Source organism: Miniopterus natalensis, chromosome 15 (assembly GCF_054644295.1).
Source record: "Miniopterus natalensis isolate mMinNat1 chromosome 15, mMinNat1.hap1, whole genome shotgun sequence".
Taxonomy (NCBI): Eukaryota; Metazoa; Chordata; class Mammalia; order Chiroptera; family Miniopteridae; genus Miniopterus; species Miniopterus natalensis.
This window is the reverse complement of record NC_142095.1, coordinates 20,050,075-20,338,432: the sequence shown is the minus strand read 5'-3', so window position 1 is coordinate 20,338,432 and position 288,358 is coordinate 20,050,075. Positions and strand designations below refer to the sequence as shown.

At 40.9% G+C, this 288,358-nt stretch overlaps 2 protein-coding genes across 2 annotated transcripts; one reads left to right on the top strand and one right to left on the bottom strand.

Moving 5' to 3' along the window:
• Positions 1-10,292: 10,292 nt before the first annotated feature.
• Positions 10,293-30,484, bottom strand: DAZL (deleted in azoospermia like). Its single transcript, XM_087825110.1, has 11 exons — positions 30,428-30,484; positions 18,817-18,963; positions 18,453-18,544; positions 17,870-17,921; positions 17,392-17,455; positions 17,159-17,298; positions 15,708-15,779; positions 15,021-15,071; positions 14,214-14,327; positions 13,046-13,144; positions 10,293-10,346 (listed from the first exon to the last, which is right to left on the bottom strand). Exons 1-11 carry the CDS (start codon positions 30,482-30,484, stop codon positions 10,293-10,295), a joined length of 942 nt encoding a protein of 313 aa, XP_087681236.1.
• Positions 30,485-145,709: 115,225 nt separating this feature from the next.
• On the top strand, positions 145,710-287,576 carry PLCL2 (phospholipase C like 2). The gene is made up of 6 exons (XM_016209275.2): positions 145,710-146,045; positions 230,211-232,697; positions 235,342-235,545; positions 261,618-261,693; positions 276,774-276,883; positions 286,722-287,576. Exons 1-6 carry the CDS (start codon positions 145,710-145,712, stop codon positions 286,899-286,901), a joined length of 3,393 nt encoding a protein of 1,130 aa, XP_016064761.2. The 3' UTR covers positions 286,902-287,576.
• The last annotated feature ends 782 nt before the right edge of the window (positions 287,577-288,358 follow it).

Below are 288,358 nucleotides of genomic sequence, written 5' to 3'. Positions count from 1 at the left end.
ATATTCAATGAAAAAAACCCTGGTTTTAAAATGATGTGCATAATGATGCCATTTTGTAAAAATCGTACTATCTTGCCCTGGCTGGGTTGCTCAGTTGGTTAGCATCGTCCTGATATGCCGAGGTTGTAGATTCCATCCCTGGTCAGGACACATACAAGTGTCAACCAATGAATGCATAAATAAGCAGAACAACAAATCGACGTTTCTCTCTCTCTCTCTCTCTCTCTCTCTCTCCTTCTTCCTCTTTAAAATTAATAAATTTTAAAAATCATACTATCTTTACAGCCACACAATAAAATATGAACCATGATTTTCTCTGGGCACTGGAGATCATGGGTATTTTCCCCTTTTTTTGGCCCATATGTATTTTCTAATTTTTCTTTAATAAATTCATCATGCTTTTAAAATAAGAAAGTAATTATTAAATTTAAAAACATTTTACTGAAAAGAAACAAAAAATACTTTTATGAACCTCATTTGAACATTTTCGCCGAGTATGTCATAACACAAAAGAAGAGGAATAATCTATCAGGAAAACAGAACAAAACCAAAACAAAAGATGACTCCAGAACAGGAGAGAGTCAGAGAGAGAGAATGTTAACATTTCTTGGCTGCCTTATGTTACACAGATGTCTTAGTTGAAAATGGCAAGCCCTAACTCAAACTAGCTGACCAGAGTTTATTCAAAGATACTGAAATATTTCAAATAATCAAAGGAAAATGGTCAAAACAAGTCATGTGTTCAACAAACATGTGTGTCCTTACCATGGGCCAGGCGCAGTATATGCGCAATGCTCGGGCTCCAATGACATATGCACAATCCGGCCTTCTTGGATAGGATAGGCTCTGCTGCTACAACACGTTAAGCCCAGATCTCAGTGACTTAACAAAAGAGTGTTTCTCTTGTTACGTGTCCAATGCAGGTCGGTAAAGAGACCTTTGCTTCCCAACGCCTCCATGCCATCTTTAAGGGACACCATTTAGGGCATGTAGCCTCCAGGATTTCAAGGTAGAAAAGAGAAAATGGAGGATACATGCTGGTCCTAAAGTGCCTCAGACTGTGGCCCATCAACTCCACTCACATTCCCATTTGCCAGAACTCATCCACACAGCTCATTTGGGGGGTGGGGAGTGTGTGTGTGGCCGTTTGGAAACCACTACTTGTTATAGGGATGAGGGAAAGAATGAATAAAGGGTTGAAACTAAAGGACTTTTTGCTTATCCCAATGTTTATTAAAAAATTCCAGTATCCCAAATATCCCATTCCACAATTATAATATTTGATTTTTATAGGCCAGGCTTAGCTTTCTCACTTGATGATAGCATATCTTTAAGGGGAGCAATTGTTAACTGACATTTAAGCTGCATATAGGAATTACATCTACTCCCATTATTTTTTTTTAATAATAAAGTTTAAATAATAGACAGCAAGGGCTAAGTTTGGAGGGGTTGTTTCCAAATTCCTTTTTGTGTGAAATACAAAAGAACAAATATATTTTGATTTGAGAACAGATACACCATAATTATATGTTGATGGAAAAAAATGATCTTCCCCTCTGGATGAAGCTCCTCACACTTTCTTACATTTTGCAAAAACAGTAGCAGGTAAGGGGTGGGTAGGGGGGAGGTGTGGGCTCCCTTTCAGCCTTCTGGGCAGAAGCAGGTACAATGGAGCTGTCAGCACAGCCATCCCTGCTGTGCCCAGCCAATTTGCCTGAACTTGAAACAGAAGTGTTAACCTCATGGAGCGCAAGTCCATCCATCCTCTGCCTTTTTCCTCACTGGGGCTTTCAGCAGCGCTTGTTGGGAAAGAAAAGGTGCTTGTTTTATTCCTAATTGTACAGAGCAGCTGATCAGTGTCTGCATGACTTCTTGAACAAAGAATATATTTCAGACCTTCTTATTGCTTGCTTACTTCATTTAAAATTTAACAGATGTCAATTGTGACACATAAACACTTTCTCCCTAGGTGATGGATTAAGGCAACTTTCATTTTATCCCTGGCACGGAAGCCACGCTAAATTGTGTGTTGAAAGACCGTTTTTAAAAAAGAGAGAAAAAGAGAAAATGCCATTCTGACTTAAAATCCTGTAATAATAGAAGAAACCAATTTCCACCAAGGCATTGTCCAGGAAGGCTTTGTTGGGTTACGGTGCCACCTAATGGGCATGTGGCAGATTACACAACGGCTGTTTCCTCAAGTCCCACAGTCATAGGGGTGCACACAAAGGCAGTGTGTGGCAGCAAATGCAATTTCTGCAGATTTCTGTGCTGGGTGAGATATTGTCAAGTTTTATGTCTGCTTCCAATTAGTTATGAAACCTTGGGCAAGCCTCTCAACCTCTGTGAACTCCAGGATCCTCACATAAATGGAAGTTCTCAAAGCTGCCTTTGTGGAATTGCTGGGAGGACTAGGGGAGGGTATATCTGATGTTAACCAAGGCTCTCGGACTCAGGTGACTACCAGCTGGCCCTACATATTTTGCTTTCGTGGGTTCAGAGGTATATCTCTCAACAATAAAAACAGCAGGAGCATGAAAACTGATTCAGAGTGTGGTCACCATCAGTCCAGCTTATAACAGCTAATTTCCTGTTTCCCCTTTGGGATCTCCTGCTTTGTAAATTGGCCCAATTTTTTAAGCACTATAAATAAGTCGTACGGGGACTGGATTCAGCTTATAGGTCTGTAGCTTGTCATCTCTGCTGTACATTTCTATAGAAGTTTAAGAAGACGGGATGATAGGGGTCAGCCTGCTCTTTGTGGGGTGCTAGGTCTGGGGGAGAGGCAGTGTGAGTCCAGCGACAGGAATGGGTCTGAAATCACCATTGTACTTGCCCTGAGGAGAGAGGCACAGCCTGCCTGGTAGAGGCCTCCCTCAGTGAGCCTCTACCCTTCTCCATTCTCCCTCCCTTTTTCCTGTTCCTTGCGGCAACTATCCCTAAAGCCACCAGGCTTCCCTGCTGAGATCCTCAAGAGTCACTGATGACCATGGGGGAAAATGCCAGACTGGGAGTCAGGGCCCACAGACGCTGCAGTATTGTGACCTGGCACTTCCACCCGCTCAGTCTTTGGCCATTTGTAAAGTGGGGAGACAACCCCCTTCCCAGCTTCTTCTCAGGGTGGTGCCTGGGTCATATGAGATGATGTGTGAGGCAGTGATTTGTGAACTAGAAAGGGCTGGACATTGCTTGGTTATTTTACTAAAACTATGCTGTCTGCTCTGGACAACTCTTAAGTGCTGGAAGGACAGCATTAAGAATGGATCATCCATTCAATTAATCAGTAATTCATTCAATAAGTATTTATTATCTATTATGTGCCTGACACTTGTAAGCAATGACCAAGACAAACATGGATTTTTCCTGTCATGGAATGTAAATTCTAGAGGAGGCAGGGACTAAGAAAAGAGAGGAAGCAAAGAATGAAGGAAGGAGGGGAGCGGATAAAAGGGGATGAGGGAGGGAGAGTGGGTGAGAAAGGGAGGCAGGGGAAGAAAGAGGGGAAGAGGAAAGAAGCTTGAAATTGGCAGTGATGAGCGCGTTTATACCACTACAAATCAAGGCCCTTCTGATGGGCTGATTGTTAAACATTTACCAATAACCACTGGAATCACAGGTTAGATCCCAAGAACAAGGACCTGCTGATGGATTCTGAGCATAGTAGAAACACAGTTTATTATTTTATCTATTTTTGAAAAGTCACTCTTCTACCATGTGGAGATTAGACTATAACTGGGCACTATGGCAGCAGGAACAGCCTAGGCCATGGCAGTCCTCCAGGCTTGAGACGGAAGCGCCCCAGATCAGGCTAGTTTCAGTGGCAAAATGTGGATGGGCTGGGCTGGGCATTGGAGCAGGGCTGACGGCGTTTGTCAATGCACTGGCTGGGGGGAAGGATGAAGACAGATCCCACCCATGAGCAGCTCACAGTCTAGTGGGAGAAACAAAACTGGCACCAACCTAAGAATCACACAAGTAAGTATTTCGTTACACTGGCTATTTATGACAGACTACAAAAGCCTTCGGGGGACCTAACCTAGTCTGGAAGTGGCATTTAAGCTCTATCAAGGTAAAATATGGTACAATCACAAAGCCATGGAAACATGTACAGTATTTCTTCCACAACTCTGATATGGATAGGCGAATGCCTGAATCTCCAAACATGTTAGTAGCTAATAATGGACTGTGGCAGGGAGAAATCAGCAATGTGTGAGCACTCACCAGCTGCCTCCCTACCCTCCTTGTGTTTTGCCTGTTCAGTCTGGGTCCTTTGGGAACTGCTGGAATAATGGGGAAGGAGCAGAGATGTAAATAAAAGTGGAAAATCTGAGAGAACAAGTCAGGACAGTGGCAAGAGGGTGCCAAAGGAAACAACATAGCTAGTGTGAATGAACTATGTGATAGAAAAGTAAGGAAAGAGAAAAGATTGGGAGGACAGCGGGTGACCTAATGAGGGGAGCCTTGAAGACAATGATGGGTGATGAGTTTCTTTAGGGCTGATATCGTTTCTTTCAACCCTTCCTGTATTGACTATCTTTGCCAAATGACTTTTTAGACACTCCTAATAAAAGGGCAGGCTACATTTCAACACGCCTGAATTTGGGAATTGGCAATCTGACTTGCTTTGGCCAAAAGACTGAAATGAAAGAAATGAGCCAGTTCTGAGACTTAGGCTTTAAAGGCTTTCCATCTTTGCCACTGTCTAGCCCACAGGTTCCAGAAGGAGATGAGTGACACATGAGGCAGAGCCCATTCAACCAAGTCTTTCCTAAGTCAGCCAAAAAGCAGATGACCCTCAGGTATGTGAGCAATAAATTGTTTTACCCCACTGCATTTTGGGGAGGATTGTTACACAGCAATAGCTGACTGACAGGAGGATTTTACTTCGTGTCATGCAATGTTATTCCTCCAATAGCCCTTCTTCATAAGACTTAAGTAGAGACTAGAACTACTTCTCAATGTTTTCCAGATGGCGAATACTTTTTCTTTTGAAGGTATCACCACAGAGAGGCTGGGCAGGAGGTGGGCCATGTACAATCTAATTCAGAAATGTCTTATGAGAACAGACACCTAAAGTCACTCCCTGTTATCTATCTAAAGCTTATCTATGGAGTTTTCAGGAAAATTGACAGTAACTGCAGCTCTTTTATGCAATCTTTTGCTTTACTGCCATCTAGGACATTCTATTTAATCTCATATAACCTAGATTTCTTACTCTGGTAAAAATTTTAAAGGAAATAATGAGCTATTTTTCACTTACGTGTCAATGCACATTCTAAATTACATTCTCAAATTACAGTATTTTCAACATCAAAGGATTTGGGTTCCACTGCTCTCATTTGGTGTTTTTCAAAGCAAGGTTTATGATCAACTGTAACAAAATCTTAAGTCATCTGGGGAACTTGCTAAAAATACAAATGTTGTCTCCTCTTCCCCTCCCCTCCCCTCAACAAACAATTCTGCTAAAACAATGAACTGGAACAGAGCAAGGCAGACATCTGCATCAGCAGCTGAGAATGAAAGAAGGGAGAGTCAAGGTGGCATAGTGACCCAGAGCAGGTACCAGGGCCCAAGCAAAACAAGGGGAGTGTCCACACAGGAGTGCTGCCTGGCATGGTATCAGCACCTGAGCAAGGTGAGCAGGATGTCCATGCATGGGGGGTGGCCTGCAACAAGGTGACAGGCCCTGAGCCAGATGATGGTTCTAGTGTTCTCTGACTTCCCTTTGAGACTGGTGTAACTGAGGAAACTTGCCCCCAAAAGAATCAGGGCTGACCTGATCACGGATATAACCCTGGGTGGTGAGTGCGATTTTATTTTGTCAAAGACAGGCACACAACCAACAAGAATGATGTTCAGAAAAAAAGTGCAGAATTAAATGTTTCTCATTTAGCAGGTATACTATTTAAATACTGTTCAGATTTAACTCAGTGAAGCAGTTGAAACACTAGGTAGGGGATCAGCTTAAGTTAAAACAGAGAAAATGCTCTATATTTTTCATTATCCCTCTCTGTTCTCACTAGTCCAGCCAGATTTATTCTGGGGATTGGGGGTGGGTTGAAAATATTAAAAATTTTATCAAGTATCCAAGGGCACAGGACCACCTCACTGGAAATAGCTGATTTATCTGTAAGGATCAGGAGTGTCAACCCTGTCTTTCTTCTATAGTAAATAGTTTCACCCAAGATTGAGTCAGTATAGTGTCTCTATCCATTTTATTTTGGGGAAAGACAATAGATGTGATTATAGCCTTAATGTACTTTTGCTAGATTTGTTTTCTGTAAAAAAGAACTGATTAAGGATTATAAAATCTCCAACTTTCTGAACTGCCTGAAATGGTATCTTTGCTGCAAATTTATAAAGTGCTTTCATAACCACAATATCCCAGGCATGCAAGCATTTGTTCTGTTGTTAAAGACCTAGTGAAACTGGTATCTGGGAATGATAAGCGGGAAAAAGCATATTCCTGGCTCACAGTCTTAATGGAGGTGCACGTAAGATAGAAAGCCTCAATGTGCCTTGGGAAAATGAACCACACTCAAGTGGAAAACTTTGTTTCAGACCAGTTAAAACCATAAAATATAGCTAACATAGAGCTTAACTGTACAGTGGTATTTTCAACTTCTGTATCAAGAGATAATTTTTTGCACTTGCTTGGGGTTGGCCCACAGCTTCAGCCATGTTAGACAGATGTTTTTACTCTAAATGCAATGCAGAATTACCTATCATTTCTTTGCTATGCAGATTGAATATTTTGCATGAGCATTCAAAAACGCATGTTTATAGTTTGAACTTCTTATGTTCATTGTTTTCTAGTACCAAACGTATGTCTACAGATGGAAAACTCAGTCTTTGAAGATGGGTGGTTAGGAATTACTCAAAAAGATTCAGTTACACACAAACATATTATACATAATGTTGAAAGGGCTAGATTACACAGTTATCAAAACATATACGGGAGCAATCCTCATCTAGAAGACATGTTTTAGGAATTCCAAATGATCATACTCGACAGCTGGGCCTATTTGCAAGACTTGGTCAATGGAAAACACTATCGATTTTCTCCCCCTTATGGTTTCCCACCCTCTCTATTGCCATTATTTGCAAAAACCGAGTAGCACGCTGTCTTATCGCTACTGCTCATTACCCTCAAATGACGGCAATGAAAGCTGGCAAAACAATTAAGCAACATAGCAGACCGTTTTTATGAGTTTACCTTTAAAGATAACCAAGAGAATTTTAGAGAAGTGGGTAGAGGGCTTTACAATGTTATGGAGTATTTATTTTTGAAAGTCAGTGAGTTCCTTGCAGTTTAAGGGAGCTAATCAATATTGAATTATTTCAAACAATTACAAAGGTAACATTCTTAGGCAAAGAAAAAAGTATGCAGAATACTCCTACAAGGGCGACCAACCTTTTTGGAGTCACTTGATTTTGCCATAACTGACAACTTAAAAAAAAAGTTATGAAAAATCTTTTTTCAATCCCAAAGACTTGGTTTTTTGTTGAGAATTTTGTGATAAACCTTAACCGCAAATATGCTTAAAATATCAAGAAGATTTAAAGAAACTGTTTTAAGATATATGTAGCTTTAGGGCCTCGAAATGTTTTTATAAACTGTTTAGCTAGGTCAGGGCTAATCAAATGTTCTCGATAATGGTTAGTATGTATGCATATCTGTATATATGCACATGCACATTTAAGGATTAAAACTCTGCAAACTATTATACTTTAAACATCAAAATTTTATCTTTGGTGATTTGGAAGTCACTCTTTTTTATCTTGTAGAATCTTATCAAAATCAATTTTCTGGTAATAAGTCAGTTATAAAACATAGCATAGGGGTATTCAATGGGGAAAATTTCCTCTTCTATGGCTTCAGCTTATAGAACTGGGAGTATTAAGTTAGAACTACTAGAGATCTATTGGATGCATCCTCATATGAAGTAAATGCAATATGAAAAATCTAAGCTCTATTATTGACAACTACAATATGCCCAAATTAAAGGGTCAGAGAGATTAGGCCCAAAGTGTGTAGTAGACAGAATGAATGCTCATGGTTCAAAATGAGGGACCCTGGCCATGAGACTGCAGAGTCATAATTGACGCTTCAGCATTCCTACTAGAAACTGCACTCCCGCTGCACTACAATGAAATTCACTGTTAACCATTTCAACTCAAATTAGGAGGGATCATTTTCCTATGAATAATCCCTACTTCTTAAATTCATAATAAAAACACAATATAGCAACATTTGCTTTTATAAACTAATTCTGCCAGATTAACAAATGGAACAATATATAGTTTTGAATTTCAAGGATCTAAGCCTTGTCATATACTACCTACTCCCCACCATTTCTTTAGATAATATGACATGAATAAGTAGGTCAAAATGCTTCTTGGAAAAGTTTCTTTATTTCTATTTATTCACTTATGCAAAAACAATATCAAGCGATATGTAATAGGAACATACTTTTAAGTTTAAAATTAATTTTCCATTTTGAAAGGTTCAGGACTTTGTCTTTTTCTACCTTACCATTTTTAAAATACTTCAGTCCAAAAAAAAACAGCACACAAAAGAAAAGTTTATTCCCTTACTTAGTCATTCATGTTAAGTGGCTCTTTAGAATTTAGGTATCATTTACAGTAACCTGGAGATTTAATCACAGAATGATACATGTAAGAATGTCATAGCATACACAAAAAACAGTACAGAGAATTTTTAAAAAGACAAATTTCAGGGTACTTTCAAATTATGAGGCATAGTAAAGCCCTTTTTGGGATCCTTAAGTTAAAAGACTCTTCCCTTCAGATTCAAAATAAAAGTTATGAGGAATTATAAGACAACAATGGGCACTGATGATATGGCCCATCGTAGCTGTACTAGGTAAGGGATAGAAGGAGTCTTCATATGTTTTAGTGAGGGGGACAATGAAAGAAAGGCCAGGAAGCCATTTTAAACTCATGTTCATGGCAGGTCAAATGATGCTGAGACAAGAGTGTCCCTTAGAAAGGTATTATCCCTTGCTATATTTCCAAGGCTTAGCCTTCAAACTGCTCATACTGCTACTTCTCATCTTTACATCACCTATTCTAGGAGCAAACCTCCTGGAAAAATGGTGTTACAAACTGGAAAAGCAAGACTGTGGGTACAGCAAAAGGGCTTTGGTGCTCTAACTGTCACGATATACAATGTCTAATGAGGAGACTAGTTAATCTAGAAATGGATTGTTAACTGACTCTAGTGTATTCTTGGGATATGCTTACTAAACGACTTTTGTGATTCAGAAACGCCAAAACTACTTTGACTCTCTTGGACATGTTTTACTTTAAAAAAGGAAATAGGCTAACAAAAATAAAAATCGATTTGCTTTTTAACAAATAACTAATCTCTTAAATGTTTTTATAAAAACAATTCCTTTCAGATACTCTGATTAACCTTTAAGTGACATAAAAAAGCTTCAGCATTCTTTATTACCAATATTTTGCACAATTTAAAATACGTTTAGCATTTCGAGGGAAAAAAATTTAAAGAAAAAAAGGAGAATGGTAACTCACCAAGAAGCTTATGTACCTAGTAAAGTTTAGTTTGTCTTGGATTCCTTAAAAAAGTTAGGTCCAGAATTTTAGTTATCTAATTACCATCCCAATCAAATAAGTTATCTATGTGTGGATTCTACATAAAAGATAAAATATTTCCAACTAATAAGACCCACTGATTGGACTGTTTAGAATTGGTTTTACTGGGTTTAGATAAGGAAGACTTCAATAAAGCTAACTACATATTGAGTTCCACTGATTAAAAATGCAGTTTTAAAAACTATGCTTTTGCGGTTAATTTCTAGACAAATCATAAATGTAAAGCACAAAACTGTAAATATTGTACTATTCACAGGTACTTGCTGGAGAAGTGAAACGCTTGTATTCAAACTATCAAAATTCTGACCTTTCAAAATAGGTTTTCTAGAACAATTTTTTGAAAATCAGCATTTACTTTTAAACTGTCAATTTCAATTTTTAAAAAATCCTTACTGATAAATCTTAAAGCTGTTCCTTTCAGTCTCAATTATTTTTTACTTTCAACTACATATTTAACACAGAACTGGTTTCTAAATAAACATCTAATGAAAAACAGTTTCAATGTAAAATAAAACTAGGAAATCTAATACAGCTTGTATAGTCTTAATGTGATCAATACTCAGAATTAAATTTCTATAATGAAAAACTTTCAGTCTCTTCTTAATATTCAAAACCAGCAACTTCCCATGAGACTAGAAAGTTAGAAGAGAGGATCAAACAGATTTTAGCACTGCTCGACTTCTTCTAAAATGATGTACTCTTTTATCCTAGAAAAAGACAGAAACAGTCCTTTTTACTTCATTGAAAATGTCCTATTATCGCTATGACCTAAGAGAGTTGCGAAATACTTAAGGTACTTACTTTGGGTTTAAAAACTATAAATGAGAGAAAAGTGATCCTTTTTGGAAAGTATTCCTGAATTTTGATAACAAATGTACCAATGACTAGTTTTATTCAACAATTAAAAAAGAAATCTTGGTAAACTCAGAAGCAGAGGACTTAGAATCAGTTCCCTTTTATGCAGATTCTTAATTAATGATTTGGCAATGCTGACCCAAAGATACTTGGTGAAAAATGTATGTAATTTTAAAAAGCACTGTTTTTACTAACAAAAATACATTTGATAGAAAACATAGCTTGAGAACAGCACTGCACTTCAATCTAAAACCCTATGCTTTTAGATTAAAAATAAAAGTTTTGACAAAAAAATAAACAAAAGTTCCGTCATATTTAAAGGCCTATCTTTAACCTGTATTGAAGATACATCATTCTTTGGGAAATGAAGTAAAAAATAAAAAATATATGCAAAATTTTCCTTTCATTTTATGTTGTGCAGAGAAGAGGAAGTGAAGCTTTGCAAAGAGGAATGAAGGTGAGTAAACCAGTAATGACATAATAGTATTTTCTTTTCTACATATTTAGCTTAACCCTGCCCTCTTCTTAGGAATTAAATTCAGTTGTCATATAAAGAAGGGTAACTACTGGAAATTACCTCAGCTGTCAACAGGGTAAAATCTTACTTAGGTTAAAGCCCAGAAAAGTGGTTACAAACTCAAATATCTTCAAAGGTCAGGTAGGATGAGAAAAATTACGAAGGAACTGAAATTTAGAAAATAGAATGGAATTTACCATGAAGTAGTATATAACCTGCCTCAGTGCATTTAAGTTCAATTAAAACAACAACATTTAGCCAATCAAAATAGGCCTAAAGGCCAGACAGCTGTAGGCTACCAATTTCTGATTTCTAGCCCAGAGGAGCATGTACCTCCAGAAGGTTCAAAAGGAAGATTTTGTCTAATACCAAGTGAAAGCTCAAGTTTAAAGACCATTTTCTGTTTTGCAAACAAATCGTTTAAGTACTACCTATTTAACCTTCAGAACTTTGGGAAAGGAAAGCTGTGATACAACACCAGTTCTTTCCTTTAAAGTGTACTATGTAGAATGAAACAACAAAAGAACAAATGTCAACTTTAAATGAATATTTACTCCCTGTTGAGAAGATGGTAAGAAGTTAATCCTGCTATGACTCTACTCTTTTGCATTATAGGAAGTCCTCAGTATATCCTTCAAAAAAGGCTTTGTCCATTCATAGATGGGAAAAAAACTATTCTCTTTCCCCCATTTTAGAACACAAAGCAATGATTAAAAACTTCCCTTTGAATGTAAAATGATGCAGTCATTTTGGGAAAATTCTGGAAGTTCCTTGAAAGGTTAAACATATTACCATTTGACTCAGCAATTCCAATCCTAGGTATATACCCAAGAGAAATAAAAACATATGTCTACAAAATAACTTGTACATGAATGCTCCGAGCATTACAGAGCATTACTTATTAGAGCCAAAAAGTGGAAACGATGCAAAAGCCTATCATGTGATGGATAAAATGGTATATCCATAAATAAAAAGAAATAAAGTACTGATCCATGCTGTAACACTGATGAACCTTGAAAACATTATACTAAGTGAAAGAAGCCAGCAGCAAAAAGCCAAATGTTGTATTATTCTATATACATACAAGAAATGTCTAGAATACGCAAATCCTTAATACAAGTAGGTTAGTGGTTGTCTAGGGCTAGAAGAGCTGGGGGGAAATAAAGTGACTGCTAATAGGTAGGGGGTTTATTTTTGGTGTGACTAAAATATTCTAAAATTGACTGTGGTCATGGTCTGCAAATATACTAAAGAACTGTCACTTTAAAGTAGTGAACTGTATTATGTTCAAACTGTATCTCAATAAACATGTTATAAAAAAACAACAAAAACATCCCTTTACGAAGCACCCACAATATTCCTCCCTCATTGGAGTGACCAGTTAGTTCCTTTCCACATTCACAGGCTCAGAACTAAAGAGATCTTAGAGACTTTTAGTCTTGTGTCTCCTCATTTTAGACTTGTAAAAACTGGATGGAGCCTTAACAAAATTTACATGACTTGTCCAAGGTGATAGAACCAGAATCAGAAACCAGACTTTCTTAAATTCAAATACCCACATTTCTCTTCTACTCTACCAACTCGGAATCAACTTCCATTTCTTTCTACTCTGCTCTTTTCATTGCTTCACTTTACCTCTTCTCTGCCTACATTATTCAAGTATGTCATCTGAGTGATCAATTAACTTCCTCTTCAGTCCAATACCCATGTACTCTTAAGTTTTGCTTTCTGTATTTAAACTTTTCTATTTCATCAGGCTAATACTCTCTTTCAACTATCTTTTTTCGTGAACTCTTTCAGCTATAAGCTTCTGCTAAAGGTTTGTTCCCTAAGAACAAACTACACTATATCAAGGTTTGAGCAGCATAAAATACATTGCCACGTAAAACTCACAGTGGTTTACTGATTTACAGTCAAATGCCAAGAGTTCAATTAAATGTTCTATGTAATCTCAAAATGTATATACCACAGGAAAAAAAGATGCTTTGTGGCTGACAAATGTGCTTTTTATCCTGTGTACTATTCCTTTCATACCTTGAAGTAGTCATCTTGAGTAACAACAGAGTTTCTCAGTCTGTTCTCTGGATTAAACAGACAAGATACCACCGTCTGTATGCTTCGATCCACAGATTTCTGAAACACAGACGTTTTCTGTAATCTAAAGACTATTCTTTTTATTGCTAACAAGTTTTTTTATATAAAGTTCAATGAATACACACACTTATTTCTAAAGAATTCTTACGGAATTCATAATTCTTACCACATGTCACTTAGAATGTAACTTTTCTACTGAATTCAAGACATATTTTAGAACCTTAATGATAGAGTGCTGGTTTAAAAAGCTCAATTTAGTAAAACCCTAAGATACTTGCTTAAGGCTCTTTAATTTTTCCTGTTAGGTAGGAAACAGTGAACTTCAACATTTCAAGAAAAAATATCCAGGATAAAAACCTGGCATTATACTTTGAGCTATTTTAATACTGTTTCCAAATTTCAAATCATGTATCAAATCAGGGAATTTTTTCACCCTATAGTTCAGTAGCTCTCGACCTTTTTTCCCCACTGAAAAACACTTGGACAAAGTTCACATACTACAATGAAAATTCTCACTGTTACCCATATTCTCACCCATTCAATTAAACATAAGGTAATTAAAAAGTGAGAACACCGTTATTATAGGAATCTGCTGATAAAAAATGAAACAACACTGTCTACTTCAATATTTCAATTATTACTACCATATATAATGTTATAGAAAGAATACCATAAATAATTGTATGTTGCTATTTAGCTAAATACATTTTTAAATTGGGAAAAACAAAACCAGGTAAGTATAATTCGTACTAATCTATCTTTTGCAGAATAGGAGGCTTGAGGTAACTTGCCATTTGCATTCTGCTAAATCATGTTAATACAATATTTATTGAAGTATGGTTTTTAAAAAAAGAATAAAAACAATGAAAATGGAACAGAGAAAAGAACTACTGAATCAGGAATTATATGTATACACTAAAAGTTTGGAGGTGCTGGAAATTTCATCAACTTTAACATAAACTGATAAATTATCAATTAATTACTCAAGCTCTTTCATTTATGGCTTCCATATTTAAATTTGGGTGAAGATGCTTACTTCTCAAAGGGCCATTATTAAAACTTGAAAAAATAAATATGAAAATACTAATAAACAAAATTATATGTTTGCCTTTTGTGGGCCATTTCCAGAGGATGGAGTAGCTTCATGAACCGAGCATTCACTTGTCAAAACTTCAGCTCCTGAATCAACTTCATTACAGTGGTAGTTAACAGCTGTATAAACCTACATTTAAAATGATAAAAGTGTAATTAAAGAGATGTATATTAGACACATTTCTAAACAATCTATTCTTCAAAATGGAGAGATGATATTGAAAGGTTAAATGTGGGTCGTGCTGAAGTTCAATTATATTACCCACAAACTTTATTTTAAACTGAACAGGTGAAATGCAATAAGGCAGTCTTTGTTTTGAAATGTCTTTTAAGACTCAACAAATCAGAATTAGAAGGGCTCTAAAAAAAAAGAAACTTCAAAATATAGTTAGGGGATAGGAATTTCCCAGTGCCTGAGAGTTTTAACTCATATTATATCCCTCAAATATCCAGTCCTGATGAAAGATGGAAGTCAATGAAGACTCAAGTATTTTAGAAGTAGCACTCTTTTGTTTTATTCCTTTTCTTACATAACAAGTAACAGAAAAATATTACTTTGCTTCTCTTCAACAAATGTATGCAGAGCAGCCATTGCTTAAGCACACAAAAACAAGCTGAGAAACAAAAAGCAGTTTCTCCCATGGGAGTATACATTTGAGTTGACAAGAAATTAATAAACTATAACACATAATGTAAAAGGGCAATTAAAAATGTTTCTAGGCATACATGATACGGCAAAAGGTCAAGAAATATATTAATAGTTAAGCACAAAAATACTTTAAAATAAAAAACAGGAAGCGTATTTTTGGATAATTCACCTTACCGGAGGTATAACGTAACTCCTTTGTTCCCCACTAGGCCACTGTGGTGGAATCTTAAAAAAAAAAAGAGGAAATAATTATTTAAATATTCCTACACTTTTCACAAAGCTATGAGATAGACAATGTTAAGGTATTTGTCATGCTGGCTCCTTGAACTTGTTATAATAAACTGAAATAAAGTAGTACTTTATGTTTCTAATATCTGAGTATTTTATTACTACTTTCATATATAAACCCCACCTTTTCCTCAAATTTCTGAAGTTGGCATTCAGGAAAACTCAAAGACAGTAGAGTTATTTGAATTTATTACTATAGGTATGGTAATAAATGATCATATGTATATGATCATGGATCAAAGATATAGTCATATCATATCATTTTATTTAAATCTATTCCTCTAGTACAATTTATAGAAGTCAGCCTGGGTGTTTCAGCTACTTGACAGCAAAGATGAGGAATACATGAAGGGACACCAAATCTTGTAAGACAGTACAAGAGAAAAATTCTTGCTAAGTACATTCCTATCAAAATATCATTCCCTATTTCTAATACAGAAGGTTTAATTCAAAGTGTTTTCTTAAATTTTAGGCATACTCAACTAGTTTAAATGCTAAACTATTGGGGAAATTTATATAAATAAAGGTCTCAATAACATTCCAAAGTAAATAATTTGTTCCCTCTTAAATTACCTGATAATTATACACCGGCAGCTGATATCCGGTGATGACCTGAACTGGTGAACTTGGATAAGGAGGATATGCCTAAAAATGGAGTTTCAGGAAGAATGTATTAAGGTAAATTTTTAAAAATTAGGAGGAATATTTTTCCCCAAAGAACAAAAATATGACAATGAAGAAATGTTAATTATTTTTCTATATACAATGCAGGATCCTATTTGAGGACTGGCTTCATGAAGAAAAAAAGTATTCTCTAGGAGAAAGGAATAAATAAGGGAAGTTCTGCCAGCTTATTTTATATTATTTGTATATTTATTCCCACCCAGAAAGTTCTTTCTTACACTGGTAACAAGGCTCTATTAGGATAGATTTCCATGTCAAAGTTGTATTAATACATCTATTTCTTTGTAAAAATGCTTTTAAGCAGTTTTGTAGTTCTCTGACAATCTCACAGGGTAATGTGTAGTCAATGTATAGTCTTCCTACAGACTTACAGCTCTTTTTGAATTTTACTTCCGAACTTAAGGGCAATATATAACCCAAAATTGGAAAAGAAGCAGTAAAATATACTACATCTTTCAATAAGTATTAGTGGTTAAAAACTTATAGATAGTAGCATACATGAATACACCCAGGATAGGTAATAACTCACAATAAATATAAACAAGTGGGTTTTTTCTTCTAGCCATGTTTAAAACAAGAAAAATAAGAAAAAATATACCCTACACTTCGGGTAGATGGAAAATGTAAACAAAGGAGAGATGCTGTGGCACTATTTCATTATTATTTTGGGATTTTTTCTTGCAAATAAAATGTCTTTTAAACTGAAGAAAATAAAATGAAGAAAATAAACACTATTTATGATCAATAGGAGAGAGTAAATATTACACATACCACTTCAAATATTGAAGTAACCAGGACCAAATTGTATGCCAGGACCAAAGTGTACTTGTAGTTTACAAGTACAGTTAAGTCATGAGAAACCTATCCATTCTAGAACCAGAATACATCCAGAAATCAGCAATCTGCATGGGGAGGCATCTGAAAATTATTGCAAATAAAGAATAACTAGGCAAATGGCTAACCTTAGAGAGGAATAAAATAAGCAGACACATGAGAAAAGCTGCCTTCATGTATTTTATGAGTTTTTATGTAAGGGAAAAGATATGTTCCAAGTGGCTACAGAGATCAGTTTTAAGATAAACTGATCTCTTACAAACTATATAGAAGCAGATTTCAGCTTAGAATAAGGAACACTAAAAATGACATATTTTTTAATAAAAAAAGATTTCCCATCACAGAAAGTATTCAAACAGAAACAATAATATCACTTATTATGGAAATTGTGGATATAATTCCACACAGGGTAAGAAGTGACAGTGGTTTACTTTTAAGGTACCCCATCTATAAGATCTCCAATATTAATAAATGGAAAAAAAACGAGGAATGTAGGTAATTCTTACCTGAACATATTGAGTTATAGGATTCATCATGGTTGGAGGCTGCACGTAAGCTTCAGCATTTGGATTGCTCCAGACACTCTGAAACTGCGGTGGAGGAGGAGGATTAAAAACCAAAGGACGTGGCTGCACATGATAAGCACCTTTGTAAAGAATAAAAAGAAAACAAAGCCTATTTTTAGTTCTCTGAAAAGGTACACATGTGTCAACAAGAAAAATTCCTTTCTTTTACTCACATAAATTTTGCTTCCTGATTGCAGGGCCCAGTTTCAGCTTTTTACCATGGAAATTTATCTGTGACTGAAAATAAAATAGTAACAAAAGTAGAATGAATTTCAAAGTCTTTACTTCTAAGACTTTGATAAACACCCAAACCTTCTAAAATTTCTACTATCAGAGATCAGTAATAAGAACATAATAAATCAAAATTTATCAGCACCTTACTTACCATCACTACTCTAGTCAAGTGTTGAGAGGTGTTGTGGAATCTGATCAAAACCTTTACACTGTCTCTAGTTCATGAAGCTAGATCCCCAATCAAAAATAAATAGGTTCTCACAAGTTATGTAAGATTACTCAAGTTTGAATTTCAAAAAGGAAACATATCTATCTCTATATTTTATACAAGACTGAATATATATTCAGGACTCAGACAATATTAAACATTGCATCCATTATCTAATTAAGAGATTTTTCCATAAGAAGACTACTTACTTCTACTATCTTCTGCACATCCACGTCATTATAAAATGAAACAAATCCATAGCTAGAAAGGCAGATAAAGTATAAAATCATCATAACTGTATATGTTTAAACACTTCTAGCATTCTATGAATTAACAAAAGTAATAATGATAAAGGATGAAGAATATGCTGAGATAAATATTTTTAAGATGTACATGATAGATATTCTATAAGTATTACTGCTTTTTTCCCTTACACTTAAACTAGTGTGGGAACCTTATTCAAAATTCCCACCTAAGAAACTCAATTTAATTTATTATCATCTATGGCAGGATGGTTAAAATTTAAGATACTCTGAAATATGCAAAGAAAACAATTCTTTGATAAAATTGATTAATCCATGAAGATGGGAAATATTTAAATACAAATACTAGGAAAATTATTAAATGAAAGAGCTGACAGCAAACTTTTATCCTCTATATGAAAGAAATTAACAAAGCAACAAATTTCATTTATACAAGTATAAGAACACCAGTTTTGAATTCTGCCTCTCTGATACTCTACAGACTAGTTCATATGTATTTTGTAATTCATACTCAACATGTTTTACTTACCCTTTGGACACACCAGTTCGATCCGTGATTATCTTCACTTCTTTTACTGAACCATATCTAGCAAAGAAACTTCTAATTTCGGTTTCATCCATCTATGGAGAAAATTTGACATTAAGAAAAAATATTCAGCTTCAAAAATTTCAATTATGCTATAAAAGAAGATTTGGTAATGTAGAACTATTTCCCCCAAGTATCCCCAAACTACCTATAGCTTTGTCAAAGAAACTTTTAGTCCCTCACAGGGTAAATACAAAACTAATTCCAAATCTGCATGAAGTACAAATAGCCTTATACTTGCAACAAGCACCAAAATCCCATTATTCACACAATATATTTTTAAATAAATGAAATATTAATACAATACCCTAACATCAATTCCACCAACAAAAACGGTGTTTGGCATGATTTTGCCTTCAGGTAAAACATAGCCTTGGCTGGTCGTAGATGATGAGGACTGGGTGCTCGCCTCTCTGGAGATGGTTGGCTTTGGAGTCTCAGGATTTGCAGCAGACTGTAATGTGGTTAACAGACAGACAGAAATCGTCAGTAGATATACAGGCAAAACCCATACATGATGTTTGCTCTTAATTTTTGCTTTTAAAATATAAAACATTTTCATATAAATTATTTTCATTGTAAATGAATCATCAATACAGCTTATTTCAGGCTTAGATGTAAAGTAATCAGAGCAGATCACCATGACATTTTAACAAAAGGGTATAGTACTTTATTAAACCCGGTGTTGCTCATTGCCAGCTCTTATGGCAGAATACTGATTTTATATTGAGTTTGTGAACATACTATATGAACTGGTAAAAAATAATTAGCAAATTCAGGTTTGTAAAAGATAAAAAGTTATTAAAGTCATCCTATTCTACGCCAATAAGCAAATTTTCATAATACAACTTATTAAAAAGCATGGTAAATTTTTTAAAAGGATAAAATTTAAAAAGCTGCATCAAAGAAAAAAGCATCTAAGTTTTAAACCATTTTTTGGTCTCATTTTTCTATTCACCAAAATTAACATTGTTTTTATGATGAGAATACTCATGTTAGTATGCCTACTTTACTTTGGAAACGGATCACGAAAACATTACTTGCTCACATGTAGTTCCTAATAAAAAAGGGCTTTACCACCCCTTATCCCTAATGCTAGGGTGTTCAAAACATCTTTTGAAAGAACATTTTCTTCTTGAATTATACCAAATCAGCCTTACTGATAATTCTAATTTTCACAGTGGGCTGAGAGATAAATGCCATCTTTATTTTCAGAAAAAGAGACCCACACATGAAACACACTATTTTTCTGGATTCTGGTCAGAACTCTGTCTTTAGTCTTTCCACACTAAGGTTAATGTAAATTTCTCTGAACCAGAATTTACTGGTAATGTATGCTGGAAAGGCAGTATAGCATAATGAAACAAAAACTGATTTAGTTAGGAGATGTAGGTTCATGTCCCTTACTAGGTTATAAGCCACTTATTTTGCAGCAGTTTATTTCTGGGAAAATTGCTTTGAGAATGAGGTGAGAGACCATCTGTGAATTTATTTTTAAAAGAGTATGCCAATGTTAAGTTAGTCCTGTTATCTGAATTTTCAATAGTTAAAGAAGTTTCTTTCCAGGTTTTGCTATTGATTTACTTATTTTGTAGATGTTTTATTAACTAATTTGAGATGGAACTTCAAGAAATTATTTTATGGCACATCAGCAGCAAAAGAGATAAAGCTATTACACCTGTTTATGGAGTAAAACAAGGACAAAAAACCCCACTGGTACATATTTTTACAAAGGTAAGCACAGTAATTTTTACAGAAATTAGTAGCAATGGGAAAGTAGGTAGAGTTCCTATTTTGTTGGATGCTAGAAGTTACTGATAAATTTAAGATTTTACAAAGTGTATACTAATTAGAGATGAAATAAAAATTGTCAAATCATACAATTTGAGCATTTTGGCTTTTCTGTATTCACTTGTGCTTACAATTGTTATTTTGTGTTTCTATTTGAATACTTCCTAATTCATTAACAGTGGTACAGTGACATTTCATGACAATTAGATGGGAGAGAGTAATCTATTTCTAAACTTTTTCCATTATAAAACATAAACATTGTTAATTTTTAATAGTTTTAGTTTTTTTCTAAATGGGACAATATTACACAAGCCATGTATCTTGAACTATGAAGAACTTGATTAGACTTCCCTTGCTATAGACAATTTATGAATCCCTTTCAATTAGCTCATTCAAAATTTAAAACACAAGTAATACAGTGGTTCTGAAATTCCTGTAAACTTTCTTTTCTCCTCAATTTCCCCTTCATTTGTGGATGAACTTTGGATACCTTTTAATTTAATAACTATTTACAGTATTATCTGTCTGTGAATCCTACAAGATGTTTTTTAAATTTACAGGTGTAACATCAGGCCACAAAACTGTGCCAGATTATAAGGGGTTATATTAATATACTAATTCTCAGCCAGGGGAGATTTTGCAGACCAGGGTCATTTTTGGTTGTCACAACTGAGGAGTGCTCCTGGATAGAGGCCAGGGACACAATAAACATCTATAATGCAAAGGACAGCCCACCACAACAAAGAATTATCTGGCCCAAAATTTTAATAAGGTCATGGTTGAGAAACACCACCGTTAGTGTCACCAGAATTGAAGAAAAAAGTTCTAATTCTCATATTCTATTTACAAAAGTAAAATAGATACTTGAGACAACAGTGATTTTGGAAAAAGAGGAAAAAAGCCATTAGATATCACAGGAAGTTTGGCTTGGAGTTGGGTTGTACAGACTGGCTGCCTGCTTAATCAAATTATTTTACCAGGGTCATAATGCCTAAAATTAAGGCACCATCCTGTCCTAGTTCTTAGCCAGCTGGTGGCGCTCAAAGCTAACAAAGTAAGCAAAGTACTCCATTTTAACAAGACCGAACAGCAAGGATTTTAAAACTCCTACAGTGTGTATTTATAATATATAATTATAATTTATATATAGAACATCCATAACCAATAATAGAAAACCTTTAGTTACTTTTAAACTATTGCCAAAAATGCTACACAATAAAGCAAAAAGATTGGTGTTAAAGTATTAATCCTAACCATTAATAGCATACAGAAAATAAATTACATGTGAATTAAATGTAAGAATTATTATTATTATTTTAATCCTCACCCAGGATGTTTTTTCCATTGCTTTTCACAGAGAGTGGAAAAGAGGGGGAGAGACAGGCAGGCAGACAATGACGTGACACATCCATTGGCTGCCTCCCACAGAAGACCTGACTGCATGGCACAGGCACGTACGTGTTCTTGGCCAGAATCAAACCTGGGACTCTTCAGTCCAAGGGCCAATGCTCTAACCACTGAGCAAAATCGGCTAGGGTATAATTATACTTTCAAGTAGTTGGTGGGTTTTAAAATGAGTAATGCTGAGATATTAAATGGGGGTGAACTTGGAGGCTATCATATATACACAATTCTCATCATTGCTATTTACAGTATTACATTTCCCGTTATAACTGGATAACCAAATGACTATGATAACTAAAAGCTGAAAAAAACATTGCTACTAAAGCTCTTGGGATGGCAGGTCTTTGACAATATTATTTCATTCAACATGCAAGCAAACTGAGCTCTGTGTACATTGACCTCAAAGTAGTCTACAATTTGTATTCATCAGTTATATCCATATAAGCAGCTTAAAAAGAGAAAAGCAAAAACTAAGGAAATAGTAAAGGAAAATCAAAATAAAACCTTTTAAGTAAATCCAAGCCTAAACCCTTGGGGGGCGGGAATCCAAATAAACAATAAACAATCCTGGTAAAACTAAGCAAGAAAAAGGGCAAGAAAGCAAAAAGACACAATAGTTGGAAAAAGGAGCATATGACCATAGTTTATAAGAGAATGCTATTTATATCCTCTATGGGAGTAAATTTGGAAATCTTGATGAAATCTCTTTAGAGAAGTGTAAAATTTTAAAAACAATCTTAAGAAAGAACACTTGATTCCTAGGTCAATTTCACTGAGAGTTTGTTTTTTTCAAACTGTAGAGATAATTTGTGTGTGTAGGTGGGGAAAGGGAAGGCACCAAGACAGAAACAGTGGTAAGTAGAAGTGGAAAAGAAAATTCAAACTGTTTTCTTAAGAAAATTTTTCAAAGAAAAAAAAAAAAGTTTTTCTCAATTCATTTTACAAAACTAACACTATCTGAATAGCAAAACCTGATTAAGATGGTCCACTCCTGTCTCCAACAAAAATGCAAAATTCCAACTGTATAAAAAAATATACAATTAAGTACAGTTTATATTGGAAATACAAGGATGGTTCATTCTTAGGAAAGCTATTATTGTAATTCACCACTAAAAAAACATTTGGTAAAATACAGCATTCAAATTTTTTTTTTTTTAATCCTCACCCGGGGGTATTTTCTCATTGCTTTTCACAGAGAGTGGAGAAGGGGAGGGATGCATCAATCGGTTACCTCCCACACGAGCCCTGACTGGCACGGGGGATAGAGCCTGCAACCCAGGTATGTGCCCTTGGCCAGAATCGAGCCCCGGACCATTCAGTCTGAGGGCCGACGCTCTAACCACTGGCCAAACTGACTAGGGCTACAGCATTTATTTTTAAATTTAAAAGAAAAACCGCCCAGCTACATGTGGCTCGGCTGTTGAGCATAGACCTAGGATCCAGGAGATCGCAGGTAGATTCCCCGTCAGGGCACATGCGGCCTCGATCCCTAGTTCGGGGCGTGCAGGAGGCAGCCGATCAAAGACAACTCTCTCATCATTGATGTTTCAACTCTCTCTCTCCCTTCCTCTCTTTCAAATCAATAAAGATATATTAAAAAACAAAAACCCAAGTACAATAGAAATAGAAACATCTTATTTGCTATGAATCTAACTGAATTCTAAGTCATCATCAGATTTAAAGTGAAACATTAATAGTCATTTCCATTTAAATTAGGAATAAGGGCACTTCTTTATGGCCACTAAATTTTTTTCTACTATATATGACAAAGGGTTAATATTAATAAAGAGTTCTTACAAATCATTAAGAAAAAAGATAAATATGCAAGTAGAAAGGTAGCTTAAGAATTTACATTTTAAAAGCTAATAATAAATTTCAACTTAACTAATAATAAAAGAGCACATCAATATGGTGAAATATTTTCCATCTACTAGATTGGCAGCTTAAATGGAGACTAGATCTCTCTACACACCATCAGTAGGGATATATCCTGGCACATGCTTTATTAAGAGTAACTTGGATTGATGTAGAACTTAAAATTGTTATAAAATTGGCATAACACACCCTGTGATTCCACTTCTGGCAACTTATTTCAACAAATTAATAGAATAAGCATGTCAAAACATTTGCACAATACTCATTATAGTATTGCTTTAATATAGAAAAATTATTTATTACAAGGGAATTTGCTAAACCAAGTAATGGTACAATCTTATACTCTAACATATATTCAAAATTATTTTAAACTTACCTTTGGATAATGTCCACTATATTAAGTGAAAGATGGAAGTTGTAAAATAGGATTACATAGCATGGTACAAATTTTGTGAAATAAAATTTACCTATTTATATTCAATACATGCACAAAACAGTCTGGGAGGGCATACACGTCAAAATTTTAACTGGTTTTGGGATTAAGATAGAACTCTATTTTCTTATATTGATTACTTTTAACTAGTGAGTTAATGTTACATTTATAATAAGAAAAAAATCAATAAGCTATTAGCATTGTCCCCCTTTTCCTCTAAAAATGGAGCAAAGGTGACTGTAAATAATTACTTATAACAACTTAGTGATTATTAAATAATTAACATGAACTACGTGACAATTATTACAAATTGCTTATATATAATTATACATTTTTACTTCAATATTTGTACTAATAAAAATTGTATATAAATTTTCTCCCTTTACCTCTAAAAGTAGAAATAATTATTATACTACCATTAATACACATGATATATAATGCATCTGTGGTTTAATGGTTGGTCAAAAAGTGTTCACAGAGTTGTATCTTGCGGTGGTGGGGAACCAACTCCATCCACTTACTAAGTCTCACATACATGTACACCCCCAAAACACTACTGTACATACACTTGGTTTAAAGCTCCTAGTTTATCTAGAGTCGAAAACTGTTCCCCCAAGTAAAAATTTTTCAACTTCCCAAATCTGCGCTCCCTCAGAAGCAAAGACAACTCACTCCACCCTCACAAGGAAATCCTGTCGAGTTTTGTGCCTGAAACTGCTCGTGGAGGGCGCCACCCCCCCATCCCCACCCGGGAGCCCAGGGCGTGCAGGAGGAGCCACCACAAAAGCACTTCAGGCGCAGCCCCTCGCCCCGCTCACAGGCCACGCCTTCCAGGCGACTAGACGCCCGTTTGCAGCCATTCCCGCCCCCCACCGCCTCAACCCTCCCAAAGGCCAGGAAGGAGCCACTTTCTGAGCAAACTCCGGCTCTCAAAGTCAATGAGCGGCCCCTCAGAAAGCCGGCGCTAAGGAGCGTTCGGTGGCGGCCCGACGCCATCTCGCAGAGGCCCGAGGCCTCCTCTCCACAAGGTAAGCGCGGGAAGGGGGGCTGGTGGGGGAGGGGCGGAGCAGGGCGCCGGGCACCTCCTGTCCTGCGGGGCTGAGAACCCGGCCGGTTCTCCACAGCCTAGTTCGCGCCGTGGCGGGCGGTGGTGACAGCGTGAAGGCCCAAGGGCCTTGCACGCGGTCAGCCTGCGGCCACCCCCTCCCACCACACCTCGGCAGCGCGCGCTCCTCCTCGCCTGCCCGCGCCTTGTAGGCCTCGCCTGGCCTCCGAACGGCTGCCTCTCCCCCTACTCTTACGCCGCGGCCTGAGGTGCACCCCGCAGGCGCCTCAGACAAGAAGTGTGGGTGACCCCACTTCTAGTCCCCCTCGGGGCCTCACCTTCCCCCCCGCAAACTGAGTTCCTGCCACCCTGTTTTGCTTCTCAGGCCTTCTCCTCAACTCACCATGATGGCGGCAGCTAGCAGTTCCTGCTGTTCCGGCACCACTCGTGGGTGGCTCTGCTGTTAGGCCTGCTCGTGCCCACTGCCCGGCCTCGACTGGACAATGGAGAAGAGTCAGAGAAAAAAGAAAAGACAAAGGTGGCAGCGGGGCTCAGGAGGCCTGAGAGCCGCCGCGCGGGGCTGAGGGGCGCAGGCGGACTGAGGAGCGGCCAGGGGGCTCTGGGAAGCGCTCCTGTGCCTGCTGGGTACTGGGGCTCGTCAGAGCCGCCTCAGCCAATGGGTGACAGCTCCCTGCCCCCTGGGGGGGACGCTTGGGGGGATGTCGACGCCCCTGCGTGGGGGGGTGTCCAGGGGGTTCGCGGGGGGTGTGCGCGGGCCGACAATGGGCAGGCGGGGAGGCGCCGCCCTGAAACAGACGGACAGACCCACAGACATACACGTCACCCCGAAAGTGCCTTCGGAACACACTCGAATTTAGTGTGCATACTTAAATATCTGCTAAAATTAAAAAAATGTTTAATGTGTCTAGGCTCTAGTTTCAAAATGGCGTCCCGAATGCAGAGGATTTGTCCGATCACGATGATCCCTGTCGCCTTTCTGTGGGCACGTCAATCGATGATCCAAATCGATTGAAATGCCCACAGAAATAGAAAATACAAACAAACCTAAACAGAATACAGAACAAAACATCAAAAGAAAAGAAACACGGATGCCTTTCTGTTAAATCGGAGGTAGATGAGGTTGGATTGGAAGAAATGCCCCGCTAGATCAGGCCAGCTGGCCGGCCGGGACGTTCCTTCTCTAAAGAGGCATTAGGGCCGTGCCTGTGACGATCAGGAACGGCAGATGCAGGAGCGAGCAGAACAGGCAATTATCTCCCCCCCGCCCCTTGGGAAGTTTAAATTGTGAGGGAGGGTGTCTCCCCGGGCTCACAGGAGGCCGCCAGGCCCGCCCAGAGAGTTCTAGAACCTTCTCGAGGTCGGAGAAGCTGGGCTGGAGCCAGGCGAGCTGGGGGCAGTTGGTGCAACAGATCGCAACTTTGGGAACCACCCCCGATACCCTGTCCCCATAGGGGGTAACTTACTGCGACTATTACCCTCAAGCTTCACTCTTGTACAAACGAAAAGCATGAAAAAGCTCCTGCGAGATGGCCAAATGGTGGACTTCTGTAGCCTGAAAACCTGGGTGGCCACCAACACCTAGCATTCCTGGATAAAGTAACCACTGACCTTAGTTTTCCTGTGCACCTAACCCTGTAAAAAATGAAGGGAAGCCCTAAGGTGCAAGAAGTTACAATGAGAAGCGGAGCGGCGGCTGTGTGAGCCGCGCTGCCCTGTGCCCGCGCGGGGGCTGCGGGCGGGTGCCCCGCGGCGCGCCCGGACTGCGCGCCCGCAGCGCGGAACCGCGCACAGCCCGGAAAGCGGTCCCGGCAAACCAGGGCGGTCGGTCGCTGTAGCTGCGGCCGGCTGTCCTCAGTCTCTAACCAGGGGCAGGTGGGAGGGTCTGGAGTGGCCCAGGGTGGGGGCTGGCTCTGCCTGTGCTACAGAAAGCCGTGGTCCCCGAAAGGCACCGTCGTCTTTTCCGGAAGGTGGGCAGGAAAAATAATACAGCTCACCCAGTGGACCAGGAGATGAGGAAGCTTGTCCCGTTTCCGCGTGGAAAGAGTTACTCTGATGAAAGTTTGAAACCCCAGACCTGCATTTCTTAGAGCACTTACGTTTTGTTGGAATCTCAAAACCTGGAAATGGATTCCCCAACCCCCATTTCCTCCCCCAAAGGATCCCAGACAAGGTGTACCTGGCATCGCCGGCAGAAACAAACATACAACCAGCCTGGAGAGACTTTTCCGTAAGAGGCTGAAAGGGATTCTCATAAGAAAATGACCCTTTAAAGATAAGCTCACAATGAAAATTACAAAACAGTATTTACCATAAGTGAGAATGGCAGACAACAAAAAAGATTAAAATGTCAAAAGCTTAGAGAAGAAGCTTCTTTGGGGGGATGTGTGTGTGTGTGTGTGTGGTATATGTTTTTTCTCAACTTATTTGGAGTAATAACACTTTATATTTTAAGGTAGTAATTCTATTTAAAAGGACAGCCCTGGCTGGTTTGGTTCAGTGGGTAGAGCGTCAGCCTGTGGACCGAAGGGTCCCGGGTTCGATTCCCAGTCAAGGGCACTCACCTCGGTTGCAAGTTCCATCCTGGCCCCAGTGGGGGCACATGAGGGAGGCAACCAGATGTGTCTCTCTCATGCCGATGTTTCTCTCACCCCCTCCTCTCTCCCTTCCACTCTCTCTCTAAAAATACATGGAAAAAAAATACTCCCTGGGGGGACGAAAAATAAAGTCTAAAATAAGAAATATCTTTACTCTCCTCTTGGATAATTCAAAGGCCTTAGAATGTACACCCTCCCTCCCAATTTCTAAGCTATTATTATTATTCACTACTTTAGTTCTATCCTGTTTTCCTCCAATAAATTAGACATCATGGTTTTTTGTGTGTGTTTTTTTAAATTGATTTCAGAGAGGAAAGGAAATGGAGAGAGAGAGACAGAAACATCAGTGATGAGAGACAGTTATTGATTGGCTGCCTCCTGCACACCCCCGATAGGGATGGAGCCCACAGCCCGGCAGGTGCCCTGACTGGTTAATCAAACTTGGATCTCCTGGATCATGGGTCGATGCTCAACCACTGAGCAATGCCAGCTGGGCTAGACATCATGTTCTTTTAGACTCACCCACATGTATAAAAATATTTTGCTTACCATTTTTTTGCATATCTCAGATCTTCCTTCTGGATTATTTCTTTGTTCCTGAAGTAAATTCTATGGAATTTCCTTTAATGAGAGGGGTAAACTGTCAGATTTTTTTTTCACCTGAAATTCTTTTATTTTGCCCTTGTTTGTTGAAGATGATTATACTGGATATGGTATAATTCTAGATTCACAATTGTCTTTTTTTTCTCAGGATATTGAACATATTCTATTCTCTTCTGGTTTCTGTTGATACTAGAAAATCTGTCAGTCTAATTGCTGGTTATAATCTGTTTTTCTTTGGTGTTTTGAAATGTCACAGTAATATGAATGGGTGTGGAGTTTTGAAATTTTCTCCGGCTTAGGAGTTTGGGGGCTCTCGATTCGTGGATTAGCTTTCAACAATTTAAAATATTTCACCCCCTTTTTTTGGTCAAAGAGTAATTTGGTAAGGAATTTAACCTAGTTTTTCTATTTCATATTCCATAAGCAATTCTTATAATCATTTTTGTTTAAATCATGACTTTTTCAAAGGTCGGTGGTATTTTCTTTAAACTTGAGAAATCTTCACTTAATACAGAAAAAAAGAATTCTTATTTAAGATCACAATTGACTGTAACAATGTTAATGTGTTAAGATTGGTAGCATAATGTGTTAAGATTGGTAGTATAATTTATATAAATTCAAAAATATATCTCTACATTGCTTCCTTATCCATTAGAGCAGCGATTTTCTTCTTTTTTTTTTTTAAATATATCTTTATTGATTTCAGAGAGAGGAAAGGAGAGGGAGAGAGAGAGAGAGAAACATCAATGATGAGAGAGTCATTGATCAAGCCCGCAACCCGGGCATGTGCCCTGACCGGGAATCGAACCCCGATCACCTGGATCCTAGGTCAACGCTCAACCACTGGGCCACGCCCAGCCGGGCAGCAGCGATTTTCAAGATTTTCAGCCAGTGTGCTGCAAGAATTTTTAAAACATGTCAGGGACACTGACCTCTTTCCCTTAGATTGTCAAATTTAAAAAATCACAACAGCCAATACAACAATAGCTGTCTGGTGTGAATGAGTCAAAATTTACTTTGTCAGATCGACAAAAAATACATTTTTTGGCGTGCTGCAACATTTTAGTAATTAGTTCATGTGTGCCATGATAGGAAAAAAGGTTGAAAATCACTGCTTTAGAGACTGATAGGACAGGGAGAAGAAAAATGGCTATTTTTTTTTTTTTTTAATCTTTTCTGCTAGTTCTATTGTGCTCCTAAAACCTGGGACTTTGGATAAAAGGCTTACAATCAGTATAAACACTCTCAAACTTCATTTATTTTCATGATATTTGTTGTATCTGCTCTGAAATCTCTACATTACTATTTACCTAATTTTTTAAAAACTGCCTCAATATTTTCATGCTCATTAATATGAAATCACATTTATTGTGTTTGTTACATTTTTTAGCAATGCACCTTAAAATAAGTATGTAACTTAAAATTTAAAATAATATTTTGTCAGTGGATCTCTCCAGATCATATTCTCGGGGCAACAGATAGCATGCTTTTGGAGAATACTGGATTGGGAGAACTCTATCTGGTCTTTGGAAATGCAAAGTTAGGTCCAAGGCTCAAGGCGGGTGGAGTGTCAGGTTTTCTGCATAATAAACAAGAGTAATTGAAATTGAATTTGAAGGGAGGAAACCAAGCAAGGCTCAAAAAATGGAAATCTGGAAATCTGGAGAAAGAATTTTGCAAAGTAACAAGAAGTTGCAGCCTGCTTTGAAAGATGCTATGTGATTACACTGGAATCATCTGGAGGCTTTTGAAAGTTTGTATTCCCAGACAAATTAAATCAGCCGAAACCCAGATATTGGTGTGTTTTTTAAAATGTTTCTCAAGTGACTCCAATATACACCTAAACTTGAAACTCTTTACTATAGAACTTTGCTACCCTGTGTGGTCCAGAGCAGCAGTTTTGCATCACCTGGGTACTGTGGAATCTCAGGCTTAATGAATCAGACTTAATGAATCAGAATCTACATTAGACCTCCAGAAGGTTTACAAGCACATTAAAGTTCAGGAAGCACTGACATAAACAACTTGCCATAAACAACTTGAATCTTTGGATTTGAGAATGCGTGCCTTACAGAGAGAACCTGCTTTTCCAGCCTCTCTTGCAGCTAGAGCTGGGCCTATGACCTACACAACACCATTGAGATATACTTACCCATATGACTGCAGAGAATACATTCTGGAGAAGGATGGCAATAGCAGCCGCCACCATGGCATCAATTATAGTAGCCACATCTGCTGTCGGTGGTGCAAGCTGTGATGCAATTCAGTGCACAGTGGTAGCAGCTGAAGTTTCTTCACTGGACCGTATCTGCAGCATGATTCCATGTGTCATTCCTGGAAAAACAGACTCCCAGCCTGATTATTAAGTTCGTTCTGAAATTCCTTTCCTGCTTAAGTCAGCTAAAACTTAGGTGCCTGTTGCTTGCAACAAAGAATCTTGACTGAAATAGGTGATGAGTGAGGTCAACCAAAACACTTTTAAGATGAGGGTTAACAGCTAAAAGATTTATGCCACAACATCATGCCCCCTGTATTGCACAAAAGCTTTGTGGCAGTGGTGTTTTCTGAGGGATGTCAAGGAAAAGGTCTTTTCCCCTCCTCTGTAGCAACATGTTATAGACAGGACTGCATTCAGGGCAGTAAGATGATTCACAGATGAAATAATCCAGCAGGAACAGAAACTCAGAGAATGAAGTGAACTGGAAAAGCATAAATCATACTCTCAAAATTCCCAGAGAGATAGGAAGAGGCCTATGCTATTCCTACTATATGTGGGCTAGAGTTTGAGCCAATTCCGCTTAAATCTCAAGGTATGGTGCCTCAGCTTCTACTGGGCCTGTATTCACGTGGCCCAACATAGCAACACGCATCTTAATGGCACTTGTGCATACTTGCAGATTTGTCCACTGAGCAATGTTGCTTAAGCCTCCTTGTGCACCTTTAACCCTAGGACCTGCATAGTAGTTTATTCAGTCAACACTTGATCTCCTGAGCAAGTTTCCTGAATTTTGGGGTTGGTCTGAACCAAGTTCACCTAATCTTCACAATGGCTTCATAAAGCCTGCCTAAATAGATTACTGAAAAGTGATTGACTTCTTAAAAGTAGCAATAATGACAATAAGCACTGATACTGATAATGGCATTTACTATGTACCAGGTGTTAGATGGGCCAGGTACAGAAACCCAGGTATAGAAACCCAGGTAAGGAGACTCACCAGGGCAGAAAGCCCCAGATGCCTAGCAAGGGGCAAAACTGGGAAAACAAGAACCTTGTCCCCAGGATGATCTCTCCTCCCCCAGCATATCGCTGCTCATGTGATTTAGACCCCTTGAGCGTTGCTCCCTAAAGATAACATCTAGGCCTCAGTTTTATTTCATCATCATAACCTAAAAGTTTCAAGTTTTCTACATAGGACATGAATTACTTTCAGAATCTGAAAAGAAAAAGCTAACTTGAAAAGAGGTAATCAGGAAAAAATATATATTTGGCCATTTAGTACATGTTTCTTAATTTCCTCCTTTTGTCTAAGAATATGCTTACAAGTCAACTTTAACATTAGAGACATCAACTTTGGCTTTAATTGTATAGTATAAAATTTGGATTTTGACTCCCTTTTAACATAGAATAATATTAATCTCATAAGAAAGTTAAACACAATTTTAAATATACATGATATCAAATTATAAGTTTTCCCTTAAAGAACTTTAAAATATTTGCGTTTGATTTAAAAATCAATAAAAGACTGCTTAGCTATGTTTTAAAATCATTTGGGTTTTCTTCGACATCTCTGCTCATTGTTTAAAAGAAATGCTATTTTGTTAACAAATCATTCAGATGTTTATTGGGTGTTTGTGCAAAGCCTGACAAGTAAAAACAAAATTCCTCCAGAACCCAGTATCACAAAAGCTTTTGTTTCAAGCCACAAATTAGACAAATCTGTTTTTTCCCTAACACTCTGAACATTTTACATCAAACAGCCCCAGTTTAAGTAAATATCCATCCCTCTAAAAAACAAAATTAATATTAAAATTCTTTTTGTTTGTAGAAAGAGCTAGATTCAACAGGTTCCAGATGTTGCAACTGGACCACAGATGTATCCAAAATAACAATAAGAGGAGTGCATTTTTTGTTTTGATTCCAAGCAGAAACAATTGCCACTTAAGAATTCACATTAGGGCAACAAAAAATTGTGCTCTTGTACCAAGTAAATAAACACTATTGTTTTAGCAAAGTGCTTCAAGACATAGTGTTATATAAGTACCACTCCTTCCTATCATAGGGTCGGCAGAAGATACAGATTTCTCATCTTTATAAATCCATCGCTGTTGATATTATAAGGCTACCAGGCTCCAATATTCATCCATGCTACATTCAGATGTGCAAAGAAAAGGTAGTTTCTTTAAATTTAACTTTTCAACAGACTCCCATGAGGTGACAAACTGTGAGAAATAGAGTAGGGTGTGAATGAGAGGGAGGCAAGCTTCAGCCTGTCCTGTTGATAATATTTCAGTCTCTTCTGATGTCAGTAGTCGCCTTTGGGGTGAACTCATACAATTTGTGTCCCAGGATCAAAGTTTTCCTCCCATTTTCTCTCAAAAATAGCGAGCAGTAGATGGAGATTTTATAAGACCTTGTGTTGGAGGGAGAAGAAGGGCCTCTGATCCATGCTAGGCCCTCACTGGTTATAGCTGGCCAGGCTGGCTCTTCCACACAAAGGAGGGATCCTGAAAGATGCTGTAGGCTGGCTGACCTACACTCAGCCTCAAACCCCCTTCTTTGTTAACTGTCTCACATAAGCTGTTACTGCTAGGGGACCAAATGACACACTTCAGGTCAATAGATACACGCAGAAGCCCTTTTAGGGGGGAGCCCCTAGTGTGTCACTTCCTGAATGAAAAGGCAAAGCCTCCTGAAGAGAAAGCCCATTGTTTATTGCTCTTTTCTTTCTTGGACATGGTTGTGAGGCTTGGAAGGGCAGCAACCATTGGTGGACCATGAGTTGACAAACACAAACACGAAAATCATTACATTAAAGATGGAGGAGTAGAAAAAGAGAAGGGGTAAAAAAAAAAAAGCCTGATAGTATCACTGAGCTTCAGTATGAGCTCTACTTAACTTGGAACATCATGTTACATAAAAAACACACATATGCCCTTACAGACCTAGTTACTTAAGTCACCATTTTGGGAGGGTTTCTGCTCTTGCAGATGAATGCAGTCTTAATGTATACAGTGATCAAAGAAAGGAAGGGCCTTAGGTTTAGAATAAATACATAAGCACAAGCATGTATGTTTGAGAGAACTTTTTGAGTTCTGTCAACTTATTACTTCTGCTAAGACTAGTTAATTTATCATACCCAAGATGTGCACATGTTCTATAATTAGTCAACATCACTGCATGGAGGAAATCATGAACAGGAAAAAAGTGGTGGCTCAAACTTCTTGAGCCCTCCGTGACTTGGCTTGGGATTGGAGCTAACCACGTAGCCCATTGCTGGGAGAGCTCTCCTGCCCTTGACATTGCTCCTGAATGGGGAATAGACTGAATGCTGTACCCATTACAGAGGAGGAACGAAGCCAGTTTGCTTAAGGAGCCAAGGATCTTTCCAGAAGAAACAGTCTGAGACCCCAATCCCTACTTTCTAAGATTCAAAGTTAAGAGAAAGATGGTGGGGTATAATGAAATAGCTTTGACCAGGAGATGTGGTCCCAGTAAGAATGGAACCAAATGATCTCAAAGAACTCATTAAGGGGAAAGAGAAAGTATGGTTTGGTGACTTAGGTCGCTCACCAGGGTCAACAGATATGTAAGGCTTGCCGGTACTGGTCCTATAGTTGACTGACTTATTCACCCAAATTCAGGGTCCCTCTCTGTAATGCCCCTCCCTGTGAGAGGATTAGACATCGACACCCTATGAACTTGGGCATGGCCATGTGATTTGCTTTGGCCAATGAAATGGAGGAGGCAGTAATGTGTGTCACTTCTGGGCAAGGTAGAGAGCCAGTGTGTGGTTCACCAGTGTGTGCTTTCTCTTTCCTCTAGCTTGCGATGTTCTAGCTAGTGGTTGCTCTTCATTGGGGATCCTGGAGTGAAGATGACACAGAACAGCCATGGCAGGCACACATGGGCATACAGCTGTGTAAGAAATAATACTTTGTTATTAGAAGCTAATTCAAGCTTGGGGTCATTTGTTTATGCAATGTAGCCTAGCTGTCCTAACTCCTCAATTGAGACTAACTGAGGGCATTTAATGATACTAAGCTCAAAACAGATACTTTGTGACAGTATGCTCTGGGGTGCCTCGTTTCCAAAACTGGGTCCCACAGAAGGCTAAGGTTGTGCCAGGCATCAATAGAATTCAGTGGGAGAAATAGTGATACTGGTGAATTTCTTATAAAATATCTAAAACATATCAAACCTATAGTTATTCTTAGTTTCATGGAATAATTTATCATTTAGAAATAAATAGTATGGCATTACTGAGAACACTGCCATTGTAGGATAATATTGAGAATGATCAATTGGTGCTCTTCTTCCCTCCTTCCTTCCACTCCAAAGTGGTGTATTAAAATCAAATTCTTTTTCTTGGGCCTTTCACCTCTTCCTTTCCCCCAACCCAGGGAGCCAGACATGAGTCACTTTCTTCTCTGGGTGGACAGAGGCACCAAAGACAAGAAAAGAAAGGTGGTATATTTGAGTCTTGAATTCCAACTACATTGGTGAAAGGTTGACAATTGCAGGGGTAGTTAAAGGCAGAATAGATAAAAAAAAAACATGGGATCGGGAGAAACTTATTGGGAAGGATTGGGAGGAAACATTTGAAAGGGGTACAGCATACAAGTTAGAGACCATAACCTCCCATCAGAATCAGCACAGTGTGTTTCCAGCCCAAGGAGGCCCTCTAAAAGTCAATTAAAGGCCCTTCTGTGCCTCCTGTTGTGGTCCAGAGAGAACCGCTCATAGATAGTTGCCATTGCAATGCTCATCAGTCATCCAGCATGAATGATGGCCATCTGTGCTCTGAGATTTTGTTCAGGCCCCTCCTCTGACAAGTGGAGAACATCCAGGATGCTCAGGAGTCCCCTGGAATACAGAGTAGGGGTGGACACCTTATAGAGGGTGGTGGTGGTGATGGGGGCTTGAGGAAAAAGCTCCTGCCTGAACCAAACTGGGACCAAAAAAGGCCAGCTGAAACTCCCGGCATGCCACTGTTCCTCAGAAAGTCACCTCATGCCTGATGTACAGATTTAGGATATTTAATATACACTTCGCTGCAAGGGCAGAATTTACCCAAGTCTGTGTTATGTCTTAAAAGTTAGTTTTTGTCTTAAAATTTTAATTTGACCCAAGAGAACTGAAGACATATTTTCACATAAAAGCCTGTGCATGTATGCTTATAACACTATTATTCATAATATCTCAAAGTGGAAACAACCCAAAAGCCCATCAATTAATGAATGGATAAACAAAAGGTGTTATATCCTTCATACAGTGGAATATTATTCAGCCATGAAAAGTAATGAAATATTAATTCATGCTACAGCATGGATGAACCTTGAAAACATCATGCTAAGTAAGGACTCAGACACAAAATACCACATATTGTATAAATTCCATTTATAAGAAATGTCCAGAAAAAGTAAACCCATAGACACAGAAAGTAGATTAGTGGGTGCCAGGAACTGGGGAAGAGGAAAGTGGGGTGTGACTGCAAATGGGAATGAAGTTTTTGGGGGTGATGCAAATATTCTGAAATTAGTAGTGATAATTGCTTGGCTTGTGAGTAGACTAAAAACTGCTTTAAAAGGTAGTGATATATCTCAATCAAATTAATTCATAAATAATATTTAGTTTTGATTGCATGTAAAAATACTTATTCTACATACACTTGTTTTCTGTGGATCTGAGATTGAAAGGTGAAAGTTTTAAATAAAAAGAAGAGTCTTGATAGTTCACAAACTGTGTCACTCTAAGACAAGCAAAAAGTGAATGCTTCAAAGTAAAAATGAAAAATCAGACTTTCTTTTCTTTTTTTAAGATTTTTTATTGATTTTTAGAGAGAGAGGAAGGGAGAGGGAGAGAGAGAGGAGCATCGATGTGAGAGCAAAACCACTGATCAGCTGCCTCCTGCATGCCCCCTGGCCCAGGATCAAGCCCGCAACCTTTCAGTGCACAGGACAACACCCAACCAATTGAGCCAGACCAGCCAGGGCACAGACTTTCTTTTCTTAAAAAAAGAAGGAAGTGAGCTATTCAGCATGAAACAATTGAATTTTGGAGAAGCCTCCTTCAGTAGCCCCCAAATATAGCAAAGCACAGTGATCATATTGTTCTTCCTTCTCTGGAAAATGTGATTTTTAAAAGATTATAAAGCAGTTAAGACAAATTTAGAAATAGACTATATGCTGTCCTTGATCAGCAACCTTGATTCTGATATAAAGCAGGCTCATGATTTTTAAAAAGTCACAAAAATATAATTCTCAAAGAAATATTTTTGTGAAACATAGTTTATTTTTAAAAGTAAAATAAATGAACTTGATTTGTTCATTCTTAACATAAACTGATTTATTTTTGGCTTTATTCTAAGAATAATAAGACATGCAAATCAAATTTTGATTGTTGGCTCAACTGACCCGTGATCTATTTTTGCTGTCGCCACTAATATAATCTGGGTATGCATTATATCTTATGAGCTCTAATTAATATCCTGTCAAAACATTACACTTGCAAAAGTGCTCTGCGGTTAAGCAAGTTTGGGAAATGCTGTCTTGGCATAGTTCTCTGCACACCTTTTACACCAGAAAGCTATACTTAAGAGTATGTTTGGTTATGCTATAGGAATGAACAATCCCAAAATTTCAATTGCTTATTTTAAAAAGTTAATCATGAGCTCACATTTCATATCTGAGGGGAAGCGGCAGGAGCCTCAGCTCAGTCAGCATGACAGTGGTGGAATTTCCATATTCGCTTCCAGTTTCCTTGGAGGGCATTGCAGTGTCTTGTATGGGCAATTAAATGTACTTGCCCAGAAGCAAGCATGTCTCTTCCACTCACATTTCTTTGGCCAAAGCAAACAATATGACAACACGTCATTTCAAAGGGGACAGGAACCTGCAGTCCTACCTTGTGCCTGGAATGGAGAGAGCCTGACTGTTGAACAGCCCTAATATCTACCCACTAGTCCAGCCACTGTTTAAAACAAGCCCCAAATATAATTTCTGATATACTAGTAGCAACATTAAAAAAAGTAAAAAAGAAGCAGATGAAATTAATTTTAATAATGTATTTTATTTAAACAAATTTATCTAAAATGTTACTTCAATATATAACTATGAGAAATGATTGAAGACTTTTATTGTGTGTTTTTTTAACTGAATCTTTGAAATCAGGTGCGTATTTTATACTTATATAGAACATCTCAATTTGTACTAGCAGTATTTCAAGTGCTCAATAGCCACGTGTGGCTAGTGGCTACCATATTGAGAGCACAGCTCTAGTGTTTATGGCTTGGGAACATCGCCCTATACACTACCACCAAAATGAAATTTGCTTGAACAGTCTTGTTTTCCTTTTTAAAAAATTAAAGTATATTTTAGTATAAAAATATTTAATAGTTTATTTTTGCATGAAAATTGCCCTGGGGAAATGGGCTAACCCTATAGCTATGCTTCTCGCCTGTATATTAACTAGAACCCCAGAAGGACTGGACCAGGACGTGGAGATTCCTGTTCCAGTTCCTGGGAATATGAGTTAGTTGGAGGGCCTTAAGTAAATCATATGGCCTTGCTGAGCCTGTTTCCTCACCTGTAAGATGGCAGGCTTAGATGGGATAATATTGAAAGTGCCTTTTTAAATCTCAGATTCTAAGATTCTAGTTAGGATGACATGGGCTATTGTGACAAGGAGCTGGATGTTTTGTTTTGTATTGTTTTGTTTTTAACAAAAAAATTGGCCTTTAGTACAGTAGCCTGTAGAGTAACCTGTCTGGGGTCACTTTTTCCAAGGAGGAGAATGGCTATGCCCTGCCTCCAATGGCCATGTAAACTCCACTGACCAGCCATTGGCAAAAGGAATCTCCCAGACCCCCAGCTTGAGTCGCACTGGCAGCTTCTGAGAACTTGGAAAAAATTGCCTTAGGTTTAGGGACTTGGGATCCAGACCCTGTTGACATTCGTGCTCGTAAAGGGGAGTCGGATGCATTCCCACTGGATTCCCACTGGGCATTTCACCTCAAGGAAGAGAAAAAGTCCCTAACTGATTAATCATCCACAGGGTGTTTCAGAGGCCAGAGTAATTATTTGAACAGTAATTGGGGAGGAGCATGAAAACTTCCTGCTTTCCTTCCATGGGCAGTGAACTAGTCTGGCTGAGGGTGACTGCTAACCCATGAGAGTGGGACCTCACCCCGCACCTCCAGGGGCAGTGACTGTGGTGGCCTTGGTTACACTTTGGGTGGATTGCAGCGCAGAGAACGGCTGGAAAGGGCCTTGGGCGCAGGCTCTGCACATTCCCGAGTTGCCACCTGGTGTGTTTCTTAGATAAGGGGACTTTCTCCTTCAGAGTTCTAGAGCAGCAAGTCATGGAAACGCAAGTGTCCTCTTGTGGTCTGCTCTGAATTCACTCACAAGGCAAATTTTACTTCCTCTAATTATTCTCAACCTCTTCCAGACAAGACGGCACTATTAATTAGCAGGGTTTATTTACTGCTGCACATGCACTTGGGGATAAAGGATTTAGAGCCAGGCCACTAGGTGAGTGCAATTCGTTACTAGTATGCAGTGCAAAATGGTTTATTTAGAAATATTAACAATAGTTCTTTATCATAGATAAATGGAATATATACGGTATTTTCTAGTCTCTCCAAATCCAGATAAAAACACACACTGGGCGTTTTTATGAGAATCTCTGATGTAAACTGTTGGGCCCCCTTTAGCACAAGGAGGTGGGAAATTAGGAACTAAAAACTTCCTGCTTAAATAAAAATATTTAGACGCCAATCTCTGGGTTAGGATATTGATTTCTGAAGCTTTATGCAGGAAACCTAACCCTCAACATTGTTCTTACCTCTTGGGGCACAAATTCATACCCGGTTTGTTTCCCCTTGAGAAATGGCCTTCACGTTAAAAAAAACACAACACCATGATAAAGGACAGAAGAGTGTACAGTTCTGCTTTCCTTCCAACAGAGACATCTTATCAGTACATTCTTACATTCCTGGATCAATTTCTGGCAAGCAGGACACAATGAAATATGTAATATGAGTTCAGGTGAGGTGAAGTGAGGCAGTTCGCTTGTTGGGTTACAGCTGGGTGTTTATTTCTGGCTCTGTGGGCCAGACAGTCCTATTGAGTGGGCCAGCGCTGGGTTGAGCATGTGGAGCAGTTCTCATTCCTGCTCCATTGTTCTTGAACACCCTTATATGGGGGATGTGTCAGGACCTCCTGAAAAAGGAAGACAGGCTGAAATCATTGAGGGTTATTTAGGATCTTTATCTACAGGCCTCAGGCCTGGACCCACAGGCCTGACCCTTCTTGGTTAGAGTGCCTGTTCAGCCATTGTGGGCTCCTGCCTCCCACCTGCCTTTCCTGTCTGTCCCATCCCTGGTTGCAGCTGCTCCCCACTTCTCACACCTGTGGCTGCCCCAAACGTGCTGTGCACTTTCTCACTCCCACACTGGCACCCTTGATGTTCTCTCTGACTGGAATGTATTTCACTCCCTCTTTACTTGCTTGTTACCTGAGCCTGTACTCATTTCCTCAAGACCCAACCTGAATTTCTCTCCCTTTGTGAAGTCCTTCTAAAGTCCCTTGCTCCCACACTTAACACCCCTGTCAGAAATAACTGCCACCTCCCCGGTGCTTTCGAAGCGCTCCGATTATATTTCTCTCTTTAGTATAGCACTTACCACATGGTTTTGATGGCATTCAGGACACACTACCCCCAAATTTAGCACCTCGGTACATGGAATATTTGACACGGAAGGAATTGAGAAACCATGAGTATAAGAACTCTTTGACCTTTACTTGAAGAAGGTCATAAGCCCCTTACAGGGGAGGCACCCTTCCTATACCTGGAAGACTGGAGCATCGTTATCTCTGGGACAGAGGGACTCAGGAATCTGAATGAACAGGTCTTATTTGCTCCAGTTGACTACACTTTGTCCTATCACGTTCTCCGGGACTTTCTACTCTTCACCAAACCTAGCATAAAACACTCAGATTTAACCACTTCTTCTGGTCTTCATTTCCCTACGAAGTTTCCTGTGTCATGTAAAACTTATATTAATAAATCTGCATGCTTTTCTCCTATTAATCTGTCTTTTGTTACAGGGACCCAGTAGAGAACTTAGAAGGGTAGAAGGAAAAAGATATTTTTCTTCCCTTACAGTTTCATAATTATTTGACCTTAAGTAAATTTCTTATGTTTTCTGGACCTCAGCTTCATCATCTGTAAAATGTGAGTAAAAATAATACCTACCTCATAGGTCTCTTGTAAAGATATGACACTTGCAAAATCTTTACCATAGTGCCTGGCACACAGTAAGAACTCAATCAATGGCAGCTACTATTATTATTGTAATTATCAATATAATTATTTGTTATATGGAACAGTGTGGAAGAGTGGAATAAGACCATGTATCGCATTGTTCTTTGCAGTTCACTGAAAGCTCTCATAATATATTATTTTATTGAATCTTTCAATAATCCTATAGCTTATTTTACAAATGAGAAACTGAAGCTCAGAGAAGTTAATGCCTCTCTGTATTAGTTGGCTCAGGCTGTCATAACAAAATACCATAGACTGAGTGGTTTAGACAACAGAAATTAATTTTCTCATGGTTCTGGAGGCTGTATGTCCAAGATCAGGGTGCCAGCACGGCTGGGTTCTGGTGAGGACTCTCTTCCTGGCTTGCAGCAGCTGCCTTCCTGCTGAGTCCTCACGTGGCAGAGAGAGAGAGAGAGGGAGAGGGGAAGAAGGAAAGATGAAGGGGGAAGGGAGGGAAGTAGGAAGGGGTAGGGAGTGAGCCCAAGCAAGCTCTCTGGTGTCTCTTCCTATAAGGGCACTAATCCCATCATGAGGGCCCCAACTTCGTGACATCATCTAACTCTAATTATCCCCAAAAGACCTGATCTCCAAATATTATCACACTGGGGGTTAGGGTTTCAACATGTGGATGTGGGGGGGTGCCATTTAATCCACAGCACTCTTCCTTCCCCCTTTCAAGGTTATGTGGCTTATAAGTGGCAAAGCCAGAAATTCAATTCGAATTTAGAATTTCTCAACCCTAAATCTTGAACTCTTGTCATAAAAGTTTGTTTCACATTATTTTGAAACTAATTCAGTCAGGGCTTTCACCTGTTATATTGGGTACTTGTTGTGAAAGACACCTTTTAAATGGATATCATAGTGTTGTCCAGCCCACTTACGTGGCTCTTGCAGAAATTGAATTTGAGAGTATTTCTTTCCTGTTAGTATAGTAATTTCTTCATTAAAAAGTACTAGTTAACAGATCCTGGGCTGAGTTCAATTGGAAACACAGGAGTTGCCAAAAGACTGTCAGGTTTTAAGATAAACAATAACTTCAGAAATTATTACTATCATGGAAAAGTAAAATTATATAAATTGAGGTTTTGGTTTTTTATTTAGCCTATTTAATATGATATTATATTTTAAAACTTCTTAGATATAATGTAGTTTCTCTTGGTGACCACTGAAGTTCAGAAGAATTTCATTTTTTCTCCTTCATGAAAAGCAGGGAAGCAATGATTCTGTTTTCCTGGGGACTTTGAGCTCCTAATGCTTTTTACCTCCAGTTAAATATAGTCATATCAATTGTGATTAGAGTAAGAACAGAGGCTGTCCCTTGCTCTTCCTCCTACAGATTCTTGCTGTTTCAGATTTTAGGGTTTATTATTTTGTGCTCAGTTGTTATGCTTTGAAGGTAAAAATGACCTTGAAGAGTTGATTACATTTAAAGTACTGGTTTTTGAAATTTTTATTTCTATCTTAATTCCTAAAGAGAAAAAAGACCAATTTGTTCTTCACTGGAACACAGCATCATAGTAGGTCATTTCTGGAATATCCCAGGGCAGGTTTAAGAAGATGTTGATATAGGAGAGCTCGTATTTTTAGAAGTCTGGCGAGCAACTCAACTTGTAATAAAAGAGCAAACTCCAGGTCTACAGAAAGTGTGACAAGAGGGACCCTTACTCCAGCTCCCTGTGTTTACTGACATACTATCTAGGGAATGCTTTAAGCAATTTAAGATGGTTAATATATGTGGGGGTACAGAATGAGTTCCCCCAAGGTATGCCTCTGTGATGTGCAGCTTGTTTTGAGCTAAAGGCAACTTTAGCTGCAGGCTCAAAAGAAACTTCTCCCACTTAACTACCTACAAAAATTTGAATTACAGGCCTTGCCCATAAGAGATTATTAGAGATAACTTCCTTAGACTTATCTGTAGGACAGAGCAAACTTCTATTTACTAAAGTTCTGCTCTTCTTCTCACCCTGCAGTGACCTTTTGTAGCCCCTGGCTCAGGGTGTCTTACATACCCACCTTCACTTTCTATCTCTGAACCTCTTGTGCATGTGGGGTCTCTGACTCTCTCAGGCATGTAGAGTTCCCATACATATGTATGTATTAAATTTGGTTATTTCCCCTTGTTAATCTGTCATAGGTCTATTTGATAATTATACCAGCCAGAAAAACTTTGAGGGTAGAGGAGAGTTTGTTCCTCCCCAACAATATCAATTGGACCCGGCTATGGGGTATCCAGATATTTGGTCAAACATTATTCTGGGTGTGTCTGTGAGGGTGTTTCTGCATGAAAGTAACATTTGAATCAGTAGACTGAGTATAACAGACTGCCCTCCCTAATGTGGGTGAGCCTCATCCAATCAGATGAACAACTAAATAAAATAAATAAAATAAAAAGGCTGAGTAAGAGAGAATTTCTTCTGTCTGGCTGCTTTTGAGCTGGGACATTGATCTATTTCTGTTTTCAGACTGGAGCTGAAACATGAGCTCTTCTTAGGTCTTGAGTCTGCCAGCTTTCAGACTAGAACTTATACCTTTAGCTCTCCTAGGTCTCCAGCTTACTGACTGTAGATCTTGGGACTTGTCAGCTTTCATAACTACATGAGCCAATTCCTTGTAATAAATTATCAATCAATCTATCCATCCACACATCTTACTGCTTCTGCTTCTCTAGAGAACCCTCTAGTTGTGTGATTAATACACAACTCTTCTATGTATATCCTGTTCTGGCTTTATAAAATGTCAACTTGACAATGCTGAACTACATTTTCCAAAATTTTCTTCCCTTTATCTTTAAGGTGGGCCACAAGATACATTTTGCTTAAGATTTGGAAGCAGTGGCCATATTGCTTTTACGTGCAGGGGACAGAGTTGGGGGATTGCAGGAGCCATAGGTACAGAGGCACCAGGTGCTCATACAGGTGCTCATACACTTTGTAGCTATCTGTTGGCCCACCTCATTGGTGTGGAGCAGCAACTGAACCTCTGGATCCTTCTGTGGCTTCCCTGACATATGAGCCAAGTGCGTGACTAGGCTGTGATAAAAGGCAACGGCAGGACACCTGAATGACTGAAGTTGGAAGCAGTAAGAGACATTGATTCTAGTCCATTTTCTTGGGTTCCAGATTATACTCGTGGGTTCCCGTTTGTTCCTCACTTTAAATCAGTGTCTAAACCTTAGGACTATAACCATTTGGGTCAGATAATTCTTTATTGTGGGGAATAGTTTTGTGCATTATAGGATATTTAGCAGCATCCCTGGCCTCTAGCCCCTGGATACTAGTACCTCATCTTCCAGTTATGACAACCCAAAATATCTTCAGACATTGCCAGATGACCTTGGGGTGTCACAGGGCTGGTGGAGGCAAAATCAGCCCTGATTGAGAACTGCTGCTTTATATCCATCTTCTCTTCCTGACTACTGGCTCTAACACCAGACACAGAGCCTTACAGAGATGGAATAACCAAATCTCATAATTATGAAAGGTCAAATCCTAAAAGAAACCCCTTCATATATCTCTGTCCTAGTGGTCTTTCTTCTCTGACCAAATCCTGACTGACACCCCCTTAGAATTTATTGAATCTTCCTGAGTCTCTCGGACCACCTTACTCCTTTTCTTCACCCCTTTACAACTCCCATGCCAGCCCCACCCCCCTACTCCCGACCTCACCACCCTAGTGAGATAACACTGCCTTGGAAGACGCAGGCTGGGACATGGAGGCAGAGTCTGATAGACATCATCTCTCTTCATCCTTGGAGTTGGGGTAAGCAACAGAGGGCCCAAATTCTACACTAGTGTTTCCCAAAGTTTAACCACAGATCACCTGCATCAGACTCATCCCTAGGTGTGTGTTTTTTTTAATGTCATTGTGCTGATTGGGTCCTCTGGGAAGCAGAGCCTAAGGTGGGATTAGGAGTGCAAGAGGTTTATTGGGTAGCAACACTTACGAAAGATAGAAAGGGGAGGAAGCAGTATTGGGCACAGAAAGGCTTTACACCACAACACTCACCTGACACCTGGGAAAGAAAGGAAAGAGGAAGGAACCAAGATCAGGCAGGGAGTGCTCAGAGCATGAGGCAGATCTGATAAAGTCTCAGCTAACCCAGTGGGGAGTTTCAGAGCAAAGATTGCCCATTAGAGCCCCACATTGGGCACAAATGACCATGCCCTAATAATCCTGCCATACTTTATCACTAGTTGTGAGAGGAGCATGGCTCTGGCTCAGAAACTAAGGTGGATCTTGCAGGTGTTAACAACTGGAAGATGTCAGCCGACTGTGCTCCTCACAGCTGAGAAGCAAGTTCTTTCTTGGAGGGAGACTGAGCTCCTCTCCTCTATGGCTGCCATAGCCAGTTTCCTCCACCCATCCTCGACCTCCTGCATCAGACACTCTGGTGGTGGAGCCCTAGAACCTGCACTTGGACAAGCTTGCCAGGTGATTCTGATGCACCCTGAGATTGAGAACCTCTGTGAATCTGCATACATTCCAGTGTCCCTTGATGTCACAGTTCACCCGTAGATTCACCTAGGCCTATATTCATTAGGAATGCTTTTGGCTAAAAAGAACAAAGCACCTGATAAGCAAAGGCTCAAGCAAAAAAGATATTTAAATATTTCACAAAACAGGAAGTCTGAAATAGGCCATCCCAGGATTTGGTCCAAAAGGTCAATAGTATCATCAGAGACTCAGGCTCTTTGTGTCTTTCTGCTCTGCCTTCCTCAAGGTGAAAACTTGCTTTCTTAAGTTTATCAACTCATCACAAATCGCTGCCACAGTTCCAAACATTATATCTTCAAACATTTGGAGATTCAAAGCAGGATAGAAAAAGTTGACAGGGGCTCTCATTTTATCAGGGAGGAGAATCTTTCCCAGATGTGCCCCAACTGACTTCCTCCTATTTAGTAGGAGAACATGGCCACCTGTAGGTACAAAGCGGCTGAAACATGAGTTTCTAGAAATACCAAAAGTGGCTTAGACCCACTGTAATTCAACTCCTAGAGCTAGGGACACTGTCATCACAACCAAAACCAGAGTTATATTAGCAAGAAATGGATCCTACCCAGAGCCCACAAAAAGGAACACAGCCCTGCCAATATCTTCATTTTAACCTTGTTAGATTCAAGTCAGATTTCTAATACAAAAAACTGTATGATAATAAATGTGTGTTGTTTAAGCCACTAAGTTTGTGGTAATTTGCTACAGCAGCAGTACAGTTATACAGGATACTAGAGGAAAGGACCTAGAAATTTAGATAGTGAACTTGAGTTTAGGTCAGGGATATGGCCATTGGAGGTGAGACAGTCAACCAGATTATTGAAAGAACATACCTCATAGAACTAGACAATTTAAAACCACAATTTTGTCATGGTTTCTATATGTAGGTCAAAATTATATGGCAAATTGTGAATGTGTTAGAGTCCTTTTGTTTGTTTGTTTTCATTAGCAGGCGTACCGAGCAGAAATGTCCCTCCTCTTCCTGCAGTGGATCTTTATTAGTGTTTACTGCTCAGTGGTATAAACTGTGCTACTCAGAATTGGATTAGGGGGAGATCTGGTCTAAATTAAAGTGTAATAAATGCACACTGCTTACATTTCCTCACACCCTCCCTTCTCCACACACACATCAAATTACTCTGGAAATGAAATGCAAAATAAAACGAGGAAGGATTCTGTTCTTCATTAATGTGTAATTATAAAACACTGGGGTGGAGAAGTAAAGCCCATAGCAGGGATGGGAATGCTTGAGGGTGGGACATCCTTTGTTGATGTTAACTATGGATGAATTATTACTTTCACATCTTTACAAAGAGATGAATAAAAATGAAGACTTAATAAGATCTGTATTCTCTTATAGAACCATAATGATTCGAGGAAAGCAAGTGGGCGGGACTGTTCATATTGCAAGACTAGAACCTAATAGTCTCACTTGATTCACCTGCCCTCAATGTTTTTTGTGTTTTTTTGTTTTTTTAAATGAGCTAAGGGAATTTAATAAGTAACTTCTAACTTAGCTTTATTCCTAATCTTAAACCACTTAGACTTTTGTATAAAGTAGCTAAGATGACAGATATGATCTTGATTTACTTCAATTTATTTTATTTTATTTTATTTTATTTTATTTTTTTTTAATATCTTTATTGATTTCAGAGAGAGGAAGAGAGAGAGACAGGAACATCAATGATGAGAGAGTCATTGATCGAGCCCACAACCCAGGCATGTGCCCTGACCGGGAATCTAACCCTGATAGCCTGGATCCTAGGTCTATGCTCAACCTCTGAGCCACCCCCGGCCGGGCACTTCAATTTATTTTAAAGATATTTGAAGTCTCAGCACTGGAAGAAGAGAGAGTCTGCACAGGGTACTGCTTGGGTTCCAGGATCAGAAAGACTTAGCAAACCAGGCCAGCTGTGAGGGAAAGTCATACTCTCTGAGGTTCTGTTTCTCTGTCTATGTGATGGGTATGGTATTAGTTCAACCAGCCTCACAGAGTTATTGTGAAAACTTGATGAAGTTATTGATTTTTTTTAAAAAGCTAGTGCTTGCACAGAACCTGGTACATTGCTTAAGGAAGGGAGGTCATTGTCCTCATCATCTCTGTTCTTGGAAGTGAAATATGGAAAAGAGACAGGACCTGTGTCCCTCATTCCATATCCTTTCCTCCCAACCCTGGACTTCTTGGATTTAATTTAAAACTTTGCATTTGATCTAAAATTTGACCACCAAGAAGTCACTTCTTTCTACAATACTTTCACAAATTCTAAATAAGAAGGAAGTACTAACCGATTTTCTTATTAATTCATATCATGATGAATGAGACGTTTGTAAAGATACTTTGGTAAGAAGGTATATACTTTTCTTCAATGAGCTTATAAATATTTTTTAAGGATGGCACTGCAGTGTGTGGTTATTTCAATTTAAATAAATTAAAATTAAATAAAATTAAAAATTCAGTTTCTTAATTATTCTAGCCACATCCCAAGTGCTCAATAACCACATGTAGCTACTGACTATCACTCCGGACAGTGAACATACAGAACATTTTCATCACTGTTCCATTGTATTCTTGCTAACTGGCCTAAATTGGTATTCAAAACACACAGGGTAGAAAGTAAAAGGGGTGGGAATGCAGTGTGGAAAGACAAGGTGGGAAGGGAAGGAAGATAAATGTTATCAATTTCATAAATTTGTGAAGACTGGTCTGGCAATGTGCTATAATAAGAACACTAAACACTGAACAATATTGCCCATAAATTGTCTGTGAAGGTGTGAGAAAAATAAGTATTCTTAAACTACTGAAAATTTTAATGATGTACCTCATTTTGCATAACAGAAATTTACTCAATCATCGAATATGTACTGAGTGCCCCCATGCGCCATGTGCCAGGTGAGGGAGCCGTGTTTATATCTGGAAGAGTGTTCCAGGGGGGAAAAAAGTAGGTCAAGATAAGAAGGATCAGGAATGTGGAGGTGGCTTACAGGCTGGAGGGAGAGGGTAGGATTAAATAAATTGATCAGAGAAGGCACCCCTTAGAAGGGGAGATTTGAGCAAGACTTAAAGAAAGTGAAGGAGTGAGCCATGGGGCTACCCCGAGGAAGAGTGCCTGCAGGGACACAGGTTCTTAGGCAAGGGCATGCCTGACACATTCAAGGAACAGCCAGGAGGCCAACGCTGCTGGAGCAGATAGAGCAAAGGGAAGAGGGAGAGGATGTTACTGGACTGAAGGGGTCTGTTTGCCTGCGTGCATCAAAGCCCAATAAGGCACGAACAGAAGTTCTGAGCCAAGAAAGTAAGGATTTATTACAGAGATGCCACCCTGTCTAGAGTCACAGGTAGCTCATGCTCAAAGACCTGGCTCCCCAGTGGCTTCTAGGGGATGGGTTATATAGGGGAAACAATCATTAATCATGGTGACTAAGGGAGCTAGGGTCAGGGTTGTGGTCTCTACTGATTAGTCAGCACTAGGGGATAGTTCATCATTGCATATGCTCCTGGTGTCAGCCATGGTGTTGCTTCATCTGGTTTCGAAAGGATGAAGTTGGTGGGATTGTTCTGGAGGTGAAACACAACTGAGGCCTAGATGTCATCTCTAGTTTCACTGAAACTTTGTCTCTGAGGTCAAAAGACCTGAGGCTTTGTTTCTAAGACTACTGGAGCTGACCAGAACCTCATTGTCCGGAGAATTTAATGACTAAGCAAGGGAGAAGGAGGGAGGTGAGTCAGCACACTAGGTGAAGACAGTTTGAGTCAAAGAAAAAAAATCAAAATAAAAGGACAGATTAAAGAAAATAAGGTTCCTGTGCGGTTATGGGGATGAGGTCTGAGAGGTAATGGGGAAGGGTGAACAGATAAAATTTAGTTTTATGGGGCATTGCTATTACTTTGGTTTTTACTTGGTCATCAGATAGTTTTTTAAGCAAAGCAGACTGATCTGGCTTAGGTTTTAAAAAGAGTCTTCTGGATTCTTAGTTGAGAGGGTGGTAGCTATAAGACTAGGTGACTAGGTGGTAATAAGAAAGTTGGTGAGAAGTGATGGATTCTGGATAAATTTTGGAAGAGCCAATATGATGTGTTCACAGATTGGATGTATAGTGTGATAGAAATTTGGAAATTAAGATGACTCGGAAATTTTTGGTCTGAGTAACTTCAAAGATGAAGTTACCACTAACTGAGTTTTTCTTTTTTTGGTGGAGAAGGGGAGGGTAGATAAAAAATTTAGCATTGGACATTTTGAGTGTGAGATGTCTTTAAGTGGAGAAGTTGTGTTGCTGGTAGAAATTGTGGTCTTTCATAGGATCCTGAGGAAAGCATTCCATGACCCACGTACGGGAGATTATGGTGTGGCGATTTATTCAGGTGGAAATTGAAGGCTGCCCCTCCTGGTTTCCCAGTGTTCCATCTTTGTCCATCTCACCATGGAAAATCCAACCTTGTCTTCATCAAGGCCAAAACAAAGTCCAGTGTCCAGAGTTTCTGTTTCATCTTAAAGCTTAGACCAGCATTGCTGCGTGTGTTCCTAGGTGCGAGAGAGCTCTTCTTCCTACCCCTGGGGTTATATTATCTCGGGCTTAGGAAGGACTGCCAGTTTTTCAAAATAACCAATCAACTACCCAAGCCTTCGAGGGCTGCTGATCTAGCCAATTGATTCCTTTCCCAGGTTAGACCGACAGGCCTCTATGGTCAGGAACCTCTCGCTGTGCCATTTTGACTTCTTTTGCACATGTGCTTACCTCCCCCTGCTCCCCCGGACAATCTGGTACCTGAGTGGGGCAGGGAGGGGTATTAATCCTTGGCAGGGCAATGCTGTGATCCCCTGGAGTATGTGAAGCTGTAGCTTCCTGGTGAAGTAAACAGGCTCATGCTCCCCAGTTGATTATGCTTCATAATGTCTGATTCCCTTTGTTCCCTTTATTAATATCTAGCTAACTACCTGCACTAACAGTTGGGTAGGTGATTGGATATAGGAGTGTGGAGATCTCTCAAAAAATCAAATATTTGGAAATAGAATAATATAAAATTAGACAGACAGATTAGTAATTGGTATTTAAAGAAACCATACATATAATCAATCACAAAATTATCAACATCATTCATAAACATGTCTGGTTATGTATGAGTTGTCCATTTCCCCAAGGCGTTTGCAATTTGCTTGATGGAGTGGAAATAATAATAAAGACGAGGTGCCCTGATTTTATGTGAATCCTGAATTTAACTGTTAAGACCTGCTTAAAGCGACATATACATGTGCTGACATTAAGCAACTGCTATACCTGCCCTGTTCCGTACAATAGCCATGAGCCACATGTTCCTCAATAGAGCACTTGAAATGTGACTAGTCCAAATTGAGATGTGCTATACTTGAAAAAACACATCTGATTTCAAAGATTTAGTATGAAAAAATAACTCATTAGTAAATTTAAAAATACTGATTACATGTTGGATGATGTTTTGGCTCTATTCTGTTAAATCAAGTGCTGTGAATGAAAAGGGTCCACATACTAAATCTGACAAGCTCAGGGGAGGCTTACGTGGCACCCTTACAAACTAGAGACTGGAATTAACCACATAGGACGGTCTGAAATTAAAACTTTCTAACTGAAAACAGTTCATGGCGGGTAGTCATGTCCTAAGCTGGTATTTTTCCCTAACAAAGTTCAGTCTTCACCTTCACTGAGCCTGTCTGTTGTCTTTTTTGCATCTACAATAACATACCTGGTAATAGTAACTTTGTAATACCAAAGTAATTTTCTTTTTTCCTGACACCTCAAAGCACAACCACCAGCACCAGACCAGAGACCACAAATCCCCTCATTATTATTATTATTATTATTAATTATTATTATTATTTTAATTGTTAACTGCTAACTACCCTAAACCCATCTATGTAAAGACAGTATGTGTCTATTTCTTTTACATTTTATCCAATCCCAAAGCTTTCCCTGCTTTGCTTTCTCCCGCCTCCCTAATCTATCACCAGTGAATTTCATGTAACCCCCTTACTTCTGCTCCTTTGATTGTATTGTATAAAATATGGTGCAAAATTGCTATTCTCTGGAGCATTTTCTCAATCTGTTGAGGTTTTGTTCCTGGCAATTGTCGTCAGTTTGGCTCAAATAAACTCACAAAAATTCTTACAGGTTTGGACATTTCTTACGTTGACAATGCGTTATTAAAATTATGCAAGTATTATTCACCAATTTACTTTTATGTTTTTTCATACTACTAGAAAGTTTAAAATTACGAATGTGACCCGCCTTATATTTCTATTGGATTATGCTGGTGTAAAGTGCATCTCTTAGGCTTAAAGTTTTATAAACAAATAGCTTTTCTTAGGAAGAAAGTAGATGGTAACATTTCTTCCCATTGATTTTCCATTGTGCAAAGGGGGATCCAGAAATCATTAGTGACACAGGCTGTGTCCTCAGGAGGCGTTCCCACTGCAGCAGGAGGCTCTGAAACCTGTCCTAAACCAGAAGCCACATTACATGTCCTTGGATTGGTAGTCACCCCCTCCCCACTACCAGATTGAAAGTGGTAATTATGTCCACATTGTCTGACTAAATGCTGCTGGTGTGTGACATAAAAGCTGGTTTCAGTCAACTCTCCTCCTTGAATAGATAATGAAGGTTGGGACTGAGCCCCACAGCTCTCCTGTGTGGCTTGACACCTCGGTGGCAGCCACCACTTGCAAAATGAGAGGGAAGGATGATTCTGAGAACCCCTGGGAAGTGTGGGGCGGATCCCTGCTGCTCTCAAAGGCGTTCTAAAGAAAGACTTGCAGAAAATCAATTGCTCCCACTTAAGACCTTTCCTTTAACTCACTATGTTCCATTGTAGGCTTATTTTTTTCCTTAGGATGGGGCAAAGCAACGAGTGAAAAATTGTATACTGTCCCTGTGGTGTCTTTGAAAGCAAGTTTATAAATTCCTAATATGTATTCCTATTAGTCAGGAGTCTCAAACAGAAGAGGGAGTCAGTAAAAATCATGCACTGAGACAGACTGGGTTTTGAAGCAGGGAGAGAGACGTTGTTGCAACAGGACAGGAATCTGGAGAAAGGCAATGCGTGGAGGCACAGAGCTCCGCACCCCCACCCGGACGCTGGGGAATCAGGCTGCCTGGCCCTTCCACACTTTCGCTGCCCTGTGGCTTGAGCCTCTTGTTCCCCCGGCAATTGCGGAGAGATTTCTGCTGGCAAGACCAGGTCCTGTTAGTTTATGGATTTACCTTGTTGCTCTCTTCGTGCCCCTAATATTCTTTATTTCTAAATCATACTTTTAAAGTACATCAGCTACTTTTACCCCAGTGTGCTGTGTGGTTAGGAGCCTGAATTCTAGAGGCAGACAAAGCCTGCGTCCAACCCAGGCCTGCTACTTCCCAGCTGTGTGGCCTCTGGGAGCCGCCTGGTCTCTGAGCCTCCCTCCCTCCCTCCTTAGGACTGAGCACTGGTAGTCTCCGCCCTGCGGGTGGCCCTGGTAGGGGATGAGGGGGCATGTAAGTGTTGGGCTGAGGGTCTGGCACACTGGAAGTGCTCAGTAATGTTGGCTATTATTATAATTATTATAATAAAAAGGATTTACAATTTTAGGGGACAAACTGTAAAATAAGCATGTCTGTAGTTCAGAGCTAATTAGAATTTTACTGTACTCAATGTGTCTTACTTTGGCATAAGGCATTAAGCAGTCTATACCAGGTGCTTGGCTGACAGGCATGGGGACCAACCAATTTGTCATTTCTTAGGTGTGAATAACTAAGAACAGGGATAGTATGCTGCCTTTTTTCTTTTTTAAATATATCTTTATTGATTTCAGAGAGAGGAAGGGAGAGGGAGAAGGAAAGGGAGAAGGAGAGAGAAAGGGGGGGGGAGACATCAATGATGAGAGAGTCGTCATTGATCGGCTGCTTCCTGCACGTCCCTGACTGGGGATCAAGCCCACAAACTGGGCATGTGCCCTGACTGAGGGTCGAACCGCGATCTCCTGCTCAACCGCTGAGCCACACCTGGCTGGGCGACAGTATGCTTCTTAATACACACACACACACACACACACAAACATACAGTCAATCTCATTCTCTATTAAAATAACCGAGGGTTAATATAATGAATCAGTAATTCCCAGCATTTGTATATACTATAAAATGTAGCTGGGTGCCTCCTGCCTTTGTGCTGGGGGAACCCAAGGCCTCAGAGGTAAAGCTGGCTGACGTTTCACAGCCTGTGTCCACCAAACTCAGGTCTACGACACAGTGGAGTCGGTGACAATCTGCCCATTAAAATGTTTGCTCTGATTTTCCAGGGATCTTCCTGTTGCTATACAATATTTTAGCAGAAATACGGTGCTTTGGAATGAAGCCAAGCCCAAATCTTCAGGTTTGGCTGAGCCTCCATGACCACGGGGAGAGGAACTTTTCATTTCTGTCTGCTCCTGTGGGAAGAGAGCAGGCTGAAAATATGAGTAAACTGAGGGGCTGAGAGAACCGTGGGCTGCTCAGTGGCAGCTGGCATCAGGACAAGTGTGACGATTGGATCCCAGGAGAGCTGAAGAGCATGCTTGCTGGGATCTGAAGTGAAAGCCTTCGGCTCTCCAGATGAGAGGAGCTGCGAATTGAAATGGTTGAGTTTGAGATGAGGCTGCCCCTGGGGCTTGTCCGTTTCACTCTAGATCTAGAGGCTGCTCCCACCCTTCCTCAGGGGGGCACTATGGGTGTGTAGAGGAGAAGGGGGTGCTGTGGGCAGGAGAGGAGGAGGTGGAGGTGTGGCAGTAATGGGCACTGGCTGGCAGTTCCATGTTATTTTGTTCCAATAAGGGGAAGCAAAATAGATTGGATTAACAACAATTTATTGAGGTATTTGTTGGAGGAAACAATAAACAAAGCACTTCCTATGCGTTTTCTAACTGTGTCTGGGGGCAGGTGCACAATCATCCCCATCATGCGGATGACAGGGAAGAGATCCAGCAAGCTTAAGGCACTTGTCCAGAATCATGGGTTCACTAGGTTGGAGAGCTGGGATTCAAAGCAAGCCACGTAGTCTCCAAAACCGCAGTGGGCTCCCACCCACCGGCTCCTAGGCTCCAACCCCAGTAGAGAATTGAAAATATTTCCTTACAAAGCCAGCAGACTATGGGTGGACTAGGCTAGGGAGAGAGGAGCATGCATCTTGTTTGACAGGGAAACTTGACTGAGAGGCTGAAGGAAGTTCCAAAGAGTAGATGCAGTAGAGTGTAGCTTAGATCTCCCTCTAAGAAATGAAGGGATCCCTCAAGCCATCCCGAGGGGCAACTGCTATGAGAAGAGGAAAAATGAGGGCAGAGGGTAGCAAGTTCCCTAGATCACTGGGTCCAGACACTGGGGTAAGTGATGGACCCTATGGTCACACAGTTGCAGCTTACTCAGTGCAAAACCCTGTGATGAGTCCTGTGAGAAATGGAAGCCCACCACAGCCAGATCTCCTTTTTAAGGAAATTACACTCTCCTGAAGGCATAAGGTCCACACACAAACACCTTGGGAAAAGTTAGATCAAGCATCATTGGCGTTAAGCGGAGAAAAAAGTTACTTATGATGGGTTTACAAGGGGAAACTTCATGGATGAGGTGGTACCTGAAGAATGGGTGGGATCTTGAGCCAAGGAATTGGCAGGCATTCAAGGCAGATAAGGGGCTAGAAGTTGCAGATTATGGAGTGTGTGTAAAGAGAACTGTGAGCAGTTTGGTTTGGTTTGACCATCACATCAATGAGGGGGAGGAGTGGGAGACAATGGCATAGATTAGGATAAACCTGGAGGACCTTGAAAGTCACTTTATTTTGGGACAGTAGAGACTCATTAAAAATGTTTGAGCAAGGAGGCGCTATGGTAAGTCTTTTGCTTAGGAAGATTATTCCTACTCTCCCTCATCTTTTGCAGCACTGGACAGGTAGTGGGTGAAGGCAGGGAGGCCACTTTTCTTCTCTCAGACGTGACCTGGGCTTGAAGGGGAATGCAAGAAGGGAAAGGATGGGGTACCTATTCATGCCAGGCACTGTGCTAGAAGCCTCACCTACGTTATCTTCCTCAATCCTAACGACAAAGCAGAAGGCCAGTATTTTAAATTGCACTTCATAATGAGAAAACTGAGGTGCAGGGAGGTTAAGTGTGCAGTGAAAAATCCTATCCAACCAGAGGTCTGGCCTTTGCCTCAGCTCCTGGCAAGATGCCACGTGATGGTGTTCACTAGATGCCCTGGTGCTTCAGAGTTTTCTTTTTGATGCTCCAACCAAGATTTTATAACTCATTGTAAATTAAAATTCATGGGTTTTTGTCTTGTTTTGCTTTTGTCATGAACTTCAAAGGCCTGGTTAGAAACTCGAAAAGCTCAGAATCCAACTCTAAACTCAGACTGAAACCCCGCAGGCCTCAGCCTGCCCTCACCATCCAGGGATGACGGGGAAAGGTGTAGAGTAAGAAAAAAAGTCATTACTGGGTATGAAAAACAGCAACTAATATATTAAAATAATACCCCCATCTGTATCAGAAAACATTCCCAAGAAGCCAGTTGTCCCCACATCTTCCCGCTATTGCATCTGTATTGATTGAAATAAATAAAATGGCAAACTTCCAACCCAAGAAGTCACATCCACAGATTTTTCTCTTGATTTTACTCCCTAGTGGACAGAAAGGCCTATGGGCACTGCCTGTTTTCTTAACTGTCCAATAGTTTTCCCTCTGAAAATAAGGACTTTTTTATAAAGGTGGGAGTAGGATACAGTTCTTGAAAGTATCACCATTTTTTCTCCTGGCTTTTTTCCCATCAAAGTAAGGATAGTTATAATTTTCAGAATACATCTTGTGGTACATGTTTGAGGATTTACAAGCTGATTCATTTGCAAACCACATACTAGCATTCCATGGCGTTACACACTTTTTCCAACTCAGGCTCATTAACCTAGTTGATTACTGCTTGTTGCTGTTGATGTCAAGGTTAAGTCTTCTGTCTCCACAGGGCCTAATTACCTTTGCTGTGTTCAAGCCCTTTCTAAAATATGTGCACTTAGTCACCTGGGGACCAGGAAGTGTCAACAGGTAGAAACATACAATTTCCAGAGAAATTCAAAGACTTTGTGAGGGAAGAGGCAAGAAGACACATGTGTTTTCTTTCTAGAAGCCAGAAAAATTGGAAAAATTATATTTACCTAAGTTTTTGCTTTCTCCCAGCATTTTATTCTTTTGAATTTTTAGCATACAAAAGGATAGAAAGAATTAAGTTAGCACCCATGTGTGCACCGCCTAGATTCTACTATCGCTAACATTTTGCTGTCTGTGCTTCATTACATGCCTAAGTGTCTACCTGTCCTGTAAGCCTATATATTTTTTTGCATCTTCCATCTTCAAAGCCAGCACCGTAGCATCTTTAAATCTCTCTATGATCTCTGCTCCTATCATCACATCTTCTCTGACTCTAACCCTCCAGCTTCCCTCTTATAAGGTCCATTGTGATTACAGTGGGCCTTTAGGATAATCCAGGATAATCTTCCCATCTCAAGATTCTTAAATTAATCACATATGCAAAGTATCTTTTGCCATGTAAGGTAACTGTATTAGTCTGCTCTAACAAAACACCATAGACAGGGTGGCTAAAACAACAGAAATTTATTTTTCACAGTTCTAGAGGGTGCCAAGTCCAAAAGCAAAGTGCTAGTCAGTTTGGTTCCGGGCAAGAGTTCTTTCTGGTGTGTAGATGTCTGCCTTTCTACAGTGTCCCCATGTGGCTAAGAGAGTGAGCTTTCTGGTGTCTCCTCTTATAAAGACATGAATCCTAATGGATCAGGGCTGTACTCTATGCTCTCATTTTACCTCAATTATCTCCTTATAGGCTCCATGTCCAAATATAGCCACACTGGGCAGGGGGGGAGGGGGGGTTAGGGCTTCAACATATGGATTTTGGGGGGGAATACAATTCAGTCCACAGCAACAGGAACATATTTATAGGTTCTGAAGATTAGGACATGGACACCTTGCATTGGCTGTGTGTGTGTGCATTGTTCTATTACAGCTCACATGCCTTTTTCATTTTTAACACTCTCTAAAGACTGAATTAACTACTGCCAGGTTAGAGAATGTAGGGGCCCAACCTAAAAGAGGAAGAAGGAGCGTTCTTTTTCTGTAATTACAGCTCTTCTTACTAAAATAAAAAATATGCATGAAGTAGTCAATGTTTTATAACCTTGAAAAATAAGTTTATATATTTTTATATTCATATATTTATTGGCCATGAAAAATAATTTTAAAAAATCATTATTTTAGAATTTCTTTCCATAACCCAGAGATATAATATTTGCCCTTAAAACACAGATGCCCTTTTCAAGTAAATCATCTTTATCTGAAAACGCAGAGGTGGTTTAATGGTCATCTAATTGACAGATGTCTCAGAGATAATCTGATCCTGTGATGCACAATTATATAGAAATGTGAGATCTGTGTTTATGGATAATGAATGTGTTATCTTCAAGTAGCTTTTAGAAGTCAGAATGAATAGACATTTTAACTGGAAGATCAAAGGTTCAAATCAAGAAAATCCATCCTCAGGCAGAGGCTGCCCAAAGGTATAACAATTTTTATGAATATGTATATACTCACATGAAACATTTTATTTGCCCTACTTAGGTTATTTGAATCCCGTAGACATCCTTTTATTCATAAAATGTAAATGAACTGCTATCAAAATGACTATCACATCTGATTCCTATGCAGACATTTATCTTCTGTTTTTTAATGCAGGGATGCTTGTAAAATAGATGTCTTCCTAGAAAGTTGTGCTTAGACCACATGTTAGTAATGAGAATCAGATGTTCTTAGCCTCATCTTCTCTCCCCAGGATATTACAGAATCTCTGCCTGGTTCTTCTAGTGCCCCTTCCTTGCCCCTTCCCCAGCACATCCAGAATGAGCCTTCAACAAGTAGATTTGATTATATCACCTTCCCACCTTAATATCTTTCACTGGCCTCTCATTGACGGTGGTCATTACCTAGGAGGCTCTTATGACCTACTACTCTTCGCTGTGTGCTCCTTTATCACTCTGCACTCCAGCCACCGTGGTCTCCTAATCCATCCATGCTTCCTTCCACCCCAGGGCTTTACACAAGTGTTGCCTTCTTCCTGAAACAGTTGTCCCCCGGTTCCCTCAGCTCTCTCTTCCTGCTAACCCTTTAGTTCTCAACTCAAAGGTCACTTCCTTCATATATATGCCACCCCCTATGTGCCAGGAAGTCTTCTGGGTGAAGACAAAATGTCCTTCTCTCATGAGCTGATGTTCTAGTGGGGGGAGGCACAAAGTAAGCAAATGTGGAAATATGCAATATGTAACAAGGCTAGATATGCTAAGAAGAATAAGGCACAGTAAGTAAGGAGGGGCCAGGCTGGGGACGGGATGGTTCCTTTGGACTGGTGGATGGGGGAGTGTCTCTGCTAAGGGGACATTTGAGCAGAGACCAGAAGGAAGAAAGGGAGTGAACAGCAGGTGCTAAGGCCCTGGAAGTAAGAGTGCTCTTGGCTTGTTCAAGAAACAGCAAGGAAGCCAATATGACTGGAGCAGAGAGCAGCAAGGAGGAGAGTGAGGGAGATGAGGCCTTCAAGGTAACGGGAAATGGCTACAGGTCATGCAGGACCTCGAAGGCCATGGCAGGGACTCTGGACTCCCCACAAATGATAAGGGGAGCTACTGCAAGTGTCCGAGTAGACAAGTAACATGATTTGACTTTTGTTTTTGAAGGATCCCCTGGTTTCTGTGTATTTCCCTAATGCTAAATGATGTTGAACACCTTTTCGTACCTTATTGCCACTTGTATGTCTTCTTTGGAGAAATGCCCATCCATAGCCTTTGCCCATATTAAAAATTGGGTTGTCTGCCTCTCTAGTTTTGAGTTGTAAGAGTTCTTTATATAGTCTGTATACAGGTGCAATATTGTCACTTTCTCTTGGATTTTCTTTTCACTTTCTTGATGGTGTACTTTGTTTTCCCTTTTGTTGCTTGTACTTTGGAGGTCATATGCAATAAATTACTGCCTAAGGCAAGGTCATGACAATTTACACCTATGTTTTGTTTTAAGAGTTTTAAAGAGATGACCTGATATCTCATTATGGTTTTGATTTGCATTTCCCTAGTAACTAATGACATTGAGTATCTTTTCATGTATGTATTGGTCATTTGTATATCTTTTTTAAAGAAATGTCTGTTTAACTTCTTTGCTCATCTTTAAATTGGGTTTTCTTTACTTTTTTTTGTGTTGAGTTATAGAAGTACTTTATATATTCTAGATATTAAGTCCCTATCAGATATATAATTTGCAAATACTTTCTCCCATTCTATGGTTTACCTTTTCACTCTCTTGATAGTGTCCTTTGGTGCACAAGAGGTTTTAATGTTTATGAAATTCAATTTATCTTTTTTTGTTGTTGTTGCTTGTGCTTTTGGTGTGAGAGCTAAGAAACCATTGTGAAATCCAAGACCCTGGAGATTTACACCTAAGTGCTCTAATAGTTTTATAGTTTTAGCACTTATATATAGCTCTTTTATCAATTTTGAGTTAATTTGTGTATATGGTATGAGGTAAGGATATAACTTTATTCTTTTGCATATGGAAATCCAGTTGTCTCAGCACCATTTGTTGAAGAAAATTAAGCACTTTTTGAAAACATGGTTTTGGTAGCTGTGCAATATTCAATAGTGCTTTGTCACTTGGCTTCCCAGTCCTCCCTCATCTTGTGGTGTTCTAGATAAGCATATAATTTACTCCTTGCCCACTCTTTTCTTTAGAGAAACTGTCCAGGGCACGGCCCCAGAAAAAGCAACCCCTCGAGATCTCATGATCATTGCCTTTGGGCATGGCTGATTGGACTACAGGTAGACATGCAGCCAAAGCTGAACCCATTAGATGTTTCCTTTGGGAATTTGACATTAGGATACTGAGACTGTGCCAGTTAGAGCTGAGAAAATAAGCTTAAAGGTAATATAAAGTGTGGGGGTTGAGGTTATTATGATGAACTCTGTATGAAGGGGACAGAAGAAGCTGGCTATAAAAACCAAAAGAAAAGATGTAGACCCCATTAAAACAGAGGCTATGAGAAATGGATAGGTTTGCAGTTTGGTAACGATCCAATTCTCATGAAACCCATGAGATTCTTCCCTTCCTTTACTTCCTCTGTTTTCTGGAATTAGTTTGAGTGGATGTCTGTTCCTTTGCAAACAAACTTTCCCTAAGACAAGCCTTGTATTAGTTAAGAGTCTTGATTGCAAGAGACAGAAGACTCAACTAGGTTAAGCCAAAAAAATGACTCTTGTTGGCTCATATATCCAGAAAGTCCAGGGTATGTCTTGATCTTGGGACTCAAAAATATCATCTAGACCTGGGTATCTCTATCTTTCAGCTTTACTTTCTCTGATGTTCATTTAATTCCCAGCTTCTTAGGAACTGTTGTCTTTAATCTTTCTTGTCTATTAACAGTCTCAAAAGAAAAAACCAACTCCTTCCTGTAGCTCCTGCACGAGTCTGGGACTCACTCTGATTGTGACCATATTGTGTGAGTCACGGTCCATCCCTGAGCCAATCCCAGGGGGATCTGGTGCCAGGTCTGAGTCATATGTCTACTCCTGGTGTAGGGGGAAACCTCATTGGAACCACATTGCATGAAAATGAGGAGGGAGGTTTCACAATGGAAATTCTGGATCCTGTTATGAAATAAAAGGAATAATGGATGTTGAGTAGCCAAAGAAACAACGGAAGTCCAACACAAACATTTAGATTAATTCTAATATTTTGCTATTATGTACATAAATATTTGTTGATATTTCATTGTTTCTTTAGAATATTGTTTTAGTACTGTTGCTGCATTAAGAACCACCCCCAACTTAGTGGCTTAAAACAACAGCAGTGGTTTATTTCTAACTGTTCTGTGGGTTGACTGGGCTCAGCTGGGAAGTTTGGCCCCACATGGTATGGCTGAAGTCACTCATGTGGCCGCATTTGGCTGAGAGCTTGGCTGGGGTTGCATCATCAAAGACAGTCTCTTTTCCTCCATGGCCTCTCTCCATGTGGCCCTTCATCATCCCACAGTATGGTGGGTGGCTGGCTCCCAAAAGGGAGAATATGGAAACTTCCAGATAAGACTCAGGCTCAGATGTCCCCATATATCACTTCTGCTTCATTCTGTTAGTCAAAACCATTCAGAGGGCCAGCCCAGATTCGAGAGGAGAGAGATATAAATGCATGCCTAGAAATGGAAATACTGGATGAAAGGATATGCATATTTTGAGACTCATGATACACATGATCAAATTGATACCCAGAAAGTTTCTACTGAGATATAACCACCCCCCAGCAGTGTATAGGAGCATGTATTCCACCACAAGAATGAAAACCCTTAGCAGTTTCAGAGGTTTAAAAATGATTGCTATTTCTTTAATATTAAGGAGTTGAAACTTTTTCGTACACTTATTGGCCATTAACATATTTTAAGTATAAAGTATATATGGTATTAACAATTATGATACAGCATACATTCAAGTACTACCACATAGTTTAGTAAAAAATCTTACTATGAATGTCCTGTGGGTTTCTCCCAGATTCCATTCCCTATTCTACCTCTCAAAGGTAACAATCATTTTGAATTTTGTGTTTATGTTCCCTTGCCCTATTTATTCAGATTTATTGAGGTATAAACTTATTGACAAATAAAATTGTATATATTTAAAATGTACAACTTGATGATTCAATATATGCATACATTGTGAAAAGATTCTCTCCATCAAGTTAATTAACACACTCATCACATCACATATATTTATCTTTTTGTGTGTGTCTGTGAGCTTTGCCCTTAGTTACCTTTTGTAACAGCTTTTTTGAGATAAAATTCACATAGCATACAACAAATCCATTTAAAGTGTACAATTGAATGGGTGTTAGTACACTTACAGAGTTGTGTGACCATCACCACGATAAATTTCAGAGCATTTTTATGATCTGCCAAAGAAACCCTGTGTCCTTTAGCAGTCATTCCTTCATTTCTCCCCTTGCTCCGTCCCCACCCTAGGCAACTATAATCAACCTTATGTCTATTTCAATTTGCTTACGTGGGGCATTTCATATAAATAGAATCATACCATATGTATGTTTTTGTGTAATATTTCACTGACTTCCTTCACTTTGTGTGATATTTTCAAAGTTCATTTATATTGTAGCCTGTATCTCATTTATTTTATTGCTGCGATAGAGTCTATTGTATGGATATACCACATTTTATTTACCATTCCTCGGTCGATAAGCATTTAGGGTTTTTTTTACTATTAAGAATAATGCTGCTATGAACATTTGTGTATACGTTTTCTGTGGACTTTTGTTTTCATTTCTCTTGGAGTGTCTCAATATCCAGAAGTGGAATTTCTGGGCCATATGGTAACTCCATATTTAACCTTTTGAGGAATTGCCAGGCTGTTCTCCGAAATGACTGACCATATTACATCCCCACCAGGAGTATATGAGGGTTTCAATTTCTCCACATCCTTACCAACACTTGGCATTATCTGTCTTTTTGATTATAGCCATCCTAGTGGGTAGGAAGTGGTATCTCATTATGGTTTGATGTACATTTCCCTGATGACTGATGATATTGAGTATATTTTCCCATTCTTATTTGTTCTTCTTTTTGTGATGGTTTCAATATGTTTATATTTTAAAATAATATATTGATTAGTTTTAAGTGTTTTGAAATTTATATTAATGGAATTCTTTATGCAAGTATGATATATGAAGGTACACATTCTTCTATGAGATACTTATTTATTAAATTTGACACTTCTGGAGTTCATCCATATTGATGCATGTGACTGTAGTTTCTCTTCACTTCTGCGTAGTGTTCCCTTATGTATATATAGCACAGAAAATTTATTCATCTTCTATTGATGGACATTGGGTTATTTTCAGAATGTTGCTATTATAACAAAGCTGTTAGGAATATTTTTGTACAAAGATGCAAGTATTCCTCTAGGGCATAAATAGAGGAATTTATGGATAGAATTGCTGGATCATAATGTATACAAAAGTTTACCACTACCAGATAATACCAAGTTGTCTTCCAATATGGTTTGAGAATTTCTCTCTCTCCATAATCTCTCAACACTAGAAACAGTATCATAATATACAAACTCCTTTGCTCCTTACCTACTTGTGAGCAGAGACTGTTGGCTGTCACTAATACCTGTTTTCTACTTCTTCCTTCATGACAAAGCCTCAGACATTTAGCTGAGTATTTGGCTGCCAGAATAAAGACTACATCTCACTTCTCCATTGCAAGAACACTTGGCCCTATGACTACATTCTTGCGAATGAAATGTAAGTACAAGTACTATGTGGCACTTCTGATATTGTCCTTCAAATGACAACTGGTAAGCATTCTATTCCCCTTCTTTTTCTTTTGTCCAAATACCTAGTATGCATATGTTGTGCCTACCCCCTATTTTGGACCATAAAGACAGGGGCCACAACATAGAGATAATAAAGCACTGACCCGGGAGAATCCTATGTCCCAGAGGACTTCATGAAGCAGAGCTGCTACACTAGCTTAAATGCCTACCTCCAGACTTTTACATGAGAAAGAAATAACCCATCATTGAATAGAACATGGAATTCAAATTTTTAAGTGTTGTTATTGCCAATTTTTAATTTTGTTTTTCCCCCATGACAGTTTGCACCACAGTGTTTGAAAGTGCCAATCTTCATATACCTTAAGATATTTTAAAATCTTAAGATGACTTTCAATTAAAATGAAGGATAACTATAGAGATAGTTGATTTATTGTGCTAAATTTATCAATTTAGTACAAAGGGAAGACTTTGCCATTTCTGGGACTTGAAGACACCCCCAAATCTTAGTAATGGGCTTGTTGGCTGTTAGGTGGAGAGCTATGGCTTGGCTTTTACAAGGAAAGTGCCCTCAGAGACCATCTGCTAACACCCTTAGCTTCCAATTTATATCTGCAGACACTGTCTCCCACAGAGCTTCAGGTAGCCTGAATTATTGCACAGAACACATCTCAACTGCAGTCTAGTTGTGTCCTGGTTGCAAGACCTGGGTAAATCTTATCTTCTTCAGCCCCAGTTTCTCATACCTGTAAAAGGAGATAACATTCTAACCTCACAGAGATGCTATAAGTAAATAACAAGTTCTCCTATATAACGTGCCTTATACAATCTCTGGCACAAAGGTGCTCAAAAATAGTTCTCTTCCTGCTACTGCTCTCTTCCCTGTGCTCCCCCTTCAGCTGGTGTGTGCTGGTAAGTGGTCTTAAAGGATTGTTTACTGAGGCATTTGGCTCTTCAGCTCCATCTACTTCTAAACGTGGGATCAGGTTTCTCTCCTGTAAATCTGCGGCATTAATTCTTAAGTAAGAGCTCAGCAACTACAATAAACCCATGCCTGGAACCAGCTATTGCAACGACAATGATAAAACATATTTCACCAGCAGGTATTCGAAGCCCAGTGTTTGGCTGCGTTTTCTTTGTTAATCCCTGGTTTTGAAGGAGGAAATGATCTTGGCCTATTTACTTTGCCTGAGCGGTCTGCTCAGGTCAGCAGAATCCTATTAATTGTTGAATTGGATAAGTAGTGGCTTTCCTTTAACGTTTCCTGCTGTCCTGAAACTTTATGTCTTAGAGTATTAGTTTAGATAGTTTATGAACTGGAATGGAGGCATTATACAAACTTAGGCTACATCAGTGATTTTTAACTGGTGTGCCACAAGAATTTTTAAAACATGTGGTACCTGACTATTTAGTCAGGGGCACTGACCTCTTTTCCCTTACATTGCCAAACAAAAAATGGCAACAGCCAAAACAACAATAGCTGTCTGGTGTGAATGAATCAAAATTATACCTATTTTTGGTCAGATAGGCAAAAATATAATATATTTTTTGGTGCGCCGCAGAATTTTAGTAATTAGTTTATGTGTGCTATGAGATGAAAAAGGTTGAAAGCTCACTGGGCTTTATGGTAGCTTTATAAGTGCACTGACCAAAACCATAGATGTAGAACAAGAATTTGCTTGACTCTGGATACACCTTGGAAAGTGGCTTTAAACAAATGTGCTCGACATTAGCTTGTTTTCTTCTCAAATCGCCTCTTTCTCCCAAAAGTAGTGAGCAAAAAAATCCTAGTGATTGTGTTTCCCAGGTGATGGAGATTTATTTAACGTGGGAATTGTCATGCTTGCTTTGAAAGAAAAAATAACTTTTTTAAAAGTGTCTGTCACACGTTGGGGCTGTGAGTGACAGTTGCGTCTGAGTTCAACAATTCTTTTTTTAAAACAGCGGAGAAAAATGGCATTATTTCTTGCCCTGATCTTTAAATATCAGCTGCTAGAATCAACAAGAAGGAGGGAGGCCAAGAAAACAGGAAGATAATCTTTGGGATACTCAGAATCCTGATGATAGGCCAGAAGCTTATAGAATGTCATGGTTTAGGAATTTAAGTTGTTTTGAAAGTTGTTAGTCTCAGTTTTCCTGGGATATGGGTCTTCAATGGATTGAGGAAACAGAATCTTTACATTTGTCACAGGTTCCTCAAACTACAGTATTTTTGGGGAGCATTTGTTCAAGATTCTAATTAAATAAGGCAGGTCTTACATCTTTAAAAAGGGTTAGTATTTTAATTCTTTTCTTTAATTCCCTGTAACTAAAAATGGACATTTTCTTCCCAACATTTGAAATAGTATTTACCTGTTACCTATTTTCCCAAGGTCAAAGGCTCCTTCCCTTTCCCCAGAGCTTCACTGCCTTCCTCAAAATGGGAACCTCTCACCTTTGAAATATGGGAGAATTAACAAATTGCAGAGCTAAAAGTAGTAGATGAAAGGGTGTGGAAGTAAAATGTATGATAGTGACAAACTTTAATTTTGGAAGCCAGTTCTATTCCTGAACTGTTCCCAAAATAATTTATCTTCTAAAGAAATATGTAGTCATCAAAGTCTAAACACTAACCAGGAGTAAAGGCTAAAATTTTACCCCTTTAAAAATGCTACTTCATAGTATATATCAGCAACTGAAACTTCAGGCGGGATTGGTGTGGTTTAAAATACGCACCTATCTCTTCTAGTTAAGAAAGTGCCTGTGGACCTAGTGTTAGTAGCTTTCAGGGAGTTTTGACTTGATGGGGACAATTAGGCTTTTAGGCAAGGTAACTGTCAGTCAATGAATGTTCTGGCTTCTTAATATTCAGTGTGATATGATCAAGTGGAAATGCACTCAATCAAATGGGGCTTCAGCTGGGGCAGAGGAGAGGGGTGGGGTAAAGAAGTTTCCAAGGCGATGACAGGATACAGGTGGTGTCATGGCTATGTGTGTCTGCCCAGTGGGGAAATCTGTTCTTTTGCTTGATGCCAATGAGGAAGGGATGCTTTCTGTAATACAGATGTTGAACAGTTCCTCACCTTGCTCCGCCTAACTGGCAGGTGCCACTCAAATGCAGGTGGAGTGCTCAGCACAGAAGAGAATCCTGCATGGTGCTGCTGTTCCGGGAGAGGAAGTAAAGGAGGCAGCTAAGTCTTGGTAGGCAGAGCTTATTACAGAATGACAGCCTCCTTAGCAATACTAGGATGGAAGCTCAATTCTGCTCCACACGTAGAAACAAGGAAGCAATCAGGGCCAGTGCTGAGAGGGTGGGAGAGGAACATAGCATGGAGCATACCAAAGAAAACCAGCACACGTCGGAAAAATAAAGAAGAGGGATCTCTCTGAGCGCTGTTGAAAGTATGAACTGGTGCTGGTCTGCGGACTGTTGGTTACTGGTCCTGGATTCTTGTAATTTTTCTTGTATACCCAAACTAGCTCTTGTTTGCGTTAGAAGCAACAAGAAACCATGGGAGACATACACCTAAGATTATTCAAGCTATATAGAAAGCCATGAAGCTGAATGGGTGGGTATTTAGGAGTTAAACTAAGGACAGGCATGAGCCCAAAGGAGGCAGGTTGGAAGAAACAGCGGACTTGTTTCACTGAATGGGATGTAACCCAGCTTGAGCATTGTCAAACTCACGCACGTGCTAAGTCATACATAGTGTGATAGTTTAGTTTGTCAATTTTAACCCCAAAGTTTATAAAAATCTAGAATCATGATGTTCACCATAAGATCATTTAAATTTATTATTTAAATGGTTAAATGAATTATGATGGAACAACAAAACTTTTTAGTAAAATTATGATTCTCAATATTAGTCACCTACGTACATACTTTCAATGAAGCAAGTGTATAATTTTTGTAATTCTTTTCTCTTATCCTTTCATATACTTGTCAGACAACTCTCTGAACCATGTGGCCCCACTGGACTATTTCAGACAAAGTGCTGTTGCTTCGAATGGCCTAACTTGCTGTGCTAAACCCTTCTGGGATATTTCTTTAACAAGTGAGACCTAGTTCCACTGGGGTATGCTGCAAATAAATCTCCCCTGTGCTCTGCACTTGAAAGACTTACATTTCTACAGTAATAAATTAGAGTTTTATAAAAAAACAACCACTATATTATAAAATGTATGGCCTTGTTTCTGGGTTCTTATAATTTATCTTGTACTGGTGCTATATGTTTGTTTGGGCTGAAGGCAATAAGAAAAACATGAAGATTTACACCTAAGATTACTCATACCATACGTAAAGCCACACATCTATTGAGGGAAACTCTTGCCTGAATGGATGGATATTTAGGAGTTAAACTAAGGACAGGCATGGTGGAGCCCAAGGGAGCAGAGGCTGAGTGGAAAAAACCACAGAGACTGAAGTCAGAAGATGTGGATTTGAGTCTTGCCTCTGACCTTTAACCAATTTCATAATCTTGAGCAAGTCACTTAACCTCTCTATGCCTTAATTTTCTCATCTATAGAATGGGAAAAATGACATACTTTTCTGGGTTTCTATGAAGTCTTAATGAGAGACTGTATGTGAGATGACACTGTGACTGTGGATAATGCTAGAATTAGGGATTGGTGCTGTGAGGGGATGAGCACTGGCTTGGAACAGGGCAAACATTTTCTGTAAAGGCCAGATAGTAGACATTTTGGCTTTGTGGGCCACAAACCATCTTTGTTGAAACCACTCAGCTCTGCCTGTAGTGTGAAATAAGCTGTGTACATGTAAACAAATGTCCTATTTAAAGTTTATTCATAAAACTAAGCATAGGCTGGATTTGGCCCAAGGGTTGAAGTTTGTCAGCCTCTGTATTAGCAGCATAGAGACTTGAATTCTAGTCCTAGCTCTGTTTTTATCTAGCTAGGTGAGTTTATGTGAATTATTTTAGTTCCTGTGCCTCAACTTCTCTTTCACCATGGGACCCTCCCAAGTCTCTTCAATTCTATGACATGTGGAAGAATGAGACAGAAGACAAGGAAAAGAGTGAAAGGATTTTGATGAATAACATTTGGTTAAAAGCAAAAAGTATAGCGATACATAAGATAAAAAATTAAGTATAAATATAGTATGAATATGGCGAGGAAGTATAAAGCTTAAAAAATGACAACAAAGAGTTGTGTGGCTTCTTTAGTACCCCAATAGATCAAAGAGTGAAAATGTCACAGGACTGACCTCATCCCCCCTGCCATCAGGAAATCCCTCTCAGCCCAAGACCAGATAATGATTTGGGACTCGGGGGCCTGACCTCCTCTTCCCTGAGCCACAAGAGCAGGCCTTAGGGCCTAATTGGGAGGGAACCAGTAACAAATGCGGTCACTGCCCAGCCAGTAACCCCTCAGCCCTCTCCTTATCCATGGGGGGATGGCTTCAGGTCCTAAGTGCCCAGGACTCTCCTATTTTTGGCCACAGGCAGGTACTTCCTTTGGGTGCATGTGGAATAGGCCAGAAATGCTGGGAATTAATTTTCTCAGGAGCTGCCTTCAACCAATGAGAGCTGGTGGATAAATACCAGCCCCTCCCCCACATTTTGGGTGCGCCAACTCTGAAATGTGTTCTACACTAGTTCCCAGAGATTCACACAGGATGAAGCCACAGGTTTCCATAGCAGTAAACTCATTAGCACATCTTTACTTCTTAGCTTCCTTCCCTTGCCTGTCTCACTTTCCCCCTCTCTCTCCCAGTGCTTCCTGGGATCACCTCTGCAGCAAGCTACTAGGACTCAACACTGTCTTAGGGTCTTCTCTCAAAGAAGACAAAGCCACGTAGACATACAGTCATTGGGAGATAGCCAAAGGCTTAAAAAACATACAGAGTTGCTTCAGTACTCAGGACCACAGGAAAGTTCCTTTCAGTCTGACCACCTAGGAGCACACAGCCTTCTAGAAGAAAACTGGAATTTGATCACATGCCAAGGGAGGTTTTTGGTGTGCAATTTGTGCTGAGCTCCTTCTCTGCAAGAGAGCTAGCCCTCTGTGGCCACCAAAATGAGAAAAACACAGTCCTAGCTGGCCAAGGATTTACAATTTGGTTCTTTCAGGACAGCAAAAGGTCTTTTCAGTTAATAGACCTCTCTCAGTTCTAATAAAAAGGGATCTTCCATGAAGTATTCACACTTATTTATGGCTCAAGCTATGAGCCTCTCAGTTTCTGAAACTCTTCTAGTTTGTTTCTGGACTTGTATATATGCACTTCTTTCTGCCTGAAATACTCATCCCCACTCATTTTGCCTGGCTCCCACTCACACCTAAGGTTTTGGGACCCATGTCATTTTCTAAGGGACACTTTTTCTGTTGTTCCCTAGACCAAGGTAATTATCTGTTATTATCATGTTCCTGTGTTTTTCTGTTTTTCTGTCATCATTGCACATACCAAATCATGTGCTATCGATTATTTGATTATGAGAGGTCAGGGTCACAGTTTATCTTTATTTCCAGGGCCCAGCACAGGGGCTGGGGTATTCCTTAACTATTTGTTGAACAAGTGAACAATACACTTAATAGGTGAGGACCCATCCTGGGACTCCACAGTAGTTTATACAGCAGTTCTAAGGAGAATAAATAATACAGAAGTGACCACTGATAAAAGGTGCAGATTTCTTTCTACCCCTCTTTGACCCACCTTAAAAGGCTCTAGGCCAAAGTTTCTAAGTATCAGAATAGCAAACCCACATTTGGTGGGAGGCTTGTTAGCTTTCAAATATCCAAGAGGAATTATTGTTCAGCCAGCCAGCCAGCCAGCCAGCCAGCCAGCCAGCCAGCCAGCCAGCCAGCCAGCCAGCCATTCTCTCTATCTTTCCATTCATCAAACGATTATTGAGTTCCTGTTCTCTCTCAGGTATTATGTTAATCACTAGGGACATGAAGATATTTTATCCCTGCCCTTTAGAAGTTAAAAGTCAGTCCAATTGAACAAATAATTAAAAGCTATTGCAATAAATGGCTCAATCGAGATATTATGAATTATTTGGAGAACACAGGGCATGAACAGCTACTTCTCTAACAATGTATAATATGTTCACAAATGCTGCTCTCTGGCTAAGTGCTCCCACATGGATTTCTCTCTTCCTCCTCACTTCCTTTCATCTTTATTAGGAGCTCGTTCTTGTGGCCCAGAATGTAATATGTGACTGCAGGTTAAAGCAGGATGGATGGAGTAGTGGGAGTTTACCACCAACACAAGGGGGATCCAGTTGTGCCTCCATTAACCCTATCAAAATAATTAACTTCTTACCTTGATGTTCAGCTACTCATCAATTTCTATTAAGCCTCTTCTTGTTGGGCCAATAAAGTATGTATTAATAATAATACATACTATGTGCGTAGTGTTTTATACTTTTCTAAGAACTTCTTCATAGATTGAAAGGAACATTAAAAGTCATCACGTAGTCCAGCATCCATATGATTTTTAAATTCTTTTTACAGCACATGCTGAAGGCCACCCACTGCCTTCTAAGACAGCCTCCTCTACCTCCCTGATCTGGAGCCAGCCACTCTTTATCACGAGGCCAACCAGGCTCTTTGCAAAGTAAATACCAACTCACTGAATGCCCAGAGTTCCTTCATTCTCAGATTTAGTTCCTGAATCCTCTGATCCCATCTGTTTTGTACCTTGCTCTATACTTTTTTCTCCTAACACCCTTGCCTTTCTCTTGATACCTCATAACCCCCTCCTTCCAGTCCAACCCATCATTCAGTCATTCTCTCTCTTCCTTGGATAGGGAATCGCAGTAGTCCTTTGGCAGGACCCAACTGTTATAGTTACTTTGGTTGCTATAACAAATTGTCTCAAAGTATAGTAGCATAAAAAGACTATTACATGCCCATGGATTCTCTGGGTCAGGTATTCACACTGGGCCTCATAGCAGAATTGGCTAACTTCCGTTCCATAATGTCTGGTGCGTCACCTTAAAAGTCTTGAAGGATGAGAGATGGAATCATCTCAAGTTTCATCTACTCACATGTGTAGTGGTTAATGCTAAGAGGACTTAAAGCTAGGAGGACTTAAACAGTAGCTAGAATATCTACATGTGGCTTTTCTATGTGGCTGCTAGGCTTCATCACAGCATGGTGCCTGGGTTCCAAGGGCAAGCATACCAAAAGAGAGAGAGGCAGGCATAACATGTATACTTTTTATGACCTATTCTCAGAAGACACATAAAATCATTTTCTGTACTGGTAAAGATAGTTACAAAGATCTGCCCACATTCAAGGGGGGAATACAGACCCCCTCCCCCTTGGATGGAGGAGTGGCAACATCATATTATAAGATAGGGATAAGATATATAATGGCATGGCTGTTTTTGGAAAATATAACCTGCCACATCCTCCTAGTACCTATGGTGGAGTCAATATTTCTTTGTTATAAATAAAATCTATTTCTCTGGGACTTATACACTTTGGCCTTAATTCTCTGTACTTGAGGCCACACAGAATCAGCCTATTACTTCCAGTACATTTAAGAAATCCATCTAGTACTCCAGGAGTTTTTGGTCCTTTCAACTAATCATTCCAAGTTTGGGGTTCATATTCCATCTTGTACATTGTTCTCTAAATGACCTTTAGTTGTTTTCTTTACCCTTTTAAAGCACTGGGATTTTTCAAATGAATACATACTCCAGATGTGATTCCTCCATTTCAGATTAGGAAAGGATGAGCATTCTTCTTCATCTGGTTTTGGGTCCCCTTTAGTCAGCCCAAGGCTCCTTTGGCTTTTGTTCTTGGAAGTGACACAGTGCTGTTGACTCATCCCCAGCCTAGAGTCATCTAAAACTCCCAAATCAAGTCATATATGTTGCTACTAATTCTTGTTCCTTGTTCTATGCTTGAGTTGGATTTTTTTAGGCCAAAGTTGAAAAATTTTAATTTCTCTGCTAAACTTCATTTCATTAAATTTATCCCATAATTCCAGCCTATTAAATCTTTTTTAGGATATTGAGCATTATCTGGTGTATTAGCTTTCGTTCCAAAGCTGCATATGGCCTAAAAATTCTGTTATGCCATCAGGGCTCTTATCCAAGTCATTGATTAAAATGTTGAATAAACATAAAAGTTTTCATTTGATGTGTACATAAATCATCAGAAAACCAGGGGAAATTATTCATGCTTTTGAGGTAAGGGAACCAGTACTCTGAGAGGTCTAGGAATATGCTCAAGGTCATGTTGCTAATAGGTATGACAAAGAAGGAACTTGAAACTATGTCTTCTGCTCTCTTTGCATTCAGCCCTGGACACTGGCTAAGGAGGGGTTAGGGAAAGAGCTAACAAAATGTAAGCCATGACTAAATATAATTAAAGTGATAAAAATGAGTGAAACTGCCTTGGACTCTCCAGCCCAGCCCATGCACCAACTAACTACCACCACTGAAATCACCAAATGATCTCAGTTGAGGTCATGTAGAAAAGGAGAATTACCTAACTGAGTCTTATTCAAATTCCTGGCCCTCAAAATTATATGATATGATAAAGAAATGGTCATTTCCTTAAGCTGTTGCATTTTGGGGTAGTTTGTTATGAAGCTAGAGATACCTAGGGTGAATGTCAAAACTGATCTAAATAAACTATACTTAATCTTTTCACTCATTCTTATAAACAGTAGTCATCTCCAAATAAATGTTGTGCATAAGATTTATGCCAGCCTTGCCTGACCTCAGCAAGTCTCCTTTGGATGGGCAAATGGTGTAAGGTGAGCTGAGGTGCTGGCTTTGACTACCTACATCCATTCTTCCTGCATCACCTTGGCATGCCATATTGGCTCACTCCCTGCCCTATAAGCTGGCTTGTCGATGTGCTGTATGCTCCAAAGAATCCTTATTGATGAGATTTACATCTTTCATTCTAGTCTTGGCAATAACAGACTGCACCCCTGTAGGCTATAGTCTCCACCAAGTGAATTCTCTCTCAGCCTCACATTTTTCTAGAGCAGCAAACACTTGACTGCTCCTTTCCAATTTGGCTCCATGATTGAAAATCTGATTGAAGAAACTGTAGATTCCTGGAGGGCAAAGGCTGTGTTTTAAGTGTTCTTAGGCCCCAACAGCTTCTTGTTAGATGAATGAATACATTCTTGCCACTCTGGCAGTACCAGTTAGCTTTGCTTCTGCTCCTTTCTCTTGCCTAATCTTTTCACTTAAGCCCTTTAAGTGTCTCCTAATTCCTAGAAAGGATAGGAGTCTACTGTTGTTAGCAGGGTCTACTGTTGTTAGCAGGGGATTTTAAAGCAAGAAAAGGGCAAAAGGATTCTGCATCATTTTGAGACTCCTAAGCCCTCAGTTCTCATTGAATAATTTGCTTCTGGTTATCTTCTTGCTTGAAATCTTTAAATCTTTGATGGTTCTTGGACAATGGGAAATAGAAAGGTGACACAAATGTCCACTTGAGATGCACTGGGGTAGCAGGAGGGATGTCAGGGACAAGGCTCACAGAATCAGCTGGTGGGTGTCCGCTATATGGGAAAGTGTTCCCTGAAGGATCTCAGAATGTTGGAGCTATAAGGGACTGATAAGGGAAAGGAGGTAAGATTATGGTGACACAAGTGGTGAAGGAATTAGGACAAGGACCCTAGTTTCCCATCCCTGGTCAAGTGCCCTTCACACTATACTATGTTATAATAATGCAGATTTCTAGGTCAAGATAAGGGGACGGCCCTCAATTATTTCCCCATTCTCTCTCCAAATCCCATTCAAATCATGACACAGAAGTTGCAGAAGAAATAAATTGACAGTTTGGAGAGTGGAAGCAGGTTTATCATTCCCTGAGCGTTATTAACCGATGTCTGGGTGGCAGACGGCAGAATGGGAACACATTGACAGGTAAACAGATGGAGGAAGCCACCACTGCTAGAATGAAGACTGCAGCTCATCTGGGAGCCTGTCTTCCCCAGGAGCTCCAGGAATGCCGAAGCCTGGCATCACCAGGTAGAGAACTTAGTGTGGGAGGTGGGATAGTAAACTGTGGAGGAGCTACTAATTGGAAGACTGCCTGTGGCAAAGCTGTGCCCATTTCCCCCCCACCCTCCACACTCACATGCATGAATATTCCTCTTATCCACCCATGGAGCTGCAGGAGACCCAGCAACCTTGGGGCCATCCCCAGGCCAAACCTGGAGCACTGTCAGCTGCAGATGTCATAAGAGCTCCTAAAGGAAAGAGAGAGGGCTCCAAAGTGGAGGGCTGGGGTCCCAAAGCAAAGCCCTCTTGATTCTGATGTTTGAGGGGGTTCTTATTAGTGGCCAGCTCCCAGGATCACATCCTCGCTGTGTCCTCACATGACCTTTTCTCTGTGTGCTCACACCTCTGGTACCTCTTCCTCTTCTTATAAGGACACCAGACCTTTTGGATTATGACCTCATTGAACCTTAATTATCTCTTTAAAGCCTTATCTCCCAATACAATCACATCCTAAATTACTGGGGATTAAAGCAAAGCATAGGAATTTTGGGGAGACACAATTCAGTTCATAGCACCCATCTATAGGTGAGCGGCTGAACAGGCCATGAAATATCCACACAAGGGAGCACCATGCAGCTGTGAAAGAAAAAGCACGGGGCAACTCTCTGAACTGATACGGGGCAATGTTCAAGATGTATTCTTAAGATAAAAAGCAAGGTGCAAAATACTCTGTGTTGTCCAGGAAAAATACATGCATGCTTATATATGTGTATATGCAGTGTAATCTTTGAATAGCCCCTGAAAATTAACCATTTTCAAATTGGGTTACTGACCACTTCTAGTAACAGTCCCTCAACAATTATTTTCTTTTCTAATTAATGAGTCAACTACTTACCTTATTTTCTATAGCTTAAACTTTGATCTGGGGGAGGACGGGATCTTCTTAAAACTTAAATTCTAATTAACAAGGATTGTATTGATCTAATGATACTTCTAATTAGTTGCCACTGTCACCAAATCATATGCACTAATATTTTTTAAAAGGATTGGGGATTGAACTTGACAGATAATATTTTTGGGATTGAGAAATGCTTTAGGCTGCAAGTAGCAGAAACTCAACCATAAGTTGCTTAAACAAACAGAGATTTATTTTCCTCTGTAACAAATGTTGCATATATCAGTGGCTCAGGATAATGCTTAATGCAAACAGGCTCTTTCTACCTTTCTTTTCTATCTATTCATTCTTAGCAAGTTGGTTTGATTCCTCATGGTTGCAAGATGCCTGCTGCAGTTCCAGGTATCACATATGCATTTAACTCACAGGAATATAGAACAGTGACAGCCTATTCTGTCTCTTTTTATCAGGAAAGCAAAGGACTTCCTGACCCCCAGCTTTTTCTTACATTTCATTGTCTAGAACTAGTCACATGATAACTTTAGCTGCAAAGGATGAGTAGTAAGGAAACAGGGTTGTCACAGCTGACTTAAGTCAATCAAGATTCCCCACTTCTGGCTGAACACATTGCCACTGTAATAAAGATGAAGTTTTGTTAGTAAGGAAAGGTAACACTTCTGCCATACTTCTAAAGAAGGAAAAAAAATGAGAGAATGTACTTTTCTCATTGCAAATCCATCTTTAACTCTGCCTGTCACCTTCTTTTTCTTGCCATGTTTTAGTTAGCCAGTGAACCATGTCTAATTCCTCTTAGATCTGTCTTCTCTGTATGCGTTTTTGGGGACTCTCTTCCCAATCAGTCTTGCAATAACGCTGCCCTTCTCACTCAAATCCACCTGTTTGGCACATTCTGATTACATAGGTAACTCTAGGGTTTTCATAGTCATGGGGGCAAAAGGGAAACTCAAACATAACCAGTAAAGTTGTAAATGTGTGTTTTTTTTAAAAAAACCTAACTAATTTTTCCCCTCACAGAACAAAGTATTGTCAAAGCTTGCACTAATATGGAAAGACTGACTGATGGATATTGTCTAAGTTTGGGTTCCCCAGGAGACCCTGGTGCCAGGAATTGAGTGCTAGTGGTTTCTTTGGGAGATGATCCCAGAAAACATTGGTAGGGGAGTGGGAAAGTAGGACGTGGACCTGAAGGCTCTGATGAAAGGTAAATATGAAGCCAGTTATCACTCTGGGAAACCAGAGCTTAATCCTGCTGGGGACCAGATAAGAGTCAGTGCAGAGCATGTACCTCTGAGCTGTCCCACTGGAAGGGAGGGGGAGCTGGGTGTTTATCCTTCCATTTTTATTTGTTGTTGGCTGAGGGCTGCTGCAGGATCATGGGCATTAATTTCCAGGATCATGGGTTCTATGTTAATAGTTCTGTGGTCTCTCAGGTTTGGGCAGTGAAGGCTCCAACCGTCCAAGTAAGCCCTTAGGCAGTTGGAAATCCGGCAGCTGGGGCTCCTGCTGCTGGGGCCCTCTGAGGGACTGTGTAGAATTGCCTCAGAATTGGCCCACTATAGAACAGGAAACTGGGTATTTATCTGCCACCTCTAGCCGTCACTGGTTGAGGGGTGCTTCTGAAGATGGTAAATCCCCATCCAAGCTATCCTAAACACAGGTTGAGTATTACCCACACTGGTTCTATAGCAAACTCTTTCTCAGGTAGAGAAGCAGAGACGGTCAGGGCTCGAGAAGGGAAGCCATCAGCATGCACAGAAAATGTCCTCAGGTGGACCTTCGTGCAGAGTCAAGGTGGACTAGCGGGGCGTGGGAGGGATGCGAGGTGCAATGTATGCTACACCTGACACCTAGTTAATTCCTCCCTTACCAGTGTTCACATGACACTTTATTAATTCCTTCATAATAGCCCTAAGTGCCCCTGATCTGTTTGTTTTGCCAGCATGTATTAAGCACACTTTCCTTCTGCTTTACATTCAACCCTCACAACAACTCAGGAGGCAGGAACTGTAATTAATCCCATTTCAAAATGAGAAAACTGAGCCTCAGAGAGAACTGATTCTGTGTTTATGTGCCTCCCTCGGCTTCCAGACTATGAGCACCTGGAGGGCACAGCCTTTGCGTTCCTGCTGTCTGCAGACTCACGGCCAACGCGCCGACTGGCGTAGGGCAGGTACTCAGTCAGTGCCACTTGAATTAGATTACTCAGGAGATTCCAAATCACTGTGGAAAGTGGAAAGAAATGCCTGGTATTGAACAATGTCATTTTGAAAACAGTTTTTCAATAGTCAACAAGGCCCTGAGCACAGCTGGAATGATCGGATTGTACAAACTGAGTCAGTCAGAAAATCATCAGGAAGAAAAAACTATGTTGCATGACCACTTATAGGCACGCTCCCTGCTTTCCCTTGTCTTGGGATTAGCCATGAGTTTTAGTAACTCTATTTATACCTGCATTTTTCAAATAATTATAAACAGGATTAATCTTCAGTCCTTACCCTTTGATGCAATGCCAAGGGGACTATTTGGAACACAATTTATTCTCTGCCCAGCATATATTGAAAATAGCCCAAAGTAGCTGTCAAGGCATAAACAACTCAGGGGGAAAGCATGGCTGTGGTTTCACTGAACAGATGGTCTGATGACGTCGGTGTCTCCAAATTACCTGCAGCAAAGCAGATGGAAAAATTAACATCACAGCCCAAGCTTGATGGCAGGCCGGGAGTCACAGAGAACTTCAGGGGAGAAAAGTCACATGGGATGCTTTCTTTGCTTTGTTTTCAAGTTCTACTGGGAATCTTGCCATCTTCACAAATTCCTCAAATGAAATAGCAAGAATTATTCCAGCTGACCCTACAAACAACCACCACCAAGGCAGGGCTGGAAGACACGGCATTCAGTAATGCCTCTGCCACTAAAAAGTGAGATTGAGTCTAAAAAGAGGTTATTAAATATGTAAAAGTGTCATATCAATGAAAAGAAACACCTCAGAGCTATAACTGAATATGATGGTTCTTTGGGGAAAAAAAAAAAATCATCAGACTGGCTGTGTACTTAGCCCCAGGCACATTGTAGTTTGTGGAATTTATGTTCCATCTTGCTCCGAGAGGCTGCATCAGAATTAACATTTTCACCTGAGGCTGACTGCACAGCCCTTTATCTCTGCCCATCTTATTTCCTTGTTGGGTATTGCGCTTTCGCCTTTCCCTGCCTGCTGGCGTCCCGGGCCTTGATTTCCTTTGGGCACAGTAGTCAGTTGCATGAAGTGATGCATTCGAGCCTTTACTATGGATTGGCCAATATGTGCCGGATTCCCTTGAATTCAAGATCTGAAATCTTCGAGTCAGAATCACAGAACTTCCTGTTTACAAAAGAAGAAGCAGCCCTCTGGAGGTCCCACCCTTGTCTGGGGACACAGAAGTGGCTGAAGACAAAACAAGAACCCAGAGCTCTACTCTGTGGAGCCACGTGGCCTTCACACTCCTCAAACCCCAAGTGCCCCTAACTCACCTCTCTCAAGGTGTACAGATCTTGAGATATCTGGCTTATATTCTTCAAACTCAAACGAAACTCAATATGGCCAGAAAAACAATATTGAAATATATTTTCCTATAATACTCCTGTCTAATTTTAATGGCAGTTTAGCATCATAAACGGTTGTCTCGGTTTAAGTTCCAGGAAAGAAACCCTGAGGCAAGAATCTGAGTGCGAGTTTTCTTGGGAGGTGATCCCAGGAAGCCAAGATAGAGGAGAGAGGAAGTGAGCTGGGGGAGGGAACAAACTTGCCTCAGAATATCCCAACCAAGAGGTGAGGGTGTTGGGGTGCATGTCCTCCAACTCCCATCTGTCGTTATATAAGAGCTGCTTCCAGGGCCATTAAGTGCCCTGTACATCTGACCTGCCCCACTGGGCAAGAGAGGGGCTCAAGTGAAGAGTGTAGAACCCACTGGAACAGTGAGTGCTGTGGGGATGTGGGCAGAACACAGCAGCATTTTCTAGGGTCGGATTTGGGTTCTAATCTGTATGCATTGACTTGTAAGATGACCTCAGACAGGTGCCTTCCCCTCTCTAATCCTGTCTCTTCATCTATAAAATGGAGGACAATACATGTGAAATGCTTAGCGCAATGCTTAGTACAGAAGGGGCCCTTAATATGTGGCATTGCTATCATCATTGTCATTTTCCTTTCCTGTGTCACATGTTTAGAGGAAAAATATAATTTAGAATCACATTGCGTTAGGGCAGGCAGGGGCCTTTTCCAGCACAGAGGTCAACCTCCTGATTTCACAGAAGAGGAAATTTGAGGGTGAGGAAAGTGGTGTCTCAAGAGGGAAAAAAATAATCCTCTATCTGACGGTGGCAGAGCTGGACCTGCACACTGGGTTGTATGTGCAGTGCTCGTTTCACCACCTGGGACTGTCTCCTTCAGAAGTATTCACAGAATACAGGCCTAGAAGGAAGAGTGAATCATCAGCACATCCTGGGATGGCAAACAGGCTTCTCTGAGAACCTTGATAAGCCTGCAGTGGCTGTCTGCGCGCTGCGTTGAGAAGGATTCGTCCTGATAACGAGGCTCATCAGGAGAATGGCCGTGATTGTCATCACTGTCTGCCGCTGGCCTGGGGGCGCGCTGCTCATGTGTGTGCTGATCCTGCTGGCGGTGAAGTAATTGAGAAAGTTCACAGCTGCACTTGGGACTTGGCTCACTTCCTCTCTCTTCTATCTTTGCTTCCTGGGATCCCCCACCCAGAACCCTGATCCCCCCACCCACCCCCACCAAGAAAACCTGCACTCAGATTCTTGCCTCTGGGTTTGTTTCCTGGAACTTAAACCAAAACAACCTTGTATGATGCTGTACTGCCATGAAAATTAGACAGGAGTATTATAGAAAAATATATTTCAAAATTGTTTTTCAGACCCTACTGAGTTCCCTTTGAGTTTGAAGTCTATAAGCTAGATATCTCAAGATCTGCACCCCTTGAGAGTGAGATAACCATTTTGTTTGTTTGTTTTATCACAACAAATATGCATATTCACTGTAAAAAATTCTAAAGATATAAACAAGAAAAGAAAAATTACCTTTAAGGTGCAGTGTAGAAGAGGACAGATCTTTGGAACCGATTCTCAGTTATCAGACTCAGAGTCAGATGACTGGAGAGTAAGACAGGAGGCTGAAAACAGAAATTAAATTGAGAGTCTGTATGAGGAGCCACTGATGTCCCCGCATCTGGTTGCAGAATAGCAAGCAGCCAGGCATCTAATCCTAGAACAACAACAACAGAAAGTCGTATCTCCCCAAGTTAGATTCAATGCAAAAACCTCAACAGAGTTTTTCACAGAGTTAGCGGGCTAATTCTCAATTCATCTGGAAGAGTAATGGGCCAAAGATAGCGAAGGCATTTCTGAAGAAGGAGCTGAAGGAGGGGAGACTTACCCTACAGATAACTGGACTGTTTTTGAAGCTATTGTAATGGAGACAATGTGCTACTGGCACCGCAGTGGATAAACTTACCGATGGAATATAATCCAGAGCTCCAAAACAAGCCCATGTACACATGGAACTTTGATATATGATAGGAGCAGCTTGGCAGTGGGGAAAGGAAGGACTTTATAATGAGTGGAGCTAAAAATATGCTTATCCATATGGATAAAAATGAAACTGGACTCTTACCTCACACCATATGCCAAAGCAACTCCAGATGAATTAAAGTCTTTAATTATAAAAGCAAAACTTTAAAATCATTAGTAGAAAATATAGGTTAATATTTTTCTGACCTCCAGGGGAGAAAAGGATTTCTTAAACAGGACATGAAAAGTGCAGCTCTGAGAGAATCTCACCCAGGTCAATAGGAAATCCCAGAACAAAGTGACCCAGCTGTACTCCCACATGCTCAGTCATTGCCTGGAGGCACCCTGAGGACAGCATGGCCTCTGAGAACACCATGGTGAATGCCAAGCTTGTGGCAGGTGGAGGCTGGTAGCTAACTCCCCTCATCTCAGTAGTTCTCTCTCATCTAAGTGGCACATTCCCATGGCTGCCACATGCCAGGATTGAGATAACCTGGTTTCATATGAAGTCTGATAAACTGTCCTGAGTATACTACTCTACTGATCAAACTACCTGGTTGTACAAATGCACCAAGGAGGGTTTTCACTGTAAACTACAGGACCCTCTTTAACTAGAAATGGAATTTATTCAAGAAGATTTGTGTAGCTCACAGAATCTCTAGGAAGGCTAGAGAATCTAACGCAGGGGGCATGAAGCTTGAACAGTTTCCAAAGGACCCCTCAGCAGTGCTCCAGTGTAAACCCCCTGGGCTCAGGTACCACAGGCCACACTGCTGATTTCCAGGACTTCCACCCCCTGCAGGCTCTGGCATCTGGATATCTCTGGCTCCACCAAAAAGGCTTCTGTGTGGCTCTGCTTTCTTTCTATCACCAGCTTTCAACTTGAAGTCGGAGATGGGAGCCTCTGATTGGGGGGGCCTGAGTCACACTCCTTGGCCTTGCTTGAAGGGAGGCTTGGAAAGCAATTTCTGCCTTACTTTTCACCCCTCATCACTCCCTTTTTATTTCTAAAGACTTTCATGCCAGATTACATTCCTAAATTTATAGATTATTTTTAAATAATTATATTTTATGCTGGTAACTTTTCATACTAGCAAGACTGCATGACTTCCCATGAGTAAAACACCTCCAATGTCCTAGGTTTGGATTATTCCGGGGAAAATAGATGGCTCCAATCATGGTGTATGGGTTCTTGTTAGCTTCTTTCTGGATAGTGGCTGTCTTTGAATTCGTCCCTAGGTTGGCGTGTCTGCCCTACTTTGGGGCATAAGCTCTTTGTTTACTGACTTAATGGTATGATTCTCTAGCAGGCATTGGCTACAGGACAAAGATATTCTCACTCCATGCAATGACAGGAAGGTTTGTGAAATGAAAGTGGAGGATTAGGGAAGTACACACTAAGAAGAGGTCCATGAGGCAATTTGAAGGGATTGTGGTAGATTGTGTTATGAGCACAAAGTCATCCCATTCTCTTGTGCATGGCCTTGATAATGTGACTTTGCTACTCCTCTATCCACAGGTGGGAGTCTGCACCCTCTTAAAACTGGGCTGGCCCTGTGACTTGCTTTCCCAGTGGAATGTAGTAGAAGTGGTGCGCAAACTCCAAAGCCTAGACCCCAGGAGGCCTTGGGGCTCCTGCCTTTGCGCATTTGGAGGTCTAAGTGGCACATTCCCATGGCTAACTCCCCTCGTCTCAGTGGTCCTGTGACCACTGTGTCACGAAGAAGCCCAGATAGAAGACCACATGGAGAGGGAGGCCAGCAGCCTAGCTGTTCCCACTGGGTCTAGTCCCCAGCTGACCTTTCATGAGTGAGCCCAGGTTAAGATGAACAGAAAACCCACCCAAGTCAATCCCCAGAATCATAAAAATAAAACACAAAAAAACCATTCTTTTTATTTTGAACCACTAAGTTTTGGACTGGGTTTTTATGCTGTAATAGACAAGTGTAAGATATAATCAAGGTCTTGAATGCACTCTGATGGTAGCAGAGCAAGGTAAAAACAAGGTGGAGAGTTTATTTTTCTAACATACAGTGGGTATCTAGTGTATGCCAGGCACCTTATGTGCATAATTCATTTAATCTTCCTAACAGCCTTATGAGATAGGTACTACTATATAGTTGGGGAAACCAAGGTATGGAGAAGTGATATAACTTCCCCAAGGTCACATGATTGGCAAGCAGCAGGCCTGAGCCTTGACTTTGTGTCTGCCTGATTCTGAAGTCCTTGCTCATGACCACACTGCCACAGGCACTTATAATGAATCAACCTAAAATAATAAAGGAGAAACAGAGACAGGGAAATAACACAAGCTTTATAACTCTGCTTTCTGTGTTTATTTCCCATCTGAAGATTACTTTTTTCAGATGATTTTTGAGATGATGATCTGCATTGCTATTGAGGCTTCTGTTTCAATAGTTCCTTCCTTGAATTATGATTAAATAAAGGTTGTTCTGAGGCTGACTCAGGTTACAAGAAATATAAAGATAGGGAAATTCAAACACACTTATGAAAAATAAGCAGATTTGCACTTACCCATAATTTCTATCAAGGCAGAATGCCTTCTGAAGCAATCACTGACATTCATTTATTCCACACAACTATGATGAGTAATTACTCAGTGCCAGGCATTGTGCTAAGTGCCAGGAAGACGAATGTGATTTGTTTCTAACATCAAGTGCTGTGTAGTCTAGTTAGAACAGAAAGTTAAACAAAAGCCCAACACATGAATTTTCTAATTGTCTTTCCAAAATTAAAGAAAAAATATCAATGATCTAAAGAAAAAAGTTGCTTGAAGGTGATTGTCTAATTAAAGCAATAGAGCTGCAAAATTAAGTTGTTCTCATCAATCTCCTGTATGACCACATGTTTATTTCATTTCCAATAAATGTTAACTACTCTCTCTAATTTATAATCCAGGACTTGGTAGGAATTTATTTCTTCATGGAACCATAAACAAGATTCAAATTAATGACTCCAGAAGAAAATAACTCAGAAAATCTTGTAATGCAATAAATTTCCCCTCCTCTTTTTTTTTTTTTTTTGCCTTTTGGGTTGTGCATAAACGCTCTAGCTTAGAACCATATCCCTATTTGATGACTATCAGTTTTTAAATGAGAATCATATTAGAAAATTGGCTTCAGAGGAGTGTTCTACAGTTATGGGCAGGGAATGTCCTCCTAGCCTCTGCTGAGCCTTCCCTGTGCCTCGGTTTCCTTATCTGTAAAGTAAGGCTCTTGGGTGAGATAGTATCTGGAATCTTCTCCCAGATGTAAAATTGTATGGTTCTTTAACGAGGTCTTGTTGGCTGCAGTCTGTTTTCCCTAGCTACCTATGACATCTTCTTAAGAAATCAGAGACAAAATTCTTCAAGATTCTTAGCATAAACTTGATTTCGCTTTCTCTGTTGATCTTCACCTGGAATATAAAAAGTTTTTAAAGCTGAATTGCCTGTATGTTTTTAAGGGTAAGAGATATAAGTTGTGTGTGTGTGTGTGTGTGTGTTGTATTATTTTGTTGTGGTTACTCTCTGAGAGTACAAGAAAGAATGGGCATAGTTCACCACAATGAGGCCGATGCTTCTTAGGATTTGGGAATTTTGAAAAACTGCTGGCTTCAATGCTAGCCATCTGCTAGGCTTATATAATCCGCCCAGCAATAAAATACTGGGCTCTCCCATATGTCTCTCTCTGCCCCGGGGCAGAAGAGTAATAACCAGGAGTTCAGATATCTGTGTTCCAGCCCTGATTCAGCACCCAGCCAGTTGTGTGATGAGGAAAAGCTTCCTTGATCTGAACCTCAGTTTCTTCATCTGTAAAATGAACTGGAGTAGATCATGTTTGCCTAGAATGTCTGGGATCTATTTAGGTACATTTAATACTATTTTCAGAATTTAGATAAACTTGGTTCAAAATAGCACAATTAGCCACAAATGATTTTTGCATGTAATATGCATATGTTAATTGCCCTTCAGTGGTTAAAAGAGAAGTTACCTGCCCAGGAATCATTACAGTGAGTGCCTTGCCTGGAGGACCTCAGTGGTATCCCTGAAGTGGTCATTCTCCACACTGCCCTAACTGAATGCCAGCCCTGACCTCTTTCACATTTGTAGCTGCAGGAGCCACACCATCACCATGCCCAGAAACACAACTCTTCTGTTATTGCAAGCAGAGGAGGGGCTGAGATGGCCTGGGTGCTTTCTCTCTGTGAGCTCATCCTCCAAGAGTGGACTTTTATGCAATTTTTACCTTTATATAATTTCAAGTTGAGCTGATGGTATGAGACATGTGGGACGGGTACTCTAAGGCAGGGTCTCCCACCTTCAACACTACTGTTACTTTGGCCAAGGTAATTCTTTGTCATGGGGGCCTTCCTTATGTATCATAAGATATTTGGCAGCATTCTTAACCTCTACCCATTACTTGCCAATGGTATCTCCTCCCCAGGCTGTGAAAAGCAAAATGTCTCCAGATTTTGCCAAATGCCCTCTGGGGAGCAAAATTAGCCCCAGTTGAGAACCAGTCCCCTAAGGGAGTGCCTTTGGATGCATGGACTTCCAAGTTGTCAAAAGCAGTCCTTGAGACAAAGAATTGAGTGCAAGGAGTTGCTTTGGGAGGTCATCTCAGGAAGGATTCTGAGGGACTGGGAAATGAACCAGGGGAGGGAGGACAGACAGTAAAGGGTCTGCAAATGAGCTGGTCACTGCCCTGGGTGGCAAGAGGTTAGTTTCACTAGGGGCTTCTGGGCCCGTGCAGAACACACCTCAGAGTTGTCCCATCGAAGAGCGTGGAAGCTGGAGTGCTTATCCTTCATTGAACCAGCGGCAGTATGTCAGCCTCCTGCCCTGACTTGCCTCATCCCCAGACCTTTTCTCTGGCTCAGGTCCTTTTTAGCCTTATGATGGCATTGCATTTTTTAAAATGCTTGGTTAATAAAGGCCTCTTCTTTCATTTGGATGTTCAGATTCCCTACTGTAGCTAGGCTAGAAAATCTTCAAATTCCTCCCCAGCATGAAATGTTCAAGGAGTCTACCTGGTGATTTGAGGCCAGCCACAGGAAGCTGATGAATAAATAGAAAGAGCACAGCCTGATCCAGAGGCAGGGGGCGGGTGCAGAGGCACTCATCCTTTATCTTGCAAATTGAATACGGAAATAATTGCAGGGGAACAGGTAGGGCTTCCCACATTTTCAATTTTCACTAAAGGCACTTTTGTAACCATGACTTCACTTCTGAATTGGCATTGCATTGACTCCTCTGACAGCCTTAAAGAGATACCATCAAGACTTTGTCACATACACTGAACAATTTAGACAGAGCTTAGGCGACAGGAGAATGAACTTCAACTGGAATGTGATGAGGGAAGAGGGATGAATCCTCAGAAAATTAAGCCTCTTTGCCAATTCAACCTTCCTGCATCTCCTTCTCTCATAAACTGTCTTAAACCTATTACTGAACCGTTTATCAGTTTGGAGCGTAAGGAAGACAAGTTGGGAAAATTTTAGTATATAAGAGGGAAGTAGCTGCCAATCATCTCAGCAAATGATAAACTGGTGAGTCTCCTTTATCTTTTAAATAGCACTTGTTTTCTTAACATTAAACTGTTTAAGATAATCCCTTGTGAATCATAAGATTGAATTGCTTTCTGGGCAGTGAAAGCTTTGATATACAACCATTGACTTGGCCATAGTTCTTGACTTTCCTCCAAGGAGGTCAAGGCACTTTCACTTACGCAGTGTCATCTTAGTTAGCTTCATAAAACAGAGGAAAAAGTAAAGAGGGAGCTGGATACATATAAGTCTGTATTTGACCAATGGGGCTATTAACAGTGCAGAAGAGAAGTGGCTTGGCCAAAGTAACCCCGAATCTGAGCACTGTGAAAGGAGTCTCCCAAATGTATACATTCCTCGGACCTGGATCATGACCCTTGGTAGGATTTTCTCTTTAAGAAGAGAATATATGCAGGATCCCAACAGAAAGCTAGCCTAGTAGTTTAAAAAATGAGCCCCCAGGCTAGATTTGAGGTCTGTGGCATGATTCATATCCTGACCAGAACAAAGAGCAAAGATTTAATACCAGCTGAGGCTTTTTAAAAAATATATTGAGAAACAAAAAAATAATCATCCCCTTTCCTGCCAAGCATGGCAGTGCAAAGACCAGCCAAGCCCACCTTTCTTGAAAACCCATGATCTGCTTTTTCGAGGGGAAGACGAAAGCACCAGGAATAGATAATGGTTTTGAAACACTGGCTGACTCCTGAATATTCATGACTATTCTGATGCAAATGAATATTTCTAATTGAGCTGTTTTTGTGGAGGTGCAGTTTGAAATGTACAGGCTTAGGAAATTGCTTTTCTAGTGCTACAGATTCCCGAGCACAACTTCCTTTGCTTATTTATAATTCTAGAAGGTTTCCCAGGTGTCAGCCTTGGGGTGGAGTTCAGCTGGTTTCTTTTCACCAAAAACTAGGGCTGTGGTTTAGCCTAACCCCCTACGAAAGCCTGGCTTTGTTTAATTGGAACCAGGTCTGATAGGCCCTCGTTGTTCTGCCAGCAGCCAAAGAGGTTTCCTTATCACACATCAGATTGTCTTTCCTTTGAGGTAACCTCAAACCAAAGCTCACTGTTCCCTGAAGAACACAGGGAGTGAGAACGTTGTGCCGTTGTGCCTGTGCTTGGGAGCGCTCAGGCGGTCAGGAAGTCTGGAGGCTTGTTTGGATTTTGCTGACTTTGCACCAGAGGGGTCTCACTAGGATGGACCTTGGGTATGGTGTGTGGCTTTGCCAGGTCCAAGGACTTTGAAGAAGATACGTAGACCTCACCGACTGATGGGGACCTCCAAAGCACAGTGAGTGTTCAGTCCCCCTGTGGGGGAGCTATGGGACCTCCTTCCCTTTTCAGGCTGGATACAGGAATAGTGACTGCTGGCCAGGCCCAGGGGGAAGATGGGGTATGGGTGAAGTGGTTATTGCTAGAGGGAAGAAATGGGAGCCATTGTGCAGCCAAGGTCAATTTCTGAAGAGAGAGGGCAGTTACTGAGCTCTGTCCAAGGCCAATGAAGGAAGATGCCATGGAGCTTCCTATATCTCTCAGTAGATGGAGTGAGCCTCTGTTTCAGATACCTGCTGGGACAAGGCACGGAAGCCCTTGTCCTACGCCAGTAGGGTCCCAGTGGTGGAGGGGGTGCTCTCCTCAGAATGTTAATCCATTTGGGTTGTGTACCACCCCCAGCACCCCTCCTGAAGGGCCATGAGTGTGGCCTCTGACTTCACTCCTTGAGTAGTCCTTGGAAGTATACCTTCTCACATCCCAGTCTTCCTCTCTCCTGCCCAGCCCTCCATCCACAAATACTCCACGGGTCACCCTCTCCCTGTGACTCACACTTAGTCAGTGGCTACTGTACTTACTATGTGTCAGGCCTTGTACTGGGCTGGAAACATGAGGAGAATCCAACTTGGTGTCTGTCTGATCAGTGCTTCTGGTCTATGGATCCAAACTTATTTCTCACCTCCAACCTGTCTCTCTGTCCCATGGTTATTTTCACCACCATGTCTTTTCCTGGCATGTTTTCTTTACCTAGAGTGCCCTCTTCTCTCAGCTGCAATATTTTAAAACCTAGCTCAACTTCTAAGGCATGCAAGAGTTTCCTTTTCCATTCAGCCTCCCTGTTTTTTTCCTGTTCCTCCCAACTTCTGTAACATATTTGTTCTGTGTCATTTAAAATGGCCTTAGTCTAATGACTATTTTGGGTATGTAAACTAGTTGTCTCTGAGAATTCAAGTCATATTTTACCCTTATACTGAATCTCTTCTTAACTTTTCACCCCCATCCCAGCACTCGGCATAAAACTGAGCACATACGAAATGTCCAATAAATATCATTGGTTAGTAGAGTCAGAGTGGCTCTGATGAGAACAGTGTACTGGCCCTGAGCTTCACTTTCCCCCAGCAGGAGCAGGACATGGGTAAGGTGGTAGGTAGGTGAAAAGTCTGTCTATAGCTTAAGTTTCTGGTCAAGTAGAGAAGCTCTATCCCTGAAATAGACCCTGAATAGGATATAAACAAAGATATCAGCAATTCATAACTAAAAGGTAGAAAACATATTTATATAGAGGGTAGATCTCATTTATTTGCTTCCAGATCAAGGAAAGTTTCTACTCAACAACAACAAAAAAAGTTGTAAGGGTCATCAAGATGACCTTCAGGTGACCTTTGGCAAATAACCTTTCTGAGCTTCACTTTCCTTGCCTATACATCCTTGTGTATATCATTTACCTAATTGGGTTGTTGGGAAGATTACATTAGATCATGCATATAAACCGTTTAGCCCAGAATCTGGAAAAGTGTAGATATTCAATTAATTATTGCTATTCTACATATTGTTATTATTTCTGTCTCATTAAACTTGCATTTCCCAAAGTCACATAAGTGGATTGTTTGGTGGTACATAAGATAATTTTATGTGGTATGTTGACTTTTAAAATATTTTAATGTGTGCTAGGAAAAAAAATAATCACATTTATGATTTCATGGATAGAATTTATATTTTAGTCATTTATTGCAGCAGAACAAGTCATCCTTAAACTTAGTGGTTTTCAACAACAATGGTTGACTTATTGATTGATGATTGATTGATTTGTGACCTGGGTGGGTCTCAGCAGGTCAGTTCTGTTCTTCTTCACTCACATGTCTGGCACCTGAGCTAAGGTGGCTAGAACAGTTGGGGCTAGCTGGGAATCTCTCTCCTTCTAGGTAATCTCTTCATCCAGGTAGCTGGACTTCTTTACTTAGTGGCTCAGGGGTCTAAGAGCAAGCTTTCCAAGAAAACCAGTCCCATTTTACAAGTGCTTATCGAGTCTCTGCTTACATTATACTTGCTAATGTCCCATTGACCAAAGCACGTCATATGGCCACGTCCAGAGTCAGTGTGGGAGGGTCTGCACAAGGGCAGTGACTATTAGAAGGTGTGGTTCATTGGAGTCCACCCATGCAGCAATCTTCCACAGTCATAATTTACCTTGTTAGTAGATAGTTTAGCTGAGATCTGGAGCAGTCTGGCTCCGGAACCCATGTCATAACCACCAGGCAAATCTCCTCAAGCAGTGTTTCAATTATTTATTTCCACACTTAATGACTTAAAGCAACAAACATTTTATTATGTTCATTAATTTGGTGGCCATGAATTCAGATCGGTCACAGGAAAGATAGCTTATCTGTACTTTAGCAAGTCTAAGGCTTTGTAGAGATGACTCAAATTGCTGAAAGCTGGCTGAGATGGTTCATCTGGTGGTGTATTTCTCACTGTCTGCCAAGCTCCTGAGTTTTCCCCTACCTGACCTCTTCATGTGACTAACTTCTAGGCCCCTGCAAAGCGTGGTGGCCTTAGGATGGTCATATTTCTTACATCGTTGCTGGCTACTCTTTAGAGAGCAAGATAGAAGCTGCTAGGCCTCTTAGAAACTAGGCTCAGAACTGTCACCAATTCACCCCTGCCATGCCATACTGTATTGGTCAAAGAAAGTCACAAGTCCAGTCTAGATTCAAGAGGAGTAATAGTCTCTCAATATGGCCACCATCAACTCCTTCCCTCCATGAATGTGCAGGGAGGGAAGGAACTGATGGTGGTTATATTTGGAGACTTTCTACCATAGTATGCTTAAGGGCCAAAATACGTATCACTCATTTAAGGTTTTATTGTTGTTAGTTTTTCTAATAGACTATTTTTAGAGCAGTTTTATGTTCATAGCAAAATTGAGAGGAAGGTAGAGAGATTTTTCCATATACCTCTTGTCCCAAACGTGCATAGCCTCCCCCAATAACAATATCCCCCAGAAGAGGGGTATATTTGTTGCAGTTGGTAAACCTACATTAATACATAATAATCCACCTAAAGACCATAGTTTACCTTAGGGTCACTGTTGTACATTCTATGGGTTGGACAACTGAATAATGACATGTATCCATCATTGGAGTACCATACAGTGCATTTTCAGAGCCCTATAATTCCTCTGTGTTCTGCTTGTTCATCCCTTCCTCCCCCAACCACTGGCAATCACTGATTTTTTTTTACTGTCTTTATAGTTTGTCTTTTACAGAATGTCATATAGTTGGAATTATACAGTATGCAGCCTTTTCAAACTGGCTTCTGTCACTGAGTGATATCTATTTAAATTTGCTCCATATCTTTTCATGGCTTGATAGCTCATTTCTTTTTAGCAATGAATAATATCCCATTGTCTGGATGTGCCACAGTTTATTTATCCATTCACCTACTGAAGGACATCTTGATTGTGTCCAAGTTTTGGAAATTCTGAATAAAGCTGTTATAACATCTGTGTGCAGGCTTTTGTGTAGACATAAGTATTCAACTCCATTGGATAAACACTGAGAGTACAAATGCTGGATGCAATGTAAAATTTTAAAGTTAACCAATCTGGAGAAAAGCATTAAGTAAATAATATTCGATTGAGCCATGTGAAATTTCTTGTCTTGTGCATGCCCAAATATTGGTAACTTTATATGGTTCCACTTAATCATACAGTGGTCCTAGTATATGGCAATGTTTTCCATAGTGATATGCAAATAAAGTTTGGGAAATTCATCTTCCAGTTGAGTTATGTTCTGGTGACTTTCACCTCTTTGTTTGACCAAAACATGGAAGATGCTTATTTGGACAGTTTGTTTTCTTGGTGATGATGGTTGTGGTTTGGAAAAGAGCTGATGTGAGCTATAATGTGTCAGGTACCTATTGAACATACATTGAACATACTTATCAAAATGTCCTTGATCTAAGGGATCACAAACTTCCCAAGCTTGCTGCAAATCAGACGCCCGAGACAGCTGGCAGGCCCTTCGATCTTCTGGGGAAGGAGGTCTTCTAACTGATTCCCAGTAGCAAAAGTGTGCTCTACATGATCAGGTATTCTACATATCAATAGGAACCCTGTCAGCTTGGTGGGACATTAAGACCATTTTCTGGCAGGAGTTGGCACAAGAAATTGGAAAATGAATCATTGGAACATTTGGCTATATGGAGTATACATGTGAGGAAATTGTTCTACAAAACAAACTGTCCAACGATTAAAGAGATTTTGTCTTAGGCTGGAATCTGACGATGAATCAGAACTTCAGAGATTCTGAGGGTCTGATTTAGATACTTTACAGGATTTTATTTGTATTTAGTCTTCTGCCAGATTAAAAAGAATTTCCCATCACCACCCTGGTTGTTTTTCAGCCTGGCAGTCCGCTGTAGTGGGACGATTGTAACCAAATTGGGTAATGTTGCCCTGTGGATCTCCAGTATAAATATTCCAATGTTGTCTGAAGGTTTGGAATTGGGAAAATTGTTTTTGGGCTCCTTTCTTTCATCTCAACTCTTTCTGAGTGAAATTTGTAGAAAATTTTTGTTCAAAAATAGCACCTAAAAGTTTAAATGTTCCAACTGGAGTCAGCACCAAGTCCAAAAGACAAAACAAAACAAAAAACCCCCAAACCATTTTCCAATAGGATCTCCTGAAAGCTTCGAAAGGTCGAGATTTAAATGTGATGGCTTAAGTCATGTGCTTCCCTTACGTCTCCATAAATGTACTCGCCTCACATTCTCAGTAACTTCTGAAGTTATTTTGGCTGCTCAGCCCTGACAGTCAAATAAAAACTTGGTGATAGAAGAGGCTTCATTATGTGCGTGAATGTATTTTCTCCAGCTAATCAGTGAAGAGCAGACCAGAAGGTATTCAGAGGCCCAGAACAATACCGTCAAAGCTGATTCAATCCCTCGCTGGTCAAGGCTTGTGATCATGGCTCTAGCCTTTGTCAGAGAAACAAATGCATAGCACTTCTGTGAGCATCTTTTCTACACATGCAATCACACCTTAAAATAAGTGGGCATTGATTTCCCTTGCTCCCATCTGTGTTTATCTTAGGTTCTTTCTCTGGGGATCATGCAGAACTAGTGTTACCCTTGCCTGACCAGCAACTCAAACACAGTTCTCTCTCCTACAACATTTCAGTAGCACATGCAGGATTACACTTTGTTACATGCTTATTACTCAGTAGCAATGGTTGAATTTTTGTTGTTGTTAATCTTCACCCAAGGATATTTTTTTTTATTGCTTTTTTTTTTTTTTTTTTTAGAAAGAGTAGAAGAGAGGGAGGGAGGGGAAGAGAGACAGAGAGAAACATCGATGTGAGAGAAACACAGCAATTGATTGCCACCTGCAGACATCCCTACCAGGGCAGGGGATGAACTTGCAACCTAGGCACATGCCCTTGACCGGGAATCAAACCCTCAATCCTTTAGTGAGCAGGCCGATCGATGCTCTAACCACTGAGCAAACTGTCCAGGGCGTGATGGTTGAATTTTAATATCACATTATATTTCTCTGATTTGAACACCCCCAAATATCACTGTGTTCATTTAAGGATCATCTTTTACAGGAATATAAATTTATAATTAAATTTTGGATCCAGTTATTCTTAATTGTTCTCATTCTTGAAACAAGTTAACTAGAGATGACAGATTTTATGATTCTTTTGAATTTTTATAATGGTTAGCTTAACAACTCCTTTAATTGAGAAGGATGTCTACATATATATTTATTTAATATAACCAAAGCAAGAGTATGCAGAAAAGAATATTCCTCAGAAACTACGCATGACTAATTTTTTCCAGTTAATGGCAAGTAGGCTGAAAATTGCCTAGTGAAACAATAGTTTTCCACTGTCAGAGCCTTAATCATCAAATCTTGAAAACCTAGCAAAGAAAAATATCTGTAATTTCTTATTATGAACAAATAAGGTGGAGTGACCTTGCATGCTAAAATTCTAATTAAGAGATGCAAATAATCATGTCATGCTTTACAATATCAGCCATCTGTTCCAAAGCCTGCAGGTTCTCCACTGCAAGAAACAGTTAAGTGAAAGAGTCTAGAACAAAATTTCAGGTTTTACAGCCAGTATCTGATGAGAAACCCTACTACATATATTTCAATGGCTAAAATTTTCTTGCATTAAAATTATTTTACTGCTTTAAAAAAAAATGGTTGCAAAAACTATGTTGTTTAATATTCAGAAATCATAATTGAAGGTGAGAGTAGAAAGTGAGAGTATAATTTTTCCATCGCCATGCCCACCTCAGACTCCTTAGCACATATGCATACTTCTTGTCCATTTGTGTTTCTCATGTGAATTCATTGTTTACCTCCTTTGATCATTGGAAAAGATAAACTGCGCTTTTCCCCCGTATTGATTTCTAAGAGCTCTCTATAGGTGGTACTTAACTGCACTGGATTTGTAGGTGAGAGTGAGACTAAATGTTGTGACCAGTATATAAGCCTTGTGTATACAGAAATAGGAAAAAACCCTCTATTCAGCAGCAGCTTTTGTGTAGGAGGCTTTATATGTGCTACTTGTATAGAGCGCTTTGCCCTCGCTGTTAAGGAATGTCCCTTTCAAAGACTGGATGCCACGATTACATTTCACCAGCATTTTGGCTTTGTTGTTTTGGGGCAATAAGGTTTAGAGTTGGAATCTGTTCTCTAGCAGAAATTGCCTACATGTTTATACTCTACAAAAAAGCACGCTCCCATCAAGGAGGTAGAGCGTCTACCTTATGTGTGGGCTACACATAGAGACTTACTTTCAGGGTACAGTGTGGAAAGAAGGGCAATGATGTTTCTGTGGAGAAACATGGGAAACACTACCTAAGCCATGTGATCCAGGTTTACGTCAGCAGTGTCATGTTGACAGCGAGAACGAACCCTTCATAGGATGAGATGAGAGTGGCCCTTTATTTCTGTGGTCTTCCTCCCCTAAACTAATAACCATAGTCTAACCATGAGAAAAACACACCAAACAAACCTAAATTGAGGGACATTCTACAACAAAACTGATCAGTACTCTTCAAAACTGTCACAGTCATCAAAACAAGAAAGTCTGAGAAATTGTTACAGTTTAGAGGAGCCTAAAAAACCTGACTGCTAAATGCAATGTGGTCTCCTGGATGAGATTCTGGAACAGAAAAAGGGCATAGGTAAAACTGAAGGAAATATTAATAAAGGATGGAGTTTGGTTAATAATAATGAATCATTACTGGCTCATCAGTTGTGATAGATGTACCATAATAATACAAGATGCTGACAATGAAGGACTCTGGTGTGGGGTTTATGGGAATGCTCTGTACTATCCTTGCAAATTTTCTTTAAATCTATTAAAACTATTTTAAAGTAAAAAGCTTGTTAAGATAAAGTGAATGACAAATATCTGAATTGGACCATTTACGCAGTGAAGCCACAAAATTCTCATCTGCCTTAGACTGGTTGTGACTCTAGCACCACTCAATATCAGCCCTAAACTTTATTTGTCTAAGAGCAGCCACAAAAAAACCCAAAATCTAACTTGGGATGATTGTCCAGAGAGGTTGAGGTTAGCAGCCTTTAAAAACTGTATGGCCAGACCAGTAAAAATACTGAGCTGGTTGAGACCACAGAGATGACTCCATCGAACCATTCCATTTCACAGAAGAAGAAACTGAGGGCCAGCGAGAATGAAGTATTTACTTTAGGTCCTGAAAATACTGCACTGGAGCCTATATCTGTTTCCTAACTCATGGCTCATTCTCTTCCCTCTGCTTCTTCCTTAACTTTTCTACTTAACACAAATGCTCCCTCTCCCCCCTTATTGCTATCCAGTTTTCCCCTGTTTTGGTCAAAGATCTATGCCACGTATCCTACACATTGTTTAAAGTAGCAGAAGAACACGTGAACTCTGGGATCACGTTGAGTTGAATCTGAATCCCAATTCCTTATTATCTCTGGGCCTCGGTTTTCCTTACTGCAGAATGGCTCTGATAAGACCTGTCTCTCAGGATTAATGAGATCCCCTACATGAAACCTAGTACTGAGTCCAGCCGTGGTTAGCCCTCAGTAATTGACGGTTTCCTCTCATATGTATCAACAGCAGCAGTCAGGATGCCCTGGGCCCTTAAATATGGCACATATGAAGTGGGTAATAATTATATTCATGGAAGCTTTTCCTGACCAGGGCTCTTCCCTAAAGCCAGCCATTTCTGCAGGCCCTCCTCCTCACCACAAGGTGTTCTCCATCAGAGTGGAGGCTGGCAAGTGGGGAGAGATTGTACTTTCACAAGGCAAATTAGCTCAAGGGGTTCAGGACACAGCTGCCTCCTGCAGCGGCCTGGGAGACAGCAGCCTGAATGTATCATCATTAGCATACATTTTCTAAAATGCAGACTGGGAGAAATGGAATTTGGAGCCTTGAAATGTTTAGCACAGTCTCTAAATATTATATTGGGATTAAATTGTCTTTTCTCCAGAAACTGATAAAAATTGAGATTTGTGTTTCAGATGGCATTTAATATGTATACTGTCTTTCATTTGTATTTTAATAATTTTTAAATTTTTATTTATTAATTTTAAGACAAAGGAAAGGAGAGAGAAAGACAGAAAGAGATGGAGATTTGTTGTTCCATTTATTTATGCATTCATTGGTTGATTCTTAAATGTGCCCTGACCAGGGATGGAACCCACAGCTGTGGTGTATTGGGATGATGCTTTAACTGAGCTTCCTGGCCAGGGCTTATTTGCATTTTAAAGCAAAAAGCAGGTCATGCAGTCTGTGAGTACTCTTTTCCTTCCTTTGATAGCTGGCCCACGTTACCTTCACCTATCACAAAGGCAGGCTAAAAATGTGGAAAGACAAACCATTATTGGAGAGTTAGTCAAGGTTTAAAAGATTTTTTTTTTTTAAGTAACGAATTAGCAGCCTTTGTTATGGGGTTCTTAGGAAAGTGGAAACACTTTCTCTCAGTTTGGATTCCTTTTAAACATCTTGCCACCAGGGACACTTGGGTGCAAGTAGCTTATTGGGGAGGTGATCGCAGAAAGCAGAACTGAGGGAGTAGGAAAAGTGAGAAAGACTAATAGAAGGTATGTGAATGAATGGGTTACTTGTTAGGTCTCTCTCTGGGGGCTCTCTAAGAAATGCTGTCAAACCCATGTTAAACATGTCTCAAAATCTTCCCACCGGAGAACAGGGAGACTGGAGCATTGACCACTGACTTCTGTCTTCCACTGTTGAAGACTGACGCTGGGGGCATCAACTCCAGCCTCCCTGTGTGTATCACATCTGTGTGTTCTGCATTTGGCTCTATGGCTTTCACAGTCTCCAAGAAAGAAGACCCGAGAGACACTGTCAAGTGTACTTGATGTGGGTCTCAGGTTATGGGCATGGAACTGTCTACCACAGCTGCTCTGAAATCTGAGAGGGGCTGTGACATGGTGCCTTACAGCACCTACCACGATGGTGCATTCTAGAACTATGCTATCTAATACAATTAGCACTAGTTACATTTAAATTGATTGAAATTAAAAATTCAGAGTCGCAGTCATACTAGCCACATTTCAAGTGTGTAATAACTACATATGACTAGTGTTATTTTATTGGACAATGTAGATATAGGACATTTTCATAACTGCAGAAAGTTGTATTGAGCTGTTCTAGAGGAAAGCTTGCTGGGGATTCTTTTTAGTTCTGAAGGCCCTGATAAATATGGATTTAATACCTATCAGCTAGGATAGACTAGGCTTTGCTATAGTAGTAAATAACCCCCAAGTCTTGACGGCTTCAAACAGTAAAGGTTTCTTTCTCACTCATACTACATGTCTAACATAGGATCCAGGTTGAGAGAAAACCCACCATCTCAAAAACTGCCAATAGCCATGGTAGAGGGAAAGAGAGCCCTGTGGGTCTTGTAGCAACAACTGAAGCCCCAGACCAGAAATGACATGCCATTTCCCTTCATGACTCATTGGCCAGAACAAGTCAGGTAATCCCACCCAACTGCTATGGAACTAAGAACTTCAGAGAGGAGCACGGGGTATTCGTGAGCAGGTCTGTTGACAGGCTCTGTTGACGCGGTCGTGTATCCATTTACTTGCTGGCGCATTTATTCAGTAGATATCAGCGTACCTGCTGGGCATGATAGTGAACCTGCGGATATAGAGATGAATGGGCAGGATGAGTCCTGCCCTTAGGGAACTTACCATTTGCTGGTAAATGATTGTTAAAAGAACAATTGCAGCGCGGCAGGGCGTGGCTCAGCTGTTGAATGTTGACCTAGGATCCAGGTGATCGGGGTTCGATTCCAGGTCAGGGCACATGCCCGGGTTGCAGGGTCCATCCCCAGTCGGGGGCGTGCAGGAGGCAGCTGATCAATGACTCTCTCATCATTGATGTTTTTCTCTCTCTCCTTCTCCCTTCCTCTCTCTGAAATCAATAAAGATATATTTTAAAAAAAACCAAAACAAATAAAAAGAGCAATTGCAGGGAAGGGAAATGAGTATTCTGATTAAGGAAAGAACGAGATGTTTCAGCATCAGCAAAGCGAGCCATTTTTAGACATGTCAATGAGATGACTAGAACTGTGAGTATTTGTCCCAGCTAAGGAGTTTAGAACAAGCACTGGGACAGGAAAGTAAGGACCTCTGTTTATCCCTCCCCTCCCCTCCCCTCCATCTGCACCTTTGCCCTGTTCCTGAATGAAGCCCAAGAGAGGTTTAAGCTAACCCCTGCCAAGTGATGACCTTGACTCCATTCCCCTGGGCAGGTGCCTGGAGGTTGCATGGGGCAGGGCCTATGTGGGCACACTGCCTTGTGCTCGCAGCATTCACCATGGCACTCAGCACTGGTGTTCCCAGCACAGAGCCTGAGCTGGGCAAAAGGCATGGGAGCCAGGAGGCCCTTCTTGATCTTCTCCTGAGGAGGTCAAATAAGATCAGCTAAGAGCCCGGGGCTACCTGGATGAGTGTTCACGGCTTTGAGGCTGGAAGAAGCGGGGAGCTGTGTCAGGAGGTACTGCCCGGGCCTCCTGCTCCCTTCCAGGTTCTCTGTGAGTCTTGGCACTGTGCCCTTATATTCTGACCTGCCTGTCCCCAGGGGGAGAGGCTAAATGTGATCATTCAGTTCCTGTTATCTGCTTTAGGGAATGTCTACAAAGTGCAAGTTCCTTAAGTTCTATTTTCATTGTATTAAGTCTGGGGCAGATACCAAGGCAGTCAAGCAGCTGTGGAATATGAGGGTTAAAGCAACGGGCTCTGTGGCTTTAAGTTTGGGCTCTGTCACTTGCTGGCTTAGCGGCTTTGGGTAAATTACAAAGCTGTCCAGGCTTCATGAGTAAAATGTGGACAGTGACTTCCATCATTTTTCATAGGGCTTGGCTGAGATAATGCATGCACTTCAGTGGTTAGCACCTGGTGAACACTCAATTCGATCTGGCTGTAGAAGTAATTACAGGGAGAGAAGAAGAAACTTAGTGGATGGTAGATAAGAGAAAGCACATAGTAGATGGTTATACTTGAGAAATGCTAGAAATAGTAGAAACCAAGGGTCCCAGTAAAGAGGCAGTGATCTCAGAAGGTTTCTTCTAGGAGGCATCACGGAACCTGGGCCTGGAAGGATGGGTAAAGGTTGATCAGGCAGGGAAGGAGGGAGAAAGCATTCCAGACAGAGGAAGGGGCAGGCCTTGAACACCAAGCTATCTTATCTTATAGGATAGACAATGGGGAGTCCATTGAAGGATTTTGATCCTGAGTTACCTGGACACTGGGATCAAAGAAGGAAGTGGGAAGGTATCTGCACAGAGCAGTGGGGTCAAGTAAACTGTTTCTCCAGTAAAGGAGATAAAAATAATACAGTCACATTTAGAACACTTACTATGTGCCTGGCCCTGTCCTAAGCAGTTGGTTTAATTGATTTTAATCTCCATAGCAATCCCCTTGGTTGGGTAATCTTGTTATCCACAAGTTCTAGATGGCACAGAGAGGTTAAGTCACTTGCCCAAGGTTGCACAGGTTCAGGATCCAAACAACCTGGCTCTGAGTCAGTGCTGTGTACTTGGACTTTTTAGATGCTTGCACTTTGGTGAACATCATGGAGGGAGGGGGAGAAACAAGATGTACAGAACTTGAGAAATGTGGCTGCTTCAAGGAGGAATGGTTAAGGAGTGATGTGAAGCACAGCTGGGGTGTTAGTCTTGGGATGGGTGAACCTTGTTCTGTGAATCATGAGAGAAAGAGGAACTATGACTAGAAGGGGTCAGGGTGAGATGAGGGCAGTTGAGGGATCTCCTGGGAAACAGCTGACATGTTCTCACTCATGGAAGCGTTGAGAGAAAGGTGCTACTTGTTAGGGGCTTATAAAGGAGAAGTGAGTTTTTGAAAGTGTCCCTCCCTAACCACATAGTCTAAAAAATGTTTGGTTGCTCCAGGCCGGGCACTCTCTGGGAAGGCAGGGTAGCTAAAATTGGACAAGCTGGATTCCAGTCCAAGCTCTGCCGATCCTAGCTGTGTGACTTTGGGTATGTCACTTAACCTTTCTTTATGTTGGTTTCCTCATTTGAAAAATTCGTACCTACCTCATAGGGTTGCTTGAGGATTAGGCCTGCTAGTTTATGGAGAGAGCTTAGGGTTTAGGATAGTCAGCACTGAGCAAGCATTAGCTATTATAATTGCTATCATCTTTTCCTGCAAGCCCAGAAATCTTAACAGCCCAGGACAGAGAAAGGGAATGGCACTGTGAAAGGTCTACGCCTCTCAGGGCAAGCTCCACAGCCAGTACAGGGAGTTCTTAATGCTTCAGGTTGGAGAGGTGTAAAAAATGAACCTACCTTTGGTCAACCAACTTCCTTATTTTTCTAGTGGCAAATTCCAGAATCACCCTGGAAGGCTTCGTATTCAAATGCCTACCGTGAGAACAAATGTGTGCAGTAGAGTGCTTACTAATAAGATACTAAATCCAGGGGAAATATGGAGGCTTATAAAAAATACCAGAAGCACTGACAAAGGAACTTGGTTATTCTGTGCTTTAAACCGCAGATGCTACCACCCCCTCATCAAGGTTTCAGTTGGTTTAAAAGCCTTCCCCCCAAATTTCCCAATTCAGGGCAGACAGTCTGTCACATAGAAGTCTTCCCTTTCCCTGTTCCTACCCCACCCCCAACCCAGTGACATTAGGGTCTGATGCCATCAAAACTGAAGACGCTGAGATAGTAACTTACAAACAAGCCTCCTGTGATAGAGTGAAATCATAATAATTCCACTTTAATTTGAGAGCACACTGTGATGCATTTTTAGGATGTAACACACTTGATTGATAATAATTCACTATATCAGAAATATTTCTGACTCGGTCAGCATCTCAGAGGTACCATCTTTCGATGCTGGGGAGCCACATTAGAGGCCCCTGTTCCCCTATTGGCTTGGGTCATTGGAATTGGTAAGGTTCAGGCAGATGGAGAAGACATGCCCCCCAATTCTCCAGTACTCATCCCCACACCCTCCATGCCTCCACAGGCTTGTTCTACTCATTAAGGATTATTTGGATTTACAGATTCCTCTTTTAAATACACATACCTGTACTTATTCTAAGAATTCTCACCAGTTCTTCCACCACCCAGCTGAATCAGAACCTCCAGGGGCTGCCTGAATACTGGAAGCGGGGGAAGGTGTGCCAGAGGACATGGGGAGGCTCCCAGAAGCATCTCACCTTCTTTGCAAACTTGCCCAAGACCTTGTGGCCCCCCATGCTGAGAGCTACTGAAGGACGACCACTCGGGGAACTTCATGAAGAGGCTGCAAAATATGTGCTAAAATGAAAAAGAGAGCGTTTAATTTCCTTAAAAATCAATTGCTCAGAGATGCGGCTGCAAACCAAGGAACCACGAGGATTGACGGCCACCATCGTAAGCTAGGTTAGGCAGGGAAGAGTTCTTCCCATGGGTGTCAGAGGAAGCATGATTCTGCTGACTCTTGATTTTGGACTTCTAGCCTCCAGAACTGTGAGACAATGTTTATTGTTTTTCTCCCCCCCCCACCCCCAGACCCAATCAGTTACTCAGAAGACCGTCATTTATTTAATAAGCACTTATACAAGAGGTTCTCGAGCTTGGTTACACATTGGAATTACCTGGGGAGACTTAAGAAGGTCTGATGCCCAGGACACACATACCTTAGAACAGTTAAAACAGAATCTTTGGGGGTGAGACCCAAGTATCAATACTTTTTTTAAAAAACTCCTCAGGTGCTTCCATAGTGCAGCTGATATACATGGTTCTTGCCATATGCCTCATGCATATTAACACATCTAATCCTTGCAACTATCTTATAAAAGAGGTGCAGACATTGTCCCCATTTTACAGATGAAGAGATAGAGGCACAGCAGAGTCCCTCGCTCTGTCCGAGATCATACGGCTGGTAATTTCCAGGGTATGGCTTTGAACCCACGCCATCTGGCTCCAGAGTCCATGCTCTTAAAACAAATGTTCATTTTGTCTCATGACATGGTAAACACAAGCTCTTAGCAAAGCAAGGGATGGAGACTCTCTATCTGCTTTCTGGGAGGCTAAGAGATCTTTCCAAGCAATGCCACACTTATAATTAGTGATTTTTTAAAATTTTCAACCAGAAAGTGTAGACTTTCCCATTCCTCCCACACACTAAGGGTAAAAATTTCCACCTTTCCTTTTCTTCCCCATATCCACTCCAAAAGATCGAGAGCCAGAGTTCAACCAGAATTAAGTAACCCCAGGGTGGATCTTGTCAGCTGGGTCTTCTCTTTGTGGTTAAGGTCTAGCCCTTCAGGTTGAAGGCTCACTGACAAGTGTTGGAGTGACAGACTTGTCATGTGCGTGTCTAAAGTTAGTCTGCAGCATTATTAGATGGGCTGAAAGGCTGAGGGAAGAGAACGGAACTGGAAAGCACACAGGATCTCGTGCTGGTTCCATCCCCAAACCAGCCCAGGGACTCTACTCGAGTGACTTCACTTCCCTCTGAGCCTCTTCCATAAAAGGAAGAGTTGGATTCCATTTGAGGTTACATCTCAGTTCAGCCAAAAGAAATGTTTTATTGGGCACTCATGGTACTTTCAAATTAATTGCCAACATTTAAATATTGGAATCATTTGCATACAAGTCTAGATTCACAGCTTTTCTGGAAGAATCAGAAGAGACATTCTTTTTTTTTCTTCTTTTTTTAAAATATATCTTTATTGATTCCAGAGAGAGGAAGGGAGAGGGAGAGAGAGAGAAACATCAATGATGAGAGTCATTGATCGGCTGCCTCCTGCCTGCCCCCGACTGGGGATCGAGCCCGCAACCCGGGCATGTGCCCTGAGCAGGAATCGAACTGCGATCGTCTGGATCCTAGGTCAACGCTCAACCTCTGAGCCGGGCCTGGCCGGGCAGAAGAGACATTCTTGCCACCCTAGGCCCTATAGCGTAACTGTGGGCTGGAGTTAAGGGCCAGGGCTCTTTACATGGGGCACTGGCCCCCCAGGTTTCCTCGTTCCCACCTGGCCAGCGTCTCTGTTTACTTACCTTCTGGCCCCTGCAGGAACTGGAAGCCAGAGGATCTCCAAAGTCTCTTCCAGAAGCTGAGATTTCTTTACTCGTGACATCCTAAAACCTGCGAGGCAAGGATGAAATCTCACTCAGGCTCAGCCCATATTTTCACATAAAGATAGGGACCATCAAAGTAAAACTAATAAATGTTAATGTTCTCAGTTAGACACTTGCCTATGTTTTATCTTTAACTATCACACGTACAATGTACAATGTTTGGCCGCCGCCCTGTGCATTTTTATATTCTGGCTCACTGTTTGCAGTCATAAACAGGGAGAAAACAAAAGCCATAAAAGGTTATGAATAAATTGCAGGGTCAAGAAGAGAGAGGATATCAGGATAATGTGTTCTCAGGACAGCTTGAAATGACAGAGGAACTACCTGTTCTTCAAAACAAGATAATCTGAAATAAATTCTAGGGAAATATGTCAGAGGGGTGCTGAGCCCGATGTTTTTACACAGACCACATTCAACAAAACTCTTCTCTTAATGAGATGTGAAGCTTTCAGGGAGTTTATTTAGGAACTTTCAGATGACCGCATAGGCCCTTGAAATTGCACATAAATTTAACTGTTGTTGACTCAGAGCTCTTCATATGGGACACGAATGAAAATACAGCTGGATGCTGATGGTAAGTGATTTTAAGCCCCTCTAACCACTTGAACTTTCCTTTATGCATTTCCTTTACTTTTTATTGGACTTCTTGTGAAAAGAAAAGTAATATGTACAAATATCAAAGAGTAGAAATATATGAAATGAGAAGTATATGTCTCTTTTCTCTTATTTTTATGGTAGTAAAATACAGATAGCATAACATTTACCATCTTGATCACTTTTAAGTGAACAGTTCAATAGTGTTAAATATATTCACAGTTATGTTTTTTCCCTTGCCTTAACTCCAATATTAACCGTGGTTATATTTTTCTATGTTCTTTCAGGAAATTATATGCACATTCTTTATTATTTATACAGATATATTTTCCTTCTAAAGTTTCTGCATCACCATAGCCCAGTCTTGCGTGTTCTTTTTAGTGGCTGCAGAATATTACATTTTTATGGATTGACTGCAATTTACTTAAACAGTTTTTTTATTAATGGATACTTAGGTTCTCTTGAGATTTTTGGCTATTAACAAAGGGAAAAAAATCCTACAATAAGAATATTTGGTGCATATATCTTGGTCTTTGGCATATGTACAAGAATATCTTAAGGGTAGCCCTGACTGGTGTGGCTCGGTTGGTTCTAGCATCATCCCCTACACCAAAAATGTGGCAGGTTCAACCCTTGGAAGGGGCACATGTGGGAGGCAACCATTTGATGTTTCTCACATCAAAATGTTTCTCTCTCTCTCTCTCTCTCTCAAACCAGTCAAAAAAATTTTGAGCATTAAAAAAAAAGAGTATCTTATAGGTAAATTCTCAGCAGCCCATAAACTGACATACTAATTTGGTTGACACTTTTCTATCTGAAAATGAATATAGTTTACATATGAAGAGTTTTTAGATTGACAGACCACTTATCACAAACTATAATGGCATAGAAAATAAATTGCAGCAGTAACCCAGGCTGTGGGGTTAGATGACCTAAATCCAACTTGAAGCCCTGCCAGACTAGCCGCATGGCCTTGGGCAACGTGCTCATAACATCACTTGCCTCAACTTCCTCATCTGGAAAATGGGATTAATAACAGTACTTGCCTCTGAGCGCTGCGGGGAGAATTAAATGAACAGAACCTAGCACATATTAAGCACGGCATACATTAGTTATTATTTTAGTTTTCTTCTCTTAGTCATAAAATTTGAGCCTGATATTTTAAGTATAATAGCCTTCAAGATATATTCAATTTCAATATTTTAAAGTTTCAACATTTTATTCTATAATTCAACTGTCAAAGTATCAGTAAAATAGACAAAACTCATGAACATAGAAAAGCTACACTATAACAGACCTCACATGTATCCAGTCAACCCGTTTTCCTCAGTTTCCTCAGGAATACTTTGGATTTCCCTTTTTTCCCCCCTACAATGGGCATGGAAATTGCACTTACTTTTCCTGAACTTACTCTGGGTCGAATGAAGCCAGAGCCCAGGGACAGCCTTTTAAGAGAACAATGTTTTGCACACTCTAAACATCTAAAAATCTCTCCTGTACTTTTCCCAATAGTTTTAACTTTTCTTTGTCAGGTTACCTGGAATTACTCATTTTCTTAGTAAATGAAGTAGAGTGGAAATAATCCCTATACCACCCTCCTCCCTCGGTCGCCTTGACTTGGATGGGTGGGGGAGGAGGGTCGCAGCTACACCAACAGCCCACCTCCCGGGGAGCTGCTGAATGCCTGCCTGAATCCCCAAAACCTTAACTTGTGTCATAGAGCCCAAACTACCCACTCTTTGTTCTAGACTCGCTCTTCTTCTCTTTAGCCTTACAGAGACCTCCTCCTATCACTCTTCATTGCTCTGATTAATGATATTTTTTCAATACTAATAAGGGATGGTTCAAGTGAAGCATCAGAAACAATGGCTACGGATGGAATCTGTCCAATGCAGTGACTGTAGCAACTCTCGAATGAGACTTTGTCCTGGGGACTTACCACAGTGTAATAGTCAAAAGACCCCTTAGCTCCTGCCACAAGAGGTCCCTCTGCCCTAAGTTCTCAGGTGGTGGGAAAAGATGTAGTCACTTTGGTGAAGGAAGCAGTAAGAGATCCTGTAGATCCTCATCTGCATCTCAGGCTCTAAGATGAGGGTCTACAGGGTCCCTCACTGCTGTCAGTAGTTACAGATGGAAAGTGCTATTGTTGTTTGTTTTTGCAGTGCCTTCTACTGGTTCCTGAAAAGGCGTGTGCATCCTGGTATAGTGGTCCTGGATGCTCTGAACTGCTTCCACTCAGCTATGGCTTCAACTCCAGGCAAAGCTGGGCCTTGAGAGCATGCTAAGATTAGGTAGATGTCTCTTTGGTAGCTTCACCTTGAAAGCTAACAGAGAACCTAAATATTTATTGAGCACCTACTATCCTATTGTATGCCAGACTCTGTTCCAGAAAACCTGGGAAAGCAGTGAACAGAAGAGAGAAAGAACCTACATTCCAGAAGCTTAAATACTAGCGAGGAGATTTATAAATAGATAAACATCCAATATAACTTTAATGGTAAGGTCTATGAAAAAAATAAAGTGAAATAAGAAAGGTCAAGAGTAATAGGAGGAAGAAAATAAACAAAACTATCTCTATTTGCACATGATATGGTCTTGCAGAATATAAGATATATAAAAATCAGTTGTATTTCTACACACGTGGTGGACAGTCTGAAAAAGAAATTTAAAAAATGGTTCCATTTATAATAGCATCAAATAGAATAAAATACTTAGGAATAAATTTTAACAAAAAAGAATTGCAAAACATGTACTCTGGAAACTACAAAACAGTGTTGAAAAAATATTAAAGAAGATTTAAATAAATGGAAAGAGATCCCATATTTATGGATTGGGAGATTTTCTATTGTTGAGATGGCAATGCTCCCCAAATTGATCTACAGACTCAATTCAATCCTTATTAAAATCCCAATTGGCTTCTTTGTAGAAATCTACAAGCTGATCCTAAAATTCATATGCAATTGCAAGGGCCCTGAATCTTAAAATAATCTTGAAAATGAAGAAAGTTGGAGGATTCACTTCCCAATTTCAAAACTTACTGTAAAGCAACAGTAATTAAGAAAGTGTAGTACTAACATAGGATAAATTTACAGGTCAACTGGATAGCTATATGCAAGAGAATGAATTTGAATAGTTACCTCCTACCATATACAAAAATTAACTCAAAATAGATCAAAGACTAAAGCATAAAGACAAAACTATAAAATGCTTAGAAGAAAGCATAGGGATGAATCTTGATCTGGGAATTAGCAATGTATTCTTAGATATGACACCAAAGCACAAGCAGCAAAATAGAAATGAAAAATTGGAGGGCTTCAAAAGACACAACCAAGAAAGCGAAAAGATATCCATAAAATGGAAGAAAATATTTAAAAAGCACGTATCTGATAAGGGACACATATCTAAAATATATAAAGAACTTTTACAGCTGTATAACAAGAAGGCAAATAACCCAATTTAAAAATGGGCGAAGGATCCGAGTTTGCATTTCTCCAAAAAAATATATGCAAATGGACAATAAGCACATGAAGAGATATCATTAAGTACCAGGGGAATATAAATCAAAACTATAAACATATACTGCTTCACACCCATCAGGATGGCTACAGTAAAAATATCAGATAATAGCAAGTGTTGATAAGGATGTGAAAAAATTGGCAGCTTCACATATTACTAGTGGGACTGTATCATGGTGCAGCCACTTTGGAAAACAGCCTGGAAGTTCCTCAAATAATTAAAGAGAGAGTTACCATTTGATCCATCAATTTCACTCCAAGATGTATACCCAAGAGAAGTGAAAACATGTGCACACAAAAACTTATATGTAATGTTCATAAAAGTATTATTCATAACAGCCAAATCATGGAAACAACCCAATGTTCACCATTGGATGGTTGGATGAATAAAATGTAGAGTATCCATAGAGTGGAATATTTATTCAGGCATAAAGAGGAATGGGGCACTGATGCCAGCTAAAGCATGGAGGAATCTTGAAAACATTATGCTAAGCGAGTGTAGCCAGTAACAAAGACCATGTACTATATGATTTCATTCACATAAAATGTCCAGAATGAGGAATTACATAGAGACATAAAGTAGATTGGTAGTTGCTTAGGCCTGGGCTTAGGGCTGGAGTGGATGGGCGGATTCGAGAGTGAAAGCTAAAGGAAACAGAGTCGTTAAAATATCCTATAATTGATTGCACAACTCTTAATGTACAAAAAACCCCATGGAATTATGCATTTTAAATGCATAAATTGCATAGTATGTGAAATTACATATCAATAAAGCTGTTACAAAGAGAGAGAGAGAGAAGAAAAGAAGACAGGTTGAAAGAAGGACAGAAGGGAGGGAGGAAGGGTGGAAAACACCAACATCAGAATTTTCAGGAAGTGCTGGCAGCTTGAAGAAAAACAAGAAGTGACAAGGGTGGAAAGAGGGGACTATTTTATAGGGGAGGGTGCATCCCCAAGGCCTCTCTAACAGAGTGACATTCATTTCAGCTGAGACCTTCAGGAAGAGGAGGAGTGAACCACATGGGTATCTGGAGAAAGAAAGTCAAAGCAGAGGAAATAGCAAGTACAAAGTCCCCAAGGCAAGTGTCTGCTCCGTGCATTTGAAGGGCAGCTGGGAGGCCCAAGTGGGGGGAGCAGAGTGAATGGGGGGTGGGGAGTAAAAAGACAAGGCCTAGGGAACAGGCAGGGGCCAGATCATGTAAGGCCTTGTAGACCACCATGGTGGGGACTTGGATTTTTACTGAGTGAAATGGAGAGTTGTTTTGAACAAATGACCTGCTCTGAATTCCGTTTCAGAAAGATCATTCTGGCTGCTGTGTGGCCAGTAGCCTGCAAGGGGTGGAGCGCAAAGGGAGTGCAAGGTCGGGGAAGATGCCATGGACGCAGCCCACTGACGCCTTTGCTTCTATACAGTGCACTTTAGTTTCCCTCTTACAGTGAAGGGGGCTGGACCCATAGTGGGAAAGCTGCAGACCATTTTAAGCAGAATTACCCTGGAAAAAATGTGGACAACCACTCAGGGTGCTAAAGCTGCTTGTTTTGAATTTCACTTTCCACATTCACACATATGATATTAATTAATTGTGTAAGTGTGTGTTCGATATCTCTCCCATTAACTGGAAACTTCGTGGTGGTCAGCGCCATGTTCATTGTGTTCTCTGCTACATTCCTGTGTCTAGAACAGGATCAGATGCAAAGCAGGTCCTTAAAATGAATCAGTGAATGAGCAGTTGTCTTCAATTGTCTTGTGGTTTTTATGGGTAGTAAAGACATTAGGTGACCACCTAACGTCTGTGCCTTCCCCTGCATTTCCCAACCTCCCTTGCAATGACTTGTGGCCATATGATTGTTGTTGGCCAGTGAAAAATGAGCAGAAATAACATGTACCAGGGCAGTTAATAGCTGGAGTGTATCTTCCATCACTATTATTGTCTGAAGTACTCCTGGAGAACCACAGGTTCTACATGGAATAGAACCTTCTGGCCTATGTAAGGCTTTAGGAGAGTAAGAAACAAACCTGTGCTGAGTTAAGCCAACAAGATTGATCTTTTGCAAGTGTTGTTACTCGAGCCTATTATGTTTCCCCCCCATTTTTCATAAGTATATACAGAGCTTCACAATACGCACCACAGTGTTAGATCGTTCTGGATAATGACAATTAGGAATTGACCATTGTGGCTCAAGTTTAATTTTCCTTGCTGTTGTCCCTACAGAGTGGGACAGGTTATGCTTTTTCAAATATTCCTGTCCCAGTCGGGATCATGATAGTAGAAGGCGGCACATTTCTCAATTTCTGGAAGGTGCTCAGTGTAGTGGACCAAAGACTCTCCTGGTAATAATGGAGGCGATCTAGTCAAGTTTTAAGAAATGAGGCTGGATCTTCTCCCAGATTTTTTCCAGTAATTTGAGGCCCAAATGTGAACTCTTCACTCAGCGGGGGAGAGGGTTTGGCAGCTGTTTGGAAGAGGCGAGCGCTGACCGAGCTTCGTTTTAAATGTTCCTGGCTTGGTCAGCTCGTCTCTCCATTCTGCCCACTCAACTCCATTCTCAGGTTCTTGCTAGCCAGAAACTAGTCTGTGGGTTCTAGAAATAAAATGGGGAGAAAGATGGTTGGGATATTCAAAGCCATGTTTTACGTTTAACCCTAAGCCAGCAAACCCATTATTTTGACCTGTTGTATTCTGATTAAAAGAATACACTTTGAAGAGCAATGAAGGTAGCTCACTTTAATGGGAAAATGAACACCCAGGCGGACAGAATTCAGCTCCTGGAGCATGTACAGAGCTCGACGTTAATTTTGGCATCTACTGTTTAACCCTGTACTGACTCAAGCACCGTGTAAGGCTTTTTAATAATAACAGTGCCTAACATTGTTGAAAATGTGCATGCCTTCCCCTCCCCCACAAAGCAAGTTGCCCAATTAGCTCCTGAGGGGCAAGTGGTGCTGGGGCCAGTTGGATGTGGAGGTGTGGACAGCATGTGTTCTGGCTCTAAAAACGCAGGTTTCCTTTTCCTGGTTTGTAAAATTTGAGGAGTGGACTTTCCCATGTTTTTTCCCCATTCTATGATTTTCTTTGGCAAGCCTAACAGCTTGCATTATGAATTAGAATGCTCTTCAAAGCAAAAAAATCTTTGGTCATGGGTTTGGATGGGCTCTTCTCAGATCATCTGAACTGTGGAAAACCGGCCTTACCGGGAGGTCTGCCTCAGTGTGTATGTGTGTGTGTGTGGGGGGGGGCTGCAGCCCCCTACACTTTACAAGTCTACCTTCGGAGAGACATTTGCACAATTACAGGAATTCTTCTGAAACTGAAACCTCTGCCAATTACTGTTTATCACAGTTTCCTGATTTGCTTTTCAAGCACCAGATTGTGATGGAAATACCTTCGTTGCTGAGATAACACTGGTTTTCTCAGATTCTTAGCAAACAGTGACCTGAGACCTGGGGCCAGTATGTGACCTGAGACCTGGGGCCAGTATGTATAGAACTTTCTAGAAAAGGAAGACTGGTGTGAGGGCAAAGTGAAAGGGATCTTCCAAATTTGGATGGAGATTAGTTTGGGTAGAGAAAAGTGAACAAGAAAAGGGATTAATTCTTTTTAAAATCTAATCCTGGATCAAAAATCAACCAATATATGGAAAAAGGAGATCAATGCACATAAAATCAAGGAAAGGGCCATTACAGAAGTGGCTTCAGGCCTCCAATGCCACAATCTCTGGGAGGCATCAATAATGCAATTTTTAATCAAGTGGTCAGCCAAAGTCGCATTACATGATCAAAGGCCCTGTCTGAGCTTCAGAATGGTCAGGGGACTTCCAATCCATCTGTAGACTGAAACATTAAGTTCTTTCACAGATTTTGTATGACTTGTCCCCAAATCTATATAGATGGTATGGTGAGGAGCAAAAATACAAATTATTTTTTAAAGCCTTATGGATTCTTAGTGGCTTTCAGTCTTTTCACTACTCAAATTATAACCACTTGCACACGGGATCCTTATCACTGTTTCTGACTTTGAAAGGGGGTCCTCTGGTGCAGAGGTTGGATCCCCTGCTCTGGTCTCTGCAGGCCTGTGCTCAGGTAGTCTCCTGGCAGAATAAGGGAGAGGAGGCTCTTGGATGCCAGGCTCTGCCAGCTGGCCCGCCCTCAGCTTCATGGAACCCCTCCAAGCCCACAGTTGCTGGTTCTGTCCACACACTCCCCTGCCCCAGTTGTCAGCAGTGAAAGACATCCCCAGCTGCTCCGGGTGAGAGGGGACACCGAGCGGCCTGCCTGGGAGACTTAACCCTAAAGCACAGCCCTGTGTGATGGCATAGTGTCTTAATGAAAATCTCTCTGGAGCTCAAACTCAGCTAGTTTCTTTTTAGTTATTTTTTATTCCACCTTGCTGTTTTTCTTTCTTGCTGGGCTGTGTTTTCATTTCCTGCAGAATGTGTGGTTCCTGTCTCATCCAGCAGATCTAAGGTAATCTCAGTTTTGTTTCTAAAGTGTTTTTTTCTGGTGTCCCCCCCCCCCCCCCCCATTCCCTGTCCTTTGGTCTTTGGCAAATATGGATATTTAGACACATAACATGTGAAGATTCTCTTCCCAGTGCTTTTTTCTTAGAATTACCCAGTCCAGATCTGAGCCAACAAAACACTCCTGTGTTAGTCTTTAGCTCTAATATGAAGTTGGATAAATGGGTAAAGACACATGACATGAGAGAATGGTGAGCTTGCCCTTTTTTTGGCCTGTGTATCATTTGGTGGAGGAGAAGCATGACATTGGATTTTGGATACGATTCCCTGTTTCTTAAGTAAACTCCATCAGTTGATATCTGTCAAACCCAGGGGGACTTCAAGTGCTGATACATTATGTTTTCAACATGACTACATAGGTACCTGGGAATGTCCTAGTCTTCATTTCATAAAACCATCCACCTCTTCTTGCTGCAGGGATGATCAATTATATGACATTATGCTTTTCCCATTCTCAGGTATTTCAGAAACTAGCTCAATACATTAAACTGGTTCTGCTGTTTTCAGATGAATGTCCTGAATTGCTGGTGTCAAGTACTTTGCTCTCTTTTCTCGACATCCAGCTTCTATTTATAGCCAATAGATAATCAGAAGCCAGGGTCTAGGGCAGTTGTTGTTTGGTCAAGCCCAGCTGTTGCACACTGATTGGTAACTGGCAAGGTGTGGCGACTGCCATCTGGCCATGCCAGGTCCTGATAGCACTGCCAGCGTTTGTTTAATTCAGGCAGAAGCAGTTAACTTCAGTTTGCTTTGCAGAAGCAAACCCGGTTAACTGCTTTGGCCACTCCAGGAACCAATTTGACTAAATTGGTTCCTGAGCGTACATGCAAGTTGAAAATTAAAAGCAGCGCTATCTGAATGCATGAGGTCTACCATGACACAGTTTTTGCCTTTCCCTCCCGTTCAGGATTCAGAGATGGAAGCGTATGTATCTCAGTCCCTTCCTGACAGATAGCATTAAGTACTTTTACAGAACATAAATGACAAAACTGATTTCTGTACCTCAGAGGGATGACTATTTTCATAGCTCTCCAAGTACCAGGAAAGAGAGATACATTACACCAGTCATATGAATTAATGTGGCATCATGGATCAGTACGCCTCAGAAATTAGTCATCCCTAAGAGAAATCAGGCTGTGAATAAGTTAAATATATGTTTTGGGGAAAAATAGGCCTCGTCATTGTTTTTAAGTGGCGAATTATAGGTAATGCTGTATTGCATACATGTTCCTGCACTGTAGGGATTGAGGGCTGGTCAGGAACCTGGCTCTGGAGATTAAAGCTTTGCTGGGATAGATATTCAGATCTCTTGGCAAGACTTATGCAGATCCTGCTTTATACTTTCACAATGGCTTTCATAATAATTTCAATGATCATTCATCACCAGGCACTGTATGAATGGCAGATGCTATATAACATCTACAGAACAGCTCTCAGTAGCTGATATTCTGTGGTCATTTTCCCCATCCGAGGAGTGGTTCCTCCTTTTTAGGAGAGGAAACCGAGTCACAATAAGAATAAGCTCCTCCTTGGGGGCCGGGACAGTCCATCAGTTTCTCTCTTGGAAGTGAAGGCCTAGGTGAATGATGGACCCAGGGGGTTCCTAGGGAAATGGGCTCCTTTGCTGGAGACAGTTATTTTATTTTGAGGATAAAAATTAGTAAGTAGCCTGGAACTTAAAAGTTTTATTTGAGGCACTCAGAAGATAAACGTTAAACATTCTCGTGTTCGGAAACCCTGATTTTAAGGGAAGCTGTGTGATTTAGTGGCCGGGAGTACCCACATTGGGGTTCACTAGGCCCCAGGTTGATTCCTAGCTCTACCACTTACTCTGTGACCTTGTTCAAGCTGTGGTTTTCTTATTCATAAAGTGGGGACAGTGAGAGATGGGGTGTGAAGTGGCAGCCTGTTCCTATGCAACGTATCTCCCACTCTTGTGGGTCAGTCAGATCTCAGGGTGCCAGCTGGGGGAGCTGGGTGTGCCACCTGAGTTCTGAGCGCCTCTTTGCCTGGCGGAAGCTCAGATGCTCAGCTGGGGTTGAGCGTAGATAAGATGGGCTGCCAACGGCATCTAGCTGCCTGGGCTCTGGTGTTGCTCACCCCTTGCTCTCCCACTGATTAACCTCGGCTAGAACTGTGTTAAAGACTACTGTATGTGCACATGCAGTGGGCCTTTGCCAAATATTTGTTAGCTATGTAATTAAATTTAAATACATGTCTAATAAAGTCCCAAATGGTCTCACTGTTAGACTCTCCAGTTATGTAGAAAATGTTAGTGTTTCCGATAAGTTTTGATATGAGAAACACCACACACACAAAAGAAAACCCAAATCACTTAATATTTTACTATGCAGATATTGAAGAGATAATTCATTGAAGAAGCAATGCAAATAGTTAATACATATGGAACAATATTTCTATTTCATTGGTAATTTTTTAAAATGCCAAATTAAGGGACAAATCCTTCTAATTTTTACCTATCAAATTGGCAGGTTTAAAAGCAAAAAAAAATTACTGCTATTGACAATGCAGAAAGACAGGTAATCCCACTCATGGCTGGTGGGAAACTGGGTACAATTACTGGAAAGTTATTTGCCAATATGTAATAAAAGCCTTTAAAGTGTTTATACCATCCAATATAGTCATTCATTTTAAAGAAATAATATTTTTAAAAAAATAATATTCCATGATATCTGTTGCAGGGCTACAATTCTAAATAGGAAGAACTAGAAATAAGATCAGTACAATAAAAGGATAGTTAAATATGCTACTTAGAATGAAATAGTATACTGGCATTAAAATGAGATTTTAGTAATAATTTGTAGCCATACCTGCCATTTATGAAAAGTTTACTATATGCTGGCCCCTAGACTGAACACTTTGAATATATATTATCTCATTTAAACCTCATTATGACAGATTAGTAGCCTCCTAACTTCCAACTATTGATCATCTCATTTAAACCTATTTGACAAATTAGAAAATTGAAAAAAATATTAACATGGGAGAATCCTCTTGATATTCTCTTAAGCAAATGAAATAATTATTAGCATACAAAATTGAATGTAGTTTTAGCTCAACTATCTAAACACAACAAGCTCACCCATGATGGGACCAAAACTCTAAACTGCGTGAAATGTAGGTTTGCACTGTTGTGAATGAAATTCCTGAAGTGAAAGCAGAAGCTGGGAGGTGGATGACAGCTCATCCCTAGTCACCTTCCATGTAAACTCACATTATTCCAGGGCTATGGATGTTTAGTGAAAAATTTATCAAAATAAGAAGAATGATTTTCTCTATAGTGTGGTATTATGGGTAATTTATGCTTCTCAGTATTTTTCAGTTTTTCTACAATAAGCATGTAGAAGTATCGCATAAAAAATAAAATGCTCCTAACATTTTTAATAAGAGAGAACTTTGTTTCACTAATTTCTTTACTCAGTGAGCAGTCGTTTCTTCTTTCCCACACTCCCTCAGTTCCAGCAGCTCAGGAGGTGAAGCAGGAAAGGGAGGAGCAGAGCCGGCGGCCGAGGGAAGGAGAGGTGTGTCTCCCCGGCTCGGGCAGTGAGCACGTGATGCTTGCGGCGGCATCTGTGGTCACATATGTTACAAGTGAAAAAAATATCACAAAGCCTTGGGCATTGCCCAACCTCATGTAGCTACCAAATATGCTCTTAAAAAAAAAAAAAAAAAAGAAACCTATTTACAAAAGAAAGACATTATTAAGGGATAACCCCCCTTTCCATGTTCTCTAAGACTAGACACTCCCCCAAGTCGGCATGTGTGTGTGAGGCTAGTTAGGGGACAGTCGCTCTCTCAGAAGAAACTAGAAGTAGGCCTAGAGTCCCTTTATGCTTCTGAGGATCTTTGAGGACAAAACTGGAGTTAACCTTGAGGAGGCCCAGCATCTATTGACTCTGAGAGGTTCTGAAGCTGCTCCCACAGGGTGTGCCCCCAGCGTCTGCAGAAACCCAAGCATGGGGGCGGGGGGGGGGTAGGGGGAAAGGCCGTGGCTTCCTAAGCACTGGGGAAGCCCCTGAGGGGTGGGATGCCAGTCTGGGTTGGGCCCCACAGGAAGCAACCTGCTTTTGTTGAGGTGGTTGTGCTCAGCAACAGAGGGCCCGCCCTTGTTTGCTGGGGCTTTCCTGCTGGGTTCTGTGACTAGGTGGCTAAAAGCAGAAGGTCCGAGAACCCCCGGCCCTGGCACAGGCCCAAAGGCTGAAGCTTGGTGAGTTCAGAGGAAGTGGGTCTCCCACCCAGGGGGCGGCCTGAGCAGCTGGGAGGGAGAAATGCTAAGTACACAGTTCCAGGTGGGCTCAGGGCGGCGTGATGCCAACTTTTCAGAGAGCCTTCACATTTTTTCAGAGCCACTCGGTTATTTGTTCAACTGATGCTTTGTCAATACTGTTATAGGCACTGGAGAAACCAAGAGAAATAAGACCCTATAGATGCCCTCCAGGAGTCCAGGGAGGAGGCAGAAAGTCAGCAAGCCTCAGTGGTAGACCAAGAACCAGGGGATCGTGGGCACTCACTTTAGAAGAGCCTTATTTAAGTCAGGGACTCAAGGAAGTGGCATTGCCGAGCTGTGTTTTAACTTGGTATTTCTCAGACTTTAATGGGCATAAGAATCACCTGAGGATCTTGCTGAAATTCATGTTCTTATTTAGCAGGTCTGGAGTGGAGCCTGAGATTCTGCATTTTTAACAAGATCCCAGGTGATGCCGATGTTGCTCGTCCGAGGTCCACACTTTGAGTATCAAAATCCTACTTGATGTCTAAGAAGGAGCTTGCCAGGTAGAGAAGTGGGGAAGGATATTCCCCTGAGAGGCAACATCCCAGGTGGGCCGCTTTAGGAGTGGAGAGGGTTGGATCTTGAAAGAAGTTGAGGTTTTGTTGGAGCCTTGAAATGGCCCTGGGCCTGCTTTTTAATTCTATTAGGGGCTTAATTCATTCTGTGTAAGACTCAGCCTTAAACCTGATATTCTGAGAAACATAGTCTTAACACCTGACATGTGTCCCTCTGCTTAATGGTCTTGTTTCCTCAGTAATCCTTTTTGGTCATTTAGGTCATAAGGCCCTCAGGGCAAACCTGGTGGTAGATGACAAGTCACTATGATAGAGTTCTTAGTCCAAGGCTAAAGCTCCACGAGGGATGTCATGGCTTTCCCACTCCATAGTTAGCACAGTGTCTGATTACTTACTGAGTTTGAAATGAATGAATGATGAATGAATGAATGAACATTAATGCCTCAAATTGGGCTCAGCAGGAGAATAGCAGAGTGGTTAAGAGCACAGGCACTGGAGTTAAAAGGCTTGGGACCAAGTACTGGCTCTGCTATGAGCTAGCTGCATGAATCTGGGCACATCCTGTGACCTCTCTGCGCCTCAACTTTCTTATCTGTAAAATGAGGATGATAGTAGTGCATGCCTCAAAGAGTTGTTGTGAGTTTTACTACATATAAGTTGCTTCTAGCAATTGTAAACATTCAATAAATGTTTTCTGTTATTTTTATTAAGAGCGGAAGTTGATACTAGCCAACTTGACCACATATTGACTGATATAATTTAGTGAGGATGGGCAAATTGGTCTAAGGTAGGGTTTATGAGTAAATGCTACTTATTTTTGCCATGTCTGCCCTCCATTAACATATATAATGAAAGGTAATTGCAATATTTTTTATAAATATTTCTTCTTGAACCTAAAATAAGAAAACACATGACAGAAATGGGGGTCTTGGCAGAATACTTCAAGTGAGACCATTAGGTATGAGCTGGTTTCTAGTTATTAGGGGCGTTGGGTGGGAGAATTTTATTCTGTCTCCCTATGAGACCACTTGAGCTGGGCCTCTGGGATTTCAGTGGACCATAAAAACAGAAGTGTTAGGTCAGCAGACACCCAGTAGGTGTAAATGTAGCTGCAACTATGTATTATACTGGTGAAAAGGGCCAGGAATCTCATGACATTACTGATCAATACTGTAGTGGATTACTTACAGTTTAGAGTGAGTTATTGAAAAGCTCTGGGGCTAATGCAATCTATCTTCTTTTCTCCGTTGTCTGTGAATCTTTAGACCTGTACTGTTTACACTAGCCACATGTAGCTATTTATATCAGTGAAAATGAAATAAAATTAAAATTTAATTACACTAGACATATTTCAGGTGCTCAGTAGCCACATATGGCTAGAGGTTAACACATAGAACAGCACAGATATAGATATAGAACATTTCATTGGACAGCACTGACTTAAAGTGTAAATTTTTTAACTGTAAGAGTTGCCAGTTGTAATTGAGATACCCACAGATGGCAAAATCCAGAACTCATGCAATGAGGATGTTGCGGAAATGAATACAAAAATTAGGAAATGTCAAGGGTAAGTTTATTTTTAGACAATAAAGTTTGACTTTACTTTTCTTGTTCAACAGCTGTTCAGTAACTAGGCACTTAGTCTATGTATAGCAGGAAACTAGGGGCTCTGGGGAAGAAAACAAAGTCTGGCAGATGCAATGACTGATCCCAAATTGCTTGCCATTGAGTTGAATAGATACTGAGTACACAGGAGAACATTAAGTAGCAGTCCAAGGAGGTGTGTGAGAAAAACCCAGTGAAATGCTGTGAGACCAGAGTGAGTCTGATAACAGACATGATACTGGCAGTTGACACAACAGGAGATACAAGTGAAACTGAGTCAAGGAGACAGAAATGGGTACAGCATGCTGGGAAAGCAGGCAGCAGGTACTCGAGATGAAATAAAAATATTTGTAGGCAGTCAGACTGAATATGGACTGTGGTCAGATTTTGGAAGGGTGAAAATTCCAATGTAAGATAATTAAATTTTATCCTGAAGACCATGGGAGCACAGAAGGGCTGTGAGCAAAAGAACACAATCATGCAGGTAGTATTTTGCCAAGGTGAGTATGGCAAGTGTTAAATAGCTGGTCTGGAGGAAACAGTCAGCTTTGCTGGGATACCAGCCCAGAGGTTGTGGGGAAAATCTAGGCAAGAAATGAGAACTTGATATAGGTCACTAAAGGGGAAATGGAAAAGAGGTGATGAAAATGAAAACTGAATCGATTTTGACTGAGCAGGAAAGAGAAATGGCAGAAAAGTAGACAAAGATGGCTTACCTGCTTTGGATGTTTGGGATTTAGGAAATACCTGTTAATTTTGAATTTGGAAGGTGGATCCTAGATGTAACTTCATTGGATCCTATTACACACCTTCTTGAACTGCTATTTAATGTTCTTCTATGCACTGAGATTTATCTAACTCCAGAGCAAGCAATCTGGGTCAGTGATTGTATCGTTAGTTTTCGCGTTTTTCCGCAGGGTCCCTAGATTAGTACCATGCATGGAAAAAGTGTCCAGTTAGTGAACTGTAGAGTCAACCCCTGTTGTCTAAATGTACCCCTTAAATTTACTGAGGTAAAAGATAAGAAAAAATTTCTTGTTTGTTTTAAAATAAAAATCCTGATAAAATGTTTATTTTGGTGAGTAGAAATGAATGCCAACAAAATACCAGTCTTCTACAAAACAGTGATGCAGATACCTACCTCAGAGTGCTGAGGGTCAAAGGAGATGCATGCAAACGACCTGGCAATTAGTAAGTCATCAATAAATGTCACTTTATTCTAATCTAATGAACTGATCGAGCCTTCATGGGATCAGAAAACCCCATGCATAAAGGGCAATAAAGTTTGTGAGGAGTTACTTATAACATGTTCAACTCAAACTCTTTTATTCAAAACACAAAGCAGCAACTACACATTAATGTGAAACCTCCAACTCAACCTGCCCTTTTTCCTACTATACATTTTTTCTATTATTTCTACTCCCTGTGAAAAGGGAGGGTAATGCTAGGGTTGTGTGTGGCCATTCCAGAACCTTTAACGCATACCATATTTCATGTTATTTCTTATTTTTGAAAAGGCTATTCCAATTAAGGGAAGATAGAAATTAACATTGTATTCTTTATATTATTATAGATATTAGATTTTCTTTTAAGTTCATCTCCCAAATTTACCTTCCTACAATCATTTTACTAATCTTTTCCCACAAGCTTATGCAGATTTTTCATACATTTTTTTTAAACAAAATCTTTCTGAGAGTTTACCAGTTTTCTGCATGGTTCTATTTGCCACCCTATAATCTTCAACACATACTGCTTATTAGTCAGAATGAATACTGTTTCAGGGAGATGGCGTTTGCTTATTTATTTATTTATCCCACTTAAGCATTGGCACAGAAATTAAAATTCAGGGTCAGTTATTGCTGGGGAGTGTTCTCAGTAATGTAATTTGGTTGCCAGGCAACCTGTGGGCGGAGCTAGAGGGAGGAAGAGGGAGGCCCTCAGCCAGCCAGCGCTTCAGGAGCAGGCCTGGCTTTCATTTCAAACGAGCTAAATAATAGGACCGTGCAATTTGCCTCTTTTAGTCCAAGTTGCTTACTTTTCTTCTTGAATGGAAAATTAATCTGGTTTAGTGCCAGGTGACGTTTGCAATCATACTTCCTCTGCCAAGCATTTTTCAAAAGAAGGGGAGGGGGAGTGTTTCCTACTTTGGGAAATAAGGAAATTCTCTTTCTTTCTTCATGTATTAAATCTTCCATCTCTTTCTTTCTTTCTCCCTCTCTCTTTCTCTCTTCATTTTGTTGTTGTTTTGCTTTTGGTGGTTTTTTTGGTTAAAAAAAACCACATTATTTGCAGCCTGTTAAAGCAAAAGATAGAAAAGGTCAAGAAAAGAGAGAGTTCAGGAAATCACTTTATGAACCATAAACAAATTTTCTAGGACACCATGTTTAATATCTTAATTACCTACTATTCTTTAGGTTTTGAAATACACACACACACACACACACACACACACACACTGATAAGTCAGAATTAGTGCCATTATTGAATGCCCCAAGTAAAAGATGGTGGTTTGGGGGTGTAGCGTAAGGTTAGGGGTAGAAAGAACCCTCCCAGGGCCTAAGGAGATGTGAGAACTAACCTGGGCAACAGGCGATGCTCTGGAAATTTGGCAGGGGGTCAAAGGGCACTACTACATTTCTACTGTGGCTCTGCTGGATGCCTGCTCACACATAAGACTGACCACAGGCCTAACCATGTACCTTGTACAGAGTAGATGCTCAACAAACATGCTGGCGATGCTCAAGTCTTCACGTATGGAGCTTGGTTTTAGAAAATTCCGCCGGAACAGCTGCACGCAGTCGTGGAGTTGTAGGGGAGGGTATTTTGGGCCTCGCATCATTTCCTGTCTTAGGGTTGAAGAAAATGGACTAGCAGCCGAGACTGGCAAGCTGCTCCTGGCTGAGTGTGAGCTAGGCTTCAGCTTTGCATCATCAAAAACTCTCCTACGCTTTATTCCCTTTTCAGGAATGTGATTTCATCTGCCTGTTCTAAACTTGCAAGAGCTATCAAGGGTGAGTTCAGGGGCACCTTCAGAGTAACTTGTACAGGATCCTCATGACTTTGCAGATTTATAAGACTTGGTCCAGGCTAAGGATGCCAAGGCACTAACTTGCAGTTCTCCTTTGGAAACACCTCTCATCTTTTCCTACCTTCCTGTTGCTACAGGTAATTTAGCTCCTTACTGTCCCAGGGCTGGGCCCAATCCAGCCTGCTAACTGGCTCCCCGCTGGCACACTTCTACCTTCCCGGTCTCCCCACTCTCTCCCCACATCCCCTTCCTTCCTTGAGCTTCTGTTTGCAGCATCTTCTCCAGGTGTCTGTCCTTTCGCTTGAGACCACATGGTCTGCTATTGCTTCATAGGATCGTATCAGCTCTTCACAACCACGTACAACAGAGCTCCCAGGTTAGTGTGTCTTCAAATGGAAGTCAGGCCACCTTGGTGGTCTTCAGAGGTGTTCTCCAAGGTCTGGGAGCTCTCAAGGTTTGAGCAACAATGACCTGTACTTTTCCACACGAACAGCTGACCCTCCACAGCGCTTGTGCAGCTGAGGTTCTGAACCCATCTTTGTTCTGTACATTGACCTTATACTGGATAGTTACAGGGGAGAGGATGGATTTGATTTAAAATCGTAACCGGGTGAAATTCTATATCCTTGCACGTGGCCTCCTGAAACCCTGTGGCCTCATGCTCTTGCCCTTCACCCCTTCCCTCCCCTCCCCCAAATACTAAAGGACCCATCATGCTTTGAGGCAGAACTCACCACACTGCTGTTAACAGTGTGGGTGAAGCTTCCCACAAGAGTGTAGAGAGAGTGGGGTACACTTGAACTCTGCTCTATAGCAAGCAATGGTTAGTAAAGTTGTAAATCATGGTCAGTTGCTTCACTTACTTTACCCATGCTTAAAATACTTAATTCATTTACCGTTGAGTCAAAAACTGGTTGGAGTACCAGTTCTTTCACTTGCCTCCTGTGTACCCATAAATAAAAGGAAGGATATCTAGTGGCACCCGGGGTTGTTGTGAGGATCAAATAAAGGCACTATGGAAACTGTTATTCAAATGATATTCAACATATTTTTCCTTCAGTAGTCCCCAAAGTTGCTGACATTCAAATCTGAGTCATTAGTTATATAGGCTCTGTTGAAATCCAGAATGTAATGACTTTTAGTTGTTTGCTGGATATACTCTCTATAAAAGCTCATCAGGAAACATGTGCTTGCTAAATAAGCCCCCTGTAGCTTTGAAATACATTTGAGTTGATTCTACCGAAAGATAGTGGCTAGGAACCTGAGTCATAGTCAACTTCTTATTGGTTAAGAATTAATACTTTTGCTGCACATATTGAAAATATTAGCAAGATCAAGGGCTGGAAACAGTGTACCTTTGTCTATGGTATGTAAACAAAAACAAAAGCAAAAGCTTTCCCCAAAAGGCTACATAAATACTTTACTTCAAGTATTATAAAATAGACAGTATTATATCTTTTCCTGATACGAGGTAATTTCAGTAAATATTGTGTTGGTAACCAGTTTCCAATATAATAGTAATGCAAACTCATTTTAGGACACTTGGAAACTACAGATGTGTATAAAGTTAAGACAGAACATCATTTACAGTCTTTGCACCCAGATAACTGTTAACATTTTAATGAATATTTTCAGTCATATGTCCTCATATATGTATGTATTTTTATAAAATTTCTAAAATATTCTTATATAGTTTTGCATGTTGAGTCCCCCCCACATAATAACATAAGCAAATTCCAGTGTCAATTAATATTTTTTAAAAATAATTTAGAATGGTGCCTAATATTTTATCTGAATTTAGCATATCTAAAAGTTATTTAGATATTTTCCAAATTATTAAGTTAAATTTATAAAAATAAAATTTTATTTACCTCAACTTGTAAATATTAAATTTGAGTTGCTGAAAGGATTCTAAATTCTATGTAAATTAAGGAAAATAAAATATGTACCCTCAAATACACTCATGAATTTTAAAGGTACACTGTGCTTTCTCAACAGGGGCGATATCACTCCAAAGGGAGTGGAAATTGGTTTCGTGGGTGAAAAATCTTACCTTTTCTTATGGATAAAGCATAGATGTATGGTACATGGAGTATATAAACAGGTTTACAGTATACCTGTAGTATTAAAATTTCATGAGAGGGGCAATTAGGAACAGAAGTGTTTAAAAGTTTTCTTAGGAAGGGCAATAATGAAACGTAGTTGAGAAGCACTGAAATAACCCAGTAGAGAATAGCATCCTGCAGGGCAAGTCAATTGCTTCAAACCTAAGCTCATATAAAAGAAATATGACTCCTCTCTAACATATAGAATCTTCTGATGTAATACTACAAGTCCTACCCGATAGTAAGCTGTCATTTTTGAGTACAAGCTACAGAGGAAAGACAATATGCAAATTAAATTAAGGTTGAAATTCCATATGTTGCAAATTTATTACATCGTTTCACTACATTGTAAAACTATTCATTGTCAAAGGGAAAATTCATTTTTTCTACCTTAAAAACCCAGAATTAATCCTTTACCTCTTGAATGAAAATATCGGTAATTTTCTTTATATTATAATTTGACAAGCTTCAGTGGTTGTCCAAGAGTATGAATTCTCATTTCATACACAAGTCTAATAATAGAAAAGGCACCATCATCACAAGAACAAAAATAGTAGCATGATGCACTGACTTAGGTTTTTTAAAATAACAGATCTATTGAGCAATGATTCACATATGATAAAATTCACACTTTTAGAATTACACACTTTTAGAATGTACAGTGGTTTTTAGTACATTTACAGAATTGTACCGTCATTACCACTATCTAATTTCAGAAGATTTCCATCACCCCCAAAAGACACTCTCTCCCTATTATCATCAGTCCCTCCCCATTCCCTTTCCACACAGCCCCTACAACCGCTAATATATTTTCTACCTCTACCAATTTTCCTTTTCTGGATATTTCATATAAATTGAATCTTTCAAGATGTTGCCCTTTGTGACTGGCTTCTTTCACTTGGCATGTTTTCAAAGTTCATCCGTATTGTAGCACGTATCAGTACTGCATTTTTTTTCATGGCTGAACAATATTCCATTGCATGGACATGCTATGTTTTGTTTATCCATTCATCAGTTGGACATTTGAATTGTTTTTCACTTTCGGGCTATTATAAACAATTCTTCCGTGAACATTTGTGTATAAAATTTTAAATAGACATATGTTTTCAGTTTCCTATGGGTATATTCATAGGAGTGGACTTGATGGGTCATAGGTTAACTCTTTGATGAACGTTTTGAGAAACTTTGAAACTGTTTACCAAAGTAGCTCTGCCATGTTGCAATCCCATCAGCAGTGTGTGAGGGATCCAATTTTTCCACATCCTAACCAACTTTTGTTATTATCTGTGTCTTTTGTTTTAGTCATCTTGTGGGGGTGATATGGTATCTCATTGTGGTTTGATTTGTACTTCCCCATTGGGTAATCATATTGAACATTTTTTCCTATACCCATTGGCCATTAGTATGTCTTCTCTGGAGAAATGTCTATTCACATCCTTTCCTCATTTTTAAATTGGGTTATTTGCCTTTTTATTGTGGTGACAGATTCATGGATACAGAGAGCAGACTGACAGCTGTCAGAGGGGAGAGGGTTGAGGGCTGGGTGAGATGATGAAGGGATTAAACAAAGGAAAAAAAGAAAGACTCATGGACACAGACAACGGTGGATTGAGGGAAGGGAGCATGGGGGCAGTAGAAGAGGTAAAGGGGGGATAAATGGTGATGGAAGGAGACTTGACTTGGGGTGATAAACACACAATACAATATACAGATGGTGTATTATAGAATTGTATACCTGAAACCTATATAATTTTATTAACCAATGTCACCCCCATAAATTCAATTGAAAAAGAAAAAACCCCCACCAAGATAGGAATCAATAAAATCATGAAAGGCCAAGATTAAGGGCCAAAATGAGTGAAACAACATTATGTTTCCATTGAACTTCAGAGGAGGCAGCAATCATAGCAGGCTAGAGTTATTTACAAATGTTTCTCAGAAATGGATATCCTTGAGCTAGACTGAGAGAAACAATTTTCCCTTTTTTACTATTGTTGGGAAGATATGTCCTAAAAGCATTGAAATTTACAAATCCATTTTCCCTTTTTATTTCCAAAAGTAAAATTAACTACATGTAAACATTTACTTATGCATACCTACACTGTCATACTCTCAAATAAAAGTATTACAATATATTATATAAAATTTATTTTACTTTAATGACATTAAGTATTTTCATGGTGGAAAGTAATAGATTACAATACAAGAAATTTCTGTGAGTAGCTGTATAGAGAATTTTTAAATCATAAGAAGCGTCATAACATGTCTATTTCTAGTGTACACAGAGATGTGATGTGTGCAAATGTATCATCCAGAATGCACAAAATCAAAAGCATGAAACTAAACACAGTTCATAACTCAACAAAACAAGAGTGAAGTTGTTCCAAAACAACTTTGCTCTTCAGATTTCCCATTGCAGCAACATTCAAAGGAGAGTTCTTTCTGAAAACCTGCAGGAGGCAGGAGTCCAGAATGAGTAATACTGTGCTGTGGACTTTATGAATGTCTTACTGCTGAAGGAACATCATCTAGTGTGGTTTTTTTTTTCAGTAAGGCAATGAGTTGCTGCCTCATGCTCAGATTCCAAATAAGAAAAACTTGAATAAAATTTTGGACAACTGGCGTCTTCTGAATTTAGCACTGAGTTTTCTTAAAATGTTCTAATTCAGTGAATAATACTTTAATCTCACTTTAACTGGGTAGAAATACCTATTGAGAGCTGAGGGTTACAATAACCTTAGAATAGGTCAAGGTGATTCTTTAGTAAATAGAAAACAAGGTTAGATTGACTCATTTAGAGTCCAAATATGCACGAAAATATATTAGATGCTTTGTGGACATTTCAACTTGTGGATTTTAAAACTCCATCGTGATGAAAAGGTTAATGAAAAATATTCATGAGGCCCGTGATGGTGATGAATTTTAGGTCTTAATTTATACATTCTAATGGGATTCGGAAATCCCCATATTTCATTCCTCTGTGTATTTATTCTCATTCCCAAATTTCCCCTATTGTGTATAGCATTTTAAGCTCTCATTATGAATGAGTCAAAAAGCATTTTAAAAAGGCCCAAGATTATGTTGAGGTTCCATGTTTTAAGCCAGTAGGATCCTTATATCTTAATTCCTCAGTTAGCCACTTTTTCCAGAGCATCAACTGTGTTTCTAGCACTGGAGCTGGAAAGTGAGCAAAATCATCATTGTTTTTTTGCCCCTTTTAACTCGTAGATCTTACAAAGGAACCTTGTCTTCCCATCTGATACTACCAGACTTTAATACAGTGACCCTGGTATACACCTAACAATGAAAAGAATTATCAGGATCTTATCTGAGGGAACCCACTGTTAAGCTACTAAAGGACAATAAAAGTCTTTCACGTTAGAGTAAGAGACATACCCTACATTGCATAATGGGGCAAGATTTAATCTATAACCTAGCTATATCATCTCATTATAGGGAGAGACTAAATGACACAAGGACCTATTTACATAATATTAAAAACAAAATGTTTTCCCTCCAAATACATAAGTTATTAATGCTAAAATGGGACAGGGGCTGCATTTTGGCTTTAGGAAAGACTCAATAATACATTAATAAATTATATTTTTCTTTCCCCTCCATTAGTTAAGATATGACTCATGTCACCAGTGTGGAAAGAGCATGGGATCAAGAATAAAGATAAGATTTTAAAGTATAGTTTTTGAAAGTCCATGAATATTGTTATTCGTTTATATTTCTAATCACCTTAAAAACCTCTTCTTTAAAACAAATACAGACTTTTAATGATAGACCCACTGTTCTATCATGAAGAAAGAATGCATGGATTGGCTAGTTTTTCAATGATGCCAAGATGAGATAATTGGGCTTTCTATAACAGCACCACAGGGATGTAGCTTGTTGTCTTAGTATCTGGAAGGAAACTGGTAGAGGAAAGTTATGAATTGTTATTAGCCTGATTCTAGTTATTAATTTTGCTAGTAATTTATTTGAAGACATAAAATTATCCCTTTCTGGTATAAAAAGGTACAAATGGTACAAAACTGAGACAGGACTAGCTAACATAATAGGTAACTGAATTAAAATTAGACTTTATTATGACAGACAAGAAATCTACAGATAGAATTTTATAGGGAGAAATGCAAATCTCTGTCTTCAGGTTGAAAAACGTAATTGCACACTCAAAGGGTGAAGCTGTCCTAGGTTGGTTAAGATAAATATTAACAATTTAAATGGGGGATCATTATGCTGATGAAGGTTTTAGAAAGTAATTTTTATATCCACTCATTCACTCATTCACTCATGTACTCGGTTATAGTATGCCAAGAATAGATCAGAATTCCTGGCTCTCAAAGGCTTACATTCTAATTGAGAAGGTAGACTCACAACTGATAATTACTGAACAATGTGATAATTGGAAAAAGAGAGGGTTGAGCAATTCTACAGAAGTACAGAGAGGGAAACAACTTCTTTGGGATTCCCTTCATAGAGGGGCTGACTTATTAACTGAATTTTGAGGATTAAATAGGAATTCACTGGAAAGATGGAAGAGAACAGCCACAGCAAGGAGGGAGAAGACCCTGTACAAAGAGGAGAGGGTATTTTTAATCATAGGGTGCACATTAGAGGTAGTAGGACTTGAGGCCCAAATCATCTTGAAGGGCCTTCTGCTGTGTTAGAAATTGGGATCTTGGATTCAAACAAATTGTAGTGTTGGGGTGGGGAGTGACTATCAGATTTCAAAATATGATTCTGGCCTGTAATATAATGGATTCTTGGGAGGGCAATTTAGAGTGTGTTGGAATCAACAATATGAGGCTAAGGCCTGAAATAAGGCAAGCAGTCTTAGGTAAATGGACGCAGAGGAAAAGACTAGAAAAATATCTAAAAGAAACAACTTAATGAGATAGTGTCAGAGAAACTGGGTATATTTAACTTGGAGTAGAGAAAACTAAGGTGAGTGGGTGTCTCCTGTTACCTGAAGGAGTATCGATATTTGATATTGCTCTGGACAACAGAGCTGGAATCAAAGGGTGGAGGTAATTAGTAACAACTGAAGTTATCTGACAATGGAACAGGCTTCGTCTCTGGATAGTGAATTCTCTATCCTGTAGATATGTAAGGGAAGCTGACTCACCATGTATCTGAGATGCTGTAGAAAGGATGTCTCCAACTTTGGGAGACAGCATATAGCATGTAGCTAATGTCTTGTCTAGGTCTAAAATTCCATGATTCTTTGATCCAAATGAAAAGTCAAGCCATCTAAATGAGCTTTAAGAGAACCAGACTAGTAAATCTTTGAAAGGAACTCTTGAAATTCCACTCCAAAGTGGAGAAAAGGAAAACAAACTGGTTTTGATGTCAAACAAAAGCACACTGGTTCTTACTGCCTTTTAAGTCAAAGGTTTTCAATTTACCCTCATTACGGAATGAAGATTTCTTATTTTGGACTTGGGAAAATTCTCAAGGAAAAGAATTATACATACCTTGTTCTTAGTCATGTCTCCACAGACCCGAACCTAGTGCCTGGCACACAGCTAATGCTCAACAAATACTTGTTAAAGAAATGTAGTAGCTGCTGTCGTACATCACCCAGATCTACCTTCCGGGCTGAAGGACCTATTTCTCCAGCTGTTGGGGGTGCTACCTACAGATGGCCCTCAACCCTCTTCACAATTGCCCTTGGCTGGAAAGAGCTTCCTCACCCAAGGCCATGCCCTCTTTCCAGGGCAGCCCACTCTAATAACTGGTGAGTGGAAGGGTACAAAGCTTAGCCTCTTAGCTTGACCAAAACAGGGCAACCCTGAAGGGCCATTCCAGCTCTGGAACTTCCTTCCCATGGGAGTGGCTGAGGCCTCTGTTGTGACGACAACACAACCCAACCTCTCCCTCTGTCCAATTTTACTTTCTTTTTATAGGTGTTGATCCTGAAAATACTTCTGATAATCCTTCTGTACATTAATAGCCACTCAGAGTCAGTTGCCCAGGGAATCAAGCCCAGGGAAGGATCATATGAATGAAAATTCTTTCAATTTTTGATAGAATTTTGTAGAACATAGAACAATAGCTATCAACAGCTTTGATAAATACTTCTGCACCCAACTTTTTTGCAGTGGGCATTTCCATTTCATTTGAGCTTGATGTGAATGAAAACTTTTTCATGAAGTGATGCTATCAACACCCCTACCCTCCCAATTTTCTTCTGTTTTTCAAAACACCGAATACTGTTTGATGTAAGATCCAAGGCTAAACTTCCAGTGTGTTCATTTGGGTCTTGATTTACAGCTCTTTGGCCTTGGTTTGTTTCCATTTGATTTTGGGTGATCATTAATCTTCCTGGAGAAGCCTTCAGGGGCTGATGGTGCCCTGGCCTATTACTGAGAAGTTCATGTATCATCCCCTCTTCTGACAACCTTTATCCTGTTAAAGCCCCCGAATGTGCCTTAGTTAGAGGGAGAAAAAGAATATCAGAGGGCAAAGACATAATTGTTTGAACTTTACCAAAGGATCATAATTGGGCTACAATTGGTTTGTTGGTGAGATGACTGAGGGTGCTGAACAAACACAACTCCAGGTATAAGTGAATCCATTATTTTCTTTGAACGGATATCTTAGGACATTGGGACTTAATTCTCTCCTGGAACCCCAGGTGAGAAAGAAAAAATGTAATTTGGCAGCATTTAAACTTACGTGGGCCCTGGCTGGTTGTTTGGAGCATTGTCCTGTACACACACACACACACACACACACACACACACACACACACACACACACACAAGTTGCAAGTTTAATTCCCGGTTTGGGCACATACCTGAGTTTCGAGTTTGATCCTGGTCAGGGTGGTGCGTCTGGGAGGTGGCCGATTGATGTTTCCCTCTCACATTGATATTTCTCTCTCTCTCTCCCTTCCTCTCTCTCTAAAAATCAATTCAAAACAAGCATTCTCGGGTTAGGATTAAAAAAAAAAATTACATGGAAGAGAGATGTGAGTATGTTGAATATCCCTGAGTCAAACATGTGGCACAGTTGCACTGTATAACCACGATTTGGTAACTATGTGGTCACATTGCAATACAGCATAGCATTTCCTTTCCTTCCTTTGTAAACAGAAGTCTCTGTATAAGAAAAGAGGCCTTACGCCCATTAATGTAAGACAATTAATGTAAAACGCCTTTGAATATGGTCACACTATGCTATTACGGTAGCATTAATATTGCATTCCTCACAATTCAGGTATTTTCTTTGTCATTGCACACAGTTGCTCTTTCATATCGTTGCTTTGTTTGGCCTTTGTTCACTTCATGCACTATTACAATCCCGTTTTTTGTGCATTGACAGTATTTATAGACTTGTTACAGAATGTTTTATTATGCAGATTTCACACTGTTTTCTTAGCTTGGCCCCTATTTAGTGCCATTTGGATGTTTCCAATGTACTGATATTATAAATAATGCTACAATGATAATACTTATTGATTAGGTCTGAATGCTTATATGTCTCCAAAATTAACATGTGGAAATCCTAACGCTGAGAGTAATAGTGGTAGAAAGCGGGGCCTTTGGGAAGTAATTAAATCATGAGGGTGGAGCCCTCGTGAATGGGATCAGTACTCTAATAAAAGAGATCCCACAGGTCTCCCTGGCCCCTTCTACCCTGTGAAGTACTGGTTATGAACTAGGAAGAGGGTTCTCATCAGAAAGTGTCCGTGCTGGCACCTTGATTTTGGATTTCCCAGCCTGTGAACTGTGAAAAATAAATTTCTGTTGTTTATAAGCTACCCAATCTGTGGTATTTTGTTATAGCATCCCAAATAGACTAAGAAACTTGCATTCATTTTTTTTCTTTAGAATCATTTATATATATTATAAATATACACTATTTATATATAAACAATTTGTTAAATATTATTTTCTATGTTGTTTTGTCCAATATGATAGCTACTAGCCACATGAAATGTGGACAGTCTGAACCGATATGTGCTGTAGAGGTGAAATACACACTGTATCTTAAAGATTACTATGAACAAAAAAAAGTAAAATAAGTCATAAATAACTTTCATATTCACTATATGTTGAAATGTTTTTGATATACTGGATTAAATAAAGCAGTGTTAAAATTGATTTCACTTGTCTCTTAGTACTTTTAGAAATATGGCTACTAGAAAATTTTAAATTACACATATGACTTACATTATATTTCTTTTGAACAGTCCTGGTCTAATGCCTTGAATTTATGCCTGGATTTTCTATATAATTAATTCTATCTAATTAATTTTTCTAATTGTTTACACCTAATTCCTGTGTTTTTTTAAATAATTATTTTGTTTAAAATATACTTGAACTATAACATGAGTACAATCACATCTTAAAATAGTATTTGGTTTTAGGGGTTTCTTATGTATCCAGATGATGTGCATCATCAATTTATAAAGATCTGTATATTATATTAAGGCAACTTTCACTTTTATAGTGCATGAGATCTTTTTATTAACTTAAAAATATTGCCATTTTTTCCAATTTTAGGCTTCCCAACTGCCTGATTTTTGCTTTATGTATTATATATTCCTTTATTTTTCCATCTGGATTTTACAATTTTTTTAAACCAATTTAATCTGAGCTGACATTATTAACCTTTCTTTAATTCTTTTTATAGAAACTCCTTGTATTTTCTAGTGGTGTATCATCAGTGTAAAGGAATGCCATTGAATTTTGTGACACTTAATTTCTTTGATCTTTTCTTAATTACTTTTGTGGCTTATTTATTTCTAGTTTCTAGATATAGCTGCATTAACTTGCAAATCCAGAATTTTAAATTTCTTTCTTCCCTGTATATCATCTTTTTTCCCCTTCTTGAATACATTGTGGTAGCATTTGTATTTGGCTTTTACTATCAAAGTATTTATACTTTATTATAATAAGGTAGTCGTTCACCGTGCTTATTTTTTATGATTGATTTTATGAAACATTTTGCGATAATAAACCAACTTTACGTTCTTGGAGTAAATCCTGCTTTTCCCATATGGGACACATTTTTAACCTCTTACATTTTTGTTGCTAAGATTTTGCTTAAGGTTTTGCATCTTTGTTTCATTAATGAGATTGTCGTTGCCCAACAACAAAAGCTCAACAAATTTACTTAGGAAATATGACCCCCTGAGGAAATATTTCATACTTTAAAATATATGTTTTGGGAGCAATTCAAGTAGCATAGGAGGGTATTTATTCTTTAAAAGCTTGGAAAAGTCTCCAGTTAAGTCATCAGGGTCATAATACCTAATTTTTCCTATTTATATACCATGAATTAATAATGTTTTTTATTTCTTGCTGTATATGTTTTTATTACATATTTGTGAGAAATAATATAAGTATGATTATTAAATAAGCCATACACTTATAGCTAAGAACAATGCTCGTTAAAATTTAACAAAATCTATGCTATTTTGTCTTTCCCTGATACATTAATTTGTAACTTCTCCTTTTTTGTTGGGACAATGGTTTGTCCATTTTGTCAAAATGCAAACAGCTGTCTGTTAGTTTATTTCTATTATCATTCCTTTATTTTTAAATTTTTGTTGTATTTTAATTTTCCTACTACTCTGTTTTGGTTCATTACATTATTCCATTTTGAAGTTCTTTAGGTATAGTATTCATTCACGGCGTTTCTATTCTCATTTTATTATTAATATATACCTAGAGAGATACATTTTCTTCTCAGTACACCTCTTGCACCATCTGATTAATTATTATGTGTTGTACTTATATGCCTGCTATTTTTTAAAAAGATTTTACTATAGCTTTCCTCTATGTAAGCTAATATGGTATTTTGAATTTTAATTTTCATGTGACTTGTTTTTGCAGAATTCTATTTTTCCTTTTTAATTATAACTGTATTGTTGTGATTTGAGAATATGGATCCACAGATTTCATGCTATTATTTTTTGCATTAAAAAAGTGAATTTTTCTGTGATTAATTTGTATAATTAGAAAGAATCTTTATAATCCCTTGTTGATGATCCAGTACTTTCCATATGTCTGTTAGCTCTACTTTTTTCTTATATTTTTCAGCTATATTGTTTCTCTTCCATTTGTCCACAGATTCTGCCATATTTCTTTAGTCCTGAGTTCTTCTATTATAATTATATTTCTATGAAATTCTTTTTGCACTTGGCCAACTTCTCCTCTCTATGCCTTAATCAAGGGCTGGCTTCTGTGATATTTCAACCCATGTAGTCACATAGGGCCCTGCTCTCAGAGGGGCCCTGCACTTGGTTTAATGCTCTGCTGTCACTGTCTTGAAATTCCTAATTTCTGAACAAAAAAGGCTCTGCATTTTCATTTTGCAATGGGCTGCCTCAAATTATGTAGCTGGTACAGCTCGTTCCTTATATTCTGTGACTGAACTCACTTTTATTTGCTGAACTCATTTTTTATCACAAGCTGATTGGGGATGATTTGTTGGATTTTCTAGATAAGCCATTCCATCATCTAAATGAGATTCTCTTCCAGCCAGGCAGCTTTGGGAAAGTCCTCTGGTTAGCTCTTCCCCACCTGCAGAGTGAAATCACTGCTGAAAGTCCTCTCCTTGTGTCTCCTTCACTTAATGTCAAGTGTTCTTTTATTACTTCCAGAGGCGCTTGTGGTCAGGTGTCCAACAGATGGGACTCAGCTCAGGCCCCACCAGGGCTTTTGCCTGGAGCAGCAGCGGGAGCAAAAGTAAACACTGTCTCTAACCTCCCTCCACGCAGCCCAAGAATCCTCACCTTCTGCAATCTCCTCACTCAAGAGGCCTAGTCTTGCCCCATGCATTTGGGATTTCAGGCCTGCGATTGCATGTGGCCACACTCCCTGCCTTAGCACATACATCTTCCTGGAGGTGCAAAGCTCACTTGCCTTTCAAACAGAGCCCTTCTTTTGAGTGAAGGAGGAAGCGTAACTGTCTAGATGCATCCTAGGGAAACAGCTGCCACAGGGCAGGACAGAGTCAAAAGCCATCAGAGCATCCCTGAAGGTTTGAATTTGAGATCGGCTTGTCTCTCCCCTGTGGTTTGACCTTAAGCAGGTCGCTTCACCTTTCTGAGCCTTCTGAGTCCTCCCGTTTGTGAAATGGAGAAAATAACAGTACCTATTTATGGGAGTTTCTGGAGGGCTAAGTGAGGTGAGGCCTGAGAAGCCCTTGAAATGGTGCCTGGTCCATAGTAAGTGCTCACTGATTCTCCACCGAGCTGCATAGCTGACCCTCAAGGCTACTCCTCTTTCCTCAAATTGACATTCTTTTTTTCTTTCGTGTAGCTGCTGCCACAGGCTGAAATCCACTCACTGAAATCCCACCTCCAGATCCTAGAGACAGAGTCCTGATGATATGTACTTGCCCAGAGAAGCTAACTGATAAGTACTTGGTTCCTGCCCCCTACTCCACTCATGGCAGAAACAAGTAAGGCTCCTGAACCAGCTGCAGAAGGAACGCTCTATGCCACTAATGTTTCCTTTCATTTTGAAACTTATGAACAGTCCTGTTCCCAACCAATGAGCCCCATTACTCATCCACACTTCTGGATCAGTGGATAGTTTTCTGCATTATACTCTCTGGTTGCTGGGCTAGCCTCTCTCTTTTGGATGAGATCACAAGTTAGGAGGAAACAGTTTCTGTCCTCTCACTGTTTTGTGTTTCTTTCTCTTCAGAACTATTAGCTCATGAGATGCACTAGACAGACTAAAAGGTTTTATAACACGCTGTGTGAGTTAGTGGGAAGCCAGATAACTCCCAAGTCAACACAATGTATTGGAAATCAGTTGTCAATAACATTGCAAAGGGAATGCAGCCTGTATGTTCCAACAAATACGCATTTTCTGTGATTAAACATTTTGTTTTACTCAAAATGAAAATATGGGGGCCACTGATTAGGGCTCTGGAATTTGGGAGGGCACAGAAGTCTTTACTGTGAAATATTTATTAAACCCTAAAATCACCTTTATGGTGACCAGTGAGAAGGGCAGTACATTAAATAAAGTTGAGGCTGAGATTTCCTGTGTTTGCCAGAGAAACCCTGTGGGTCTAATTGACCTTTTGGGGCAATTATTTGTGAGCTCAAGTTGCTACCTTTTCAATCAACAATTCTTTAATGTTTGCAAATGTTGGTTAGCATCCATCCCGGGAGGCATGCCCGTGATTTTATCTGTGTGTGACTAAGGAGGAAAATGAAATCCCCAAGGTTTAAAGGATTTGTCTTCTGACAGGCAGGGACCAAATGGCAAGGGTTCCGATCTGTACTCCCAGCCAGAGCATCTCAGGTCTGAGAGCTGAATCACATAGCCAAGCTGCTCCCTAACATCCTAAATCAGAAGATTTGAATTTCCCTTCAAATAAGAGTGAGAACAGTAGATTGTTGGAATGAAGTGTTTACACACCACGGCAGAGAAAGGGCTTATGAAAGACGAAGATTTAAATTGTGTGTATAAAAGCAAAAGAGAGGCAGAACAGAGATGGTTGGGATCAGTTTTATGGCTGAAACATTAGTGTAGATGTATACGGTCTTCATAGGGAGACAGATGGATAAAGAACATAGAGATGGTTCAACGTGCAAAATGTTTATGGGGCAGTAAGGCTGAGTTTCACACTGGAGAACATAGTGATAAAATTTTCCTTTGGATATAACATAGTTAAAAACCCAAGGTATCCACGATTAGAACTGGAGATTGAGAGTGATTTAAAACGACTCCACATACTATAATTGCATTAAGATTTTACTCAACTATACACTTTAATCGTCCCTAACTGTGTTACAAACACAGCAAGTCCTTAGCATCAAAGAAGTTAGCATGTTGGGAAAAGGGCCATTTTATAATTCACCACTTGGAGAATCTATTCAGTGGAGAGAATGTTCTGGGACCTTTGGCTCGGTGAAAAGGGGAAACCAGGGAACCTAATTTAAAAGGTAGGAGAAATGGACCAATTATAAGAAACACTTGAACTCAGACTATGGGAATATATGATCACAAAGGTACTGTATTCAATTTCAAGACAGCCAATGGTAGGGAATTGGACACTCCAGTGAGAAATACATGTGATTGGAAGAGGGCTGAAACATTTCATTATATCACACCAAAGAGTAATTCCACTAAAATAAAGACTACCAAGAACTGGAAAACAAAACCAAACCCCAACATCTAATTTGACTTTTTTTAAAAAAGTTTTTTATAATCTGCACTTAAACCCCTGGAATCAGCAGGTCAGAGTGATTCATTACAGACTTTGCCTTTAGGCTGGAGCTGCTGATCCCATCCTGGTAGATAATTGCCTGTCCTGTACTTAAGGTTCTTGTGGAAAGGCAATTGCAGGGCCCCTTGGATAATGCACACCAGTGCCTGACTGGGAGCACAAGCAAGATTTCCTCTCCGCAGGAAATCTTATTTGTATCTGCTTCCTTGTGTTCTTCTGCTAGTTCCAGTTCAGCTCAAGATCCTCTGTTTATATGATCATATGATTTTAAAAGATCATTTAAGGCTCCCTCCACATCATGTCTTAACTAAAGTTTAGTAACGCAAGAAATGTTTGCACAGGAGCAGGTGACAAGGAGAGGAACTTGGATGTGTCTTGGCTAGTGCTCTCTGGCTTCCTCAGAATGACCTTCTGACCCTGTTCACTTCCTCCAAGGCCTGGGTTCACTCCCCCCCAAGCCCCCATCTTAAATGTTACTCTATACCGGGGGGCAGACACAGAGCCAGGTTATAAAACCACAACACATGGTTCCCAGTCTCTCTTCACTTGCCCCAAGCTCCCTCCTCCCTCTGTGTGTGTGTGTGTGTGTGTGTGTGTGTGTGTGTGTGTGTGTGTTGGTGGGGGAGGGGTGGTTAGTGTCTAGAGCCTTATCCTTCACCTTCTGGGTAATGAGATTAACCTGTCTTCTATCTCATGTGGCCCCCATATGTCTCTGCCAAAAGAGACAAGGTGACATTTGGCTAATTTTTTGCTAATGTGCATAATTGAGAGCTATCTAGGGAAGCTCTCTTTTTTTTTCCAGGTAATTTGTACATCGTTACAGCAGCCTTCTGGAGATGTCGTCCTCTTGTGTTGTATATTGCTACTTGTGGGAATTTATAACTAATTGAGAAAGGAGTGGGCGGTGGGCCAAGCTGGAGGGGTAATATTTTGGTCTGGTAAGGCTTTGCTACATCCCACCTCTGAAAGCTAGGTCAGGATTTTTACTGACCCATGGCAGGGCTGGAATTGCTCCTCTAATTTGTTATTTTTAATTACAAAATTGGAACTTTAATGCATGCATAATGTAAAATAAGCCTCCCTCCAACCTCAAACTCCCAGTCACCTTCCCCCATGGCATCAAATATAGTCCTTTCCACAAAGTACAAGTATACTTAACAGATGCTAGCTACATGAATGAATTTATTTGTATCAGATAATAAGGAAACATAAGGAGAAAATTGGAAAGCATGGAATAAAACATATTCTGCATTGCAAAGAAAGAGACCTTATGAAATATGAAAGCATTTTATAAGCACATGAGGGCCAATGATTGATTTTCAAGGCGGCTTATTAATTAAAATTAAAAAAATTATTAAGGATCTATTATATGGCAGGTCCTGATCTGGTGAAGTTTGAAGGTGAATCCTGTGTAGTGTCAAACTCTGATAAGGTCTATTACATGGAGAACAGGCTTTGTAAGATATACTAAGTGCTTTAAGAGCCTACGAGCAACTCATTATGTCTTCTGGAGTCAGGAACATCTCATCAGAGGAGGAATCATTTGTACTTTCTTGAGGATACTTCTAAGTTCTTCCAAAGGAGAAAGGGAAACAGTAATTCTAAACCTAGCAAACAACATGAGCAAGCACCCAGAGGGTGGGAATGCACAACCTTGTCAGGGTAACAGGTCAGTGTGACTGGCATGTAGGAAGCGTATCTGGGCAGGAGATGATGCTGGAAGGGAAGCTGGGACCAGGTTATGATGGGCGGTGTGTGTCTTTAAGGGGAATGAATTTTGTCCTGCAGTGGGGCTGTTAGAGACTTTTAAGTTGAGAAGTGATCCCCCTTTCCAAGGGGACAGCTTTAATGGTGGTTTGAGAAATAGATTGAAGGACTGGAGGGAGGGACTGGAGTCAAGCAGGATAATTCAATGATCCAAAAATCCAAGCCAAGTATGATGAGAGAGTAATCCAGGCCACTGTGATGGGAATGGGTTTGAGGGAAATTTCTGGGCTGACTTTCATGATTAACTAGGCCTTACTAGTTCACTGGAACAGGAAGGGGTGCAGGGAATGAAGGCTGATGACGAATTCTTCAGTTAAGCTACTTTGTGGGTACAATGCTGCTAAAAGAAATACGGAGGATAAGAGAATAGACATTGGAGCACGTATCTGGTGAATTATACCTAACGCTTGTTAGTTTGATATCCCTGTGGCACAATCAGGCCAAGAATCTCCTCAGGGAAAGAGTTTCAATGAAACAGGCAGAATTAGCAATATCCAATATTTCAAAAAGGTCAGGGAACATGAAGATGAAAAAGTAGCCATTGGGGTTGTTCATTAGGATGTCAACCATGACCTTTGGAAAGGTAGTTTCGGTAGAAGAGGAAGGAAACCAGTTACAATAGTCTGGTAACTGAAAAAGTGTTTAGCAAGGCATGTCTAGAATGGATTTCTATGTGGAAGGAAAGCAGCTAATAGAGAAATGAAGAGATGTGACTGGCAAGGCAGGACAGGTGGGAGAACTGGCCCAGCTCTGCCAGGTTTGCAGAGGAAAGGGACATTCCCTATGGCGCTACCTCAGGGATGTACTTGCCCCCAGAATCTCACTGCTGTGGGGGTAGAGAAAGGGGTTCCTTTTTCTTCCACGGGCCACCTACCCCCTTATGCACAATGCAACCCCTGAGAGGTCCTATAATACCTAACCCCTCCTTACTTATCTTAACAGCTTGGGTGAAGAGAGATTTTTAAATTGGCCACACAAATGTCCCTATCCTTAGAGCACACAGGCCCAGCCTACGGGGTTTCTAACGAAGGCAGCTCCTTCCAGTCCTGGCCCCTGGAGGCCCTACTCTCCTCACTGCTGTGGAGCACTCACAAAGGCCTGAGACGCCAGGCCCAAGAGAAGGTGGCCCAAGAGGAGGAAAGCATTTTCTCTCTCTTTGACCTAAGGCTGCCTTCCACACCCCTGATTCTTGTCCTGGTATGACTGACATTGAGACTGGCCACTCCTTCAGGGAAGACACCACTCTACCTTCTACCCAAAGAGAGGGACAAAACCCTGTGGTCCTAAAAGAAAGAACAATCACATCAGAACAGAAGAGTCCAATAATAATCTAAGACATTCATAGAGGGTTTCTGATTTTGGATGAGCTTAAGACAGCAGAGGTGGTGGGCGGGGTAAGGATCGATGGGATGCAGGAAGAGTTAAAGCAATTTATTTCTTGATGTATCTTACTGTGTGAAGTAGAGTCTTAGGACTACTGATGAGAAGAGGGGTAGTGGGTCAGCTGGGATTTGGAGAGGAATAGTTTGGAGAATGGAAATTGGAGACAATTAGCAAAGGGTAAAATATTGCCCAAGAGCACCAAAAGCCCCTCTGTAGACAGAAACCATTCACTTGTCTAGTCAGCATGGCTATAAGGATTTTTTCTCCTGCAGACTAGCAGCTTGGGGCATGTATGGAGAAAATCAAGGTTGGAGTTACGCAAAGCTGTAGATTGGCATGGTAGGCACAACCTAAGACAATGACGTGAAGGGTCTAGGATGCTGTTGAGAATGTGGTTGAAAAGTCTTGGTCATGAGGCCCAGGCTGGGTATGGAAAAGAAACAGACAGGAATGTTGATAGGTTGAGCATGGGATGGCGTGGAGGAGGCACAGGTCTTACTAAGGAGGTATTTTGGGAAAGTAAGGGAACGGGACTGATAAAAGGGCAGAGTTTTTGGCTGGACAATGGGGTCCTGAGTTTCAGATGTCAGGGATAAAGTAATTCTGGGTTTGAGAAGTGGTAGTGGGTAGATGAAGGGAAGTCATTTAGGAGCCATACATCACACACTGGGATGTGTAAAATGATATGGTCATCAGACTTGGACTTTTTAAATTCATTAAAATAAATCTGTCCTTGAAAATCAGATTGATGAGATCCAAATAAATGCAAAATCTGGAAAGTATTTGTTCTGCTTTGGTTACCAGGCAATTAAGGGGTAAGATAGGGGGGAAAAGGCCTCTCTGGAGACCTTATAAAGAACAACACGTAGAGACTTCACTTCATGGGTGTCTGTCTATTAAGAGAATGAACTAATACACCAGATTTTTTACTTTGCTGGAAAAATAAAATGATTCTGGCAGCAATGAGATTCCTCACCAGGTTATCTGAATGCCTACCACTGCATATTGCTGCTCCACACCTGGCTGAATGTCAGTTGCTATTTATCATTATGTTCACACTGTCTTTCTTAGAGTTAAGAGGAAAGTGGACTGTTTCTTACAGCCAAGGCTCTTTCAAAGTTGGAAAACCAAAGATGACTCAGGAAGAGTATCCCTCTATTTGATATGCAAATATATCACCGTTGAAAAACTATCAATTATGCTGCTCTTATGAAACAGATCCTCCCAGCTTCACTCACTGCATTATTTCCCTGGCTCCTGTAGGCATGTGAGTGTGCTGTGACTCTTGTAATAAAATAATAGTAGAAATACAATCAAATACTTGAGAGTTTACAAAAGTAGTGTGATAAGCAACAGTAATTTTTAGAGCAAATCATATTGTTACTGTCACTGATAGAATAATCCTATCAAATCCCCAGTAATTAATAGATTTCCCTCAAAGTGCTACCTAACTCAATAGCCACTGACAACAATCGAATGAATCCATGTAGTGGTTCCTCAGTGGCTGGAAAGCGTCAATATAATTCCCTGAGAGCCTAACTTCTTGGCAGCCATACACATTTAGAGAAGATGGATGGCTTCAAGGAAAATGAGTGAGGGATCTTCAGTGTCAGGAGAGGAAGAATCTGCAAAGGAAAGCTTTTGGCAGGTCTAACTTGTCTCATTGGTACCTAAGAAGGAAGGTAATCACTACATATTTTTTGCTGAGAATCATGAGAAAATAAACATAATCCAAGCTTTAGGAGCACACTAGATTAACATCAACACCTGGGATTAACTCAGGAAGCAAACGGGTATCCATTGTGGCCCAGTAGCCTCATATGATCTGCTATATCCTGAAAGCATTTGGGTCTTCTACTTTCTGCTCTAGGAAGCTCTCACATTAAGCATATGGGGAGCGGTCAAATGTGGAATTTCAGAGGTTCAATTGCATCATTAGAGAAATACAGGAAATAAAATGACACTGAGATTTGGAAAAGAAAACTGTCATAATACATTGAGGGGGAAAAATAATCTGAAGGCCAAGTATTCAGTGAGTCAGAAAAATTTAGAGTCATAATGCTAGAGCCTGCGAACTGGAAACTAGATATGAGTTCATAATCTGCAAGGATATAAATGACAGCAAGGAGTTAGTAAACAGCGTCAGCATTATCCTGGGAGGCCGAAGGAAGGTTATTATGGACCAGGGAGCCTGAACAGCTCATGTTCCAGGCATCAAAGACACAAACAGATAGAAGACAGTTTGGTGAAGGGTAACAACAACGAGTAAAATCTGAGACAGACTGAAATATGAGTAAAATTTAGAAGAGATAAGGCGATGTATTGCTGGCTTGATGAGACAACGAGGTTTTAAAGGTATCCATTGACTTTAAACATTATGAACAAATTATTCATCAGAACCTAACCATTAGTATATAGATATAATGAATTGGCACAAACACCATGGAGTTATCCAGAATGAGCATTTTATTAATGTCTTGCCTATCTCTGATTGCCCTACTCTGAAAATTAGTCTGAAGGACTCATTAGGCAGTATATGCTGAGGAATGACTATGATATTACAGCGCTTTTTCTCACTGCAACTTCTATGATTTTTACAATGCCATGAAAACACTTCAGCAAGAATTTTGGCAAAATATTTACTTACAATGTCTTCAATAACATTGCTCATGGAATAGAAGAAATGGAAAGCAATCACTTAGTGATTGCTGAGAGACAAGCAGGAAGGAGGAGAAATAGTCACTATGCTGTTTGTCATGAAAGCGAATCTGAGTTTAGCTATTAGAAAGCCTCCTGGGAGCAGGGAATTGCACATGTCAGAGGAGCATGCTGCTTCCCATCACCATATAGGAGAAATGGTACCTACAGTTTGTTTGCGTGAGTACAGCCACAACATCAGCAGGCGTGTGACCAGCGGCTTGTGGGAGACAAGCACTTATGGGGATGAAAAGGAAGCTGGCACAGGCCTTGGGCTTCTGGCATCGTTAGTTACAGGTCTGCCAAGATACTTTGGGAAACGTTTTCATTTAAATGCCAAGTATATTTCAACGAAGTCTCCCTGGTTTGACCTGTTGGGAGTCCAGAGTGAGATGGATAGGTGCTCATTTTGGAGAACATTAGGTGAATTATATGGTGGTTTTATAAAAAGCATCCTGGAGGTTTAAATCTCTATATATCCCCACTCTCAGGGGGAAACTCATGGTACAAGCTGCAGGATAGGCGACTCTCACAGCGTTTTACTAGTGATTGATAAATTCAAGATAGGGCAGTGATACCTCCAGGCGTTTATTCAAATTACCAAAGTTGGAGAGCTTTAGGAATAGAGGCCCAGCATTCTTCCTTTCCTCCCTCCACAGCATACTCAGAGGGTACTATGACAATAAATTCAATAAGGTAGATTAAGAACCTGGTTTGAATTATTTGGACATATTTTTCTACAAAAACTGTCATAAGACAAAAAAATTTTTTTGAAACAAAAGTAGGAGAAAAGGGGGTGGGACCGAATCAAATATTAAAACATTGCGTTGTCTGTCCATCGATGAAAAAATATTTCTGTGAGCATGTAGGCCCTGGTTGGCAAGAGGTGGCTGAATGTCTGGTGGGTTACAAAACCATGAACCCAGAATATCAGAAGAATTAAAACGCCCCCAAGAATAACATCAAGGGATTTGAAGTTGGTTCAGAGGCAGGGGCGGGTAGGTACATATGCGGGTAAAGCCCTTTCCTCAGAGGCTGCTTGGCAGTTTGCTACAACATCATGCTAAGGAGAGGAAGGTCTTCAGGTTCACCCCGGGGACTATCAGGGCTCCGTCGCGCCCAGCTGGAGGCGCGTTCCCGGAGGGGGAACTCCCGAGTCGGCGGGAGCTGGGATGCTGAGCGGGCCGGGGCTGGAGCCGGAGCCGGGATGCAGACGGGGGAGTGGCCCGGCCGGGTGGGGCCTCGGGTACCACGCTGGGCGCTTGGCCCCAGTCTGACTCGAGAGGTGAAGATTTCAGGGGAGGTATTTGCGCCCGGGAAGCGACACGATCAACGCTGATTTCTAGGGGGTCACACTCTACCTGAAGCATTTGGGCCGGGGGGTCACCGGGGAGGACCAGAGAGAGCAGGCACCGGCTGTTGCGATCCAAGTAGGATATCCTGCCCCCCAAAGAAGAGCCTGACCTAGGGCGGCTCCCTAAGAGGGCTGAACCAGCCGACATCCCTGGCAGCGGGATCTGGAAGGACCCTAGGAGGGAGGGGCGTCGGTGACAAAGCCCCGGGGGCGGCTGGGCACCAGCAGGCCCTGCCGAAGTCCCCTGCCGCTCGCTTCTCGCCTTTGCCCCGGTGCCGCCCGGTCATCTTTGAAACCAGTTGAACCAATTTACAGTTCAGGAGCCGAAGGGGACGAATTGGTTTCTGTATGTGACTTGGCTCTGCCCCCTGGGGAAGCCCAGAGGGGAACGTCGGGCGGGCTTTTTCCCAGGCTGGGCGGGAGGGGCACGCGCCGGGCGCGCGGGGCTGGGCGCAGGGGGGAGACGCGGCGGCCGAGCCCCGGAGCCCAGGGACCCCGCTCCTGGCCCTGGGGCCTGCGCGGCTGGGGCCCCGCGGGGCGCCGGCGGGTGATTGGCAGTTGCCGCAGCTCTCTCTAGGGGGCCGGGGGGCATCCGGGCCCGTCGCCGCCAACCGTCTCGGTCCGCTCGGCTGCGGGTGCCCGGGGCCAGACGACCCGGCCCCACCGCGACGGCGGCGACCTCCAGCGGAAGCCCGGGAGGCTCGCGGTGGGTCGGGGCGGCCGGGTGGGTCCCCGTGGCCTGTAGGGGGCAGCGCCGAGCCCGGAGGAGGCAGCCGCGGGCGGGGGCGAGCGGGTCTGGGCTACCCCGGGCCCCTCCGCGACTGTCACCGCCCGATCGCGCCGCCCGCCGCGCGCTTCCCCTCGGCGCCTCGGGCCTCCGCGGGACCCCGGGGGACGCGGCGGGGCCGGCACGCGACCGCTTTGGGGAGTTGGGATCCGGGGAGACCCGCGTGGCTTCCCGTCCGCGCGGGGCAGCGAGACCCTCGGAAGGCGCCTCCGCGTGGCCAGAGCGCGTCGGGTCGCCTGCGCCTTCCGCGGGCATTAAACCCGAGGTGGGCGCCCGACTCCGGCGCAGGGCGCCCGGTTCCCGCGTGGTGGGTGCTCCGGTCTGCGGGGTGGGTGCTCCGAGCCCCGGGGGGGACGCCGCGAGCCGCCGAGCTGGGCGCCCCGTTACCTTGGGGTGGGTGCCGGGGCCCCGGGGTGGGCGCCCAGCCCGCGCGGGTTATTTTTGGCGCCCGCGCGGCGCGTGTGCCGGGGCGTGTTTTCCTTCCCCAGGTGCCGGGAGCCCGGCTCCGCCGCCGCCGGGGCTGACTTGTGTCTCTCTCCTCTCTCCCCTGCAGGAATATTTCCACCATTCCGCCGCCACGACTTGCACGGTGCGCGAGGCGAGCTCCAAACAAACATCACATCTAAATTAAAAAAAAAAAAAAAAAAAGCGGAAGAAGCGGCCGAGGCGGCGGCGGCGGGAGGAGGCGAGGAGGAGGGGCCGCGCGGCGGCCCGAGGCGGCGGCGGGGACGCGGGGACGCGGCTTTGTGCTGGCGGGTCGCGGGGCGCCCATGGCGGAGTGCGGTCGGGGGGGCGCCGCCGGCGGGGCCCTGCCCACCTCCCCGGGCCCGGCCCTCGGCACCAAGGGCGCCCCGAAAGCCGGAGCTGGGGAAGGCGGCGGCGGCGGCGGCGGGGGAGGTCGCCTCCGCCACGGGCTGGGGGGCTGTGACAGCGGCGGGGTTTCCAACGGAGACTGCAGCCTCGGCGTGTCCGGGGACGAAGCCCGGGCCAGCCCCGCCAGGGGACCCCACGGCGGGGCGCTCACCCCGACCCCCAGCCCGGCCGCCTGCCCCCTCCCCCGGGAAAACAAACCCGGCGGCCTGCCCCGCCGGAGCAGCATCATCAAGGTAGGTGGGAGACCGGCGCTCAGCGCCCACCCTGCGCCGCCCTTGGGGGCTGCTCCTTCGAGAGGGAAGTGGTGGAGGAAGGAGGGGGTGCAAGAGGAGCCCGTGGCTAACGGGAACCGCTGGTGCACGGGTGCCTGCGATGGCTGAGCAGGGGTAGATGCAAATGCATTTGGGAGGATTGGAGAGGTGTTCCTTAATGTGCAGGGGAGGCCGAGAGCAGACGTTCCCAGTTGAACTTGGGACTGTCACCTCTCCCAGGATTGGCCTGGAATCACGGCCTGTACCTGGCTGGGTGTAGGGCATGTTCTGTGGTAGCCTGGGCTGGTGACAGATTCCCTGTAGGGTTTCTATTGATGTTCAAGACAGTTAGTGATTGTAAAAAAATGTCTTAAAAATCCTAGGAGGTGAACAGATTATTTAATGGGTTTCTTCTGATCTGTGTATGGTTGCCTTTTGCAAACGGTTATACTTCGAGGCTGCAAAGTCTCTCTGGTCATTCAGGCACACGGAGACATGGAGCAGGGTTCTGAACATCTATGCAGATTTCCGCTTTCTTAGGCTCAGAACCTCTGAGAGATGATAGTACTGCACGATTTAGTCTTTCTTGCTGCAGTAGGCTGGCCTTCAGTTCTGTGGCAGTTCTTTTGGGCAGTTTGCTTGGTTTTTGCTATCGTTTGCGTTGTGATATTTAGCAGAAAAAGTCAGCGATTGTTTTGTGTATTTTAAGCTCAAGACGTAACATTAGGAACTCCCGAGTTTGTGGTTGTTTCATTCTAATATTACATTTTGGTCTGCAGTGTAAAAATATTTCTGGTGACATGAAGTGAAAAAAAAAAAAAAAGTTGATGAGCTAAGAAGAGCAGAGCCTTAGGCAAGACTAGCTCATTCTGCTCAAGTTTGGAGCAAATATGAAAACGTTGCTTTCTGAAAATCAAGGGGTTACCAAGGACAGTGAGCGGCAGCAAAGCACATTCACGGGGCTGCACCCACCCTTCCCATGGCTGATGACTGGTGGGAAGGAGGGCAGAATGGGCCACAGTGAAGATCGTTGGCACTGGTGGTACTTGAAATTTAATTGGACCTACAGATACCCTCTGAGTACAGTGTGTCGGATGGTGTTATCACATGCAGTAATCTAGTGAAATATACCACCTTGCCACTCTGTGTAACAGGCAGTTGTGAAACTGCTTTTCGCTTTGTCATCTGTTTGCACAGTTTATGTCTGGGCAAGGGCACAATTGAAGGGCTTAAAGCTCAAGTGTAATAACTATCTGCAGCAGGCGTTTCAAGTTTAACTAAGGACAGGAAAGTATATTTTTGCTGCATACCTAGCTTTTAGTGACTCATATTTTCTTTTACTCTGTGCCTTATGTTTCCATGTAAGTTGCTTCCAACTCTGCATGATAATCGACCCTATTGACAGAGTTCTGTGTCATATCTGTTTTTATTGGTGACCAGAGATTTATGGTGATTTTGCACTGTGGTATTAATGAAATTTGAGGTGAAAATTCCAGAGAAGATACCAGCCTACTTAATGTTAACTCCTCACCCCCAGTTTTCTGGAGGGGCCTGTTTTTAAGTTTTCAAAAATTCAAACTTTATTGGTGTTTATCGTGGGATTCACAGTGTAACGTAATTATTACAGCATCTGTTTTAATTTTACATTCTTGGGAGATTGGGAGGGACTGTTTGCCAATATTTCTGATATGTGGGATTGAGAACTTGTCAGTAGATGTCATTTCTTTATTGAAGAGTCTAGAACATGGGAAAATGATTAATTATTCAGAAATCACTGGTTTTTTTAAATTGTCAAACTTTCAAAGATTTCTTTGTCATTTTTTTCTAATGAAGGCAGTTGGCTTCTTTTTCACAATTGTATTTCTAGATACCCAATGACAGGAATATAGTAAGGTCTCAATAGATTGCTTCCTGAATGAATGGCAGAATGTTAAGGAAGTACATGATTTCTCTGTTAAGTTTGCTTAATTTCTAAAATGGGTTATTTTGAATTTACTCGTCTCATATTTTATTTATTGACTTATACCTCCTAAGATGACTCGACTGACTGCTTTTTCTTGTCTCTATTTTCACTTTGCCTTTCCTTAAACATCCCTTAAAACTATGGAAGTAGTGTTGAAAGTTGATCAAACCTGGGTTATAGAAATGGATTATCCTATAATTAAGTAGGTAACTAGTTGGCATGTTTCCCTTTGAATTGGTGCCTTGAAGAATCAAGATTTTAGAAATTTAGTGTGGTATTTTCTAAAGACATAAAAGCATCAACACAATATCCTAACAGAATAAAGAGGTCTTTTATTTTAACATCAAAATTTCATATAGCAATGAATAATGCATATACATTTTTGTCGCATGAATGGCAGACATTATATTTCACTTTTGTTAAAAAATAATAAAAAGCTCAGCAAAAGTGCATGTAAAAAAATCAATAGTGACACCCTTCCTGGGTTTTCTTATGTTCTTTTTGAATATAAGGGATGAATGTAGTCAGGTGATGGAATAGTAGAGGCGGAAGTGGATTAGTAAGCAAGGTGATAATTGGGGGCGGGAGAAAATGGCAGGAGTAAATACTATCTACAGAGCAGAGACTAGAATTTATGGGATTGCATTAGCTGAAATGTCAGGCTTGTGAGCTATGCCTGTTTCCTAGCTTCCATCTTCATTACACCCTTGACGGCCCTCTCAGGTGGGGATCCCCAAGTCAAAGTGAGAAATAACAGCCTAAATGGGATGAGCAGTAGGCAGAGAAAGGAGACAATTGCTGAGGTGCAGGACATATGCAGAAATATACTGTGGGCTCACCAGAACTATATTCTTAATTTAAAATCATTTCTTTTAACTCCATCTGTCTTGTAAATATGGTGTGGAATAAGAAGTTGTTGTCAAACTACATTTCTGCCAAAATAGATGCACAGATCTATACTGAAAGAGCCCATTGGTTATGGTAACAGTGTTGATGAAAATTCAGAGTAAGCAGCCTTGTAGAACCTTTTATAAATACCTTGAGAAGATAAATAAGTCATGGAACTTATCACCATACTTTTCTACTTTTACTTAGCTTATTGAAAATACTGTTAGACTTTTTAGATTATTTACAGAGGCCCATTACTAGACTTTTAGGAAAGGAGCCATTATGTTTGTCTTCTTAAATAATCTAGTAAACGAAAACATTACTTTCATTTTCTCTTCATATTACATCACACCATTCAATAAAACGCACACTTTATTTTGAAACAGTTAATTTGGTTAATTGTTCAGATAACATTTTTTTTTTTTTTTTTTACAAATAGCTCAATCCTTTAACTTGGGAGTTTGGTCTAAAAATGTGAAGTAGCATTTTAGACCTTAGATTTCTTTTTAATTTTCAATATAAATGAAGTTAAAATGTCTATATATTTGGATTGTTTATTTTAATCAAAACTAATTGAATATTTTAGTTGGTACTTTTTTTTTTTTTAAGCGAAAGCAAAAGTTTAATGAAGGAGAGACAGATGCTCCCACTGCAGCAAGAGGGGTCCCAAACGGGTAGCCCTTAGTTGGTACTTTCTAAAATGTGGTATAATTTGCATAAAGTAAAATTCACTTCTGTTGGTGTCCAGGTCTATGAGATTTGACAGACACACAGTCATGTAATCACCACCACAATCAAGATATGGAACAGTTCCATCACTTCAAAAAATTCCGTCCCTTTGTAGTCTTCCCCTCTCCCAACCCCCAGACGGTGGCAACCTTTGATCTTAGGTGCTTTTTTAATAAGTAGGAGATATAGCAATTGCATTATTTTGGTATTTAAAAGTAATAACAGCAGCTACCATTTATTAAGCACTTAACTACATGTGAAACACATGAAAAGTGCTCACTGTAATTCTCAGACTTGGTCCTGTACCAATCACACAGGCTGAAGAAAAACCAGAGTTCAGAGAGGTTAACCACTTGGCTGAGGTGGTGGAGCTGACTGATGTACCCCACTTGGGTACAGCCGCACTCTGCTACCTCCCAAATTACACTGGCTGTTTTAAATTTTTTGTATAATTAAGGTAGTCATGGTAATTTGGAACACTGGATTTGATTTTCCCCTTTAAATGTAGGGGACTTTGGAGGGGAAAAAAGAATCTCTATTTCTGCTGGCAGAAGAGGTTGACAGATAATATAACCAGGCAGCTGTTTCATCACCTGTTGTGGCTGCTTGACCAGAGCCACCAGCTTCACTGGAACCAGTGGTGACCTTGCCCAAGGTGGTAACCCTTATTTTTCTAAATATTATTATTGTCATTATCATAGTATCATGCTGTGTAGGAGAAGCACCTTTATTACCTTTATGCCAACATATATCCCTATGTCTTAATGCTGAGCACCCCAAGGTGGGCAGTAAGTAGGCTTTTTGGATTTATTATACATATTTAAACAAAACAATAAAAATGTGCATATGGATATTATATTGGCCCATGGCTTAAATAAACTAGACTCCTTGCAGGCAAAGCTGGGCTGTATTTATCAGTTGTGCATAGACAATAAGCACTCAGTAACTGTATTTTGAATTGGATCATAAATATACTATCAGCATTTGACTTCAGACATTTTTTTCTTGAATGGGGGGAAAAGACAACCACATGCCCAGAAAACTTATGGGCATATCATAAATATTAAACAAACAGTAACAGGCTCACAAAGTGAATTTGTCTGGATTGATAGGCAGCCTGGACCTTGGAGGTTAGAAAAACCCAATGGCCAATCAGCAACTCTCCACTTCACTTTGTACTAATGCATTTTAGGCCGCACAAGGTAACTGTTGAAAGGCCAGGCATGGTTGCATCTCTCAGCCCCCCAGAGAGCTTTGGTCAGAATTCAGTTTTCAAAAGTACTCGGGGTATTAAAGTTCATACCCAAAAAGTACTTGCCCCCTTTTACTTTTTCCCTTCCCAGTTTTCCAGCCTTTCCTCCAAACAGTTACGTTTGATTTGTGTTGTTTTTCTTCAAATCCAAATAGACACCTGACAGAAAATGGTTTATTTTTTTAGTTGCCGATCGCAGCCACTCAAGCTCTTTTCTTAGAATGCTCTCCCAGAATCAGTTCAGTTCCTTTTATAATTCTGTGTGCTCTGCGAGGGATCTAAACTAGACTGTTCTTTTATTCTTTTTCTTTTAATGCTTAAATTACCCATGCCTCAGTATTGATCAGAATACGGCAGTGTTTACAGCCTAAATGCAGACGTAAATGAGGTGTGAACATTCATATTTTCTCTTCAGATTTATACATGTATGTCCAAGAATAGATGCTCTCTTCCTTATTAAGTTTTGGTTGTCATTACTTACTCATCTGCCAGACCTCTGGATTAATTTAACTCCCTTTTTATTTTATATTAATGAGGTTCTGTATTTCAGAGAACATTCAATTATATTTTTACCTGTGGGCCACAGGATCTGAAATTGTGTTCCTACCGATAATAATAATGAATTAAGAGGGTTGTGCTTGGCATAGAGTATTAGTAGTGACTCAAACTCAAGTCAGAGCCCCCAGGGAAGTCTCAGCAGTACCTGTTTTCCTTGTGTCAGAATAATTTCATAGCTTTAGGATGCTCAAAGTATATAATTAATTACACTGAACATCAGTGATGATTGTGCGAATGGTCCAGGCTGCTGGCAGGACACTTGGCACCTGCCTACTTCCAAGTGGCAGAGGAGGGCAGGTGGCTAGGTGCCCTGCTGGCGACCAGCGATCGTTCATATGGCAGGAATAATTAGGCAAAATGTCTTCTAGCTAATAATCTCAGCTAGGCTGTACTCTGGGGTCTTAGCTGCACTCAGGCCACATGTTGGTGTCTGGATTATTCAGGAGGCAGAGCACTGGTGGGAAAAACAGAGGATGTGGGGTTAGGTACTTGGATTAGGTTCTGGCTCCCTCTCTTCCTTTCTGTGTGGCTTTTAGCAACATATTTAAGTCTGTGTCTAGTTGCCCTTTCTCTAAAACAGAGAGTGAAATCCTCCCTCAGAGCCTTTTGCAAGGATGAAATGAGATGATGTGAGTGAAATATTCAGAGCAGTGTGTGGCACGTGATAAACTCCCAATCAGCAGTACCTAGTATGTTTGTTTGTGTTTTGATTTTCAATTTCTCTTATTTAGAGTTTATCCTGAGATATGCAAGCTCATTTAGCTCCATTCGAGTTGGAGATCACTAACGTTGCCTTGCTCACTTTGGAAGTTTTGTCTTGAAATATGCAGGAGGTATCCAGAGAAATTTCTCAGGCGTTTTCTAAAGATGCTTTCAAGAATTACTTGTTTTAGCCTGGCTCAGCAGTTGAGCATCAACCTATGACCCAGGAGATCATGGTATGATTCCTGGTCAGGGCACAAGCCCGGGTTGTGGGCTCGATCCCCAGTTGGGGGTGTGCAGGAGGCAGCCGATCAATGACTCTCATCATTGGTGTTTCTCTCTCCCTCTCCCTCCCTTTCTCTGAAATGAATAAAGATATATTAAAAAAAAAAGAATTATTTGTTTTGATGCCTTTCTAAATCTGAAGCCTAAGACAACTGTGCACATGTCTAAATGGCCTCAGCTAAATGGTCAGAGGCTGTTGAACATCAGTTTCATTGAGCCAAGCACACACGTGTCTTGATTTGCCCAGGCAGTCCAGATTTATACCTTCCTGACAAAATTATTAATAGCGCCTTCTTTCACTCTCAAAGGCATCCCGGTTTGGATATAAATAATATGGCCACCCTACTTACCTGCTTTTTACAAACCCTTTGATACAACCTGGGGGTGGGGGGTGGGTCGTGAGACTGCTCTCCATACCTAAACTTAGCCTTGACGTCTGTTTCTCCCCTTTCTGTTTGGGATGCTTTCTTTTCTCTCTCGGCCACCTTCAGGGTCTTCCTCAGTTAACCACCTCTCAGAATGAACTGTTTCCTTCTCTGCCTTCCAACCACCACTCTGCCTGTATCTCTGTACAGCCCTGTTTCCTTCTTACTCACCTTCAGTTTATGAAAGCACCTAGTTTCGTGTCTTGTAGAAAGCAGGTATTTAAGTATATGCTTGTTGAATAAATGCGTGATGGATGAATAAGTGGACATGCTTATATAAGTGATAGAGCTTATTTTAGGAGTTTGATGATGTTATTTAGACATAACTCCCACTGGTTTCGATTGGAATTTAAAACTCACTGGGCTGTGTACTTCAAAGAAGAAATTTATGTCATGGACATAATTTTGGAAACAATCAAATGGAAGGAAATACCTTCATTTAAAGTTGGATCCAGGAATTTGGTTGGTTCCAAAATTGTTTTGCAACATGTTGATATAAATGATCTATCCCCCTTTGGTACCTCTGAAATAAGAGTAGACCTTTGAAAATTTATTTTGATTTATGTTCTATCAAAGTTTATAAAGCATGGTGAAAGAGCTTTACTGTTTGTTAAAGCGTTTAATTTACTTTCTAGTATTCGGTTTCTTTAAGTGATTATAGTTTTTTGCTTTCTTTTGGTTTTGTTTATTTTTAAGGAACTGAATTACTTAAACTTTTATTGTCATTAACATTGGATTGTCAAAAGATACTCACTGGGAGTGCTTTAGAATTAATAATAAAAAAAGAAAATAAATAAGGAATATAGGCAGAGTTGTAGGTCTTTAATCCCTAAGCACATTTTGTCATATAATGGTAGAAATTCTACCTTGTATTGCAACTCAAGGATTGCGTGTGGAAGAGTTACTAAGAAATGCTTTGCATGCATCATTTCACACAAGTCACACCACAGCCTGCAAGGAGACGTAATCATTCCCTTTTTACAGACAAGGAAACCCACTCTTCAGAGTTTGGGTATTTCCAAGCAAGGCCTCAGAGCCTGGAGGAGGCAGTCAGCACCCAGACCAAGTGCGATCGACCTGGATGCCCACCTTGGAACCGCTCCTGCACCTTCTTTCTGCTTCATCTTCCGAGATGTGTCTTTGACCTTTTCCTTTCGGTCCGACTTGCCCAAGCCATTCTGGCTCCCTGATCTCAGCAGTTTCTACCAGTCCTAAAGTAGATGACTGATTTTTAATTAGGGAAGTGTGACCTTTTGGGTCTGGACCTTGGGATGAAGCCAGGCATGTGCCTAGTTGACAGAGTGCCATGGCCATAGTCCTCCCCGCCGTTTCCGTCTGATCCTCACACCGGAGTTTGGTCCATTTCCTCCCCACTCTCACTGGGTTGATTTGAAAACTTTTTAGGGCGTGTGTGTCATTTTCCATTTCTGTTTCTTTTTTTAACAAAAACTTGATTTACAGTTATATACTTTTTAGGGTCCTGGAAGCTAAAGCAGATAATAATTAGTAACAATTTGTTTATAGATGAGCTTTTTCTCATAGTATCCATCCTTATTATGCCTTTGGAATTGTCAAGTAATTAATTACAATATAATAAAATAGGTTAATACTTACAGCACATGACTATGACATTAGCATTCAGGTATCTTCTTGGAGTATGCAAAGTGCACTGATTTGAAAAGAGCAGATATTAACAACACCCCAGAACTAAGCAGCTGGATTTAAAAGTGACTAATGATGTAGATTCTGGGATTTTTAGAACAGAAAGAAATCATGTAAAATGCTTTTGTAATTAGATATACACAAGGCCATACTGATTAGTACATTTAGCTCCTCGCTATGGATGAGTTCATTTATTTGCATATTAGTGTAACAGAATTGAAAAAATAGTTATGTAATACTGCAGTATGTGAGTATTAATAGAACAAGATGTGGTCTTCTGAAGAGCTGTATTTGAGAACTTGTTTTTTGCTATAGATAGCTGCATGGGTACATGTGCTATACTTGTGCATTCATATACTCTGAAGACTCTGTTTATAAATAGTAAAGATTAAGAGCAAATCAAATAATGTAGTGGAAGGTTGACAGGCGAAAGACTGATGGGTAGCAGGTGTCTGCTCTCTACGTTGAAAATGCCCAGGAAGGAGTAGGCTGCTTTTTATGACATTGCTGATGAAGCCTCTGTTGCTCTTGACCAATTAGTGTGGCCACAGAGGGGTAAGTGACCTCGTTTGCAGCTACCATTAGAATCACAAGCTGTATGACTCTCTCCATATGGTTTCCTGATACCTTTTATTTTCCATCTTCCTTCTAAGCTCTGATATCCTGTGGGCATAGTAGATATAATTTTTCACATAGTTAATATAGCTAAATGTTTATTCTCGAAGGAAATACAGCAAGTTGCTTAGATTTTTATTTCTATCAATCCATACTAATGGATAATATTAAATACCAGTAGAATTATTCAGATGTTTTCATATTGAAACTAATAGAATTCCTGATGTAACATCAATTTTAAGGATGTGTTTATCTTTGGAATTTTTGATGATTTGTTGAAAGAGATCTTATGCTCTTTCAAAGCTTTCTTTGGTTTATGTATATTCCCAAAAGTGTTTTTCTATATATTAAAAATAAAAATAATAAAAGAGTTGCTATGTCTTAAGATATGTATATATTGAGCTTTAGTAAATATTATCATGTGTTTCTAACTGGTTAAACCAATTTACACACCCACCTGGTTAAATGAATTATAGTTTCTCTAATGCTTACTAATACTTGGTATTGTTTTTTAATTGTAACCATTTGTGATGGTTATGTACGCGAACCTTACTGTGGCTGTTAGGTTGAATTGCCCTGAAGGTTAATGATGTTGAGCACCTTTTCATATGTTTTCTTGGTCATTTGGATATTTTTCTTTGTAAAATGCTTGTTCAAGACTTTTTCCCCTTTTGAAAAAGTGTTTTTATTTATTTCAAATTCATTTGTAGGACTTATTTATATTTTCTTGTATGTCTTTTGTGAGACACACACACATCTTAATAGATATCTCTTAATAACCAATAATTCTTAATTTTAGTGAACTCTAATTAGCAACAGTTCTTTTATGGTTATTTTTGTGTCCTGTTTAAGATATCTTTACTTAGCTTGAGACCATGAAAAATATTTATTGATTTAACTTCTAGAGCCCTTTTTTCCACACTTATATCTGCAGTCTATCTGGAAACTATTTTGTGTATGATGTGAGGTAGGGATCAAGATTTTCTTTTCATACATTTCCAATTAATTAATTCAGCATGATTTATTTGAAAATATCATTTCTCCCCACTGCACTACATTGGCCCTTTGTCATAAATCAAGTGATATATGTGTGGGTCTGTTTCTGGAATCTATTTTGTTACATCGGTCTGTTTACCTATCCTTGTACCACACTTTCTTACTAGGTATAATACCCAATAAATATTAGTTCAGTTGTATATTAAAAAATATGTACAAGAATGCCTATAGTAGCATTAACTGTAACAGCCCCAAACTGGAAACAGCCAAATGCCTATCTTTTAAAATAGTATATTATACAATGGAAGACTATAAAGAAAAACAACAGGAAGAGCAGATGACTGCTACATGTACCACTCTAGCCTCTTAAGCATAATGTTGAGGGAAAGAAACCAGCCACAGAAAATACATATTGTATGATTTCATTTATATAAAGTTCAAAAACAGTTAAACTAAAGAAACTTTCACAAACATGTGAAACACCTTTTAGCTGCAGTGGAGCACCTGTGCCGTGGTGAGACCTGATCAAGTCTGAGCTGAGTGATGGTGTGAAGAGTGGTGGAGAGAGGGGCAGCTGGCTGGAGTAGCAGGAAGACAGTGTCTGTCTTGGAGTATATTGAGAACACTGAACCTGGATTGTAAGTTGACACAGTAGTGAAGGGTGTGTTGGTCATTGGAGTCATCGTACACTTGTCATGATTGCTGGCAATTTTTATGATTTGTTTTGGTGTAGTTTTGAGAGTTTTAATCTCTTCAGGTGCACTCAAAGGGTTTAATATTAAAAAGTGTGCTGCTCATACAAAACTTGGAGAACCACTCATTTGTGGAGCACCTGCTCTCTGCATGACAGTTTTCTAGATAGCCCTTTTTGGTCTCAAAAGCAGTTAAAATAGAAACCAGCATCCAGGTCTGTAGACAAAAACAAGAGTTATTGGATTACTGCTGAGTAACAGTCTACCTAAGATCCCAGGAGGTCAGCCATAGTGTTATAGCTCTACTCAGCACTCACCTTGTCCTATCTAAATATTCATTCTCCAGGGGAAACAGCAGATCTTCAAATGGGTCATTTTAGGACACACTGGAATTGACTGGATTCGAAAACATACTAATGGGCAGATCCACTCCAGCCTAATTAAATCAGAATTTCCGCGGATTTCCTAACAGAGATTTTTAAGGTGTAACCAGGATTAAGAACAGCTATGAAACCTTTCTCACATATTGGATCTTTGACTGCCCCGTTCAGCTCTGTTAGAGAACACAGAACAAGCAGCTTCACAACCCTGCAGGTGACGATTGGTGATCCTGTGGCTGGTGGGGTGCAGGAGGTTGGGGTGAACTTTCAGCTGCCTCAGTGGGACTTTTCCTTCAAGGCTTAGCTGAGTTGCTCTTTTAATGAGGGAATAGAAAATACTGATGAAGAGGAAAATTTTCTTAGTCAAATTGGAGAAACAGATTTCATATGTGAAAATGATGGTATGCCCTGTGTATTAATCATTGTACCATAAGAATGCATTTTTGATCCAGGTAAAGGAATATGTTGTTCCAGTTATCAAAAGGGCCCTGGGTTGGTAATTTGGAGCCTTAACCTACCTAGATTAATTATCACTGTGCAGTCACTATCTCCTGGTCCATCTCTTGGCTCTTTGCCATCCCTAGCAGAGAAAAGACATCTGTGTGTTCATGACGTCATGCATCACGGAGGGAGAACTTTCCCATGAAGAGTATATTTTAGAAAGAACTAATTTTACTGAGGTGTGAGCACTCTTTCTAGAAAGAGGAGATTTATACTTCAAACTTTGCTGAATCAAGTCCTCACATTTCCTTTAACCACCTCATTTGTGCTCAGGTGGCAGCATGTAGCAGAAATGCTATTTACTCAAAGATGATTATAAGTCGACACTGGCCAGGCACAAATTGGTTTATACAGGTAATTTATGCTGAGAGCAAGAGAACCACTGCATGATGTATCAGTACCACTCTGTAGTGGGCTGACAGTCGGGGATGGTATGCCGTGACCTTTGGGTGAATGAATGTCTACTTTCTGAATGCTGTATAGCATTTTCCTCTTGCCACACAGACCCTTGTGGTCAGGAGGAATGACCATTGAACTCCCAAAGCATCTATAAAAATATTTTATTGGCTGCAAATACCAGTGTTGCTTGTTCCTAGTCTTAGTTACTTGGCATGTACTCTTTTCTCCTCAATTTATTTGCAATGTTCATGTTTATTCTTTTAGGTCAGTTTTTTTTGTCTTCCAAATTAACATGGGGGGATCTTCCAGCAGAGAAGCTTATGTCCTCTTATTCTAGGTAGGTGCTGAGGAAGGTACATGCTCTTGTGGGAAGGCTGCGTTTGGAGATTCCAGTCTCTGGAGCTGAAGGAGTACCCACAATTTATCAGCAAAAAAGTGTTCTCAAACCTTCCTGATTGTGATTGGGACCCTTATGTAATACATGTATCTTAATAGGTAGTTTAATTTATTTGTCATTGTGAGGCATGGTGAACTTTAATATTATTTGGGGGAGAAATTCTACAATTATTTTGTGAAAATTTAGTACTCAGTGGTATTGACCAAGTAAAAAATCAGAGAGGTTTCCTTTTCTACAGCATAATTAGGCAGTTCTTCTTACCTGTCTTTGTTAAGGAAGAAAGTATTGTTGAAGAATATTTTTAAATAGTTAAATAGCCCCTTGTCCCAAAGAATAGCTACCATTGATGAATGCTCCCCTGAGAGGTATGGAAGTAAGAAAGTGAAACAAAGTGGGAGAAATAAGACACATAGTGCTCTTCTGGGCACCTTACTTAGAAGTAGAAGGGAAGTGTCCTCTCTGTCGCAGTATCCTGATCTCAGTGCATTTACATTGCTGTCCTCCTCATTACTGGTTGCAAGGTAAAACGAGGAATATGGCTTAGAAGATGTCACCAAAGTAACAGGGCATGAAAAAGCATCTGTCCCCAGATAGAATTTGGCAACTCTCAGGTCTACCATTCCTAGAAACACCAGGGGCCATTAGTTCCACTACTTATGCTGCAAAAGAACTCTTCCTATCTTTTCTACACCAAGCTACAGATAGAAAGTGATATAATTATACAGCTGAGTTTGAAGAGATTGCTTGTGGCCAGAGGCCTCACCCCTTATGGAGAGGGCAGGGGTAGGTGGAAGGTGGGAGGTTGCAGGGATCACTATCTTGACCAGCCTCTAATCCACTGGTGGCACACAGTGGTGCTCCAGGGCACACTGGGGCACACTGATTAGGAGGCTGTGCTTTAAAGGCGGTAGAGAGGAGAGCAGGGGTGTAAGGAAAGATACAGTTGGCTTTGGGGTACTCTGCCCCTCTTGCTGTTGAGGAGATGCCCTCCACAACAGAACTCCAGTGGCAAATTCACTTTAATGGTGGATTGAGACTTGGCTCCAAGACATGTCATGGAGCTGTTGCCACTGTGCAAACAGCAGCACACAGGTCAGCCTGGCTTATGGATGTAAGAGCTGAATAGAATGGAACATGTCAAGGGTGAGAGGAACAGTCAAGCACTACATTCACAGAGGGCCAATTTCATACATAAAGAGGACTGTTGATCTAGCCTTAGGCTTTTCTGCTGTATCTGAACAGAGCAGACCAGTGGGGTCATGTTCATTGCAGTGTTATTTACAATAGCCAAGATTTGCAAGCAGCCCAAGTGTCCATCACTATTCATCACTAGATAAGTAGATAACAAAGCTGTGGTACATTTACACAATGGAATACTACTATGCTGTAAAAAGGAAGAAAATTTTACCCTTTGCAATAGCATGGATGGACCTGGAGAACATTACGCTAAGTGAAATAAGCTAGTCAGAGAAAGACAGGTACCATACGATTTCACTCATATGTGGAATCTAATGAACAAACTGAACTACCAACCAAAATAGAGACAGACTCATAGGTAGAGAGCAGGCAGACAGCTCTGAGGGGAGTGGAGGTGGAGGGGTTGAGCAAAAAAGAAAATAAAAGAGAGAGAACTCACGGGCACGGACAACAGGATGGTGATTGTGGTGGGGGAGCGGGGGGTGGAGGTGGAGGAGGGCACAGGGGATAAATGGTGATGGAAATAAATAAATAAATAAAATCATATACCTGAAATTTATATAGTGTTATTAATCAGTGTTACCCCAGTAAAGTTAATTAAAAAAAACAAACTTCAGCAACAAAAAGGCCTCGAGTAAGCAGGGAGGCTGACTTCCCTGAGTTCCTCTGCAGAGGTTCAAGCCTGAGACGTGGACTCCAGTTCCAGCGGTCAGGGAGCTGGCCTGTGGAGACCGGAAACTGCAAGCCAAGAGTTTTGGGCTCTGATTTCGGGTTTGTGCCTCTGCTTGATTGAAATGTTAAATTTTGAGAGGTCTCCGCTTTCTTCTCTTTTTGGTGTAAGAAGTATGTGAGTGCTTGTCTGCCGTGTTTCTTATTTCTTTTGGGCACCTGGGTGAGTATTTTTTGCATGACCGATGTGGTAAGTGAAACTTGCGTAGATCTTGGGATGACCTGTTTGTCTGAATGATTCTGTTTCTGCGATTTTACTGTTGATTCAGTTCTTTACATGAGAAAGATCTGTGCTGTTCCTGTGAGGTTGCTCATAAATCTATTAAATTACTTGCTCTTTTCTCCAAAGAACTCCAACAAAAAATTGTCTTATTTTAAAGTTCACATTTAATTTCCCCCCCCTCTTATCGTTCATGATTTAAAATATTTTCAATACTCCCTGTTCTACCTTATTTGAATATCATGTTTTGGTTTCATGTTTTTAATCTGGTACACTCAGGCTTTGGTTTGCTTACCATTTCTAATTGAAATGCTCAACTCCAGGCCCTGCACATCTCCCCCAGTCCACCATTGTTACCGTTTCCCAGCATTGAGAGCCGGTGGGTTGGCACCAGGAGAGAGCCACCGAGGTCTTCATCTCAGCACCTTGAAAGGTTTTGTTAGGAGGAAGCGGTGACTGTGATACTGAAGCAAATAACCCTCATTTTCTCCTGGGCCAAGGTAAAAATTCAGAGAATTCAGGAAGTATCTTAAGGAAATAATTTCATATAGTCTTTTGAGTATTCTTAATATTTTCCAGTGGGTTTGAAAAGATAACACTTTTAATGAATGAAATTACACTTTATTTATTTTTTCTCATAGAGTATCCAGTTGAAGACAGATCCGAACTTTATGTCTAGCTTGTATTTTGACTTGTAAGAATATCAGTTAAACTCTTTATAGCCCACCGTATTCCCTAAAAATGGAAATAAAGTTATATGTGGAGCTACTCATTTTATGAGGGTATTCCTCCTAATGTTTTGAAAGGAGTTTAAAACTCCTAAAGCAAGATGCTGTGAAAACATAAAATGGTGGTACCAATACTCATAACCAAAAAAAAGTGGGGAAGTCCTTTGTGTGCTAATCATACCTCATATTTGCATAGTTCTTTAATCTCTAGAAGGGGCTTTTAACAACTCAGCTTACTCTCACAGTTGTCTCCTGCTGTGGACATCATTGGTGGCCCCATTTTATATGAAATGAAAATGTTGAGGGCCACGTGTACAAAATTACACATGGTCACACAAAACATTAGCAAGGTAGAGCTTTGGAGCACAGGAACCCAGTCCTCATGTCACTATCCCTGCTACTCCGGTATCTTCACACATGTTATACGTGTAAATTGAGAAGGTGGTACTTCATTCCTCACCCACTTAATTAACGAGACACAAAAATAGAAACCCAGCGTCATCAGAAGGTAATTTCAGGGCAGCACCCATTTGAGGTGGTGAATTGTTTGGCTGGTTGAGAAACTGAAGAGTTGTTTTTCTGCTGTGAAAGGAACTGAAGTATAATGCCTTGAACATTCAGCTCTGGCCCTAGAAAAATTAACTGCTTCGCTGCTTATTCTGATAAGGCAGACCATCTGTACGTCCTTGAAGTTAAAAAAAAGTTGTATTTGTGCACTAAATTTATTTAGCAAGTCAGACATATTTGTCATTCCAGGAAAGCAACAGTGTTGCTCCTTGCCACTCTGAAGGCCACCTGTTGCTTTCAAGGTGCTGCTCCTGGATGACCAAGGACTCTCTAGAATGTGGGGGCTGTGTCAAGCCATCTGTTTGCAGCAGTCCTTTCCCCGTGGCCGTGTGGCCCAGGCTGAAGCGGGTGCTGCTGAGGACAGGGTTACAGACTGCCCTCCTCTGAGCCAGGGAGCTTTGCAGAGACAAAGACTCCACTCTCTGCTCCAGGCCTGCATCCCTGACTCTGGGTGGCAGTGCCCACACAAATGGGTAACTCTTGGCAAGGAAATCTGTGCATGTGCATCCTGTCACTCCTTCCCCACCATCCTTAGCATACGGTTTTGTCTCTTGCTTCGTAGAGGAACCTCTCAGCCTTTGCCTTGAGACCTGTCCTCCCTGATCTGCTCCATTTCCTTTCCCTCTGTTTTCCTCTCAACCTTCTCCCACCAGTGAAGGTCATCAGCGCTCACCATGCCATGCGGTTCATAGGCCTCATTCCCTATTCCAGGCCTCATCTTGGGCAGCTTTTCCGCAGCCATACCTGCAATTAACTAGGTATTCGCGCATGAGCCTCAACGGGTGTCTCTAGCTCAGGTTTGTCCTTTGAGCCCAAGATACAGCTATCTACTCAGCATTCCTCTGGCTGGAGTCTAGCATGTCACTGCATATCCCACTGCAGCGTGTTTGAATCCAACCTCCCCTTCTTATCTGGCTCCCACCCTCCATCTGGTCCTTTTCTGGAGCTATGTAGTTTGGCACATGGCACTACCATCCATTCTGCTTTCTTTCTGGTCAAAGAATCAGTCTGGGTAAAAGAGAGTATTTTTTTAAAGGAGTTGGGAAGCTTAAGAAATTATTGCAAGCTCTTTTTTCATAAGAAAAATGCTTGCACTTACCTTTTTTAAAATTTTTATTTAAAGAAATGGTCAGTTCTAACATATGTTGGTAAGTGCATGACTTGTATAGCAAGAACATGGGCTGAATTGAATTAAAATGATTTAACTCTTAAGTATAACTTTCTCTATAATGTTCAGTCTAAAATGGTTTAGAGGGAATCGTGCAAGTAACTAGGTATTCATATGCCTCTGCCCTCAACCTCCGTTTATGTTTGAGAGTCTCTTATTTGCCGTGCATTGGTTCACTTAAACTAGCAAAGCAAATTTAATTGGTGTCTGGTTCAGAAGCAGTTGTTTCTTACAGGGAAAGTGTTAGGAATAGGTGTATTTGTGAGCCAGAGAGGGACAATTTTAAAGCATTTTGAAAAGGGGTGGTGTTACATGAAGAATTTGTTTTCTTCTAAGGTTTCAGTTTGGAGTCTAATCACCTTTAGACTAGGACAGTAGTTCTTACTCTGGGATCTGGGATTTATAATATTTTCCTCATTGATTCCTCTCCTGTTACTTTGGAATGTGGGGTGGAATGATAGTATGCACGGTCTGGAAGTCACCTTTGGAGTGACCTTCACATTACGGAATTAGCTTAGTTCCCCGCCGATAGGCACTAAAGCAGGACTGTCCTGTCGCATGATCACGGACAGCCAGCTCTGCCTGTATTGGAAATTGCTAGACTGCTAAGTACATTGGAGCTCTGGCCCTTTAATTTTACTTTTGTCACTGAATATAGTGAGACATGAAACCCCTGTGCTGCCTGTATGGCAAAGTCCTTGCCAATGAAAGTGTAGAATTAGTAGGCGTTCTGGTGTGCCCAGCAGTGGGTGCCAGCCCGAGAGGGGACAGAGCTGCGAAGAGTCAGGCTGTGTACCATATGAGCAGGTGGGAGATGCCACACCCGCAGGCAGGGACACCAGGAAGCTTTATTTCTGGGACGTGGCCAGGCTGGTTCTGTGGCTGAGTACAGAAGGAAAGAATTGGAGTTTATCTAACATGGCCCTGCACACTCGAGGCTGCTGACGTTTCTTCTAATACTTTAAAGCAGATTTTGGCAGGACAGGTCCCTCCAGCCTGCACCTGGGTGAGCCGTTGGCATTCTTCATCACAACCACCGATGGTTTTCATCTGCTATGTCTGTAGAATTTCAGAGACTTCATCTTTTGTGATCTGTCTTTGGAAAGGGCAGAGGCCATGGCTGTCTTTGAAATGTACAACTGTGATGGGAAGAAAACCTTGATCCTGGAAAGAGGGAGCATCTGGACGGGGGCTGCTAATCTGGCTTCCCTGCCTAGGTGATAGAAGTCCCATATGTCCTGGGAACTTGTGGTTTTCTGTGTCCCTGCTCAGTCTTGTCAAGTCTGCCAGCCAGTAATCCTAAAAAACATTGGTCAATTTGGTGAGGATCATGGCCATGACTTTCACTCCTTAACCATTGAAAGAGATCTTGATTAAAAAAATGGGAGCAGACTATGGATTTCATTTGGTTAACACTGAGGACAAATGTGAGAAGAATGTGTGTGAGACAGGTTTGTGTGTTTTAAGAAAGAGAAGACCTAGTTTTCATGAAGAGGAGCTTTCTGATGGGTTGGCTTATTTGGCAGTGATCTGGCCCTTTGAGTGAGGTCCATCTTACAGTTCAAGGCTTTGCCATCACCGTGATGGGTGCAGCTGGAAAACCAGGAGTCCTTTTGCCCAGACGCCACCCTGGAAGCACAGCCTGGAAGCAGATAACCAGGTACGTCTGCTGGCCAGAGGCAGTGACACAGCCGTGACAGCTGCTTCATAGGCAGAAGCCTGTAGACTCCAGGAAAAACTGCAGAACGCTTCTGAAGGTTATTTTTGTCCTGAAGCCTTACACAGAATGTATACTGAATCCTCTCCATGACACACAGAGCATCAGTGGTGCTATCCTCACTACAGAAGGCCCTGGGGCGTGTGGGCATAGGGAGTGATGTACAGTGAATGGAACTGCAAGAGGTTTAGGAGACTGTCACACGTCTTCACACAACCAATCCTAGTCTGCTGGCAAAGAGGGCTATGATTGCACTTGGCACTACTTGTCTTTTATCATCAAAAAAACTAGAAGTCGAAGCTGATTGACTGTCAAATGCTAGGACCCAATTTCAACTTAAGTATCAAAGTAAAGTATCTGCCTTCTAATGAAAATTTTCTTTTAGTATATAGTACACTTCTGTTTTATCTGCACTATTTAGATTTATTTCAATTTTTCTCAGAAGCAGCCAGTTAATTTTCACATCTGAAATGAATTTGTGAAGTATTATTTACAAAATTCAAAAATCCTCTATGTGAAGGAAGAGAATTTCCAGTGATGGCATTAATTGTATGCAAAATTTTGTGGGTATGTGCATATGCTTCTGAGAAATTTTCTTCAGATTTCCTGGCATTGGAAATTTAAAAAACAACCAATAATTGATTCAGAGCTGTTGCAGCAACTCTAGCTTATTGTTTAAGCTTCCTCAGAATATCGATAGCATACAGGGATCCTATTAGTGCTGTGCCCCTATCTTTGGGGGAGACTGGAGGGAGGAGGCTGAGATGGGAGGGGTCCCTGCAAATGGAGGAGTAGTTGCTGACAGGTGCCTATCACTCTCCAGGTCCAGCCAAGGCATCACTAACCATCTTCTGCATGGAGGAACAATCCAGATCTACCTACAGAGGCTTCCAGGACAGGAAGGACTTATGTGTCACAAGGCTGAATTTTGACTTTTATGGGCCTAGGCCCTTTGCTGTTTGTGGGTTTCTTTCTCTATTTAAATAAAAAATTAAAAGTTATATTTTACAACTGTGTTGGTATGAAGACAAATCTATTAATATTATAGATTAAAACATTTTATTCAACCTACAGGTCCTTTGTTTCCTTCTGATTTTAAAAGAAATTAAAACATTTTGTGGGCCCCTAAAAATTTTGTGGCTCTAGTATTGGGTGCCTACTGTCCAGTGGATACATTGGGCTTGTGTGTTTCATCTGTCCCTGGTTTTCTTTCTTAAACGTATGAGGAAGAAGTGGGACATACAAGTAAATATGCTCGTTTTACTTCCAATCTATTATTCTCAAATAAAGTTGAGAGAAGTCGTTGAGCATACTGTGAATTTAAATTTTGGAGAGAATTTTTCATCAGTTAATATGTAAATCATGCCTCCAGTTTAGATCTATTGTATTGTTAATTTTGCCAAGACATTCATTTTCAAATTTTTAATAAAGTTTGAGTTTTTGAAATTACTGTATTAACATAAGTAATTATATTCTACAGAGTTTGAGAAGATTTATTGTTTTGAGTATATGCAATGGGAAATATTTTAAGCATTCTTTCTAGGTTATTTTGTGACTGTACAATACTTTCCATATAATAAATTATTTTCTAAACTAAATTAGCTTTTATAGGAACTTCTATATGTTTCCCCCTGAATCTGAGCTTTCTCTGAATTCTTTGAGTATAAATCTACTTGTAAAGATAACAGGCAATAATTTTGTGACTTGGAAATTTCAGAGTGGCCAGGAAAAGCATGCTAAAAATAGAAAGTATGTTTATTTACTCTCTGCTCCACCCAGTCTAAAACACAGCCATGTGGTTGCAGGCTTGGGGAAGGCTGATGGTGACTTGGAGGGTGTCGTCCTGTCCCCCCGCTTCCCCAGAGTTGAAGGAAGAGACCATCCTTTTAACTTCTGAGTCCTGTTTCCTTTCTTTGGCAACTCAGATGAATTATTCACACATGCTGTTGTTTGAAAATGAGTTTGACCAATTAGTTTAGTTTTCGGCCCATTCTCCTTTCTGTTTATATATTTTATCTAAGCTCTGTGCCATAAAAGGAAATTTTGAAATTTTGGTTTTACTAATCATTATACTTTCAGAAGTTGTCAGTTTATAATTTTGTTTTAAATATGTCTTTATTGATTTCAGAGGGAGGAAAGGAGAGGGAGAGAGAGAGATAGAAACATCAATGATGAGAGAGTCATTGATCGGCTGCCCAGCCCGCAACCCGGGCATGTGCCCTGACCGGGAATCGAACCCCGATCGCCTGGATCCTAGGTCGACGCTTAACCGCTGAGCCACTCCGGGCCGGGCTCAGTTTATAATTTTAAGTTTTCCTGTTTTTCATGATAGTCTAAAAAGATGGCTACTTTCTTGGTTGGTTAAAGGGGCCTAGATTATGAATTTAGATCTTGCATAGGCTTTTCACCTAGGAAAGACCCAACTTCACAAGACTGAATATCATCCAGCAATCCTGTCATTTTGTGACATGGATCATGAGCATCCTGGAAAAGTGGACAGCTTTTTTATTTTTTTATAAAGAGAGTGTACAGCTTAATGCAACACTGTGACGACTGTGACTACCAGACAGGCAGCCTAGTGATACCAGTCTGGTGCGTGACCTTTTGGCCAAATGTTAGCCACGAGGCATTTGGGAGTTGATGGTGCCAGTTCCACAGAGCCCCGCTTTGAAAGGAGTTGCTCATTGCTTAGGCTTTGGGTGAGCTGGCTTGGGTGTAAATCCAGACTGGGGTCACCTGCTAGCCTTTGTTTCCTCGTCTCTAAAATAGGTGTACTAATGGGATCGACCTCATGGGACTCCTGTGAGAATTAACTGAGGCCGCACGTATAGAGCACAGCCGGCAATAAGTGTGAGTGACTGCTTTGTACTGACTTACAACATGGCAGGAGTCTGAACTTACCATTTGAGGTGCCATGGCCTTCGATTTCTTTACCTACCTTCGTAGTGACCGCATGAAAGAAATGAGTATCAAGCCACTTAATCTATTGCAATTCAGTTTATTTCAAAACACATCTAATGGGTTGTCACTACATTTTTAAAATTCTAATCATGTCTATTAATTCCAGTGTTTATTCCAAGTAATGTTTAAACAAATACAAGTGAAAACTTAATTTTGTGGGCTGTTTTGGCACTCTCAGACTGTGATTCCTACTGTATATTTATTTTATTCCCTCTCTTCCTTTTGTGGGTTTTCTCTATTACAGAGAATGGTATAATGAACCCTTATTACCCATCAACCAGCTTCAACAGTTATCAGCTCAGCTCATGGCTAATCTTTTTTTTTCCGCTTCACTCAAGGATGTGTTTCTATTGATTTTTTTTTTTTTTGCGAGAGAGAGGAAGGAATGGGGGCGGGGAGAGAAACATCGATGTGAGAGAGAAAAATTGATTGGTTGCTTCTCATACACATCCCAACCAGGGACTGAACCCACAACCTGGGTATGTGCCCTAATCAGGAATCAAATCCTCCACCTTTTGGTGTATGGGATGACACTCCAACCAACTGAGCCACCTGGCCAGGCAGCTCATGGCCAACCTTGTTTCATTTGTACTCCTACCCGCTTTCATCCTGTACTATTTTAAAACAAATTTCTCATACCATATTATTCGTAAGTGTATTTCTACAAACCACAATATCTTTATTATACCTAAAAATTAACAATAGTTCCTTAATATCAAATATCCAGTCAGTGTTCAGGTATCCAGTTGTCTTTAAAAATATATAGTTTGTTTAATTCAGGGTTCAGATCAGGTCCCACATATTCGAATTGTTTGATGTGTGTCTTCAGTCTCTTTTAATCTTCCCCCGTGCCAGTCAGTCCTTGCCTGTGGTCAGGAGAACATAACATTTCAGGATGAGCTGAGAGTTATTGGCAACTAAAACTCAGAGCAGTTGGGGGGTTGGGGCAGGGCATCCACTACTTGGTGGAGAGCTTCCAGGCGAAGGGAACAGCATGAGCAAAGGTGGGTGAATGGTGTAGCACAGCCTGTGTGGTGGAATGATGGACACTGGGTTTCCTGGGGGCAGGCAGCCTCAGCGAGATGTTGAGGATTGAGGCGTGTCCCAGGTTGTGGTTTAGTATTATTTTTGATGCTGGGCTTAAAAATAGCTTGTTTTTCAGATGACGATAAAATTAATATAAATGTGATGATAGTGTATCAACTTAACATTTATTTTCTGATAATGTCTGAACTGGAAAATTATGGTAATGTGTGATAAGCTTCGTGGATTCTAAGCTTTCTAGATATTTGGAACAGTATATTTTAGTCTTCTTTGCATTTTTCCTTTTTATTATAAAAGTAATGTTAATAGATGATGATATCCCAAAGGGCAAACCATGGTTATTTCTGAGTCCCAGGAGTATCTAGAAGGGCTTGTGTTATCCACCTGCTGAATTTGGGTAAAAGTAGTAATATTTTGCCAGTTGAAGAGATCAGTATGTTTATGTTTTTGTCTAATACCTTTAAACAATTGTTATCCATGTTCATGTTCTTGGGCTGAGTTCTTGATGTGATAACTTAAAATGTACACGCCTAACATACAGATTTTTACTGTTTCTTGATAGCAAGGACCTGGGCTTCAATTCTAACTCTGCCACTTATTATTGGGCAAGTTACATAACTTCTCTATGCATAGCTCTTTCATCTTTGAAAAGGCAATAATAATAATAATAATAATAATAATACTTCCAGTAAAGAACTGTGCTGATTCAAAGAGAATGGGTGTATTACAGCACTTAGCAATGCTTTATTGTCTATTATTTTTTTAAATTTTTTTATTTATTTTTTAAATATATCTTTATTGATTTCAGAGAGAGGAGAGGAGAGGGAGAGAGAGAGCTAGAAACATCAATGATGAGAGAGTCATTGATTGAGCCCACAACCTGGACATGTGCCCTGTCTGGGAATCGAACCCGGATCACCTGGATCCCAGGTCGACGCTCAACCATTGAGCCACGCCCAGCTGGGCTATTGTCTATTATTTCATTATTTTTATTCTTGCTGTTACTGTTTCCTTGTCAAGTATCTTTTGGGATCATTGCGTCAGGTGCACTAAGCAGGCAGTGACTAATGGAGAGGATCAGGAGCGAGGATATTAACTTTTATGTCTCCTGGGGTTGAAATTTGCACACTACAACTTAGATATGCTCCTTTTATAATTGTAACTTCCTTTATATTCTAGAACTGATTTAATATTGGCCTGCAACCCCTGTTCCTGTCAGCAAAAGGCAGCCTGTCAAAAATAACTCTGCCTTTTTTGGTTTAAAACAGCCTATATTGGGTTAAATGCTGTCTTTTTTGATAATTAGGAAATTTAAAGTTTAGGATGGCTTCCTTCCCCTTTAAGGCCTCTACCCTTTCTATTCCTAGGAAATAACAGAACTGATATTTTACTGTTCTGTGGTCATGGCCCGCTGTGACCTCTACCCGTTCATCCGCGTTGCATCCACATCTGCCTGCCTCGTGTTTCCCAGGCGACCCAGCCTGGGCCTCTCCATTCAGGCAAAGACCTCAGCCCCTCTTGAGCTCCCAGCTCATTCAGCCAGGAGCCCTCCCGTCTCCTGCAGCGGCGCTTTCCCTCTCTGCTGGGTCATTCGCTTCAGCATCAAACATTCTGACCTTTCTTCCATGTTCTCTGGATGCCACCTCTCCGCTGGCTGCTACCCAGTTTCTCTGTCTCCTTTCGCAGCAAAACAACTTGAAGAATTGTATGTGCTCAGTGTCTCCGACTCCTTGCTCCTACTTTTTCTTCTCACCTTCATTATTCACCAGCGCTGCTGTTGTCAAAGCCACCAAGTTCTTAAGTCACCAGTTCTCAGTCCTTTTACTTGACCCCTCAGTCGCATGTGACATGGTTGGTCGTACCGTCTTGATACGCTCGCTTCACTTGGTTTCCATGGCTCCCTCCTCTCCCAGTTTTCCTTCCATCTCACTCCTCAGTCTTTTCATTCCCCTTCAGTCCCTTCTCTCTGGTCGCAGAGGGTTGTAGTGATCTCAGTCTTCTTCTCTCTGTGCTTTTCTATCTACTTACATTCCTTTGACGATCTCATCTGACCCAAGATTTTAAGTGCCAAGCACTCCCAAATTCATACCTGCAGCTCATTGTCTTTTCCATACTCCAGGCTCACATACCCAGCGTCTCCTATATGTCTCCATTTATCATGTCTCAGACACAACTCTCCTTTTTCTCCTTTCTGTCTGCAGCCTTCCCTGTGTCAGTTCGATGGCAGCCTTCCAGTTGTTCAGGCCTCGGAGTCTCTTTGACTCTCCACTTTCTCTCACACACCACATCTAATCTGTCAAGAAATCCTTCGGCTCTACCTTCAGAATATATCTAGACTCTCAGAGTGTGATGAAGGTATTAGCCCCATTATAGACTCAGTAAAAGGCACAGCTCTGATTTGAACCCAGGTCCATCAGATTCCAAAGTGTTCACCATTATTTTTAATTTTATATTTGCATAATTTTAAAAAATGTCATAGTTTAATGGGAGATAAGTAGACAATTCAGAACTATTATATGGATGCCTCACCTCATAGATAACCTGCCCACTGGCTTAGTGCAGCTGTTAAATTATTTTTGTTTTAAATATTTTATTTAAGTGCTCATCCCAAGCACTTTATTTCACAGATTTGAGTTTATTCGTCCCCAACACTTCACGAGTTGTGTCAGTTGGGTCCACCATTTTTCTTTGAAGGGAACTGAGACTGATTTGGTTGTACAAGGTGATGAGCCACATTGCTCAAAACCCCAAAATAGATTTGTGGGTTCCTGACTGTGAGACCAGGTGCTCTCCACTGAGCTAGTCTGCTTTCTTGGCTTAAAAAAAAAAAAATTAATACAAAATTCTGAATAGCTAATGACTGTGAGATGAATCTTAGTTAGATCCATAAAAATATACTTCCTAACGAAACCAAATCAGCCATCCCAACAAACAAAACCCATCTTGCAATGTCAGTGTTGGAAGATGGCCTCCTCCTGCTAGCTGACCGTGTTCCCATTGTCCCCATATCTGTCCCATGGTTTCTGATGCTGGTAACAGGCTCCTGTCACCATACACTTGGATCATTACAAGAATTAATCTCCCTTCCTCCTGTTCCTGTCTCTGTCCCCCAAATCATTTTTCAGAAAGTTTGCAGATTAATATTCCTATAACTCTACTTTGTAAAGTTCTTCATTCAACAATTCTGTGTTGTCCTTTGTTTAATGGCTGGAGCTCTGGGCTTCCTCTTGGTTTTCAGGACACTCCCCATCTGTTCTTGGTATTTCTCCAGGATTCTTTTCTGTTTCTTGCCAACCCCCTATTCTAGTTTCCCACTCTGTGCCCTAGTCCAGAAATATTGTTTCTTTCCTTTTGATTAGCAAGCCCAGCCCTTCTCTTGGGGTACTTCTTACTCATTAGTTGAAATTCTGATTATAGGGGTGTGCTATATATATATATATCCTTTAGCTTCTAAAAGTCTTCTGTGGGCTTACTAATATCTTCACTTAGAGACTAGGATCCCTGCCTAGTATGGGATGTGGTGTAAAATTTTTCTTAATCATATCATCAGATTATTGCTGGAATTCTGTTATAATTAGTAAAAATAAATTAACATTTTAATGGTTTACTGCTTTCTGTTACATTTACTTGAAATAATGTCATCTTAAATTTGGCTATATGGAAAACAGACATTTAAATTTAGTCAAAGATTTTGTGAAATGTAAAGTGGTTTTCTTTGAGAATGGGAAATTAAACCCAATCACTTATAGAATATGAATACATAAATAACTGTATATATGTATGTAATTTACCTTGCATGAAGTCATTTTCATAATAGCATGTTCATAAAAACAATACAAAGCTCATAGTCATTTTGAGTAGAATGCTTGAGGTGCTGATTTTGACTTACGATGTTGTGGAAGTAAAAAATATCTATCTGCCTGTAAATTTTGTTCCTGTTGTAAAAAAATAAAATATTTTTATTTCAGATTATTGACATATAGAGACTATAGCATGAATATAATACCCACCATAGCATTTTCTTTCTGAAATGTTTTTTTCAGTACCCTGTGATGTTTGACTTTGCTTAGATTCCTCTGACACCAGGAATCATCAGCAACTTTGGTATTTATTGTCATAATGTTTTAAATTTGGTAACTACAAAATTGCAGCTCAGTTGTATTTCATCAACATTCGTCTTTTTGTTTAATGTGGAACTTTTGGTGAATGCCATTACTTAAGAGAAATTGTTTTAGTTGTGAGTTGTGAAGAAACTAGTTGGAGAAACAATGAAGGTAACTCTAACATAGATCTTCCATCAAGTTTTTATGAGGATAATAAAGTACATTTTGTATATGAAGAAATATATATAACAGTGAGGGGAGGAATTAGAAGGAAACATACTAATTTAATTTAATTTTCTTAAACACTTATGTTATCTGGCAGAAGGATGAGTTTTCAAAAGATATATTCCTTAAGTTCACCCATTATTAAAATTGTTGAATTTAATTGTGAGCTTATGAAAATATTAGTGTACTTCCATGATAAATTAAATTGGAATTTTCAAGTTTCTTTTTTCCCTTGATAGTTCAACTTTATTGGATTAAAATATGTGGGTATCTTTAATTTTTCTAATAGAGTTTGGAAAACCTTAGTTTTCATGAAATTACACTATAGTAGAAACGAATGGTTAAAAATTCTTATAGAGTTTGTTAGAGAGTCTTCTGGTTACAGGATTTAAAGATTATGTGTGATTTAAAGATTTAAAGGTAAATTCATAAACTATCACTTAAAATTGCTAACCAGTATTTTCAATTTAGAGGAACAAAGATTTCACCTGCTTGTAAAGCTGTATTAGTGGATATTAAAACAAATCAGTTAAAACATCTTTTATAATGTGGTAAAGAAAAATTAACATAAACCAAATAATGCATAACATCAGTGCATATCCTTCTCTCTATGAGGTTAATGCTTTAGATTCAAGGCTTAGAAGTTGCTTAAGACTTCATTGAAATCTTCATGTTTATTCTCACCTTGCCTTTTTTATTTTTAAGGTGAGAGTTCTCAATCTTAACATCTACATAGCTTTATGGTAATATTTAGTCAAGTCCTGAAATGGAAAAACTCAGCATGGATTTGCTGTTAGAATCTCTGAAATTTTTCAGTACGTATTTCATGTTGTCCATGTTCCATAATTCATGAGTTTTCATGACATGGAAAATTATTTCCCTGTGGTTTAGATTTATGCATTGTCTGGTTGTATAGGTAGGTAGATTTCTTTGCTGCTTTAATATATTTCCTTTAATTTTATCTCTTTTTCTTCTTTTTCTTCTGGTAGTGTTTCATTTCTGTCTTTAGGACATTAATTCTCATTGATTTCTTTTATTTATGCTGTTTTGTTTTTCCTTTCAAATCCATCATTTGAACTACAGGAACTGCTTATTTTTGGAAAGGTTCTTTTGACATCACTTGGGTCAAGCCATGTTTGATGTATGGTAAAGGACAATGCTGATTCTGTGCCCACCAATCTACCACTCACAATTTTGTGAAAGGGAGAGAGAAGAGGTAAGAGGAAAGGTTAGAGAGAAAAAGAGAAACACCCCACTCACTTTATATTTAGAAGCATGAAATGGAGTAAATATCATGGGGAAAATCCAGGCCCAACTTGCTCATACCTCAGTCTTGAGCGTCTAAAATAGTCTGCTAAGGTTTCCATTATTTTTAAATAATTAAATCAAAGCATACATATAATCTTGAAAAGCATTCCATGTTTTGATCTGACTGTGAAAGGTTTTTGTGTTTTCTTTTTTGCAGATTATAATCTGTAGATAGCCTACTTTAATACTAGAGCACCAGAATGAACAGAGGTAACATTGACTCAGTAAACCTGTCTGTCGTGCTAGGGAGCAGGCAGATTTGAGGAAGGAAAAGGAGTGTGGAATAAAAGATTATTCATCTTTTTAAAACAATGAGTAACCAAATAGATTGCTTTTCAACTAGTTGTTTCTCAGTTGTTTTGATCAAGAAAATGTGATATCCCTTGTTGTGTTTTGCTGAACCTGATGGGTTTCTGTAGTGAGCCAATTTGTGCATCTACTGAGGGTCTCTTTCCTGAAACATTGAAGAAAGGAAATAAGAAAATGGTCTGTAGAGTGGAGAAATGGGCAAGAGGGAAGTAGTCTCTCCCAGAAGTATTTCTGGTGAAAAAATATATTCTGAACTTGGTACAGTATTAGAATTTGTTACTGCCAGAACTCCAGGAAGAATTTACCACCAAGAGCATCCAATAGATTATTTCTAAAAGAAGAAAATTAATGGCATCCCTATAAAAGAGTCCATGCTGTTGTGGCACCAAATGAATGTACTTCATATAGCTCTATCTTTTTACTTAGAGGAAAACTCCAAATAGTTGGTGATGAATGTCTGTAATTATTTTGACACAAATTATTCAAAAAGACTTAAAACATAAATGTATTACCAACAGAATTTTGAAGGAAAAAGGTAAAGATAGATGAAATACTTGATTTTTTTCCTTTGTTGCTCAAGTCTGCATGTTAAATTATATCTCAGGCTCTCTTCTCTCCTTTGGCGTCATACATTAGCCATGTGTCATCCTGTACCTCGAAGGATAAAGGAACAGCTTGTGTGTTCTTTATCTGCCCCTGTCCCCTAGCCTGTGTCTTTGTCTTATGAGCCCCTTGGAGACTCCTGGTTTCCTTAGTAGGTTGCCTGGCAGGGACTGGAGAGTGAGATAGCTATGCTATAAAAGGCTCTTCCTTCCCTGGCCCAGCCTTTTCCTGGTACTTAGACCCTCTCTGTCCTTCACAATCCGGATGTGCATAGAATATGGTCCCATTTTGTTAAGGACATGCATCCTCTGTGTGCCTGTGGATTGATCTTCCTTTCAGTTAGCGTCAGTTCTGAAGGATCTTTTGAGCCTTCTGGTCTCTCTGGCTACCTGGCCAATAAATATCAGAATTAGTCCTGTAACTAGGCTCAGCAGTAAGGTAGAGTTTTAGGTTTTTGTTTCTGCCCAAAACACACCCTTCTGGTTATCTACAACTGTATAACAGACTACTGTATTAAACTTACTGGCATGGAGCAATAATCATTTTATTATGATCATGTGTTCTTTGGGTCAGCGATTTGGACAGAATACATCAGGGGTGGCTAGTCTTTGCTCCTTAGTCCGGGCCTCACCTGGGAAGACTTGAATGGTTGGGTGACTCAGACATGGGCTGGGACTGGCGCATCTGCTTCCAACATGGCTTCTTCACTCACAGGCTGGGCACTTTTGTGGGGATAATGGGAAGGTTGGGTTCAGCTGAGTGTCTCTGTGTGGCCAGAGTGCCTATGTGTGGCCTTTCCACATGATGGTCTCAGGTATTTGAATGTCTCCAAGAGCAAGCCTCCCAGGAGAACCAGGTGGAAGCTGCATGGCCTCTTCTGCCCTAGCCTCAGATGTCACACTAGTCACTTGTGCCACATTCTTTTAGTTACAAGTGGATCATAGGCCAGCCCTGATTCAAGGAGAGGGAATGAGATCCCCGTTTTTGATGGGGGGGGTAGCTTGATCACACTGAAGAAGAGCATGCAGTGTGAGGGACATCATAGCAGTCATCTGGGAACTTATGCAAAGGAGAAGCTGCATCTTGGTATTTTGACTCCATAATGCTAATTTCTGTTTTCATTTGTGAATCATTCAGATGTCTCCTAATTTGAAAATTTAGTATTATGTACCAAAGAAGTTGGATGATTGCCTGAATATCCTCCTTACTTGTGTTGCTATCTGACTTTTTACATAACTTTTGTATAACTGCAGATTCAAAGGAGGACTATTCAGCAGTCTTCATTTGTGCCCTCAATCTGAGAAGCTAAAATAAGACTATAAGATTGTGTAATTATTCTAAGAAAGGGCAAATTGTTACCATGAACTTTACAGTCAACAGGGCATTTAAACTGGGAAGATAAAAGGAGAGAAATGTTAAGACAGTGGAAATTTTTGTGCAGAAAATGGACTTTTTTGATAATGTATGAAAATTTTAACACCAAGGGTTGTGCTGATGATTATAAATAGTGCGTCACAGAGAGGAGACACATGTTGGGGTTTTATCCATAGCTTCCTAATACCTTAATAGTGAAGGCAACAGGACAGAATTATGTTCCACAGAGTACAGAATTATCACGACTTTCTATGTTGAAGGAAAAAGACTAAGGTAATACAAAAACCTGGGCAAGTTGCCTTAACCCTTTGGGCCTCAGTTTCCTTTTCTTTCAAGGGGTTGAAATCTCTGCTAACTGTATAGTGCTTTGACTTTATTGTTCTTACACTTACGTAGCCCCATTTTTGTGGGGATAATGGGAAGGTTGGGTTCACCTGAGTGCCTGCGTGTGGCCAGAGTGCCTGCGTGTGGCCTATCCACATGTTAGTCTCAGACAGTTATATGGCAGCTCAAAGTTAATATTAAATAGACAAGTACAAGGGTCATTCACGTAAGTCTCAGAAAGTTATTAAATTCTAGTCACTTTATACCTAGCAACGTAAACTTGTTTTAACTAATCCCCCAAATAAATACTATAGGAAAACTCTGGATTAAGTAAATTATTTTAAAAGATATGGGCACCCTTTTTAAATTTAGAGCATTTACAAATCATAATACTTAGATATTAAATATTGTAGATAAAATTTTTAGTTTTATTCCTTTGAACCAAAAGCCTGAACTCACATATTTGGAGCCAGAATTTAAATCACTAAATAACAATTTAATAGGAAATAGTGCAGTTGAGGGGCTGGGGCTTGTTTTGCCTAAGCTTTTAAATTTATTGAAATATTATTATATTCTCTCACCTTTTGACAATTCACTGCATATGTAATTATGCCCTTCTTTTCATTACTAGAAATGTTTATTTGTTCTTTCTTTTATTCTTGATCACGCTTGCCTGTGGTTTATCACGTTCAGTCTTTTTAAAAAGCCAGCTTGTGGCTTTGCAGATTTTCTCTGTTGCTCTGTTGTATCCTTTTTATGTTTCACTAATTTCTGCCTTTATCTTTTTTATCTCCTTTCTGCTTGTTATTTCTTTCCTTCGGGTGTGTTCTTTTTGTTGTTTCTGTGACTATTTGAGTTGTACGCGTGGCTCTTTAATGTTAGTTCTGTGGCCTGTGTAGTGGCCACAGGAAGCACACGCTTTCTGTGACTGGCTTTTTCTGGACTTGAGTGAGCACTGTTTTCCTGGAAGCGTTTCCCTCCGAGTGAGGGTGAGATACCCCAGGTAGCACCCCAGGAATAAATGTGCTCTCCTGGGAAGCCTCATCACAAAGAATCTGTGACCATGGGCTCCAAAATGGTATTTTCTAGAAGCTATGGTGTAAGAAAGAGCAAAGCAATTGAAAGTTCATTCAGGCAGAATATAAAATAACTAATACCCACAAATGTGGCGCATACATGGCATCCGTCTAAAACTTAATCACCAGAATAAGCTCTTACCAACCCTATTTGTTTTTCCCTCACTGCCTTTAAGTATGAAAAATCAGTGGGGCAAAGAGCCTGTGTGTTTTTAAACAAATTAAAATAATTTGTCCATAATGTTTTGTTTATGGTACTATTTGTAGTGTAGTTACATTAGTATCTGTAGAAACCTTCCATTTTATAGGATGTAAATGTGACAAGAGCTACTTGGGTCACTTGATACAGATTCCGGATTCCGAAAAGGCTTATTGTTCAGCAGGCAGGTGAGGGTATTACTTCTTGGCTTTACAATATTTAACTTTTTTCAACTGCATTTATTAGATATAATGTCAATCCTTATTATGTTTTGCTGCTTTTAGGATGATATATAAGACATAGCATTGTATTTAACTCCTAGGATTTTCCAAAAAAATTTAAGTTAATTTTATTATTTAATTTGATCATATAATAAACTTATGTTTATTGAGAATCCAAACAATTGAGAAGATCAACCACAAATTAATAGCAGGTATGTAAATCAGAGAGAGAGAGGGCGAGAAAGCAAGTGCTTTGAGCCCTGCATGTGGCTTCTGCACGCTGGCCTGGCTGTTGGTTCAGGGAGAGAGAGCCACCCTCCTTCTAGGTAGGACATGCTCACAGAATGCAGAGTGGAAGTGCTTGTGTGGCATTTTTAATTAATTTAAGGAGAGATTGACTTTTCATTTAATGGAGGCTACCCAGTTCCTCAAATGCTATGAATAAATAGGAGTTTACTGTACTGATAACCACTACTAAATGAGAATACAAGAAAACATTTTGAATATTAATTTCGCAGCACCAAATCATAACCTATAAGTATGTTTTGATTATCCCAAATTTATAGTTTTCTGTTATCCTTGCCATTTGGAAGAAATTTAGTGTGTTAACTGCCATTGAAATTACTGTCTCACTTTTGATTAAAGTTTGCATTAGGAATTTTATCCAGAAGAACAGAATAGATTAAATCCGTGAAAAAAGATGCTCAACATTTTGACTTAAAAGCATCTTTCAGCACAACGTGTCTTATTTTATTGGTGGATCTAGCCCATTACGTTTTTCCAAGGGCAGGGCTCAGGTCCTCTGCTTTTTATGTGTATGTTTATAGCAACAAATACCTGCTACCTGGGAGGCAGAGAGATGCTAGTCAGCTATTTTGGTCAGATCTTTTAAAATGGACAATTTCAAAATAAAGTTACTTTTGTAGAGAATCTTAAATAATCAGCATAAGCGTATTGTTTTATTTTTAACTTAATCATCTGTCTTTATCATATAAGAAAGCTTTAAATATAGCTGCCATGAGGTCAAGGGCCTGATATATTGGAAATGTGATTTACCTGCTTAACGGAGACTGAATTGGTGACTCTCATCCATTCTTGGCGAGCTGATGAAATATCTAGTAAATGGTAAGATCATTAAACGCGTGGGCTGAGAACCATCTTTTGAGGAAAACGACATCCGGATTTCCCTTAGAAGAGATCCTATTTCACTCTGCCTTCAGAATCCTTCAAAAGCTGTGCGAGATGTGGATGAGAAAAACAGGAGCTGCACTGCTGCCAGTGGTTTAGAAAAATGTGAAACAGAAGTATGGCAGGCAGACTTTGAAAGAACAAGGTTCTAAATTTTCAGAATATCACCATTCATTTTCATATACAAGTGCAAAAATGTTTTCTAAAGACAGGTGCAAGTCATTTTACCCTGATCTTTACCACTGCCCCTTTCTATTAATTAGGCAATCATCCAGAAAGCATTCGATTATGCAGGGTCCAAACAGAAGTATTGTCTTAAGTAAGGGCACAGGAATTAGTAAGATAGCTGTGTGGGAGAATCTCATCCAAGACGCTGGTAGCTGTGGTTAAAACATAGTTGAAGATGCTTTGATTTTAGTAGTTTGGTTGAGTTGTACATATTTTCAGTAGGACATATTTAAAGAGAGTAAGAGAGTTGTATGCAACTATTTAAAAATAATGTGATACAACCAAAGCTATTTTTAATCTGTGGCTTGGTGGAAGAAAATTCATGCTTTTTAATTTAATTTAACTTTTAAAATTAATTTCTGTGATGAAGAATCTTTACTGAGAGGAGAATTTGGCTCTGCAGTTGTTGTTACATTAATGCTTATTCAGACAGAATTTTAGTATTCAGAATTCAGCACTGCAATTTAGAGTTTGTAATAGAAATGCTAAGGCAAAACCTATTTTAAGCATATAACTCCCCTTAAAACTTTAAAACAATTCTGAAATTTTAAAATCATCTAAAAATGATAACTTAAAAGAGTTGAAATCTCTTTGTGCTTTTCTAACTGGTTGGGACTTTCCTGATAATGCATTGTGTTTCTTAACTCTCGTAAAAGATTACTTCCTTTGTCAAGAGAAATCATTCCTAAGATCTCATAATTCCACTAAATATAGCTATAGAGGAGGTCACATTTGGGAAGTAATCTTCCTGCGTGTGTATTTGTTAATTGTATAATATGTTTAATAGAGGGCTTAGAAACTATGGTATTCAGTGCTATTGAAATATATCCTGCAGGTATATTTTTGTCAGTAAAAATCATATAAAAATCATTTCTATCTACTTGTTGATACTCTGTTTGATGAGACATTAGTATGATTTCCTTTAGCTCTTTGTACGTGGCTCCTTTTAGTCTTTGAGCATATTTAAAATAGTTGTTTTAAAGCCTGTGTCTAGTGAGTCCAGTATGAGGCCTTCCTAAGGGATAGTTTCTATTAAGTTTCTTTTTTGTGTGTACATGGGCCATACTTTCTTGTTTGTTCACATGCTGTGTGTGTTTTTTGTTGAAAACTAGACATTTTTAATATTATAATGTGGCAACTCCAGAAATCAGATTCTCTACTCCCCAGTGTTTGTTGTGCTTGTCGTAGTTGCTGTTGTTTGTTTAGTGACTTTTCTGTACTGTTTTTGTAAAGTCTGTATTCCTTGTCATGTGTAGCCATTGACATCTCTGTTCTGTTAGCTTAGAGGTCAGCTAGGGATTAGACAGAAATGTACAGTCCTGCCTTAGCCTTCACTTCCTGCTTGCCCAGGACCTGAAGGTCAGCTGGAGATGAGAATTTAGGGCTATCGCAGGGCTTTCCTGGGCATGTATTTAGCCCCATGCACATGACTGTCTAGATTCCCAGGATATGTCTGATCTTTTCAAAGTCCTTATTTGCCAAAACTTCTCATCCCCCAGCCTTTCCTCCCTAGTTTTTTGGTTAGTTTATTGTTTACCTCAATTTTTACCCATTGACCCAGACAGCAGGGATGAATATATTTACTTTTAAGTGATTTTGACAAAAGTTCCCTGGATCACCACCTCAATTCAACACAGTAGAGTTCCACCTTAGGAGAGGTTAAGCCAAGCCCTTTGAGCTGAACCACTCAACTGATCAAAACAAACAATCACAATTCTTTCAGAATAAATTCTGTTCTGCTCCCTCCGGGAATGGTATCTGTACTGGGAATGAGGGCTTTTGTCTTCAGGGCCCCCCACTGAGCTAGGGGTGGGGGATGGGACCAGGGTAAGTTTTGCTGCATACAAAGCTGGCTGTTCCTACTGAGATTCAGCTATTTTTATTGATTAAGTGTTCCCCTGGTTGCTGCAATCTTTTGGTGGTTAACACAGTTCCAAAAAATTGATTGTAAGAGTTTTGCCAGTTTAGTCAATGCTTTTGTGGAGGAGCAGACTTTTGGAATTTCCTACCCTGCCATTTTCACTAATGTCACTTTATCATCTGACCTTGGTTTTATAGACTTTTATTAACTTTAAACTATAACTGCTTAACATCCATCTAACTCTAAACCTTTCTAGATCAATTTTTTTAATGAAATATGTGAATAAATATACTCTGTATTGCTTATGCATTTGATATTACAATATTTGCTTTTCTTAATAATTTACTTTTCAGAACTCTCTAGAGTCTATAGGCATATCCAGAGCAATTTTATTGATTTTCTCAAGTTAATGTAATAAAAGTTTTAAATCTAATATCTTATTTTAATAAAATAAGATTTCTTGTCATGACAATAAATAAGCTAAAGCTTGGAGAATACTAAGAGTTGCTAGAAGATTCATCGTTCCCAGAATTTATCTAACTTTTAAATAGTGTTTATTGCTACAAATATAGTACAAATAAATATTTGAGAAAATGCAAAAATTAAAAATAACCAATTGAAGACAAAACTGAAAATGGCTAAGAATGGTTAGTGAAAATTCGGACCAAATCTTCTTTGTTAGTTTAGAAGGAATGCGTCTTTGCTCAGTTTCTGTTCTAAATAGGATGTCCCATTATCTCCATCTGGAGCATCTTGGCAAGTTCTTGTCACTTGGTAGATTCAGCAGTTTGAGAGCTGGAAGGGACCTTGGTAATAAAGATCAGTCTAGCTCAGCCCTTCTCAGCCTGGGCACTATTGGCATGCTGGGCTGGTAGTTCTTTGTTGTGTAGACCATCCTGTACATTGTGGGATGTTGAGCAGCGTCCCTGATCTCTACCCACCAGACATCAGCACCTCTCCCCTTCCCCTCTACCCCTTTGTGACAACTAAAAATGTCTCCAGACTTTGCCAAATGTCCTCTGGGGGCAAAATTGCTCCCCACTGAGGATCGCTAGTCTAGTGTTTGCCAAAGGGTGCACCCCATGGAGCACCACTCACTCTGGAGGGTCTGGGATACCCCAGAAAAAGAAAATTCCATGGTTACATAACTTTGGGAGGCCCTCATTTAAGCAACAACAGCTGAAGATTGTCAGAGGAATCTAATGTGAATTGCCGAGAGGAGAAACTGCAGTATGTCTCCGCTTATTTGACTACAGACCCTTTATCAAAGGGCAGCCTGCAGGGTGTAACTCATTTCAGTTCCCCTGCTCCACCTCTGTCGTTTTCCAGGTTAAGAAACTGAGGTCAGGGGAGGTTACGTGACCAGCCAAAGGCTACGCCTGAATTATTTCATAATTGCTGAGTGAGCACCTATCACAGGCTAGCCCCAGTGTTAGGCGCTGGGAGACAACAACAATACACAGAATAGGCAAACAGAGACCTGGTGACTACAACACAGGGTGGTCAGGGGGAGCAAAATGCATTGAATTGAGGGGCATCTGTGGAGGTGACAGTAGGCCAGTTGGAGGAACTAGTCAGTAGAGTGACTGGAGAGACAGATTTTGATTCCCCTGCATAATAACTGAGCCCCGGGACTGCATGAGAAAACCCCAGGAGCCAGGGGTGGAGCTCTGGGACATCAGTATTTCAGGGTTCACGGACAAAGAGCAGCCCCAGATGGAGACCAAGAGGGAGGTGGGAGGAAGCATGGAGACAGGCGAAGAGCTGCAGTCCGAGCTGCAGGGAAGCAGCAGCAGGTGCAGCGGCTGAGGCTTGGGCTCCGGCGCTGAGCGTGCGTTTTGTGTTCCGCCTCATTCCCAGGCTGTGTGACGCCGGGAACGTGTTACCTTACTTCTCAAGGTTCAGTTTCTAAAAGAGGCACAGCTGTAAAGCCTATTTCATCTACTTGTAGTGAAGACTAGATAAAGAACACGTCGTGTAGAATATCATACTTGGCATGTCAGTGCTCAGTAAACATTGGGTGGCATCACCATTTTTATTATCAAATAAGACGATGACTCAGACACACCCATTGCATTTAGTATCGTGGAGGTTGTGGGTGACCTTGGGAAAAATTCCTTTCACTGGAGTGACAGTTTGAGGAGTGAAGAGGTAAAAGTAGAGGCTGTGAGTTTAGAAATTTTCCCAAGGTTAGTTGTGAATGGTTTGGGGGAGGGTTGTTGCCGGATTCAGACTTTGAGGACCAGTTTAAAAGAAAAAGAGAGGAGAGGCTTGAGCATATTTACAGGCTGAGGGTAAGAGGCCAGGCCAGATGGAGGGGTGAAGCTGAGCAAGGGGTGAGCATGACCAGGAAAGCACGGAGCTTAGGAGGGCAGAGGGGTGGGAGCCAGGGACCAGGAGAGAAACTGCCCCTCTCCAGCACTTGCCTCGGAGCCTTTAGATGCTGCCGGAGTTGAGATTTTAGATTCCTGAAAGTCAGGGTCTAGTGTACCATTGCAGTGTTTTCTCTATAACGATTACATGTTTTCAAATCCTGACAAGGCTTCTAAGAAGACAGGAAAGAGTCAGAGCATCCTGGTGAAGTTGTCACACACCCTGGGAGTCACCTTAGAACGCAGACTCACTTTGCAGTCATTCTTAACGTTTAAAAAGAAGCCTCTCAAATCTCACTCTTCAGCTGCAGCCCTTGGCTCTCGTCCCGATTTCTCTGTGCATAGATACACCTGCCAGCATCTCCTCCTTTCGTATCCACTGATGTGCTGTTTTTCTGACCAGGGATAGCAAACCCTCTGCCTTTCCAGTGTCCTGTACCAGTCAGGAGGGATTCCCACTAGCCCCATGTCTTGGAGGACTGGGAAAGCCTGGCCCTACCGAAACTTAGAGAGGAGAGTGCTCTCTGCTTCCGACCTGGGACCTTCTTGAGTATAAGGAGGGCACTCCGTGCTCGAATCCAAAAGGAGCAAGTGACCATCCCTGTTACTTCGACTACTGCGTGGGGCCTAACAGGTCACCCCAAGGTCCTGGGCGTTGTTTCCACACTTCTCCCTTGACTCCAAGTAAGGCCTGCATGAGACCTCCCAGAGTCCCTCAGGGACTCTCAGGACGGTGGAGGCCTCTCTTTACAGATGGAGAAATATCCCGCGAGGTGACTTGCCTAAGGAAAAAGAGTCACAGGACTCTTAATTTAGAGTTATACTCTTATAGCCAGAATTTGCCTGGTTTGCCTTCCCTCTCAGAACCTAGAACTGTGCTCTTCTTTATCTCCCTCCCTCTTTTAGTCTAAAAAATACTTAATGTGGGTTAAGAGTATGCTTTTGATTATTTCTCTATTTCACTTGAGGCTGTAACCTCATGGGCTCCTATTTTTGTTTCCCTCATTTTGAAGACGGGTAAGATGGCAGGAGTAGATGGAAGAACTCCCGGATTTGAGGGAGTGCTCCAAGTGCACAAAGACTTGCGGCTGAGAGAATGCAACGGCCCTCCCTCCACTCCTGCAGGGAAGAGCCAGTATTGGGAACAGCTGTGTTTGAAAGTCTCCTAATTGTTATTTATTCTATCTGTAGATCTGTAGTTCAACAAATGTATGAATAGGACCTCTGCTGATCATATCTCTTTGTTTTGATCAGAACTGCTATAAATAAGAGCCGTAGTGTACTGTTTTCTTAAATTCCTAGGGCTTTTACCACAATTCAGTCTTTTTTTTCTTTTGAAAAAAACAGTCTTCTTCAGCCTCTGTTCATTTCTAAGAAATTGAACCTAGAGTAATAAACAAGTGATGCTTTTTTTTTAAAAAAAAAAATTTTATTGATATTTACAGAGAGAGGCAGGAGAGCTTCTCCCGGAGGAAGAGCCTGCCCAATAGCCCTGAAGACTATGCTGGAAAAGTATAGGTTAGCTAAGCGATGGAAGAGTGTGGGCACCCGTGTTCTAGGAGAGGAACAGCAGCATGAGCAGAGGCCAGCATGCTCATTGGAGGACCTTCGAAGCGTGGCTGTGCAGGGGTGGGGAGAGGAGGCTGGCAGGGTAATCAGGACAGGATAGCCACAGCTCTCTGTAAGTGTTAAGGACTTGGATTTTGGCTACTGGAGGCCAATGAAGGCTTTTACCAGGGGTGTGAAGTTACCTGGTTTATGTTTTTAAAATCTCATTCTCACTGCCAGGTGGAGAATGACCTGGAAAGGGTTAGGGTGCTGTTTCGGAAGCTGTTGCAGTAATCCCAGTGAGGTGATGGCAGTTTGGGTAGAGTGAAGTAGATAGACATTGGAGAGCTCTGTAGACAGTGGAATCAGCAGGAGTTAGCAATTGCTGAACGTGGATGTGGAGGCAGAGACACTCAGCCCTCTGGTTCTCAGTCACTTAAAAAAATGTTGTAAACGATGCTTTTAATATATGCATCCCCATGAACTTTCTGTATTGTTTCTCTTGGATAAACCCTGAAGTGGAATAGTTGAGGCAAAGGAAACAAGGTTTTAAAATCTTTTAATGATGTAGTCAGATTGCCTCCGTAGAGGCTTTGGGGTGTATAGGTCCCCTAGCAGTTAGGATGCTGCCATCCCCCCAGCTTCAGCTTCACTGGGCACTCTCAGGGAACTATACCAACCTATAGTCAGAAAACACGTCTTGTCTTTGTTTTTATTTGTTTCTGTGAATACTGGTGAGGTTGAAGCTTTTTCACACTTACTGACTAATTATATTTCCACCAGTTGCATATTTATGTTTTTGCTTATTTTTCTCTTCAACCACGTGTCTTATTTCTAAGAGCCCTATGAATATTTTAGTTACTTAACCTTGTTTTTTATATTTGTTGCAGTATTTCCATAGTTTGTTGCAGCATCCCTCTAGTTTGTTATTGTGCTTATTACTTTATTACTTTTGTTTATGTTGTTTTGTTGATCAGAAAGGTTTTTATTAATGTAATAAAATATTTTGTTCATGATTTCTGTCTTTGGTGTTGAGAAAGTCCTTCTTCAATCCTGGGTTATATAAATATTGGAATTTGTATAAATATTCACTTTTATTGTCATTTTTTATGTTTACATCTTTAATTAGGATTTTTCTGATGTAAAATATGTTGTAGGAATATGCCTTTTTAGTTTCCAAAGTTAAAAAAAATAAAAGCTAAAAAATAATTCTTTTGGAAACCAAAAATCAGGACACGTAGTCTAACAAAGAATTTTTATGCAATTTGTGTGGGGAGGCAGTCTCAGAGATTAGATGTAGAAATATTGGAATTTCTGAGGCACTGGATGTGGTCAAAAGGATAGAATGTTTGAAATCAGGCGTGTATGGGAAAGTTCAGGTCATAAAATATTTGCCCATGGTTTATGTGCTTGCAACCTGCATTTCACTTGAAGTTCAAAGTTATCCTTCCTCTTTGAAACATTAACTAACACCAAGATGACTTTTCAGGCGGATGGTGGCTCTAGTCTTTCATGTTCATAAGTTCCTTTCTGCACAGCATGTCCAAGAGAACCCGTTCTCCTGGCTGTGGTGGAGGAAATCAGAAGAGACCAAAGATTGTCAAGTCTTGACCCACAGTCCTAAATAAAGCCAAGCCTTGGAATGACTCAAGGAATCTTAGGAAATAAAATACCACAGTCTGCACATTTATCATTTTGGCAGCAAGATGAACATTTCCTAAACTTTTAGAAATAATTTAGGTGCTTAATGGAAGTGTAGCTTTTTAAACGTTTAATTCTGAAGCGTCATTGATTCTGACCGAGAGAAAACACTGCCCTGTTCTGCCTCTTTAGGACACCTTTAGAGAGGAGCCTGGTAACGGGACTGTTTGTGTGGCTCTTTGTATGTGGGTGGCTCAGGGGCTCTGTTGTGCTCAGTGGCCTGTAGCATTGGCCCTCCAGGGAAGCCTTGCTGCCCAGGAAAAGCTGTTTGTGAGAATCTGAGGCGGGGTTCGGTGGCTTCCAGGCCAGCCAAAGTGCCATGTGTATGTGTTTGATAAACTCTGTGGTTTGTCTCTTCTCTGTGTTTTTGCCAACTTGTTTTTAAAAAGAAGAAAGCAAGCGAGCAAACAAGCACGATATGTTAAATGTTTATCATTTTACATGAATTTGTGGACAGTCTAAGCGTAATTAACGTTTCTGAAAGAGCAAAAGGTGGTTTTCCTGAGGAGATTTTATCTAAGTAATTGGGTCTTTTTTTTAAGGCTAGGAATATTAACTATGAAAATGAGTATGACTTTGTACATACATTTTTTTCACCAGACTAAGCAGTACGTTTTGGAAAGCAAGGCTGTACTTGACTACCTTGTGTGTCAGAGATCAGGAAAAGAATGAGTGTTGGAAGTCATCCTTTATTTCCTTTCTCTCTTTATAGGAAGCTGCTCTTCCCGTTTTTATTTTTTTATTTTTATGGCACAGGTTTTCTGATATTGTCCAGGTGTAGGTATTACCCATAAATCTTATCTTTATAGTTCCGGGTTTTCAGTCTTAGCACTATTGACATTTTGGGCTGGTTAATTCTTTACTGTAGGGGCTGGCCTTTGTATTGTAGGATGTTTAGCAGCATCCCTGGCCTCTAATTCACTAGATGACAGTAGCACCTCTCCCCATTCCCTCAGCCATGACAGTTAAAATGTGTTCCCCAGACATTGCAAAGTGTCCCCTTGGGAGCACATGATCCCTGGTTGAGAGCCACTGGTATCATCAACGCAGAGAAGGTAGGATTGGTGGGATCAGGATTTATATTTGGTTCATCTGTGGTCTACTTTTAAGTCAGGTAGCTGTTTTCAGGGCAATAACAGGCTACTGGAAGGAACCCTGTAACTAAACTCCATTGGAAATACAATCAAATTTCATAGCACTGAATGTCACTAACTAAATTTGTTATATTGGAAATGAAATCAGTGAACTGAGACCTGAGGACAGGCTTGAGAATGTGGGAGGTTATTTTCCAGAGAGGCTGACCTGATGATGTAGGTCTCAATTGATTCCAGGCAAAGGGCAGGATCCTGTGGTCCTTCTATGGTGAATCAGTTATGGTCGTTAATTTTAGTTATTTGCTATGCTAATGACATAAATCAAAGAACAGGATGCTGCTTTCCTAAAATACCCGCCTGTCCTTCTAGGTTTGCCGGCTCTGCAAGATTTGCAGGCTGTGGCCTTCTGTGGATGGTTGACCTATTCAGATGAAACACCCACCTGCTGTGGAAAATCAGGAAAATCAACCAAAGCCTGCAACAAAACCCTCACTTGACTATGTGTTTTAAGGACTACAAGTTACACACTTGGATAGAAATTAGTGGTGTGTGCTTTCCTTGCATATGGTTCAATTTCCCACTCTCTGTTACTGACTTTTAAAGATGCCTCTTCCTTTTTATTAACACTACAGTACAGACAAGACAAAAGAGCCATGTCAAAGCCTCAGTCTCGAGCAGAGAATGTTGTACTTACATTAATTTTGGACAACAGATTGCAATTTTTTTATTGGATTTAAAAAAAATGTTATTTAAAATGCATGTATGTTTCTCTCCCCTCTCCCTCCCTTCCTCTCTCCCTTCCTATCTCTCTCTCCCTTTCTCCCCCAGTCTCTCTGAAAAGCAATGAAAAAATATCCTTGGGTGAGGATTAATATATATTATATATAGTATATATATTAATATATATAATACATATATAATTGATTTAGAGAGAGAGGAAGGGGGAGGGAGAAGGAGAGAAACATTGATGTGAGAGAGAAACATCAATAGGCTGCTGCCCATAGGCACCCCCACTGGCGGTCAGACCCACAACCTGGGCATGTGTCTTAACCAGGAATCCAGCCGGTGACCCTTCGGTGCACAGGACAGTGCTCATCCAACTGAGCCACACCGGCCAGGGTTTTATTGGCTTTTTAAATGCAAAATTGGTCTGAAAGGTGGCAATTGATGTGTCATTTGATGGTCCATATTAAGATGTACTTACTTGTCTTACATCATTTTTAGTACTGCTTTCAAGCATAACTGCCTATATAATGTGATTGTATTGATTCATTGTTAAATATATTCTTATCAATTACTTAAATGGAGTGAATTATAAATCTCCTGCCAGAAACATTGCTTTGCTTATATTAGACAAGCAATTAATCATGTTTGGATCTGTTTTTTTAAAAAGTTTTGATGATTTGATAAAGCTTTTGGATAATTAGATTAAGATGAACTGTTTGTGCACTGCATAAAAATGCTCTTTAGTGCATTTTTATAGGACTATAAAATAATAATTAGAATTAGAGTCAACTTTCAGTGATGACTTTAGTGATCACTGCTAATAGAGAGCAGAAGAGGTATTATAGAAAACAAAAAAGCATTTGGAAAGAAATGCAAGAGCCCAGCCATCCTCAGTCTCTCTCTGCCCAGCCTTAACGTGCCATCTGCAGTGGAAGTTGACTGGCCAGTAGAAGGGGAAGCCATAGTCTTAGAGAAAGCATCCTACTTGTGGAAGACTGCATGTTAACATTTTTTTCCTAGCAGATTTTGTTTGGCCCTTGCCTGAATATATTTCTGTATGAAACCAGGAAATAGAAACCCATTTTTTGTTCCATACATAGTGCAAAGGTAACACTTAGAAGCAGTTTAATGAGATTGATGCCTGGAGGCTGGATGCCTCCTTAGAAACGCCTGGAACAGAAGATGTCTTCAGGGCCTCTTTTCCCTGCACCTTGTTTCCTTTTGTTAATGCCTCACCCAGGCATGAGTTGTTGATGTCAAGTATTTACATTCACTTTACTGCTCCCATATTTGTGCCTGAAACAAAGACAGCCAACGCTGTCGCTCTGAAAATTAGAGCAAAAGAATTCAGTACCTGAGGAAAATGTATACAAGTGTTTGAGGGAGGATATTAGTCCTGTCTGTAACTTAAATTCACTTTTATAAACTTATTGACAACTAGCTATATGGTTTGTTTGAAACATCTGGCCTTGCCTCTGTCTAAGTATAAACATTTTAAGGGATGCTTTGAATCCATGTTTGATGTTTTATCTTCCTGAAAATCATCTAAGGCCCATAAATGCTTGTGCAAATGTTAAAGATACAATTCTTACCATAGATAGCACTAAGAGTGAATGGGTAGTCACACACTCTTTCTTGTCGTGTTTTCTTTTAGGGCAGTAGTCTAAGAGCTGTTGAAATTTGGATAGATTCAAACTACTAGTGTTTAGTCTTCCAGAATTTCTAGGTCTGTTGACTTAGAAACAAATACAGATCTTTGGCCTGTGGATTTTTAATTTTAAATGCTTATTTTAGAAAAGTCTGTTGGTTGAGTTTATTGGGATGTGGGACTAATGAATCTGCAGTCATGAGTTTGAGCTCTGTGGATAGTACTTAGCTTTGCCAGATTCCATGATTATACAGGGTGGGGCAAATGTAGGTTTATAGTTGCAATACAAATAAATAATAGAATAATTAATAAATAATAATACAAGAATAAACTCTTGTTTCGCATACTTATAACTGCAAACCTGCTTTTGCCCCACCTGTATTTCACTGTCTCTAAGGAGGTGGTCTTCAGGGGTCAGGTCCAAAGAGAGCATCTTTTTATTCTACAGATATTTGTGTCTTTTGTGCTGGACACACAGCAGTAAACAAGACAGATCACGGACATGTAAATAAATGAGAAAACCGTCAGATAAGTGCGTGCAGATTATTGAAATTGGATGAAGCAATCAAAAAGTAGTTATTCTGAAATAAAATCAATACAGATGGATTATGCCTCAGTGGAAGAAAAATGACGATAGAGCTGGGGAACCTCTGAATACAAAAGACCAGGGTCTTGTTCTGTTTACACTGCACAGGATATTGGGGACAGCTTTTGCTGGGGTGATACTTTTGTTATTTCCACTCCATCTGTTTCCCTGCAAAGTAACATATTTCAGAAAACCTCAGAAAAATATTTGTTTCCTGACACTATGGGAGGAGAAGAGACCGAGCGGCTATTTCCATTCTCAGGGCAATGGGGAAGCAGAAGGAATGAGCAGGCATGTGGGTGGTGGGTGGTACCTGAGGCCTTCAGGTCTCAACAGAAAAATTCATACTATAAAAATACAGCATTCCTAATTGAGGCAGTGGCATTCAGAACCCCCAGTGAGTGGGACTTGAGGGAGACCATAGAGGATAAGGAATGGGCTCATTACACGAGAGGAAGACAGGGAAGGGCTGGATTACTTTCACAGACAAAGGACCTGGGCACCTTCCCGCTCTGCCCTCCCCCACCGCAAGGGGTGAGATGTCCTTCTGGTGGCCCAGGACCCTCATCCTCATCATCTCTCTGGCCCCTTGCCTCCTCTTCGAGTGCTTTCTCTAGATTGATTTTTCCTGCAGCCTCTGAACATGCTCACCTCTCTCACATCCTAAGCCATTTCAGTCCTCTTAGGGCTGCCATCCTGTTTAGTTTCCCTCGTCAATTTTATTGCAAGAGAAATCAACCCTCTCTTCTTACTGTCTCTCTCCCTGTGTCCCCATAACTGTGTAATCTTATGTTTGCTTTTGCAAAGGCCACAACTAAGTCCATGTTATAAAATTTAGTTCTTTTAAAATAGGCCTTGGCGTGAGATAGATGGGGGTTTCAATCTTGGCTCTACTGTAAACTGATCGAGTGACATCAGAGAAGTTACTTGACCTCTCTGGGCCTTACACCATCAAATGTAATGATCATAGCTTCTTTTATTATCAAGACCAATGTGATAAAGTATATTATACACACTAAAGTGTGCAGTGCATGGTGCCCGCCCACAGGAGCTGCTGCATCACAGAGAGCTACTGCTCCTGCTTTTGGACAATAGCTGGTGCAGTGACTGCCACTAGGCCTCAGCCCTCTTCGCGCTCTGACCCCTTGGCTTCCACGTCTGTACACTGTAGGTTTGTTTCTGACCCGGCCTGCAGTGTTCAGCCTCCTTCCTGGCTTCTTGGACCTTTCCCCACTGCCAAGGGGAGGGGCTGCCAAGGGTTCAGTCTTGGCCTTCTGTTCTTCCCAGCACTTCGCTGTCCATACAGTTGTGATTTCCTGCCCTGGCTCTAATGCTTGCTGACATTGTCACTTGGGATGCCCTGGACCCCTTCCCTCATAGCATGTTAAAAACCCCATCAGCCCTGGCCGGGTGGCTCAGTTGGCTGGAGTGTTGTCTTCGTCCTGTATAGCAAAAGGTTGTGGGTTCGATCCCTGGTCAGGGCGCATTCGGGAGGCAATCGATTGATGTGTCTCTCACATAAAACTCTCTCTCTCTCCCTCTCTTCCTCTCTCCCTCTCTCCTCTCCTTTCCTCTCTTTCTTAAATCAGTAAATATATCCTTGGGTAAGGATTAAAAACAAACCCATCACCTTTCAATTCCACTGTTGCCTCTTAAGTATTCTTTTTTCTTTCTTACGCTTTTGCCTCAAATTTAGTTGCCACCTAGGCAGAATGATTTCTGGAAAAGGCAAATCAGAGCGTTGGCCTGCAGCCAAGCCCCTGGGCCAGCAACACGAGCTACAGCACCTCACTGTGACACCCAAGCCCCCCCCCCCTTCCTTCCGTCTGCTCAGCACAGAATGGACTAAAAGAAAATGCTATTTCACATGTTTGCGTGCGCCTCCCACGTCACAGTATACGCTCCGTGTTACCCAGTGACAGTAGGTCCACTGAACAGACTGCATGTTTTTGGCCTCCAAGGTTCATGATGTTTGCTCTGCCTGGAATATCTTTCCTCCTCAGCTCACTTAGGTTATCTTTAGCACAGACTCATCTCCAGAAGCCCCTCTGATTCCTCCCACAGGACCCCATCTATTTCTCGGGCTGTAATTATGACCCATTAAAAAAAAAAAATTAAAACTGCACAGAATGGATTGAAAGGAAATTCCGATTCACATGTTTGTGTGGAAGTGTGCACAGGGCTTCTGTATAGACTGTAGGTTGTATCCAGGGTCCAACACAGGTTTTCCACGCTCTGCTGAAACTACATTTGGGTTTCTCCATGGATGGTAAACCCCTGAAGAGCAAGGACTGTTCCTACCCTTTTACCCTAATGTTGAGCAAACTATGTAGCCAAGTAAAAAGCTTGTTAAATGGAATCTGCTAATTCTCAAAGAAGCAGAGGTGAGGGGAAATAGTAGATGACCTGACTTCCCAGGAAGAAATAAGCGACTGTGTGCAAAGTTGCTTCTCTGAGTCTAAATGAGTTCCTAACTCTGGGCCCCCAGACTGAAGCCTCCTGCCCGGTGGACCAGTGGAAATCTATATCGTAAATCTCAAGTGAGAATCCGCCGAGGAGAGGACCTTGATCTCTTCTGTCCAAGTGCATATGAGCAGATTCTGGGATGATTTAGGGAGAAAGCAGCTCTCTGATTTCTTTACAGAAGCGAGCTCCTATCAATCACATCAGCTTGTGAAATGGCTTTCCTGCAGCCAGGGCGGGGGAGGAAGGAAGGGGCGGTCAGGTGAAGGGTCCCATACAGTCCTTCCGTACATTTTCCTGCAGACACACCAGAAAACACGCCCTGGAGGAAGAGTGCACCCTTCCCTCCCAGGGGCCCCCCAGGTCATTCCCCGGGCCGGTGCAAAGCTGGAGCCTCAGGGTGGTCGCTCGTGGGGCCCCAGGTTGCCCTCCTGGTCCTTTCTCGTTGCCTTTGGCGTTGTCCTGGCAGGAAGCCAACGTGGCTCTGTCTCATGTGCCACTTTTCCATCCTTCTGCCTTGTTCTGTCCCTTTTCAGGCACCTTTTTTTTCCAAATTCAGTATTTATTCTCAGTACTTTCACTGCCTCCTCTCATATTTCCATCACTTGTCTTCTCACTGGGCATTTATTGTCCTCATTTTATCCCATCCCTTACTTTCACCTCCCAAGCAAAGGATAAAAGAAACAACTGTAAGCAAAACTTGTAAAAGGTCAGGGTCATCAAATGACTTCCACTTCATTTGGGCGCCCCCGCTTAATAAATGGAGAGGAATTCTGTTTTAGTGCCATTGACCACGTATTTAAAAATGACGGTGCTCCCGAAGGGACCATGCCTTCCTTACCCTGCTCTTTTGAGGGCAGCAGGGCTCCAGGCAGAGGACAGCTCAGTAGTTTGCTGTCCAGCCAGCTCGAATTAGTAAGTATTGAGTGTGATGCTACAACTACTTTTTGGTTGATCTGCCCCTAAGCATTTCCCCTGCTCTCTCTTTCGGGCCCCTATCTGCCTCCTCCTTTCAAACATTATTACCAGTGCTTTATTTTATAATCTTGACATAAATGACTGCTAAATTGAGAGTGCTTGGATCTGAATTCCTTTATTCCACTTAATAGCTGTGTGACTTTGGGGGTGTGTGTAATCTTGTTAAGCTTCTGCTTCCTGATTTGTAAATAGAGATGATAATCCTGACATTATGGTGTTGTAAGGATTAAATGAAGTACTGCATGGAACTGCTTAGCATGGTGCCTTACATGTCATAAGCACTCAGTACATATTAGTTGGTCTTTTTACTATAATGATTTCTACTTCCAGTGCCTTTCTCCATGTATCAGAAGCACACCATCGTTCAATGGTGAGCTCAGAGGGCTCTCTGGTTTTCTACTGGATCAGGCCAAAACCTCAGAGTCATCCTTAACACTCGTTATAGGATGAATTGTGTCTCCCTGAAACTCGTACATTGAAGTCTTAACCCCCCAGGATTAGTATATCCGGCGGTACCCTCTATAGTATATAAACAGTTAACGGATATATGTAGATACCAACATCAGGAGTATTTAATGGTCATCCTGTTCCCTTTCCTTTTTCTGTCCAAGGCAAATTTATAGACCTGAGCTCCTGGTTGCACTTTATGATCCGTCACTATTTTCCTGCATCTTCTCCACCTTTCCCTACTTTCTCTCAGAGCTCTTCTCTAGGTATCTCAAGGGTTTAATTTCTTTTCTTTCTTTCACCCTCATATTGGTTCCCGTTGTTAACCAACAGATAACTCACCGACTAACAAAAGCAGGACCAGCGCCGGTCCATAAATGTTAGTTACGAGAGGAACAGTAAATTTATAGGAACAGCAAGTTTCTTGTCTTGGTCAAGATACTTTCAGACTCGGGTGGACTTTGTGGAAATAAAAAGATTTAAATTAAAGATTGAAAGTTGGCAGGACGGAGAGAGAAGAGAAGGGGAAAGGTGGTTGAAGTAGTGGGAAATGAAAAGCAAAAAGGAGGCAGAGCCCACGCCCTGTTCCCCAGCTTTCCCAGCTCCTCCGGGTGCCTGGAGGGCCCTTCAGAATTTCAGCAGAAGAGGGTGTCTCTTCTTCATTCCCCTTCAGTTAGCATCACTTTTCTTCATGCACTAGGGTCAAAATAAAAGTTTATAAAATCATTTTTACGGAGTTTAAATTATTTTCTGTTTGGTTTAATTACTAGCATTTCAATAGTAATTTCCCCATTTCTAAAATATTGTCTGTGTACATTATTTCAGCCACAATATAGGTGTAATAGGTGCTCCTGGGTTGGTCTGAGATTATAAGCACTGTTTACATTGTAGGTTTATGGGAGAATGAATTTGGAGTTGCAACAACTGATTTACATAGAAACTTTTGGTGGTCTGATTTCTTATTACTGATTTAAATTTTAGTTTTGGTTTCACATTTTGCTTATGTAATCCATAAGCGGAATCCATTGTGGCTTTTCTTTTTGAGTTCATAGTTAGTCTGTACAGCTAATCAAAAAGTTAAAACAAGTTATAAGCCCTGTCATCAATAATTTTATTTTAACTTATTATATCATAATATTTAAAAATGATTAATAGTTCTTTTTTCTCTGCCTTTTAATCACATAATAATCAGGTGGAGGTTTTCTTTCATATTCATTTTCCCACATAAAAAGAATAAGTGAATGAATATAAGATTGAAGATTTGTTCTTATGAATCATTATTTTGTGTAGGAGCTCCAACAAAATTGCTAAAAGAGCAGTAAGTAAAGATTTTCTTAAACTCTCAGTTTTGTGATATTGGACTACTTAAGATGTGATGTGAGTTCTGTAGAAGGGATGGTGCCTTTGTCCATAAAGCCCCACTCAGTAAGTGGTGCTGAAGGAATAACACTTTATACTGAGACAGCCAGAAAGCAAGGGCCATCTGCGAAGCCCTTGGATGGATACATCTTACCTGTCTGGTACTTTTGCACTTTTGAGGGACAGTTCATTACATCCAGGGGGAAGAAGTGTTTTAAAAAACAAAATATCTCTGCTTTTTTAGTGGTTTTTATCTCCAGTTATTTTATTATTCCAAATAATTATAAAAATTCATTCCAAGTCAGAGTGCCAAGTATTTTTGCCACCAAAATGTTCAGTTACCCCAGTGACTGGCAAGATGAAACCCCCTGCCCCTCCCCATTCCAGAAAGCCCCTTCATTTCTTTCTCTTCAGAAAATTCTAGTCAATAAGTTAATTGCTGGTAAAGGGCATTTCTTCTGTTACAAAAACTCATTCCTTAAAATTTAGCATCTAAGAGAAGTTAAATTTGGAAATTAATTATGGTTAGTATGATATCAATAATTGCTTCCCATTCATTATTTTTATAAAATGGCTCATTTGATTCATTAATGATTACTTGTTAGGATTAATAAAGAAAAACATGTATTTTAATTGTCCTACTTTCTGCATCACCCAGCACACATTTATGTAGAATTGTTCAGCTTTATAAAAAAGCATTGACTTATACAGAAATGTTCATATCACCATTATTCATAATAGCCCAAAAGTGGAAACAACCTAAATATCCATTAACTGATGAATGGGTAAATAAAATGTGGCACATCCATACCATGTAATACTGTTTGGCAATAAAAAGAAATAAAGTACTGATGCATGCTACAACATGGAATAACTTTGAAGACATTATATGCTGAGTGAAAGAAACCAGTCACAAAGGCCACTCATTTATGAATCCATTTATATGAAATGCCAAAGAGGGGCAAATCTATGGTAACAGAAAGTAGATTTTAGTTGCCCAGAGTTGGGGTGGTGGTTTGGAGGGCAAGGGGATTGACTGCTAATGGGTGGGGAATTTTTTTTCAGGGTGATGAAAATGTTCTAAAATCAATTGTTGGTGATGGCTGCACAACTCTGTGAATATCCTAAAAGTCACTGAATTTTATACTTTACATAGATATATGGTATGTGAATTATATCTGAATAAAGCTGTTATTAAAAATTGTTAGTAATTCATCCACTGATTTCATATAATATAATGGAAGAGACTTTAGAGGTACATAGCATGTTCAATTAGGTAGATAAATATATTGCATAGTGAGTACATGAATTTAATATCTACTGAGGAAAATTCTCAACATCCCTTTGAAACTCTATTCAGGTGAGAATGATTGAAGAATAAATTCCCTATTCCATGGATCTGAAAATATCATTGTGCTTATATCCTGGGGAGCAGATCTGAGAGTTTGCATGTACTGAAATTTTTCTTTATTAAAGTCTGAATGACTATTTGAAATAATCTGCTTTGTTTCATGAAGATGCTTAAAATATGTTTGCTTTAGAGGTGACCTTGCTATGCAGTGTCTCCGGGCCACTTGTAATATGGTAGTTTGCTATAAACCATAAAAGGTAGTTCAGGAAATGCAATTGTTATGTGGATTTGGGAAGTTACACCATTTTAATAATTAATCTTGGTGTATGAAGGGGAAATGAGAAATCTACGGTATGCTGCAAGAGGGCTCAAGAAAATATTTGGGCTTGCTTTCTTCCTCTTTGAGATGGAAGAAGCATTCTTGGCATAGTAAATTTGAAGTTGTTTAGTGTTGTCCAGGTGGAGTGTATTAAGGTAACACCCATCTTCAAAGTCCACAATGTTTATCTGGAAACATTTTAAGTTATTTTAAAATTATTAAATAATTTGTGAATATTTTTTTTAAAAATTCACAAATCACAGATTCAGCTAAAATTCCCTTTGATTACCACCCAACCGATCTCATTTCTCTCCAGAGAGGAAACTACTGTTATTGACTTGGTAGATATTGTCCTTGGGCTTCGAGGTCTTTTTCTCTGTATTTCATATGTATGTATATGTTCCTATCGAAATATATAGTTTGGATGTGTGGCTTCTTAAAAAAAAAATCCAACAACCTAATAGCAGTTTTTCCCTTTAAAAAATATGTCAGTAGGCATAGGGTTCTATACTTTTTAACTATTGCAGAGCATTTGCTATATGTCTCTATGATAAAAAAAACATTTAGATATTATAATTTACTTAGCCATTCCCCTGTTGGTGGTCATTTAAGTTTTTTCCTGATTTTTGCTATTATGAATTCTATTTCGATTCAGCAATAAAATCCCAGTGTATGGCTTCTATGAACATGCACATGGGAAGCTCTTCTCTAGGGTAGTAAACAAGAGAAAGAATTGCTAGGTGGAAGGAAGCTGATTTTCCATTTCAGTACTGCCAGGTTGTCTCCTGAAAGGTGCCCGTGTACCCTCCCACCAGCAGTTTCCCTGCGCACTTGCCAGCACTTGACATCATCAGACTTTATTTGTGGGTAAAAAATATCTCTGTGTTTTAATTTGCATTTGCACTTGCATGAATATTCATGAGGTTGAGCAGATTTTCATGTTTAATGGCTCTTTAATTTCCTCTTATACAAATTATTCTTGCATATTCGTCATTTAATTTTTAAATATTGAATTATTTATCTCTTTATTATTGATTGGTAGACAGTCTTTATATATTTTAGATATTAATCGTCTGTCTCATATGTGCTGTGAATCTTTTCTTCCTCTGTGGCTTGTCTTAAAACTTTGTTTATAGTATCTTTTGTCAGGCAGAAGTTTTAAATTTAGATGTAGTCAAATTTATCTTTTCTTTTTCTCAGAAGCCTCTCCATCTCCCCGCTCACTTTGTTTAAATTCTCTACCGTTGCCATCTTGAAAGTCTTACATTTTCATTTTGCACTGGGCCCCACAAATTATGTAGATGGTCCTGCTTATATGTTATTTTAGATTCTGGTCTTTAATTACTCGACTTTTTTTGTGTGTGTGTGAGTGACTTGTGTGAAGAAGAGGTTTCCTCGGTTTTCTTTTTTATTTTATGCTTTGTGCCAATGGGCAGCCAATTATTTCAATACCATTTGTTGAGTAGTTAATGGAATGCCACTTTTATTATACTTTGAATTCTGTTTTCTCCAATGGACTATCTCTGGAGTCTGTGTTCTGTTCTAGGAATATGATTATCTGTTTCTGCACCAGTGTCATCCTGCTCTAATTAGTACATCTTCACAATGTCTCTGTGGATATCTGGTAGGGCAAGACCTTGGTTCTTTCTTTTTAAGATTGTCTCAACTATCTTATATGTTTATGCATTTGCTTTAATTTTTTGTGTCAGCATGTCCAATTCCTTGCAAATTCCATTTGGTATTTTGTTAGGGATTACATTATATTTATAAAGAAAAGAGAAGAAAGATAAAATCTTTGTAATATTAAGTCCTCCCATCCAGGGACAAGATATGTCTCTTTTTTGATTCCTTTATGGCCTTCAGTAAAGTGTTACGTAGTTTTTCATAACAGTCTTGCATGCTAGACGTTTTCAAATTGTTATTTTGAATGGAATTTCTAAGTTTTTCTAATTGATTACTGCTAATAGATATAAAAGCTAATAATTTCTGTTTTTCATCTTGTATTTGACCTTGCTGACATCCTTATATATCTAATAGTTTGCCAGTTGGCTCTCTTAACTTTATGTAGACAATTTTAAAAAATCTGCAAATAATGACAATTTTGTGTCTTTTTTTTTTCTTTTTATGAATATGTATATCTTACTTTTTTCATGAGATACTGCTTTGACTAGCACAAGTGTTATTTTTCAGTTGGGATGCTTCTAGAGCTTCATCATTACGTAAAAACTTTATACCACTGGTTTCTTATAGATTACCTTTTTCAGGTTAAGGAAAATTTCTACTTCTAGTTTATTAAGAGTCTTACCGTTAATGTTTTTTTTTATTTTATCAGTTATTTTCTATGTAATAATTAACACAATCATATGATTTTTCTCTTTTACTCTGTTAACATAGTAATTGTCTTTATAGAATTTTCTTGGGAAATTGACTATTTTTTCTAATTTATTCTTATTGATTGTATATTATGTATAATATATATTCTATATATTGATTATGTTACCTGAATTTAAAAAAATAATAGTTCGGTTCTTTTCTTTTTCAAATTTAGTTTGCCAAAGGTTTATGTGTTTATTTGCCTTGAAAATTACCAAATCAAGAAAATTCTTGATTTCTCTTTCATCTATCTTCTCATATCTTTATTAACTGCTCTTTTCTATTTGTTTATTTTGTTTTTCTTTTTCTGTCTTCTTGAATTTAAAATTTAGGCCACTCATTTTTTTATTGCTCATATTTTCTAAACCAGCATCTAAGACTGTGTACATTTTCCTAAGAGCCACTTTTCCAGCAGCACAGAGTTCTTGTGATTCGCTTTCAGGCAGGTGGGGATTTCCATTTTGATTTGTGGGTGTTTTTTAATCCTGAAAGGTTATTGGAAGTGTGTTTTAAAATTTCTACATGTGTAGGATTCTTTTGGTTATGCAAATCTGTCAGATTATTTGCCCTGTTTATTTCTGTTTTGGGAATGCTTCTGAGTGCTCCTTTGTGGCCTAATACAAGATCACTTTTTGTGAGTATAGTAAAGACTAACGCTTATTAAATTTATATCCACATTCTCTCATTCCTAACCTTCTGTCCTTGATTTGATGATTTCTGCTGAAAAAAGTATGATGAAAGTATCTGCATGATCACTGCTCTGTCAGTCAAATATGCTGGTATTCAAGGTCAGGAACAATTTTGCAAAATATAAGAAAGGACACATTTCTGGTTTTATAAGTACAAAGTTCAGTAGAACCATGGTGCCTGTAAGATCCTAAGGGAGTGAAAAGTCACCTACATAGATGGGGCTGTATTTAACAGATGATAGAAACCTAAGGACTTGATATTGCAAAGATATTGTTCATTATTTTAAAATAAAGTACATGTTCTAACCACTCTTAGGACTCTCTCCAACCTAAGTGAATTCTCAGAGGAACAGTCAGAGATGCTTTTCTGCATAATTTGTAGTAATGAAAAACCAGAAGTAAATGTCCAGTAATAATAGTAAACAAATGAAGAGATATTAGGTGGACTTTAAAAATCATTTGTTAAAAGAATATTTAAGATTATGTGGGGGAATTGTTCCTGATGTCTCTACTTAGCAAAGCAGTATTTAAAATAGCATATGGTATGACTATATTTTGAGAAAAACAACATATGTACATTAAATTTATGCATAAAATAAAAGGTCATTTTTAACAATTATCTCTTGAATGATGACATACATTTTCATTTTATTCTTTATATTTGGCTATGTTTTCAAAATTTTTACAGTAATGACTTATTTAATAATAAAATGTATGCCTTTGGAGACATCTTTCATCAAATAATTTTCTTTGTCTAGTATGTATATAACCTAAAATTGGGTGAGTCCTAATTGAAATATCTAGCTTTAAAGGCAGAAGTGCTTTAAGTGGTTATGGCAGACTTAATCTAATATCTACTCAATGAAGTTTAAATTGAAATAATATCTAGTGAGCAAAGAGTAAAAAAGACTGGTACATTTTGTGTTGGAGAGTGCAAAGGAGGAAATAGATGTTCTTATCTGCCGGTGGTAGTCGTGTTAGGTAACTATCATGAGCAGCTTATCAATACGTGTCTAATGAATACTTACATTGTTTGACCCAGAAAGTTCCCTGCTATGAGTTTAGCCTACAGCAGTTATAAAAGTAAAGAAGGATTTCAGTGAGTACTGTTTATAATAGCCAAAAATTTGGAAGGAATAATTCTACTATCCATCAGTATGGAACTGGTCAAATAAATTGTGTTATATCTAAACAAGGAAATATTATACAAGCCTTAAAAAGGAAGGAGAACTTTATGGATAATGACATGAAAAATTGCCCAAGATACATTTTTAAGTTAATGAAATGAGTTGCAAAATACTATGTGTAATATGATCTCATTTTTGTAAAAAAATGGGATGTGTGTGTACACATTTATACACACATGTGTACATGCATTAAAATTCTTTTGGAGAAATATGTATGAAAGTTAACAGTACCTACCTGCAAGCAAAATGCAGAGCCTGGGCAACTTCACTTCATATATTGCTATAATTTTGAATTTTTATAATAAACATGAATTGTTTTAAATAAATTTTGATAAAAATAAACTTTAAAAGTAAAAACGATATCACTTTAATCAGATACTACTTACGTATCTCCTTTCTGTGTGTGGCGGTAGCCTAGCAGTGTAATTAGCATGTGAAATAGAATCACTGCTCCCCGGGTTAGTCCTCTGAAATTCTTTTTCACAGGAATGCAATATTCACATAATTATTTTTAATAGGTAGTAACATGATAATTAATTTGCTAGAAATTAAATAACTTTAATTTAGTAATTTTTAAAAACATTTTGAGGTATAGTTAATATAAAATATCACATTAGTTTCAGGTGTACAACGTAATGATTCGATATTTGTATACACTGAGAAATGATCACAATAAGTCTAGTTAACATTTGTCACCATACATAACAATTTATGAATATCCTACTTCAGTGAACTAGTGTTAATTTAGTGGACATTTATCCTATACTGGTCAGATAATCCCAAGATGGATATTTAACTTGTTTGAGAAAGAAATTAGATAGATAAAATTAGTAACATTAGTACAGACTTAAAACAAAACCCTAGGAGTTTCTATGAAATGTAATAAAACTCTTATAATGTTTGCACCGTTATATCTTTCATATTAGATATAACATAAGTCTATAGACTTATGTAATTCTTCAGAGGATTTTTTAATTTATGGGTCACAATTATCATATAAAGTTAAAAAGATCTGAGTAAACATTTCAATTTTGAGTTGATTTCTCGTTTTCATTTAATGTACTCGATGAACTTTAAAATACCTATTAATTCATACAGTATTAAGCTATAATTTTCACTCAGTGGCATTTATATTTCTTGAGTAGTTCTATTATATTATCCCTTCTTTAAATGTCTAGCTTCCCAGCCCAACCTTAGAAAAGAATGAGCAATAAACCACTAATTGTGGGTAATTATCAAGCTATATTTTAAAACAATGTTTGTAAAAATGTCACCTTAATAGAGCTTACATACTCAGTGTCTGAATGCTTTTGTGCTTTATTTCTAGTACCTGAAAATGTCGTTTGTGTACAGTACATGTGGGTACAGTGTTCAAGGTAAAACTATAATAAAGCAAATTAAAAATGCAAGCAAAAGTTGCAAAAATAATCCCGTTTGCAGTTGATTCCCTGCAACTTAGTTGATAGGCTAAGCCATTGGTACCTTTAGGGTTGTTGGCAGATCATTGAAATGAGTCGGATGTTGAATGCTGAGTTAAATTACTGATACAAAATTATAAAGAAGAAAAAAAACTACTGGCCTAAAATAATGATGTCAAAGTCTTTTATATAAAAAGTAAAGTCACTGTGGGTAGTTTCGCAGGACTTCCATCTTTAATCGCTTACACACTCACGCGTTAGTTTTGTCTTACTCTGTTCTGCGCCTCTGAGCTCTGCCTAAACTGGTAACTGGTTTTCAGTAAGCATTTGTTTAGAAACTGTCCAGAATGCGCACCTGTGTCGGGAGCGATGCTGAGAGCTAGGCTGGGGGAACTGCAGGACGAGGCTCTGCTTCCCTTTAGCTGTGCCCTCCCCACCCCACCCCACCCCCACCCCTGCGTGGATAGATGCTCTGACTGCTGTAGACCTGGCCTGCCAACTCCCTCCCCCTTTATTAGGATAAGATATCTCTGTGCTCTGGTTTTCACTGAAGCTTAACTCTACCTTTGGCTCCTCGGCGCCTCAGGCCATCTTTGGCTTTATCTGGATCTTCCCATCTTTCCATTCAAATGCAGAGAAGGCAGTTGCCGCTCTGCTCCGGGCTGAGGCCTGCACCTGTGGGTGGCATCACTCCTGTCCACCTCCGCTCTCCTCCTTACTTACCCTCACTCTCCCCAGGATTTTCCTCTGTCCCTCTGAGTTCAGCCACACACCTAGCCTCTCGATCATAGTATTATGTGCCTTTCGGCTCCTGTTCTCTTTTGCAACTTTTTATTACAAAACACATAGAATGAGCGCTTCATGCCTGCTATCTCCCAGATTCTCCAAACTGATTTTTATTTCCACCAACCTACTCAACAACTTCTTTCTTAAGTGCTACCCTCGATCTTTATATTGCAAAATCCAAAGGTCTCCTGGTCATTATTTCGTGCTTTGGCCTTTCATGAGAATTTTTTTCCTCCTGGTTTTTCTCACATGGTTCATCATAATTCCCCTACCTGTACAGCTGGTTCTTCCCCGGCTGCGTTGCTGCTTACTTTTCCTTGTGTTGTGTGACAGCAGGCATTCATTACGGCTCTGCCTCAGGTCCACGCTCTCCTCTGGCCATGTTTCCTCCCTGCGAGAGCTGTCATAAGCAGCAGCTAACACCTCTTGCTGGTGACTTCTTCAGCATTGTCCTGTCCTTGAACACTTACCTGGCTCTCAATACCGTACCCACCTGTGTTCAGAACTTTTTCCGTTAGATGTCCCACTATAATGTCCTTTTCAGCTTGAGAACCTGTGATTGTTTGGGTGAAAAGAAAGTCATCTTCCCCATAAAACTAGTTAATTTATAAAAATTTTTTGTTTCAACAAAGCACCATCATTCTGATCTCTTCAATGGCACCACTTTGACTAGTGATTTAGCTGAAAAATCTAAAAGCCTCTCTTAACTCACCCCACTGTTATCCTCTATGGAATCGTGTGCTGATTTATGTCAGTTCACCCAGCACAGTGCCACCACCTTGGTCCCTCTCACCTAGCCTGGCCTTCTGGCCCTGAATTCCTCCCAGGCCTGATGACGCTTTCTAAATAACAGCACTGTAGTCATGCCGCTAATCATCTAGTTGGAAGAGCCGTGAGGGTAGAATCCATGTTTACTTATCCTGGTAGCCCCACAGTGTCTAGTATCTTAGTACTGAGCCTCTACATAACAGACATTATTCGTTTAAAAAATACTAACGTCTTCCAAGTTCAGGGCACAGTGCTAGGTGTTGGAATAGCCATTGAGTATGTATTTATTGAGTGGATTATTTCACATCACTTTACATTGTGACTTGTGTTTCCTTTTTCCCCTGATTAAGAGGGAAATGATTTTAAACTAGTACATCCTAGAACATAGTCCTGTAAGTACTTATTCCTTTACTGGCATTCATGGTTGCTGGGATTTGCCTCAGTTTACCTTTCTAGCCTTAGCTCTTACTGCTCCCCTCCCATACCTTGTGCTCAAACTACCCCAAACTAGTGTCCCTTCACAGTCACAGAGCATTTCCACGCTTACGATGTTCCTTTCACCTGAGATGCCCTTTCTTGCCAGGTCCTGTCATTTTTACCCATTCAGACCCATCATTCAATAGATGACCAGCTCAGGTGCCTACCCAGGACCTCATGCTCCCTGCATTCAGAACATCACAGTTCTTTCGTAACCTCTCAATATACTGCCACTTATGTATTGATTTCCTGTAGCCTCCGTTTAGAAAGCTTCTGGAGGACAGGGTCTGTGTCTCATTCCTTAGTTTCCCTGCTCAGTACCTTGCACTTTGTAGGTGTTAGTGGGGCAGAGCTCACAGGAGCCTCCAGCAGTCCTTGCGTTCTGTTTAATAGGAATATGTTCAGCCACTACATTATTTTGAGCTGATTATCCAGTTTCTGGACAGTCTCAAACTTTGCCTTTCTTTTTGTATTTGGTATGTAGTCAGAGGACAGAAGAAGAAATTAAGATCCTTCCTACGGAACCCTTTTATTTATTTATTTATTTATTTATTTATTTATTTATTTATTTATTTATTTATTTTTAATTTTATTTTTTAAAAATATATCTTTATTGATGTCAGAGAGAGGAAAGGAGAGGGAGAGAGAGAGCTAGAAACATCAATGATGAGAGAGTCATTGATCGGCTGCAGCCCACAACCCGGGCATGTGCCCTGACCGGGAATCGAACCCTGATCGCCTGGATCCTAGGTCGACGCTTAACCGCTGAGCCACACCCGGCCGGGCCCTACCCCTTTTATTTTTGATAAGAGGGTATTTAACAAAACACACCATCATTTGAAGGTTTAAAATGAGTGGCTGCAAGATAGATTAAAAATTATTTGTGACTTTATCAGTGGGCCTCATTTTCTTCAATACTCACAAATTGGGTATTGATGCTTTGCTCTGGGGGCCAGTGACAGCAGTCTGTATCTTCATTTTTTTTTTATTACTCACATTAGCTGCCACTTAGCAACTCAGTCCAGTAAGATGAGAGGAGAAAGGGAGAAGGTATAATAGGATATAGAGAAGGGGTGGGCAGGAGCCTGCCTTCATTGCTTTTGCAGTTCAGTGAGTTTGGGCGTCCTAGGTACTGCCACTAAAAAGGAGGAAAATGTTTAACTGTGGGGAAGTCCTGGCAGCCGGAATGTTCTTGGGGACGTAGCGATGTAAGGACATTCTTACAAGCTCATTAGTTTTCTTGCCATAGAGGCACTGGCACACTTAAATGCCAGACGACATTGTGTCAGTGCAACAAGCCCAGAATCCTAGCAACAATTTTAAAGGTTGGGAACTTATTGAAAATGACTCTTTCCACATTCGGAAGTGTTGTTGGCAGAGAGGAAAGCAGATCTTGCCCTTTGTCAAAGCTTAGGAAAACTTGTGTACATTTTTCTTTTGGTCAGCTCTTGCTGTTCGAGTAGGACTTTTAGCTGATGCGGAGATACTTGCCCTGAGAGAATGTTTGTCAAGAGAATTTTAAGGAGTGATGAAGTCTTGTTTTTGGAATGTTTACTCTTTTACAGCATCAGCAGTTTGTTTTGTTGTTGCCTTATTTACTTTTGGACCAAGTAGGAATCTCTAAATTGGACGAGTATTTCAAAAGGACCTCATGGTGTGACTTACACGTTACAGGGGGCACGCGCCACATTCATTTTGTGATTAATAAGCCTCAATTTAGTCTAAGGCATGAACTCTTATTTCTTTTAGTTCTGATGGGTATGTTTCCCTCTCCTTCAGGGTGTGTTGCATATATGATCTCTCTTTGCAATTTGGCTTAATCTGAACTACCACTTTGTAAAAGTAAAATTTATCAAACCACTCAAATTATAACTACAATTGTTGTAATTTGTATTTGCTGGAAATAGGTTTATTTAAAGGGTATAATATTGATCATATACTGGTCAAGTAGCAACAATGAAAAAAGCGTGTTTTCCCCAGTTTACTCTCCTTTTTAATCTAAACAAATTTTGTATACAGTTAGATTTTTAAAGATAATGATTCTCTAAAGTTTTATGTTGAGAGCTTGGAAAAAGAAAACCAACAGTAAGCCCATGACTAAACTTGTTGATCCATTTTCATTTTTACTGAGAAATGAGCAGTTTCAATATTAGAGAGCACTTTATTTCACAATGCTCTTTATAGAAGAGCCGTATGATGAATTCACCTTGAATTTAGTTTCAGAAAGTTGCTTTCAGCAAGGACTTCGGTTTGCTTTATGTTATCCGACAGTAAAATAAGTGTAACCCTGTGTATTGCCACTTGTGACTTTCCTGTCACAAAAATTTAGTATCTAGCCCTAGCTGTCTGTTTACCTCAGGTGTGTGGTAAGCTTCTTATCGTGAAGCTTCTTTTCGAGGTTCTATTTTTTCACCCCAAAGTGTCCCCTCCCATCTCATGCTGTAACCGTATGATCCTTCAGAATCTTTGCAAACAGGCAGGCTACACACTTCTGGAAGCATGTTTCCTGGCTACCCGTCCCCTCCCCGGGAAGGCGGTGCAGAGGAGGCACACCTGGGGCACAAACCCAGAGCCCCCTGGAAAGTTCGTGGCACCCGGGAGGACTCCGGGGAACTGAAGTGTGCCTCAGTTCTTCCCCCGACTGCAGCATTAAGACCTGCTCTGCATCGGTGCCTTCTTTCCTTCAGCCGGCCCCTGGCCTCTTTTGCGTTTTGCCAGCTGTTTAGGCCTTGCAAGCTTTTAGAAACTGTTTAGGCCCCTGAGCATCCCGTGAGAGCTCCTGAGCCACAGCTCGCCCTGCTTTCTCTTCCTGCTTTGAGGTATGTGTGGGGTTTTTTGGGGTGGTGGTGGTATTTGTTGGCACCTACCACATTTATCAAAACCCAGGAATGTGGCCCAAAGCCAAGACAGAAATGCACACTCCTGGGCCCAGGGTTTCTCAGCCGTTTTGAATTGAAAAGCAAGCGTGAGAAGCAGAGCCTGGCCAGGATGCTGTCCGGGCCGCCTGCTTGGATTGAGTTTAGCTCTAGAACTGCGTCCCCCCTCCCCTGCAGCGGAGGAGCCCGTGGCCCAGGGCGCTGACCACTCCTGCTCCCTTGACTGCCAAGCTGTTGTCTCTCTCCGCTCCTCAAAGGAGAGAAGCTGATCTGCAGGTGCACAGTTCTTACCATAAAATAAAATAAAAATAAAATAAAAAGCAGAAAGCCATCGTGGAGGTTTCTAAAAATGAAATCCATTCTTCCCTGTTTAATGGCAAAATAAACTTATTTTCGTCCTTGAGTGCATTTTTTATTCCTGTATAACTGTGTCTTCACCCACGCCTGCCTCTCTGTGTCCTATGTAAATACAGATCTGTTCATCTACCATCAGTGGGCCTTTGCTTTGAGTTGGTTTTCCCTGGCAGTGGCACACTTTTACGTGTCCGAATTTTTTATTTAAAGAAAATCGAAAGCATATATTTAAGAACATTTTCGAAAAAAATCCCTCTAGGTCTCGTTCCTTCCACACAGCTATTTTTGCTACTGCATCTTGCCTCCCAGTTGGACACATATCTAGCACAGTTGTTACTAAAGGGTGCTTTTTGTTTGTTCAGGGTCTGACTTGTCATGATCCAGCCACAGTCTCTAATTCACTCTCCTTTGGATTTATAAAATGCTCAAGCAAAGTTAAAAGTCTGTGATTTGTGGTCATGGTTCAAAGCAGAGCTAATTGACTCCTGTGGGGGGGAAATGGGCTATATGGGATAGAGCTTCAGTGTCTTTACGCCTTTGCTCTAACCAAATGAGGTGACCAGAATTAAACATCACTGGTGAATTCATTTTATAATGTGAGTAATGACTAATTTAAACTGAGATGATTTTAATTGGAACAGAGAAATTCTCATTGTAAAGACTTTTTCTATTTTATCCAGAAAACTATTCCAAAACATATATATCATTTGAACAAATTCATATTCCTTAATTAATGTTGACTGTTTCTAAGGCTTCCATTGCATTTTCAGTCACATCTTCAAATGTAATGCTTTTGTACCTCATTGTGGTCAGCAGGAAACTACATTTTTCTATATATTGTGGCACTCAGTAAAAATATGAAAGCTATTCATTTTCAGCCATTTAGATAAACTGTTAAACAGCCAAGACAGAAAGTGGAATAATTCTAAGGTTTCCGCTGAAAGCCATGTTAGTCTGTCTTTTCATACTTGAATGTGTGGAGGGTATTTCTTTTCTAATATGCAGAGCTTAAATAGCAAGGCATCACTGATAAGTGTTGATACTTGTTTTTAAAAGAAATGAGGAATAATAACAGATAATTTGTTTTTAAGATTATGATTTTTTTTTTTTAAAGAAGAAATAAGGGTCTAATAATTGTAAGAATAAAAATAACATACCACTAGCTATTTTCCTTGAATCTTCTTTCTGTTTCACCTATTGATTTTGCTCAGTAAACTGTAATTGGTTAAGTTCTGGGAATTTGGGGAAAATAAGTGTGTATTAAATAAGTCATTTCCCTGGTTCTTTGATTAGAAAGCTTTCTGTGTGGGTAGGAGTGTTAGAGTTTGTTTTTTCTATATGAATCTTTAGGGTCTGCCTCTTTGGGTGATATACTTGGCTTCTGATCTTCATACATTAGAAAATGAGAGTAATGATAATTCATAATTGACGTGGAAAGAAAGGAGAGGTTCACAATAGGAAAAAGGGGGTTATGATTTAAGAATCAGACCCATCCCTAACAATTTCAGGCATAAACAGATGGCTTAAAAGAAGCTATGACTGACTGCTTTCCTGAAGTTCACGTGCAAGTGGTTCGTTTCTGCCTGATCTTCGGACATTCCTGGTCTTTATGTCACTTGCAAAGAGAACTTTTCATGAAATTTCTTTGGTTACTTTTTGTCGTCAGTAAAGGTTGTAGTAACTTGACCTCTATGTGTTTTAGTTATTTTAAGGCTCAGAAGTCCTAGAAAGCCTTCTCTGAACCTTTAGGCGGGGAATGGTGCCCCACTCTGGTGCCAGCTCCCGGAGCATGCTTCTCTACTGGCTTCTGATCACATTCTTTTGAAATTATTTCTGCCATCTCCACTATAGGGTACTATACGTGTTTTCAGTATTTCTACAGTATTTGGCTCACGATGCTTAATAATAGTTTATTAAATTGAATGAAACTGAAAGGCAAAATAGAAAGCAGAGAAATGGCCTGTCTTGTTCCTGAAGTCAACAACGCATTTGATGAGTGTAATATTCCATTGCTATTCATATCGAAACATTGAAGGGTAAAGGCGAGGGTGACCTTTGGCTTATTATTCTAATTTAGTGTCATGTTTAGTATATTTCCCTAGGGAACTGAGAGTCATATGGCTCTGTCTATGCTTAATTTGTGTATTCCATGTGCTTTTGTGTCCACAAAGGAAATAACATGTAAAGGATTTGGGGCTGTTGCCTCCATATGACCTGTGCTTGGACACTGCGAAGAGGAGTGACACCAACCACTCTGCAGTGCCCTGGAAGGCCACTTTCACTTTATATTAACTCACCTAAGTAAGGAGGCATAGGTAGACTACATCGCCCATAGCAAGAGCACGTGGGAGAGTGTATGCTTGTTTCCGATGGCAACTTCCATGGGATTTGCAAAAGAGACAGAGTTGGTCATCAACATGGACGTACAGCTCTCAGAATTCCTGGAAGCCCCTTGGATATACAGAAGGAAGAGAACAACAGAATAAGGTGACCCATGGAACCATGACATCATGGGCCGTCCATGAGGCTGAGCAACCTGGGAGATGTTGACACGAGTGGTCAGTGGAGTCAAGACTCAGGGAATTCTAATCTGCAGGAAGGAGATCTTGTCCAGTCAACAGGAACAGGCAGGAGGAGCTGTAGGGAGGAACCAGCCAGACAGCTACTGAGCCAGGGAGTTTAATGAGCCTACAGGTCAGAAGAGAAGCCATGAGAAATGATGTTGGGCGACTTTTATCTTTGTCACTATAGACAACTTTCCTAGCCTCCCTGAGTATTGGGTTTCTTCGTAGAAGGTAAAAGGTAATATCTGCACCTTAGAGTGGTTGTGGGGTTTAAAGGAGGCAGTAGCACTGTAATCGCTCACTATCTTAGCTCCTTCCTGACCCTACAGTTCTAGTACAGACGAAGGGCCACACCCCTAGGGGTTCTTTAGCTCCAGTTTTGAACATGGTAGAACTGCTTTTCAAGAGCAAATGATAACTTACAATTGACCCCAAAAGGATCACCTGTCAGAGAAACTCTGGTTTCTCAGGGATCAAGCTGGTGATAGACTCTCAAGTTCCCGAGAGCCCTTATTACAGGTAACTCCCAAATAGTTGATATACCAGTGTGTGTTTAAGATTTGCAGTTTACCTATGTCTCCTTTAAAAAAAGTGTCCATCTATAGAAAGCTGTGTGTTTTTAAGGGGAATTGGAGGAAGGAGTCTGACATTTATGGGGCCTCTGAGCGCCAGATTTCTCCCCCTTCACCTCCATTATTTCATTTGACTCTCACCAACCCTGTAGAATAAATTATCACCCTTGTGTAATGCATGAGGAAATCAGGGCCAAGACAGGACAAATCTAGTGGCCTCAGGTCATCAGCTACTAGCAGGCAGAGCCAGAATTTGGACCCACATTTGTGAGGTATAAACACCAGTGCTCTTTATCCTACAAATTGACTGAAATGCAGAGCGGCTGCCTGGAAGGAGAGGTTTCAAAGAGCACTGGGGGTGCCTGGGAGGCCGGGTTCTGCTGGTAAACCCAGGGCCCAGCAATGGCTGGCCCATGGCAGACTATCGGTAAATATTTACTGAGCGAGGGAAAGTCACAAGTTAAGGTAGAACACTAAGTATTTCAGCAAGTGGCAGGTTGTCAGCAATATGAAATTTGTCATCAACATTATTGAATTACCGAAAAATATGTGACATTTATTAACACAGGCTCCGCTCAAATGGCTTTGCAGTAATTTAAAAGTCTGTTTTTAGAATTGGACAATGTGTGAAAAACTGACACAAAATAAAATTCAAAAGATGTCAACAATTTTTTAAATGACTAACGAGGCACACGCTGCCTCTGGAAGAAAGTAAACTGATAAGCCTAAAAAAGTCCTTTTTAAAAGTAATGACGTAAATTCTGATTCATGTATTCTCCATTTCTTTTCCCCTGAAGTTTAAATGTTCAAAAGTTACCATTATGGAGATTTTTAAAAGCACTATTTATTTTCACATAAAGGACAGCACGACTTTCAATCAGATTGAAAATTAAATGTAATAATTTAGGAAGTAAATATCCTATGCCAGTTGTTGGCCAAATAAATGAAGCTATTAGTTGTATGTTTTATAAGAATTTTGATGATAAAAATATAAAGGGCTAGCTAAACTGATATTTTATTAGTAACCATAGAACTGTGGATTTATCAAGCCTGGGATCTGATGGAAATTCTCGTTGGTTAAATAAATCAAGTTTTAGTTAAATGAAGAGTTTTCACTGGAGGTAGAAAGGCTACTGCTGTGGCCGTGGAGCTTTCCTTCTGCACCTCAGTTCTCCCTCCCCCAGCAGGTTTAACAGGAGGGCCAGATACATCAAGATACCTTTTCCTTTTAACCTGTTTGGTCAAAGTTGTGTTCAGAATTAGAAAAAAACAACCCTGTCACGGTAAAAAAGAAAGCTGCTTTTTCCCCTCTAAGTAAGTGCCTTTAGTGCTGATTAACTTTTCCTGGAAGTTCATTTTAGTGAAGATACACCAGATATTTCGCAGTTTCATACAACTTGTGTTGAGGCTGACCATTTCCTCTCCTTGAGGGGAATGGATTGCCTCTTGAGTTGTGTGAAGAAGCTGTTGCTGACAATCAGTCTGGGTCATCTTTCAGTGAACAGGCAGCCTTGGTAGTCAAAAGGAACTTCACATTGATGATATCTGTACCACAGGATGAAAGGAGCTGCCGTCTTTCCCTGGGCTATGTCTGTATAGATGGTGTAATTCTGTGGCCTGCAGGAACTGCAAATTATTTTTAATTGGTTGGAGAAAGTTGATTTGTATCTACTAGGTGAAAGCTAACTTAATTTGCATTTGTTGAGTCTCTAAACTTCAAGTAAAATATACTTTTAGTAACAGAAAAAAAATTTATTTTTACAAATTAACTGGTTGCAATATTAGTTTTTCATTCCCTTACAAGTTATATCTGTGTCCTAGCATGCGTTACAGCTTCTTACATAATATCAGACATATGAGGACATTTAAATAGTATTTGATAATTCGTTGTGGTCATTTATTATGGAGATCCAAATAGGGACATTTCTTATTTCTCCCTCACTCGCCCACACCCTTTTTATTTTCTTTTGGAGGACAGTTAACCTTGCTTTTTCTTTTTATATAGTATGGCTTTTGGGGTAATATGAGGGTGAGTGAACATCGTGGAATATTTTAGCGATGATATCATTTGTAATTTTTTCAAGTATAAGACCCACAAAATGTTATTTCTTCCAAAAAATTTTATTGGCCTTGCTTACATTTATGAGTGTCAACCCTTCTTTTCAGCCATCATTCCCAGGTTCAATGATGAAATTTGCTCAGTGCTTGCTTTGGGCAAAGCACCACACTAGAAATGTCAGGGGGAGTTTGGAATTAAAGTATGACAAGTCCCTCCCCTTAAGGAGCTTGTCATCTAGACCTCTGCTCTCTGATACATTAGCCCTAGACCCCTGGAGTTATTGAGCACTGCAGTGTGGTTAATGGGAATTGACATGTGCTGTGCGTGTACACTCTGGCTGAATTTCAAAGACTTATTATAAGAAAAGAAGACAGAATACCTTAATAATTTTTATATTGATCACATGTTGGAATAATAGTATCTTGGGTTAAGTAAAATAAATTATTAAAGTTTATTTCATCTGTTTCTTTTTACATTTTTTGTGATGGCTTCTAGAAAATTTTAAATTATATATGAGACTGTTGTACTTTTTTTGCAGCACTGATTGTGTGCTTTCCTTCCAGTGCTATCATTAAGGGAAAGTACTCATCCTGAAGATAATTCAGTGTTTTCTCCATACATACTCATATTTATAACCACAACAAACAATAGCAAATTATAACAAGATAAGAAATCAGAGTATATGGTTTTTTATTAGCCCTTTAGTTGGCCCGTTATTATGTAAATACATAGCTAGATAGCACAGTTTTTTTCTTTCACAGTATGATTAAAAATAAAAAGATACTGAAACCTAGGTTCCCTGATGCTTAGAGTAGAAATAAAAGAAAGAAATGGGGCGCCGGGGAGAGCCATCCATGCGTAGTTGTGACTGCTTGAAGTACGTTAAGATGTTCAGGAAGCATATCTGAGATTGCCACTTGACTTGGAACAATGTAGGCCGAAGAGAAAGCTCTGATCAAAAACCTTTGTAGCCTGGCCAGGTGTGGCTTAGCAGCTGAACATCGACCAAGGATCCAGGAGATCTCGGTTCGATTCCTGGTCAGGGCACATGCCCGGGTTGTCAGCTTGATCCCCAGTGGGGGGCGTGCAGGAAGCCGCCCATCAATGACGCTCTCATCATTGATGTTTCTGTCTCTCCCTCTCCCTTCCTCTCTCTGAAATCAATAAAGACGTACTTTAAAAAAACCAAAAAAACCCTTGTAAAGTGCTCCTTATAGGAGAGAATGATGACGCTGATAATAACAATAGTGATAAGATCAACCACATTAACTAGATTTGACATCCATTGAGGGCATCAAGAACTTCAGTAGGCATTTCTCCACGATCTTGTTTCATACTCATAGCACCCCTAGGAAGATGCACCGTCATCATAGCCCAATAGTCTCAATAGAAACAGGCCAGGGTTAGTTACACGGGAAGTGGCGGTGCCGAGTCAGCCCCAGGCTGTGGCCATCAGATGGGCTGTGGAGGCCGCGGAGATTATAGGCCAACTGACTTCCCTTTTGTTATAAGAGAATAAAGTGTTGATAGCGCGAAACAAGCAGAAGGCAGCTTTGTGTAATCTTTAACCATTTTGATCTGTGAGATTAATTTGGGGGTTAATTTCAAGTGAACTCCCGTATGGCTGTCAGTAATCCCAGTGAATGAGACTTGAAGACCTGTAATGTAAGAGTCATAGTGCTTCACCCTCCACAGTGCTTTCACATTTGTTACCTTATTCTTGCTTTACCCGGCCCTTTAAAGTAATTAAGGGCAAGTAATTACTTTCCTCATTTTATAAAATTAGCAGCGGAGGCTTCAAGAGGTTTATTGACCTTCCCACGGCTGTACAACCAGCACCCGGGGATCTAGGAGAACGCAGCTCTGGCTGGCAGAGTGGGCCGACCAGGCAGTGGGGGGACCAGGCCAAGCCAGCTTCAGGATCTGGCTTTGCACTTAGCAGCTGTAACTTTGAGCACTGAATCACTCAGGGTCCAACCAAAAAAACAGTATTTTCCTTAAGATTAAATCTAGGGAATTGTTATAGGTGCTCAAAGAACCACAAGGCCAAATGGGACTGGTGAAGCCATCAGAGATTAGCAACAGCAGAAAACCATCCCTACCTGCACGGTGGAGAGACAGGGAACCCAGGGACCATGAGAACCTCAGAGGGGATGAACCTCTGCTAGCCAGTCCCCTGCAGAGAGAAGAGGAGGGAAAACCATCCAGATCCCCCCTTTGTCCTGCTCAACCTCCAGTCCTCTGTCAGAGCCTCACGGGCGTAACCCAGCAGGCCTCCAGTTGATTTGGGATTGGGGGAAATCTGCCACTAGGACTGGCGCTCTGGTCATGCAGAGTGGAGCAGGGTTGCAGGAGGAACCAAATCTGCCTGGGCGAATTAACCTCTGAAAGAGGAGTGATAGGTCCTGCCTAACAGAGTTGGGAATTAAAAGATAATGTTTATGAAGTGCCTGTGCCCAACAGTAGCTCAACAAAGACTAGCCCACCTCTCCTTTCCACAGCAACAATGCAATTAAGGTGGACAGGAGTTACCATATGTCTTGTATGACAAGCAAGAATTTATATCCTAATCATTTTTCTGAGCACTGTGAGCAATCGTGGGTTATTCTAGTCCCTTCCACACTCCATTCTCTTTATTCCTTTTTGGAATTTTTTCTTTCTCAATTCATAAAGAAAATCCATTACATTATTTAAATCAAGGACATTTCCCATATTGTCCTGGGGTCCTGGAGTCCTGGGGTCCTGGGGTCCTGGGGTCCTGGGGTCCTGGGGTCCTGGGGTCCTGGGGTCCTGGGCTACAAGAGCTAAGACTGCTCAGGGGGAGCTCATGCAGGCCATATTGACAGTTGGTTTTCCCATGTTCCTAGTCCTATCTTATTTTGAAAAGCCCTTGGTCTCAAGTTTTTGTCTTATTAAATTAAAAAATGTTCTACAGTAATGCTTTTAAAAGCACAACTAAATTACTTAAAAAACATTATAATTGGAATAAACATGGTTCAGCTAAAAGTTCAGCTCTTTTCAGAGGACAAAATGTGATTTCTGTGTTGCCATTATAATTTCCAGTAAACGCAAGTGAACTTTACATCATATTTAGGTTGGGAGAGGAGGGGAAATGCACAAAATCAGATTAAAAGACAAACTGTTTGCTGATCTAATTTTTAGATGCATTAAGTGCCATAAGCCACAAGCTCAACTCAGCAACCTTACAAAGGATTTCTGAATTTGGAGAGTTGAGTTTTGAGGTGACTGTGGGACAGAGAGTCCTGGACTGTCAATGGTGACACATAGGACAGTGATCATGTTGCATGTGTGTAATACATTTGTTGTTGTTTTAAATTTAAAATGAGAGCTACAATACACATGTGTATTTTGGGAGAGGGGGCATGATTTGATCTCCAGAAGAACTGCTCTATGGTTTGTTAAAATGGTCAGTTGTGGTAGCCCAGCCATCAGCTCCTTCACCCTGCCTCACATCTCACTCCCTTGCTTCAGCTCCAAGATCTCAGGCTCTGCCTGAGTATCCCCTTCTGACAACTGGATCTCCTCTGTGAAGGTCTCCTTGGCATTGCCTGCTCTCCACAGTGCTCACCCCACCCCTGTTAATCACATCCAGCAGATCACAGCCCCCACATGTGTCTTGCTTCTTTTTGTGAGCTGCTCAGGCATTGCGGGAAGATCAGACTGTGGGAGGGGCATGAGTTGAGAATGGGGAACCTGAATTGCAGTGTCCAAGGGTGAATGGTGAACCCAGGCCGATTTCTGCAGGGCTTCACCTCATGGGACTCGAGGAGAGCAGGATTCTGCACAGCCAAGCTGGTCATCTCATCGTGTTCCCAACAAGGTCCATGCAGATCAAATGGGACTGTAGCTGGGAGCTGGGCAAGAACTCAGCTCTAGCCAGGCAGGCTGGGGATTGGGCTAAGGGTCCATCCCAAAAAGGGGCAGATGGTGGAGAGAATTGTAGCAACCTCGGGAAATAAATGTGGAGTCGCTATAGGACTAGGCCACCAGTCCACTGGCTCAGGACAGCAAGACTATCTAGGCCTCTCAAACAAGTAGAGATGGGTTCCCAGCCTGGGTAGGATGGGACTCAGATTGGCCTCGGAGAGGCCTGCCTGTCTGCCAGTCAGCATGGGAACATCCCTGAAGCTGAGATTAGACTTTGGTTATACCTGAATCTCCAGCGGCTGGAATTTAGTAAGGGCTTTACACATTATAAATAAGGTTGCTTTCAAGTAGGGTGACCATATGTTTCAGTCTGCCCAGAAAAGTCCCTGTTGTTATGGCATATTTATTAATAATTTCCAACTTCATTCCCTGAAGTGTCCTTGTGTAGATGTCATTCCGCCTTGGGGGAATATAGTCTACCAGCTGGTAATGATTCCCACCATCCCTGTGGTCTGTGGGTGCTGGGGGCCTTGCGTCTTTCCCTTTCAGTTGGAGCCTTCTGTTGGGACACCACGCCATTCCCCAGTGCTCTCTCTCTGAAGGTCTCCTCCACAGGAAGCTTGGGCCTTAGCAAGTCAGTGCAGAGTTACACAAATGGGCTGAAGAGTCAGCTTCAGGTCTCTCAGAAATCCAAGCATCGTTAGAAGTGGTAGTGGGTAGAGAAGCCTGATTCTCGGAATAAGGACGGCATCCTGCATAGTAAGGGCTTTTGGTGATTAGTTTGCAAGTAGAATTTGCCCTTGTTTTTGCTCCTGATAACTTTAATGAAATAAAATGCAGTTTAATTAAATGTGTCATTTTAAGCTTACATTATAATACCTTTATATAAAACCTAAGCATGCCTTATAAATGCCTATAGCTCATTCTCACAGCAGTCTCCTGAAGCATATTAATAAAAAGCCCTTCTAGATCCAACTCTCAAAACGTAAGTGTACAGTATGCACTTCGTAGGATTGCCTGAGCCGCTTAGTTTCGTGTTCTCTACAGTTATTAATGGCGCATGCTGTTCTGTGTTATTTAAAACATAAGCCAGTTTAGGAAGCTGTGTTCAGAATGAGTTTTGTACCTGCTGCATGGATTTAATTGTACATTTGCTACTTGTACTTTCCTCCCAGTAGTTAGGTTTATAGCAGTGAGGGTTGGAAATGGTGACACAAGATTTCACTGAGGCAGTTAGATTGCTTTAGTCACTGGCAGCATAGACCATTTAAGATGCATTAATGATGAGATTGTGCTGGTTTTAAAACCTGCTTTTCGTTTCAGTTTGATGAACTAATTAATTTGGAAAGGACTTACGGTTTTAAAAGGGTATACGATGATTCAGGAAAATGGCAGACCTGGACCTTCCACAATCCAAATTGGCATTGCTGTATTTTGCAAATGCTCAAGATTAATCACTCGAGTCTTATGGATGCCTGCCATGTAGGCATTGGCATTTTTATTGATTTCTTAACCCAAGTGTGGGTTTTAATAAGAAAGCATGGGGCTTACTGTGGGCATGACATAAAGCGTGATTAAGTTGTTGCTGTAAGTCCAATAGCTACAAATATTGGGAAGGCATGTGTGCGCCACTTTAGGGAATGTTTATGTTAGAAAATCTTTTATTTATGTAGAACACCTCTAAGTAGGAAAGCAGAGGTTTTGGAATTGACTGTAATTTAAAAATTTTTCAATAATAATTTTGGATTGTAACAATATGTACTATAACATTTGGAGATAATTATAACCGTTCAAAAGTTATTTTTAAAGTATACAGGTTTCTCTCTGGTGTTAGAAATGGCCATGCTTCAAGTGGTAATCTTTGAGTTCATGCATTCATTGCAGGGGGGCGGTCAATAAACTGTATAACAGTTAAATGTGATAGTTCCTTTGGCTCAGTTTTATTAGACTGTTAAGGCAGAAACAAAATAAATACCTACATGAATGGGCTGGTGATTTTTAAAATTATAAAACAAATGAGACCATATTCATTTGTTGACCCTTCGGCAAAGGTGGTGAGTTATATTTGCACACACAGGAAAATGCACGTGATTATCAGTTTTGTACATATTTGTATTTCTGCTGCCTGTGGTACAGGAACCTGAATGCCCAAGGCTGCTGAGGCCTCCGGAGAGGCGCCGACTCCTCTCCCACGGGAGCTGGCGGCCTCCCCTGCAGTGCTGCCCGCAGGGCTCGCGTCCAGCCTCCTCTCGCCGGCCTCCCTCACCCTGCCCCACCGCAGGGGCTCCGTCCAACACTACAGGCTCTTTCCTGTCTCAGGTCTTTGCACGATTAGCCCTCCCTTCCCTTTCATTTTCCATCAGGATCCAGCTCAGAGTCCCTCGGTGGGGAAAGTCACCGATGCTCTCGACCCCGGCTCTTGTAAGGACTTTGCTCCTTCGCGGATGTGTTCTATTTCTCGTGCATCATTAATTTCCCACTTTTTACCAGGCAGATTCCTTCAGCATAGAAACCTGCTCTGATATCTCCCATATGAAGGAGCAAGGGGACACTCCATCTTCTCTCCCAGCTCCTTTCCCGCTCATGCTCCACAGCGCCCACTGCACAACTGTCTCCAGTCTTCACTTCCCTTCCCGCCTCCAGCTCACTCCAGGAGGCCTTTTCTGGCCCCTTTTTTACTACCCTGAAGCTGCTCTTGCCACAATCACCAAAGAACTCTGTGCTGTCGAATCTCAAACATACCTCACTAACTTAACATCAAAGAGATCGTTACAGAAGGAATAAAGGAACGAGAACATATGAGACGCATAGAAAAGAAAAAAGTTAAGTGGCAGATGTGAATTCCCTATATTAATAACAACGTTATGTGAATGGATTTGGTAATCCAATCAAAGACAAAGATTGGCAGGCGGGATTTAAAAAAACTTAAAAAAAGATCCAACTACATGCTGTCTACATTTTTGGTTCAAAGATACAAATAGGTTGGAACACAAAGATGGGAAAAGGTAGATCGTATGAACGGCAGCGTAAGAAAGCTGGCCAGGCTACACTAATATTAAGCATACTTCTTTCTTCTGAGCTGAGGTCTCAGAAGCGTTGTTGGCTACTCTGTTCGTATTTAAACAAACACTTTATTCTTGGCTGCTGTAACACCACAGCCTTCTGCAGTCACTGTCTCTGGCTTTAGCTTTCTTGCCTTTTGCTGGTCCTTCTTTTTCTACTCAACCTAAAATATTGGAATGCACCAGATTCAATCCTAGGCCATCTCCTCGTCCCTCTCTCCTTTACTACATAATCTCATGTGGTTACCAATGTGCTGTGTCTTCCAAATTTATATCTCTAGTCTTGACCTCTCTCCTGATTTCCCGATTCATATAGTAAACTGCCTACTTGACATCTCCACTTGGATATCTAGAGACATCTCAAACTTACCATGTCCAAAACAAAACTAGTGATTGCCACCCCCCAAAAACTATTCCTTAATCTCCCCCATCTAAATAAATGGCATGATTGTGCGCCTTGTAATCAAGCTAGAAACTTGGCATTTACCGTGGATTCCTCCATTTTTCTCATGATCTGCATCCAGTCCATAAGCAAATGTTGTCAGCTCTATCATTTAAATTATCTTGAAGCCATCCACCTCTGTCCACCTGTTGTCACCACCATGGTCCCAGCTACCATCATCTTATATCTGGGATTCTGTAGTTGTCTCTAAACTTCCTCCCTGCCTCCACTCTTACTCCATTCTAATCCACCTTCCACTTGGCACTGTTTTAAAAGGGTGAATTAGACCATAACACTCTCCTTCAAGGAGTTGCCGTTAGAATTAAGTCCAAACGATTTAAGATACCTTTAAGATTCTGCAAGAACTAGCCTCTGCCTCGCCCTGTGTGATTTCATCTCCTTCCTTCTCAGCAGCTAACTGTACTCGGGTCTCCTTTCAGTGCTGGAGTACTCAAGTTCACTTGAGCCTCAGGGCGTTTGCTCTTAATGCCAATCCTGCTCAAACTCTTCCTTTGTATTTCTCTGGTATCAGTTGTAATGTCTCCTCTTTGATTTCTGACTTTATTTGAGTCCTCTCTCCTTTTTTCTTGGTGATTCTAGATAAAGGTTTGTCTGTTTTGTTTATCTTTTCAAAGACTAGCTTTTAGTTTCACTTGATCTTTTTTCTATTGTCTTTTTAGTCTATTTCATTCATTTCTGCTCTGATCTTCTACTAATTTTGAGCTTAGTTTGTTCTTTTTCTAGTTCCTTGAAATGTAAAGTTAGGTTCTTTGTTTGAGATCTTTCTTGTTTCTTAATGTAGGCATTTCTTGCTATGAACTTCCTTCTGAAAACTGTTCCTGCTGCATCCCATAAGTTTTGGTATGTTGTGTTTACATTTTCATTTGTCTCAAGGTATTATTTTTTTATTTCTCTTTTGATGTCTTCTTTGACCCATTGGTTATTTAGTAGCATGTTGTTCAATCTCCACCACATTTGTGAATTTTCTAGTTTTCTTCTTGTTATTGATTTCTAGTTTCATACGATTGTGGTTGGAAAAGGTGGTTGGTACGACTTCACTCCTTTTAAATTTATTAGGACTTGTTTTGTGGCCTAACATATGCGCAATCCTAGAGAATGTTTCATGCACGCTTGAGAAGAATGTATTCTGTTGCTTTTCGATGTGATGTTTATGTATCTGTCAAATCCGTCTGGCCTAACGTGTCATTTAAGGCCAATGTTTCCTTATTGATTTTCTGGATAATGTATTCATTGATAGAAGTGGGGTATTAGAATCTCCCACTGTTGTTGTATTGCTTTCTGTTTCTCCCTTTAGGTTTGTTAGTATTTGCTTCATATATTTAGGTGCTCCTATGTTGAGTTCATCAATATTTACAAATGTTATATCCTCTAGTTGGATTGACCCCTTGTCACTCAGATTACCAGTTCATCAAAAGGGGTTACTGTTCTGACTGTTGCATTGGTCCAGCCAATGTAAGACATGGCTCATTCCCTCAAAAAGTTCACTTTCTACTTGAGGAGATAAGGCTAACCCACATAAAACAATTAGAGAACCGAATAAGACTATAATTAAGAGTTAAATTATATGGTAGAGACTATAAATACTATGTGAGTTTGGAGAAGAAACAACATTGAGGGCTGGACTAGTACAGGCTCATAAATGACTTGAAACTTAAAAGAATATTTTGTAGAAAGCTGAGTTTTCTTTTGTATGATTCATTATTTTGTTTATTTTGTGTGTGTGTGTGTTTGTTTTTATGATCTTTTTGTTCCCCCTACACACAAACACACACACACACATACACACACACACATACACACAGTAATTTCATATGCAAATATAAACCATTGGATTAAAAAGCCTCAGGATGAAGTTTTTTCCTCAACAAGATCATATACAAAGAAAATAATAAGATGTTGTGTAATAAATTGTTAGTGTAGCAATTTTCCCTTAAAAATTTTAATTTTAAAACAATTTTGGAAATTTAAAAATTTCCGATGGAAAGACCTACTGTGTCCTTCCTTCTGTGAGGTGGATGTGACCCAAGGCAGTGGCTTTGTCTAAGCACAGATCTCATGCAAGCTTGCTTTCTGAATCCCGACTACCCCTGAGCTGCCATAAATTTTCCTCAGTGCCAAGCAGTGGCAGATTTAAGGATTAAAAAATTAGAAAAATAAATTCTTCTTCCCAAACTGTCCTGAAATAGTGAAGAGCCAGTACAATTTGGGGCAGGGGGACTGTGATTGTGAACTTACTCTTAGAATTGATCATATTTATAGCTAAGAATTCACATTATGTGACTTTACCTGCATACCTTTTGAAATTCAGTTTGATTTACCAGACAGTTATTAACAATTAAATTTATGTAACCACATCCTGAAATAGCTCTGTGGTATAGGAAGTCAGCAGACTTTATAATGTGCTGGATAAGGAATTACCATACACACAGTTGAGAAACATGGACAGTTTTCACGCTAAAGCGGGCCACTTAAGTACCATTGTTATAGATCATTAATGAAAATTCATTAGCATCAGTATTTTCCCTGGGATGTGAAATAGCGCCAGGGTAGTTTATTGGAGCTCGGTGCTCACCATTACGTCTTTCATTACTAGAGAAAACCGATGAATTTTATGGCACTTTACATTGGACACAGATGTACATTATAGTTTTACAAATTTACTTTGAGTAAATATTGCAGTAGTAATGAAAGTGTTTCCCCATAAGAGTGTTGTCAGAAGGGTTTATTCATTCATTGTTCCTGAGCTCTGCCCTCAGCTTTCATCTGCGGGCCTGGGTCGGAAAGGCATCTCTTTCCACATCTCTTTCCTCCCCAGGTGCACTGCTTGCTAGTTAGTGCCAGGCTTCTGGTGGAGTCAAGTGCCATTCTTGGTCCTTCTGGCCTGGTTTCAATCTTAGGCTGCCCTATGCACCTGGGCCTCAGGGATGGGACCTTCTTAGCATCCCTGCCCTTCTCCCCAAGGCCGCCAACCTCTGCCTGTGTCTGTAGTGAGTTTGGGCAGGAGACAGCTTTCTGCCTCTCTCCTGGTGGTAGCAGAGATCTGCTCCTGTTGATGGGCTCTGGAATCCAGGAGGTCCTTCCACCCCTTGGGGCAGTAGATCTTTGCCTGACTGTAGAGGTAGATAGATTTTGCTTCTGCCCCTCCTGCCAGTATCCCCAGGAGAAAGAGGGCTTGCTGCCCTTGCCCTAGTGGCTTAGCTTTGGCTGCACATGAGAGGATAGTTGCGGAAGCAGGCAGAGAGTTTCACGCTGGCTTCAGTGGCAGCGTCACCTGCTGCATGCCTGCGCCCCAGAGGGGGGATCCCTTCTGTGCTCTGCCCCCCATCTTTCTCAGGAGCACCCATGGAGACGTACAAATGAGTACAAACTCTCCCTGGGGCACCCAGTTACTCTAAACTATCACACTTAACCCGGCTAGTCCACAATTGGCCTTTAGGAATTCCTTAAAATTTCAGCTGATTTTTTTCCTTATATACTTCCTCCCATGCTCTGCTAAGTATGAAATAGTCTGACTTGTCTCTTCTTAGAAGGGCTTGTCACTCTGGAATCAGTTCTCTTGGTTGCTTTGTGACCACAGTTCTCTGCTGGGTACAAGAAGAGCTATGATTTCTTAGATAGTGTGACCTTTTCTTAGACTGGGAGTGCTGTTTTCTTCTGGGTTTCTGCATCGTAAGCCATCGTCTGAACTGTACTTCCCCTGATTCGTGACTTGCAAGTCTTTCATAGGTCCCTATGCCATTAGCAGATGTGTGCCCTCCTAGACTATCTACCAAGCTTTTGGAATTCAGTAGAGGGCATCGTGGAAGAGGAGACCCACAAGGAGAGGCATCCACGGGGCCAATAAAGGGCCTTCCATGTGAGTGGAAAGCAGCACTTGACCATCCCTAGCTTTTCTTCAAGTTATTTTATTCTTTTTCAATTGATCAGATATTATAAAATGGCCTTCGAGTGACCAGTTTTGCTCCAGATTTTTTTCCCCTTTTTGCTCATCTTCAACAGCACATGAGAGTTTTTAAGAGGTGTGAGAAACCTTGCAAGGTAACCCTGATGTGCCAGGCATGACTTACTCCTTCAATTCAGAGCTAGTTATTGAGCTGAAGGAAGGTCAGGCCTCCCTGTGCTCCTTTAATGGGCCTCAAGTATTTCTGGGTTTTTGTTTTGTTTTGTGAAGGATAGAAATTTCTTTAACCCAGTGTTTCTCAAGTCTCTTTAATCTTACACCCCTTTCATTAAACATAAGATCTCATACTCTTCTTTGATGCTATTTATAAATCAAAGTAAATAACTAGACTCAAAACAAAGCCAGAGAAATGCTGCTTTGTTTTCACACCACATCCCCTTCCCCATTGTCATGACCCCCAGAATCACTGCCTGCACTCTTTCACTGTGTTTGCCAGTGCATTGAAGCTGGGTATTGACTCATCATTTTCTCATGACGTTTATGGAGGAATAATCATGCAGAAAATGGAAATAAGTCAGTTTTGAAATATAAGAGCAATGCAGTAGGACACAGGAGGTAATTCTCGCCCAGCAGGACCTCATCCCTCCATGTGTCCTGAGACAGGCTCCAGCTCTCAGATAGGTCTCCTTGGCTCCAGAATGAGCTGGGTCGATGGGATCAGTGCCACACACTTTGTTGCCAGAAGAAGAAATGAGGCTTATCTATTGGTTACCTCTCTTTAGGATGAGAATTTCTGAAATTGCTACTACCTCTTAACTATCCCAGATGGTAGTTTTAGTGGCCAAAAGGTAGTGACAAGCTTCTATTAAACAAAGTAGACAGTCTTGTTAGAAATATGTTTCTCCATAAAGCTCAATATGGCTATTTCCATTTCTAATGTTAAATACAAGTCCTGTAAAATGTTAATTCTTCTTGAATTTGCTGTGGTTAGTTTGCTTAGCCTTTTTCTAGCTCATTGGTTTCTTAAAATCACTCCTGGTACAAAATCATTATTCTGTAAATAAGTGTTGGTTAAATGTTTAAATGGATCTTTAAGCTTCTTTCCAGTTCAAAATTTTATGATTATCTTGATCTAGAATTCAAAACGTTAGGGTTGATACGTAGGTGGGTTCTTTCAGAAGCTGGTTTTCTTCCATACTGGACCTTCGCTTCATGTTCTTTCTCTTGATGGTAGTAAGTGCTGATAGAGTAGCAAAAATGCACCCGTGGACCAAGTTTACATTCTGCTGTTTTCACCACTGAGAAGCTTTAGGTGACAAGTACTTATAGTATAAGAGCCAGCTCTGAAACTATTTCTGTAAGTATTTGGAGGCACCTCCATCTCAGCAGAAACTTGGTTGTTTTCCCCCCTCTGGTTTTAGGTGATTAATGTATATAAGTTATATGCATTTAGTTTTCTTTTAGTTAAACTAAATGTACAGCACATAGAGTCGGGATCATTTTTCATCATTAAATTTAAACTAACATTAAGAGACAGCATAGAAAATAGATTCCAGCTTTGGTACTGACCAGCTACTCAGCCCATGTAAGTACTTGATCACTGCTGGGCAAAAAAGTGAAAGCCAGGGAGGTGAACAGGAGTGGGATACGGATTCTGGGAGTCAGGCACGTTGAGGGCCTGGACCTCCTGCTATTGCACCTCACTCTCCTTCCTTCCCACACCACTGCTCTGCCCTCCCCTTCCTTTCCTCTTGGCAGCAGAGGACCAGCTCCCTTTTACATCCACCTGTTGCTTCCAGCCAGTGATTCCGGTCCAGCCAGTGATGAGTTCTTTCTCGTCTCTAAGCAAGCACACTCCTCCATCAGTGTTTCCGAATAGCTTTATCTGCTAGCGAGCAAAGAGAAACAAACCTCTTCATTCAGGCCTCAGTGTGCTGTGGAGACGACAGGATGGTTCTAGGCAACAGCAGACAGAAGGGGAAGAAGAGACAGGAAGTGTCTGGTAAGGACAGTCCCTGCTGTCATTACAGCAGCCTGCGCTAGGGTGACCGGCATGTCCCTGTGTCTGCAGTCGATGGTCTGAAGTCACCGATCATTGACTGGGCTGCCTTGTGAAGAGCAAAGCAATGTTTTTAAAGCTACACGTGTGGTGTTTAAGCTGTTGACTGCCCCACAGCTGGGGGGTATGACCGTGTATGTATGTTATTAACCTGATCTGCAGTTTGGCTTTTTCCTCTTAACAAAGAGACCTATGAATTTAGAATATATCATTCATAATAAATTAGAAAGTGGCAGTAGAGTTTTGGTCAATATGTTCAAAATGACAGAATGAAAGATTACAATGTTGAAAAATGCAATCTATATTTTTCGTGGATAAATGGATAAGCACCTCTATTTATCTTTGTGACTTATTTTTACTAGCGGCACCTTTGGGGTATAATTTATAAAGATTATAAAATTTACCTAATTAGTATGTTGTCTTTATTAAAGGTAAGTGTTTTGTTTTTTAAAGATAAAGGCAGCCTTCATTCTGAAAAATAGGAAATTTATGTTTGTTTCATGCCCTTATGCCCTGCTGGTTACAAATTTTATTCTAACTTACTTGAATAGATAGAGTAAAATCTGCACATTTAGGGATTTGGAGCAACTATAATACAATATATCTTATGGATACAATTACCACAGTTTTTATGTCTTTTGCACTTTATTGTTCTGAGGATATAGTTGTAAAGAAATACTCCGCCTTGTGGCTTTTATGTTTTATCTTGGCATTAAATCATAAAAGCCTCTATGGTTCATTTTGAAACTTTAAGGGAAATGATATCCATATGATATAAAGTTTAAGTTTAATTACCTTCTGCAGATTGCTTTTGGAGTATAGGTAGTCAGAAAGTGAAAGTGGTTTTAAATTTGAGACAGAGAGAATAGCATAATTGCTTTTTAGAGGTTTTATTCAAAATAAATTCTCTCCAGAGCAGAAAACTTAGAATTGCCTTTGTATAACATTTTTCATGTTCTTTTCCTTGTTGCCACGAAAGTTATGTAATCCCAACCTCTATCTCGCTTTCATATTTATGAATATAATGAACTACTGAACATTTATCACAAATTTATTTCACCTCCTGTTTCATTTTTCAATTATTTTTTAAATAATAAAGGCATCTGCCCATGAAAGGACTTAAATCCACGCATAGATGTGGTGTCAGCTCCTTAAGGTGGGCACCTCTTCCATTATGTAGGAGAGCTGAGGACGGTGTTACTGATGGTGTGAACTTCTTTAGAAATAGATGCTGCCTGGGATTTTTTACTTGGTAGTGTTGATAATCTGTTAATATTGGAAGTACTTAGGTGACACGTTCTGAGCATTAGCCTGGTGCGTGGTAATCGGCTTTAATAAATCAACTCTGGAATTTTAGAAGCACCTCCCGCTGTACTTGTAATCAAGGCCTCCCACCCAGACTTAACACAACTGCAGCACTAAAACTGTATCTACCTGAAATATTTAGGATCAGGAATAATCTAATGTGAAACTCAGAAGGTTCAGGAATTTCTGCTCGAATTCCAATATCTACTTATTTATTACATGTTTCGTACTGACCTGGTGGTTTTGGTCATTTGGTCTGTGTAGTTTCCAGAAATAGCCTAGACATCTTCGTGAGTCAAAGTGGTTAGGAAGTGGTTTTCAAACTCTAGTGTACATCCCCATCACCTAGAGTGTTGCCTAAAATGAAAATTCCTGGGTACCGTCCCCTAGAGATCTAGTACCATGTAGGAATCTGCATTTTATTCAGGTAATGCAGGTGATTCTGAGGCAAGTGGTCTAGTGACAACCCTTTGAGGAAACACTCAAAGGAAATATATGTACAAGCAGGGCCTGCTTCATGGATGTATGACCTGTGCAACTGTATAGGCTCCCCCCCTGGCTTGGAAGGGCCATGCATGTGCCTTAATGCTCCCTATCATGTTCTTGAAATTGTTCATAATTTTTGAACAGGGAGTCTTGCATTTTTATTTTTCCCCGAGGCCTACAAATTATGTAGCCAGCTCTCTAGACAAGACTTTATTGGGTGTTACTGAAATTGTGTTTCTTTGTGCCCGTGGATTGCAATTATTCAATAATGATTTATTTCCTGTTATGTTAGGCTGAAACGCCAAGACCACTTCTAAGCTTTAAAAGTCAATGAGTATCATTTGTCATAGGACATAGGATAGGAAATCCTAATAGTATGACTTTTTTTCTCAAGGATGTTAAATATTTATTCCTAGTCTTGAACATAGAAACCTATGTTTATGTCATTCTAATGCACTATTTTTTTCTTCCTAGGATGGCACAAAACAGAAAAGGGAACGGAAAAAGACAGTCTCGTTCAGTAGTATGCCAACAGAGAAGAAGATCAGCAGTGCGAGTGATTGCATCAATTCAATGGTTGAGGGCTCAGAACTCAAAAAGGTTCGCTCCAACTCTAGAATTTACCATCGGTATTTTTTACTGGATGCCGACATGCAGAGCCTGAGGTGGGAACCATCGAAGAAGGATTCTGAGAAGGCCAAGATTGATATTAAATCCATCAAGGAAGTGAGAACGGGTAAAAACACAGACATATTCCGCAGCAATGGCATTTCTGACCAGATATCTGAAGATTGTGCATTTTCTGTCATATATGGAGAGAATTATGAATCACTTGATTTGGTTGCCAACTCTGCAGATGTTGCAAACATCTGGGTTACGGGACTGCGGTACCTGATTTCTTATGGAAAACACACACTTGATATGTTAGAAAGTAGCCAAGACAACATGAGGACTTCCTGGGTTTCACAAATGTTTAGTGAAATTGATGTAGATAACCTTGGACACATAACTCTGTGTAATGCGGTGCAGTGTATCAGGAACCTCAATCCTGGCTTAAAAACCAGCAAAATAGAGCTAAAGTTCAAAGAGTTGCACAAATCCAAGGACACAGCTGGTACTGAGGTCACAAAGGAAGAATTTGTTGAGGTTTTCCATGAGCTTTGTACTAGACCCGAAATCTATTTCCTTTTAGTTCAGTTTTCAAGCAATAAAGAATTCCTTGATACCAAGGACCTCATGATGTTTCTTGAGGCAGAGCAGGGTGTGGCACACATAAACGAGGAGATAAGCCTTGAAATTATTCACAAATATGAGCCATCCAAAGAGGGCCAGGAGAAGGGCTGGCTCTCCATAGACGGGTTCACTAATTACCTTATGTCACCGGACTGTTATATATTTGATCCGGAACATAAGAAGGTCTGTCAGGATATGAAGCAACCTTTGTCTCATTACTTTATAAACTCATCTCATAATACATACTTAATAGAGGATCAGTTCCGAGGTCCCTCTGATATCACAGGATACATTCGTGCTCTTAAAATGGGTTGCCGGAGTGTTGAATTGGATGTGTGGGATGGGCCAGACAACGAACCTGTCATTTACACGGGCCACACCATGACCTCTCAGATAGTCTTCCGCAGCGTCATTGACATTATTAACAAGTATGCATTCTTTGCTTCAGAGTATCCACTGATCTTATGTTTAGAAAACCACTGTTCCATTAAACAACAGAAGGTGATGGTTCAGCACATGAAGAAAATTTTAGGAGACAAGCTCTACACAACATCCCCCAATGTTGAGGAAACATACCTACCATCCCCAGATGTCCTCAAAGGGAAGATACTAATCAAAGCCAAGAAGCTGTCGTCCAGCTGCCCCGGAGTAGAAGGGGATGTTACTGATGAAGACGAGGGAGCGGAAATGTCTCAGAGGATGGGAAAGGACAACGTGGAGCAGCCCAACCCTGCGCCCGCGAAGAGATTTCAGCTCTGCAAAGAGCTGTCCGAACTCGTAAGCATCTGTAAGTCAGTCCAGTTCAAAGAATTTCAGGTGTCCTTTCAGGCTCAGAAGTACTGGGAGGTCTGTTCCTTTAACGAAGTGCTCGCCAGCAAGTACGCCAATGAGAACCCGGGGGACTTCGTCAATTACAACAAGCGCTTCCTTGCCCGGGTTTTCCCCAGCCCGATGAGGATTGACTCCAGCAACATGAACCCTCAGGACTTCTGGAAATGTGGTTGTCAGATCGTAGCCATGAACTTTCAGACGCCAGGGCTGATGATGGACCTGAACATCGGCTGGTTCAGGCAGAACGGGAACTGCGGCTACGTCCTTCGGCCGGCCATCATGAGGGAGGAGATCTCTTTCTTCAGCGCCAACACAAAAGACTCCGTCCCAGGGGTCTCGCCTCAGCTCCTGCACATCAAAATCATCAGCGGGCAGAACTTTCCCAAACCCAAAGGCTCGGGTGCCAAAGGCGACGTGGTGGATCCTTACGTCTACGTGGAGATCCACGGAATCCCTGCTGACTGTGCAGAACAAAGGACGAAAACCGTGCACCAGAACGGGGATGCTCCCATCTTTGACGAAAGCTTTGAATTTCAGATCAACCTCCCGGAACTGGCCATGGTGCGCTTTGTAGTACTAGACGATGACTACATTGGGGATGAATTCATCGGCCAGTACACGATTCCCTTTGAATGTTTACAGACGGGCTACCGCCACGTCCCCCTGCAGTCCCTGACCGGAGAGGTCCTAGCACACGCCTCTCTGTTTGTCCACGTGGCTATTACTAACCGAAGAGGAGGAGGGAAACCTCACAAAAGGGGCCTTTCCGTGAGGAAAGGGAAGAAATCCAGGGAATATGCATCTCTGAGAACACTGTGGATTAAACCCGTAGATGAGGTGTTCAAGAACGCCCAGCCCCCTATACGGGATGCCACAGACCTGAGAGAGAACATGCAGGTACGTCCTTGTGTTTCAGAATTTGCTCAGTGCTTTTCCCTCTTAGTGCATGGGCGGAGTTCGTTAATATACTAGAGGGTGGTTGTTTTTTTACAGCAGCGTATTTGATTTTAAATTATTTGTAAATTCCAGTTGGTTATTAGAATGTTTACCACCGGTCTCACTTTTTCATCATTTAGATTTCCAAAACCGTAGTTGGTGTTGGGAATATAGATAACATATTCAAATAAACCAGTCTCATTGCTGTCTCACACACCCTATTTCAGTCCCTTTTAATTAATGCTTCACGGTACTCCATTTTCTCTAGTAGTGTACATGGAGTCTCTGGTTTTTCTGAATATTCTTTAGCTTGGGCACAAACTGATGACCTATCAAAATAAAAGGGACATGTTCCAGTCCTTTTTTATGGAGCTGTTCTGGGCAAATAGCAATGTGTAGCAATAAGCCAGTGTGTTTGCATTTTGAGCCACCTCTTGATTTTAGAGGACAGCTATTTATTTGTTTAAGTGAAAGACGTGTGGTGTGTGTCTCTATTAGAAGTCTAATGATGACCACTGAACTATACAATAGCTAAAAGCAATCAGTTAGGGATGATGTACGTAATTAAGGGTTGTCCACATGTCTAGCAGTATACAAGAGCCTGTGAGTGACAGAGGAGTGAGCAGCAAGGGCCTCCTCACAGGGACACCAGCCCTAACCCATCCCAGGGTGCGAAGTGCCTCGTGCGTGACAGCTGCTCAGCGTGTGTTTATTAAGTGAATATATATATATTATATTAGCTGATTATGTGTGTGTGTGTACAGGACGGGGCAAAAGTAGGTTTACAGTTGCTCGTATGAAAAATAATACAATAATTAATAAATAATAATACAAGAAGAAGCTTGTTTCGAGTACTCACAGCTGTAAACCTACTGTTGCCCCTCCCTGTATATAACTGTTATAAGAAGAACGCTACCAGCAAGTGAAATCTGACTCAGAAAATTCAATGTATTTCACCCCTTTATCAATTCTGTGGGTGTCTCGTTAATGAAAAGACCTTCCCTCAACGGAGAAATCTTATTCTTGTTCTTTCAAAGTAAAAGCATACCAGAGACGTGAAGGGCTTTTCCCTGTTTCTGAGGGTAAGAATGGCTTGGTAAACCCTGAGCTCTGAGCAAGCCACATGGTCCCCTGCCCCGTGGCTGCTGTGGTGCATTGACACAGAAGTCCCTCGAGGACCTGGCAGAGCTTGGCGTCATCCTTCCAGAAATGTGTGCCTGCTCCGGACCGACAGAGCAGCTGGCGGTGATGTTCAGTGAGCACCGTGCGCCGTGAGGATGCAGCGGTGAACACACAGATGACTGTAGCTGGGGCACGGACCACAGGCAGGGGAACAAACGGCAACGGCAGGCACAAGCAAGTGCTGTGAAGGCAGCAAACGGGCGGGTGGGAGTGGTGGGGAGACTCCATGATCCGACAGTATGATTTATTGCTGTGCGCAGCCAGAACTGAAGTGCGTTTGAGCCAAATGACATATAGTTTGATGTCCATGTTTAAAGGAATAGTAATAAAAAGAAATCGTTTAAATGTAAAAGGAGCGTGCTGCTCGTTTCCAAGAGCCCCGGGGAATTGGAGAGCAGGAGTCACAGGGCTTGGCAGGCCCGGGTCCTCCCCACTGGCCGCCATGCTCAGCCCAGGTCAGGACCCAGGGGTGCCCGGATTAATAACCAGACTCATTTTGATTAGAATTGACCTGTTTTTACGGCATAATGATTAAAAGCCCAGGCCTCAACATCAGCAGATTTCAGGTAAAATGTTGACTCCTTCTCTTACCAGCTGTGTGACCTTAGACAAATAACAGAGAGAGGCTATAGCTGAGGCTCAGTTTCCTCATCACAACGTGGCCTGTTGAGAGGATTAATGAAGTGATGTAGAATAAGTGTGCCTGCTCTCGCCTGCACTTGGTAAGTGCTCAGAGAATGCCCACTCATGGCACTGTACAGTGTTGAAGGGTTTTCTTTAATGGATATTTTAATGGCATATCTCTGCCGATTAGGAGAAAGAGGGGTGGGGAGAAGCACTGAGGTCCATGGAGACAGTAAAGGCCGTGGGTAACCAAGGTCCCCCCCGCCCCGGGCACACCTCACCATGAACTGCAGCATCCTCAGAGTTCCTTTAAATTTGGTACCAGCAGCTATAAACAGGTGAGAGAGATTCAGGTTCCTGCCTCACAGACATTCCCTTCCTGTTTGGATGACTGGCATACTTGATACTAATTTTAAGCCTGATTTCATTTTTTTTTCCTTAATCTATACCTTTTTTGAATGCAGACACCATTCTTTCTGTTTGCTCATAATTGTGTATCATCCTCAGCACTGCTCTGAACTTCAATCTGAAAAGAGGCTTTGCCCTTGGGGAGAATTTAACTTGTTTGCATTTTCTGTAATTTTGTTAAATTGGTATTACAAATATCTATAACTATATTTGCTTTGGAAAATAGCCAGTTTTCGCAGGATAAAATAATCATTACCAATTATGTCATGACATTGCTAACAACTGTTATACTAGGCACTTCAAGTATAATCAAGTATATCAGATATAACATCCATGAGAAATTAAAACCCCTGGCCAATTACAAAGTGCCTCTTTCCTTTCCGTTTAACAGAACGCAGTGGTGTCCTTCAAGGAGCTGTGTGGCCTCTCCTCCGTAGCCAATCTCATGCAGTGCATGTTGGCCGTGTCACCCCGCTTTCTGGGGCCTGATAACACACCCCTGGTGGTCCTGAATCTCAGTGAGCAGTACCCCACGATGGAGTTGCAGGGAATCGTGCCTGAGGTTCTAAAGAAGATCGTAACAACTTACGACACGGTGAGTAGTTTTCTGTACGTTTATGTAGCCTGGGTGAGAGGGGGATCTTACGGTAATGCACCAGACGTAATGAAGAGCTCTTGCTAAGGTGTGCTTTCCTATTTCATGCTTCATTTACCGATGCTGGAAAAATTATTCTCCTGACCTGCAGGATTTGAAGGCGTTCAGTGTTTTGGTGGTGGTTTAGAAAGCAGGATTTGGCGACTCTTGCCTTGGTTGGATTAAATAATAGATTGCTTTTCAAGAACTATATCTGAATAGGTTTCTAAAGGATACACTGTTTTCCACACAGATAGTAAAGAGGTTTTGTTTTAATCTTCCCCTGCAACCAGCCATTGATTTACTCATTTTGTTTTGTTTTCATTTTTCAAACTGGTAAAGGTGAGAAACTTAATGTTTAAAAGAAGTACATTTTAAATGCCATAAGCGACAGGTGCTTCCATCACATAACTCTATTCTGTGCAGTGGTTTTCTTTCTGACAGCGGTGCTCTGAGACACTGATAGTTTGTGATCAGCTGAGCATTAATGAGGTGTCCTCGGGAGACCTGGAATACTGCATATTTGCAGTTACGGTAAATCTTGCATTTCCTTTGTCACATCCTGCTCTTATTGTACTTTTCAACTCATCATACCTCTGAGGGAGGATTTGGTGGGTGAACTTACACCCATTTCAAGCTCACAGTGTAGCTGAAGCTCTCAGAACTTGCCAGTTGCCGGCAGCTACTCTCCAGCCCGTCGGGGTTGAGGCTGGTGTTGGACGCTCTGCACCCAGGTGGGCCAGGCTGTCACCTTTTACTGTTCAGGGTGCTCAGGGTTAAGAGTCCTCACCTCCTCCACACTAAATGCACAGCTAAGCCCACAAAGCACTAGGCTTCTTCCGATGTAGCCTGCCACGGTCAAAAACAAAACAAGATTGGTATCATGTACTTTCACAGAAATATTTTTAAGTGTTTTATAAATTGATCTGAAAGCTGCAATTCAGAGGGATTTATACAATTCAAGGGAAAGAAAAAACAAACAAACCACTTTTAAGTCAGCACTTCCCACAGTGCGATCTGAGGAACCTTGGTTTCTTAGGATGTTAGTAATTGTCACATGAGAGAAAAGGTTCCATGGTGAAATAATTTGGGGAAATACTGGTTTGAACAAAGTTAATGAGATGTCTTTATTGCAGGGCTTCTCAGAGCCTTTTGTTTGCTGACACAGTGAGTTCTCAAGAGGGTGATAGACGTAGTATCCCCTATTTCACAAATTGACTTGATCATGGGGTATTGTGTCCAAAAACAAAATTTCCAAAGAATTTTTGTCCTTGATTTTCTTCACTTCTTGGAAGTACAAGTCAGAAGAATAGAATGTTTTAAATAGCTTATCAGTTCAGACCTTTAAAAAGTCGCATTTGGTATTTTTCATTGGTTCTAACACAATAGCCATACTTTGTAGCAGATGCTTTTGATCCCTGCTATTTCCAGCTTAGAGTTCATGGTCATATAAGAGCTATAAAGGACTGAACATAGGACACTGCAGACAAACTAGAGAGTGTCAACCAACCTGCAGAAGGAAGGCAGGCCAGGGGTAATTGTACCCGATAAACACTGGGGAAGCAGCATTCTGGGCCCCTGTCCTCAGGAAACATCCCGTCTACTAGAAGGTAGTGGAGGCAGCTGGGGAGTGAAATCTACACCGGAAGCTTATGCTGACTGAGATTCCTCTTGGGGGTGGGGCAGAAATATAGGGAGAAGAGGTAAATGTGGAAAAGTTTGAAGGGCCCTTTCATGCTGCGACCCAGGCTACCTAGTTAGTTCCCAACTGTTTAAGTGTTATGATATTTGTAAATGCTTTTTAAGCTTAAACCACAAATAAAATCATTAGACATTTACAGACCTATTTCACTGACCCAAATCTAACATGACTTACCCCCCTTAGGTGTTTCACTGATTGCTGTGGCCATCACCCAGTGACATTGCTTCGTGGGAACTTTTCTGACAAGAGCTTCCTGCAAGCAGGGTGGGGGTACCCTGCGTAGGTGATAACAGGATAGACTGGACAAGGGTTAGTACCAGGACCTGGTTCAGGGGCTGAGTGCCGATCCAGAGCAGGAATGTGACCATGGCTAGGTTCTCAGGGGCCTGGGTACTAGCCCTGGTCCAGTCTACCCTGTTATCGCCTACGTAGGGCACCCACCACAATACTGGGCACAGGAATCGCTTGATGTTCCTTGCTTCCCTGATTCACTTATTATGTAACTTACTTGTGTATAACATTAACAATGTGTTGCTGTACAAGGGATAAGATAGAATGTATTAGCTTTTTTAAATTTTTTAAATTGTGTGTAATTTTTCAATTATGCTTAATTGAAATAACTGTGCTGCATTATGCTCCTGGCTTTATTGATTTGTCCTGTTTTTAATTCCATCTGATAAATTAAGCTATAAAATATTTAAAATTAATTCCAATTATTGTAATTTGAATTTTAAAAATTGTAATTTTACTACAGCAATATTACAACTCTTGTGATATTTTACAGTCCTCTTTTAGTGACTTAATGGTTTCTCACCTTGTGACAATGGTTAAATATTGATGGGAACTGTACTAAGCTCTTACACAGCTTGGAACTTTAAATATAGCTCTTTATATTTGTAGTGTTATGTTGAACTTAACCAAAATTAACCTTAGAAATAAGATCTCATTTCATTTTGTTGACTTTCCATCTATAATTTGAAGCCAGGGTAGTGTAGGAATTCCCCTCCAGAACTCCTGTGTCGTTGCCGATCCACGCTGCTGAAGCTTTCCCTCCAGTGAGGACGGGACTGTGGTTTCTCCTCGAGGTGTACAGATATGTACTAATGCTATCAAGATTGCGATGACTTTTCATTGTCTACACTCTTATTAATAAGCCAGTATATTGGAAATATGCCAGTGTCTGTGAGAAGAGACTGCAGAGAGGAATTGGTGAGGGAGGTATGAACATGTAAGCCTGTGTCGAGACTAGAAAGGAATGCCCATGCTTAGGGCGCCGCACATCCCAGTTTTCCTGGGATGGACCCTGTTGATATATACCTGTTGTCCCAGCATAATGATTAATAATTCTCCCTCTAACTCTTAAAACTATCTCCAATTGATAATTAGTTGTATGGTCACCATGCCTGTGGCCCCTCAGTTGTTCTAATGGCTCCTGTGATTACCACCAACAAACAGATCTTCAAAACTACCCCAGTTGTAGTTTTATGCTATTCGTGGTGCCTTCTTAGTCCTGGAAGTGGTGAGGTTTGGGCCTGGGACCTAGTCCAGGAAGGCTGGTGTCAAAGCTAATCAGGGCTAGAGGAGAAGAGGGTACAGACCTCTTCTGAGACAGGGCAGGTTGGGGGAAGAAGGACTGTTAAAAACAGGGACTGGGCTGGCATGGAGAGGGAGTGACCCTGTGTTGTCGGACAAATAAAACTTTGCTTCCTGTGAAAAGTTTCCAGTTTAATAGAAGAGATGCAGAGTATCCATAGATAGTAAGGTGATGGATGAAAATATGTAAACAAGTTATTTGGATGCTCATGGGAGAGAATGGTCAATTTCAAGCTTAGGGATTAGGAAGACTTCAAGAAAACCTTAGCTTTTGTGTTAGACCTTTAAGGGAGTCCGATTTCAACAGGTAAAGATAAAGAGGCTGCTGCAAGCTGGCTTAACAGGGTGAACCGTACTTAGAAATGGGAAGCACCTATTCTGTGAAATCCAAGTTTGGACTGGGGCAGTTCTTGCACATTTTTGAGCAGTACGAGGTCATGCTCCACGGTAGGCATTGTGGACTGCGGGTAGGTCAGAGTGAAAGAGACTCAGAGACCACCTGTTGAGCACCTTTATTTTGCAGATGAGAAAATGGAAGCCTTGTGGTACATCAAGTTAATGGCAAAACCAGGGTTAGCTTGAGTAGTCTCTCTGTCAGTTTTTTTTCTCTGTAATCCAGATCAGGAAAATTAGCCATGTGTGCTGTGTGGATGAATGGTCAGTATACTGATAGAGCCCAGATATCTTCAAAAATAGTAATCTACAGTTGTTTGCGTGTGGGTACCTTGTCTCTGATTCTTGCTACCCATGAAGGTGGAAAATAATTCATTATCATACTTTGATGTGTGTTAAAAGACAGATTCAATAAGCTTAAAATAAGGAAGGCTGTAATTAATAGATCAAATTCTGCTCAAAGAAATCTGATTGTAAGTATTGGAGCATCTCTTATATTATTGCTTCAGAAAACAGAAAATTTAAATATTTTACTTAAAATTTATGTAAATGCACTTGATTGCATCCACTGTTTACAAGCAGATATTAAGATTAAGCTTGTTCCCTGATATAACTGAAGGCTGGTGGGAGAAAAGAATAATCATGTAGCCTGAGTTTAAGAGGTGCTGTGAATGACTGGGTGATTCTTCATGGCACACAGCTCTTAGAATGGATCTGCACTGGCATTTCAGTACTGTATTCCTCTTCTCCCATCGTGTCTAATTTATCATCTTTTTAAAACTAAAGTTATTTTTACCATCCTTTTAATGTTGATGAAAGCAATAATTCAGCTCTAGCTATCTTTGTTCATTAGTCTTAGATTTACTGTCTGTTGTAGAGTTGCAATTTTATGAGATCTATATTTACATAGAGAGACCAAGGAGTCAATATTCTTCCTCTATAGAGAGAAAACATTGGAAATTTAAATATTTTGTGAAGTGTGGCGTAAAAAGAAAGTTGGCAGTAAAAGTTTTATCATTGGACTTTGAGGACAGTTCTGAAAGTGAAATAAGTCAGACACAGAAAAACAAGTACTGCTTGATTCTACTTGTGTAAGCTATCTAAAATAGCTTAAGGTAAAAAACTGGAGTGGGTCTAGGGGAAGGGTTAGGGTTAGGGAGTAATTAATCAACAGGCACAAAGTGAGATGAATAAACTCTGGAGATCTGTGAACGACACTGTACCTATGTCAACAGTAACTGTTGTACACTGAAAACTTGTTAAGAGGGTAGAGCTCATGTTAGTGTTGTTAGCACTGTAAGATTTTTTTTAAAAGAAAAAATAGGTTTCTTTCTTGATTTTGCTATAATTTTTTATCTACTATAGGATATGCTTTAGTCATTGTAGTTAAATTGAAGATTCAGTTGTAGGGAGTGAAAAGGAGAGAAGGGGAAAAATTAAAGAAAATGATGCCCACCTCTGTTACGGGCAGCCTGGTTGTCCCTCTACGCAGCGGCGGGCTCCCGGGCAGCCACCATCTGTTCAGAGATTGTACATGAAGTCATTCTTATCATTGCAGTTCCTTTGTTTGTTCTCTGGGGAATCTATTTATCCAGTACAGAACATTATTTTTTTTTTTAGTGTCAAAAGGAACAAGATGCTTTGTCTAAGAGGATGCTATGTGCTCTCTGTGGATTTTTTTTATATATAATTTACTGTCTCTTCTAACTCATAACTTTAAACATTTCTTACATAGAAGCAAGGTTCTTTCAATCAAATATGGGAAAGGAAGGAGCCTCCCTTACACAGATACGTGGTCGTCAGCATGCAGCCCCAGGAGCCATCTGCTTTATGGTGTCTGCGTGGTTTCATGCGTTTTGACCTGCCACTGCTTAGCGCGGTGGAGAAATACATCATACTTCATAATTCATGGCGCCCGCCCAGCGGGGCCAAGCCAGGGATGATCTGTAATTAGGTTACTATTGATCTCCATCTCCTCTGTGACTCCTCTTATCACTCTCCTGCCTCAGAAGTTGACATTAAAGCTTCTTTTAATTGGAGATGTCAGCCTTCCCAACTTTTGTAACTATAAAAGGCCAGAGAGAATATTATGCTTTGGAATAAGACTGAGCTAAAAAAGGGGGGTGGGGGAGGGGGGTATATCCTGATACAGAGGGAAGAGCAGAATCCCACAGGCTGTAGCTTAATTTGGTGAAAGGGGACATCCAGCCAGTGACGTTTCCAAAAGCAGTTTCTCTGGAGTTGTCAAAACCATACAGCAGAGCCACTCCAGAATGGCAGGCAAGCCAACGGAAGGCGAAAGAAGTGTTTTAAAAAATGTGATGATAGCATCCCATCTATCATCAGATCAGATGTAGCAGGCTGCCTCTCAGTCGTCAGATGCGGGAAGATTTGGAAACTTTTGGAAACTTCAGGGTGAGCACATGGTGGTGATTATAAGACTTTATTTCTGATCCAATTTTCTAGTTGTTCACGTCTCCGCAGGGACCAGTGTGGAACCGGTATCTACACATACTCTCTCTCACACACACACCAATACTAAGCTATGAACAGTTGGGGAAAGAGGAGCATTTTGGGACTGGCAACCCTCTTGAAATAGACTTCATCATATAGCTGTTTTACAAATTTAATTTGAGACTCAGTTCCAAGATCTCTGGGAGGATAGAGATGAAAACCTCAGTGGGGATCAACATGTTGTCCGATGGTGTCTTCAGACAAGAAATGATAAATGGTATTAAGGAAGCCACTGTATCACCTGTCATATTAACAGTCTGGTTTAAATTTCCTAAGTAAGCTAGGACGTAAGAGCTAGGAGCCGGTGTGGGTAAATGAGAAATGGGAGCCTACTGTTGGCGTCCCTTCAGCTTCTGGGTAGATTTCGTTTGAACCAAAGCTGCCTGGGGAACTGTTATGGTACAGCGGTTTGGGGCCATGTGCTTGGTGGGGTCTCTACTATTGTACTTTTCTGTTCAGAGCTTTTCTATTGCTTTTTAACAGGGTAGAGCAAGCTCGCTTGTTTTTCAGACACTTTATTTCTCTGCATCTAGTAGAAAATATGTATAAAATACATCTGAAACCTAAAGCTCCAGAAAAGTTAGGGAACTTCTTTCTAAACCTATGCTTTATGTGAAAGAACACTACTCCATCTTTGATGAAATAAGAGCATTGAAGTACTGTAGCCTTTTTCTTCCTGTGCAAGGGCAGAGGAATTGAACTGCAAATGTTTTGTTTTTGTTTCTGCCATGGCTAAAGGTTCCTCCTTGAGTTGTTTGCTAAGTTCTTCTTTCTGTCAAGGACCCCTAGAGGAAATGAAAAAAAAGAGGGAGGGACCATATAGTATTTCAAATTCTATATTTTCTCTCTGAATAATACACAATTTTTTTGGTCAGTCATGATATCCGCTGGTGGCTTTTCAAAGCTGTGAGGAAGCATTGTCCAAGTTTACTCACTAACTTTTTGTCTCTGTTAGACTTTGTATAAATTAACTGCAGTTGAGCAGGTGCTGGCTGTCCCTCAGTTCTGTGGCCATCATCCTGATCCAGCCTCTCATCACCTTATGTCTGTGTGGCAGAGTTTGAGTTCAGAATTCATACTTAACTCAGATGGCAAAGACAATGTAGCTTTTCTGTCTCTCTTAGGGGGAGATGGGTATTCCTAAATTTTAGTTCAGTTTGGTAAATTTGATCTTGCATTAGTTTACATTATGTTTTGGACTGTAAAGCTCAGCTCTTTAGGGGACATGCTCAGTCTCTCAGACTTTCTTTCCCTCTGCTCCTTTACAAAGTGGCCTGTGGTTGCCTGGAGGGGGATAGGTGCAAAAGTCTTTTTAAAAAAAAAAACTTTATTGATTTCAGAGAGAGGAAGGGAGAGGGAGAGATAGAAACACCAATGATGAGAATCATTGATCGGCTGCCTCCTGCACGCCCTCGACTGGGGATCGAGCCCGCAACCCAGGCGTGTGCCCTGACCCAGAATCGAACCGCGATCCCCTGGATCCTAGGTCTATTCTCACCTGCTAGCCACGCCGGCTGGGCAGAAGTCTTTTTTCTGTGTCCGTACTAAAGCTCACCATCCTCCCCCCTCATTCCCCATTCACCCTGAGTCTGGTCATGCGGTGGAAGGAACTCCTAGCCCCAAGTCCAGTCACTGAGGACCCCCAGTGCGCCTTCCAACTTTTGCTCCTCTGTGCTACCCTCCTGCCCCAGAGCTGCAGACCCTTGGTCCAGCCTTGTAGCGGAAGGGCAGTCTTCCCTACCGAGGGGATGAAGCACCACGGTTGTTTTTTGATATGTTTAAATAATTTAGAAAGTAGTTTCTCCTTGACAGATCCTCACTTTCAAGCCTGTCATTTTGGTGGGAACCTGAATGAAAATTTAATTTGACCTTTAAATCTGAGAAGTGTCTTTGTTTTTATAAGGTAGCTGCTGTTCACCCAGGCTCTGAAACTCGCTGTTTGAATAGGTGGAAAACCCCCAGGGCAAAATGATTTCTAAAATATGGCAACATCTGTGGGAAAAATAGCTTTATGCTATCCCCATGCACCTCTGTTACTGCTCTAGCCACCAGACTACAGCCTCCCCTCCCCTCTGCACTTGTGCATTGTGGTGAAGACAAACTTCCTGAAATATCACCTAGACAAAGACCTGGATGTCTCAGACAGGAGCCAGGAGGTAGAGTTAGAAGTACAATGTGACAGTTTTCCAAACTAGACCGGCTAAAGGGATTATATTGTGATCATCAAGGGAAATAGAGACAGACTACCATCTGTTACCTTGACTGCTGTTGTTAGGTGAGTAATATTCTTCTTAGAGCATCTTGAAGCAGTCACATCCCTTCTGTGTGTTTGGATGGATGAAGAATTTATGTTAAGCCTAATAATTGCCAAGAGAGGTTGGGGGGAGGGGGGGGCTTTAAGGACATGAACCTCATGCATGTATTCCTCTAGCAGTTAACATTTTCCAGAATCAGAAATTTTTATTTGCTCTTGAAACACACATCAAACACTATTAATACTGTATTGCCTTTTACAAATGAATAGTTCTTACAGCATCCAGAATCATTTGACAATAATGGTGGGAATCATTTCTGTAGTGTCCGAAGAATGGTATCATATCTACATCTAGCTTGTGGATACGATTGTCTTCCTTTGTGGAAATCCATTTCAGAGAAACGATGATTGGAGACACAAAGAACCTAATTGGCTTTCAGCGAGTGATAGTCTGTGTGTCTTTATGCAGCTTGAGTTCCAAATCCTTTCAGATTCACAAAAATGAAGACAAGCTGACCTAGGACATGCATTTCATAGCTCACCAGTGCATTCAGCCGGCTTCTCCCTGTGTTTGCAAGCCCTCTGGCTCGCTCTCACCGTGGACCCAGAGAAGAGCTAAGTCTCTCCCTGACCCTGTGTGCTGTTGGCACAGAGGGGGCTGTGCCAGCGTGTGCTGGCTACTTTGAAAGAGAAATAGAGTATCTGTCTCCACTGCTGTGAGCTTTCAAAGACTGAGATAAAACTTTGGAGCACCAGATACTCTCTGGGAACACCCCACTGGAAGAGTCGGTAAATGCACCTTCGCTGTTTAACTTAATTAGTTCTCTTAAGGTGGCAATTTTTGCCCAGATGGGGAGTTGGGGATGTGAAGTCTATGGTGGTTCTACATTCCACCAGGAAAGGTGGCTGCCTTTGCCATCTGAGCCTGCTGTTTGCCCTGGTGTCCGGCTCCACATGGGGTTCAGAATGCTCCCCAGCTAGTTAAATGGAGATAATTTGCCTAAGTGATTATTTTAACTATGCTGGCTTCAAAGTGCTGGCTACAGTTAGCCCATAAGAACCACATATGTGAATTTCTTTTCAGAAGTATTTTTTGTTAAAGATTCATCAAAAGGATGAATTGTTTATTATTTCATTGTGTTCTACTGCTGCTCATATTCAGGTTAGAATTCAGAAAGCATGGAAGTTGCAATGATAATATAATTTTATTGTTTTGGATCTTGATGTTCTCTCCCTCATTCTCTAACTGTATAAATGCAAGACTCATCCATTACAACTTAACTTGATTTATTGCCACCCATTCTTGTGTGGTTTAGAACGGCACATGCTTTTCCATTTAGAAATTCGGCAGTGTTGCAAGTCCAATTTGGAGTTGAATTGAAAAGATTGAAATTACATTAGATGCGTGTATAAAATCATTAGTGGTGGTATATAGATTGGTTTGTAAATGCAATGATGAGCTCTTCCGTTTTCATGGATACATACTCTTTCGATGTGCAGTCACATTTTAGAAGACTGCTCTCTAAGCAATGGGATCATTTGGATGGAATCACCTTCATAAAATGAAGCTATTGAAATAACCAGTTTATATGAAAAATCATGTATTTCAGAATTGTTTTTGAGAAAATGTAATTGTAGGCACTTGAGCCACCTTCAGGCATCCTTTCTTGAGCTGTAGGCTGTACTCATTTCTGATCTTTTTTCCTGTCTGTTATATCCCTAGTCATGAACTGGAAAAACAAATTGTAAATGTGTTTTCCACAGCCTATTGAATAATGGGGCAGTGATTTTTCTCCGCAGCTAGGCATATTCCTACAAATAACATTTGTCACAGAACAAGCTTTGAAGCCTATGTCATTGATAGGTTGTATTTGGCCTCATGTTCATAAGACTGAAAAAATTCGGCACTGCCCGTGGATTCCTTGTTTCTGGTTTTCCCTTAGGTAGGAAGGCTCAGGCTCAGCCTCACCCAACCTCTGTAATCAGCTCGTGTCTGGGCGGTGACTTCCCTTTGCACAGGAACTGCTTCCTCAGTGGGGACTGCAGGAACTGTAGCCTGTTTTTCTGTTTTAACAGCTACTGTTTTTCATTCTCTTACTTATATTCCCCCAGACTGCTGTGAAATAAGTCATGCCACTCACCCCACTAAAATAACCACCTTTAATACCAGAAATCTGATTTTACCACCACACGAATTTATCAGGAATAAAAATAACACTTAATAATGGTTTTAAAGTCTTTTCTAACTTAATTAGAGCATTTTAAATTCTGAACCATAAAAAAATTACCTCCACGGTAAACTCGGTGGGTGGACAATATGATGTGTTAAGATTTAAGTTTAACTCTACAAGCTTAATTACCAGTTAACTTAAAAATAACATGTTAAGTAGTTTAAAGTGTTTATTTCCCTACTACATTTAGTATTAGTCATATCATTAGGGCTAAATGTTACAGATTTTTATATGGGAATTTTTATATAGGCGATCCTTTATCTTACTTAAAGAAACCTTCAGTTTTGATTGAGAATACTCTTTGAAATCAGTGTCGATCACTCTAGTTTTCTTTATAACTATTACCCTTCCACACTGGAGAGCGATCAGATGGAGTTCATCATTTAGGTCATTATATGACACAAAATAATTTTAACTTTTAAATCCGTTATCTGGTGCCAAAGGCAAAAAAACAAAACCTATCTTTGTGAATACAAATGGCTACTTGAGTAGTTAGCTAAATGTAACTGAGATGGTACTTAATAATTTTTAGTTGATTTCCTAAAATTGAGGCCTGTCTTTCTTGTGAGTTTGTGAAAGTGTTTAACCAATGTTAGGATTCTCCATAACAAACCTTTTTCTTTGCTTGCATATATCATTGCCTATGTTTACCCTTTTAAAATACCAGCTGCACTTGCTTTTCATGATCTTTTCTTAAACGCACATGGAGCGTATCACACTGCATTCTCTTGAATACTTTTAGTCCAGCATCACCAATGACACACCATGTAACATGGTAGAGCAGGGGTGGGAAATGGTGGCCCAGGGGCCAATCTGGGGTCACTTTTTTAGGGTCTGCAAGCTAAGAATGTTTTTTGCATGTTGAACAATTGGCAAAAATAAAAAATAATAGCATTTCATGATGAGAAAATCATATTAAATTCAAATCTCAGTGTCCATAAACGAAGTTTTATTAGCACAGTCACATCCACTGCGTATTCTTTGTGACTGATTTCCCACTACAACGGCAGAGCTGAGCAGGTGCAACAAAAACTAAGCCTAAAATATGTACTGTCTGCTCCATCACTGAAAAAGGTTGCTGCCAGCCCCACAAAAAGATCAGCAGAAAAGGTCCTTAGGGTATTTTGTTTGCTGCACTGGTTTCCAGATTTACTTTTGCCAGCTTAAATTACGATTTTAAAGATGTTTTTCTAAAATAATGTACTCAGTGCATTTTGAATTTTGACCCGTGAGAAGGTCAGTCTACCTGTGAACCCGGTAGGAGGAGGGGGCTGTCAGGGCTGGAGTCCTCCCCGCAGTCACACTCGCTGTTAGCATTTTCATGGTCAGGGACCTAAGGACGCTGGAGGCAGAAGCTCGAAGGGAAAAGCCGGGAAGATTCAAGTTTGCTCTGATTTCTTACGGTGTTCATGAGGCAGGCCGGGGTGTCCGTAGAGCTGTGTTACAATGCAGTGCAATTTGTAACCAACTTCACTTCACTCGTATTTAGTGAGATGTGGCATCACGACGGTGCTCCTTGGTAAGAAGGCATTAAAAAGGAGCCAAAAATCGGTGTGAGTGGGGCTCCTTTTCTCGGGCACATCAAGCAGCTCTTGTTAGGGGACGGTCTATGGGTTTGGTAGCAAAAGGGGAATTGGGTGGAGGCTCTGTATCTTCTCTAAAAACCCCTGGTTTCCTTTCACCCTCCCCCCCAGGGAGGAGGGGGCTTTCTCTCGGGTCATAGCATCCAGGCCATGCTAACCACATTCTGTTTAAAGCTCTCTTACAAGGGGAGGGAGGGATTAGAGAGGGTGCTGGAGGCGGAGACCCAACCTGCGAGGCCCTTTCCCACCAGGGGCTGGGAAAGCTGCTCCCACGCCCCTCTGTGGATTATGCCCACACCCGCTGCTCCTCGTGCTGTTCGTTTCCTCCTTACACCCCCTGCACCTTGTCATCATACGTTCATTGGTTTCACTCCATTGGGTAAGGGACCTCTGCCCCCCTCCCCCAAGCCTGAGCTCCAGGATGGCGGGGACAGTGAGTGTCCTGTTCACTGTGCTCTCGCTGCAGAGCAGGCACTCAAAAGAGACGTAAGAATGAATGAGTGACAGGGACCTTGATCTCCACAGCAGATACCAGGCGCCCGTCCTCCCGTATATCTCTGTCCCCAGCGCCCACATTTCCCCCCACTGGACTGATGTGTAGCATCACAAGTAGCCCTGCTTGGAGGGTTAGGCTTGGGGGCTGGCGCGGAGGTGGCTTGTGGAGCGGCTGTTCTGTAGTCTTCATCTAGATGGTAGCACTCCTGTCCTAAGGCGCTGAGTGGTGGCCTTGGCAGTCAAAGAGGAGGGCACCTGAGGTTCATGGACACCTCTAGATACTTGTGGGGAGGGTGGGGCCAGAGGCAGAAGGGGCTGGGCCTAGAGCAGGTAGGATGAAGGCAGGCATGAGGGTCCCAGCCCCCAGGTCACGTACCTCTGCCCTCGATGTCTCCCTACCCTGTACCAGGGAATTCTTTCTCAGTTCCTGCTCAAAGATGGGTATGTGCTCGTAAGGAAACAGAGCAGGTTGAGAAATAGAGGGGAGAGGAGGAAGAGCTGAGGCTCCTAGTTGTTCACCTGGCCAGGAGAAGAGCCAGGTTCAGTGCAATCACCATGAGATGGGAACATCCCTCACATATGTGTAGTGTTTTATGATTTCCAAATCATGCTCATACATCGATTATCATATGAGCTAATAGGTGGGCGCGGGCTCCTGGTGGGTTGAGCAGAGAAGTCCTCGAACACCGACAGCCACGTTCTCTTCGTTGTTGTACCTGCCCCATCTCTGGCACTAAACTGGCCCGGATAAGTGAGCCATACCGCACCCCCGTGCTCCTGGGGGAGGAAACCTTGGACCACATAATACCTGCTGGCTCCACCCCAACCATGGGAAACCCTTGTCTTCTTCATTTCACAGACCATCCTGAGCTGACTCTCAGGGCAGTTGGCACCCAACAGAAGATATGCCCTGGTGTGTTTTGCCAAGGCCCATGTCAATAAAATCAGTTATGAATTCACACAGACCGTCCGGGCAGGTGCGCATGGAGTGTGAATACATGTGGACAAGATGATTATTGTACAAAGACAATGTGACTAGAAACTGGGAGATGAAGGAGGGACCTGCCTATGCCCTAGGACAGTGATTTTCAACCTTTTTCATCTCATAGCAACAGAAACTAATTTCTAAAATTCTGCGGCACACCAAAAAATATACTTTCTACCCATCTGACCCAAAAATATAGACATAATTTTGATTCATTCACACTGGACGGCTATTGTTATGTTGGCTGTTGTCATTTTTTTATTTGACAGTCTAAGGGAAAAGGGGTCAGTGCCCCTGACTAAATAGTCAAGTATTGTGTTTTTAAAATTCTTGCTGCACACCGTTGGAAAATCGCTGCCCTAGGAAGTAGCTTAGTGGGACTTCTCAGCGGGGGATGCTAGCAAAGAATTTGAGCCCTGATGACGAGAAAGCCCCTGCTCTGGTGCTGACTCTGTGGCTGTGGGCAAGTCCATTTCTTTATCTATGGAGTGGGCATAGTATCGCCGCCTTAGAGGGCATGAGAGCACATGTAAGCAGCCCAGAACATAAAGTCAATAAATGATGGTCATTATCCTGTCATTATTAGTGTTCAAAGGCTAGAAACATGTAGCTCTGGAGACTTTAAGACCTTTTGGTGTGTGTATTTTATCATCACTCCAGACCTCGCAGCAGCAGCCTTGCTGTGTGGAGAGCAGGTCACTCCGTTTCATAAAGGCGGGTTTAAAGTTACAAAGTGAAAAGCGGAAGGTAAGGTTTCACACCACCTTTCTAAGCCGCTTGCTCTGAAAAGGGAAGGCGGAGGAACACATGAGCTGTGTGGTCAGCACCAGGAAGAATGCCTGGGCTCACCCGGTAAACACGGCAGTGGCGGCCTGTGCACTCTTGTCTCCTAGCTCTGCCATTCCTGGAACTCTGTGGACACTTTGTTGTGCTGAAAAATGTTGCTTTTCATTACGAAGAAATCTCAAATTGCTTTTTTTAGCTAACATCTATACTTAGTTATCACAGACCTGAGAGAAACTAATGATACCTTACAGTAATGCTGTGATTGAATTACCTTCTGTTAATTAGAAGTTTCTAAATCACCTTGATCCCCTTGGAGAAAAGGCTTGATATAAATTCACAGTCATAAAAGTGGTACTATGTTTAATTCAAATTGCATCTTTTGAAATCCAATTAATTTAGTAATAATTGTTTTAAACGAGCATGTCAGAACTCTGAGTGGTCCTTGGTGACTTGGAAGAGTAAGTGTAAGCATCCTGACGTCTTTAACCTACTCTCCTGAAGTAGTTTGCTCACTGAATTGGGAGAAACAAGTTCAGGTTCCCCTTTCTTCCTGCAGGGATGACTTGGGCCAGGTTTTCAGCCGTTCTCATCAGTTCTTTGGAGACACCCCCCTCCATCCAAGATGTGGCCTCTGCACCTACTGTCTTTCAATGTTCCAAGACCTGGGAAGTCACATAGTGCCCTGGCCCTTCATCCCTCTTACCAGGCATTCACTGGAGGCAGAGTGAGTGGCTGGCTGTGGACTGCTGCCCAGAGGCCCAGTGGAAAGCCCCTCTCCCATGTTAAGTCCCTCACTTACCCTTCCTACTCCTGTACCAAGGTGCATCTGAGATGGCATGAGAAAGTCATGGAAGCACGTCTTCGTTACAGTTTGGAAAAGCAGGGAAGTGTTTACAGTGTTCAGAGGCTGCCATGGCCAAAGGCCCCAGAGAGGATGGGTTTGTGTGTGTGCATCCGTCAGGTGACCCTGGAGACAACTCATCACATGCTATGACGTCACCTGTCGCATGAGACTTCACACAGTAATCATGTAGAAAATGACACATAGCACGCCGCGTGCTTCGCTAAGGAGACTTCTGGTCATATGAGGTTGATCATAAAATGGAGAAATAACAGGATTATTATGATTTAAGTGCATGTGAACTTACTATATTCATGCTCTCCACACAGAAAAGGACAGTGTGATGTATCACTACATGACTGGTAGGAATGACTATAGTTTTTCTGGGTAGTTTTATAATTGCAATGGAGTTCCTTTGTAGGGTAGTTTTGTTTCAGTTTTTGTTTTTCAATTTTCAATCATTTTTGTTTTCTCTGAATGTTGTATTGTACAGGAACAGAAACTGTACAAGATCAACCTCAATTCTATTCAACTTTTTGAACGTCTGTGTACTTTGTGAAACTAAAAGTGTTCAGGAGTTTTAAAACTTTGCCAACAATTTATAGTTGGATGAACATTTTAAGCCTGAACATCGACTTCACAACTAATCTTTTGGTAACAGGGAACCCTGGTTTTTCCAGAGCCCCTTTCTAGTTTCCCCCAGCTATTTTGCACAAAACGGAGCTTCTCTAGCCCCTAGTCTATTTAAATATATTTGGAAACATCTGGAGACTTCTCATAATGCTAACTTCCAATTAATCTAGAAGTGTGAGTGAATAAGGGTTTGGTCATGGCCTTACAGTTTATTCAGTTGTCCGCATAAAATAAAAATTCCTTATCCAATTTAAAATTTGTCTGACTTTAAAATTTATCTTTGGATGGGCTAAATCACCATGGTACATTCACAGTTTTAATGCCTCTAAATTGTGCCTCCGAGACTTTGTCTTTTCTTAATTCCTCCACATGGTGCTCTCCCCCCACCCCAACCCCCAGTTTTCTCTTGGTGCTGTTTTCTCTCATCTTTGCTCCTCTCCCCCTCCTCCTGCCTAACAACTGTGTGTTGCTAAGGACTTCTAGCGGCTAACACTGGAAGTGCCTCTCAGAAGCACCCACAAGTGTGAACTGTCCGTCCATCCTGTCCTGGGTGGCAAAGCAGCTGGTAGAGGCTGAGAACCTGGCTACATGATTCTCTTTATTTTTCGAACTTTTATATCAAATCCATGTGGTTAGTCAGGTGAGAACAGGAGAAAGCTATGTTACTCTGCACACAATTAGCATAACATCTTTATCTTCTCACTGTGATTTGCCTCAGAAATTGCAATCTAATTAAATTTGAAGCTTGCTCTGTGAAATGTAGCCCTTTCCATGGTGTAAATACGGTAATATATTAATTTAGAGTGAGAAATTATAGATGGAGACTTGATTGTGGTAGAGGAGGCCTTTTATCAAGTGAAAACTCAGCTGCACACCTACCGATGAGGTGGGATGCTGCTTTACAGGGTTTGATCTGAACTTTCGTGCTTAAGATCCAGATTGCATCGGTGTTTAGATAGAAGTTATGTCGCAGGACAGCCACACGCATCCCGCAGGCACACACACCACCCTCGCTCTGCAGTGAACTCTGAGAAGTTACGGCATATTGAAGAGCTAGGGAATTCTTGGCTTCCTGAATGGTGGCCCCGGGTCACTCAGAGCTCATGATTCACTCCAGATTGTACAGCACTTGGCATCAGTCCTTTGGCAAGAAATGATTGTTAAAATAGTTGAGTACAGTGTTGAGGCAGGCTTGCATGATGCCAAAACCATACTTAGGCTGGCTATGATAGAAGCTGAGAGTTTATACGTCACAATTTAATTGCAGAGGAGACTTTAAAAAAAAGCTCAGGAAGATTTTGAAATACCCTCCCTTATATAGTCAGTTCTGCTACAACACTTGTTTTGAAAATGTAGATTTATTTGAATGATTGACTCGTTAGTGAACAATTTTAGCCTAAGGCAAATTTTGTGTTTGCTTATGCACAGTTTTGACCACAAGGAACACTAGTGGACACTGAAAATTGCACCTTGGTGAACTGACTGTGAGCATTCACACCTCAGGCACCTACGGACTACTTCAGTTCACCAAGTGTGTTAGGCGCTCCGCCATCCACATCTTGTGTTACAACTTTCATCAGCTCTCAGCTCTCACTCTCTGCCTCCTACTTCACAGTAACTCGCAAGCTGCAACACTTCCAACACCCATGTCCACCCGCAAGCTTCAGGTCTCCTTCAAGGTCAGGTGCCACATTCGTTGTAGTAATTTTTGCATTCCTTAACTATTTAATGTATGCAGAACTGTGTGCTGTCACTTTTATTCAGTTCCTGCCTTTGTTTAATGTGTCACTGTAAAATTTTCGAATGTTGTGCCCCTGACCCCGTTTTCCCCACAAACCTGGTTTTTCTTGCACATTTCCCTATAGTGCACTGATTTTTAGGAACACGTTATGTCAACACATGATAGCAGATCTGTCAGGACTGCAGTTACATTCTCCACAATGACCAAGTGGCCGAGTCCAGAGCTCCTAATACTGTAATTAACGCCCACCCCCTCCAGAAACTCTGCTCACACATCTGTAAATGTTTGATAACCTCTCCCTGGTTCTGTTCCTTCCCCTCCAACCACTTCCCTGTCTCTTACACTAGTTTTCTTCGCCTGTTAATTGGAGTGATTCTGGAGCTCCCCTGTGATGTTTTACTCTCAATTATCTTTAAAATTTCTCCCTTGGAGATAGAGACCTTCTTTCATCTCAGCTGCAACCCCAGTGCAGAAATTCCTAATTTCCAGTGCCAGAACCAAGTGTTCACACTGTCCGGTGGCTGCTGCAGGTTTTTCTCCAGGCTGCCCTGTCGTAACCACCAGTTCAACCCATCTAAGGTGCAACCCCACCACCTGAAGCAGTGACCATATTACAGACACTTTCTAAACCGTGCGGTGCTCTACAGCTGGTGGTGGGTCCTAGCTTTTCTTACCTATCCAGTTTCCCTCTGCGTCTCTGGCTCTGCCTTCTGTGCCCACAGCACATAAATCACCCAGCCCCATTCTGTCGCCCTGTCTCCCGCGCATACTCTCACTCCCACCCTTTCCTTCTCGGCCCCTCTTTGGCTTCCCTTGTCTCTCCTACAGCAGGGCCTCCCTTCCCCACATTCAGGCCCCCTGCCTTCATTTCTTCCCTCACCTAAATTCCAGTTTGATCACAGAGTATCTTCTGCTTAAAACTGTAATTCCGTATCCCACTGAAACTGGGATGCATGTCCCTACTTCCCTCCGATGGCAGGGGAAATGCCTAGAGAGCTTAAGGATACTTTACATTGACTCCTATCCTGCCCCCTCCCCATCATGCCTGTAGTGGGGTCCCCTGTAGGGCGGCACCCACATGAAATATGCTCCTCTCTGCATGTTTGTTAACAATTCCGTAGTGCTTTTTAATCTGGCAGGGCTTTAGGTTCTTTCTATAATTTTTCTATTATGCAGGGGTTTTTTTAAAAATAATTTTCTACAGTTTGTGTAGTGGAAAATGTGGAAGCAGAAGTGAGATTTCATGAGGAAACAAGGACAGGTTACTCGGGAAACGGTTTGTTATTTGAAAAGTGTTTTCATAGTGACCTTGCTGGAAGGAATGATGACCCAGCTATCAGTGACTCCGCACACCGGTGACCAGCCCTCCACCCTCCCCCACCTGCCTGAGGCAGGGAAGGGAGGAACTAGGCTTAATCGTAGGGTGCAGCTGGGCAAAGACCCCCCACAGGGATATAACTTTCACACCCCAGTTCAGATGTGTGATTTTTATATTATTTTCAAGTGTTGAAGGATATGTTGTGTTTTCCAACAATAACTTTATAAATTATTTCTCTTCCAGTAGTTCAATTTTGAGACATTTTGCTGTACTCAGAAGGTTTAGTGAAAGAAAATGTTACCTCTGAATGTCAGTGTTCCTGCACGATTCTAAAATTCTTCACCCACATACTAATAATTATTGCAAAGTGTTTAAAAAAAAAAAAAAAGGTCATGTTAACTCAAATGAATGTTGCTTTCAGGAGCACAGAAAAAAGCATCAGAGCTTACAGATTCCTGAGGGAATTTTGTTCCTATTTTCTGTCCCATTCTCAGCATTAGTGAACCAGCTTGCTTTGTAAGGTTGTGTAGCACAAGGGTGACAACCTTGCAGTGACACTGAGCTTTGGAGACTGCCATGAAAATCATTCTTATTAGAGGTAGAATACTGCTTTGGGTTGAATTAGTTCATCTTCTAAAGGAGGTGATCCTTGGTTCACACTTTGCTTTTTTATTCATCCCTGGAGTCCTGAGAGGCAGGTCCAGCTTTGGTCCTCCCAGGTTCTTTCCTGAACTTGGTGGCACCTGAGGCCATACCTCCCAGCCTGCCACATGGGCATTCACCGTCAACCAAGGCCTACCATGGATCTCCAGGATAGACATAGAACCCTGGGGGTGTCCTGCAAGGACCAGGTATATCATTTTTATAAGTCCATTGGGAAGTTTGAGAATGATGCTCACATATTTGAGTTGGGAAGATATTTACCTGTTCTGTGTCACCCAGTCACAGAATCTGTGTAGAAGAGCAAACCTTTTCTGCTATCTAGCTGTTTTCTTTTATAACAACTTTAGCACTCCTCTGACTTTGTAACTTTAGAAACAGCTACAACCCAAGCAGCAGCAGCGTCCATGTGTTAAGATGGGGACAGGCAAAGGAAGGTCTTAAGAGAGAGGCATTTTCAATCTGAAACTGAAGGTCAAAGGCGAAAAAATGTAGAATTTAGAAGATATTATTACTGGTATTATTAAATTTCTTTCACCCAACGACTTAAATTATTGATGAATTACTTTTGTAGTTATTAAAATCTGTATTCTTGAGATGAAGGAAGATTTGTTGTACTGTCCAGCAAATGAGTTGTACTGACTCATATAAAACCATGGACTTGCTTATTCTGAAAACAGAATTTTCCAAATTGATATGCAAATTTCAAAACAGAAAGTAAAGACGCAGTCTATAGGAATCCAGTAATGTAAAATATATTGATATAGTAATTGTCCTTCTCAGAACATCTATAAACAGAAAAGTTTGCCTTACACTAACACGAGGAATTATTTTCAAAACAGAGCATTCTTATTAAAGGCATTTCTGGTTTCTTTCCAGCTCAATAAAATATGATTTTGAATTTTTACTTTGCCTTACTTCCTGCTTTTTATCTGCTGAGTTCTGTATTAAAATCTTATGTTAGAGTTGATCAAATCTGTGTTAAATCCATAGATTTTTTTTTTCTAATGCATTATTAGTTCCAGAAATTTAGGAGGTACTGGTAACTAGACACTGATACACACTCCATCAGCAACAGCTGTATAAAAGCATCTTGTACTTCATAAGTAGTGTGAGTGTCCACATGGTGAGTTACTGGGGCTGGGAGCAGGATATCTGGTTGTGGTGCCAAGACTCATACCTGTGCACCTAAAAGGGGACTGATGAAATTAAGCCATTTGCATTAATTCAAATTATGCTTATAAAACCTACCACTCTAATGAGCCTTGCGCTGTGTTGACATATTAATGTAATATATGCAGAGAAAATAAGATAACCTAAAGCAGTTTTCCCTTTGACTCATCTTTTGATATCTAGTCTGCAATGCTTATTCTAGTAGTTTCACATTAAATGTAAATGATTTCTCTGTTATAATAATGACTTGTAAAGTGGTGCCGAGTAAATTGTTTATTTTTGTCATTTTAAAAAAATTTTTCTCAGAGTGCTTCATAAGCATAGTTTTTAAAATAACAATTCTTAGTCAACGTCCGTTGAGATGATACTACCATAGCGCGTAGTACTGTCAATCTATGGTTGTTCGTGTCGATTCAGCACCAACAGGAATCCCTAATTTGGGGTTGTGATGGAGAAGGAAACTTTGTTCAGTGCCAACAGCTCCACCGTGATACAGCATGGCTGTGAGAACAGCATGGCGAGGAACAGCTCAGTAGTGTTACATCTCCTTATGAAGCAGCATGGCTGTGAAACAGCACGACTGTTTGGAAGCCTTGGAGCCAGGCCCTCTCTGGCTAGACAGCTCTGCTCTGCTCTGCGGAGACATCTTCAGTGTTCCATCGTCAGTGTTTCAGCTCCTGCAGGGGAAACGCAGTCTGCAGTCTGCAGTCATTGTTGGAAATGGAAAGTAAGCTATCTGGACCAGAGGGGAAATGACTTATAAAGACGTAAGTCCCCACCCTGGTCCCTCATGCAAATGAGGACTCCAAATTCTCACATTTGTGTTGGTTCTAAGGACACTCTCCTGATTGGTCAGAATGGAGGTGCTCTGATTGGTTGGTGAAGGTATAGCTCTGCAGCTCCAATTGGCTAGGGAAAGCCTGAGTTCTATTGGTTGAAATAGGATTCCAGGAGCTTCTTTAAAGGCTGGCTCTGATGGCAGAAGCACATTGCAGTCAGGGAGTTCAGTGCGGAGGCAGGCGGCTTAGTGCAGGTGTCCCCCTAAAGTACAGTTTGCATGAGAGGCCTCTGTGTAGAAGTGGCTGCTAGGCTCTGTTTTTAACATTTGAGCCCAGTTAGTGACTAGGAGCTCTTCTTTTAGTGTAGGTATCTTCTTTCTCAGGGCCCACAGTACCTATTGGAAGTTACTAAATTTTCTTTTCCACGTTTTTCTGGTTGGAGTGTCTTTCATCTTATTGTGCGTTTGCCACGCATATGTCAAGATCTATCATGGTGCTATGGAAAAAGCAGAGGCTTTGAGGTGAAACAGAATATGAGTTCCGTTGTTTATTAGTTACAGCCCCTTTGTCCCTAATACCAGATTACCTTGGGAAAGTTGCTTAACTCTCAGGTCTTCAGTGTTCACATCTGTAAAACTAACACCCTACATACCCACCGCACATGGATTTTGTGAGCTTTAAGTGAAATGAATGCAGCAAGTGTGTACCTAATGCGGAGGAGGCATTGAATTACTTTCGTTTTGACTCATTCAACTAACACTTGTACTATTTATAATCACAACTTGTTATAAAGTAGCAGACCCAGACAGAGATTGGTCTCCACTAGATCTCATGGCAGCCCGTCATGTCCCTGCTGTCCTCAGTGCCTTGTGCTACTCTCCATTCAGTCATAGTTGTCAGCCGAATGAAGCAAGATGGCCATTGGCAGGCAGGACAGCCATTGCCTGGCCCTGCCCTCTCATCCTGTTGGACCCTTCACCTCTGCGTTTGCAGGAAGGAGCTCACAGCCCAGAGCGCGTCTGTAAGATTACCTAGAGGGGCTCTTTCACTCAGGAAGACCTTATGCAAATACTGCAAGAGTGGAGGATGAATGAACTCATGCAATGGACAAGGACCACAAACTGCCATGCATTAATTTAATTATAAGTGCACACCCTAACAATAAATATATACCCTAAAAGTATAAAAAGATAAAAATTGGCAGTGGCTCCTCCCAAAGGAAGTGGTGAAAACATTTAATAACGGGTAGCAACGTGAATCATCTCTGCTAAGATCTGGATGTGTTTTCTTCTGTCTTGTCTTAAACTCTGCTGGCTGTGTGTGCCTACTTTCTCCTAGGCTTGTTCCCTCGGGAACTGCCCCTAACATGGTCTGCCAGTACCTGCTGATGTTTATGCAAACCTGAGAGGACTGGATTTTCACCAAGTTTGCATTCTCTACACTGGTGTGTTAGCCACCTTTGTATTTTATATAGTGCCCATAATTAAGGGCGGAGGTAGGGCTCGTTTTTTCAGGTTCATTATTGGGAGAACTTTTGTATTGAAATCCAAGCTGCAATCGGAACATCACCATGGATGCCAGGACACGACCATTAAATATCCCACCAACCTGCCCTGGCTGTCACACCCAGTAGCACGTGGGCTGCAATGACAGTGCCCCATGTTATAGTGATTATTGTTTGCTCCTAGTGCTGGGCCAGCAACTCTTCTTTATTCATTCTCAGCCCTTAGCTCAGAGTCACACTTAGAGGACCTCAGAAGATGATTGTCCCAAGAACAAAGGGTGATCCTCCCAGTTATTACCGAGCACAGTAGGCGGGTGAGCTTCCCTGTCCAGCCCCTTGAGGTAGACGTGCATTTCTTGAGCCTCTGTGTATTTTACAGCTGAAAAGTGCCTAACTAATTAACCTTTGGTGATAGTGTAAACTGGAAGATGCTTTCAAGAATAATCATGCAGCCCTGGCTGGGTGGCTCAGTTCGTTGGAGCATCATCCTGTACACCAAAAGGTTGTGGGTTCGATTCTTGGTCAGGGCACATACCTAGGTTGCGGGTTCAGTCCCCAGTCAGGGCACTTGAAGGAGGCAGTGATCGATGTTTCTCTCTCACATCGATGTTTCTCTCTCTGTCTCTCTTCCTCTCTCTCCGAAATCAATCAAAAAAATATATGTATATATATACTCGGGTGAGGCTTAAAAAAGAAAAAGAATAATAATGCAGTTTGCTGTTCTCTGAGCTTCATCACACCAGGCTTTTCAAGCAAAACTAAAATTAGTGATGGGTATTTGAAGCATTGCCAGTGAACATGTATGAAAGGAAGTCATACTCATGCAGCTAATTTGGAGCTTCCAGAAAATGCTCTGCCAGGGCCCTGGATAAACGAGGAGTTAACTGTGACATCAACCATCACAGCTGTCTTCACTGTGCCAGTCCCATGCATCCCATCATTGAATTCTCACAATGTTATGAGAGTCGCATCTTTTATTAAACTTACTTTACAGGTAGGAAATTATGGCTCCATGATGTTTAATTAATATCTTCTCCTGGTGACAAAGCTAACGAATAGCAGAACCAGAACTTGAGCTCCTATAAATCTGTGCTCTCTCTGCCCCTGCACCACCCTCAATGGGAGTCTGTCTTGAACACCTCTCCCCCCAGGGGCCAAGGTGCATGAGCCTGTGCTAACGCTGCTGTTTGGTTTTCCTCTATTCCCTTTGTTACTGCTCCTGTCCTGCCCATTTGTTTCATGACCAGGTTCATTTCATCACTTGTATTTTTTTTCCTTTTTTCTATTCCAATGATGGGGGCACAGTTGGCTAGTTCTTTGATACTGAGCTGTGACAGCCACCATCCTTGCTTAAAGAAGTTCTCGCTTCATGTCTCTCATTGGGCTTGACATCAAAGCTGGGAAAGGTTATCGATGACGAGCTGAACCTTTTCAGAATGCGAATTATGTAATAGTACGAATGACTTGACACAGTGTAATTGCGTTCTTAACTATTCACTTTCATCGCCGCCTGTTCAATATGTCAAACTGTAAAACAGACTATTTTAATTTACAGGAATGACTCAGATCTTAAAGAATTAAATGTGAAAACACTGAATTCCGAAGTGCAAGCCCTGCCACTAGGCTGTGAGCTCCTAGAGGATGGGCTACATCCTGTAGGTCACTGTGTCCCTAGCTCCTCCTCGGGGCTGCCTGTGCTAGACCTTCCATGGAGAGTGAGTGGAGACATAAATGAACACCTGCCTTGGCTTTCCAGTCTTTGCACGCTTACTATAATTTTCTTAGAACAGTGGAAGTGAATAAATGCTGTGTGACTCACTTTAAAAATCTGGTGCACTTGTTAAGAGGCATATTGATGATGCTTTAGTTTAAATGAGTGTAATCAAAATGCAGTCTTCTTTGAATTATACAAATAATCCAATCTACATATATTTGGTTTCTATAAAATAACTACTGTGGCAGCCAGTGATAAATACTATAAAGTAAAACAACACTGAATTTAAAGGAATGAAGAATGATGGATTGGTATTTGTCACTTAGAATGGTCATGAAAAACGGATGAGTAATATTATAATGCAAAATATTTGGACATTTAAATACAAAAAGTTAGAATCTGTCCTTAAAGTAATTATCAATAATTGTACCCATTTGAGCCAGGGGAGCTGAATCTGGCTGTCCCTTTCTCATAGCAATGTTAGAGCCAAAAAGATTACTTCAGACAGATCTTATCCCAGCATTTTGTCAGTAAAATAACTGATGAGCTGTGTCCTGACCCTTTCTCTTCTTCAAGCTTGGCTATTAAAGCATTTGAAATTTGGAACAAGAATTCAAGATTGAATAAAAATCATTGATAGGAACATTAAAAATATCAGCATTGGTGGGTGCATCAAATAAAAGCTGATTTTTCACCCTCATTATAAGTTTTAAACTAATCCTCAGACGAAGGCATTTGGGCTGAAATGAGTTGTGTAGGTATTGAAGCCGCCTCTAAGATGAAGATGGAGATTTTGTCCAAATGAAGGACTGAAAATACGATTTAAAACACTGTGTACACATATTTATTTGTAGCTTTTCACACTGAAACTATCTCAGTTCAGTACTGGCTCCAGGTTCAAATTCAGTGTTGTACAAGCCGAACTGTACCTGATGCTTGGTACTCACAGTCTTGTTTAAACCATCTCATGGCGATGCATGATTTCATCATTTTCCACATTAGCATTCGGACTTGAGGAGTGGGAAGTCGGATGAGAGAGGCTCGGCCTGATTTCAGGGGAAGAGCCTTGTGCACGTGTGCAGACTGGTGTGTCGTCGTGAGGTGTAACCTCCTGTCTGGATGTTCCCTTTGCAGATGATGCAGACCCTCAAGGCGCTGATCGAAAATGCAGATGCTGTGTATGAAAAGATTGTACATTGTCAGAAGGCAGGTAAGTGAAAAGTTGTCTTCTTTAAAATAAAATAAGTAGCATCATATGGTTTGCCTCTAAACTACTCCATCCTTTTGCTACTATATCAAGAAAATCAAATATCAAAATTATTTTTCCATAGCTAAAGAAAAGACTAATTCACTGGCTCTCAAGCCTGGATAACAAGGCACCTGAGGGTGGGGGTTTAAATATATTGACATTGGGCTGGAGTGTGGCTTAAGAACTCATAGCTGTCAAAAACTCCCAGGTTTTTCTAATGAACAGCCAGGATTGAGACCCTCTGCACGAATCTCTCCCTCTGTGTAACCTGTGATGCCAACCCCCTCCTGTCATCCTGACTTTCTAGCCCGTGGTAGGAAGAGTGAGGCTTGGGCAGAGAAAGCCTGAATTCTTAGAAACGAGAATGGGTACCAGTTACAACCTCTTAATACTTTTTAACACACCGACATTTTCAAATGCTAATGAATTCATTAACTTAACATCCAAATGTTATACTAGATTATAAAATTCTACTTACAGAAACAACTAATTCTAGCTGTGATAAAACCAAAAAATCAAGTATTCTGCATTGTAATAAGAACAGACAAAAAGGACCTCTTTCAGTTTTCAAAGTTTGCGTGTCAGTTTGGAAGATTCTAGTATGGAGAATATTTGTAATTCAAAAATAAGAGTATGTATCTGTCCTTAATTTCTAAGGTTTTTGATTGCAGTTCTTTAAAAAATCAAGACACAATAACTATTACCTAGCATAAAAAAAATCCTGTCATATCAGAATGAACTGGTTTAAAATAAAGATAAGGGTGACAGTTTTCTCTTTCGGTGTTTTCTGAAGGAATATACACATTAGGAGCTATTGAACAGACAAAACTCATCTTGTTTTACTCATTTTGTTAGCAGAACATTATTAGCAAAGTGATCTTTCTACTTCTGGGATAATATTCCCTACAACCACAACTCAAGCAGGTTGCTTCAAACACCGTTCCTATCCTGCCACTAGCCTACACACAATCATCTAGTAGCTTGCTAGAGAGTCTGTTGTATCAAATCTAAACTTCTAACTTCCCACACAAGGTCATCTACCCACTCGTCCCCCCATAGAAAATTCATTAATTAAATCATCTGCTCATTTAACAAATATGTTTTAAACTTCTACGCATAAGAGGTATTTGTTTATCAAAAAATAAACAAGATTGGTTTTTGCCTTTGAGAACCTTCCAGCTGAACAGGAGATGTGAACATAGCCACACACAGTTGAGTATGTTGAGAACTTGCTGTGTGTTCCTCGGGAGCCTGAACTCGGGTTTGTGAGGTAGTGGGAGCCATTGATTTTGTTTAGGAGAATAGGAGAGAGAGATCTTTAAGATGTGTGCAGAGAATTTTCCTGGGCAGAGCCTGATTGGGAGGCTATTGGGAGCAGAAAGGAAGGAAAGGAAGTGGTGGTGCCCATATAGCCTGGCCTCCTCCTTTATTCCCTGTGTGTTTCTACTTACTTGGATTTCCACAAGCCAGCCCTCTGCTAAGACTTCTCTCTCCCTCCTCTCTGCCAGTCTGTACTTTTCTTCTTTTTGTCTCAGTGGTCTTCCAGGAGACCCTTTATAATTCCAGGATTTGTGTTATCTAACCATTCTGTTCAGCCTTTCAAGCACATAGTGTTTTGTTCAGCGGATAGAGCTTCAGTTATTGTGGATTTCATTCACGTATTCCACTTTCGAAACAGGCTAGTAACCCCCTATGGCCCCAGGTTTGCATACTGAGTTACTCTCCGGATTGTACCCAGGACATCTGTTCTCACATTCTGCTCAAATATTAACTAAGTGTGACTCGACTTCTATTAAGTACTCAATTCTATTGAATGCATGTTTTGCTATGAGAATTGTGGACTATTAGAATTTGAAACTACATTTATCAGAAAAAAGAACTGTTTGTCAGTTTAACAATTTGTCAGTTCTTTGCAACTCCATTGGTTTATGAAATTTGGTAATTTCTAACATAATGCAGATTTATGTTCTATTTGATTTCAGTAGTGGATATATTTGCTTGTATGTAAAAAACTGAAGAGTCTTGTCTATTAAGGATTTTTGCTGGGGGGCAGGCAGAGAATAATTGTAATGGTTTGTGTTGCTCTGGGTTTAAAGATCTTTAGAAGCACATAACAATTATCTTTTATTTTTAAATTAAATTTATTGGGGTGACATTGATTAATAAGATTATATAGGTTTTAAGAGTACCGTTCTATGATACATCATCTGTATATTGCATTGTGTGCCCACCACTCAAAGTCAGGTCATATTTGGCTCCCTTTACCCTTTACTACCCCGCACCCCCTTCCCTCTCTGGTAACCACCATACTGTTATCTCTATGAGTTTCCGTTTTATATTCCACATATGAGTGAAATCATATGGGTCTTTGCTTTTTCTGACTTATTTCACTTAGCATAATATTCTCAAGGCCCATCAGTGTTGCCAGAAATGGCAGTATTTCATCTTTTCTTGTGGCTGAGTAATATTCCATTGTATGCCTGCACCACATCTATAATGATCGTCTTTTGGTTTCACGGTTACTGCTGACCGCCCACATAGCCCTTCTGTTATCTCAAGTGCTTATTTTAGAGCCCCTTGATCTTTTGTTTCTCGTGTTTATAGTTATCGTAAGGGCGTGCAGTCATTACTCATATGAAGAACTGCTGTTTGTAATGGGTTTAAAAACATTTGCATAAGATTTTATTTTTGATAAGTAATTGCTATTCTGCTTACACAACTTTAATCTTGCAGTGACAAAAGGAAGACACAGGTCACCAAAGTGCTGCAAGAGAGGATTATTTAGAAGTATTTCAAACCTTTAAACACCAGTTTATACTCTTACTAGGTAAACCTTCATTTAAACAACTAAGTAAAAATAAGGAGTTAACACTCCCACCTGCAGCCACATATTAAAAAGTGCACCCAGTTTGGACAGGTTCAGACTCCTCGCTGCGCAGTTGATTATTTTAGAGCTTGAGATGTGTCTGCCGGTGTCGTTACTGAGAAGAGGGAGTGAGGCAGGAGAGGGAGGCGGAGGTGTGAAGACCTCCAGCCCAGGTAGGATAGGACCCTGCAGGCACGTGGCCCAAAGGGACAGCCCTCGGGGAGAGCAGAGGGAACACCCAGGCAGTGGGCAGCTGGGGAAGCCTCGGTAGCTCTTTTAAGAGAATATGGCAGCACAGAGGGTCAGAGGGCCCAAGGGACATCTTAATAGGAACACCATGTTCCCAGGAATTGGGAAGACCCAGTGAAGCCGTGAAGAGGAAGACATTAAAGGAGGAGATGGGGATGGAGGACAGGAATCAAGTGCAAGTCGTGCAACACTTGGCCTCGGAGAGAGGGAAGGACCCCCTTCTCAGATAACACGGAGGGCTGTGCCGTCGAGAGGGATTCCGAGCAAGAGAGGGGTGTTTCCCACTGAGAAGTGGACAGAAGCACTTGCTGCCGTAGAGCACCAGCTTGGGGGCGAGGAGGGGAGAGGGGGAGGAGGACAGGGCGAGGGTGGGGGCCTCTGTTCAGAGCTCGGCAGTGCCCGGAAAGGGGTCTAATGAAATGTTAGATCGGGCGGGAGTGAGGGGCTGAGCGGGCCTGCGCTGCCACGAGAGTGAGGAAGATGGGTGGGTGTAAGCGCAGGGCTGTACGAGTGTGCAAGTCGGCGGCGCAGCGGAGCACCCTCACACACTCAGTCGGGCAGATGCGCCTTCCTCCCAGAAGCGGTCCCGCAGGTGACTAGTAAGGGGCACACGCAGGGCGGCCAGCCGGGGTCTGCAGAGGGGGAAGCGGCAGAAAAGCTCTTGCTTAAAAAGAGGAATCGGAGAACTTACGTGCATAACCCTTGGACGCAGACAAGAGTGTGGAGGAGGCCTGGGGGTGGGGCGGATGCCGGGTGCAGGGGGCCAATGGGGGGCAGAAGGGGACATCTGTAATACTTTCAGCAATAAAGATACATTTTTAAAAAATGCTAACCCATAAAAACAAACAAGCAAACAAAAAGTTTATAAAAGATTAGCCAGATTCTTTCAGGAGAAAAGTGTCTTCCACTTTCTAATCTCTCTCTCAGTGTCCAGAAAGGCACAGCATGATTAAATTTTAATTTCCTTTTCAGTCGCTTCATTGATCTGTCTCGTAAGGGACAGGAGGAGGGTCTAAAAAACACTCAAACTGCTTCACTTCACTGAGTTGGGGGTGTTTTTATCACGTGAACTTATATGGAAAATCATTTGTTCTCTGAAAAAGAAAGAAACCAGTGGCCTGCGTTGCGTCCTGTCAGGGGTGGCGAGTCAGCACGTGCATTTAGCTCCACTCCCTCCTGAGCCTCAGCGGAATGACAGGGTTTTGTTTTCTGTTTTAAGGATAAACCCATAAGGACAAGGAAAATGGGAGCCACAAAAGTTTGGAAACTAGGAAACAACTGAACAAGCGATCGTTGACTTAGCTGACTCAAGCAAGGTGACCCTGAGCTGGCAGGGGGATCCGATGAGCAACGATTTACACTGCAGACCCCACAGCTCAGGACTCATGGCACCAGGTGCCTCTGGAAGTTGGGGTGAAGGTGGGGTGTAACAGGGAGCCGTCCCAAAGCTGGTTACGAAGCAGCGAGACCCCAGATGGCCGAGAGACTGCCCACACACAATATATATACGTATGTGTGACAGGTCCTATGTATACATACAAGCAAAATGTATACAAATTAATATATACATGTATTTTACTTGTAGGTACACATAAGATATAGTTTTAAAAGGCAAGGCAAACAGTATGTGCTCTTTACTACTATTTGGTGGAAGAGATGGGAGGATGGAGCCCTGTGTGCTTTGCTTGCCACTGCCTCCCTCTCTCTGGAAGGATACAAAGGAGGGAGTAACAGCGGATGCCTGATAGGAGGGAAGCAAGAGATGGGGAAGAGAAATATAATTCCCTGTGCACCAGCTTATGCTTCTTAAATTATTGAGCCATATGATTATGCTCTCTGTTCACAAAATAAGAGGAGGTGTAGAAAGAAAGGGAGATGAGGAACAGCGAGGTCATGAGGGCCTTGGCCGTGGTGGCCATGCCAAACTGTGTCAGAGAGGAAAGAACTGATGTAGGGTGCAATCCAAACAAAGATGCCCCAGGTAAATAGTAATAAAAAGAATCTTTGCGTGTAATTGGGGTGAAGAAGACCTTTTGGTTCCTCAGTGAAATGAAATAAGGAGGGTCCTGTGATCCGGGTGAGTCCCGTGCGTTTAGAATGTGACTAGATGCCACAGGACTTTAAGTTACGCACCTTCATCTTACCTGGACTTACCCAGACGGAAAATGCTGGCAGAGGAAGTAGAACCTGCTCCATACAGTCATCCACAGATTATACAGCGGTGGATATGGCATCTCAGGGATCTTGCCATCCATCTGGGTTTCGCGGATACATTTAAGAGACCTGGTTTATCTCTTCCACCTCGTGGGGAACGGGGTTTAACGGCTCAACATCCATCTTAAAATAATTTGGCTTTGTTAATGCCAAGACTGTTTGGGCAGAGGGCCAAGAAAAAGAGGCTACGGACTGGAACCCTCTGAAAGCTAATTAGGCGCGGCCGCGGCCGAGGCTGGTTATGGCCCGAGCGCCCGCGTTCCGTGCACCCGAGCTCCGGGCGGCGGGGCGCGCTTCGAAGGGCCGGCGCTTCGGCGGGGACTTGGTGTAAGTCCCGCGCTCCCTCCGGCCGCGCCCTCGGCGGCCTCACCAGCGCTCGCTGTGCCTTGATTTATTGACGGCCACCATTCCGGCAGATGTGAGGTGACGTCTTAGTGGAGTTTTTAATCTGCATCTCTCCGATGATCAGCGACGTTGAGCATTTTTTCATATGTCTGTTGGCCATCTGCATGTCCTCTTTGGAGAAGTATCTATTCAGGTCCTTTGCCCATTTTTTAATTGGATTGTTTGTCTTCCTTTTGTTGCGTTTTACGAGTTCTTTATATATTTTGGAAATTAACCCCTTATCAGATGTGTCATTGGCAAATATGTTCTCCATATAGTGGGTTCCTTTTCATTTTGAAGATGGTTTCTTTTGCGAAGCAGAAGCTTTTTAGTTTGATGTAGTCCCATTTGTTTATTTTTTTCCTTTGTTTCTCTTGCCCTAAGACATGTATTGGTGGAAATTCTGCTATGTGAAATGTCTTGAGATTTTACTGCCTATGTTTTCTTCTAGGATTTTTACTGTTTTGTGACTTACATTTAAGTCTTTTATCCATTTTGAGTTTATTCTTGTTTATGGTGTAAGTTGGTGGCCTAGTTTCACTTGTCGCATGTGCCTGTCCCATTTTCCCAGCACCACTTATTGAGGAGACTGTCTTTACCTCACTGTATGCTCTTGCCTCCTTTGTCAAATATTAATTCGCCTTAATAGCATGGGTCGATCTCTGGGGTCTCTGTTCTGTTCCATTGATATATGTGACTGTTCTTGTGCCAGTACCAGGGTTAGGGTTAGGTAAGGGTTAGGTTAGGGTTAGGGCATGGCTGTTTGGTTCTTATCTAAGTTTATCTGTGATGGGAAGCAGGACATTAGATAGAAGTGGACATTTCTCTTCACTGCATTCCATTATATGCAGTTGTACTAATGTTCTTAATTTAATTATATCATCTTGGAAAATTTACATTCATTTATTAATTTGTATCAGCATTACATTTCTTTTTGTCATTAAGCTTTAAGCCTCTCCAAGAAAAACCTTTAAAATATTTAACTTATAAAGTATTTTGGATTAATAATTGGAAAATTATGTGAAACCAACACCTACTTGGATAAAAAATCTGAGATGTTTAGATTTTCGAGATGACATGGAAAGAAGCAATAACTTTCTAAAATACAGTTCTTTACATAAAAATGAAATAATATATTTTGTGTGGCCATACCAAGTTTTAAAATTTAACATTATAGCTATAAACCGAAAGGCTAAGTGATTTGTGCAGTCCCCACCCATGCTGGTTCTTTGGTCGCAGGGTCTGTGTCTTCCATTCCCTATTGACCAGAACTGAACTGAACCCGTGTAGAAATCACCTGAGGATGGGTTTTCCATTTGTCCTTTCTCTGCTGTTTGATGACTTGCTATCTGTTTCCTTAATCCTCAAGTTTATTACCACAAAGGAATGTGAGCAGATTTTCTTCTTGGCTAACATTTCAGGAGAAAAACAAACCACAGCTTTTCCCTAGGAACAGAAACTTGGGTCATGGAGTCAGAGAAACATAATTAATTGTAGGGTTTGAGCACAGAGCAGCCAAGGCTCAAAGAGAATCCTTTTGGCAGAAGAGCAGCCTCAGCCAGGCCCAGCCAGGTCTGTGTATGAGACATGACCATTCTCTGCTTTCTGGTCATCACTTGCCTCAAGCTTTAGTCCATGTTCCCATGGGTGTTGTTGGATTTATGTTCACAGCCTTCACACTTGAGTGCCTTTAAACACAGTGTATATTTGACTGTTAAATAACATAGCACATCACAGTTATATAACATGTCACACTTTTCCAAAGACTATTTACCTAGTTTGTATTGATTTTCAAATGAAGCTTGCTAAAACTTAATGAAGATTTTAATATCTTTTGCCAGAATTAACTGTTACCTCATGTCTGACTTTGATGGCAACATCGTAGTAGAATCAAGGAATCCCGTTTCCTTCTTCTACCTCCTAATAGTTGACCCAGAATGTTACCTTTCACCTTTAAAGAAAACATGGGCAAGGCCATGCTTTATTTGGGGCTCTTATAGTGCCATTTGTTTAAATCAGACTAGTAGATGGGACATTAACTAATAGAAAAATACAAATATTTATGTTAACTATCTTCAGGATAATGTGAACAACACATGGGTCTAAATATATACACACGATGAAAATGTGTTGACTTGGTATTTAGAAGATACTGGAAACATACAGGGAAACAGAACTTGTTCCTGAAAGAAGAAAACAGCCCCACTTCTTATTCCCTCATTCCCTCATTATTATTGGCCTGGTTTCTATTTCTGAACCTAGAGATTGTTTTCACCGCGGGAATTCTTGTCACTAAGCAGCGGCAACTCAGTCAAGAACCTGCCTCCCTCCCGTTTGTCGCCGGTGCCTGTATGGTAGCTCTCTGTGAGTCCACCAGGCACTGTTGGGCCATGCGAACTTAGAGCCGTGTTCTGTAAGAATATTAAATCCCTTTTGGCTTAAATCTGTACTTCTAAAACTTTTAAATATTGATTTTGTAGGTGGTCATCACAAAAGAAATTTTCAATAAAATTCTCATTATTTTCAAGAGTATGTGGATTTTTCATATCTGTAATTCGTCAATGAGAAATCCTTGTGTTTTGGCAACGGAAAGCCCTCTATTTCAGCCCCTGATGCCACAGATGAAGGAACAGAGGTTCCCTAGAAAGCTGCCTGGTCTGCATCTTTCCATGGTGCCCATGGGGCCGTACAGGGGGACAGCCTTCGGTGGTGTCACTGAGGTAACAGCAGCAGCAGTGTTCTGTGCTTTTTACTTGCTCAGATCTTATCCTTTCAAAAATTGTAAAGGTGCCTCTTAAACATGAAAAGCCTGTTTGTGAGGGCTGCTTCTAGGCACTGCACCTATATCAATGAACAGTCCCCTTCCCAGAGTGGAAGGACTGTCACTTTAAGCTACTGGCAATAAAGACAGGCAGATACAAGACACACTGATAATTGGTAAACAAAGAACAAGCAAAAAAGTCAGATGTTTACTTTATATACTTATATGTCAGTGGAGTAGTAGTGTAGTTCAGTGATTTTCCACCAGTGTGCCACAATAATTTTTAAAACATGCAATACCTGGCTATTTAGTCAGTGGCACCGACCTCTTTTCCCTTAGATTGTCAAATAAAAAAATGACAAAAGCCAACACAACAATAGCTCTCCAGTGAGAATGAATCAGTTATACCTTTTTTTTATCAGATCTGCAAAATTATATATTTTTGTGTTTGCTGCAGAATTTTAGTAATTACTTTATGTGTGCCATGAAATGAAAAAGGTTGAAAATCGCTAGTGTAGTTAATAAGAAGGCAGGAGGTAGAGCTCACCTCTGAAAGCCGACCAGATGAATCGCCACCACAAGTCACCAGGTTTTGTGTGTGAACAAAGTAACACGCGGCGCAGGCGTTCTGAGGCCCAGCCTGCACCCCGAGGTCCCCATTAAACTGTGCTGGCTGCTCCTGCAGCTGCACCCCAGGCTCTGTCGATAGATAGGTGTCTCCCGAGGATGGGAGCTAAACAAATAGCCTTTCTTTAGTCAGAGCTCAGCATTCTTATTACTCCACTCAGGACTCTAAGCTCGCAGAGATGCAGCACAGGAAACGATGAAGAGCTCCCTGTCTTCTTTGTTATATAACTTCCAATATAATTGCTTGCAGTTTTGTAACAGGTGCAAGAGCACTCTACTGCACCTTAGGAGTATTTATTCTCATTTCCTATCTAGTTGTTTAAGTGAGAACACAGGATGGACTTCCTCAGGTTTTCAGAAATTTAAATTTGTCTGATTTATTATTTTTCATTTATTTTTTGAGATTAAGTAATCTAATCCTAAATTACCAGTTGTTTGTAATTTTGTTCTCTAACCTTTTACTCTATAGTATATAGTTCATATATGCCTACTGAATCTCCCATATATAGTTTCTTTTTTCTAGTACAGAAATCCTGATTTGATATTGTACATACAGAATTTATTTTGGCATTGATTTTTAAACAGCAGCAATTGTTATGTATTCTTACATCATAATAGTTATGCTATTGCCCTATTTGCTATACAAATGGCTCTTAAAAACAGCCATTGTATTCCAGAACAAAATGATAAAGATTTCTTTATGAAAGAGTGGTCAATGAGCTGATAATATAAGTACTAGTTCTCTTATCCTATCTTGTTCCCCTGTGCTTCTAGAAATCTGTAGCTTTTTATAGTGTTCAGCATATTTATGTAATGGGTTTTAATGGGACTCCACACAGAATATGGTCAAATTGCCTGCACGCACATGGTGAGTGATCAATAAATGTTGTTGGCGACCAATTGGTGTTATTAGTTCATAAATCAAGAATTACTTTCATTTTCCAAAATGATGCAACCTTTTTGTATCTCAGTATTATGGAGATTGACTACTAATTACAGAAAACAACTATTCTGAAAAATCCACATATAAAGGAAATCTTAGGTAATAGTTCAGTTTTACCCCTTCAAGTAAATATTCCTGATTGTTTCAGGTTAGAGTCCTTTTTAATAAACACGAAACTAAAACACATAGAAAGAAATCTTATTCAAGATAAACAATATAATTTGGAAATAAACATTTGTACCTGTGAGCTGGGCCGGTCAGTTCAAAGGGAAGAGTCTGGACTCCTTGCTGTCCTTTCCCTCCCTCCTTTTTTTCCAGGTAGACCAGAGTTGCAGTATCGTCATTGCTAGGTTTCTGAAACTCCCCTGGCATGGCAGCCCTCTGACGCCTCCTGGGCTTGCTCTTCACCTTCATCATGACTTTCCATCTCGGTCCCATCTCGCCGCTGCCTGGCCTGTTTCCCTCAGGGTGATCCCTAGCCCTCTTGCGTGGAAATCTGGTGCTTGCTAAAGATGTCCGTTTCTGGGCCCATCCCAGGCCTCCTGAATCAGGCCCAGGGGAGAGGCGAGGAACTGTATTTTAAACATGCACCTCCTGTGATTCTGTTCTACACTCGGATTTGAGATCCACTCTCTGGGAAGCCTGTCCCCATGATCCTCTTACAGGCTCGCTCCCCCAAATTCTTTGCCACATTACCATTCCTCCAAACTCTCTCAAAGTATGGAACCCACAAGGCCACGTGCTCTTAAAATTCTCTGGATTACTGGAGCAACCTCCTAACTTCCTGCCTCCTCCGCTTCTGGCTGTCCATATGCACTCACAGATTCACACCAGCTCCCTGTCCACCCAGGGCTCCCCCCAGCCCTGGTCAGCGCCCCATCCTTGCCCCCACAATGGGAGCTCCAGATTCCTTCACCTTCCACGGGCTCCTAACCCCACCACCCTCAAACTGAAATGACAGAACCAGGAGTTCTAAAGCAAAAACAACTTGTTTTCTTTGCCAGGGGCTGGAGGAGGTGGTAACTTCGTCTTAAAGTTTTTACTGATCTGATTTTCACCAGCTACTTTGAAACTCATTCTGCTTTTTAGACAGAATGGTAAGACTTACAGAAAGAAGAAGAGATACTGCTTTTAAGTTTCTTAATAAGGACTTTTTTATTGGGCTCATGTTTCTTTGCTGAAAATAATTTGGGAAATAGGGAGAAAGTTACTTAACATCTACCCCAGACAAATTCTTTATACTCACTGTTGATGTAAAGAACCAAAAAGATGTCCTGTGACATGTTAGAATAGGTTCCCTGGTAATTTAATATCAAGGAAATAATGCAATTTGCATCTTAGATATATAATTAGATTTTCTTATTATATAGGAATTGACCCAGTTCAAACACATAGTCTCATTCTGTGTCCCTTTATATTCCCTTAGAGCTGGGTCCAGTAGCCCTTGCAGTGTTCTTCCTCACAGCATAATTATCGGATGCACGTAACTATAGCATGAGCTCATATTAAGGGCAGGGACTCTCATTCAGAAACAATGCAAGGTAGTTGGAAAACCTTGGGGTCCTGGGTCAGGCAAACCAGTATTCAAGTGCTTCACCATTTCCTTGGGGAAGCTCTAGCCCCTCTCCAGGTCTCCTCCGTAATACATGGAAAGCACCTCGGGAGCCGCCCCTTGCTCCCCTGCACTGTGCGCCCTAAGTCCTTGCCCTGGGCGTTGTATAGCACAGGGGAGGAGAGGAAGGTGCACTCATGCTGCATGGGCCAAGGTGAGAATCCTTTATTTCCATAAAAATAAAATCGACACATGCTTCATATCAAAAGATGAGCAAAATGTTTGCAATGATCAGTCTGTTAATAATATAAAAAAATTTTTTTAAAGGAACACATCTGTTGTGCAGCAAACCAAATAATGAAATAAATGACAATGGGACCGATAGTGTTGGTCACTTTAAAAATTGGGGAGTTTTATATTTTTAACATAACTTTCCAGTTTTTCAACTCATCACCTTTTTGTGTCCCGTTTTTGAAGAACTTTATTAATAACACATTTTGCCCTTCCCTAAACAGACTTTTATTGGACTGTAGATATTTTAAGAGGGGGGAGAGTAAGGGGGAACTGTGTAGTCTCGCTTTTTAATAGACACGTAAAATATGACCGTTTAAAACAGCCACGCTCGTTTCTTTAAATGTTTTTCCTCTTCTTCCTTGTCAGTATCGCTGTCGTCGCCTCGATGGCGTTTCCTTCTCGAGTCCTCAGTCCTTTCCAGAGCACCCATCCTGTCCCTGCCTCGGGCCCTGAGTTCTGAGCTTTCTGAACACTTTCTGAAAGTCCTGTCTTTAAATCTGGGGTAGATGTCGCCTCCTCCTGCTCTCCAGGGCCTGTGTTATCTGGAGGTTTTCCCTCGTTAGTTGGAATGAAGCCCAGCACAGCGGTTCATGTCGCTGCCTCATTACCTTACTGGCGATGTTATCTGACTAAAGGAGCATGTGCCTGGGCCCATCACATCCCAATAGGACACAGACAGGCGCTTGCAGCAAAGAAAGTAAGGGTTTACTTCTAGGAGGTGGCCCAGGCCCAGAGACGAGCTAGCTGATGCTCCAAGACGGCTCCCCCGTGGCTCACGGGAGATGGGTTATTTAGGGGGAAGATCACTAATCACGGGGACTAAGGGAGTGAGGGTTGTGGCCAGGGTCGTGGTCGCTGCTGACTGGTCGGCTCTAGAGGCGAGGGTAGTTGATCACCTGGTCCTGATGTCAGCCGTGCCATCACTTTGTCTGGTTTCACTGCTTTTCTGGGCCTGGAGCTGAAACACAGTTAACTGAGGCCTTGATGTTATCTCTGGTTTGACCAGAACTCTGTCTCTGGAGTCAGCAGACCCGAGGCTTTGTTCTAAAGATTATTTGATGCTGATCAGAACCTCACTGTCCTGAGGGCTTAATGCTTAAGGGAGGGGCTGTGCCGGGGAGGAGGCAGGTGAGTCAGGGGCTGGGGGAGGCCAGCTTGAATCATAGGAAAGCAAGGAAAAGGTTCACGTTAAAGAAGCGAAGTTCCTACCCGCTTACAGAGATCAACTGTTCAGAAAGGCAAGATGAACAGTCTGCCTCTAGTGGAGTGAGGCTTCCAAGCAGATAACTTTGTCATTGGAAAATCCCCCAGTGCTGTCGTATCACAGCTTTGTGCCAGTTCTGAAATTTGTAATAAAAAAGCAATATTAATAACCCACATCTGGTAGGCCATCGTAGTGTGCAGTTACCACCCTCCACCCCCACTTCGCTTATGTCTCTTCTCTTTCCTGGATTCCGTCTACCAAACCTCTGTGATACGTGTAAGACTCTAGTGCCTCCTGCCTGCTGGAAATATAAACATTATGAGTATTAGTGATTCAGGTCCTGAAACCCGGATCTTGCTGAAGTCCAGTATAAATCTTAATTAAAAAACCCCAGCACATTGGGGTCTTATCTTTAGGGCCTCACCTGGCCACGTTCTAAGAAGTACAGCACGCTCCAGGGAGACTCCCACATGTGACCAGGGAAAAAACTGTGTGTGTGTGGAAGTCAAAACTAGATGTAGGGCATGCGACCACTGAGCCAGGTCAGCAGCAGGGGGGTCCAGGGGGTTTAGTTAATCAAGTTGGGATGTTCTTAAATACCATCATCGACAGAGAGAAATTGGAAACAAGGAGAGTGTTCAGTGCGGTAGTTTCCTAGACAGTGTAATGAATTTTACTAATTGCCGTTCTTTCTTGAAACCAGTAAGGTTCTTAAGCCTTATTAGCATGACAGGAAGTAGGACTGTATTTCCTATTAGGTGGGGAAAGAAAGAGAGAAAAGAAAAACGATTACATTGGCAGTTTACCGTATTTATCATATGCGTGTCAGCTTTTGCTTACTGTTTAAAGTCACTAAGGAATAAAGTTGCTGTCAGTTACTATAAAGAGTTGCTTTGAAGTGGTGTTGTATAGAAATGGATTTAGAAATTGGAATGCCCAGCTTAACCGAAAAAGAGTACAAAAGAACACAGGGAATGTCTTGTAAGAATTATGACCACGTCACATTACTTGTAGTAGTAAAAGATTTGAAATAACCCAATGTCCATCAGTAGGGGCTGAGTAAATAAATGCTGGTCCATCCACACAGTGGAGTCTGTGAAGCTGTTAAAAAAAAAAGTGAGGAAGCCCCAGCGGAGTGGCCAAGTCGGTTAGAGTGTCGTCCCGTACACTGAAAGGTGGTGGGTTCGAGTCCCCGTCAGGGCACATACCTAGGTTGCGGGTTCCATCCCAGTTGGGGAGTGTGCTATAGGCAAACCAATAGATGTTTCTCTCTCCTCCTCCCTCTAAGATCAATTAAATAAGTAAGTAAATAGTGAGGAAGAGCTCTATCCACTGACACAGCGCCATCTCCACTGTGTAGTCACGTAAGGAAAAAGCAAAGCCTAGGTACAGAACAATGCCCGTAGTGTGCTACTTCTGTACAAGAAAGGGGGGACTATGAATATATGTCCACATTAGCTTATATTTTCAAGGAGAAACAGTATAATAAAAAGAATAAATAAAAACTAACAAAAATGTACAGGGGGAGGGTGTGGTCAGGTTTCGTGCCCAGTTGCGAACGTGTCCTCAGCAGAGCTGACGGCTGCCTTCCCAGATTCCCAGTCCCCGGGTTGCAGCCCCGGGTCTTGCTCCTGCTCCCCCCACAGCCCTCGGGCTCTGCGCCATGCTGAGCCCCAGACCCCTCACCTCTAAAATAACGAGAACGATGCTCTGTGCCCCGGTCACCCTTCAGAGCCATGCGGGACGGCCGCTGACCTCTCACACGCCATCCCCCTGTTGATCCCCCGAGTCCCGTGTTTCCCCCATTGTCACCTCCTTAAACAGGCGCCTTCACGGAATTCCATCGGAAGCCGGAGTCCTTCGGGAACACCTAGAGGAGTAAATACAGCCGCTTCACTACCGCCGATCGGAGGGAGAAGTAATGCCCTTTGCCTTTGCCTCTTTCAGCCATGGAGTTCCACGAGCACCTGCACAGCATAGGCACCAAGGAGGGGCTGAAGGAGCGAAAGCTGCAGAAAGCCGTGGAGAGCTTCACCTGGAACATCACCATCTTGAAGGTACTGCGCGATTGGTGCGGGTGCTCGTGACTGCAGACTTCTCCAGCATGCTTTTTCTGCTGGGACATTCCCTGCACTGTACACCGCCGGCCGCCGGAGGCTGTACCTGCTCACGGGACTCCAGGGCCCTCCGTCCCCGGAGGGCCTGCAGGCGCCTGGCTGGGTGGTGTGGCTCGGAGAGAGAGCCAGGCGACTTTATTGTTTGGCACGTCGTGGGTTCTGGTAGGAAGGGAAAGGACCTTGCAGTTCATCCCTGAAGCATTGTGAGGTACATGAATGCCAGTTGCTGTGTGTGTGAAATAGAAAATATTGATTACAGGGCAATGATTGGGACTGTAAAGATTTTAATTACTTGAATGTCATTTAACACTTTCAGTTATAATCAGAGCCTTAATATTCATATGATCCCAGAAAAAAACACACCTGTAAGTGTGATGAAATAACCAAAATATTGGCAAAAAGGGAGGGTGAGTGGAGAATTAAGACTGAGGATGGTCTTCAGATCGGCCCACTGGCCTTTCTTAAGACCGTGCGTCACACGATCGAATGTCTCTTTGGATTAAGAGAAAACCAAGAGTAAGGAGCTGTGTTCACAGGCTCCTCCTCACACTCACAGAGCCCCACATCCACCTCATCAGCACCCCTGAACCCTGGGCTGGAAGGCAGGGGAGAGGGAAGGCAGTTATTTCACAAGTATTCAGTGAGACGAGTTTATTTGCAACTCACATTTCACTCCCTTCAAACGTGTGAATGAACGAAAGGGAAGCCAACAGGACAGAAAAGAACAATGAAACCTTTAAGGTGAATCTAACGTCCTGTGGAAAACCGTGCGCCCTCATTCCCTGTTGCTCCAGCCTTAGGTGCTGGTGAGCGGGGCTCTGTTTTCCAGTGTAAGGTTTATTGAGACTGCAGTGGGAAGAGGGCCTGACCAAGCTGGGAGGGAGGCCTACTTAACTCTGACAAATGTGTTGCAGCCTTAGCCGGCCACACCAGACCTCCAGGGTGAGCCATCAGAGGATAAGGGTGGCAATTTAGCAGCTGAGATTCCCGCAGCCCATTCATTCTGTTGTTCACTCATTCCTCATTCAGCAAATACAAATTGGAAATCCATATTTCTGTTCCTGTTAAATTAAATCCATATTTAATTACAGGAAAAGCGAATTGTCTGCACAGTTGGTAATATGCTGAGTACATTAAAAATGTGGTAGATGTTCCTCTTTGCTTTCTTTCTTTCAAGTGTTCCGTGTAAGAAAGGAAACACACAGAGAAAGCTGTGTGTGTTTAAGTGTAATTTGCTGTGTAGACTCTGCCTTGGGCGAGGCCCTTAATTTCCCTAAACTCAGTTTCCTCGTCTTTAAAGTGTGGGTAGTAATTGCACCTCTCTCGCAGAATTGAGAAACTCTCATGAGATAATCTTTGTAAAGGGCTTAATACAGTACCTCGCATACAGTAATCACTCAATAAATGATAACTATTGTTTACAAAAGGCTTTGCTGATATACATTCCTACGTATCTCATTTTGGGCATATTGTAGGCTCTGTGGTTTCAAATTTAGGACTGTAATTACACACTCAGCCTTTCAGTGCCAATTTGAATTGTAGTTGTAAGAAATAGAGCATATTAAATAGTTTCCACTGCATTCTTAAAAGAGGTTTGTGCATTTGGCCTGAATACTTATGAAATACTGGCTTGAAATGTATTCAGTCTCTAGATGAGTCTCACACTATCCAAACCTGACTAACCACAAAATATCTGCTAAAAGGTTACTATGTTTGTGTGACCACCTACTATTATTAATAGTCTAGACAAAGGCTCTTGTTTCCTAGCCATGAGATTGTAGTTGATTCTCTGGATTTGGTTGCAGATGACACTCAGGTGAGAGCAGAGGAACCCTAGACCCGTGTGCCGTCATCTTAGAGTGACACTGAGGGTACCTGAGGCCTCTTGGAGACTTGCAGGGTCACAGGAAAGATGAAGACACGTGCATATCAAATTGCTAAGTAGGGCCCCGCATGTGGGGCGGTGGCAGGCTCACTCAGGGTGTCAGTCTGTCTTCCTGCTGGGCCCCAGTGCTCTCAGGTGTGTTCCCTCTTTATCCCAGGGCCAGTCTCATCCCTTGGGGAGCAGAAGGTATCAGTGATGGTACCTAAAACCCGCTGTGGTCTTTTCCGTGTTCCTGAGCAGATAAAGAATCCAGAGGAGGCAGCCTAGTCTACACCCTCCAGGTGAACCTTCTTGGGTTTGGGGCCTTTGGCCCCAGAAAAACCCAGAGTCAGTGTGGGCTCCCGACGTGCCGAGGCCAAACCAGACACTGGTAACTTACATTCCTATTTGCATTAAAAAAAAGTATTAAGCTACTTCTGTGCCTCCCTCAGATTCCCCGAATGGTATGTGTGCCCCCTTCCTCCTCTGCCTTCCTACGGCGTGTAATTTGGAAACAGTATTGGCTGCCCTCGGGGAAGGGCAGGTGGAACCTTTGCTCTCTCCTCAGATTCAGGGCAACTCCTTTTTCTCCAATAAGTAGTTTGACAGATAAGCTTTGAAAAAATTAACTAAAGTATAGAATCCCTATTGTTTTAGCTCTAGATCTAAATAAAAGCAATGAATTGTGATTGTTAATTTTGGATTCAAAAACTAGGTAGGACTAACAGATGTGCCTTGAAACTTTTTTTTTTAAGTCTTCACCCAGGGATATTTTTTCCATTGCTTTTTGGAGAGAGTGGAAGGTGGAGGGAAGAGGGAGGAAGAGAAAGAAACAGCGATGTGAGAGAGACACATCAGTTGGTTGCCTCCCACACCAGGGCCAGAGATTGAGCCTGCAACCGAGGTACGTGCCCTTGGCCAGAATCGAACCCGGGACCCTTCAGTCCACAGGCTGACGCTCCAGCCACTGAGCCAAACCAGCCAGGGTGAAACATTTTTAATATGTTCAAAACTAGGGCATCTTTTGTGGTCAGATAGAAAGTTTGTTGATTGGCCCAGGGTTGAGTATGGCTAGGGCATAGGCTCTGGCGTCTGGGCTCTGCCATCATCCCTTCCTTGCTGCCCCAGCCTCTGATCCAACCTCCTTCAGGCAGAGCCAGGGGAGCAGGGTCACTCCAAAAATTATTTTCTGAGTCTAACGAAGAACCTTAAATATTTTGACCGAAGGTGGTTATAAATCTTTCGAGATGAAAACCAAAAAGAGTAAGTTCCGAAACTCAACACAGAATGTGTGAAAACAGCTGGGGTTTGAGTTTCTCAACTAGAAGCATGGCAGAGCCATTTCGTGGGCGTCTTCAAGCCCAGACACCCTGTGTCCGTGGGCAGCAACACCTTTGCCCTTTCGCAACAATACACTGTGAACATCTGCAGCCAACTCCCATAACCTCTTTCAGAACTGGTCTTTACTCTCACTAGACACCATAATTCCAATATATGTCAGACATGTAGTTTTTAGATGCATAAAACAAAGTAAAAGTGATGCGGGTCAAGTTCGGCAGTGTCCAAGCCCAGGTCTAGCACCTGTAGAGGTCCTTTCTGTCTCATTTGGGTAATGGCCAAAGGCCTGGTCTGTTCAGGATGCCATAAAGACTTGTCTGAACTTAGGAAACATGAGATTCAACCAGATAAAGAGTCCTGTTATTACCATATTAATTATCCTACACCATCTGGGGATTTTTCTTTTTAAACATCCCGTCCCCCTGCGGTAGGTCTATATGTGCTGACACAGAAAGATCGCCTAGACATGGTTTTTGGTGAACGAAAAGGAAACTGAAGAATAACATAGTTTGCTTGATTTCATTTATGTAAAAATAAAATAAAATACCTATTTGTAATATGTATAAATGCAGAGGAAAAGGTAAAACACATTGTTTGGGCAGCTATGAAGATTAAAGAGACTTTTACATTTTACTCTAATTACATTCATTCAACATGTTTACTGAGCCCACCTTGTGTACCTGGTGCCAGTCTAGGCTTGGAGGGTTTAGCAAAGACCTAAAGACATTAATGTGGAACTCACATTAATGGGAGAGGCAGACAGTAACCAAGGCAGTAGGGTATGTCAGGATAGTGAGCATTATAGAGAAAGCAAGGTAGAGAAGGGGTAAGGAGAACTGTGAGCAAGAGGTGGGAGTTCTGGTTTTAGAAAGGTTGTCAGGGAGGGCATCACCAAGAAGGGAGGTGAGAGCGCTGTTGTGCGTATCTGGGAAAGAGCCTTCCCTATGCAGGGAATGGTGACGGCACAAACCCTGAGACTGGGCCCAAGAGGACCTGCTGTGTTTGGGGAACACTTAGTAGCCCAGTATAACAGAGGCTGAGTGACAAGGCGGGGTGCCGAAGGGGATGAGCACAGTCTGGGGGCAGGTCACAGAGGGCTGTGGGAAAGGACTTGGACTCTCACTGAGTTATTTGGGGAGCCACAGAAGGAGGTGTGTTCTCACTGTGTTTTAATTGGATCTTTTTGGGTGTCATGTTGAGAAGAGAGAAGCAGGACACCCAGTTGGAAGGATATTGTCATAAATGCAGAGAAAGGGGATGGTGATTGGGCTGCAGTGGTGGCAATGAGGGTGGTAAGAGTGGTGAGAATGTGTGTGTGGGTGTCTTATTTTTTAAGTTTTATTTTTCAGTTATAGGTTACATTCAATATTATTTTATGTTAGTTCCAGGTGTACAGTATAGTGGTTAGACAATCATATACTTTATAAAGTGTTCCCCTTGATATTTCTAGCGCCCACCTGGCACCGTACATAGTTATTACATCCCCATGACTATTTTGTAACTTACCAATCTGTACTTCTCAATCCCTTCACCTTTTTCACCCAGTCCCCCAACTCTCTTCCCCTTAGGCAACCATCAGTCTGTTCTCTATATCTATGAGTCTGTAAGATAGGGCCAAGAGGGACTGCTGACAGGCAGAATGCAGAATACAAAAAAAAAAGGAGAGGAGTCAAAAATGATTCTAGCATCTTTGGTCAGAGGCGCTGCAAGAACAGAGTTGTCTTAACCTAGGAAGAGCTGGTTATAGGAGGAGTGATAGGATATCAGGAACTCAGTTTTGGACATGTTAACTCCAGGAGGACAGGCCAAGAAGGCATTTTGAACAAAGAGCCAATTAATTTTTATTAATAAAAATATTAGAGCAGAAAGCAATGGAACAGAAAACAAGAAATTAAGAGAGAAAATCAACAAACTAAAAGCCAGTTCTTTGAAAAGATCAATAAAATCACTAAGCCTCTAGCCAGGCTAACTAGGGTGGGAAGAGACAAAACAAATTGCTAAGATCGGAAATGAAAGAGGGGACATCACTACAGATCCAGTGGGCTTTAAAGGGATAACTACAAAATATGATGAACTAACCTTGATGAAGAGGATCAATTCCTTGAAAGGCACAATCTGCCAAAACTCACACAAAAAGAAATAGATAATTTGAATAGGCCTATCTCTTGTAAGGAAATTGAGTCAATACTTAACCTTTAAGAACAGAAAGCACCAGTTCAATGGGGTCACTGGCAAATTCTACCAAACATTCAAGGAAGAAATTATACCAATTCTCTACAATCTCTTCCAGAAAATAAAACCAGAGGGAATACTTCCTAATACATTCTGTGTAGCCAGCATTACCCTAATGCCAAAACCAGAGCAAGACATTATGAGAAAACTGTAGACTAATATCAGTCATGAACATATATGCAAAAATCATCAAGAAAATATTGACCAATAGAATCCAGCTGTATAAAAAGAATTATATACCATGATCAAATGAAATTTATACCACATATCAAAGGTTGGTTCAGCATCAAAAATCAATTAATAGTATCTCACATGAGTAGGCTAAAGAAGAAAAATTATGGTCATCTCAATACCTGGAGAAAAAAACTTGATAAAATCCAACACTTATTCATGGGGGGAAAAAACAAAAAACCTCAGCAAACTAGCAATAGAGAAGAACTTCTTCAACTTGATAAAGAACATCTACAAAAAAAACCTATAACAAACACCATTCTTAATGGTGAGACACTCAAAAGCTTTCCAACTAAGATCTGGAACAAGGCAAAGATGTCTCCTGACACCACTGCTTTTCGGCATCAAACTAGAAGTTCTAGCTAATGCAGCAAGACAAGAAAAGGGAATGAAAGGTGTACAGATTGGTAAGGAAGAAATAAAAATTTTTGTTCATAGATGACACGATCATCTATGTAGAAATTCCAAAAGAATTTAAAAAAACCTCCCAGAACTAATAAGCTATTATAGCTGGGTTACAGGTTGCAAGGTTAATGTATAAAAGTCAATCACTTTCTTGTATACCAGGAATGAACAAGGAGAATTTGTTCTTAAATACACAATACCATTTATATTAGCACTCCCAAGAGAGAAATACTTAGATATGAACATGTATGATCCATGTGAGGATCTACATAAGCACAACTACAAAACTTAGATGAACTATATCAAAGAAGAAATGAATAAATGGAGCAACATTTTCTGTCCATGGATAAGAAGACTCAATATTTTCAAGATGCTATTTATTTCTTTCCAATTTGATCTATAGATCCAGTGCAATCCCAATCAGAATCCCAGCAAGTTATTCTGTAGATGTTGACAAACTGATTCTAAAGTTTATGTGGAGATGCAAAGATCCAGAATCACCAACAGAATATTGAAGGAGAACAAAGTCAGAGGACTGACACTACCCGGCTCCAAGTTTACAGTAAAGCTAAGTAACCAAGACAGTGTGATGCTGGTGAAAGAACAGACAGTTACATCAGTGGAACAGAACCGAGAACCCAGAAACAAACCCACATTATGCAGTCAACTGACCATTGACAAAGGAGCAGAGGCAATGCAATGGAGCAAAGATAGTCTTTTCAACAAACGGAGCTGGACCAACTGCACATCCTCATGAATTTAGACAGAACCCTCCCACCCTTCACAAAAGTTAACTCAAAACATATCCTAGAGCTAAATGTAAAACACAAGGTTATGAAACTCCTACATGACAATGACTTTTTAGAGACAAAACCAAAGACATGATCCATGAAAGAAAAAGTTCATAAGCTGGATTTCATTACAATTAAAAATGTTTGCTCTGCAAAAGACAAGTCAGAAGGATAAGACAACCAGCCACAGGCTTGGGGAAAATATCAGTAAAATACGTATTGGAGAAAGGACTGTCGCTCAAAATGCAAAGAAAATGAACAACCTAATTTTTTAAAATGGGCAAAATCCCTGACTGACATCTCACCGAGGAAGATGTACAGATATCAAGTAAGTACATGACAGGATGTTCAACATCGCATGTCATTCGAGAGTTGCAAATTAGAGCAAAAATGAGATAGCACTACATTCCTATTGGAATGACCAAAATCTAAAACTCTGACAGCGTCACATGCTGGTGAGGACTTGGAGCAACAGGAACTCACTCACCGCTGGTGGGAATGCGGAGTGGTACAGCCACTTCGAAAGAGTCTGGCAGTTTCTTACAAAACTAAACATACTCTTCCCATACGACACACCAGCCACGCTTCTTTTGGTATCTATCAAAATGAATTGAAAACTGATGTCCACGAAAAAACCTGCACATGCATGTACATAGCAGCTTCATTCATAATTGCCGAAACTTGGATGTGGCCAAGATGTCCTTCAGCGGGTGAACGGATAAATAAACTGTGGTTCATCCAGACAAGGGAATCTTCCTCAGCACCAAAAAGAAGTGAGCCACCAAGACATGAGAGACGTGGAGGAAAGTTAAATGCATGTCACTCAGGGAAAGAAGCCAATCTGGAAAGACTACCTACTGTGTGAATCCAGCTGTATGACAACCTGGGAAAGGCAAAACGATTGAGTCGGTAAAAAGGTCAGTGGTTGCCAGGGATTAGGGGGAAGGGAGGGATGAACAGGAGGAGCACAGAGGATTTTTAGGGCAGTGAAACTACTTTGTATGGTATTGTAATGGTGGGTACATATGTCCAAACATCCTGAGTGAGCCCTAATGTAAACCACGGATTTCGGGTGATGACGATGTGACGTGTAAGTTCATCGGTTGTAACAGATGTAGTGCTGCGGGCAGGAGGCCAGCAGTGGAGAAAGTGTGCCCGGGTGGGGACAGGGTAGTGGGAACTCTGTACTTTCTGCTCAGTTTTCTGATGAACCTGGAACTGCTCTAAGTTACAAACTTTATTCATTAAAAATAATAATATTTGGAATTTTAAAGCACAAATGGACTATCTAGTTACAATCAAGTAACCATAAATGTATGTAGCAATCCTTCATGTGAGGACAAATAAACTCATTAATAAGAAATTATATTCCCGGAACAATATGGTATACTTACATACAAAGATGTTACTACTTATAAAATTTCAGTCTGTGAGTTCAGTGACTAGTACCAGTGAATAAAAATGAAGCTCCTTCAGTTAAACTAAGTAATGGAACATCTATTTATAGTAACTAATTATAGGTCTCTGTAAAGCAGGAGAATCGTGAACAGTAAGAGGTAAGCAGCGGACCATTCTGTGGATCCCCACCTCATGGTGTCTTAAATTGCATTGTAATTTCATCTCACTGGTGGCTGAGATTTGATTATAGTCTGGTGGCCTGCCAAAGTCAGTCCTTACCTGGCTCCCTTTGCAGGAGGCCCCAAGCTTTAGTTGTGCAGTATTACTTTCATGGGGGTGCCTGTTGGGAGGCAGTTCAAGAAAATTAAAAGCAGAAAGGGAGGAAGAAGGGATGGCACTAAGAATGTAAGTGTGACAAAGAAAGAGTCAGACTGCAGAGGAACCAGAGAGTAATAGAATAAATTTAGAGCCCTAGAAAAGGGGAAAAAAATAGTGAGCAAAGAGACTAAGAAAGAAGGAAAGGTAATAGTATAAGTAGAACTGTTGGTGGGAAGCAGAGTAAATATAGGAAGGAAAAAGAGAGCAGAAAACCAAAGTACAAATGTTGGACAATGTACTTTATAACAATGGAGCAGTTTACGCCACATCGTCTCTTCTGCCCAATAATCTTGAAATCATTGGCTGTCCGGGCAGTTTCACTCCCCAGGGGACACTGGGCAATATCTGCAGACATTTTGGTTGTCACAACTGAGTGGTTGAGACTAGTCTCTAGTGGGTAAAGGCCAGGGATGCTGCTAAGTACACTTGGGTGCACAGGATAGCTCCCCCTAAGCAGACTAGCGGTTGTCAAGGGCTGGGGGTGGTGGGGGTGGGGATGGGTGTGACTGTGGAGCCATAGCACCAGGGAGAGCTCTGTGGTGATGGATTAGCTCTGTGTGTTGATTTCAGTGGTGGTTACATGAATCTATACTTGGGATAAAGTCACACAGAACTATACACACACATCATATTGGTGCCAGCCCCTGGTTTGGATATTATTGCACTATAGATGTAAGTTGTAAGCATTGGAGGAAATTTGGGTGTACAAGACCCTCTGTACTATATTTGCATCCTTCTGTGAGTTTATATGGATTTCAGAATAAAAAGTTAAAGAAAAACAAACCTTAAAAGGAAAAAAACGGCCAAATAATTAGTGGAAGGTATAATTTTAACCAGGATAGATGGGACTAATACACACACACACACACACACACACACACACACACACCCTCTGTTCAGGTTCATAAATGGAAAGGATTGAAAAGACAGCACGTTCTTTGGGTATGGGGTTAAAACTGGGAAAACAAACTCATTTTTTATTAAAATTGACCTATTCCAGTGCCATGCCAGGAAGAAATACAGGTCCCCCTCCCCTCCCGAGGAATCAAAATATTTCAATTTCAGCGGAAGAACTGTGTTGTCAAACTGTGGCAATAAATCATGTCATATCTAACGTGTTCCATCACATGTTTTGTTACAGGGACAAGCGGATCTTTTAAAGTACGCTAAGAACGAGACTTTGGAGAACTTGAAACAAATCCATTATGCTGCTGTTTCCTGTGGGCTGAATAAACCAGGGACAGAAAATGCCGACGCTCAGAAGCCGCGCCGGGGCCTGGAAGTCATACCCGAGAGAGCCAGCGACGAGCCCGGAGAGTGAGGGCGCTTCCCGGACGCCACTGTGGAGCTTGTAACTCCAGGACCAACGGTGGTCAGATGGAGCAGGAGCCTTGCACTCACTAGTGAAAATAATATTTGGGATTTTAAAGCACAACTGGAATAGCTAATTACAGTCTCTTAAAACTGTGAATGTATGTAGCAATCCGGCGTGTGAAGGCAAATAAACTCTTTAATGAGAAATTATATTCCCGGCCAAAGTATGCTATATTTGTATGCAAAGACATCACCCCTCAGCTCCAGTGTGAACAACAGACTATTCACTTAGTTCCATTGAGAGAAAAACGTTTTCCTAACTGAAAACACTTTCTTAAGATGGAAATGGATTGTATTGTCAAATTAGTATTTATTGGAGAAAAACCTAGTCTACGCATTTTACATACGTGTGATTGCCAGAGTCTCTGGGTTATGGACGATTTTGGTGGCATGCCTGCTGAGCCATAATTACTGAAGAGAATGTAAATGGACAGAGCCCCTGAATCCCAGGGTCCTCGGAGAGCCTCCAACACAGGAGAAAGTGCAATCGGACTGAAGCTCCCCCTGGAGACGTGTGCTGCGTATACATACGATGTAAAAGCAACCGATCTGGAAGCAACACATTGTAAATAGTTTTTCATTGTATGACGTAGTGTTCACATTAAAAATATGTTTTATGATATTTCTCCAATAGCAGTATATGCATTTAATGAAATTTTAACTTTTAGATTTTTTAGTTCAAGATGTTCTGTTCTTAAGAGTAGCCAAGCCCTGGCCGGTGTAGCTCAGTGGTTAGAGCGTCAGCCTGTGCACCGGAGGACCACGGGTTTGATTCCCGGTCAAGGGCAGGTACCTGGGTTCCGGGTCCGATCCCCACCCAGGTCAGGTCGGGGCACGTGTGGGAGGCAACCAATCGATGTGTCCCTGTCACATTTTTGTTTCTCTCCACCCCCCTTCCACTCTCTCTAAAATCAATGGAGAAAATACTCTCCCTCCTCAGGTGAGGATTTGATAAAAGGAGTAACCCATTGCTTGGTAAATGGCTTTGTCAAAAATAAGTTGCTTGTCAGGCTCAACACTTGTTAGCGGGGGCGGGGGGGAGGTCGTCACAACTTTACACCGTGGCAGCTGGCTGACTGTAACGCGCACTGACACCTTTTTCCGCTACTTCTGAATTCGCACCAGAGTGAAATGTGCCTCGAAATAGTGCAAATAGTACGTTCTAGGCCAGAGAAGATGTAGCTTTCCTGAGGCCAGCTCACTTTTTAACCCAAGCTGTTACTTTCCAAATCAGTGAAACGTTGTGCTGTTTTTGAAAAGATACCAAGCCCTGCAGCCTAATTACTGCTTCTCCCAAACCAAAATTGCTTTCAAATTTTGGAAGAGTAAAAGATGTCTGAATCTTAAACAACCCCTTTTCATTTACCCATTTTCTTTTCAGTGGTTCAGGTATGAGAGCAGGTG

What these genes read in the sequence shown, in the direction of transcription:
- DAZL (XM_087825110.1), bottom strand. Translation starts at nt 30,484, where the DNA reads ATGGTGGCGGCTGCTATTGCCATCCTTCTCCAGAATGTATTCTCTGCA. An exon ending in ATGTGCAGAAGATAGTAGAA is followed by an intron (nt 17,456 to 17,869) that starts GTAAGTAGTCTT and finishes TTTTATTTTCAG; the next exon opens with TCACAGATAAATTTCCATGG. An exon ending in AATCAGGAAGCAAAATTTAT is followed by an intron (nt 17,299 to 17,391) that starts GTGAGTAAAAGA and finishes TTCTTTACAAAG; the next exon opens with GTGCTTATCATGTGCAGCCA.
- PLCL2 (XM_016209275.2), top strand. Translation starts at nt 145,710, where the DNA reads ATGGCGGAGTGCGGTCGGGGGGGCGCCGCCGGCGGGGCCCTGCCCACC. An exon ending in GCCGGAGCAGCATCATCAAG is followed by an intron (nt 146,046 to 230,210) that starts GTAGGTGGGAGA and finishes TTTTCTTCCTAG; the next exon opens with GATGGCACAAAACAGAAAAG. An exon ending in ACCTGAGAGAGAACATGCAG is followed by an intron (nt 232,698 to 235,341) that starts GTACGTCCTTGT and finishes TCCGTTTAACAG; the next exon opens with AACGCAGTGGTGTCCTTCAA.